This window comes from Stigmatopora argus, chromosome 12, assembly GCF_051989625.1.
Source record: "Stigmatopora argus isolate UIUO_Sarg chromosome 12, RoL_Sarg_1.0, whole genome shotgun sequence".
NCBI lineage: Eukaryota > Metazoa > Chordata > Actinopteri > Syngnathiformes > Syngnathidae > Stigmatopora > Stigmatopora argus.
In genome coordinates, this window is record NC_135398.1 from 14312852 (window position 1) to 14585013 (window position 272162).

Sequence of the window (272162 nt, forward strand, 5' to 3'; positions counted from 1 at the left end):
AAACTGAGTCAGGATTAGATGTATTAGGGTCTGATCAATGTAGTTTGGGTCTGGCTTTTACAACCCCATCTGTGATGAATGTGTCAGCCAGTCAGAATATAAGATTTTTTATACATAATTATCTGGGAATCATGAACTTTTGCAGACTGACCATATCACATATAAAAGTTTGATAAATAGTTCGGTTTCGGGGTCACAGTTTGCAATTGGCTGGCCACCATTTCAGGGTGTCCCCAGCCTGGTGCCCATATGTTAGCTGGGATAGCCTCCAGAATCCCCCGCAACCCTTGTGAGGATAAGCGGTTCAGAAATTGACTGAAAAGAAAGAAAAGTACAACCTTAGAGCCAAGGAGATCATTCTGTTTTTATGGACTGAATTCTTATAAGCCACCAAATGCCACTGCTGTTGTTAATCCTATGCAGCTAGTCTAATGAGAGCATGTTTCACACACATGCTCCTTTGAGAGTAGACTTTTGTATGTCTACACAGCACAGAAATCACTAAGAGTAGCTACGCATGTTTAATGTGTTATATGTGTGTGTGGATGTCACCCCTGACCTTGGTCTCACCCACATCTCATCCCATCTCATTAAATATGTATGTCTTATCACACATCACCTCACATTAGCTCCCTCTGTTTCACACATGGTCAACACATAAACCATTGCATATTTGCATTTGGCTGGCCACAACTTCAGGGTGTCCCACATCTGCTCCTTGTAGTTGGTTGGGATAGAAATAATAAACCTTGTGAGGATAATCGGTATGGAAAATGAATGAATGAATATTTATTTTCCGCACCCTTTATCTTCACAAGCGCCACAGGGATGTTGGAGTCCACTATGGGCTGGTACACGGTCGATTGGTCGCCGGTCTTTTGGTCGCCGTCTTTTGGTCGCCGGTCTTTTGGTCGCCGGTCTTTTGGTCGCCCGTTGTCGCGGTCCGGGCGACCAAAAGACCACGACCAAAAGACCGGCGACCAAAAGACGGCGACCAAAAGACCGGCGACCAATCGACCGCACACACTATGGGCTATAGGTGAGGAACACTGAAATGGTTAGCAGCCAATCGCAAGGTACAAGGAGACCATCAACCATTCATGCGCACACTCATAGTTAGGGACAATTTAGAATGGTCAACAGGACTGCACAGCATTTTTTTCGGGATGTGCGAGGAAACCGGTTTACAGTAATCCCTCAAATATTGCGGTTAATGTAGACCAGATATGGCCATGATAAAAGAAAAACCACGAAGTAGGATCACCCCTTTTAACTAAAACAATACGTTTTCGTGCCTATACAGAAATACAAGTACACAAGTACAATTATCAAAAACTGTATATATTTTTTAAATATTACAGTTATAAGCATATCAAAAGACTGTAATGTATTAATATCTAAATATATTCATTCACCCTGGATTGGTGGCCACCCAATCGCAGGGCACAAGGAGACAAACACCCATTCACGCTCACCCTCATACCTATGGGCAATTTAGAGTGTCCAATTATTCTACCATGCATGTCTTTGGAATGTGGGAAGAAACCAGAGTACCCACTGAAAAGCCACGCAGCCCAGCGGAGAACATGCAAACTCCACACAGGTGGACTGACCTGCATTTGAACCCAGGACCGCAGAGCTGTGAGGCCACCAACTAGAAAAAAAGGGCAACATTTATGGTGGAAACGCACTAGAATTCATTGTAAAATCCAAGACTGTGAATATGGCTTGACTATGTACCAATTCACTGTACTGCTTGATGGAATTCTGGCTTTAAGATACCATTAAAAGTTTTCTGGGTGAAAAGATATATGCAGCGCATGTATGCAATGAAAACCCACACAGGCTGAGGGAGAACATGCAAAGCCCAAAGAAGAAGGCCAAAGCAGGTTGGTTGGTTTCAGAAATTTGAGGTGAACATCCATCGTTGGTCACCCAACCTTCCAATGTTGATGATGGCTACCTCTGAACACTTATAGTGTTATAAATATTCTCAACATAAACCGATATTTTTAAATGCAGCAACTTTACTTGAGCACCACTACAGAAAACATTTTCATAATTATGTATACTTGAGTACAATACCTAACTTTGGTTCATCAGATTAAAACTGACATTTGTTTTGTATCAATTAGCCTTGTCTTCCAACAAAGGATTGGAAAAGGAAACAGAACAGTGAGCTAAAATACAATACGAGGAGAGCGGGGGATGCAGGAACAGCAGAACAAAAGAGATTGCTGCATCCGGCTGTTGGTTAATAGTTATTGTATATTATTTTGTGACTTTAAATCACAGTATAAAAGACATTATTGGAATCTTCGGGTGGTTCTAAAGCTGTGTGTGAGTATTTTTAGGTGAACATGGACCTGTGTGTGTGTGTGTGTGTGTGTGTGCTTGTTCTGGATGACCTGCCCCATTTTAATCTGTAGCAGAGGGAAGATGTGGTGAAAACCATTATCACTGTCGCCCTGTCGCTGATAAGAGCCTCCTAATCTGTTTGCTGGAGGTATTGAACAAATGCATTTGCACCACGGACAGACAGGAGAGCAGAGGGGGGTTGGTGTGCCCCATAGTGTGTGTGTATGTGTGTTTTAGAACGGGCGAGCTGATGAAAAATGAGAGGATGAGAAGGTTGAGAAAACTTCCCTGACAGCATTGGCCTTCCCTTGACAACCAGGAAGGAAGGTGTGTTGGGGAAAGAAAATGAGCGAGATGTGAAGATAACACAAGGAGATGAAGGAAGCACATTGGTGTAATGACAGAGACAAATGAAAAGGAATGAAGGAGAAAGACTCAAGAGAAAAAAAGAGCAATTGGAGAAAGAGTATGGCAAAAAAAAATCAATGTCACCGCAGTGTCCTTTTTATAAAGGCGTTGGTAAAAAACAGAACCAAAAAACAAAAACAAAAAACACTGATTTGGAGGGGGATGATCTGGTTTACTAATGTTGTTTACGGATTATGGAAACCTGTGTGGGCACTTCATCAGACTCACCCCAATGTAAATTCCTTGTACAGCTGTGTGCCATGCCCACAACATCCAATGATTATGGTATGTCAAACAATATGAAAGCGAACAAATCAAGTTAAATGAACACATTTGTGTGAAGATATGTTAATGAATGTAAATATGTTGTTCTTTTTTGAATAGTCAATAATGGGGGTTATTTTCAGTCTGCTTATTCAAGTAATTTATTGAATAGAGGCATTTAGCACCCATAACAAATTTATTTTATAAATGAAGGCATACAATATTTTATAATTTAATTTAGTTAATTGGGTGTCCCGGTGCGGCCCGGTGGAGGGAGTGGTTAGCAAGTGGGCCTCACAGCTCTGTGGTCCTGGGTTCAAATCCAGTTCATGTCCATCTGTGTGGCATTTGCATGTTCTCCCAGGTCCTCCGTGGGTTTTCTCCAGGTACTCTGGTTTCCTTCCACATTCCAAAGACATGCATGGTAGGCTGATTGGACGCTCTAAATTGCCCCTAGGTATGAGTTTGGGCGTGAATGGTTGTTTGTCTCCTTGTGCCCTGTGATTGGCTGGCCACCAATTCAGGGTGTCCCCCACCTCTGGCCCGGAGACAACTGGGATGGGCTCCAGCACCCCCGTGAACCTAATGAGGATAAAGCGGTTCAGAAAATGAGATGAGATGTGGGTGTCTCGGTTGTCAAGCGGTTAGCGCGTCCGCCTAACTTTTCTGAGATTGAGGGTTCAATCCTTGGTTCGGACCTTCCTGTGTGGACTTTGCCCTGCAATTGGCTGGGCACCAATTAAGGGTGTCCCGCTGGTGTCCTTAGCTGGTTGGGATAGGCACCAGCATTACATATTTTGCCAAAAACTTTGAAACACAATACAAAGTAGTAGTGTGGTGAGTAATGAAAGTGCCCCAAATTTCAGGTTCACCTAGTGATGTTACTATACCACTGAGTGTGCTGTTGTTCAGAAGCTGGTGGTCAGGCAAAGCCTAGGTGATTTCATCCCCTGGGCTACCATTTACCCTGTTGTTCATCACCAGATATTGCAGCAATTAAAAATCAACAACAACAATAACAATAAGAAAAAAAAGTGCAGCAAGTGGAGTACTGACACCGTGAAACCGAAATAAAGGCAGGCTCAGTACCTTCATGTTTTCACTTCTCTTTCTCACTATCCTTTTTATTAGCCAGTAATGAATCACTTTCACATCAAAATCATCTCTACTTTCATTTGTCCCACTGTCCCTCCATGTCACCTCCCCTTACACCCCATTCTATTGCTGAGGCCCTGGGGCACACTCTAACGGTGCTGCCTAACCTCTTGTATAAGTTTTCCAATTTCAATTCCTTCTGGATTATGGAATAGTGGCGACAAGGGGACATTTTCTCTGATTATATATTTGATTCAACACTATATTATTGGAGCAATGTGTTCAGAGGGTGGGGATGTTGAATAAGGGACAGAGACCTTGACCTCACCCAGGGGACAATGGACATCCTGATGCTCTTTTCACGCACAGGCAATCACACACTCATACAGAGGAGCGCACACATCACCACATTTTTCTACCCTCTAGCCTGAGGTTAAGGACTAAAGATGGCAGAAATGGAGATTGGGCTTTAGTTAAATGTCAGTGGAGGTAAAAGTACAGCCCAGAGGCATATACGTATGTGTTCATGTGTGTATAATTTTCCCTCTCTCAAAAATGTGTATTCCTTTCAAATGCTAACTATTCAGGTAACTCTTTGATTTTTCTTATTCCCGAAATAAGTAAAAAAAAGAGATTTTTCTCATCTCATACCACCATACAAGAGCACCCATTAAAAATTGTTATCTTGTCATCAATACCCCCATTGGCAGAAAAAATAGACTAGGATCTTATTAAACTGTGTTTAATATTTGAAAACCGAAGTATTTGAGTGAGAAATCCATGTCACTCAACTAATTTCCATTATTCTGTGATTCATGGACACAACCTCTCAAGCATATGCACAAAACAGCATGCAGACATGATGTCCTGAGGGATTGGATTGTTCTCACGTGAGATGAACATCATGAGCATGGACCACCAACCTTCAGTATTACCCCCACCTAAAAGTGTCTGTGCTGTTTGCAGGTGTGTGTTTTAAGTGTCCACTTGTTGCTGTAGGCCATGTTATCATACATCATATGACCAACACTAGGTGCATCATGGTCAGTGTCCCAAAAATGTGACCGAGAAAGATTCTCTAACCAAATGCACTCAAAAAGTCTGGCTAGCATGGACAATAGCTAGACAAAGCATCTATTTTTCACATCGTCAGAAGTAGAAGTAGTTGATTAAAATTCTCCAGTTAAGATGTTAGGGCACAGTGAGCAGACATAAAGACAGTGTCTGAGACCTGAAAGGTGAACTATCATTTTTGTGATTTTGAAGCAGCTCTGTTAGCATTATTCTCGTTCGTGACCGGACGTTTCGTCGAAAGACGACCGGACGCTTGGTCGACCGGATGCTTGGTCGACCGGACGTTTGGTAGAACGGACGTTTGGTAGAATGGACGATTGGTCGCCAGGTTCGCTCGCTGTCAAATTATGACAGAGAGTTTACTGTTGATATTTTGATATTAGATATTTAGATATTAAACTCACTCTCTCTCTTGATTAAAATTTTGAGAGCTCGTTTCAACAGTAACAACCCGGCGACCAAACGTCCGTTCTACCAAACGTCCGTTTAACAAACATCCGGTCGACCAATCGTCCGGTCGACCAAACGTCCGGTCGACTAAACGTCCGGTCGACCAAACATCTGGGGACCAAACGTCTTTCGACGAAACGTCCGAGTACCATTTTTGTTCATTCAAATTTGGCATGCTTGTTAACAGCATTTCTTTTGTGTGTCAAATTATATATAGATGTTCACATCAAATATAACTCTGACTTTTAAATCAGGTTTTATGAAATACACAGACAGCAGAGTGGTCAGTGCACCACAGTATTGGGGTTGAGGGTTTGACTCCAGAATTTGAACCCAGGACCCCAGAACAGTGAGGCCGACGCACTAACCACTGCGTTATCTGCACCTTGCATATAGTATTGCAGCACACTGAATGTCCACCATAAAGCAAAACACTATACCTTCAGGATGTTATACCTCAATTCTCTTTTTGATAAGGCTGCTCTACCATCCAATCCCCACTCCCTGCAGCAACAAAACAAATCTCAAACCTCTGTTTGATGCACAACTTAATATTTCTTTCTGCATTTGGCCCGTGAAAGGACTACAATAATCCTTCCTTAAAAATTTATACGTCACCCTGGGGAGAAAGTAACTCTTTTTGTCTATTGTTGACATACACAGGCAGAGGCAGAGAAGTCAAAATGAGCCCTGTGTTTCACCAGTCTCATTCAATATGTAGATCGAGATGAGTTGAGCGCTGAGGAAGCACAATAGGTGACAAGGGCTGTGGGTTACACAAACTAAGCTCATTCTAAATATACAAATGGTATGGCATTAGACTTTCCTCTCATTAAAGTCTAGACCAAAGTACAAAAGTAGACATGAATGGGACATTAGTGAATATCTCACAAGGACAAATGTCATGTCTCCTATGTTGACTCTGTGGCTAAGCAAGATCATTACTCCAGCAAGTAGTGTTGTGCCAAATGCAAATGTATATAAATAAGTAATGAATTACTTATTACCTGTCACTCATTGCAGAATGAAACTGGCAGTAATGATTTAATGGGAATGTTATTTTACTCTCAAAATTGAAATTATATATATATTCCTTTACTTCTCGAATATAAATCATAAGACATTACTAAAATGTCTTTTCAATTAAAAAGTAGAGAAAACAATCTCTCAGTCTCAGTACTATTTGCATGTTTTTTATCTTTACTAACAGAGCAATGTGTGTTTTTAAAGGCAATAGATTGTGAAGCAATAGACCTCCAATTGACTATATGCCATGTTCCTCTGTTGTACAGACTGAACCAGTTTCTTTATATCTCCAGTATCAATCTCCAAACAAAATGGATGCCTCCCTCACAACAATACTGTAATATCCAAGTAGTTTTTAGTGTTGGCATAGTTAACTTGATAAAAGTAATTCAATCATTTTACTTATTACCTCATTTTAAGAGTCACTGTTAGTTCAAAGTAGTGTTTTGTTTTGGTTAATGATGACAATAATGAATAATGACAATATTTTGTGTTTTGTTTCTTTTTTTCGTGACGATAACATAACGATGACGAATTTTTTTAAAAATGACTGGATGAAAGTAACGTAGGACTATTGCCATTTTTTGACTGATGAGATTAAGTCTGCATAATTTCTGTCATATGTTTACAATTATTGATATATGCTTATATTAATAGTACCGTGTTTTTCAGACTGTAGGACGTACTTGAGTATAAGTCGCACCAGCCAAATAATACACAATGACAAGGGCAAAAATATACTTATGTTGTAATGGAGTATAACTCATGTTTTTGTGATGGCAATTTTTTAAATTTTACCAGAAACCAAGGACAGTAACAAAGTAACAAAAGTAAAATGGAGATTAACAGCATATATAGACATCGGTTATAATAAGAGTTCTTCAGATAACTCTAACATATTAAAACAACATAAGTCTGTCTGTAGTGAGAGAGATAGAAAGAAAAAAAAGCATTTTTAATTTACATTTGAGTATTAGTTGGAGGCCCAAAGTGTGACTTATTGTCCGGAAAACACGGTAGTGAGTCAGCCTGCAGCCATGTTTAGACGTGTCACTCACTGTTTGCTGTTTTAACACTCTCTATCAATGCATTTATTTTACGCATAATCAGGTGATTTGAAGTTCATTCATTCATTCATTTTCTGAACCACTTTATCCTCACTGGGGTCACGGGTGGTGCTAGAGCCTTTCCCAGCTGATTTAGGGCCACCCTGAATTGGTGGCTAGCCGATTGCAGAGCACGAGGAGACATACAACCATTTATGCTCACATTCATACCTAAGGGCAATTTAGAGTGTCCAATCAGCCTATCATACATGTTTTTGGAATGTGGGAGGAAACCAGAGTACCCAAGGATAACATGTAAACTCCACACAGGTGTACCGACGTGGATTTGAACCCAGGACCCCAGAGCTGTGAGGCCCACGCGCTATCCACTCAAGCCGCCTGATTTGAAGTTGTCTTACCTGTTTAGAATTACATGTTATTATCTGCGGATGCATTCTTAAACCTATTTGCTCATGGGCATAAACACGCGGAGGGAAAAAAAAAACCATCTTTGTCCACTAATTCCTTTTCATTCATTCCCAACGTATCCCAACCAACTCTCGGCTCCAGATGGGGGTTCACCCTGAATAGTTGTCACAAGAGACAGAAAACCATTCATCCTCACACTCATATCTAGGACCAATATAGTCTTCAACCTAGCCGACATGCATGTTTTGGGGATGTGGGAGGAAACCGGAGTACCAGGAGAATGCGCATGGAAGCCCGGGAACAGCATGGACACTCCACACATCATACCAGTCAACCTCGGCCAATTCCTTTCCTTATTAATGATTGCAATTCCTCGTATTAAGCGATAATAAACCGTACAAACACAACATGGCACATATTTACTCACATAGGGCGCACTTTAAAGTCTATAATTTTCCCCAAAGTGGACAGGGTGCTATCAGCCTTTTGCATGCACTAAATTCAAGATTCTGTAGATGTCGCTGTATCAGCTAAAACGAGATCGGTTTTACAAAAAATGTACTGAAAAAAATTACGTTCAAAAGTTGTTATACGGCGTGCACAGTTTGAAATGATCAATAAACGTATAAAATACGGGAAAAACGTTGAGAAGTATGACACAGTGAGGACTCACCGGGGATCAAACCCTCCACCCCAGGAGTGTGAGGCCAATGCGCTAACCACTCATCTACGGACCGCTCCAGTAAATCCCATTCATTTTAAATAACCGCCAGCGCAAAGCAGAGCAGCACACCATGGTCCCTGACAACCACAATTTATTATTCACCTGCACTCATTATGAATGGCTTGTAGGTTGATGTTATAGCTACAGGAACTCACTGCTCGTAGATCAGATCACACACACAGAAGATGAGATGCCTTGAGTGTGTATCTCCCAACCACGTCGTCAATTTTCCTACGGTGCATTCTTTATTGCTGTTGTTCAATTAGTAATGAGGATAAATATTGGTTCGTTTCCACTCAGAGGTTAATAGAATTCAGGTCATGAACGAAGAACATCACAAAATCCTACAGACAGAAAAAAAGACTAAATTAATATCCCCTCATTTGCTCTCAGAAACAAGTTGTTTAGCTGTTGTTTTCTCTCTATTAGTATTTCATAGAGCTTATGTTATAAGAATAGTGGTTGTGTTTATGCCCGCTCAGGCAGAAAGCTATTTAGCATAGTGCGGGGTATAAGTGTGGTAAAACAAGCACCACAATAGATCACACTGAGTTACATTTGTCAACATGACACTTTCTCCTATATTGAGTTACACTCCAGGGCTTTTTTTGTTTTTGTTTTTCCCGTCTCTTCTACATACACTTTTTCTCTCCATTGCCACCCCACTCACTAACCTCTACATTGTTTCTCAACCGTTCTTCACAAACCATGACTCGTAGTGTGGAGGACTGGCCTAGCAGAACAATGCACTAGCCTGGTCAAGATATATAGATGACACATTCAAGCTGGTAAAATATGATGGATGACACAATAGACTGACTGTGGTTTCAGAGTTCTGTCATGTCATACCCCAGGTGCCTCATACAAAGGCACTCTGAACAACTTAAAAAAAAAACTTTTATTCACATTCACACGAGATCAAAGTTGTAAATCATAAAATATCTATTTATTATAAAAAAAAACATATATGCCATGACCACAACTCCATTGGCATATAACATCAATCACAGGGCAAGTTAGTATGTAGCACTGTGCAATAGCAATAGTGTGAAAAATTCTGATTTCAAATTGAATGAGCAAGGCGACCCCCAAAGATTGCTGAATTAGTTTTCATTCTGAAATTAAAAACTCACGACACAAAGTAAATACAAACAGAATACTGCATTCAAAGAAAAAAGGATAAACATTAAGAAAACTTAAAGTCATACCTTGGGCCCAGATTTACAGAGTGATTGGTACACAAATTTGTCAGTAAAAAAAAGAAAGTTGCGAAGAAAAAAAAGACACAATAAGTTATAATAAGAGTATAATAAGGGCATTTTTAGCTGCTTAATTTGACTAAATTATCTAAAGAAAACAAGTCAATAAATTCATCAAAAATCAAAGGATTTGAGAAAGAGTAGGTCTATAATAATGTGTCAAAATTAGCGATCCCAAAAACGATGTGTAAAAAAAGTTGCATTTTCAAGCACTCGGGAAGGATGCTGTGCCTACGATTGTCAAAAACAAGTGAAGCCATGGTGAAAAAACATTTAACAATATTTGAAGTCGGGAAAATGAACAATGTGTCCATAAATTGGGTGCGGCTGTGCAGGAACAAAATTACTGCAAATAATTTTGGTTTGTCGACCAATACCTGATAATTTTTCAGCATAAAAATAAATATATTTATATCGCAAAAGCCCACCTGAAAATATATTTATGGAAATGTATTGGGAATTATTTTCTACCAATTATTTATTGCCGACCCCTGCCATGGAACACATTCAGAATTTACACATGCAAGTTATATAAATTGGGCCGCCTCATGGTGTAGAGCACAGGCGTCAAAGTGGCGGCCCGGGGGCCAAATCTGGCCCACCGCATCATTTTGTGCGGCCCGAGAAAGTAAATTAGAGTGCCGACTTTCTGTTTTAGGATCAAATTAAAATGAAGAGTATAGATGTATATTAGATTTCCTGATTTTCTCCTTTTAAATCAATAATTGTAATTTTTTAATCATTTTTTTTCAGTTTTTAGTTCTAAAATCATTTTGTAAAATCTAAAAAAAAATATATAAAAAGGTAAAATAAACATTGTTTTAGATCTATAATAAACTGAATATTCAGGGATTTTAATCCAGTTCTTTGAATCCATTTATTTAAAAAAATCTAAATATTATATCTAAAATGGTCCGGCCCACATGAAACCGAGTTGACCTTAATGCGGCCCGCGAACCAACCCGAGTCTAACACCCTTGGTGTAGAGGTTCACTCGCCTTACTTCGGTGCAGGCAGGGCCAAACTCGATTCCTGCTGGTGGCGGTATGATTGTGAGTGCGTATTGTCGTTTATCCCTCTGTGTGCCCTACGGCTGACTGGTGACCAGTCTAGGGTGTAGTCTGCCTTTCGCCCAAAGACAGCTGGGTTAGGCTCCAGCAACCCCTGCAACCATTTCCACTTCTAGTTATTTAAGAAACAAGTTCTGGAACCAATTAATTTCAGGGTACGTAGACGCACGATTGTAAGAGAATCTTATATTTAGAAGTTAAAACATTTCCTGCTGCCAATAATGATAGAATAATACAAATATGCAAACTATTTTATTTTACTGTTGCGACTACTATAATTAAAAATGTTGTTAATTATATAATGTCGCGACATCCATCAGGTGATTTGTGAGCAACTTTCCTCTCTCCAGTATGGCAGATTTGGAAATCGTTACTCAAGAGCAAATAGAGCAAACACATTAAAATATATCATCCATTTTGTTGACAACCTTTCCTCCTCCTCCAATGGCATCTCCATCTTCTGGCTCCCTGGATTGGCCTGCAGTTTAAATTCACACTTTACTGACATCAACAATTCATTGATCCTGGCCAGTGCACATATCCAAGAAGGGAGCAGTAAAGTCCAGACCCTGAAGTAGTGGATTAAGAGGTGGAGGGAAGATGGGGAAATGACGCTAAGTGCTTGCTGTGTGAGTGTGTGTCTGGTAGGTCGAGCCAATAAAGAGAACATCTTTTATGACAAGTTAAACGAGCCCAGAGAGAAACTGTTCAACTCAATACTTCATCACATACACCAAATTATGCCATGTCAACAACACACACGCACGCCCACACAATACACCCATCCACCCGAAAAAAGAAAAAAACACCAAAACAACCTCCCACACTCAACCCTCTGAAACTTTTCCAAGTAGTCGCAAAATGTACCCCATTAAGAAATTCAGCTACAGAGCACAATTTGTGTTTTAAAATAGTTTCGTTTCCAAAGCAGCAATAAAATTATGACGAGCTTCGTACATGTACATATACTAAATTAATATTCACTATTATACCATATGGTATCAGATTGTATTGTTTTTTCTCCCTGCGTATATTGAAATGAATCAGATCACTTCAAAACCGAACCAAATCTCAATCGAATCATTATGACTTAGAATATTTCATTTTTAATCAAATCTCAATCCTTGTATCAGGATACATAACAAATGGTTCATTTTGATTGAGACATTTTTAAAATTATTCGGTTGTGGCAATGAAAATCTTTTACAATAAATGATAGTTTGAAGAAAAAAACTAGTAGTGCGAATACTAGTTGGTAAAGACTTTGATTACACCCAATTTAGAAATGTAATCTGTCGGAACGTCAAGCAAAAAATGTAAATTGAATGAAAACATTGAAAAATGCAGCTACGTTGGCTTGGAAAAAAAACACCAATAGTGGAAAAAGTAGAAGCTCATAATAAATACTACACATTGTAGTATATACTATTCACACAAATAAAAACAATACACCAATGTATGTTTAGTGAAAACATATACTGATTAAATATGGTCTAGTTCTTGTACATCCCTGGCACTTCAAAGAGAATTATGAAAAATAATTGCTGTTGTATTATCCAGTCTTGTAGTTACCTCAATTTAAATTAGTGGGTCATATCGCACATTTATGTCAGGGGACGGTTCAAAAAATGAATAGGGGCAACAAATGATAATTGAGGTCTAACTGATAAATGAATGCATGGCAGAAAGTGGGTGAATCCTTTCATTTATATCACATTATGAATACACACTAAATTACAACCTATACAACACCGTCTACACACCTGCAACCACATAGCCGCAACCCCAGATGGTTTTAACAACATGCCCCAATTAACACCTTCTTAATCACACTCACTGACCCACCCCACCACACCGTGCAGAACTGTTGGAACCTGGGTACCCTTTGGAATCTGTGAATCAAAGAGCGCAAATCTCTCAACAAGGAAGTAATTGGCGTGACCCGATAACCTCTTGTGCCTCACATCAGTCACACATCGAATCAAAACCAGCTCCTTGGAGACACACCCCTACTGCTAACTAGCACTTCAGTTGCTTAAAGCGTAGACATTCTAATTCTAGACAGCAACACACACACATACATATACAGTACTTCCAAGTACACACAGAGATGTGTCATTAGCAGTTGTCCCACATTTATCGCTCATTAAACCCAAACTATGGAGATGTTCTGTTGATGATGGGGAGGGAAAGTGGTTTCACCAACACATCCACTGAAAACACAGACTTACATATAAGGAAAAGTGCCTCGGTCTGGGACTTACTAGAAGAAGCAGGCAAACCTCACAAAAGACAAAGGTTGGCAAGAAATGATGGTGTAACATAATTTCTTACTGTGGTTTAGAGCAGAGGATAGTTGTACAGGAAATTTTAGTATATTTAAGTTTTGATGCTTTATTCATTACTTAATTTTCAACACCGCTTATCTTTGTCAGGGTTATGTCAGCGGACGTCGGGCAAAAGGTGGACTATACTGGTCCCCACTCAGCCATAGGGCACACAGAAAGACAGACAACCACTCCCACTCAGAATCACACTGCCACCGAGTGTGAATCGATTCCAAGGCGCCCACACCAAAGTCAGGTGAAAGAACCACTACTTTACTGATTGTTAGAAATCGGATGCACGCATCATCATCATCGTCATCATCTTCAACAAAATAAATAAATAAATAAATAAAAAAACGTTAATAGTCTCTTCTGGCATTCATTTATCATGTGTAAATTTTACCCACTAGACTAGACTAATCTAATCAAATCATCATCTATGGTTCTGAGCCTTGTAACAGATGAGAGGGGTAAGTTATTTTTTACTTCTAATTGCGTTCAAAGTGCTCAACACTTGAGCTCCACCATACCTCAATGACTTCTTCCATACCATTATTTCCATAGGTAAATCAATGCATGTACAATCAGAGCAGATGCTTGATTTTCTATAGAAATTGGACTCTTGGTCTTAATCCCAGATCATTATTTTTCAGATTGATAACATTTTGTTTGGGGTAATTATCCTGTTGCAAGACCCATAACCCCTTACTGAGATAAAGCTCTCCTAAACTAAGGAAGAAATTCTGTGCACAATACTTTGCTTGTCTCAAACGGTGACTTACACTTTCTGTCAATGATAGTGAGACCTGGAGAGGTGCGGGGAAAACAAGTAAAATTTAACCATTCATTGTAAATGATGCTCACTCACAAAATATTGAGTGAACCCTCATTATACGAGCACATTACCTTATGAGTTTTTCACAATACGTCTTGAGAAAAATAGGTCTCATTAAAGCGAGCTTATTTTCACTATACGATTAAAATTGCGGACAACCTTTCTCTCACAGTATCCGAGTGCTTCGCCATCCCGCCCGGTGGCACCTGACTTCTCTTAATCGCTTTGTCTTCTCACTTTCTTGGCATCCTGCTAGGTGTCATACGAGAGTCTTGAATAAACATACCGTATTTTCACACCTATAAGGCGCACTTAAAAATCTAAAAAATTCTCTAAAATGGTTGATGCGCCCAATCGGTCGGTGCGTCTTGTCTGTGCACTAAATTCAATTTTCAACCACTGAAGTGACTGGTTTTATTTCTTGGTGGCACGCTACTTATTGCGATCAACCCAGCAGACGTTCACCCTAAAAATAGCCTCCCCGCGCATTTCAAGCATTACGGTAAATCCGTTCAAAACATCCCAGGGGAGTGGCAAGGCATTTGACTTCCGTGTGCTTGCAGTGCTTTTAACCCCAAAAAACATATTAGAGCTATACAGAGGAAATGCATGACGTGAACGACAACACAATGCGGGTGTGAACGCCATGGATCTAACACAATTTAACAGCTTTGCTAGCAGATTGCTAAGAGATTGCTACAGGATTGCTGATGTGTTGGCCAGCACTGTTCAAGCTTTCGCCAAAGCTGGAATCAAATTCCCAGAATACACAACTCTGACTGACATTGGAGCCTAGCATGTTAAACACAGAACTCTTTATATCAGTGTACCTTTTACCTCAATAAAGCATTGTCAAACTTAGTTTTGCTCATGCTGTCTTTAAAAAAACATGCTAATGCCTAGCTTAAAATATGCTAGCATCTAGCCTAAAATATGCTAGCGGCCAGCATAACATACGCTAGCCTAGTGTCATGCTAGCGCCTTATCGGAAGAAGCGTCCAATGTATTGACAAAAAACAGAAAATATACCCGTAAATGAGACTGCGCCCTATCACACGGTGCATTTTATAGGTGTGAAAATACGGTAGTAATCCCCCATTTGTCCACCTGCCCCACATCATTGTTGTCTGCAGTGAAAACATTTTGTATTGAACTGGATCCAAATCATTTCTGCTTACAATTGAACATGAACCATGTCTCCCAGTTTATTTACTCCAAATTTAGTTTTGTTCATGTTATCCTATCGTTTCTTTTAACACTACAGTCTATGTATGGCTGGATTGCATATTTGTCAGGTCACTAGAAGACTTCAGCCCTCATGCTACTAAGTGCTTGTATATAAAACTTCCTGTTTTTACTTTTTCAGATTATTTAGCCTTAAAAATGATGCACACACATACTCACACACAGCTAGCTATACACACGTTTTTGGGAAAACAAACACTAATTCATCATACTTTTGAGACGAGAACATATAAACTGTATGCTAATCATCTAGTGAAAACCTTTGTAGCTTTCCATGGAAAATAAGATTATCCCTCTATTATGTGCTCATTTGTATAATTCATAGAATGCAGGGCATTCTCCATCACCCCCAGATGAATAGATTAGATGGAGGTAAGTGTAATTCACTGAGATCTACTTGCGTTATGTCCCTCAACACCACTTTTTCCCCTCTTCCTTCATTTTAGTGTCTGTATTTATGGATTGTAATGTTGGGATGTTTGCTGCTTGTGCACCATTAATGATGTTGCCTCATGGCTGAGAACAACTGTTTCAGCAAGTACATGCCCTTCTGGGAACAATTACAGGGAGCCAGACCTCATATAAATTGTTCAAGTATTATTAACGGTAATATTTCTTACTCTGATCACCATCCTTGCTAATCTTTGTGTTAAGTGCTAAGAACTAGTAAGGAAACCCTTACTAAGACCATATTTTCGAATAAAAGCCACTTCTTTTCTCTCCCCTTGAACACTTCCACTTTAATAGTTAATTGGTATATATTTGGATTTTTATGGGTGAACTACCATCATGTTTACTTAATATAAGTCAAATATTTCTTTTAATCTTTTTGTTAGGTGGCCCAAACTGTCTTCAGAGTCTTTATTACTAGCGCAAGTGTTCCTTTATCCAACGACACACTCATTTTGCATTAGTATATGCACTCTTAGCTTGAGTTTCAATGTAGTGATACCATTCGAACTTGGCCTTTACTGGCTTGCAACCTTGCTGCAAGTCTCGTATGTTAACGTCTTGCGCTATGTCTGAATACAGCAGGATATATTCTTTTTCAGGTAGAGGATATAATTATTATATGAGGACAGAGTGCTTCCCCACAGTTATCGTTTTTCTTCACCCTAACATGAAATAACATTTGGCGTGTGGTAAACCAAAACTTATTAACTAAACTCGATCTGAAAATGATTCACCTATCATATGGCCTTTACTGTATTTACTCTCATATAAGCCGAATTCACGCAGTCATGCTCACACTCAGACCTAGGGGCAATTTAGAGTGTTCAACCAGTCCACCCTGCATGTTTTTGGAATTTGGAATGTTGGAGGAAACCGGAGTACCCGGAGAAATCCCCATGCAAACCCAGGGAGAGCATGCAAACTCCACACAGGAGGACTGACCTGGGATTGAAGGCAGGACCCAAAGCCGACACACTAACCACCCAGCTGCCAGGCTGCTGTTTAAGGTGTAAAGAAATAAAAATCAACTATGACCATTTTGTCAAAATTGAGTTCTTGAATCTCCATTGTAAATTCAGTCTTTAATCAATATAGATATTGAACTCCACATTGCTCCTGATGGTGTGTCATTAGTAGGAATGAATGCCATGAATGTGGAAAAGCGCTATAGAAGTATAAGTCCATCTATCATCTATTACATTTACCAATATATATATATATGTATATAAAAATGGGATGCTGCACCTGCATATAAGTACAATATACTACATTGCAATATTGGCATTTTATCAAGTAGCTGTTTTACACACAGCAATGTGAACATCTGCACATTTTTGATTACTGTGCATTCTGTTTGTCAAATAAAAGAAGAATGTGCCATGCATAAACCAAAACAAATCTCATCATGTATCATAAGCATGTTTGAACATTCAAACATGGCATACCTCAGCAACAAACTTAAACTGACCTAAACTTTATGAGTCCTATGTGACAAATAGCGCCTCTCTGCTCGTTGCTTTTTATATCATGTCATGCTGGCGATAAATCTGATTGATATAACACACGTGAATGTGTGCTCTTTTTGCAGTTTCCCGCTCACTAGTTTACAGTGCAATAACAACACTTAAGGAGAGTGACATCTTCTGTTGGTTCTCATACTCATGTAAAAATGAACTGGCCTTGACCGTGACCGGACGTTTCGTCGAAAGACGTTTGGTTCCCGGACGTTTGGTGCCCGGACGTTTGGTCGACCGGATATTTGGTAGAACGGACGTTTGGTAGAACAGACGTTTGGTCGCCGGGTTCGCTCGCTGTCAAATTATGAGAGAGAGAGAGACAGAGAGTTTACTGTTGAAAGTGAGCAACCAGGTAATATCTCGCTCTCAAAATTATAATCATGAGAGAGAGAGAAAGCACGTTCTACCAAACGTCCGGTCGACGCCCCGTCCGTTCTACCAAACGTCCGGGGACCAAACATCCGGGGACCAAAGGTCTTTTGACAAAACGTCCGAGTGCCGGCTTTGACACACATCCAAATGTAAATTCCCTGAGTTGTGCGCAGCCCCACAAAACTTGTTATACCGCAGCTACCTACCATCCGTCCATCCTTCTTCTACAACTCAGCCGGGCCGCCCCTAGTTAAGGTTTGATTCTAATAAATGCGTAAATACATGAATGACACACTTTTCACATACTACAAAAAAAGAAAGAATTAAAGGTTGAGACAAATCTGGATTTACCAATGAGGTGTCTCTTATTTCTTTTTTCAGGGAGTTGGCAACCTGACAAGTGAGGCGGGTCTTAAGGTTGTTGACGATATAGGCGGCACTCTGGAGTTGCTTGGCTTTAAAGGAGCTCTTCATCCTGGACATGATGAGTTCCAAGAACCCCTTGTCAAGCAATCTATGGGTAACTTGAGCATAGTCAACCATGCATGCAAGTTCGCTGGCACGGACACAAATGCATGGCGGAAAAGTTGAGAGCCTCTTCATTCTGCCAGGTAATAGTAAAAGAGTCGAGGAGCAAGATGGAGGGGAACCTCTTGGTTGGCTAACCCCGAGAAGGGCTCTCCATCCTGCACTCACAGAGTTCCAAAGCTCACCCTCTTTCTCGACCCCTCATACTGCCGCCTGCAAAGGTTAGAAGTTACCTGACTGCGGTACTCTGGAAGCTTGCTAAATGGGGGCCAGATGAAGTCTCCATGGGGATTAAAAGCCTCTTGACTCAAGCTTCTTCAAAAGAGTGAATTTTCTGTGGCTGTACTATAGCTGTTTTGGGATTTCTCTGATGTGCTCTGACGATAGTGAGGGTTTTTTCAAATGAACAAAAGTACTGATTATTCTCATTTTTTAAATATGTAATAGTTTTCAAAATATTCTGAAATCTTTAGGATTTTTTTAAGTACCGATGTAATGGTTGACAGACTGGTATGAATTAGAGTAGCTGCCGCTGTTACAGGGGGAAGTGTAAGAGTTCTGGCAGCTGTGAGTGAGTGAAATGGTGAAACAAAGTTCTCAAGTTCCGACGCCAACAATGATTGGATTGGATTGGATAACTTTATTCATCCCGTATTCGGGAAATTTTGTTGTCACAGTAGCAAGAGGGTGAGGATGCAGGAATAGGAAAGGCATTTTAGACATAAATAGATAGGTAAAAGTAAGTTAATAAATAAATACATGAATAAATATATAAATAAATAAGCGTGTTGCTTAGCACATATATACATACATACACATAAATATACATGCATGCATACGGTAGGTCAAGGGATGCATAGAGCAACAAAATGTTACATTTAATAGAAAGACAGAAAAGACAGTTGAACTATTAGGAAATGTCAAATAAATCATTTTTCATCAAATATTGAGCATTTCATTTTTCAAGCTATTGTCAGACACGTATTTGGCATGTGTTGCTTTCAAATTGTAAAAAATCTTTTTGTTGTACAGTATATTTTCGCGCCTTTTCATACAGTGTATCTCATTAATGCCCAAAGTTTTAAGTAGTCCATAAGCACATTAGCAAAAAAGAACCCAGAGAAAAATACACATTTCCTAAATGAAACAATATGGCTGGCCGTCATGTTTGTTTTGGGGTAGTATGATATCCATGACTTTTTTGGCATATTGAGACTTAATAAAATATATTTTGAAATCAACCAAAGGGCACAAAACAGATTTGGATTATTGACATTTTTTCCCACCCCTGATCACTAGTGTATATTTTTAACAACAGGCAAAAAACAGTTTTTTTTTCCTTTCTGCATTACACCATTGCTCATGAGATAGCTTGTCAAAAAGGAGGGTGCAATCATGTTTGAGTCTGTGCAGGGTTAAACTCTAGCACCTTCATTCCATGTGGCAATTAGGAGAGTGGGCATTCACGAGCCCGTGTGATTGCTTTGTGGGAGGTAGTTTGCTTCATTTTATGTAAATGTGACCTGTAACAGGGAAAAATGTCCTTTCATTCAACTTTCCACAGCTGTTTTTTTTCCATCACATCTTTTTACTTATCCCCTTTTTGTCTCATCCGCTTCATCACTTTATCCATCTTCCTCTTTAGCTGACAACAAGCGTCATCCACCCACAACTTCCCCTTTCATGTCTGCTTCCCCTTCCATCTCTATTGTCCACATTTCCCTACCACTGTAACAAATCTCTCTCACCTGCTTTCTCTCAGCTCTATTTAGGTGACACCAGCCAGGCCACTAATTAGAATTCTGTCACTAAGTAAATGCATTGGCAGTGCTTGCTGACAGCAGCACGAGCGTGTGTGCGTGTCCATGTGTGTGTGAGTGTGTGACAGTTTGGGCAGCTTGTTGGCGGTGACGATGGCAGCCGTCTGGCATTTTTAACGTAGCAAGGTTTTGCTCTCAACACTGACCTGACAGTCATTTAAATTGCATAGAGAATGACTGGTGTGTGTATGTGCGTACCTTTGCACATGATGAGAATGAGTCCTATATTCAGGAATGACCATTACTAGCTGTGGGATAATTCACTGACTCACAGGTTGACTGATTGTGTGGTTGACTGACGAACTGACTCGTTCCTTGGAACTAGACAGCTAGGCAGGCCATGTTTGCCATGTCAAGATGTCAATCAGTATTAGACAAATCGCTCTGATTTTAAAGTGGTTACCCTGTCGGCCTCACAGCTCTGGGGTCTTGGGTTCAAATCCAGGTCACGTCCACCTGTGCGGAATTCACCCTCACCGAGGCTCAGAAAGCTCTATTGTTGGATAAAAATGACAGCCACCGCCCGCTGCCCGCCATTTTTTCCCTGGGTGCTGAATTGAGTGACAGACCTGTCGTCCGCCGTTTTCTTACGGCAATGGAAAGACAGGGGATTGGCTTCCGCTTGCGAGTTTCAGTGTGGATTTTCACATTTTTATGAATTCTTTTTTTCCAGAAAAAAAGGAGTGAAGCCACGAAAGTTGAAGCCACGAAAGTTGAAGCCGCGAAAGTTGAAGCCGCAAAGTGAAGAAGGATCTCAGTATACAGAAAAATGAATAGTGCAATGCCCTACACCCACACCTACACACATGGCCAAGTGATGAAAACCCAAAAAATATTTTAAGACCAATTAAAGGAGAAAACGTGCGTGCTATGACATCCAGGTATTCATTTTGACACTGTGAGTTCTAATAAGGGTCAGAAATAAACCACGGCCTGTCGCAAGTCACATATAAATAACCATTCACATTCATGTTCATAACTATGGATAAGTTAAAGCAGCACTTCCAGCCTGGGGTTCCTATTTGACATTAATTCATTCATTTTCCTTACCGCTTATCTTTACAAGGGTCGTGTGGGGTGGTGAAGCCTAACCCAGCTAACTATAGGCACCAAAAGACAGACAAGCATCAATGCACAAATTCATACCTACGCGCAATTTAGAGTGTTCATCCAGCCTACCATGTAAGTTTTTGGGATGTGGGAGAAAACCGTAGTACCCAGAGAAAACGCATGCAAGCCCGAGAAGAACTTGCAAACTCACCACAGGAAATTCCATACCTGGGATCAAACCCTCAATCTTACAAATGTGGGGCCGACACGCTAACCACTCCTTACTGGGCCGTTTCCTATTTGACATCACAGTTAAATATGAATGTTGCTCTTATGGCTTGGGTGGCATCATTGCCCTGGTCACACTTGATACATTTTCCTACAGTATCAGAGATGAGGCTAATGAAAAAGTAGTTTTTTCAAAAAGTTAGCCAAAGAATTAGAAGAATTAGTCACTTGGATGAACAATATTCCAAAGTGACACCAAGCAAAAGAGAATTACTAAGACATCTTTCCAAAAATGGCAGGTAGTTTTTAGGCAAAGAGGGAGATGAAAGGTACTTTATCTATATTTTTAGCTGAGACACGCTGACAGGCCGTAGATGAATAGAAAAACTTGCAATGCTCATGTATTACAACCAAAGAATATTTTACTCAATTAGACATGCTTTAGCGCAGGGGTGTCAAACCGGTCCTCAAAGGGCCGCAGTGGGTGCAGGTTTTCATTCCAACTCAACAAGAGGATACCCTTTGCAAGTGTAATCAGTCAATTAAAGTCAGGTGCTACTTATTTTAGAAGATACCTGATTGGTTAAAATGTCGGCACTGGATCGGTTGGAACAAAGACCAGGACCCACTGGGGCCTCGGCGGAATCGGTTTGACACGAGCTTTAGCGAATGCAAAATACCAGATTGATTGCGAGAGTGGCCAGGGCCTAATGTTGCACTAGTTCTGAATAACTGTCAATGTTGCAAACTTTTTAAATATTGCCCACATATGGTAGCATTGGGTGAGTTCACTATAAAAAAATACTGTGCCTCTTGAAGGTTTACTCCAGGTTTACTAAACCTGTTTTTTGTTTTCTTGCATCCCATATGGCTGCTAAAATGCACACACAGCTGTTCAAACTAACAGACTCGTGGCAACAACAACAAAAAGAAAGATTTTTGGATGCCTGTATTTTAAATGTTTGTTTACCATCAGTGCAGCATGCTACAGTAGAAACGTATGCACCCACTGCGGATATTACTCACGCTTTTGTTTTGTACATAGACATCATACTCACTGGGGAGAGGAGGAAAAGGGCTAGGGTGGAGATAAATAACAATGATAAGTCTTGTCTTGTCAAAGGAGAGGAGAGGGGCTGAGTGACATACGATTGGGCCGCCGGTCGTGAAATATGCATGGCTTTTCCAGCAGCCAGAGGAGAGGAGTTAATTTAGGCCTCTCGCCATGCTTGGGGTAATTAAAAGAGATGATCGATAGTTTCCCCTCGTGACTGATAACAACTACGCACACACATACATGCACGCACTCAAACACAAGCTTATTCGAGCAGGAAAACAGACATGAATGAGACCTAAGGTGAAATTAAACTGTAGCAAATGAGTCAAAATATTTTAAAAGTGACTATTTTGTTCTTGGTAAAATCTCTCAATTTAATAAAAAATAAAGAAAGAATATGCAAAATAGTAGTCAGAGTAATGTGGCTATGTCATTATATTATTCATTCATTAATTTTCTGATACGCTTATCCTCACAAGGATTGCGGGGGGTTCTGGAGCCTATTCCAGCTAACTACGGGCACCAGGTGGTGGACACCCTAAATCAGTGGGCAGCCAATCGGAGGGCACAATGAGACGGACCACCATTTACGCTCACACTCATACCTAGGGGCAATTTAGAGTTTTCAAAAAGCCGTGGCAGAATACATTAACACCTTTGCCTCGGTTATAACACAACAAGGTTACATCGATTTTTAAGTGTATGGTAAGCAAAGTTCATTTAAGTTGAATTTAAAGCTTTATGTTCAAGGCATCACAAAAGTGTAGCAAACCGAACGTGTCAAGTCTCTCTCCTCTACTGTCTTTTTCAAAGGTAAGAACCGCATACACTGTACACAATAATATCACATTTTATTGCAGTCATAACCACTAGATAGGTATTTGTTACTTCGTGTGCATAGGTGGTGAATTAGAACGATTAAAAACATTTCCATTGTAATATCCTATTTTTCGTTGTTTTTTTCAGAGGTTGGGAACGGATTCATTTGTATTTAGTGATTTTCTATGGGAAAATTTGATTTGAGATACGAGTAAATTGACATAGGAGCTCGGTCCCGCATTTAGCTCGTATCTCAAGGTATTACTGTATTCACGTGTGTATGTTTGTGCCAATGCAACATAAAAATATAATTTTATTATCTCCAAGCAAAGGGAGCCCACTTGTTATACAACACTCTGGGCTCCTCCACGTGGAAAAGCAGGCACTGGGCTTGGGAACACTTGCTGCCCAGTGTGTTGGAAGAGCATGTGGAGAAATGCCTGCCGTAACAAGAGGGCAAGCTCCAGCCCACTGATTGTCATCCCAACAAAAACTAGACTACTCTTTGGCCTAGCAATGTGCATGATGGATGAGAGTACTGGTACACCGCATGAAACAGATCCGCTCATAAAATAATTGTCCACGGCAAGAAATATAGTGTTAAATTATGCACAGAAATGAATTAATTACTGTATTACTGCTTTTTCTTTATATCTAAAAAGATAGTAATAGTGATATAAAAAGTTTATACCTAAGTTATTTTAAAATGAAAATCAGAAAACAAAGCATTGTTTGCAATGATTTTTTTTCTTTTTATCACAAGGGCTAATAAAAAAAGACAACCATTTGCTCATGTTTGCATTTTTAGAATAGTGCATTTATTCATAATTTTAATTTTTTTTTTTTACCATTTAATCGTTATGGGTCAGAGGTGAGCTAGACCTTATGCAAGCAGAGTTTGTATAAGATCCAGAGTAGTTGCTTCACAGTCATTTGCAACGAGAACATTCAAATATAATTTCTTCATATAATGTATGCCATTTTTTGCAGGTGCAGACAATTTAAAATGTTGGATTAAAGAAAAAAAATGCATCAACAGAAAATACTGCAAATATCAAATATATTGTGGGGAATAACAAAAATATTTTTACTTATTCTTTCACTTCTGGATGAAACAACTGAAATATATTGGTTCTCTCTTTAAGCTTTATTTGTATTTTGCAAACTGATAACAAGGCCTGGAAGAAGCATGCACCGTTCTGATCTCTTCTATAAACAGACACTCAGTCGTCAATATTGTAGAAGAATCCATAATGCAGGACAAGAAGACTAATTAGAGCCAGGTCTAAATTATTTAACTCCCTCTGATTTTATTGATTTGTCAGTTCAGAAGTGTGACTCTGAGCTGTAAAATTGACTCTGCTGAAAGAGACATGCTTGTCTGCAGGTTTATGGCTGTCAGCACATCGAGGGAGACACGCAATAATGTACTAAAGCAGTTTACTCACACACAGCCAGTACGATATAAAAGGATCGTGCACGTGGACAAAAGCACCCATGCTAATAAAGAGGCCAGTGGATAATATAGTGAAACATTCAAGTCTCGAAATTAAGCTTCTTAATTACCAGTAGTGCAATTAAACACACTCATGTGCCCCATACGCCGCAGAACACACACATGCACAAACTTGTAAACTAATTGCACATCTCCCCTAATTAACACAGATCTTCATTTAAAGTGCCTGCAACCCCAGAGATGCAGTTTGCCACCTGTTACTAATATCCCTGCTCAAGCATCAGGGGTACTCATAGATACACAACACACATCAAAACAAATCAAAATATTGAAACTCAGTAATAGGCATTGTGGTTTAGAATAGGCCTTACTGACTGGTCTCAAGTGTTTGTTGAACTGGTTAAATGACTAATTGTTTAATTGCAAAGGGATTATCTCAGATGACTGAGAATCAATCGACCAAGCAAATTAGAAAGTATGATCCAACGGCAAAGCAGGGAATGATCTCCTAGGCTAGGGAAAAATTAACCAATCAGAGGAGATGTTAATTGATTGCAGAGGCCTGGAGGTGAGCTATGATTATGAGCATAATTAACAAAGAAATGTTACCAATGGGGGCCACACAATTGTGCAGTGGTTCTTACGCCTGACTTTGGTACGAGCAGCCTGAGTTCAATTCCCACTCGGTGGCGGTGTGACAGTGAGTGGTTGTTTGTTTCATTGTGCCCTGCGTTTGACTGGCAACCAATCCCCTGCCTGCTGCCCGTGGTTGGCTCGGATAGGCTCCAGCACCCTCCTGCGACCCTTGTGGGGATAAGCGGCACAGAAGATGAATGATAGAATGTCAATGGGAGAACCCTATCAATCCTGAAAAAATGAATCCAAGATTGTATGGAACAATGATGAATTAATGTAGAACATTTGTCATTTTTACGTCATCTTTTAACAATGGTATTATAGTTTTAACCTAATGAATTGTTGGTTTTATTTAAAGCTAATTAATAATTAATAAAGCTAATCTACCAATTACAAAGTATTTAACAGCTTGAACTCCTACTACTTTAAACCTTTTGGTACCTCATCTCATTTTCTGAAGCAATATATCCTCATTAGGGTCGTGGGTGGTGCTGGAGCCTATCCCAGCTGACTCCGGGCCAGAGGCGGGGACACCGTGAATTGGTGGCCAGCCAATCGCTGGGCACAAGGAGACGGACAGTCATGCATACTCACACCCAAACCTAGGGGCAATTTAGAGTGTCCAATCAGCCTACCGTGCATGTTATTGGAATGTGGGAGGAAACCGGAGTACTCGGAGGAAACCCACGCAGGCCCGGGGAGAACATGCAAACTCCGCACAGGTAGACGTGACCTGGATTTGAACCCAGGCCGCCCACCTTTTGGTACCACTTTGTTTAAATATGGGTTAATAAAAGTACCATGACTTGTGTTATGAACATGAAACGATGCTCATGACTTTGGCAGGAAAAGCTTTATTCACATAATCAAATTTCTGATCAAACGAATGAAATTAGTAGGAGCAGCCTCCATCTAGATATAACAGAATATGGTACCTTCAATCGTGCATGAACAGCTACATAATTTACTAAATGACACCAGTTGACATTTGTCACAAATACTCATGTCCACGACAGGCGCTCTGTCATAATTATGAACCCACATTCAAATAGTGTTTCAAACTTCTTTACTTTAAGTTTGAATTTATAAGGATATTGTACATGTTGTATGTTCTACAGAAACTAATTCTTTTAGATGCAATAATATTAGTCATTTAGTTACAGTAGCCACAATGCTTCAATGAAATGGGCTGTTAGGCACAACCAGAATTTATAGTACATACTATACACAACATTGTTAAGTGGAATTTTGGAAAAGGTAACACATTTTAAGTGTTGATCATAGTCTGAAAAACACTGTACTTCAAGGCTCGTCTTTGAAATGTTATCTCCTTTGATCCCTTGATTTGTTAACTTCAGTTAAAAAAAACATTGCTCTTTGACAAAGTGGACATGGAAGTACTATAAATTGTCTACTTTGCACTATTATATTGTAGTATAGTATAGTATACATTCTCTAAAATGCCATGGCTACCACTTTCATGTGCTGCTACACTGATGTCACTTACTTTTTCCTACCTCATTTAAATTTCATTTATTGTATATAATTTTCTGTGTATTCATGTGTGGTATGTCTATTTTTGTGTGCACTTTGTTGTGAACATTTAAAATTCAATGTACTTGTATAATGACAATAAAGGCATCCAATTCAATTCCTTTCAATTCAACTCAATGGGTGCAAGGAATTGCAAAATGAAATACAATCTCCAAAGTTGGCATATTTTGTAAAGGTTCAATAAAAATATATGCAAAGATTTGCAAGTCTTACCAACCTAATAATTGATTGATTGTCTCAACACCATCTAAACATCTCTGAAAAGATTACAAATTATCTTCACATTGACCAGCCTATTTTTATTCAATTCAAGAACTGTCAGTCTCACCAACCCTGTTTACTTTGTTTGTGGAAGTGAGTAAGCTCTCAAACCTGAAAGAGAGAAGAGTGGAATGCTTTCTCTTGCTTTTGCTCTTTTTTCCCGTGTTTACATGTTCTCGACAATATAGGTAATGGCTTGAAGTGAATGTAACTTGGCTGAAATCCAAAATACAATTTCAATGTATTTTTCTGTACAATGTTAAAGTACAAAGTGCACGGACAAATTAAACAGCCAACCTGGTTGCTTTTTCAAATGTGAAGGATTCTAGTCAGTCCATCACCTTCCACTCATTCATCAGGCTGTCTAACGCTCTCTATCGTGCCCTCACCTTCCCTATGTCTCCCTCTCTTGTCATTTATCAAACTTTCCAAACCAAAAGAAAACCACTGGACCCTGAGGAACACCTGCCTACAGTGACAGCCAGCCAAAATGTGAAACAGACCCAAGATAAAAAAGCCCAACAACAAAAGAAATTCATTTCCCACGCCCGTTTTCAATTGGTGAGCAAGAGGTGTGAGTATTTTTCATGGAGCTGAAAACCTTGGCAGCTCCGAAGATGCGATTTGGCTGTGTGTGCATGAGTGTGTGTCAGGGCTGAGTGGACACAGATTAGAAGTGGCATTACAGGCCACTCCCTCATTGAGCAACAGCCACAGTGTGACCACTGTCCCTCTCTATTAATCTCTTCTCCCTCTCTCTCCCTCCCTCTCTTGCTCAGTGCTTTGTCCACCAAGATTTGCTCATTCTTTCCTCCATCTCAAGTTGTTTCATTTCACTTTCTCGGTCAATCCTCTCTTAAGAGCGTCCATTAATACCCTCTTTTTTTCATGTCATTTCTCAACATGCCTTAACAACAAATGCCTGTACCAGGCCTAATGGAGGTAAAGAACATCAACTTTATAGCAGAACAACAACATTAAAACTTTCGCAAAAGTAACTAGTCAAAAGTTACAAACATGCATAACTTCAGTTCTGTATTACAGTATTTTAACACAGGTTTATGATGGCAAATGTATGTTAAAAGTTCCCTTGTGTTCATCCAGTGTGTTTGTGTATATATATATATATATATATATATATATATATATATATATATATATATATATATATATATATATATATATATATATATATATCGCATTTTCACACTTATAGGGCACACTTAAAAGTCTAAATTATTCTCTAAAATGGTTGATGCGCCCAATCAGTCGGTGCGCCTTGTTTCTGCACTAAATTCAAAATACAGTGTGACCCTGACTGACTGGTTTAAGTTCTTGCCGACACACCACTTATTGCGATCAACCCAGAGAACGTTCACCCTAAAACTAGCATCTCCGCATATTCCAAGCATTGCGGTAAATCAATTCAAAACATCCCAGACGAATGGCAAGGCAGTTGACTTCCATGTGCTCGTAGCGCTCACTCTCAATACAATGAAACAACACAGAGCTATGCAGAGGAAATGCCTGACATGAAATGACAATAGAATGCAGGTGTGAATGCTTGGACTGAAGCCATGGATCGAGCACGATATACTCATTAGGGTCGTGGGGGGTGCTGGAGCCTATCCCAGCTGACACCGGGCCAGAGGCGGGGGACACCCTGAATCGGTGGCCACTTGATCGCAGGGCACAAGGAGACGGACAACCATGCACACTCACACACATCCTTAGGGGCAATTTAGAGTGTCCAAGGAAGGAAACCGGAGTACCCGGAGGAAAAACGCAGGCCCGGGGAGAACATGCAAACTCCACACAGATGGACATGACCTGGATTTGAACCCAGGACCCCAGAGCTGTGAGGCCGACGTGCTAACCACTCATGCCACCGGGCGTCCCATATATATATATATATATATATATTATATATAAGGATTGGTAAATTATCGTTCAACACTTGATGTTTTTTAGGGTAACCGGATTACTAATCTTCACCCTAACATATTTAGTAGTACGCAACTTTTATAGGTTGCAGTGACTGAAGTTTACAGTTTTTGTACTAACATTGGCTACGTGCAAGTGTGAGCATATGTTATGTGTGCGTGAGATAGAGTAGAGAAAGACAAAAAAGAGAGACAAAGCGTATCCAGTATCAGTCCCATGAAGAATGAAGTCACCTGCCTCTCCTCTGTCGTTGAAGGTCAAGGAGACCCACTTACATATTCATGCTTGAGCGTGTGTATGTTTACTCTTGTGTGCTTTGAGTGTGTGTCTGTGCGTATTGATGCACATCCATGTGTGAGCGGGTGCGCTGGGATCGATGCCTTTTAATTGTTTTTTTCCTGAGCCGTGGAAGGAAGTGGCAGGAGTTATTGATTGGATGGAGGGATGAGGGAAGAGAGAGTAGATAGGAGGACAAGGAGTACAAAAGAGTGAAGACGGCATGTAGAGTAAGAACGGGAGCGTGAGACAGTGAGCAGACAAGGAGGAAATGTGACAAGACAGGGTGGCGACATGAAACATAGAAACACTGTCTAGTGAGAAGATGAAAGGAGTCTGTGGGGCACCCAAGTGTGTGTGTTTTTGAGAAGGGAAGGTGGCTTGTTGGTTTTCACTGCATGGAGAATTGAGGTGATATGTGCGGATGTTAATGTAGATGTGCTTGTTTAGCATCTTTCCAATGGAATTATCATTAATGAAATGTTTATTCTAGTACCGTAATTACTCGAATATAACGCGCACTCGAAAATAACACGCAGGTATAACTTTGGGCCAAAAAAATCTGGAAAAACGCAGTACTCGAATATAGTGCGCACCTAAAATTTCCCGCTGACGAAAATCAGAAATCTTACCTTTTTTTCTTCGTTTCACGATTGTTTTGTTCAAAACCGGATAGAGAAATCTTCAGGTACGAGCGTGTCGAGTGTCGTGCAGTTGGGAGTTATGCGTTTGAATTTTAGGGCAATAGATGATACACAGAGTGGACAAACATATCATGTAGACATGTTATGTTGCAATACCTTTCAGACTTCCTTGAACATTGACTACATTTCAATTGACAATATCATGTTTTAATTCAAATATCTATTGTCATTCTCAAACAAGAAAAGGAACATACAACTTGAATAAATAAATGATTTGAACATATGCACAATGGAAAAGACTCATGTGTTTAAACTACAACTGTTCATCAAGAGTACAAATTTATTTTTTAGAATCCTTCAAATGAGTCCGCATCAGAATCTTTAAATAGTCTCTGCAGATATTCCTCTCTCTCTTTGTCCGTCCTCTTGTTATGATCGCGCCGCGTCGCTGGGTCATCGCAGCGCGATCGGGGGCATCTGTTACGGTCGCGCCGCGTTGTGCAAATGCAGGAAGCATGAGAGGACGAGGCATTCAGCGTGATACGGAGTCCTTTAATGAATCAACCAAGGCGTGGAAACAAACGTGGCCGCATGCGGCGCGCATACGGACAGAGGCAACAGAATAACGACAGCTAGCGACCGCTAGCAACCGCTAACAACAGTCAATGATAGTCAACGATAGTGAACGATTCGGCGACGTGTGATGACGCGTCGCTACTTAAATACAGGAAACGAAAGCAATGAATGGATTGGCTACAGCCGGTATGCGTCAACTTCCTCTTCCTCCCACAACACATCATCCGATTGGCTTTACGAGATGACGTAAAATCCGTGCGTCGGCTGTACGAGATGACGTAAAATCCGTGCGTCAAAGTGAGTTTGACAATGCTTTTTTCGATCGAAAATTTATAATTTATTTTAGTTATTGATTATAACACTGAACTGAGAGAGGGTGAACTGAGACGAGTAGGAGGCTAGAGGGGGGCAGTGGTGGTCTCGGCTTTCCGATTTTCGATCGAAATTACGAGATGACGTAAAATCCGTGCGTCGTCTTTACGTGATGACGTCAAATCCGTGCGTCAAGTGAGTTTGACAATGCTTTTTTCGATCGAAAATTTGTAATTTATTTTAGTTCTTGATTATAACACGCACCCCCAACTATTGGAATAAATTATTTTGCAAAAACCTGCGTGTTATATTCGAGTAATTACGGTAGTTACAATTGATTTTTTCTGAATAGAAATTTGGCCGAGATCTGAATATTTGATCTAAATATTATTACTATTACTGTTGTTGTTTTCTACCTATCTATTTTATGGAAACTCTCCAATTTCAGTTAACGCAAAGATTACCAGCCAATGTCGGTATTCACTCTCAAATGCACATTGGCAGTTCCTGGGAACTGAACCCTGCATTATGCTTATATTGTACTATTATTTTTGATTACTAATAAATAATATTTACTACTATCAGTATTAATTTAATGCTGTTGCCATAACTACTATTATTAAAATAATATCATTATCAGTTTAATTGATGCATGATAAAATAAGACCACCTTTTTTCCAAATATTTTATCGGTTGGACAAATTGAACTTCCTCTGATTTATTTATTTATATTTATTTTACATACAATTTAATTTGAGAAATACTATTACCAGCAATACATTATTTATATTTATTTTACATATAATTTAATTTGATAAATACTATTACCAGCAAACAGTGGCTCTTTTCGCAGGTCTGATACAATTTTGTATGTGTTTTTGAGTTTGAAATTTGGATTTAGACATTTCTGTTAGGATTCTGTATGTTATCTTTTTAGTCTTTTCCCCAGGTCTATTCTCGGTGTATGACATAGGCTCCTATTCACCCTTCATGTCGAACAGGTTACATGGTTGAAAATGAATGAAGTATTAATAACAGAGTTATTAATAACTAGAATAATTACTACCAAAATACTGGCCTGAAAATACTCCTCCTTAATCCCTCAGAGTAATGTAGTATTTAAAACCAAATACATAGAATACAAATAAAAACTAATTATAGAAGCATATGGTAAATACGTTTGAATTCAGACTATTCCACATTATGTAGTTGTTTTGTATTGTTGTTATGATTTCATTTGGTGTGATGTGCATCATGGATTTTGAAGAAATTCTTTGAAAATACCTTTTTTTTCTTTTAAATTGCAAAGTTAAAATGTATCAGCTTCTATCAGTTTGAACAGAAAAAGATTAGTATGGGGATAGAACACTAGTAGACCCATATTTGAGCCGTAGCACCTGATGAAATTGGAGTCAATGGTGTTGGTCAACCTTGGCATGGTGTTAGTTGAGGCTTGTTTAAGTGAAATGTGTGTCTTGTTCACCACAGTGTCAATGTGCATGCCTTAGTTTTGTTTCTAAGTGTGTTTGGACTAAAAGTAACAAGTTTTATTCCCTCCTAGCGTTCTACCATGCCCTCATTACACACAGGTTAAAGTGTCACTCACCCGTCTAGACAGCACACACGCACAAGGGTGGATTGTGTGTGTATGTGTGTTCCAGGCACAATCAGGGTGTGCGTTATCTGGTGAGGGTGTGCTGAAAAAAACTGTGTGCCATTTTGGTCTGTGCTTTGTACCATGAAAACAAACAAGTATTTCTTTGTATGCAATTGTGTCGCTTTATCACTGTATTAGTATGTTTTTACCCTCTCTGTAATGATCATGTTTGTTTTCATGGTGTATAAATCTTATGTCCTAAATATAATTTCCATTAATTTTTAACATTTTATTTTCATGGAAATGAATGAGTATGAAAAACACTTTAGATTGCTTTGCTATTCCTGGTCGAGAATTAATAAAAAAAAAAACATGGTTCCTTTAGTTCAAAACATAATCAACATTTTCAACCTGAAAACATTTCAGTCAAAGATAAGAGGGTGTGGTGTGTCAACGTGATGGTGGAAAGGGTAAGGATATAGCAGCAACAGCACGCACAAGGCTCTCTTCAGCGCCACAATGTCATCATTCCTTACCCACACAAACATGCATGCACACACACATACACATTCTCTGTAATAGATTCTCATCTTGACACTCAATTCTGTGGCGAGACGATCCCACTTTATCCCTGCCTGCATCAAATATTTAAACACTTGTATTAGCGGCCGTGTCATCCCCTCAAACATCGGTAGCTTCAGGCCCCAATCTCGTCTCTTCCTCTCTGTTCGTCTTGCTTTCTGTCTCTTCGCATCTCTGCTCATGCAGTTTCCACTTTTTTCTGATTTTCTAGCCCTAATATCCCCAGCGTTATCATCCACTTTCTTTCCTTTGCTACTGAATAACTTGATATTTTCCGGATTTTTTCTCCTTGGAAAGCAGTATGATAGACAGGGATATTGGAAGGGTTTTATTTATCTATTTTCTTGCTTGTCGGTGTTCTTTCAGTCTTATTTTTGAGTCACAGGCCAAGAGCCCTTTACAATCTTAAGAGGCGAAGGTCTACAGAATTCAACAAGAAGAGGCGGAGATGGGTTTGGGAAAGCAGGATAAAGAAGGGATGGAAAAGAGAAAGTGAAGAAGGAGAAAGGGGAGGTGAGTTGGATCAGCCGTGGCAGGTTGAGGGTTTGAATGACATCTTTCAAGAGGAGCAGTCTAGCTTGTCAAATCGCCAGCTGCGAAATGAATTGCCATATCTGTTGAGCTCGACACTAAGACATCGTCCCATGGAGTTTCATATTCCTTGATAAGGCCAAATAACGCAATTGTCAGGGAGAGTGTAACAGAGAAAGGTGGAGGTGGCAACACAGAAAATGTATGATGGACAGGTAAAACATTTTCAATTGATAGTTTATTTGTTCAAACTGTGTGTTGGTTGAGGCGGGATTGTCCAGACCTTTGAAAACCTCAGCGCATGAGGAGCTGTACAAGTTATCCCTGTGGAAAAATATATTGTAACTTACATTTTAAATCTCAGTTAAATTTTTCTCCATAAATTCACTCTCAGACTTTTGAAATAAACTTATGTAACTGAAGTTCTGTTTGTGGTTTGTTGGTTCAGTTTCCACCTTATTATTCAGTCATTCATTTTTTCTATGTTGCTTATCATCACATGTTGAATTGATTTAATTGAATTGAATTGAATGCTTTTATTGTCATTATACAAGTATAATGTGATTTAAAACTTTCACCACATGGTGCACAAATAACAACAGACAGACAAATAAATAGTCAATAAATAAGAAATGAATAAATAAGTAGTCCAAGTTAGGTCAGCAGAGTGAAGCGGGCTTGTTCAGGGGTTTTGGGATTTTTGGTTTCTGGATTCTTTGCTACGTGAATTTATAACATAAAATATAGTATGGTATGGGCGGCCCGGTAGAGCGAGTGGTTAGCGCGTCTGCCTCACAGCTCTGGGGTCCTGGGTTCGAATCCAGGTCATGTCCATCTGTGTGGAGTTTGCATGTTATCTCTGGGCCTGTGTGGGTTTCTTCCGGGTACTCTGGTTTCATCCCACATTCCAAAAACATGCATGGTAGGCTGATTGGACACTCTAAATTGCCCCTAGGTATTGGTGTGAGTGCGCATGGTTGTCCGTCTCCTTGTGCCCTACGATCGCCTGGCCAACGATTCAGGGTGTCCCCCGCCTCTGGACCGGAGACAGGTAGGATTGGCTCCAGCACCCCCCGTGACCCTCATGAGGATAAAGCGGTTCAGAAAATTAGATGAGATAGCATGATATATAAATAATAAATAAATAATACAGCTAATCTCATCTCATTTTCTGAACCGCTTTATCCTCATGAGGGTCGCGGGGAGTGCTGGAGCCTATCCCAGCTGACTCCGGGCCAGAAGCGGGGGACACCCAATATCTGTGGTCAGCCGATCCCAGAATAAATAATATATAAAAAATTCAAATATAATAAAAATAGAATATAAATATACGCAGTGAATTATGGGTTTCTGGAGCCTATCCCAGTAAACGTTGGGCAAGAGGCAGGAAAGACCCTGAAATCATTACCAGCCAATTACACCACTTTAATATATTTGTATATGGATTTTAGATATACCTGAACTCAAGCAAGTGTAACAATGAATGGTTCACTTTATTGTAATTTGGAAATACACATTTTCACAGTGTTTGGTGATTGCCCATGGTGTCTGGTATCAAGCTGCAAAAGGAAGCACTCATCTGGAAACACCTTACCTTCTCATTGATCTCAGGCACAAATTCACACGAATAAGCGCCACTTGGCATCTTTTCCCCACTGTCCAAGCTCTTACATATGAGCAGTTGTGTTTCCTTTGGGATTTCTTGCCGCTTAGTGATGCCACTATCATCAATTGTGCTATGCCTGCCAGTAGCCATGATAGATGGCCTAATTTTATATCAGAAAAACCCAAAGTGCTGTTATGAACAAATACATATTCTCTTATGATTTGTAAGAAGTTTTGCTTTTTCCCATTGATGATGTCATTGGTGGTCATTATACTGTTGGTGAATCTGTGGCTCAGAAGCTTTCTAATAAATAAATAATGAGATGCTTTGAAAGATTATTTGTGAATGGATGGAAAAAAACTGGAGCGCTACAATTCCTGTCTGTGCCAGTTGGCTAACATATATACAGTGGGAGGAAAAAGTATGTCAACATTTTGGAATTTATAAAATTTCCTCATAAATAAAATAAACTGTGGTCTTATCCTGATCAAAAACAGGAATAATTACATAGTTTACTTAACTGGCCTTCAAAAGAATGAATACTTTTCCCACTAACAAACCTACTTAGGGTATTTTTGCTCAGATTAATTAAAGAGTATTCATGTTTAACAATTTCAAGCTAGGTTTAGACAGACACCATCTGAATCAAAAAGAGAAAAACTGGTGTTTTGTTACTATTTTATGAAGCAAATACGGAGAGAGCAAAAATGCCAAAGTATGAAGGTTCCAGGACACATTCACAAACACACTAATATGAATTGTGGGAAATGTCTTTAATTATTGTGTAAGCAATGGGATGATTTCTTTTTAAATTCAAGGCACAATAAAATATTTCTAAATTCTATACTCCACTGCTAAATCAGTACTTGTTGAAACGTGTTGTTTTAATCCACAATTGATGAAGGACAGGTTGGAGATCTCACAGTCGTCTTTACAGCAGAATGCCAACAGGAACGTGTTCATCAATCTGACAATTCTTGCATTTTAGGCAAAGCCTTATAAGAAGCTGCAGTGGGAGTCTCTGAGTGTGGCTGCCAGAATGTGGTTGGCTAACGAAATGACATTAAAGAATGGCTGTCAAAATGGACTGAGACAAAAACAGCATGAAAGCTCCAATTGGCAAATGTAAAATGCATGGTCAGTGTGTAGAAGGCATCATCATCATTATTTGTCTTCATGTATGTTTTCTGCTGCTGTTCCAGTGCATGGAAGACAAACAGTGTTGCCAGGTTGACATTGAGTTATGCGGCGGTGTGCGGAGAGTGTGGTTGGACCCAAATGCAGGGAGTGAGGGTTCACTAACGTAACTTGGACTTTTTCACATAAATAACAAAGCCTTAAATACAAAAACCGGGGAAAATGACAAACTAACAACTAAAACAAATTAACTAAACCTTACATGGAAAACATGGGGTCAGAGGCGCATTGGCCCGGAGTCAGCTGGGATAGGCTCCAGCACCCCCTGTGACCCTAATGAGGATAAAGCTGTTCAGAAAATGAATGAATGAATGTAGTATTTAAGATAACAATTAAGATTATTTGGTCTTGGCGCTAATATGTTCCTTAAGATATGAATATGTCAAAACATTCTCAAAAAACATAGATGTTTGAGTTTATGTGCACAATATCTGTTAGATAAATAGGCATACCTACAGTCAATGATTTCGGGTGAGATTGGGCTGGAGACAATTCATTCGATCTGATTTTTGCAGTTTCTACTGTCTGAATCACATTTTTCTCTAAACAATATTGACATCTGGGAAAGCCTTTCATTTTGCCCAGATGTCCTGTTATTGTGTAGTGGTGTTTTAGTCAGATTGGTTAAAATGTCTCCATTTCATTAATTCCTTTCTGAAACGCTTATCCTCAAAAGGGTCGCCGGGGGTGCTGAAGTATGCGGAGAAAACCCACACAGGCCCAGGGAGAACATGCAAGCTCCACATAGGTGGAGCGACCTGGAGTTGAACACAGGACCCCAAAACTGTGAGGCTGACGTGCTAACCATTCATCCGCCGGGCCATCCCTCCTCTTCATTGATTGGAATAAAACCTGCACCCACTGCGGCCCTTGAGGAACAGTTTGGACATTCGTGAGCTAGAGCAACCCCTTCAGCAATGGCATGTTTGAAGTGAGGTGAGGAGGGTTTGGTTTTGTTTGTTTCGGTGCTGTGAAGTCAATTTAATGCCTTAATAAATAGAATTTCTTATATTATTTCTCTGTTTTTGCATATAAATATACATATGCATACAGTCATAAAACTTGTTATACTCTCAGCATTCATAAATAATTTATAGTAGCTAGTGTTTTAGATTGTGGAATACATTCTGCAAATTCAATGTAAAATTTTTCTCTATTCATGAACAATCCAAGTTATGAAAGAAGTTCTGGAACCAATTCATTTCGTAAGTAGAGGAACCACTGTAGTTTCTGCTTTTTATGCATTATCACTGAGTAAAAAACTGATACACCACAACAGACTGAATATCTACCTTTTCGATAGAGAAAATTAAGGGATAAAAACTGTTAGAGTATGTATATATGAGTTGCATGTATGTCATTTTGAAAGATGTATAAGTGGTGGCTTCTGGGCTATTGAGCGGTTGTTAACACCTCTCGGTCACAACGTGTCATCATGGTAGCAAGTGTCAAGCTGCCTCGTAAAGGCTCATAAAACTACGTAGTAAATGTGGGGTCTTACCATAGACTGTAAAAGAGAGGACAAATCTTTAATGATGTCACCCATGGCATTGGCCAGCTGCTTCCTACTGTTCTGGAGGCAAGCACAGCAGCCGCCATGTTTCTCATCTGAAATGACAAAGCCCGTTTTTGGACAATTTGGATTTGGAGTCTACCGTGTTCATTACATTTAGAACTTAAGCTGTGATCAAACTTTAACTGAAAAAAAGTGAAGCATGGTGGCTTAATTGCCACTTCCAATCAGCTTCAAGTTATATGACCACTGTTTTAACAAAATATAATTTAAAAAAATACATTTACAAGAAGATGGGGAATTCCATGGTGGCAGGTGCTGTTAGCCAGAAAGTCATACATCTTGACATTTTCACATATACAAAAAACAAACAAACAAAAACATATATACAACTACCCTAGTAGCTTATTTGCATGAAACTGCTCCCAGAAAATAGGGTCATTTTAGCGGGACCAGAGAAACAGGGTGGAATATTTTATTTAAAAAAAATGCTGCAAATGGGCAATTACTAACATTGTGGAAAAGAATGCATGATGTTAAAAATATTCATTCTTTACTACTTACTAGTTATTTTTGTGTGTAATAAATTTATTACCTCATGGAGTAGGTTGCATTTAATTCTATTTTTGTGTGACGTGTTCATGAGCACTTAGGCATCACAGTTGTGGGATCGAGGGTTCCATCCCAGGTCCTTCCTGTGTGGAGTTTGCATGTTCTCCCTGGGCTTGCATGGGTTTTCTCAGGGTACTCCGGTTTCCTCTCAGATCCCCAAAAACATACATGGTTGGCTAATTGAACACTCTAAATTGCCCCAATGCTGGCATAGGCTCCAGCACCCCTGCGATAAACACTACGGAAAATGGATGAATAAATGAATGTTTTCATGGCAACATTTTACTGACTGAATAACTTTCTGATTGTGGTATATGACTCAGTGACTTTAGAGAGCATGTGTTTGCACCCGAATGTAGGAAAGCAGGCAGACAGGGGGGAGTGAGGGTGCACTTAGGTAACTTTAATAACTTAGAGCTGTTCACAAAAATAAAACCTTGAGACAAAGCTCAGAGAAAAATAATGAAAGTAACAAGTAAAGAACAAATCCAAACTTACAAGGGGAAAACATAGGTAGCACGTCTGGCGCATGATGTGGACAAACATGAACAGCAATGAACAGGTAAAAGCAGGAACCTAGCTGACCGGGAAGTGTAACAGCCTTTTATGATAGATTAAACTCCAGCCCCCCATTACTCTGGATGGGATATGTACCACATAAATTACATTTATCGAGGTACTGAGTCTTTCCTGTGGTCGTGTATTGTGAAAACATTCCGCACAGTGGTCTGCAATAACACTGAAAATTGGAATGTACGTTAAAAGTTTATTGTTGAATTTTCTTTTTCTTTCTTTTTCTTAATATTGGAATTTTTGGCCAACCTCTCCATGTCTGCTTCAACTCACTCTTCATGTTTTATCCTTTAGACTGCCCATTTGCTGGGTGACCAATAGACTGTGACAGGGTGGTCCTGGTCATGGCAACACACAGTTGTTCCGTGCATTGAACCATTTACATTAGTGTGCTGAACAAGGGAACTCGAGCTGGAGCTTTTCCATTAGCCCACCCCACATTGTGCCCAGATCCTGACAAATAGATGACGAGAGAGGGAGAAAAGTAGTGACCCCTGAAATTCCTCTGAATTTATTTGTCAAGTAGTTTTATATTCCTTTTTAACTTTAGCACATTACACAGGGTGAATGATTTGGACATTTAGAGTATAAGCAATTAGGGACTTTCCCTACTTAATCAACCTCGTGATTCATAGAGAGCCTTGGTCAGTATTGAACTAAATTCAATATAACAGCAAAAAATATTCTTTGTATATTATACAGCTATTAAGGACCAGAATACATCTAACATAAGAACAAATAAATAAATTAAATATATCATCCCAGGGATGCTGATGGTGATCTCCATCAATAATCAAAATAAGCCTGAAATTCCCCAAATTTGACAATTTTGTTGGATTATCCGATCAGAGAGATGAAAGTGGGAAAACGAAATCATGCCTTCTGGATGAAATGTTTATGGGGTAGATGACTGATTTACTGACACATGTTCACACAAACATTATAATTTTACCCAGGAAGCCTTGTAAAAACCTGATGCTTTTACTGATAAAGGTTTGTAACCTTCTCAAGAATCCCCTTAAAACAAGCTCTTGTTGATCCTGAGTTCCAGGGCTGCCTTGTGAAAATACATTCTGCCTGCTCGAGGTTTTCATCAGGTGGTAGTGGAACCGTAAATTGTGCATCCATTTATCCGTTCACGGTTAGGGATTCTTGGGTGTGTTTAACAGCTGTGCCATACTAAGCCTGCAAAGATCCAGTACGAAGCAGAAGACCTGCTTAGAAGCGCAAGCGAACAGGAGAGCAAGCACAGGCTGAAAGGTGGGTTTTAAGGTGGACTGTGATATATCAATTGCCTGCACTTTTATGGCCGAACTTTTAAAATGGTCGATAAACTATGAAATATAGGATTTCAAGAATAACTGCTTCCTTCAGAGTGAGACACATTGAACCTCATGAAACAGATATCTATCTTTCTGTCTGTCTGTTTGTTTTTCTTAAGATATAAACAAAGGTGTGACATCTCCTTTGATAGTGTTGTGTCTTTAAGTGGTTTGGTCTTCTTTCTATTTTGTTACAATTTGACAAGGAGATGCTCGTTATCACCGATCAAAGATAGGCAGGTTCTGTCAGGTTGCTCCAGACATAGTGAAAACTGACGAGACACCATCAAAGCCGATAGGAGTTGAATGCATGAGCATGATCATATAGTGGTAGAAGTGGCTCATACTACGTCAACAAAAGCCAATCTGTTGCAATGTCTAATGATTTGTGTGGCGGGATTAAATATTTTACTTGAACGTATCCCAGAAGCAATAGTCAATAATCAGTTAATAATCATTCAAATGTTGTGAGAGAATGCATTAGTAATTTTTCTCATAGATGACTCTAGAAAGAAGGATAAAGCCCTAACATATATGCTGAGACTCCCCCGCAGTTTTATTTTATAGCAATTCAAATTACGGCCTTATTCCAAGATTGCTTCTTGCCAATATTTTTCAGCATTTTTTTTCTGTGAAAGAATAAGCATGAAAACTTCAATGAATTGCCTATCCGAAACTAAAAAACTAGAAATGATTAACAGGTCATGCCTGCCTAATGATAAATGACACACATTACATGAATTCAGACATTGAACTGGATAAGAAAAGACAAAGGGTCTTGGTACAAGACACTTATTACATAGGACAAGGTGTTGCAGAGGACAAGACATAGTGACAAAATCTCACACAAGAGATAAGAGATGACGCAGCAGGGGATCTTACATGAAGGTGTAACAGAAGGGACAGAAGAAGAAACGTATGATGAGGAACCGCTTCACTAAAGTAGACACCATTTATCAAAATAATGATGACGTGTGAGCTGGTTAAAAAGCAGTGTTAAATATTGGCGATGCTGAATATCAAGCAGAGCTGGCTCAGAAAGATGAATGGCTTGTTAAGTAAGAGCATCTTGATAGAGGAGTACATTGGCACGGCAGCTAAATGTTTCTAAGTGGTGAATTGAGGTGAAGTGGATATCTGCTCAGTGTGGAATTGTAATATAGATACATGGGAGATTTTATTTTCTAATTAGTCATTTAATTAACAATGATTTAAAACCAAGTAATCAGTTGTGAATCTAAGTTACTTATTCAAGATAAGTTTGATGACACGGATGTCACTCAGGAAATTGAGATACATGAGTTAAAATTTATTTTAATCCATGTTTAAAAGTTATGAAAGGAAGTGTTTCAATGTATTCATTTTCTTTTCATCTCATTCTCACAAGGGTCCCCTTTATTCCAGTTAACCATGGGCAGTAGGTTGGAGACACCCTGAATTGGTGGCCAGCCAATCATGTTTTCAATCGGCCTACTGTGCATGTTTTTGGGATTCGGTAGAAAAACGGGAGAGAAAAAGGACACATGATGGGTGGAACCCACCGGGGGGATTGAACCCACCATGGGATTGAACCCTCAATCTCAGAACTGTGAGGCATGCTAACAACTAGAATACTGTTCAGCAAACAGTTAATGCATTCCTTGATAACTTGATTCTAGAGTTTACAATGGTAAGAATTAAGATTAATATCCAAACTTGCAACAGTTCATAGGACACTGATTTAGTTTCTGCTTAACATTAACACAGAGGAATTTTAATGATTCAGAGAATTTCAGAAATCAACCTTGGTGTAAATTTTAGACAGAAAAAAAAGAACATACAGAACTGACAAAAAAGGACTAATTTCCCTAATGGGTTGCAAAACACATTTTTAAAATGTAAAAAAAAAAGATGGACATACACTGCACCTATTAAAACAGGGGCTCATAGAAAGATGCCCAGTCTGTAAAAAAAAAGGGAAATCATGAAGCTTGGCTTTGAAAATCTGTCCATTTATCATCGCCCTAAGACTGTTTTTACCCTCTGAGGGTTATTTTGTCAGATGGGACTGAGGCAGCCCTCCTCCCCAACCACTCCAATAAGTGTTTTTCAATTACTGCTGTCAGGTGGTAATCATCTAGTGATGAATAGTCTGATATCCAGCCTTTATATTCATCTTAGATTGTTTTTAGACAAGTGTGTGCGCGTGCACATACGTGTGTGAGTGCTTCTGTGAGAGACCAAGAAAGACAATCAGTGAGCATAAGAACAAATATTAATATGTCTTTTTATGCACGAAGTGTAGAAGGTGAACTTAAATTAATGGCAAAGTTAATTAATTTTGCCTAGTTCAATTATCACAACATCAACAAATATAAATGTTGCCTTTGTACACAATTAAATCAACCACTAGCTTCTCTGAGAAGCACAATATTAGTTTAAAATAAAATATTTATGGATATGCTTATGACTCATCTTGGATAATGATTGCAATTTATTTCTATTTTCAAGGTCTTTTGTTATCAGTAACAAAATCACATGCAAAAGTGGTTAATAATTATCACTAAAGGCGAGATATAAAAACAGTATTATACTGAAAGCATGTAATGGTTTAGCATAAATTTCTATATAAAGAAAAGGTGTGGTCACAATAGCAAAAGGGGCAAAATTGTAACACAAAAAAAAATCAGCAAAATCTAAAAGCAGTCATGTGATTGAAAAGCAAGAATTGGTTATATTGAAATTCATGGATTGTAAAAAGACAAAGAAAGTATAGTCAGTGACTGCTTGCCCTCACTTCAACCATTGCCTTAAAGTGTGGTTTTGTGTTGTAACAATAATTATAACTACTACACCCCCTGACCTAAGTTCAGTGAATAATTTTAATTTTTATATGACTTTTGTCCCTTTAAAAAGAACATGTGTATACTAGTAAAATAGAATCATCACTAATAATATTAGTGCTCCCTTTAGATTGAACTCAACCCCAATTAAATCGAGCCACAATGTCGAAACATTGTAATCTAGATAATTCACAAATAGTTTCCATTTAAATTATATTGAATACACGTACACACACACACACAGACACAGACACACACACATACAGACACACACACACACACACCACGCTACGCACACGCGAAAGCACGCCCACGGCTCAGTTAGCCTAACCCTCCCATACTTGCTAGACATAGAAAAAAAGTTACAGACCGGAGACAATAAAATAAAATACGCACAAGCACAGAAGAGACTATCTATCGTTCTCCCTCCATGCTCTTTCTTCTCTGCTCTCCATTTATCACACCCAGCAGGTACCACAGACCACTGACCAAGCCTGTCCTCTTGTCATTAGCCGCGCTCTCTCGCTACGCGATCCATGTGGCTACCCCTGTCTGCTGTCTCCAGCCTGGCACCCCATAATAATATCTCTTTCAGCTTTCACACAGTGATAAATAGGAGCATGTAGAACAAAGAAAGAGGTTAGAGAAAAAGGTAAAAAGCAAGAGTGTAAAATGGCAAAATTTGAGGCCGAGGGAATGTCAATTTTGAGGATTTTTTCTTCTTGCATTACAGCCTGACTTTAAACAATTAATTTAGCACAAATTGCACTGGAAAGGTTACAGTTGTTTTAATGGATTATATTAATAAAATAAAAATGATAGCCCGGTGGTGTAGAGGTTCACTCGCCTGACTTCAGTGTGCGCAGGCATGGGCTTGAATCCCGCTGGTGCTGGTATGATTGGGAGTGCAGATGGGCATTTGTCTCTCTGTGAGCCCTACAAGTGACTGGCGACCATTCTAGGGTGTAGTCTCGCTTGCGCCTGACGACAGCTGGGTTAGGCTCCAGCAACCCCCGCAATTCTTTTGAGGATGGGCGGTATGGAAGATGAATGAATATATAGTAAATAAAATGAGTTTATTATTGACCCAACTAATCTCTAAAGATAAATTATTCAGGATCTATACAATTTAGAGAAATTAAAATAGCTATACTACTGCATTACTTATGGCATATTCACAACTGCACAGTTTGCTCCGGACTAAACCCAAAAAGTTTGTGGTGCACACTATTTGGGCTGGTGTGAATATAAACAGCAAACTCAGGTGCAGAGGAAACTGCCAGTCCAAGAATGTGGTGCTAACCAGTTCTGAAATCACACATATATTTGCATGTAACAGGCTTCCATAACCACAGGCATTATGGGAAATGTTTTTTGGTTAGCTTCACAGCTCCGTGATTTTTTTCTGTATTTTACTGTGTTACCTTGTCCACACCGTTTTGTGCGTATTGAATATTGTTGGCAAATGCGTGGGTCCTAGGACATTTGTGAGAAATGTGATATAAAAAGGAATATCACTAGACCAAAAATGATCCATTGTATTTTGGTCTTGGCCAAAGAATGCGAATTATGAACTTTCCTGGTGTGATTATGCTCTTAGAACAGTCACAAACTTCGGTTCATTATTTAGTGGTTATCTACTCGGTTCATTATCTAGCCTCTAGTATCCAGATTTTTTTTCCATGTTTCCCTCCTCCAGCACATCGGAATCAAATAATCAGGATTGTTCTCAGGCTTCTGGAGAGCTTGCTGTTGAGGTGTGTTAGAGAAGGTAGCCATGGAAAACAGATTTGACAGATGCCCTTGAGGTTGGTGACCACTGACTTACAACAAACAGTATAAGTGTACAATGTCAGTATTTTTTCAAGAAAGGTATACATAGACGCCACCCGATGGTGCAGTGGTTCTTCCGCTTGCCTTTGATGCAGGCAGCCTGGGTTCGGTTCCCACTCGGTGGCAGGGTGAGTGGTTGTCTGTTTCTGTGTGCCCTACGACTGGCTGGCGACCAGTCTAGGGTGTAGTCTGCCTTTTGCTCAAAGACAGTTGGGTTAGGCTCCAGGAACCCCTGCAACCCTTTTGAGGATGAGCGGTATGGAAGTTGAATGAATGTAAGCAGAGATTCTTAAAAATATTACACAAGAGTAAAATGTAACCATGAGAGACAGGGTTTCAGAAAATGCAGTTTATTGAGGAATTTAAAAACTTTATCTTTATTTTAAATTGTTAGTTAGAAAAATAATTAGTTATATTTTCAGCATCTGGTGTATGTAAATGCAAAATGAGATTTTTGGAGATGGAAGTTTTTGAATAGTACACATGATCATTTAGGTTGCCTTGGGATTAGGAGTATTCAATTGAAGTCAACGTATAAACATTTTTTGATTGAGTGAATGAAAAGGCTGTTGTTAACAGTACTGTCAAATGAATTTATAAAATATATGCTAAAAATATATAATAGGGCTTTAAAATGGGAGAAAGTAAGACTTTCCCGTCATGTCTCGGACGCTAACTATGCTCAGACCACGTCTCACTCAAATGTCAACTGTCTGTCAGTAAACTAGGCTCTTGTCTGTCCATAAGTAGCTTGTTTTGTTTGTCAATAAAATGTGTCTACCGTGCCAGGAGGTTTTGTGAGCCCATATGTGGGGTCGGAAACATGTTCTTCTCTTCCACATTTTCAGCACTATTCATCAGTTCTTTCAGAAAAGTAATCCGTTGCAAACATCAGCACTGTCATTGTGCTATTGTGGCACCAACTTCACCTTCATTTCTTGGGGCCACATTTTATGTGCATGTAACTAAGACCCTGGAAGTAACGATAGAAATCCAGCGTGTCTCTGTTTACCTGACTGCAACGAACTACTGCGGGCCACCACCGCATGACCTGCAGCTTGTCAGCAGGGCCTCCTCCGATGCTGTAATACAGCTTTCTGCCAAGGACACAAAGCCCAAATAACATGAAAAAACACAAACACATGAGAGATTATGTATTTTGGGGATTAAGGGGTGTAACCTGGAGGCAAAGCTTGTATATCAACAAATTGTAATTGGGACGAATAGCCACTGAAAGAGCTTAGCCTGAAGGAGCAGGCCAGCAAGCTTCTAGGTGACGGCACCCAGGCACCTTTTTAGGCCCGCCCAGAAAATCGAGCTTTCGGAGATGGAGTCTGTTGCTCTAACTCTGCAATGAAGTGCTAAATTATGTAAAATATTTAATACAGTGGAGCTTGGGTTTTCGAACATCCCAAAATTCAAACAAATCAGAGTTCGAACGAAAATTTAGTTTTTTTTTTGCTTCTGATGTCAAATTAAAATCAAGAACTTCAACGTCCACGACAAAAGCCCAAAAAAACTATACGTGCACGGCCCAGCCAGTGGACGCATGACGCGCTTTGTTATTGTGCATTACACAGGCTCTGTACGGAGACAGTTATTTTCATGTTTTGTTGGGGTTTTGTAATTTGGGCGTTTTCTCTTGTACTAAATGTGTGAGTGTCCAATCAGCCTATCATGCATGTTTTTAGAATGTGGGAGGAAATCGGAGTACCTGGAGGAAACCCACACAGGCCCGGGGAGAACATGCAAACTCCACACAGATGGATGTGACCTGGATTTAAACCCAGGACCCCAGAGCTGTGAGGCCGACGCGCTAACCACTCGCGCCACCAGGCCGCCCGGATTATTTCTTTTTTTTAATTAATTGTAATTGGAAAAATCATTTCAGATTTCGAACAAATCACTTCTCGAACAACCTTCTGGACTGGATTGTACCACTGTACATCTAAAAACAAATCATCGACAGGACCGCACATTTCTTTTAAAGTTGGTCTCCAGTCTCAAATGTGATCTCTATGGCAGCTGGGTGGTTTATTTGCCAAGTCCTATATTTTCTGACTTAATCACAGTGTATGTAGCAATTGGCACTCAGTAATCTGCATCTTCCCATTTGACCAGTTCCATACGCACTGCATTAGTTTAGCAGGCTGTCCAGTCATGAATTTGAAGTCCGATTAGCTCAATTTTGTTCTTCTTAAATTAGGGTATATGATAATAAATGAAAGGAAACTAGAAAACTGTTTTAAATTGATGCTCTGGAGTTCACAAAAAACATTTCCAGTTGTTACCATTACACTTTCCCATTCTTTCTTCCCGTCCAACCATCTTTACTAGCCCTTGTCTCTACCCAATTTGATTTAAGAGTTGCTCTCATTGCTTTGACATATCGCTATTTCTCTCCGAGTAGATTAGAAGTGTGTGTGTGTGTGTGTGTGTGTGTGTGTGTGTGTGTGTGTGAGTGAGAGAGAGAGATCGGGGCACAATGATTTAAATATAATAGTCCTCTATGTTGCCATCTTTCTCATACAGTACCATTCAGTCACAGAGATTAAATAAATGTGTGTGTGTGTGTGTGTGTGTGTGTGTGTGTGTGTGTGTGTGTGTCTGTATAATAATGTGTATGGATGACGAGGATGATAGCAATACTTTCCTTTCTCCCCATTATCCAGAAATCAAATGGAGAAAGAATTAAATTGTGGCTCCTCTTGTGGTTGCTGGTGTTTGGACTGTGGTACCACGCAAGCAGACCACCAGTCGAGGCTTAAGACATCAATCAGTGGAAGACTGTTTATAGATGCAGACATTTTAATATTAGTTTTAATAATTATAGAGACTGAGGGTTATTAAAGGCTAGTCCAGGGCGCACTGTGCTTACCTCACTGTTGTGCAACGTTAATTATAGCCAAGATTCAAGCATGTGTGGTAAATACTAATATTATTGTGAAAGAAAGATGAGATTTTGAAATGACACTTCATTTTAGGATGATGACACAAAAAGTCCATGATGAGATCAAACAGTTTGGATTTGATATACACTATACAAAGTATTTTTAGCAATAGAAAATGATACGTTTCATTATTTGACATGCAGCGAAAAAATTTGAACATTGATGAAAAGCAAAAAAATATAAACAAAAAGTGTGATGGAACATGCTAGGGTCTTGTTAGACCAGCAAATTTGACACTTTTGTGTTATCTCTAAATAAAGGGAACTTTAGAGGTCTAATTTTCATGGAATTTACGCAATATTACATAATGTAGTCAAAAATATTTTAATCAGCAATCCATCCATTTGCATTATCAGGGTCGTGGGGTGTCAGAGAATATCCCAGCTGACCTCTGGCGAAAGTCAGACTACACCTTAAACTGGGTTAGGGCACACAGAGAGTCAGAAAAGCACGCACACCCCTAGTGAAACCATCACTAAGTGGGAATTGATCCCATTTGCCGAAGTCAGGCGAATGCACCACTACACCAGCAGTAGTCTCAACAGTTCAAAACATTATTGGAAGATGTCTAGGAGCAAATATATTCATATTATCCAAGTGTTATAGAGCACATTTGGTTTATCATTTAGTTAAATTATATGATTTGAATTGAGTGGATGAATCTTTAATGACCACAACACTGAGCTATTGGAAACAAATACAATTTGAAATGCTCCTAACACTGATACAAAACCAAATGCCAAATGCAATGATTTCCAACTCTAAAATGAAGAATCAAACTTTGATTAAAGTTAATCCTTCAACATCAAAGCCTTCCATTAGATGTACAACATCTGAGGTGGACAGACAGAACACAGCCGGTTGGAAAATAAAAGGGAGGTGACACTGAAATCGCCCGCCTGCTCTGCATGCTTCTTGCTGTTATGCATCAATCTGTCAAGCAGCCTTATTATTATTCAGATTACACACAGCGCACACACTATTCAGATCAGAGGCTGAAGTGCACAGGATGTGGAGTGCTGTTGCACAGACATAAATGACCTTTTCAATCGTTGCTGGACATTTTGAGTCGGCAGTGAATCCATCTTTGCGAACTGGTTTGATGGGCCAATTCATTGAGGTCTGTCCGATGCTTTTAGGATCTACTTGTGGGTTGCTGTAATGCATGCACAATGCATTGCTTTACACCATCTGCACAAGCACACTTATTTCATTTTTTTGCAGGTTGCTGCTGCTGGTGGCAGCTTGCTTATTGTACTATTGCATTTCCTATAAACCACAAGGGGACATTTTCTATGTCATTGAACAACAGTCAGCCAGTGAAATCAAAGGTGAGAAAAAATGGAAATATTACTCTTATTAGGGCCAGCGCTGGATGGATGGAGGGATTTTTAAAATTCATTTTCTTTCTACATATCCTCAAATCTTTTGGGAGCAGCTTCCACGTGTGTTTAGCAATTACAAGAGGATTTTTTCTTTCTTCAGTTCTTACAATTAACTGACACACACACACACACACACGCAAACACACACACACACTTAGCCTATACTAATGGTGTGTTCCTTCATGGTGGCTGGTGCTCTTTCATGCATCTCAAGCTGCAGTCCTAGTTAATTATCCACACCATTAATTTATTGTTTGTATATTTGTTGCTTATTAGCTCTCCAGTGAGAGGAAGAACACATAAAAATACTCCATCTATTAATACTCATTCTCACCAGACTATCTTATTTTTATTATTATTACCAGAAACACAGTGGAATACAATCTAAATATTTTACATTTAGGGGCACTTGAACTTCCAAAGGAAATCTCCACATTTCATCTAATACTATGGAACTACTCATCCGGAACCCTGACTATCTATGACTGCTTTCTCACATAGCAATTTAGACTCATGTGTTTCCTCTGCCATCCTTAAAAGTAAACACCTACTTACCAGTGGTGTTTGTTTCGAAAAGTTGTGAAACCTGTAGATTTGACCAACAGCACTGAGACCAAGCACTTTTAACATATTTAACCAAAAATATGAGGCTACCCGATGTGGCAAAAAAAAAACCAACATATTTTGTTGTGTATTACAATTTCTGGTTTGAACATATTTGCTGATAGTAAAATGTACTAATATGAACTAATTTCACATTTCACAAAAAAAAAAAACAGTTTCCTCCTCACAATGCCTACAAGCCCCAAATACTCTGTTCCAAGAAACTACTGGATGACTAATCTTTCATTCATTTATTTTCTTGAACTGCTTATCCTCACAAGGGTCACAGGGGCTGCTGGAGCCTATCCCAGCTGACTTCGGGCAGCGGGTGGGGGACACCCTGAATTGATGGACAGCCAATCGCAGAGCACGAGGAGACGGATAACCACACGCTCACACTCATACCTAGGGGCAATTTAGAGCGTCCAATCAGCCTACCATGCATGTTTTTGGAATGTGGGAGGAAACTGGAGTACCTGGAGAAATGCACACAAGCCCGGCCGGGGAGAACATGCAAATTCCACACAGTGAGGACTGACCTGGGATCTAACCCACGACCCCGGAACTGTGAGGCCAATGTGCTAACCACTCGTCCGCCGGTCTGCCTGACTAATCTTTTCACCCTAAATTTAAAAGAGACACCTTGCAGAGGAAACCTATTCTGCTAGCTATACTATGCTGTGCAATGCTATAATTATCTAGTTCAAACAGTTTTGAGAACAGAGGTGACAATTTGGTGTCTCTTGGTGCTAAAAAAACAGTAAATAACCCACATCAGACACTGAGCCAGCAGTCATGAACACAAAGAGATTGAGTGGCAGACAACTTAATGGAGGGATTGGAGCAGGAATAAAAAGGAAAAGTGAAATCATTAGGATGCAAATGAGAAAGGACAATTATTATGTATGAGAGATTGGAAGAGATACTGTATGAAAGGAGAGTGCAATTGAGTCGTCTAACAGAATTTTTACAGTATAACAACCAATGCATGCTCGATGTCAAGATACAAGTGCTAGGAACAATTAATTGAAGAATGATGATTATTTTTCAAGCCACACAGAATCTAGAATAATAGACACGTATATTCCCACAAAGTGTGCATGCTGCAATGATTTCTGAAGTTCAGCAATACAACATGGGTCAAATGGTTTACTAAATGTAAGAAAGTTTGAAATCAGATGTATGTCATTGCATCATTAAAAAGTTCGGAATTATCCACTCATTTTCTGTTCCACTTATCCTCACAAGGATCACGGGCGTTGGACCTTATACCATCCAAATATGGGAAATAGGTGGGTGCATCTGGAATTGTTTCTAGCCAAGCGCTTTACACAAGGAGACCAACAAACGTTTATGATAGGATCAATTTTGAGTGTTCAACTTGCCTAACAGTATGTTTTGGGATATGGGAGGAATCTGGATTACATGGATAAAACTCTACACAGGAAGATTGTAAATCATTGGGGATTGAACCCTCAATCTCAGAACTGTGGGACCCACATGGTAATCATTCGTCCGTTATTAGTTAAATCAGTGATATTATTTCTTAACTGGAGAAGGATCAAACATTTTTTTGCAAATGTCTCATCTAATCATTGTTAATGCATGTCTAATGACTTTGAAATCAAAGGATGTCAAGGCTGTTATGAAGGGTGAACATATGACTGATGTGCTGTAATTAAAACAACTGTTCCTCCCAAAAAGATGGATAAACAAACAAACATGGCACATGAAGACACTAACGTAAAAGGTTCCAGGGGTGCTCTCCATTTAAAATGAAAAAATAATAAATAAATAAATAATAATAAAAAACCGTTGCACTGGGATCTTTGGTCAAACATAGTTCAGAAAACAGTTTTCATTATTGTCACCTAGCCCCTCTCAAAGCAGGTGGAGGAGAAGAGAAGAGTTAAACAGCAGAAAAAGAGTCTATCATGTGAATGGGATTCAAGCATTTAAATGTGATGGCTATTCTAATTTTAGGAAGTAAACCTTTCCATTGTTCTCTAGCCCAAATAGAAAATTATTTAAAACCTGCTGAGTTCTTTTTGCCCAGGGAGTGACCAAAACAATTGTAATTTTGGTCTGGTTTCCATGGAACCTTAACTACGACCTTACCTCTTATGAGAAAAATGGTTTAAGAACATTTTTATAGCCATTTTTGTCAAAGAAAACATGTCATATACTATAGCAACATGAGCTGTGAAGTGGAAAAGGGGCATTAGTGTTTAACTCTCTCGCAACCATTCAAACAAGGTGAAGGGATTCCTTGAAGTAGCACATGCCTTAGCTCTTGAGTCTGTACATAAAATAGAAATATGTGTAGTGGGCCAAGTAGCTTAGCACAAAGCCACAACCAAATAAAATTCATTCAAGTGTCTACGAGGGATTTCCCGTTTCCTTCACATCATAAAAATCCATCTGTATTTGTGTTTTCATCAGTGTTTGATCAACCTTCACATTGTCCATTCCATATATCAATATCTTATAAGTTTTAAGTTTAAAATCTTGTTAACCCTCACCCTCAAATTTTCTCTTCTGGGATCTAACAAGGCATTATGTGAGATTTACCTTATTTTAAAAAATACTACTGCAAGAACCCAATGTCATCTTCGTATTTTGAAGAGGGATAGACCCTATGTAGAGAAGAATTATCTACGCTTGTAGTGATAGGTTCTTTCCATCGTTCCCTTCTCTGTCCATTTCCTCTCATGACATTTTCTGTCTGTCAAAGAGCTTGAAGTAGTGCCTCTGCTGACATTTTTACAATTCTTCACATCTTCTAAATCACCAATAATCTAGCAGTGGCGGGCCGTCAGGGCCTTCAAGGCCTTCTCTGCTGGCCTAAGAAATATCTGAATCATATATTATATTTTGTCCATCAATACTTATTAAATAATTCCAAATAGTCTGTTAGCTTCCTTTCATTGCTTTTCCCCCTGGTTGCACTGCTTCCAGATGTGTGTTTTCATATTGAAGCATTTAACCAATCACATTTCAGCCCTTATTTGTTGCCAGGTCAGAAATCTGCCTGAAGGCCTTCACAATCAGTTCTGCAGGCTCTGCTGCATTAAAGACTGTTGCTTTAACCAATCAGAATTTGATTTGGTGACACCAAGGCCTTCTCGCAGGTGTAGGGATAATCACCCCCCGGCCCGGTTGTAATGTCTGAAAAGCTCCAGTATTTGTATTTAATCATTAAATGATGCTAGGAAGTGGATTTTACCCTTTGAAGGCGCAACGAGAAAATGCACGGACCGCCACTGTAATCTAGGCTGGTATCATCATAATTAAAAAACAAAAATGTAAATGTCCATGTTATGTCCGCTTGAACAAACCTCTTCATCTACAGATCTTCAATAGTACCATAATTAATTGACATTAAATAACTTCACCTAAAATAAGTCACAATGGACAAATTTAGCAGTGTCCCATGTATATAGTCTTTTCGCCTTCACCCTCCAGTGGTGTATCAGCACTCCATGTTAATGACACTTGACAGATAGTTGAAGGGCACGGGCTGCTCCCTGTCAGCCCTGTTTTGGACTCATAATTATTTCACCAGTGTCACATCACTGTCACCTTTGCCCGCTTCACACCATCTCAAACACACACTCGCAAATGCACGCACACAAACCCTCCGCCCCTAGCTGCCTGCGAAGCCTTGAGGAGAGTGTGTCTGCTCATTGGGCTGTCACCCGACCTCAGCGCTGGCCATTTTCCTGCCAAGAAAAGCATTGCTGCCACAACAAACCAGGATCACAGCCTTGTAACTGTGTGCTGAAAGGTGATTAATGCAAAACAGAATTTTAGCATTTTATCAACAATTTTGAAGGACAACATCAGCTAGTCAAAATTATTAGGAAGTGTTATAAACCATTGTTACTGTTTTTTACTTGTCCCAATGAGGACTGACTTCCAAACTATAAATGTTTAACCTCGTCACCTCTCCGTTTTTTATGGTGGCAATAAAAAAGCAGAACCTATGCTACAAATCATCGTTAAATACTATTTACCTATTACAGTATATATGGTTTTCTGGTAACAACATTATGTACAGTAATTACTACATAAAATAGTATTAATTTATTAATTTTCCAAACCGCTTATCTTCACAAGGGTCACGTGGGGTGCTGGAGCCCAAACATTCATGCTCATACTCATAGCAAATTAGATTACCTACCAAGCATGTACCCAAAGAAAACCTGCACGGGCCGGGGCTGTTCAATCAGCCTACCATACATGTTTCGGGGATAAGGAAGAAAACTGCAATAACTGGAGAAAACCCACACAAACCCAGGAGGATGCAATGTAATCTAATTTTCTTTAGTGCCAAAACCAATTATCTCTCTTTTGGCTGAGGGAAATTTACGTTCAGCCAGTTATGGATTTGTTTCAGATAATGACACAGCACAACACAAATTATAATCATTCGGGGACGCTGACAAATATAAATGTCATCTAAATAGCCAAGATAGCTTATGTTCAAGTTCTGAAAAATTTAGCCAAACAAAAGGGGTTTCTACAACTCACAATTGAGGAAACCAAATGTCGATCAGATTAAAGAATTCTAGTGATCACAAAATAATTCCTTTCCACTGTGCCACAGTGCATATGTTACAATGGGGAGGTGAACACACAGCTGGACTCAAAGGCACGAGGCTGGACAAGGGACAGTTTAAGGATGAAGGTTTATTGACTTGGAGGAGACCTCAGGTCGGTTGGAGGAAGAATCACCGGTTTCCAAAACTCCACACACTGGAATTGACCCTAACATAGGGACGCATATATTAGCACCAGGCTAACCACACAGATGTAGACACTTAGATGATGATTAAGCGACAAGCATGCCAAGGTGATCTGCAGATTGCTATGTGTAACAGCATAAGTAACAGTGAGGGATACATATTTAACTAATTTGGTTGGAAAATGACGATGCACATAAAATATATTTGCCAATCTCTTCACGACCCTTCCACTATATAGCAAAAAGTAAATAAAAAATGTAACCACCAGTTACTGTTTATTCAGCAGGAAAAATAGCTTTCGTTCGACTAAAGATCCCAAGATTCCATGCAGAGTAAGTAAATTAATAAGTAATTTGAGACAAGAACATCATACTTTCTGAATATACATCATACAAACTACATGTGGTGACTTATTTATCTAGTGGTTTCCTGTGAGATTTTCCTAAACTTAAACTTGCCTCTGAACAACAAAGCTTTGGAAACATTCTCAGTACAAACGATTACCTTGGAAGTATTGTAGAGGGTAACTTTGAATTCTTGCCTTTAAGCTTTTCAGAGAGTAAAAACATTAGGAATAGCTTTTGAAACAGATTTGAAACAATATGAAAACAATGCGTGCAAGCAAATGGGACAATAGATGTGAACAACACATCAAATATTATATATGGGATCTCAAATAAAGGGTTGGAAATAAAAATAAAAATCAAGCGTGACTGATCTATAAAAATTTGGGTGACAGAGAAAGAAAAAGAAGATTGAAAGAAGAAAGTGAAACATAGAGCTATAGATTGATAGAGAGTGAGGGAGCGATCAATGATTTAAACAATAATACATCCCTCTGTATTCACTGTCACACTCTCACTCTTTGCTGCCATCGAAATTGTCTCGCTGACAAAGACAAGAAGAGTACGTATGACCATCCAAGACAAGTTGCATCTCTTCAAATCACCATCCTCATACTGTTCTCTAGCTGCTCCATTTTGATTTCTGTTTTATATGTCTGATGTAATTTTCTTCACGTACAAAGAAGTTGTCACCTCTGGTTTTCTTACACACACTATCATGTCATCTCACTTTCAAATATTTTGTCTTTTTAGTGTCCTTTTCCTTGATCTCTCTGCTAAATTTGTTTTGATATCCTATATCTTAAACATTCACAGTTTGGAGGGATTTAAATATTTATTTATAATGCTGTAAAAGATACAATGATGTTATTGATGTAGCAAAAAATGAGGGTACAATTTAGAGCTTAAGTCCACCACCCTGACCACCCATGTAATCAGACTAGTAATATGTGGATACCTGTCAACCACGGCCAATTGCTTCCCTTATTAATGATTGCAATTCCCCTTATTAAGCGATAAAACACAGTACAATTGCAATGCGGTACATATCTACTCACATAGAGTGCACTTAAAAGTCTAACATTTTCCCCAAAGTGGACTTGACTATGCACTAAATTCAAGATTCTGGAGATCTCGCTGTATGACGCTGACAGCTTGACTATCTGGGTACATTGCTTGCTGTCGCACTGTGTGGAAGAGGAATGCGTGTGCGCATATCATGCTTGAAACATGAAAATATTAGTAGTTGACGATGACATTTTTGTCTGCGACCAGTGAAGGAGACAATCCGGATTAGAGCCGAAATTGGTAAAACAAGATCGGTTTTACAAAAAACGGACTTTAAAAAAAAGAATCCCGTACAAAAGTTGTTATACGGCATACACAATTTGAAATGATCAAAAAACGTATAAGTTGACAGGTATGTACGTATCTGTATAACTGCCTTGTACATGATGTTGATCTGACATTCACCTGAAGCTGACAAAGGGCATGCACTCATCTTAATTGCAAGTAAGCCAATCAGAAGCCACGTTCGCTCACTCTTTAACTCCCCGCATCTGTGCATCTCTCCCACCTCAAGCCTTCGGTTGAAATTAAGGTGGGCTGACAAACAAATTAAATCTGTCACATCCAGTTTGCATGAACTCGACAGGGAGTCAATATCTTCAGCCATGTTGGTTAGCCTGAGTTGTAATCACACTTCTCTACCATAGCAACATAGGTAAGGGTAGGAGATTGACAGAGCCACATGGACTTACGTTTCTCGGGTTCTGCAGCCAGTGATTGAATTTTTCCATATAGACTATTTATGTTTTATTTTAACCCTTTAAGCGGATCATGGATCCAAAGTGACCTAGCTGAGTTTTTATTTTCTTCATCTTATATATCATATATATCAGTGGCGGTCCGTGCATTTTCTCGTAGCGCCTTCAACGAATCAATCCAACCCTCAAAAACTATTTTATGGCTATAAAACCTCTACTGCAGCTACAGCTGCGACACATAAAAACAATCAATATATCAATGCACAAAATTGGGGTAAAATCCACTTCCTAGCAGCATTTAATGATTAAATACAAATACTGGAGCTTTTCAGACATTACAACCGGGCCAGGGGGTGATTTTCCGGGGAAAAGACAGCGATGAATGTCAATGGCGTACCGGCAAACATTGACCGAAAATGGGGTAAAATCCAGCCGAAAACAGCATTTATTGATTAACTATAAATACTGGAGCTTTTTAGACATCAGAACCCGGCCCGGAGTATCATTTCCCCGGGCAAAAGACAGCGATGAACGTCGATACATCCATACGCGAAACGGCAAAAATTGTACTAAAATGGGGTAAAATCCACTTCCTAGCAGCATTTAGTGATTAAATACAAACACTGGAGCTTTTCAGATATCGGAACCAGGCCCACATTTGAAATATTATTTAGGAATATAGCCATATTGTACTCACCAAAAATCCTTTTTAACTGTACACAATACCCATCCTCCCTTCTTTCTTCCAGAGGAAACCCACACAGGCCTAGAGAGAACATGCAAACTCCACACAGGTGGAACCTGGACTTGAACCCAGGACCCCAGAGCTGTGAGGCCGACACGCTAACCACTCGCTCCACCAGGCCGCCCCGACTTGATTTTTCCTGAAATAAAATTTCATGATTACGTTCATACACACACACGCACACAAACAAAAGGTCAAGGGTCAACACAGAGCTCTTGACTTTTGCTTTTGTTTATCAGATCAATGCAGCTCTATTCTCTCCTTTGCACTCCCTCTTTCAGATAGGCATTCACCCACTGCTGAGTTGCAATCCCAGTGGAGAAGGAGCTAATATCAGCAACATCAGTAATATGCTCCAGGCTGTGTGTATTTGTACATGTGAGAGGGAAAGAGTGTGGTCAAAGGTCAAGTCACCTACAGGGCTATTTGCTACCATGTATCAATTAAAAAAAATCAGAGGTACTGCACATTTAATTTTTTTTCCTCGTTCAGTGTGTGACCCAAAATAATATAAGGTTTTTTAAAAAGCAATTAGGTTTGATTAGATAACTTTATTCATCCCGTATTCGGGAAATTTCACTGTCACGGTAGCAACAGGGTGAGAATACAGACACAGGAAAAGATGCCATCAAAAGAAGATGCACACATGATATCCACATATATACAGGTTTAGAGATATTAAAATAGCAATCTGACCCGCGATTGGCTGGCAACCAAATTAGGGTGTGCCCCACCCATTGCCCACAGTTGGCTGGGACAAGCTTCAGCACCCTTATCTAAATAGGAGGTACGGACAATGAATGAATGGACAGTATTAATCATGATATATTGGCATTGGAATTATGTGCTGTAGATGTCTGCAAACAAAAGGTCAGAATGACACATGCTTCGTGTGTTAAAGCAGAAGTTTAGCATTTCTGGAAAATACCCTATTGCTGTAAACTTGCTCCATTAATTTTTTCCATATATATATATATATATATATATATATATATATATATATATATATATATATATATATATATATATATATATATATATATGATTATCCTGTCGTCTTGAATGGCTACCAGATTGCTAGATACTATATGCATTTTATTCACTCAATTTACTAAGCTTTCTCCAATCTTTTATCCTTCAGTCTATTTTTTTCCTTCTAGCCCTCCAGTTAAGTCCTGTTTACTCGTTTGACCCCTTTGCTCTACTGTTTAAAAATGCATGAACAATAAATAAGGATGGTCTCTCGCCCCCTCTAAATAACTCATTCCCTCTCCATTCATCCAACTATCCATCAATCTGCTCATTTTTTGTGTTCAGCTCATTTTGGGTCTTCAAGGAGCGGAAATCTTCCAGAATGACCTGTCTTTACAGAGGTGACTAACTGATATCCTTCAAGTCAACATTTTCCACTATAAGGCCAGTAGACAGAAAACTCAATGAGACTGCACCAATATACTAAATGTTCAGACTCGAGATCCTCAATCTATTGTATTAACTCAGTATTTAAGTAACTAAGTGTTGTCATGTACAGCAATTCTGTGTCAGTATTTGGGCCTAAAACAGTTATGTATATTCCAGACAATAAATTATTTTTTTTTCTCATGGTTTAGTCAGTGGTGTAACTTATTCTCCAGTTCGACATGTGTGAAATTATTCACCCAATATTATATCATTCCACCATTTGACACTAAACTATCAGTTGCAGAGAGAAATCACAAATGGTCTTTTTTGCCTCAAGGATGTCTATACATTGATTTATCTTTGTTCTGTTGATGCTCATTATTTATTTATTTGCAAATGTGTACATTGTGACCTTGATTGGCAGCATAAAACTCTTAAATTTGTATCCTTTTATGTAAAACTATTGATAAATTCCAGCAACAAACATGGGTTCTGCAGCAAGACAATATGAAATACACTGGCAAATAAACTTCTGAATGCTTAAAAAAAACTACGTGAGACCTTTTCCAAAATTTCTAATCCAAGTCTGGATTTGAATGAGATGAAACTGCTGTGACATGACCTTAAACCATGATGGTTTGACTTCTATAACCCGCCAATGTTGCTGAATTAAAACAATTATTCAAGGAAGAGTATGCCAAATATATCCATTGAGGAAGACTCCTTATCAAAGAAGAACGCTTGATTGCATGTTCTTCTACTGAGAGTATAAATCAATTATTAGGTGTACAGCAATCCCTCAACCAGACGTGGCCGCGATAAACGAAAAACCGCGAAGAAGGATCACCCCCATTATGACTACCACAATACATGTTTTCCCGGCTATACAGAAATACAATTACACAAGTAAAATTATCAGAAAGTTTATATTTATTAAACATTATAGCTATAAGCCTGTCAAAAGACTGTAATGTATTAATATTTAAATATAATGTATATATTTAAATATATAACTGGCTGCCTCGTGGTGTAGAGGTTCACTCGCCTGACTTCATTGCGAGCAGGCGTGGCCTCAATTCCTGCTGGTGGTGGTATGACTGTGAATGAGGATGGTTTCTTGTTTCTCTGTGTCCCACGGCTGACTGGTGAACAGTCTAGGGCAGGTGTCTCAAACCGATTCCGCCGAGGGCCGCAGTGGGTCCTGGTTTTTGTTCCAACCGATCCAGTGCCGACATTTTAACCAACCAGTTGTCTTCTAAAATAAGTAGCACCTGGCTGCAATCAACTGATTAACTGATTACACTTGCAAAAGGTATCCTCTTGTTGAGTTGGAATGAAAACCTGCACCCACTGCGGCCCTTTGAGGACCGGTTTGAGACCACTGGTCTAGGGTGTCTTCCTTTCGCCCGAAGTCAGTTGGGCTAGGCTCCAGCAACCCCTGCAAACCTTTTGAGGAAGGGTACTCGGCCGTTTGGTCGCCGGACTTTTGGTCGCCGGACGTTTGGTCGCCCGGAAGGTTATTGATAATTACTATTTAGAATTGTTGCTCAAATTCCCTAAATTCAAACTGTGAATTATTATTTAGTCATACTTAATGCCCTATTAATTATTAGGCTAAAGAAAAGCTCCATATTACCCGTACTCTTATTGTGTTTTGTTGGAGAACTTGTTAAGACCCTGACTGACGTCCCTTCCTAAGGGGACAACTCATGTACATACAAACTCTTATACACTCAGACATCCGCTCAGTGAAACTGCTCAGGGCCATTAATGGCTTTTATTGATGCGTAGACCGTGTTGTATTACCTTGTTTTGTCGCCGGACTTTTGGTCGCCGGACGTTTGGTCGCCCGTTGTTTGGGTCCGGCGACCAAACGTCCGGTCATGTTGAGGAAGCGCGGTATGAAAGATGAATGAATGAATGACAAAAATTTAACTATTTTAAATACTGTACTCAGTGAAAATAGTTCCTCTCTGCTTGATATAACCCCCCCCCCCCCCAAAAAAAAAACAGTTAAATGGAACTTTTAGTCCAAATTCTTTGTCTTCTAGTGGCCATGGTCCATTGTCCGTGATATTCACAGGATTACTGTACGGGCCTGACAAAATATGTCAGGTAACAAAATGACTTTAATAAAAACATCATTGTCTGTTATAAACATCTGTCAAGACATAGCTTTTGTTCTTGAGGACGGTCAAACTTGTTGATTAAGGCTGGCTTTTCCATGAAGTCAGCCAGCAGCGTCCCCACTCATGCGATCCATGTGGAGTTGAATAAAAATAACCGGCATCCTCTTCCAAAAAACTTGTCGCTGCGTGTTCCGCGTTCTTTTTTCCCGGCAGAAACCTCATTGGTTAAACTGTTTGTGTTGGATCGGATGAAACAAAAACCTGCACCCACAGCGGCCATCGAGGACCAGTTTGGAGACCTCTGCTTTACAGTATTTATTGGTGGTGGTATAAAAGGTATGTTTAGTTAAATTTGCTGCAATGTTTTATTCAGATATAGATGTAAACGGCATTAATCCAATAGCAATTACTACCAGTTATTAAATATATAAAAGCTGATGGCAGAGAAAAAGAAAAAAAACATAGCAAGGACAAATGTTTTAACTTGTGGAGCACTCATCAATCTTTCCCCAGATCAATTTTCTAAAGGCCAAGCGATTATGAATAAATCTTGAATAGGGTTAATCTGTGGAAATTATTTAGTTATTAATAATAATTTCTCAAATATCTAATGGCTCGTAAAGACAGACTGTATCCCTAATCAAAGATGATAGGAGAGTCTGTCTTTGTACATCAGACATTGTCCTCCCCTTGATAGCTTTAAGTGTTGTATGGATTTATTGCTCATGAATACCCTCCTCTGAAATGTATTCAGCTGACAAAATATGTCCACAATACCTTAACCAAAACAAACAAAAAAATCTTGCTATTTTCATAAAATTTAGAGAGAAAAAAAAACACATTTTTTTGGGTCAACGCTCCACAGCAATTAGGAATGAACTTATTTACTATATTCTCATAATGCTTACTTCTGCTGCTCTTAAAATGTTTCTTATAATGTGGTTTATTTTCATGCATATTGTATGTGTGTCGTGGTGCGACATTCATTGTTACTCCGTATCTTGTATTAAAACAATCATATCAAAAATAATAGTGTATTAAAATATTTTATTATTGCACTGCTTGTGTGGGAAATGTGTTAAGAAGTAGAGACAAGCATAATGAAGTAGAAAGTAGAAAGCCGCCTTCATTCGCAGACACCTTAAACAAGCAATTATCGTTAATTTGTCCTTTAAATAGACATGGGAAGTCATTTGTCTGAAAACACACACCCATATAACCACACACACTATTGCAAAATGGGAGAATATTCATGTCCAAACCTCCCCCTTCACAAACACTTAGAGCTAATTATTGTTATTAACATCATGGTTGAAATCCCTCCACAAGGACATGTCAGCACACTTCAACATCTGCACTCTTTTTTTTACTTTCATTGAAGAAATGAAAAAAAGGGGGATGAGGAGGTGGGAAGAAGTGACACATAAATATATCTTGGGATCACCTTGAAAAAGCATAATGAAAATGTAGTACTCTTATTTCTTTTTGTTTAACACACAGACACTTTCGCCACAGTAGTAATATGCTCTCAAAAAGCATTGGCCCAATCTATGCATGAATATTGATTTAGCCATAAGCAGCACCATTCCCATTATCGGTAAAACTATGCTTATCGTATCATTATTTTAGGCAGCAGCTTTCGTGTACAAGAATATGACATAGGTAAATTGTTAAATATAATTGGAAGGTATAAAACACTGGTTAATGGCTTGATTCATATTCATGATCAATGGCATGCATATGGGAAAGATCAATAAACCATGTATGCTTAACATACAAAAAAAAAGAAAAACGCGCATGATCAGAGAGAGCAATGTTGGACTAAAATGTGAGTTTTACAGCAGTTAGTTCCGACCAACCGATTTGATTTCACAAAGACTGAGGAATGATATACAGTGATTAGATGGAACATTTGCATTAATGACACATGAAGGGGTCAGTGGAAAATTCATTCAGATGCTCTAACTCTATTCTGAGACTATTCCAGGAGGAAGAGCACGTTCCCTCTCTCTGAAGGCTCAAACATTTTGTTGCCATATCTCTTCAGTTCTCCCGTCAGTTCACAACCCGGATATGTTGCTTGGACAGCTTTCGTCTCGTCCTGTCTGACGCACTTATGCTAATGTGTGTGTTCCCTGTCATAGTGCTTAGAGTTTGCAAGTTGTGGTGCTCTGAATCAAATAGCTAGTTTTAGAACATTTTGATGTTCATCATAGCATACAAAAAAGTACATTTAAGTATGCACCCCAAAATGGCCTTACATTGATTGCAGGATAATCTGGGCATTGAAATATGGTGGCACAACACACGATGGATAAGCACTTCAAATTCTCTTCCCAGATAATCTAAACATGCACACACTTTAGGACTTTAAAAACCAAGGCTAACACACTACAAGAATCTATCCAGATCGAGTCAGCCCCAAATCTGGTGCAAGGAGAGTGACGAAAGCAGGACAGACAGAAAAGACAGACAGACATGTTAGCGTGAATTAAGACGTGCAGAAACTTATAACGTGTTTGTGTTTTATTGAACTGTCACACTTTCAATAACAGGAATGAAAAGCAAATCTACATTTCTTCTTGTTATCTTGCGAGCATTAAAATGAAATAATTAATTGCCGTCAAGCATTTTAAATGGCATCAGCCAATTGATTTCTCAAAGCTATGCTTGTGTGGACAACTGGTATTTCGCAGAGTTAACAGGCTGCAAAGAGTTAATTTAGTATTGCAAAACTGTTGTTTTCAAGCAGAATGTGCAGAAATTGCTTTCTTTCGCTGCATCAAATCAATCTACGGCATGTACAAGCAATATCTGTCAGAATCTGCAATCCCTACACCTTGCATCCAAATAGTGGCTCTCAAACCCTGAGGTGCTTCTAAGCAATCCAAATGCAGAAAATAGCAAACATTTTTCAAAGTGATGGGGGTGGCCCCGAGTGGTGACGCATATTGACAGGGTTCAGATCGAATCTTTGAATGCATATGGTAAACGAGAATCCAGGTCGACTATCTGCCCCAAACGAAAAGCATCCCCTTCAATTCACAAGCAAATTGTTAAATACCCCAGTTCTCTTGTAGATATAGGCTATCTTAAAAATACCAAATCAGTTTGACTGCTTTGTGGGGCTTTAACTCATCAGATACATGAACCGCATTGGGTATACACTATACAGACAATTTGGATAGTTGCACTCCCTGGGTGCAGTCCATAGCTTGTTGATGCCCATTATCACAAGCGAGCATTAAAACCTGACCTCTTGAACATTTTAAAAGCAGTAAGCATCTAAATACACTTACTAATCTTTTAATTTGTATTTGTAATACATTGCGTGCTAAATGTATACGGCACAAACTGATGGCAATTATTTTTGGAACCATTATTGAACTAAAATAGATTTTTTTAACAAATAGACATTCATTCATCTTCCATACCGCACATCCTCGAAAGGGTTGCGGGGGTTGCTGGAGCCTAACCCAGCTGTCGTCAGGCGCAAGCGAGACTACACCCTAGACTGGTCGCCAGTCACTTGTAGGGCTCACAGAGAGACAAACGCCCATCTGCACTCCCAATCATACCACCACCAGCGGGAATCGAGCCCATGCCTGCCCACACTGAAGTCAGGCGAGTGAACCTCTACACCATGAGGCAGCTTTAGACTTGAACAGGTGGTAAAAAATAAAGAAGCCAGACAGACACACAATAAGCTGTCTTGTTCTCATTTCAAATGCACCTGTCAGATCACGGGAAAGGCTTTTTGAGTCCCCCTACTGTGTCTAACAGTTCACTTGCTGCTCACTGGTCCTAAATGAATTCATATTTCTTCTGGCCACTTGAATTTGTCACTTGACTTCTTTGTGTGATGTTCACTTCTAAAAGACTGTTGCCTGGCTGTGCAATGAGCTTACCAACTTGCTTCTGCCTCCTAGATGAAAACACGTGGATAATAGAGTCACCAATTGTCAAGCTGCCAACTCAGGCAAAAGGCCAGCTTGTCTCCATGATGAACCTGTCAAAGGTGATCTCATTTTTCCATCAAACACAATGTAAAAGCCTGCTGAATCATGACTAACACATTAAATACAAAGAACAGAAGTTAAAGCCTAAGGCAATATACAACATCCCTCTTGGGTCCATGTAAAACCACAAAAATCTTATAGCGGTAACAAAATTTATTTTGAGGGCTAAATCACCTAGCAAGCTAAACTCAATAAACCTGGAACAGTATACTGGAGATCACCCTTGTGACAGTACTGACAGGTCAAATGCCCCTTTTAGCCTTCAGACAGACTATTGTCTGCTAGAAAACTGAAGTTTACTGTTAAACTCGGCTTTTAGCAGACAGGGGGGACGTCATTCACACTGTGATCACAAGAATACAATTTCAGCGTCTTAGCCATTGACATTGATGATCCCAGGACTCTCACACTCTTTTTTTCTGATCTACTAAAAGGTTTGCAGAACATGTGTAATGAGTAAAAATAAATGTGCCCTTCGTATTTGTTAGATACCAAAATCAGTGGGGATCCTGTGTATATTTTACTTAGAAAAATATTTTGGGATTTATAAATTAGTTCTTGTTATAATGTCAGAGTGCTTAAAGAAGTCAGTGAATATAGGTCACATTATAAATTCAAAGAATGCACTAGTACAGTAAGTGGAAAATCATCTGTCCATCTGCCACTTTATCTGAGGTCGGGTCGCGAGGGCAGAAACTTCTGTAGGGAATATCCATCCGGGGCATCCCAAGGCATTTCCAGACATAATCTCCCCAATGTGTCCTGGGTTGACCCCAGGGAGGGGACCAGAGGACATCCTAATCAGATGCCTGAGGCTAATCTAGGTCTTTTCGATGTGAAAGAGTAGTGGCTCTACTCTGATTCCATCCCAGATGACCAATCTTCTCACCTTGTATCCCAGGGAAACCTAGACACCATGCGGAGTGAACTCATTTTGGCTGTTTATGTCTGGGCTCTTGTTATTTTGGTCACAAGCTTGACTATGATCTTTGGGCGGTGTAGATCACTTTCTACAGTCTTTTCCTGTTTGCTTCTGTGCCACACTGACACAGCGTAGGTCAGCATACTCTCAGCTTCACGTGCTGGTGTTAGTTGACCAGAAAGTCCTTAATCCAGTAGCAGGTGGAAGTTGGGAGCTCCATGTTGGCCAACTTGGGTATACAAATTTCCGTTACTATGGTGTTAAAGGCTGTAGTCGATGAAGAGCATTCTGACAAAGCTCCCTCTTTTCTTTCGGGGTGGATCAGTGCAGCGTGGAGGGCGGTAATTATTGCTTCTTCGGTGGATTTATTCGGCCGATATGCAAACTGATGCGGGTCATGAATGAGGGGAAGACAGGCTTTGATGTTTTTCAGTACAAAGTACTTTGTGATGAGTGGTTTGAGTGCTACTGGACGGCAGTCGCCCAGGTTAGTTGCGGGTGACTTCTTGGGTACTGGGATGATGGTGGCCGATTTTAGGCAGGCTGGGATGGTGGCATGTTCTCGCGACAGATTGAAAATGTCAGTGAAGACGTGTGCTGGGCGGTCAGCACATGTCTTATGTACTTTCCCTGGTATTTCATTCAGTCCTGTGGCTTTCCTGGGGCTGGCTGACAGCACGGAGCACATGTCTCACATCTTGATGAGGACTACATATTCACATTATTTTGAAAAAAAAGAAGCAGGGTTTCAATGCCAAGGCAACCAATCCGGACTCCCTCAACTCAAATTGTTCAATAAAAGTTATGACCAGAATGGATGAAAAGGGGCATCATTGGTTGTGTACAACACACAATGGAAACAAATTTTACTTAAACCTGGCAATGTGGACTAAATCCTAACAGCAGTTCTGTATTCAATACAAGAACCAAAACGCTCGTACTCTGAGAGTACCCTCCACAGGACATGGTCTGACACCTTCTAAAAATTGACTAAATAAATGTAGATTAGTTTGGTGAGTGCCCATCCATCCTCAAGAATTGGGAGCTGAGCTCAGAGACCTTCCTCTCCTGTACCGCCATTCTGGTCAGCCAGTCCAGAGCCTCTGGTACAGAGACTTTTGTTCTTGCAATGTCAGAAAAGTGTGTCAACCAAAACAATCCCTCAACATCCAAAGCCTAGAAACTCCAATGGGATCTCAACCACCCATACAGCACGATGTTTTGAGAATAAAACATACCACACTCAGGATCCATCTCCTCATGTAAAGCCAAAGGAATGTGGCGAGCCGAGGGCAATAAGTATGACCGCACATGTTCAGTGTGGGGCAAATTCCACAGTGGAATACAGTCCAAACTCTCTTATAAACAGTTGTATCAGAACCCAAGTAGTGCTTGGAGGCGAGCTCGACAACATTTAGTCAGAACCTCTCAACCTCAAAAACCGACTTAAGGCCTTCCATACTAGCGGAGATCATTTCACATCCCAAGAGCCAATTTGTATAGCCGTGGATTGGAGAAAGAACCCGGTCTTAGACAGACAGCCAGTTTTCTTTGCACTCAACAAAACTCGGCCTCTCCTACTGGTGGTGTGCCTTGAAAAGCTGCAATTGTCAGAATTCAAAATGCTGTGTCGCTTTCTAAAAATGAACTGAACATCGCAATAGGCTATCTTGTCTGTTTTTGTGAAAAATGCTATTCATTGCTGGATCTTTTTTTATGGCTCTTAAGTGTGATCTATGTGCAAATTTAAAAAAAAGCAATTGACACAATTTAGATAACAGAAAAAGCTGTGTTAAGTGTGTGAAGGTATGTATTATATAGACAAAGGTGCTTACATTAGGATTCCTACTTACGAACATCCGATTTACAAACATTTGAAGATACGAAAACCACTTGACTGGTCTATATTTTTATGTAGTATATTTTCACACATGTAGGGCACCCTTTAAAGTCTAAAAGTTTCTCTAAAATGGATGGGGCGCCCAATCAGTCGATGTGCCTTGTGTATACAGTAAATTAAAAATTGTTTCATGCTAGTACTACGGTAATATTATGCCCATTGAGCCAAAGCGACTTGTGTATTGGCCAACACATTTTACCTCAGTAGTACATTTAGTACCTATATAATTGGTACTTTGTTGGTCCTATGGACAAATCGATTTGCGAACGGACGTTTGGACCCAATTGTTTTCGTAAGTAGGGGACCTAGTGTATTCCCACCTAAAAGAAGCAGGTGATCAAGCCTAGCCCCCTGAAGAGACCTCACCTCACTGCAGATACAAAAATGTAGGTCCCTAATGAAAAGTATAGTATATAAGTGACCCATTGACATGCACTGGAGTCTCAGGGGACACCACATTTGAATACATTTGCGTTTTGCATGCTATTCTTTTACAGGCAAAGAAAAGTCAGTTCACTTCATACACCCACTTGATCCCAGACATAATTAATGTTTTTATTTTATTTTTTAAACCTAGTTCAAAGAAAAACCAAAAGAGTACATACAGTATAGGTCCCCTTCCTGTAATTCGTCATATCAAAGGATCCCTCGGAGAATATGGCACAATAATACTCAGCATAAAATCAATGGCTTGTTTAATTTAAGGAGGTGTGGGGCTTCCACTCTTGTTATCCTATTTGACACACCATTAAACATCTTCAGGAATAAAAAAATATTAACCATGGACACCATTGCAATGAAAATAACGATGAAAAATATTATCCTTGCGGACGTCTGAAATGTACAAAAATCTTAAATCGTCCTGCTCTTTCATGTGTGCAGAGATTTTCTTTTATCTCTTAATCTGAGCATAGAACAGATTTACTATGCAATGGTGACAGGCCCTCGGCTTCCTTTTGTTTTTACAGACATGTCATTTTGTATATGTTGCCCTTGATACATTTTCCCTTAGGAGATGTGAGAAATTAATTTCTTTTGGTCTTTAATTGTAGAACATGTGCTGTGATGCCCGACAAAAACATTGCTCCCCTCTATCCCCCAATGCTGTGATTTTTCAAAGCTATTTTAGGACAATGTGTGATTATCTGTGACATTGTTTGACACGTGCCTCAAGGCTGCTTCTGTCTTCACTATCACTCCTCCCTCTCTACCGTCTGCCTCTCGCTTTTTTCCTGTCTCACTCTAATCAAAAAGCCAAACTAGGCAGAGAGCTCAGAGCAAATAACAAGTCACTCCCTGTGGATGTTTGAAGATGACGGAGGGACCAGAGCGACGAGGGAGAAATGCACTCTGACTGTTCCCTGTCTTCAAGTCAACACAATACTTTACCTCTGTTGCTGTGCCAGTTTTTTGTACGCATTTTTTTGCTCTTTTCTTGAAATACACAAATGCTCCATACCTTATATGTGTGTTTTGTCAGACCATTTTTTCCTTTCAAAAGTATTTGCCAACGCAATACATGAAATTCACCTATTTTGCACTCAAAAGAAGCACTCACAAATTAAGTATTTTCACCGTCAGGACATCACGACCCCATGATGAGAAGAACTCTCTTGCTGCCTTTTAATTATCATAAACACTGACTTTAAGCTTTGATTAAGCAACTGTGAAAGCTTTACTTTAAAGAACAGAAGCAAATTAACTCCACTGGTCACTCGCTTCCTCCAACCAAAACATGTTCCACCCTCAAACTGCCTCATTAAGAACTTTTTGCAGCAGCTCTGAGAAACCAGGCATTATAAATACAGGAGTAGCATTTCAAAATTTCCAACAGTGGTTATTTTCTCGTATTCTAAGAAATGTATTTAAAATTTAAAATATATTTACCGTATTTTCACGACTATAAGGCGCACTTAAAAGTCTTAAATTTTCTCCAAAATAGACAGGGCGTCTTATAATCCACTGCGCTTTATATATGGACCAATACTAAAATTGTTATCACGATAAAATAAAATAAATCAGTCTATAGGGTACACCATCCTCTACAGCTCTCACAACGACGGCAAGCAGCCCCCGACTCTACTATTTCCCCCGTAGAAAAAGTACTGCACAGTGACTGCTGGGATATATAGTTCTTTTGGTAATACACACAGTATGACGGCGAACACACTAATTTGGTGCTCGCCGTCATTCCGGCTGGATTTACAAAAGAACTCCTGCCGCTAGATGTTGGCGTGGACATCGACATCAATACAGCTTTACGAAGGGTGGCAGGCAGCGCCGGGCTAGTTACGCTAGCTGCTAGCTAGCTACTATTTGCGAATGGATTGTGGCCTGGACATCGACATCAACACAGCTTTACGAAGGGTGGCAGGGAGCTCCGGGCTAGTTATGCTAGCTACAAGCTAGCTACTATTTGCGAATGGATTGTGGCCTGGACATCGACATCAACACAGCTTTCCGAAGGGTGGCAGGCAGCGCCGGGCTAGTTACGCTAGCTACTATTTGCGAATGGATTGTGGCCGCATGGACGAACGTATAAAACTCAGCGTTTTTGATGTCCGTATGTTTAAGCTGGTGTATGTTTTGCCATGCCTGGCTGCGTCTTTAAATCCGGTGCGTCCTGTGTGCGTGCCAAATACAGAAATAGCACTTGTTACTGACACTGCACCTTTAAATGCGATGCGCCATATAGTCGTGAAAATACGGTATACATTTTTTTCCAGTATTCCACGTTGGAAAAATGCTGTTTTCACTTTATTAAAACAGATTCTTTCCACTGGGATGCACATGATCAAAGTGATTTTTGTCATCAACTACAATTCATGTTTTTCACATCATTTGACACTTGTAACATACCACTACATGTTTTGCATCCTACCATTCGTATATATAAACAGTCGGGATGGAATTTTATTTGGAGTCAAAAATACAGTGGTACCTCGTCATACGACCGCTCGTCATACAAAATTATCGTCTTACGTGGGAAATTTCGATCGAATAATTCGCCCGTCATGCGATCAAAATTTCGTGATGCGACCAAGCCAGGTCTTTTTTGCATATCTTTCGTGTATAACAATATCTACGAGCACGGAACGATTAATTCAGATGAGTTTCTCATACGACCAGGAAACACAACGCGCGGGCAAAAAGAGGGCTTTCTGGGTAATGAAGTATACTCGTGCACAAAACACCCATAGGCAATGGCAACCTTTCTCAGAATAAAACTTCATTAACCACAATCAATACGTGGGTAAGCTCAACTATTGTATTTCCTGTTATTCTTTCTAAGGAAAGACGCTCCCGCGATCGTTCTTTAAAGACTATTTCTCGTTGGCAAGTGGTCGTGCGTTATCCTATTGTGATGACATTTGTATGCGACATTATCGGAATATTTTGAAGGGGAGACAAAAACAAACAGCTCTTGATGCGTTTTGAAGACTTCGGCGGAGCGGCCAGGTGGTGTCAACCCGTAGAACTACGTAAGGTAAAAAAGATTACAACAAATTTAGAATTTAGTTTTGTTTGAAGTTACATTAAACGTTGAGTGTCTGTATATAGTTATCCAAGTTCATTTAAATTTGTTTGTTCGTTTACCAGTGCATTGTTGCCGTGCATAAAGCCCCCCCGAACAGCCCCCCCCCCCCACGTATGCCGCTGTCTCTACCCTCCGCGAAATGTGTCTAATTTTACTCCTATTAAACACATTATTACTATCAAACCACTTGTTATTTATTACTTTGTCAATATATGGCGAATTATAAGAAGTAAAACATTTTTTTCAATCCAATATCCTGTTTTTGGTGTTTATGTCAGAGAGTTGGAAGGAATTAATTTGTTTCCAATTCATTTCGATGGGAAACTTCCGCTCGAATTACGAGAATCTTGTCATACGAGCTCAGTCCCGGAACGGATTAAGCTCGTATCTCAAGGTACCACTGTACGCCTTTTGTCATTCTGGTGAGAAGTCATTAAGACTAAAAAAAATGGAATAGCCTGTCTACTCATGCTCTCCCTTCACATAAATACATAGTGGAGCACATAATAATATCCAACCAGAGCTCATCTGCCTCATGACAACGTTTTTGTTGTTGTGTCTGGCTTTTCAGTTTTTCACCAAGCTGCTGCTCTAAAAAAAGGCTAATAACCCTTATAACTACTCACCTAAATAGTTGAAAGTCTTATAACTGTTCAGGAATCACATATTAGTATTTGAGTCCATCATCTTATGTCACATATCTGTAAACCAAACCAACTATTGTGATTAAATGGAGTGGCATATGTCATTCACTAGATTGGAATAGATCACATCACAACCAGAGAAATTTTAAATGGAATGAGATTATTCCGGAATGACAAAAATGTCAGCCTGTAAAATCATTTAATTCAACATCCACAGCGATACATGTTGAGCTCAGTCCTGTTTACCAGGATGTTATTTCTAAAACCTTAGTTCTTTCAGGGTTTGCTCACTTTAATCCAGACATGGTCTGACACCTCCTAAAAAATGACTAAACAAATGTAGTTTAGTTTGGTGAGTGACCATGCATCTTCAAGAATTCAGAGCTGAACTCAGAGACCTTTAATCCAGTCAATCCATACCCCGGTGAAGTATGACACTAGTACACAAGTATTACAAATTATTGCACTAATAACTGCCAAGGTATTCATTCATTGATTCATTCATTCATTTTCCGCTTACTCTCACAAGGGTTGCGGGGGGTGCTGGAGCCAATCCCAGCTGACTTCGGGCAAGAAGCGGGGATAACCTTAATTGGTGGCCAGCCTATCGTTGGGTACAAGGAGATGGACAACAATTTACACTCATACCTAGGGGCAATTTTGAGTGTCCAATCAGCCCACCATGCACGTTTTTGGAATGTGGGAGGAAACTGAGGGACCTGGAGAAAACCCACACAGAACAAGTAAACTCCATAAAGGTGGATCGAACTAGATTCGAACCGAGGACCCCAGAACTGTGAGGCCGACGCGCTAACCACTCAACCACCGGGGAACCCTGCCAAGGTATATTTACGTATATAATTACTCTTTTGGATGCTGCATTATTTTATCTATGAAAAGGGAAAATAAAAAAAATATGTTTATATTAAGTCATAAACTCTCTGGCAACCATTTCAAGGTGTAGTGTGCCTATTGCTTGATTTCAGTTGGGATATGATCCAGCACTCCGCTACCGTGACCCAGACAACATATGTTTACGATGGATAGATTCTTAATGTCACAACAACAATATTTATATTCATTCCACTGTTCCAGATTAATCAAGGTTTTGTGTCACCATTTTTACAGAGCAAAGTGGTCATTTATAAGAAGTAGAATTGTCTGGTCTGAGAGTGGCTAGAAAGCCATAGTATTATTATTAGAGAGGTCTGCAAAGGCAGGCAGTGAAACATTGATGAAATTACCCGTCTACCTTACCTCAGTACATTGCTCATATATCATAGCTGAAACAAATACCACATAATTACATAATTAATCAGATCATGTATGTTTCCTTGTCCCGGCTTTCATTGTTTTTTTTGTATTATTTTTTCAGCAATACAAGAGTGAAATGCGTGTAATCACTGGTTTTATAATGTAATCGGATCAGCGCAATGTAATTCTTCATTTTCCAACAGCTCCCCGGAGCAATAGATCTGAGCGCGAGATGAATGTGGATTTAGTCTTGCCTCTCGTCTGCCCACTTTGCTTTGACTAAATGTGGCTCCTTCAGTGTGGTTAACCGCTTGGCCGTGTAGCCGCTGGCAGCTGCGTCTCCCGCCACAAGACAATATCTTTCCTTCTCACTTGTCCCTCCATCTATTTACCAATCCATCCATACCCCCACATCTTTGTCCTTTTCCTCCCTATCCTCTTTCCTTCTTTTCGTCTCCCCCAGCTGCCCTCTCCCATCGGCCCCTCCTCTCTCCCTCCAGTGGCGACACCAACCATCAGGTCCCATCTATCTGTGTGTACGTCAGCAATTAGAGCGTTCTGGCAGCCAAATGCCAGCCATATCCCCAAGCTAACCCCCACCCCCTCCCTACACACACACTTGCACATGCTCAAAGGATGTGCCCGACAAAACAGCAAGGGAGCAAATCACACCATAATTTACAATCTTGCTATGCTAAAATCTCATTATATCACAGACATATGAATATGGTGGCATGGACGCCTCCAAAGCACAAACTATAAATTCCATCTGTCATAAATTATTAAAAAGAAAGACAGACATGACCATCGTCTCGGCAGATTAGCTGTAAATCACATCTCAAACATGGTTTGTACAAGGAATTAAGGTTCATGTTGTAAAAATGTTCTATTAGGGTAACAATCGACTAGATGTTCATGTACTTAAAAAAAAAGGTTTACTGGACAACTCAAGTAACAGAAAAAGGTTTCTATGAGGAGACCACACGGTCTATTTTTACTTAAATATCTGCACTGCGGCACAGTTCCCAATCTGCGACCATATTTACTCATTTTGAAAGAATGTTATGTTTCTCCGCCAGCATATTTTTGCCGTCACCCTTACTTTTCATTTTAACACATTGGGGTGGAATGATGGGACCTCCCCGTATCCTCATAATTTGCACACTTTAACCTCCCTTACACCATCTATCTCTTAATCCATCCTGTCAAAGATGAGCAGTGTGCCACATTTAAAGGGAATGGCAAGATGAATGCTCATTAGCCATGAATGGAATGGCAAGTTATCATATCTACAGCAGTACAAAGTTACCTCTTTGAAATGCACCTGCCTCATCACCATTACTTAATCTCTTTGCCCAGCATTACAAGCCAAAAGTCTAAATCTGAAATGTTTACGAAAAGAGAGTAAATAAACCCTAAGTAAGCAGTCAAATCAGAAGAACTCAATTAAAAATATGATGAAATCACATTAGATTTTAATGAGTCTATAAAAAAACTTTAAAATAATGCTAAGCATGGTATTATTAAATATGAGACATTGCAGGATATTACAGAATGCACCAAAAGTGGGGGCTGAAAACAATTGCACTGAGACAGAGACAACAATCGTTTACATTTGTGAGATTTAAATTGTCATGTTATGTTATATTTCAGGCTTCTCTATCCACTACATGTGATTTACATTTTGACTTATTAGCGTGTTTCAATGTGATTAATACATTGGGGAAAATTGTATTGAACATGACATGGCAGTTTAAATAATAATCCTGTTCTAAATGTACATGTATGTTTGTTATTCTTTTCCTATATAATATAAAATATAATATGATTACTGACTGGAAAATATTTTGAAATCTTATTTAGATTCTACTTGTGTTTCTAAAAGGACATTTGCCACGGTTCATTTCTGTAAAATACAGTGGATTTAAACAAAGTTGGATAAAAAAAAAAACTGTACAAATATTTAAGATCTGGTTTAAGATCTTTATTGTTAAATACTGAAATCCTTAAATATGAGTTTTAATCTGTATACCTATTATGAATATGCAATTCATTCAATAAAAGTGAATGAGTTCTGGCTACTTAATCCAGGTAGAGACAGAAAAGGGAACTGAGACCTTCTCTGTATACACTCAAATAGAATTGGAAATTATATATTGTGCATCTAAAATGGTCTTGAGTTCAGGAAAGTAGAATTCCGATGCCACAGCAGTGAAACAGGTGCTATCAAAGTGCTTCCTTGTCAATACACACAGAATCAGCATTTAAAAACATCAGGGGGTTGGACTAAAGGGTGACATTAGACTTTGAATAGAGGGGGATCTAATACATGGATGGTCCTCTTCCTCAGCCAACCCATTGACTCCAAACTGAGCCTATTAGCAAGACAACACACCACTAATGGCATTTCTACTGCGGCTACTGCCTCTCGTGTGTATGGAGACCACCCGGCACACTCATACGACCCACTTCACTTTTCCCACGCTATTGTTTGCTAAACATTAGTATATTATAGCGTGAAAGTAGATCAAAGTGTATTGTATTTCTTGTATGTGTGTGTGTGTATGTGAGGGGGGCGTAGTTTTATTTAAAAAATAGATTACCAATGCGCCTGTTTCACACTTGATTAAATTTAATTTGTTCAATTTTCATAAAAAAATGTTGAATACCTGAGTAATCATTTTACATGGAGAACCATCCGTAGTTTCACGACAATTATAGTCACGCCACTTTTTATAACATTTTATGTCTGTTCATTTAAGTCAGTGGCCCCCAAACTATTCCAGAAAGGGCCACAGTGTGGGTTTTTGTTCCAACCTGTAAAAGGAAACATTTCCAACAATCTGGTATCCTAGAAGTGCAATCAGAAGATTGCAGTCAGGTTCTTTTTTTCCCAGCAGAAACCTCATTGGTTAAGCTGTTAGTGTTGGATCGGTTGGAACAAAAACCTGCACCCACAGTGGCCCTCGAGGACCGGTTTTCAGACCTCTGATTTAAGTGTTTATTGCAATAACGAGGACATATTTAGTTTCTCGGATTAGAGTTCACTTCCACATTTGACCAGCAGGAGGTGTAGTGTAGAGATTAAAATAGAACTGGAGGGAGTACAAGATTTCCTTCTGTTGTCGCTTCCGTACAATATAAGGACAATTTGGTTCAGTATAATTATTGATTTACTTTTATGTTTTATGTAGTCCCTCTAGGAAAACTACACAAGAATAAAAGAAATGCATTGAGCACATTTTGTTTTACTTCATCATGAAGATGGTCAACAAGTATTTTTGTTCTGGAAATAATAGGGATGACTAACAATGACAAAAAATAAACTTTTTGGAGTATTTGATCACTGCTAATCAAAATCTCCAGTGTAATTTCATTAAACTTGCACTTTTGTGTCATCTCGCCCACCTCATTAGGAATGTGGACTTCATTGGCTTCAAGGATATATTTTTTGATAAACTCTAAAGATGTATGTATTCAATTTCCCAAAAACATTCACTCATTTATTCAGTTTATGAACTGCTTATCCTCATAAGGTTCCGACCTTCCGGTCCGATCTTTGCAGGTTCTTGCCGTGCCTGCGTGGGTTTGCTCCGGGTACTCCGGGTTCCCCCTACATCCCAAAAACATTGAAACTGGGTTGGCTGAGCTCTCTAAATTGTCCCTAGGTACGAGTGTGCGAGTGAATGGTTGTTCATCTCGTTGTGCCCTGTGATTGTCTGGCAACCAATTCCAGGGTGTCTAGTGACAAGGAGCTCCAGCACCCCCGTGAGATAGGCGGTACAGAAAATAAATGAAAATGAACAAATGACACAAGACAGGATACTACATTTCCTTCCAGCAATACGTACAGTTGACCAAACCTGTTCATTAAAGTATACTTATGCTGCTATCACTGTTGCTCAGTGTTTGGCCTGCACGTAATCTATTTTTTTTAAGACGCAAAGATGCTACTATCTACGGTGGCCTGGCGGTTGACTGGTTAGCGTGGCGGCCTCACTGTGGGAGACCTGGGTTCAAATCCAAGTTGGTCCACCTGTGTGGAGTTTGCATGTTCCACAATTTGACCATAGTTAATCATTTTTTGGTGCTTCTAGTCATGTGGTTGATCGTTTTTGATGGTTGTTTGCCGCTCAGGATTTAGAGTGGTGCACGGTGATTTTAAACAACTATAACATAAAAGCATTTATCTGCTCTTCTTGTTATGTATACGAGGTCACGAGTGATCACTTACTTACGGGTTTGAATAAAACAATGAAAGCGTGCGAACCTGCCAAAAGTTAGATTTGTAATTAACGTGCGTGTGGGTTTTCTCCGGGTACTCCGGTTTCCCCCCCACTTTCCAAAGACATGCATGGTAAACTGATTGAACACTCTAAATTGCCCCTAGGTATGAGTGTTAGCGTGAATGGTTGTTAGTCTCCTTGTGCCCTGCGATTAGCCGACCACCAATTCATGGTGTCTCACGCCTCAGGTGGGATAGGCTCCAGCACCCCCTGCAACCTTAATGAGGATAAAGCAGTTCAGAAAATGAGATGAGATGAGAGAAGATGCTACCTTGGAATGAGTTAAGTGGCCAGCCACTTGCCCCTGAGATGACCAAGTGGAAATGAGAGAAAAAGAAGGGGCCAATTGTATACCCCGTGTCTGTGTGTTCTTGTCTTTGCGTCATAGAGCGAACGTAGCACTGCGGGGCAGCACTGCGCCTCCTGAGCGTTCTTGGACCCTGGACACCCCCTCCCTCCTCCTTCCCTCCGTGGCCCCCCACTCACACGCTTTGCTGTGGAAAGCCCACCGCCACAAGCACCCCCACCTCCTTCCCCACCGCCTGTCTCGCGCTCCCTCGGCGGCTCCCACTCGCCTTTCCGCTCCGTGTTTCAGCTGAGGGGCTGCACGCGCACGTCGCGCTACTGATAGCCACTTTACACTCCGCGTGGAAAGTCAGCTTGTCACTTTCTCCCTCTCTCCCTCTCTCTTTCTTTTCGACACACATTGTTTCTTCCTTCGGCAAGCTAACAGTGAGGCGTCAACTACTTTTACCTGGCGTTTTCTCCGCTGCTCAGCCATCGCTCCTGTTGTTAGGGAAAAAGTTTGGGGTTTGTTGTGAGGATAAAAAGAAGCCGGAAATCGAGGACAGTTCCACGGAAGTAGTGGATTCTGCTACTAAGAGGTGAGTGAGAATACTTTCCGGGTTTGAAGCTTACAGAAAGTTTACTTACGCCAACTCGTCCTTTGTGGAGTTTTGTTGTGGTTTTGAGTGGTATCGCCGGTCTTTTTGTGCTTTAAACACTCAAGCCAAGTGACTTCGAGTGTCTCTTTGGACTCGCACTTTTCTGCGTGTGCGTTCTTTCTTGGTCGTTTAGATCGCGTTAGGCGTGCGCGTGCGCGTTTGTTTGTTTGTGTTGCGTGCGCGCGCGCGTCTCGGCACTTGTCAGGGTTCCCAATCAACAAAGTGTCCTTCTGAAAAGATTTGATGAGGATGAGGATTATAATGTGTGTATGTGTGTGTGCGTGTGTGTTAATGCGTGTGTGTGTGTGTGTGTGTGTGTGTGTGTGTGTGTGTGTGTGTGTGTGTGTGTGTGTGTGTGCACGCGTTGTCATCGCCTCCCTGTTTACAAAATTTACATCTTAATGCATATACACTTTAATACACCACTAAACAGCATATTAATTACAATAATTCGCAGCGCGTGCGATAACAGTTTCCTACTAATCGTATTATTTTAAGACAAATGAACACATTGATTAGTTTTCGATTTTTTTTTGTTCACTGGAAAAAAATAAGACTGAAGGAATTTTATCGGGTTTTTTTCTTACAAAAGGAAAACTTTTTCTTAACAAAACTGGAAATGATCATGGTTGTTCAACTTTTATAATCATTTTATAGCATTGGGAGATTATGCATTACACTAATGAGGGCCTTTATCTTTTTTAAAAAAAAATGCAAATGCACAAAAAACTTTCCAAAACTAAACGGGACACAATAATTAGAAAATAGGGTTTGAGCGGAAAAAATAAAGTGTGAGCCTCAAAAATTCAATTTATGAATTAGAAATAATAATGTCTGACAATCACGCGCGCGCACGCAATCGCCGCACACACGCACATACAGGCCTGCAGTAAGGAAACACCTGTTAACTGGGAGCCACTATAATTTACATCCCCCCTCTAAACAAGCAGCGCCCAGCTGGTGGAAGCCCCCCTAGGCCTTCCCGATTTGTGAACGGGCACCGCCAGCTAAAATCGGCATGCCTGAATATCACCTCTCGTTTTCAATGCCGTTAGTTTTCTCCTATCTTTATTAAGAATAAATGTATTTTGACTCATCTTTTAGTAAGATAAAATATTTTTATTTTCACTAGAAATAACACTTTCTGTATTAGTACAAAAATAAGCACGGTTGCTTGCTTCCCTTGAATTTGGAAAAAAAAAGTTAATATATTTTATAACAAAACGGATAGTGATCGGCTCTTTTATCATTTTTTTGTAGATTTTCATTTTGAGCTTGTTTGGAATCACGGGCAAAATGCGCATTAGAATTAACGTCGGGTTTGGAACAAGACATCATTTCAGAAGCGTGAAAATGACCGCCTCGTTATTAAAAGAAAAAAAGGAAATGTCTTCATTGTCAATTAAGCCCGTAAAGAGGAATAGGAGGTGAACTCAAAGCGGTACTTGAACGCAACACACACCTAACCCACTAGAAAAGGAAAGAACAAAAACGGGTTAGTTTGTGGGTTTGGGGGGAAGAAAAAAAGACAAACCCGACTAGGCATCAAGTGATCATTGCTTTGATGCCAGTGATGGATGGCTTGAAATTGATTTATTGATCGTCGGATCAACCAACCCTGACTTCTAACGACCAGGCGAGCCTGTTTAATTTCCAACTAAATGCGCTGGACGACACTTAGCTTTTAAATGCATATTAATAGGTATTATGGATATGTTCCGCATGCCGCGTTAAATTCCCTTAAATCTGTCAAGAACAGGCTGTTGGAAAAAAAGAGAATGTTTTCATAAAGCATCAGGTTTGAGAACATTAATGCGAAGATTTGTTAACAACCCCGTTAATAAGTTATGCAAACTACTTTTCCTTATTAAAATAAGTTGACCTAACGGCATTTTGATTGACTTCATTATGATAGTAATAATGCAAAATAATGTTCAAATGAACAGCGTCTTTGAATGCAAGCGTTAGAAATCAATCAATATTAAAAAAAAGGTTAATTAAAATATTTTTCTATAAGGCCTTGAATACAGTGTCTATGTAAGCTTAGTAAAATGAAGACATTATTACTATCTTTATTGCATCTTAATAATCATTTTAAACGTATGACTATATTTATTGCATAATTGTAATTTTGAATTTTAAAGGTGATTGACATTGATGTTAAAACAATTAAATATGTACTTATTTTCACATTACGCCCCTTCAACTGCAAAGTGTCGGGCCGTGTCCGCGTGCATCAGGTTATTATTTCCCCATTTAGATTTCCAACCTCTGTGATTTATAGACCAACGCCCATTTTTTTTCAATTAAATAGACGGACTGTTTTAAATGTGGCATTGCTTAAATTATTGTTATTATTATTTTGTATATATCCACATATATATCGAAATCCCCTATTTTGTCCATAACATTGGCATTAGACTGCAAAAAAAAATAATTCACAAATACACATAAAGTATCCAAATAGAAATAAAAATAAGAACCAGCCGTCTTTAGTTTAATATTCACATAACACAATGTATCTTTTTAGTGGTATAATGCGATTGATTTACGGTTATAATGCCGGTATGTTTCTCTTTGATTCACACGGGAATTAAAGGGGGAGGATGATCCCGAAAAGCAGCAAATGATGATTTATTTTCGAAACCCGTTCGTAGTCATTTTTTATTGCTCAACATTGATCTCTGGCTCTCCGCGCACTCTACAGCAAGAAGTGAACTTAAATTAATGTCCATTTCACACCTCTATGTCGGGTCGATGGCTATTGAGTGAAAAGTTTATTTCAATTGGCATCCAAGAACACAAAACGGACCTTTGCGTAAAATCCAAATTTAAACGGGTGCGCGCATCACGAAATCACTTCAATAGTTGGAGACGATTTTATCGAAAATAAAAAAAGTGGAGGCTTTGTAATGCATATTATAATATTTTTGTACATGCGATTTTAATCTTGTATTTCTGTTTTAATGAAAATTACATTCTGCTATTTCAATGTGCTCAAAATTGGGGTATATGTTAATTTACTATTCCACATTAACCCATCATGACATGGACAGTAAATTAACCAAAGATCACCCATTCGCGCCTTGTTTGTGAACAATCCCCCCCTCCCCCAAGACCCCCAACCCCCGACCACCCCCCAAGCCCCCTCGCCCCCTGCCCCAGCCCCTGGTCTATTACATATTATCAATATGCACTAATTCCTCATTCTTTATTATACGGATATCCTCGTGTCCCTGAGAGCCTGCAGCGCGCCTCCTCTCTCAGGTGTACATTTTATTATCATGTTGCGTTAATAAACGCAGCGAACGCAAGATAATTTGACAAGCAGAGTGTAATTGAAAGCAAGATGTGCGCCGCTAAATAACAAATGTTTGAGCACACACAGGAAGGAAATGATCCGTGCTTGCTCTGCGCCTCCTAAAACTTTCGAGCCCAATCTTTTTAATTTCCCCCTCAGCATTTGAAGCCTGTCTGCATCTGCAAACTTCTAATTTAAGTAGATTTAGTCAATTCCGATGTTTTTGCAGCACATGTTAAATATAGATAAAAAAAGGTTTATGTAGTAATTGTCATGATCTGCTGGTAAATTAAATTGTTGTCTTTATTGATGACGGGAAAGGAGAGTAGCTCTAGTTCAGTCATTTTCTATTGGAAGGAAATCACTTGATGGAGGTGAAGCACACCGTGTTTAATGGTTTGATTGCATTGGAGACGGCAGGGACTACTAATGCAGTTGTTGGTGAATATCACTGGCAACAGGAGAAAGTCAGCCAATGAGCCTAATGAGGGAGAAGGAGTTGTGTCGGATGTCCAATACTTTCTCTATCGCTGGGTGTCTCTTTCTCTCATTATGCCCCCCCAACAACATCATCTCTCTCTCAGGTTTCTCCGTTCATTTGTCACTTACTCTCCGTGCACACACCCACTTTTGGAGCACATAGCATAATCGATTGTAAGCGGTGGGAATATGTGTAGATTACTTATCATTTTTCTCCCGGACGCCAGCTGTGCATCCAGACAGGAGATGATACAAGGGGGCCTGAGCTCACCATACACACCTCCCCGCGTGCACACGTTTAACCGATACAAGATCCGCATTGCACAAATGGCTGCCTTGTGTTTAGTGAATGTAAAGATTTGGTTCTTCATTACAGAGCACATTCACACTCATATTTCTCTGTCTCCTTGTTGACCTCCATGTAGAAGAGGTCTCAGCGGCAGTAAGTTCTCTTTTGTTGTAAGGCCCTTGATTAACTCTGCAATTGAAAACAATTAGAGGCAAATGTGTGAGTGTTTGCACATCCCAACAGTTTTGCTTTGTTAGACTTAATCGGCTTGGATGCTGATTGTTGATCAAACCAGACAGAGAGCATCCAGTTTGCCAGCCCGCCTTGAGATTAGCGACCGCTGCCGACAGAACGCAACCATAAGAGTTATTGGAAGTTGACGTTGTGCCACACGCACTCACTCAGCCACACTTGTAAAGGGCAGATAGCGAGCACACCTGTCAATCAGCAAAGATGTTGGTGTCATCTGTCAGTTTGTCGGAATTGCTTGCAGTCGGTGACTGGTGTTTCTGCTGTACGGTGACCAGGAGAAAATGATTTATTTGTCACTGAATGCTTTGTGATTTGTATCCTGTGAACTGTGTATGAAAAGAAATCCTTGCCCCAGGCTCAGGGCGTGACACGGTGTCTCCAAATATCCCCAGAGTATAAGTCTTTATATCCCATTTTATTATCGTTTTTTTTGGGGGGGTATATCACATCAGTAGGAAACAGAGTGAATGATTCGTACCCACTTTGTCTTAATCAAGTTCTTAGCAAGCTGACAAACTTTTTAGCATATGCTGCATGACCCCACCTGTTTTTTTCAAATATTTCTGTCATTATCCAATTCCTATTTTTACGACATATTCATAGTCCCTTTTTAAAAATCTTGCAACTATACCAGTTATATTTTTAATCTGTTTTTGCTGCATCTGTTTGAAATGAACTCGGGTAAGTGTTTAGAGAAGGTTGTTACTCGGTATTATGAGCTAAATGAGCTCTAGCAACTCAAACTCAAGATAGATGCCACACAATTCAGTTTGTCAAATGGCAAGAAATAGTAAGAAAAAAAAGTGTATTTGATGCATGTTCACAAGATGTTTGGGATTTGCTTCATGGTGAGACATGAATGACTACATTTTAAGTACATCGACTGTTAATTTGTTGACCAAACTGATGGATACACTTTATTTTACATTATTTATGTAGGGTGGCCCGGTGACGCCAGTGGTTAGCTCGCCGGTCTCACAGCGGTGGGGTCCTGGGTTCAAATCCAGGTCACGTCCACCTGTGTTGAGTATGGATGTTCACCCCGGGCCTGCGTGGGTTTCCTCCGAGTACTCCGGTTTCCTCCCAAATTCTAAAAACATGCATTGTAGGCTGATTGGACACTCTAAAAATTGACCCTATGTATGGGTGTGAGGGTGAATGGTTGTTTGTTTCCTTGTGCCCTGATTGGCTGGCAACCAATTCATGGTGTCCCTTGCCTCTGGCCCGAAGTCAGCTGAGATACCCTAGTGAGGATAAAGCGGTTCAGAAAATGAGAGAGATTATTTATGTAGCACTTTAGATACAACTGCTACTGCAACAAAGTTCTTAAACACAACTCAAACATAAGACAATATAACATAACATGATTTAGGAACACAAATGTGGTATGAAATTACTGAAGAAATTAATCAATGCATGTATGAATGAATAAATTAATTAATAATAAATGGAAACAACTCAAATTCAAATTACATACATGAATTAATACTTATTAAATATATGAAAACAAGTAAGACCAAAAAAACTCAGTTTGAACTCACGCTCTTTTAAAGCCAACGAATAAGGTGTGATGGAGAAATGGTGTGCTTGTCTGATGTGCACATGGAAGGCCATCTTCTGTCTTTTATCTACTGCTTGTACTTTGGAGCCTGTAGGAGCATCATGTGTCCTTAAGCAGATAGGGATGGGGAAGCCCTTCAAAAAAGGCGAGACAAACCTACCTATTGGAAGCAAATAAAGTTCCTAAAACAACTCTTACATGTTGAGCAAGAAAGTACAGGGAGGCCAGAAAAGAATAATATGTTCCCTCTTACATGTTACAGTTAAAAGGTTCCGGCAGCAGCATTTTTGGACGTGGAAGTTGAAATGTTTGAGGGAGGACTGGCTGACGCCAAACTGAAGTGCACTTCAGTAATTCTGCCGATATGTGTGTTTTGCCATTGCAAATTTCTTCAACGTGAGAAAAGTTTTCACCTTTGCCAGCAGAGATGAAAAGCTGGACTTGACCATCATGTAGATTTGATGCCCCAATAAAGGATCACTGTCTAAATAACAAGCTAACATTATTTATTAAGCCATTAAATGAAAAAGAAATGGAACAACATTTTCCAATGGGGTGGAATTGCGAGTCGCCGCTGAGTAAACACACGTACACACTCACGTAAAAAACACACAACTTAAAACCCTTGTTATGTTACACACACTCAGAAATAACTCAAGAAACAACTCTGTGACAATGAAGGGTCGAAGGCACATGAATCAGGAACTCACCATCGACTGGAGCTCCTCTGCCAAGGTCCCAGAAGAAAAAGGTGCCTGTAAAGTTACTTTTGGTAGGACAGTCGTGCTTAAATTATGCCGAGAGCTGCTACCCCATTTGGGGTTGGCTCTGGCGTCCGCCTCGAGGGCGCTGTTTCTGAGTGTGGTGTTGGGAGATAGCTAATGGAAAAGCAACTCTAAAACCACAATTTAAAAAAAAGGTAGATAAGTGTATTTAGAATGTGGGGGATGTTTTATTGCATTTCACATTTCGGAACTTGGACTTTTCTTGTATATTTTTCCCATTGAGGCTTTTTGTAACATGGATATTTTGTATGTAGAAGCATTCATAAGTAGCGGTACAACTGTATGTGTTTCTGCATCGTCCTACAACTGCGTAAAGTTTCATGGAAACTCTGCATACAATAAAGCATAATGCAAGAGTCTACCTGCTTGGTTGCATATGCCATCCCAAACATTTAATATAGTCACTAAATAGTACAGTGATTAAAAAACAACAACAACAGATGGTGATAACTCTTGAGAATGTTACACTTTGAGAACAATCCCATTGTTAATGAAGTTGATGGTATCTTTTAAATGTAAAGTACACTCAGACTTTGTACCCCAATTTTGACACATGGTTTTCTTGAATGGACTTGAGACAGGATCATTCATTAACTCCCCATGTTCAATTACAGGGAGCTGTAAACCCCTTACTTTATTACTAAAAGAGCTTGATAGTTCACGATAAAATTGTTATACGTTGGAATTGTATGGTGGTTAAATGGTGAAATGCTCTAATCCAACTGAAAAAGGAGATGAAGTTTGCAAGTGCCACTCTAACTTTTTTCTGGCATCTGCATTGGGTGTGACCCACACTCAAACTCATACAACAACAACTACACAAACTCAATGAATTCTATTTCTTTGTACCAGTTGCATTAGATCAGCAAAAGGTAGAAAAGGTTGCCATTACAGTTAATGACTCAATGGAAAAAGACTACCTAGTAGATATTATACATATCCATGAATGTACGTATTCCTATTTAGAACTGAGCATGCATTTGGAAAACTGTGACAAGTTTGGGTATCAGCTGCTGTTGGTGATTGTCTATAGTGGATAACATGCGATAACAATTTGGATAAAACTGGATTATGCTTTGGCAATATGATGGACCCCAATACAATAGAAAAGTCAAATCACCCGTTTAGGCTGTAAAAAATGACTGAAAACAACAGATGTAGAATTTTAAAAATTGCTAGACTTCAATAGCAGGATAAATATCCTATTTAAGTATCGGTGAGTGGTTAGCCCATCTTCCTCACAGTTCCGGAATCGAGCGCTCAATCCTAGGTCCGGACCTTCCTGTGTGGAGTTTGGATGTTCTCCTGGGCTTGCGTGGGTTTTCTTCAGGTGTTCCGGTTTCCTCCCACATCCCAAAAAGCATGTTGGCTAGAATGGTTGAACACTCTAAAACAGAGGTGTCCAAACCGGTCCTCTTGGATTGCTGTGGGCGCAGGTCTATGTTACTGCATATCATTGGTGTCTAGGTTAGCTTGGAAAGGTTCCAGAACTCCCCGTGAAAATAAGCAGTACAGAAAATTAATTAATGAATATGTATCAGTGTAACTTTAATTTGTTCTATTGATATGTTTCACCCGGACATAACATCCTACAATTATTTCACTGTTCTTTTTTTCAAAATTTCTTGATGTGCTTAAGCACATCAATGGTGACACAACAATTTTAACATTGGTAAAACTGTCACTTTAGGTACACATTTGACACAAATTTCCTACCCTCCAGCACCTACCCCTTGAGTGTAATATCGCAGCGACAGCTGTATCATTCTTGTACACTGTAATCAAATTATGCGAGCGTGGTAAATGTTCCCCTGTGACATTTCTATTATAAAATGCATATAGCTGGTGTCAAACAATGAGTGGCTGATATCCCCTCAGTGGCAAATGGGCTTGTAAGTGGCACAGACTAATGTTATGAGTGTGTGTTGGCTGTAATTATGCTTATATTTTAAGTTGCAGTATATGTGTCTGTAGTCAGAAATCATTATCACTGTGTCACTGGTGAAGGTTGTGGTGAAATATAAGTGTAGAATTTTAGTTCATAGTTGTCAATAGACATTCAAATGAGTACTATATTTTCAATGGATTTATTTGCATCACCTGATATTTTTGAAAAAAAATCCCAGTCAATGACATTTTACATTCATTTTCTTCTCTTACATTATATTATGTTAGTTCCAAATGTTATCTTTCCCGTGGCCTATAGTAAAGTATTGGTACATATGAAATAGCCATGTTGTGATGTTTAAAAGAAGAAACTCAAAGTGCAGCTGAAAAAGATAAGCAAACATAGGAAAGGCGTACCCATAACCTTTGTGAGGATAAGCGTACAAAAAAATGAATGGATGAAAGCCATAGATTTTTTTTTGTCGACAAATGTGTCAATTCCAGTAAAGGCAGGTGTAGCCGGTCAAAAAGGAATTTGAAAAAGTCAACGTATATGTAATATGAGATGGCATGGCATAAGTCCAGATCAGGGGTGTGCTAGCTTCAGCTATTCTAACCACGACACTATCTTGCTGTTCGTTTGCGGTAGTGTAAAACATCTTAATGTGCCTGGGCTTCTCCTCTCAGTTTACCCTAAGTTTCTGCATGTCACTTCATGCTAGATGGAGGACGAGTGTGCCAAAGATGAGATCAGGTTTTGTAATCGATTGCAAATGTTTTTGTGTACAACTGATTGCAAACCACATAACATATGAAGCCCTGTAAAGTTTTGAAGTTTTCCTCTACTTGAGAGGCATTTTGGATGCTTAGCAAACCAAGCACTTTCAAGTTAGCCTCAGATAAAGATCGCTTGAATGTTATTTTATCGTTTCATTGGCTGCCCCTCTGCAATTGCCAGCTCGACCAATCACACTCTCTGATCTAATCCCCGAGAGGAAGAACTCTAGCCTGTTGCCACGCATGCTGGGGTCGTGAGGTCAAGTACAGCTAATTTATTCACTCAGTCAAATTTCCTCTGGCTCGTGGATGGCAGATGGAGGGGTCTGATATGATATCACCCAGCTGAATCACTCTAGGGAGAAGAGATTTAGGGAAAGGAGGGTGAAAAAGAGCAATCTGAGGAGATGAGAAATACGGGAGAAATGCAAAAGGAAGGTCGGACTGCAAAAACGATAAAAAAAGAATAAATTAAAAGAGGAAAGTTTTTAATATATATACACACATTACTTGTGGGGTTGAAACCTCAAAGATTCTTATCAAATATGTTTTGTGGGTATGGGGGTGGGCGGTAAAATACATGTGTGCCCTTATCTTGAGACAAGTGGTTCTGGTCCAATAAGATCTGAAAGATGGTAGGAATAAGCAGCTTAGACTGTGATCTGAGATGGTGAAGGGAAGAGAAATAGTGCTAGGAGGATGAGAGGAGATGAGGATTCGGAGAAGGGGGTGGATTGATTTGCAGAATTGAGGACAAGGAGGAAACACTTGGGAAGAGCTGAAGGGCAACACAGATTCCGAGTGGAAAGATGTGATGAATTAACTTTTTTACTAAAAAAAACTGGCGAATTCGAGACAAAGTATCATTGGTGATAACATTTAGTTGTTGATGTGTTTCACTTGATCAAACAATGGGAAGGTCTGTTTTAACAAAAATGCTAAAAAATGATGCAAATTCAACATTTCGACTTCATTGTTCCTAGTGATCCACTCTGGTACACAAGGAAAATGGCTTTATACTAACTATTGTTTTTTTTGTTTCTTTGCAGCTTGACCACAGAAAGATGAGGAACCGACTTTGACAACCTTCACTGAACTTCAGCTTTCGTAATATTTCTGACACACTCCCCAATTAAAGAGCTTGAACTCTAGATTTAACAGGACACTATAAGCCAAAGAGCAGAACATCCCAACCAGAGGGAAACTTGTTCTAAAAGAAGTTGCTCAACAAAAGTAGATCTTAGCTCTACTGACAAGAAATGAAATTATAACACATTCTGAACCAGATAAGCAACTACCAGCTCACAACCTATTAGGGACCTTTATCAAGGGGGCTGTGTTCAGTTCCTCCGAGGAGGAAACAGTTTCCCCTCCTCAATTCTTCTCAACCACTCTATTTCATTTAAACATGGATCTCCACAGAGCAGCATTCAAGATGGAGACCTCCTCATACTTGCCAAACCCCCTGGCATCACCAGCACTAATGGTACTGGCCTCCACTGCAGAAGCTTCTCGTGATGCGTCTATTCCTTGCCAGCCACCACGTCCATTTGGTGTCCCAGTTTCTGTTGAAAAAGATGTTCACTTGCCATTTAACAATGGTTCATACACCTTTGCATCCATGTACCACCGCCAAGGTGCCGTCCCACCAGGTTTCCCTAACAGGGATTTTCCTCCATCCCTCCTCCACCTTCATCATCAGTTTGCACCACCAAACCTGGACTGCTCACCAATAAGCATGTTGAATCACAGTGGTGTTGGGGCCTTCAGACCCTTCGCTTCTCATGAGGATCGAGATGGAGCACCGGGCGGTTATCAGTCTGCCTTCACACCGGCTAAACGCCTCAAAGGCTGCCTGGATACCGATGCTTCGCCACATCTCCGGTACTCTGATGCCGAGGGTAAAGAATATGACTTTGGTGGCATACACATCCCACCTGGGAGCTCGCCCAGCAGCGCCTTGAAGGCTGTAGAGGACAGTGGAAAGAAGATCTTTGCTGTGTCCGGCCTTCTTTCAGACCGAGAGACCTCTTCCAGCCCCGAAGACCGTATTGAGCGCTGTAAGTACACAATTATTGCACATTTCCATTTTTTGTAGCATTCATACTGATGAATAACAAAAAATGCTAGAAGAGCAATGTGTTTATGATCGCTAAGACATTACTGTTCACATCCTTAAAAAAATAAAGAATTAGGAAAATCCAATTCAGACACTTCAATTGGAAAAATAAACTTGATAATGATTTTTTTATACTTAAATCACACACCTCAATAAACAATTCCATCCATGTTTTCTTGTCAGTATATCTCTTGGCTGACCCAAATCTAGATTCAGAAGCCCACCATCTACACTTGTCACATTAGCATTCACCAAGGGAGGGGCTGCTATTTGGCCTTCTTGCACTATGCATACTGTATGTGTGTCAGCCATGCTCTTTGCAATCAGTATTCATTATAGTTCCACCCTGGTGGCCAAAAGTTTTACCTATGTTCAGAATACCTTATGATGGTATCTGATAAAGACCTCTGAAATTTAGACTACATATACAAGCTACGACAGGTATCAAAAGATAATTATACGTATGTAGATGCTGTAGTTATGATGTAAATGTATTATTTTGTTTGTTCTGTTATAGTTGTTTGTTTTGAACTTTTCACAGTTTATTTCAGATAGATTTTTATCTTGATGTTTGTCTTCTTTGTACCTGGCTTTTGTAGTTATCAGCTCATGTGTGTTTTGGTGGGATGAATTCTTGAACTAATAAATGGGACACAGAGGCGACGATCTGAGACTGATCCTATAAAAAGAAAGAGGAAAAAAACATTCAATGGAAGTATAGATGGGAACAAGAGGGATGTAAGGAGTGGTACATTCTGACAAAATCCAACCTTAATAGCTTTCTGAGGGAAAACCCAAGGAAAAATGTTAGTGTATGAAACCACCTGACCGATTATGTAAATGTTTAACATTGATTTGTAAAATGCACAGTATCTTGTGGACACTTATAATGGGATATTGTTCAATGTTCACACGTTGATTTGAAGATTTGTAAGGTTTTTGGCAATTTACAATAGAAAAGTGCTTCTTTACTCTCTACTGGAATGGCTGTGTCCCAATCTAATCAGATATAATCTTGGAAATAGCCTCCACCTTTACCATAGGCTTCTAATGCAATTGGATGTGTGGGGCCTCTGCTCACTGAGAAGAATTAGGAGTTCTCCTTCAGTGGTTCTGGTCGAGCATAGGGGCGTAAAGAATAAACAACACTTAGCAAAATCCCATGAGGTATTTGCTATAAAAGTTTTTACAGAAGATTTTGGTGGTGAGATAATGCAGAGAGCACCATGAATATGTGACAGAATACATTTCAAAATAGTGTCCAACTGATATGTATATGTATATATATATATATATATATATATATATATATATATATATATATATATATATATATATATATATATATATATATATATATAAATTTAATTTAAAGCAACAATGTATGATGCTTAGCATTTCCTATTCCTCCTTTTAAGGGTTTTGAGTCAATTCTTGAGTAGAAGACTTATAGCTAAAATCAGGTTAGCTTCCATAAAATTGAAGGTCATTGGTTACAAAAGCAGGCACCTATCAAATAAAATTAGTTGAGTAACTTTGGTACGCTTAAAAAAAAATCAATCAAACTGCATTCCTAGAAAGGTTGACGGGCAAAATAGAACTGAACAAGAGAAAATGTTAGATTTTTATGATTGGATCATTCACACTTCTGTGTATTCATTGTTTTTGTGATTACAATCAAATCAGTTCTCATAACATATAATCCGAGGCGTGTGAGGAATTATCCTTACTTAACCAAATACACTAATTCAACTTGAAAAGTATTACATGTTCATGTTGTGCTCTGTGCCTTTCTGCTGCAAAACACTTCAAGCAACATCCGTCTCCACTATGCAAAGCCTTTCCAAATCCCTCCAATGCACAGGCAGACACGTTGGATGTTAACTAAACTCGCTAACCTATCAACCGCTAAACCGGCTCATAAAGGCCGGATCATGCCTTTTAGGATAAGACGTCACATTATTGTAAATGCTATTACTTCGACTTAATTCCATATTGCCATTCAAGCAGATCCAATCAAAAGGAAGATTGTTGAAAAAAGTGAAAACGACTTTGTATCCGTACAGAATTATAGGGTTGTTGAACTTTAACATGTTTTCTTTTACAGCGTTGATTTTATGTCACTGTATGCAAAATTGTTGCATACAACCAGATTTTAGAGGAATTTCTAAAGTACCACGATATATGTTGCACAAATTATTTATTAGGCTTGATCTGATGACAATATTTTTAATAGGGCACATTTTCTACTCTTCTACACTTTTACCCTGTTTTTGATCTTTTTTTTCTTCAATGTTTACTTTAGTTATTTTACTGCCCACAAAGAAGAGATGTTGTTACCTATCATTTTCCGTTTCATGCTGTTTATACTCACAAGGGTCGTGGGGGGTGCTGGAACCTATCCCAGGCAACTATGGGCAGCAGGTGGGGAACAGCCTGAATAGGTTCCCAGTTATTATTAAAATTGCCCTGCAAAAAGGAAGAAACGTTATGTTGGGGATTGTGATATGATTTTCATTATGGATGTTTTTATATCATTTGCAATACACTGGCAACTCTGAATTCTCATACTTTCCTTTTCCCTGTGTTTTCACCTGTCTTTTATTTTTTCCTTGACGTAGTACACGAGAGGTTAAAAATATCTGCCAAGGAGATTGAAACACTCATCCTTTCTCTTGTCTTCACAAAAATCTGTCGCCTCCACCTTGGCAGCCCTCCCCCCTCTATCTCAGCCTGTCACGGTCCAGTGGCAGGGTTAAGTTAAGTAAGAGTGTTCTCATAATTAGGACTGGGACTTGCTTGCCTACCGCAGTGTGTGAGTGCGTGTATGCATGTGTGAGTGTCTTCCTGACAGTGCTTAGCCAGATGTTAAAAGCCTTGTCCCTCTCTTGTTGGCTCCCTGTCAGTCCCCAACTGTGCGGCACACACAAATGCCCACCAACCTCGGCCCAATTATAATGGTGGTTGTCGCTCTAACATAAAACCATAATAGTCTGGATAGATGTTCCCTCATCATATCCACACTGTAATTTCTTGGTTTAGGAGAAACATGTTCAAATGTTATCACCCTTTCTTTTGAAGGATCCACCCCTTCACTGCCCCTGCCGATGCGAGACATAGCAGCAAGCATTGCAGTGTGTGTTTTGGTGTAAGTCTTGTGGTCACTCTTGCAATGATGGTTCTGCTCAAGGATTAGTCCCTCCCTTTTGAGCCTTTTGTCACCGCAGCCTCTCCATTTGGACATAGATAACATTGTGTGTGTTTTCTTGAAAATGGTCCCTGGTGTTTTACATCATATTTAAAGCCTTACACGTTCAAAACAAACAAATAAAACTAATTCAGAAGTACTAAAAAAGTTATTCAGGTACTTTTTCTAACACCCGCAGTCTACGGTTATAAATATATTCACACACTATGCCTTTATCAAATGAGTTAAAAGATGAATTTCTCTTCATTTTCTCATCTTTCTACTTTACACCTCTGTTGCATATTCCTGATCACTCCTCCCACCATTTCTGTCCTTATATCCTTCTCACTTCCTCTTTACACCCCCTCTCCTCCTCAGTAATCTAATCTGCAGCCAGTTTGTGGATGCAGTCTAGTGTGACAGAGCCCTCTCTCCCTTCTCCCCCCCTCTCACTTTCATGCACATAACCCACTCACACACACATACACACTGTTCCTAAAAAGGCCCACTGGCTTGGCAGAGGGGCCGCACCCCTCCCTGTCCTGGTCACACCCTCTTTAATATTGAATTATTCATCAAATCTGATTGGTTCCTGCTGATGGTAGCCATGATGCGAATGAACAGTTTGTGTGTCTACGTGTGTGTGTGTTCATGTCTGTTCTGTGAGGAGGAGGCTATGAGTTTGAGATTGTTAGTTGTCCTTAGCTGTACTCACACAAATGCACACTTAACACATTTATGTTAGTGTAGTTGCTAAACCCCTTGCATCTGCAGCCTTTCAACCCGAAACTAAATCAAACTGTGATTTTATTTTATTTTTAACCTAATTTGCAAATTACAATTAGCATATGCAAGATAAAATCCCCAAAGTCCCTTCTAAAGGTGACACAAATCAATAATGGATGTTTTATATGCATGCTTAAGTGTGTGCTTGCTCATATGATTTGAACAAGAATCTAAAGTAGGAGTGCCCTCTACGTGAAAGAGTCCAGGATAAAAAGAATGAAAAAGATTACGTTTTTTTTTTTACGTTATAAGCTCATTTCTGTTTTGGTTTTCTTTACAGGATGTCACAAAATTGAGTCCTAAAGGAAACATATGTTCATCTTCATATATATGTTCTTTTTTTTCTACATTTTAAAATTATGAGATAAAGCCATTGCAAATATTCAGTGTGAATTATAATGACAACATTTAGGCATATACTATGACATTCGTTAATGTGTATAATTGGATGCACCAAATTAAGACAGCACAGCCCTGGCACTGGTTTGAGTTATTATGCATTTCAATGTTCACTTTATGAAGCAGCTCAATGCCATTTTTCACACTCTGTTCTTTGTAAATCCCACCATAATGTGCTATATTCGAAAATATCCTTATTTGCAAAATCAACTACACCCTCAACATCGAATCCTATTCCCGTGACATTGTCAGGTTTACCCAGCCAATTCTCTGGTGTCCACTTGTACGCGTGGAAAATTGCATTCATGATTCTGGCCTTATTAAAGGCGTGAACAGCCAATGATCACGGATTTGCTAACACTTGAGAAAAAGATGGGGACAAATTTGAGGAGAAGTGTTTCACTATTTCCTCAAGTGAGGTGTGTTCTGTATTGTTAATGCCTTTCAATGCATGTCACGTTGATCCTGAGGGGCTGCGGCATACCTAAATGCCACATAAGAGGTAAGTTTGGAAACCGCAGCAATACAAACACATTGTCCTGAAAGAAGCGCAGGTTTGAATCCACACTTTTCCCTTGTCTATATACACTTTGTGGATATATCAAAGGAGTAAAACCAGCCCCTCATTCTCTCAACTCTTTTAAATTGCTCCAATCTTCCGTACACCTTCCTCCTCCCCCATTCTCTCCCGTCACTAGCTGTGTGAGGAATCCCTGCCCACTGTTCAGCAGATGAATAATTTAGCGGTGTGTGTATCATCTGTTTACCGTGCTAATCCATCTGTCAGCAGGCACCTATCGATTCGCGCCTGCTTGGTAATTGTGCATCCGTGCCACACAGGCACACATGTAAGCGCGCACGCACACATACAAAGACAGAGTCACAATACTGGATGCCGCACACAAATGTACTGGAGCACCTTTATGATGTGCAACCTAGCTCATATTCAGATCCTGATGTTGTCAGCTAGACTTCATCCGCATTGAGTGAAAGTGACTGCAGAGTCAAGGTCAAGCGTAGCAATTTGATTGCAAATGCTTGTGGGAGTTCCTTAAAGTCATAATGGGGTTAATTTCTGTTGTTATTTGTACCGAATTATAAGAAAGGTAGATGCAAACTTCCGTCTTCACAAAAAAGTGAATTCATTCTTCTATCTGAAATCAAATTTCACAAAAAAGCGAATTCATTCTTATCTGAAATCAAATTTCACAAAAAAGGGAATTAATTCTTCTATCTGAAATCAAATTTCACAAAAAAGGGAATTAATTCTTCTATCTGAAATCAAATTTCACAAAAAAGGGAATTCATTCTTCTATCTGAAATCAAATTTCACAAAAAAGGGAATTAATTCTTCTATCTGAAATCAAATTTCACAAAAAAGTGAATGGATTCTTCTATCTGAAATCAAATTTAACAATGCCAGACTACTGGATGCATCTCTCAGGGAGTTACAGTACATTTCACTACTGAGAAATATTCTTTTTGATAAATAATTGCTCATTTTCCCATATCAGTTTTTTTTTTTTTAAATCTATACCAGTAGTAGTTGACTATGGTAATATACTACATATTAGATAAACACATTTGATTCTAATTATTTTTATATCATTCATCAAAAGTTTGTAGTTAGTTTCTCACTAAACACAACAAATTCTCTTTTTGTTTGCTCCACCTCACAATGACCCAAATTTATAGTATCAAGTCAGGGAAATAAAATCCTATATTTTTTTATTCTTGAGTGCCACAATGCAATAAAATGTAATAGGCAAAATTTCAGAGATAATAAAGAGCTCATTTAAGAAGAGACTGAGTAAGATAATTGAGAATTTAGTGGAATAATGAATAATTAGGTGGACATTAATGTTTTTAATTTTTTAATGACTGGTTTTAAAAGCTCATTGATTGATGTCATTAGTTACTTGATTGATCACTAATGGCTGCTTTAGTATGTTAATGCATGCACATATGATATACACACACCTTAAAACATACGCTTGTGTTTCTGTTACTAACATCTGATACTGTTACGAGCACGTCCATGTTGAATGAGCAAAAAAAGCAAAAACAATGGAAAAAGAAATCCATTATGTCACCTAGTTTTTTTTTAAATTCTTCTAAGAATCATCTAAGTGTCATTGTGTGTTCCAGTTGAACGATTAAGATCTGTGTTCTAGGCCAGGCCTCTGTTGCTTTGATTAATACAGTAAAAACACTAACATGTTCGCCCGGGTGCACAGCAGGGTTCATTTCGATGTAGATCGACTAATATCACACCCCCCTGGTAAAATGCGAGGAATTCTGCCCTCTGGGACAAGTGTCACATCTTTGCGTGTGTGTGTGGGGTGGAGGGAGGGTGTATTTTGTCCTCCATATGTATGTGTGCGTTACTTCATCCTTATATTTGTGTGTATGAGTGTGTGTCAGAGGGTGTTAAAAGAAGGCAGGGGCTTAGCAGAGCAAAAGAGAGCAAATCTGTCAGCTCTCCCTGGGCAGACAACCCTTCTGACCCTCATTCAAAGACATATTGATTCTCCTCTACACCCAACAGAGGAGGTTGTGTGTTTGTGTCCATGTGTGTGTAAGTGCACAAGTGCTTAACACAGCCTGATTTCCCCTGCATATCTGTTGTACTGAGCATTGTCGAATGAGATAAAATATGGTTGATTGTTTAATCAATTTAACAGTTTTTCTGTTATTGCTCAAGTTAAAATGTGGAATCAGTTTAGAAAACATAAACCACAAGGTGACATAGATCACCACTTTTTGGCCATCTTCATTTCAAGGAGTGGAAGGTGGTGCATTTTACATCAAAACCTTCTGTGATGTCCCAGTCAGTCCGACTTTAACAAATAACACTCATAATACCAATATTTATAAGACCACAACTGAAAAAATAATATTCAAAAACACACTGCTGCCTTGGTGTTGCATCCCCTCAATCATAAAAATCAATACACCCGCATCTGCAATTAAAATGTATCACTATGTGTGGGGCCCTCTCCTGTTGTGGAGGTTCACTCGGCTGACTTCGGTGCGGGCGGGCGCGGGCTCGATTCCCGCTGGTGGTGGTATGATTGTCTCCCTGTGTGCCCTACGGTTTACTGGCGACCAATATAGGGTGTAGTCTCCTTTTCGCCCGAAGTCAGCTGGGTTAGGCTCCGGTAACTCCCCAACCGTTTCGAGGATACACAGTATTGAAGATGAAAATGAAATGAAATGAAATCACTATGTGCGGTACTGTCAAGTAAAAGGCAATTTAAAATGGAAAAAGATCCCAAAAGTTTTGAAAAGTCCTCCTGGAATAGGCAAACGTTAACAAGTATCTTCGACTAGAATCAGATGGCTGCACTGTATTTTTACATACATTACATTGCAGAAGAGAAAAAATAAATACATTAAATGTAAAAAATCTACATCATATTAAGAACATCCTTGCACTCACCAAAATGGTTGTCCCCCAATGCAGTTATTTAAACACAAAATCATTTTCTTTTCTCAAGACTTCAATGATTTTGTTAAACAGTTTGTGGGTGTCTCCACTCCAACAAAACTCTGTTTTCTTTGCACATTAAAAAAGTATGTCTATCAAGTCATGTTCCCAGTGTATGTTTGAACGAGCTTTAATACCGGTTAGCTTGCTCTAAGGGTCGGCTTTTCTTGTCTCTTGAGAGTTAACTTCTCTTAAAAGCTCAGTCTTAAAATGGCCGTGCAAGTGCACCAGCTGGTAAATTTACATTTCCCTCTTCTCTGGCCATTGTGTGTTCTAAAAAGCAGTTTTGATTTTTCTGGTAAAGGCTCCTAGATATGACTCAAGTATTACTGTTAATATGCTGAGAGCTGGTGGATTCCATAAGCAACTATCCAACCACATCGTGCATACTTACATGTCACGTTCAGGTGTCCCAACTGAAGCCAGCTAGCAGGTCATAGTTCCTTGGAGCCATTCCTAATGACACCCAACTAGGGATCGGATATCTATCAACTATGTGCCCACTGTCTATTGGGCACAGAAACACAATTTTGATTTTGAAAGCCTCTGAAAGATTTCAAACTATTTTCAACAAAAAATAGCCGAATTCGGATCGGATCGAATAAAAACTGTAGTGTAAAAATAAAATACTGGGTTCTTGCTTGGCATGTTCACTACTCTATTGGGTTCTCATTGGCTGTCTCAAAACAAAAACTCTCCATGTTTCAAGATTCTCTTATATCCCTTTAGCCAACGTTCGTCGTTGTGTGCTTGAACTTATGCTTAAAGGAAGCTGTGGCCGAGTGCCTTCAACGGACTCATAGTTGAGCCTCGACCTGTACCGCACCTTGTGGTGTGTGAATTTGTGTCGCGGGGGCTGGCGATTGGGCTGGTGGTTAGTAAGGAGGACATTGACGAGTTGGTCGAGGGGTACCAAAATTAACTCTCAACGAAGCAGGAGTTAATGCAACGCCCGGCAACACGAGGAATTCCACGAGAAGAAGGCTGAGGAGGAAGCAGCCACTACTCTAACAGCACAAAAGAGAACGAAATGGGGAACATTTTTTCCAACTTTCCAACTTCATGGAGAAAACATCCTGAAAGTGTTCACAAGTCGTGTTCTTGCTCAGTTTGACAACCTTTGTCTTGTGCATTTTAGAAACATTATTGTAAGTCGTCAAAGGCAATTGTTGTCAGATCGATTTTTCTGAATCTACCATGCGCTATACCAAGAAAGAAGCAAATATTCAGAAAACTGCAACAATATCCAAGGACACCAAGCGATTGGTAACTACGAGGAATAATAAAAATGAACCAGTATTATGGGGGATTTATGCCGTAGAAATGGCAGTGAAGTTTACATGACGAGAGGACATCAACAGACTTCTTGAGGGCCACTCATAACACAACCTACCCCCGCCCCCAAACTGATGAGGACCTTGTCGAAATGTTCCCATTGGGGAGTGAGGAAGAAGAGGGAGCGGACAACGACGAGGATGAGTATAAAGAACGTGGCCTTCCTTTAAGACATCTGCAGGAGATCTTCAATATGGTATGCAGTTAGCAACAATGGGTCCAGCAGGTTGATGGCAACATGGTCGGAGCCATTGAATTCGGCAAACGTCTTGACAGTATCATGTCCTTGTACACAAGCATATTTGTACAAGAAAAAAAAAACGGCGGCCGCCATGTTCCTTGTGCGCTGAAAACCTCTCGCGGAAAGAAGATCCTCCAGCTGCCCCTACGGCACATCTTGAAGATTCTATCGATGATCCAATGCTTCTCGAATCTGAAGAAGAGGACTTGGACTACAGCTTCCTATGGTCTGTTTTTTTTTTTAATTATTATTTAAATCAAGGGGAGAGAAACTATTTTTACTGAGTACAGTACTTAACGTATTTACATTATATATATATACATACTCACATACACACCCTTGTCTACTTTGGCAGGTACAGTACTTCTTAACACCACTCCGCACCCAATCCGGTTCAGATTGTTCATTTTGGTCAGGCTCAAATTCATTCATTCATCTTTCATACCGCCTATCCTCAAAATGGCTGCGGGGGTTTCTGAAGCCTAACCCAGCTGTTGTCGGGCGAATGGCAGACTACACCCTAGACTGGTCGCCAGTCAGTCGTAGAGCACAAAGAGAGACAGCGACCATCCGCACTCCCAATCATACCGCCACCAGCGGGAATCGAGCTCGCGTCTGCCCGCACCGAAGTCAGGCGAGTGAACCTCTACAGCACGAGGTGACCTACAATCAATTTGATCTATCTTATTTATGAAAAAGTCTGGGGTGGAACACCACACAATGTCACAAAAGTATTACAAATATTGCCAGTGCAGTTCATTAGGGTTTAATGATGGTGATTATTGAAAATTATGATCTATAGATCTCATGAGTAAAAGTGACTTTTAATTTAACCAACTGGAATTCAACCTGATCTTTCATTGTTTTAAATCACGTCACCGTTTTCCACAAAGCCACCATAAGCCAAAAGAGACACTTAAAAGAAAGAGTTTTATGTGATAAAACCTTGATGTAAATGATGATAAAGTGACTTCAATAAAACCGGATCACAGGAGACATATTTTACAAAGCAATGTGAACATCCATTGCAGCTTTTATGACAAATTTGAAATCCGTGCCAGCACATTGTTCAGAAAGAAAAGAAACCTGACTTTGTGTCAATGTCAGAAATGTTCAGGTCACATCTTTCAACCTGTCACGGCAGTCCGGAGCAAGGTCTCTGCTAATGGCTGATCGCTGTCCAAACGGTAATGACAGTTTGTGAGCGTGTGCGAGCCAGAGGGGAGTGTGGGGTGGACTCATACAAGGTGAGGTTGTTGTCTACACAGCGAGGCAGGGCCATGGAATAATGTGGACAGGCTGCATGCTGACCCTGCTCCTGCTGTCAGAGACACGTTGTGTAAGCTGAAAATCGTTGGCTGTGATAATGAAAAGGCAGGTGGAATTGGAGTCAAATGCAAGAAAAGAAAATGGGAGAGGACAAAAAAAGAACAAGTGAAAGTCAAAATAGATGGAGTGATTGAATGTGTAAATGTTCAAATGTTAAATGAGTCCAATGATGTCCAATGAGTTTTGTTTTGCTAATGGGAATATTGGAGGAAGTCTCCTTTCCTTTCAGTTAAATTTAGTGTATAAAGACCATGTGATTACGTATGACAATGAAATGGGTCTTGATCTTGAAATTCTTCTTTAAATTCATTTGTTAAATTTCTTCACTCAATGGAAACGCATACAGCAAAATCAAATGTTGTCACAAGAAGGAAAATACAAACTCAGTGCAAATCTGATTAATTCAAGGTGACACGGCATAGGCCTAGGCATGCCGCATTTTTATATCGTCTTCCACATCGCTGAACTTTATGCAACTTAACTTCATTTGGATTAAATGTGCAAATAGCATCTCCACTCCTTTCCTTTGTCTCCTCTGTGTCTCTCGCTGATGCTCATGCACACTAATACACTCACACATACATGCCGTGGGCCCCAGATGGCCTGGTGGTGTCAGGGTGAGAGAGGTTTGTTAGGATCAAAGAGCTGCAGTGTGTGGCCCCTCCACCCTTCACTTGCTTTCTTCTTCTCTTCTTTCCCCTCTCTAATCGTCATTTTATTCCTCTCCTACCACCACTTTCATTCTGCACTTCCTCTTCCCCCTTTCTCCCTCTTGCTCTGTCCCTCTTCATTTTTCCACCTAATCTGTCCATCACAAGTGTTGATGAATTATTCATGTCTTTCTGTCCCTGAAGGCTTGTCACCTTTCTTCCACTCTCTAGCCCCTCGCTTTCCTTTCTTACTTTGCCTTATTTCCCCTTTTCTCACCCAGATTTCTTCCTCTCCTTTGCGCTGATCTGACGTTTTTCACACTACTTCCTCTTCCGTCCATCTTCTCTGTGGTCCTGAAAACATTTAGACCAGACACGACTTACACTTAAACGCCAAAGGTTTACCTTTAAAAAAATTAAAATAATATAAGAAGAAATGATGTGTTTTTCTAACATAAAGAGGCCAAACTATTCTGTGTTTAGGTCTGCAAAATTTACAGAATGGACATACTAATTGTCATATTTGTCAATGTCCTTATATACCGTTTTTAACCATCTGTAGTTTCAATGTCTCGAAACTTCAAGTAAAAAAATATTTAAATACAGCCCCCTTCCACACACACACACACACACACACACACACACACACACACACACACACACACACACACACACACACACACACACCCCAACTTTGTATACACGTGTGCTCAAAATGTTAAGTGCCCTTCCGTTAATGAACAGAAAATTCACAGTGATCATAAAAATAACTTAATTAACTGAATGATCAAAACAAAATACACACTGATTTAGAATTCTGGTTCAACAGAGCATTCTGTAAAAACCTCATGGAACAGGCCTCTACAATGAAATGACATCGCTAGAAATAGGTTTTGAATACGACCACAGTGACAACTAAGGTGTGCCCTCCAATTAGCAACACGTGTTTTCAAATTTGTAATCAATCATTGGCCTAGTGAATAGATGACAAGAAGTGACGGTGCTTCTTAATGACACGGGGCCCTATTTTTGTTCACTGTACACAAAGATAGATCCGTCTGACTCCACAAAAAGCAAGGGCCATTTGCTTGTAGTAATATATAGGAAAAGCATATGCTTTGGAAATAGTGTTGTGTAATTTATATCATTTATGTTGTTTTTGCATGTTATTTGCGTTTTTGTTTCAATTACCAAAAGGATAATAACGCTTTTGAGCACTTTATGTACAGTGTATGTTGAAATAGAATTTTGGAGCTGTATTTTGACTGTGACAGCTGTGATTTATTTATAAATTAGCTTTACATACATTCTGAACACAAATGATAGTGTGAGCAGGATAATGATTTTCCCACATTTAGTGTCTATGTAAAAGGTATTTATTTTTTTTGTTTTAAGAGAGATAAGATTTGCAGTGGTGAGATATTAATCATGGGAAATTCAGATGAATGCAAATAGAGGGAGTTTAGTGATTATTGATGAATTACTTTGTATTTCCCCGTGGGTGGTGTGTATCTGTGTGTGTTTGAAGAATACTAGATGTTATCATAGATGGAGAATTGTTGTTATCGCCATGTGAGTTTTTGGACTCACAACTCCAAATTATTTGTAACTGTGTGTCGGACGCTTCTGCATATTTTTATGTAAATGTGTTTGTCTGTGTGCCCCGGCATGCATTCACATATGAGATACGCGGTTATGGTCTCAAAAACAAAAACAAAAGCCCCACTCTCATCTTATGTTACCATGATGATTTTTTTTTAAACTGCCCCCATCACTGTTGTCCTGTGCCACTCACACACACACACATTTGTCACTATTCTGCAGAGGTTACTGCAACATCAGCATCATATAGCGCACTGCCTTAGGAGGCTGATGAATCTGTACTGCTGCTTTCCGGGATTAATTATAGAAGTCAAGACCAAAAGGAAGAGGGAAAATGGTAAAAAGACGAAGGGGTATGGCACATGACAGAGACTGAAAGGTTAAGTATGGGAATCAGGAGCGAGAGTTGGGAGATGGAGATATAATAAAATGTTTTTATAGGAGTCAATCGTTTAAATTTAAGATAATGTAAAGATATGAAGGGATTAGACCTTAATGAAAAGTTGAAAACACTTAAAGATAAAATGTTGCCAAAGATTTTCATAAAATTAATCTTGTGAGAAGTCTTGACCACTATTTGTTTTATTTTCTTTAGATGTGTGTTTACCTCTAGTCTTTATTAAATAAAAAAAATAAAAAAATAAAAGAAAAGAGAATGAGAATGTTTAAAAAAAACTGAAACTGAGTAGAACGAAGAAAGCAACCTTGTAATGAATTCAATTCTTCAATAATGTGGAATCCCAAGTAACACATTAATGGTCTACTAGTAATTGTAACATGTCGACAGATTGAAACACGTTATTTCATATATAGTGTTCCCCTGAGAATTGTTCAACTTCTCCTCAATCCTCATTCATTTTCTTGTTCATGTTCATTTTACATTGATCGATACAAAATATGGTATGCATTTACATTACTTGCAAATTTAATGGATCATTTTACTATTGATGTTTAATCATCTGGAGCTCAACCGTGTATGCTGTGCACTTCTGCTTTTTTTTTAAACAAAATATAATCTTTAAAGAATTACTAACTTTAGTAAAGAATAGTGTATTTATTAAAGCACGTCTTAAATTACTTGTGCAGTATCTAACTGTGTAATGTATCCTGCCTCTTTTATTTTTTTCATTTAAAAAAAAAAAGCATTTTCAATTACACATAAAGGAAAAGTCAAAACTGGTGTGACCAGGCCTTAAAATGTTACTATCTTAGTTTAGCCCACCCCCCTAGCAATGTAATTTTTCCAGCAATAACCCCATCCGCACTCACATTTTCTGTTAAAATTAAAGGTAGATTTATCTGACCCGTTCTTTGAGCACATCCTTTTCTCTCCTCTCATCCTTGACGGTGATAAATCTGTAGCTATGTATGACAGCTTTGTAGCTGCTGGGAGGCCCCTCCTGCCTTGTTTAGATGTGATTCCATTTGACAGCTTTAGGAGTGTGTCTTTATTTAAGAGCTGCTGTAATTACACAGGCTTTAGCATATGTAGACGGCAAGATATGATTCAAGCCAACACGGGCAAGGAAGGCGATAGGGGAGCTCCGTAAGTGAATGAGCAGAGAGATAAAGCACAAAACGACAGAAGCGGCAGAGCGAAAACAAGGAGGTGAAGAGGAGAGGAAAGGAAAGAGACCGAGAGGAAGAGATATGGCTAGTGGGGCAGACTGATGCAGCAATTGAGATATGGGGAGAGGGCAGTCGGGAACAGCGAGAGGAAGAGATATGGTTTGGCAAATAAAAGACAGCGTGGTGCTGCTGCAAACTGTTCTCCTTATGATGTCTCATTAGGGCTTAGGGCTGAAGATAGTGCCTGTTACAGAGATCTATGGCCTCAGCTCAAAAGGGAGAAAGAGAAGGGCAGAATAAGAGAAGCGTTGTAATGACCGCAAAAACCCTGAAATAAAACCGCAGGAAATGAATGAAAGTCAAATATTTATGAAGGAAAAAGTAAACTTTTGTTTTGGCACATTAAACATAACATTAAAAGCATTCAATTGTACTTGAAAGAGTTTCTTCTCGAATGACTAAAGGGAAAAAAAAAGAAACAAAATATACTCTAAATAATTAACAAGGTATGCTCACAATACCTGTCCAAAAATAACTTTTCCATGTAGTATCAACCTACCTACTCTTCTGACCTAATCCCATGGGGTTTTCACCAAGCAACCCCCGGAGCCAATACAAGGATGCATTAAGTAGCAAAATATAAAACAAGCATGCTGTGGATTTAAAAAAAAATGAGGTGAAAAACTGAGTTCGGTTTTGAATTCCACACTAAAAGTATATTTCATTTTTTTTTTTTAAAGAAAAGACCTGTCAGACCTAGTACAACAGATTTATTTGGTTCCAGAATGTTTCTCACTGTTATCATTGGATTTCTGCCACGACCAAATCCCCGCGGTAAGGACATAATAGATATGGAGATGGCATTTTTGCTGTGTTAACACTGGCCCTTACTCATACAGTAATAATGGATGGTGGTGGTATGGAAACATCCAGTTAAATGATTATTTTTTTAAAAATCTAAGAAAAAAGAAAGACAGAAAAGGAATCTGATGCTGTCCTGGGGATGGGAGAAAAGGAAAGAGCAATTACTGTACCACTGAAATAAATGTCAGCCTTTCTTTAGAATGTATAAAAAAGATAGCTGATAATTTATTACTAGGGCCTGCAAGCGCTAATGAGGAGCGTGGTTTTAACAAGCTGAGAGAAATGGTGGGGAAGGGGAAAGAGTAAGCCTTGAAGGCAGATGTTAATCTACCCGTCCATTGTCAGATGCTGAATTTGGCTTCTGGCTGTTTCACCACAGCAGACAGTTGTAAATCTACCACCCAAGCTTTGCGCAACACACTCACAATATACACAAATGCAGGCCATCAAGTACCATTTCATGCAAGTGTAGCCATGTTGCTGACAAATTGCCTTAATCAGAGAGCGGACACAAATCAACAATCAATTAGATGCTTGCGTCCACAGTGGCAGGAGCATAATCAGCAGACATTTTGCTAACAGTTCACCAGAGTTGTAAATCAGAATCTTTTGTTACTGTCGTGAAAAGACAAATCTAATCTGCAAGCTACAGGTGTTTGTTGTGCGAACAATTTCGGTCCGATGCTTATCTTTATCTTGTAGCCACAGTGGGCTCCTTTGTGCTCTGTTACTGATTATTCCCTGGTTGAGGTCTACTTGTAAATCTCCTAATGAGAAACAATACTATGGCTAAAAGGGCATAAGTAAAGCAGAGTTGTGCGTGTGTGTTCTTGTGAGGGGATATGATGATTTAGTTTTTATGATAATAATTCGACAATTCATTTCCATTATTTTTTTAAATGCCATCTGATGGTGTAGTGCAGGGGTGGCCAACTCCGGTCCTCGAGAGCCGCCATCCGGTCTGTTTTCCATGTCTCCCTCCACCAACACACCTGAATCAAATAATCAGGATCGGTATCAAGCTTCTGGGCGGCTTGCTGATGAGTTGGTCATTTGATTCAGGTGTGCTAGAAGAGGGAGATATGGAAAACACACCGGATAGCGGCTCTTGAGGACCGGAGTTGGCCACCCCTGGTGTAGTGGTTCACCTGCCTAACTTCGGTGCGGACAGGCATGGCCTGATTACCACTGGTAGCGGTATGATTGTGAGTGTGAATGGTCGCCTGTCTTTCTGTGTGCCCAACGACTGATTGGCATACAATTTAGGGTTTAGTCTGCCTTTTGCTTGAAGTCTAGTGGTCTAGGCTCTAGCTACCCCTGTATCCTGTACGTGGGATGCATGGAAGATGAATGAATAAATGATGTACTTCAAAACGTCTTGACTGTTTATTATGTATATGCACAAAAAATTTGCACCGGTTGCTTTAGAGAACTTCAGAGGTGAAACTGCAACACATTCAGGCATCCTGACAGCATGAACATATGTATTACACACACCCCTTACTCCAACTGGGATTTCCTTTCCAAATAACACATATCCCCAACAACAAGGTGTTCCTTACCTCCTGCTGCCTCTCCCAGGTAGTAAACATGGATGTCTATCTCACTAAACACAATCATTTACATAATTGCCCCTTATGTCACCCCCACACAAGCCCAAGATATGGATCAGAGTCATGAACAGTTGTTTGCAAAGCTCTGTTGCTGTAGTATGCACCACAGACAAGCCTAGATGCCAACTGTTCAGTTTTCTTCATATTCTACATTGATTGGAATATAAAGTATCTGTATTTTACATTATGCCCAAATCAGAAATATTGCTTGTAAAGTCTCAATATTTGTATTAATTTTGCCACATTTTTTAAGCTTCTCTTGTCTAAGTTTAGTTTAAAAAAACCTGGAGTTACCAGACTGAATGAAAAATGATAATTTTGGTGAGTTTTCCATAAAATATATATCTTAAGCGGCAGGGAGAGGGAGTGGTTAGCATGTCAGGCTCACAGTCCTGTGATCGAGCATGTTTGCATGTTCTTGCCGTGTTTGCGTGGGTTTTCTCTGCATACTCCGGTTTCCTCCAACATCCCAATTACTTGTAGAGAAATAAGGTTTAACACTCTAAATTGTCTGTAGTTATGAGTGTGAGCATGAATCGTTGTCCGTCTCCTTGTGCCCTGCGATTGGCTGGCTACCAATTCAGCGTATCCAATTGGCTGGGATAGACTCCAGCACCCCCATTGTGAGAATAAATGGTAAGGATAATAAATTAATGAATATTTATGTTTGGGGGTGCAAGCATGTTCTTTTTTGTTTTCTTTTTTATGACATTTCATATTCATTTAATTTCACTCTGCAGCCTGGTGGGTCATGATGATGTTGCCACTTAGAGTATGTTCATAACAACTAACGCTAATCTTGCATCATGACAACCATCTTGAGTTGTTTGTGATCAATGTGTTAGCGACCAAAAGACTCAGTTTGTGAGAAGTTAGTTGTTTTTTCCATGTAAATACCAACTTGTGAAGACCTTTGGTGCATTACAGAAAAACATTTGAGTTAAACCATCCATCCAATGCTCCACAGTGATACCTTGACATACAAGTGCCTCGACATACGAGGAATTTGAGATACGAGTAAAATTCCGAGCAAATATTTGCCATAGAGATACGAGACACATTTTGAGATACGAGCATACGAGACAGCCAGGTGGCCGCGAGAGGCTGCTTATGATTTCAGTGCTCTGTCTTTTTCGCCGCATCTCCTTCGTGCAAAGATCTCTACAAGCACTGGGCGGAGTGTTGCATTTTTTCTGTGTTTTTTGGCATTAGTCAGTGCAGAATTAAGGGAAACACAATGGGTTCAAAGCAAGCCGGCCGGTGCAATGAAGGGTAGTGCAAAAAAAAGGCAATCGACAATCGATATTAAGCACAAAGTAATCGAACAACATGAGTAGTGCACGCGTGAATGAGCTGGCTCGTCAACACGTATGGAGAAGCAGGAATACATTAATCTCTTCGTTACAACTAGTATAACGTAAGATTACAACTTTTTTTAAGTGTGGGTGTATAGGAATCTATGTTCATTTAAGTTTATATTACGTTACGAATGTATTCGTCAAGTCTCTCTCTCTCACCCATCCGTGAACATCGCGTTGTATTGGATAATGTCTCGTTTCATTATTAAAGATCATAAACACTAGTTATTTGTTACTCTGTTAGTAGATGGTGAATTACAACCAATAAAAATGTTTTTCCATTCTAATATCCAGTTTTTTTTCAGAGGGTTGGAAATAATTAATTTGTATTTAGTTCATTTCTATAGGAGACGTTGATTTGAGATACGGGTAAATCGACATACGAGCTCAGTTCCGGAACGCATTAAGTTCGTATCTCAAGGTATGACTGTGTACAAGTACAAAAGAACACATTTAAAAGGCTGGATATCCACTGCGACAAAGTGTACGCTATGCTATGCAATTAACCATTCACATTCAGCACACATACTGCTGTCAAAGGCCCCGTCCGATGCTTGAAGGCATTACAGAAGAACCGTTTAAAGCAGGCTTTGGGTGTTTTGACAGCTTTAAAGAGGACAGATAAACAGTGTGTTACAGCATAGCTGCTATGCTAACGATGATGACACTTAACTCTGAGTCAAATTCGTTGGGTAATATGGCCAGAAAATATATATTTGATCCATCATTTTATTTTGTGTAACATCTCTCGATGTAAATGTTCCAAACTAAGACCTGGACACATGCATCTTATAGTCCGGTTTGCTGTATAATACAGTAAATATGGTTATTATGTTAACTTTAGTATAAACTGCAACTAACTGGTTAATCATCTAGAGTGGACTCAATCTTTCATTCTACCTCAACCTGAATAGACTCCATCCTATCTGTGAGTCTGGGACCCTAATGGGGTAAAACATTTGCAGAAAATTTATGGATGGAGTGTTGGTCCATGTCAATGATTTAAACTTTTCTAAATTTAGATTGTTGTTGCACTGCACATTCTGATTTTTCTTTCTTTGGACGCATTGCTAGAGGTTACAATGCCAAAATCCTCCATTTTCATAGACTATACAGCCATAAGAACAGCGGTTTAAATTTTCAGTGCTGGAAGATCTAAATATGTATGTAAAAACACTGTTTTCAGCTACACAGTGTAGAAATGTACCTTATTTTTTTGGTTAATCTGTCACTAAAAAAATTATCATTCAGTAGTTCTGGCGACCCACCTCAGATGTAAGCAAGAAGGGTGATTTTATCAAAGCAATAATTTAGTTTTTCCGGCACTGAATGCATAAAACAATTGCAAGGCCAGTCCACTGTAGTGTGACTAACAGCGGTTTAACTAGGTGTAAAATGTTTGTAGATGCCTGTATTGTTCCTCCTAATTGGACTTATTGATGTTGCAATTAAAGTACAAGACAATGTATGTACACTAAATTAGAGACAATGGCAGCAGCAACAGCCTTTTCTCTTTTGTTCCTTTTGAGTTTTCATTTACATTTAGCTGGAAGATACTCGACTCTAATATCAGAGAATTACCAGTGTTGACAGAGTGGTTTACAATACATAATAATGACAACAACACAGCACAATGAGTTATATCGCAGTGATTTATGCTGTCTTGGTCTCTTTTTGCACGTTGCCTCCTCTCTGTTTAACAGCAGGTAAACAGTCATGCCGTTTGTAGTGGGGATTTGATTCAGTAGCGCAACGCATTTCCAAATGGTAATTTGCAGAAATGAAAACTTAATCAAGCATGCTGCAGAAGTGGCCTTGAATAATTTAACAGGGAGAGAAAGAGAAGAAGTGGGTGTTAGGATGAAGAGGAATAGTGGGTGGGACAAATATTTTTGAACGCTCCAATTTGTATCCATCCAAGTATGTATTCAGAAGAAAGTATAATTTAGCCCTTTCTTAACTTATAACACATAGCTTCTGTCAAAATTATGAATATCCAGTAATTTATGATTCCCTCATTTTACATTCTGTCATCTTTACTCCCCTTTCTCAACCACTTTATCAAATCATCTCTACAGTATGTTCCAGTATGAGATACCCACACACCACAAGAGTATGAACACCTTTTCATAGAGATACATCATCAGAGAATTTTTGATTAGGTTATTAATTAGTTTACCCCAGTTAAACTTTTAATATCCCCTTTCTTTGTCCTTAATTAATTTCAGATGCAAGGCAAAAAAGTTTCATTAAGACTATAGCCGTTAGTCTTCCTGGAAGTAGAACTGTCAGAAAGTAGGCATGACACCATTTTTATGGTCCCATATGCATGCTGCAATTTATAAGACAGTGAATGTAGCAGACTGTCACAACTAAATTTTAAAGTACAAATAAAACATACATTATGAAGAAAATTAAGAGAGAATGTAGTATATACATTTACAGTACACAGAGAAACCAAAGAGTCTCTCTCTCTCTCTCGCTCTCTCTCTCTCGCTCTCTCTCGCTCTCTCTCGCTCTCTGTCTCTCTCTCTGTCTCTCTCTCTGTCTCTCTCTCTGTCTCTCTCTCTCTCTCTCTCTCTCTCTCTCTGTCTCTCTCTGTCTCTCTCTGTCTCTCTCTGTCTCTCTCTGTCTCTCTCTGTCTCTCTCTGTCTCTCTCTGTCTCTCTCTGTCTCTCTCTGTCTCTCTCTGTCTCTCTCTGTCTCTCTCTGTCTCTCTCTGTCTCTCTCTGTCTCTCTCTGTCTCTCTCTGTCTCTCTCTGTCTCTCTCTGTCTCTCTCTGTCTCTCTCTGTCTCTCTCTGTCTCTCTCTGTCTCTCTCTGTCTCTCTCTGTCTCTCTCTCTCGCTCTCTCACTCTCTCACTCTCTCACTCTCTCTCTCTCACTCTCTCACTCTCTCTGTCTCTCTCTCTCACTCTCTGTCTGTCCCTCTTGTAGACTGAACTAAAATGTTTTATTATGTACCCTTTACAAAGAATGGGAGCCAGACAAGAGGGGGAAGTCAATGTTAGCATGGTAAATAGGTCTGCTAACTGAGCCTTTAAGAGAGTGGGCAAGTACATTCAAAGAACACAGAAGAAATTGTGATTTTTTCTTCTTCTTTTTTTTTTAAAGCATATAACTGCGAGCCACCGCGTAGTAAAGAGGTTCACTTGCCTGACTTCGGTACGGGCAGGCGGAGCCTCAATTCCCGCTTTTGGCGGTATGACTGTGAGTGTGGATGGTTGTTTATCTCTCTGTGTGTCCTAAGGCTGACTGGTGACCAGTCTGGGGTGTAGTCTGCCTTTCGCCCAAAATCAGCTGGCTTAGAGCCCAGCAACCCCTGCACCCCTTTCGAGGATGTGCGGTATGGAAGATGAATGAAATAACTGTAAATTTAAACTTTCAAACAACTTTTACCTTCTGTTGAAAAAAGACAAAATTCATGTCTTCTCCAACAAAACAAAAAATATTAACACTATTATATGAAAAAACATTTTTAAAATGTCTTTATAAATTCATATTTTAATATATTTGGCTTCATTATCCTTAATATTCCAGATATTACACTTGTATAATAAACATATACACATATATTTAAACAAATTGAATGATGGAAAAAGTTTAGAATGTAGATTGGTGTATACAGTTTTTATGATTAGTTTAAGTATATCCTCCTAATATGGCACATTGCCATTATGACAAAGGTAACAAAGCTGTAAAAGTAGACACTGTTACACCTCATGAGTGATGGACATTGAGCAGGAGGAGGGCTGAAGATGGCAGGAGGAGGTGCAGGATGATACCTTGCATGACTGCGTCTTTCCTGGAGCCCCCTCCCGCCCAACACGCACATATCCATACAATGACAATAGCTGGTGTGCGGGTGGCTGTCTTGTTGGCAAAGGTTTCTGATTTCACGGCCTCCTGGGTGGTGGCATTCAACTTCCATCAGGCCAACCTCCCACCCACACTAACAAACTACCACATCCATCTGCTTTGTCCACTGCATACCCCAGTTTGTCCATTTTTTTCAGTTTACAATATTAGCTTGTCTGTACCCCTATTTATTAGCTTAACTAACTTGCATTTCGTTTTGAAAGGGGCAAATTAGTTTTTCCATGACTTTTTGTAAAGTGCTGAAATAGTGATGGGCTCAGCCACTTGAATGCACCACTAACTCCACTGCATGGGTTCAATGTCCTACGTCACTTAATAGCCACTGGTTCTAAAAAGAAAAGCTGACCAACTGCTTTTCTTTATGTGAATTGCCACCGCAGACCCCTACTTTTCCCAACACACACATACAGGCAGGCACGCACTCATGCAGACAACTAAAGTGACAAGTTGCTCATCAAGAAAAATGGTGGACGATCAATTTGCATTTTTAGAGAGTGCATTTCCTAAAGTTGGGGCAGATGATGCATGTTCAATCTGGACAAATGATAATTGATAGAGAGGAGGAGACAGAAGATGGGGGGTCCTGTCAGCTTATGCCTAAGAGGAAGGGCTTCAGAGGTCAAGAAACTGGAGGCCTCAAAGACACACACACACTACACAACAATTCTGGTCCACTCCATTCAGGGTTTGGTACGTGAGAGAATTTGTTGCTCAATTGACCAGTTCGGCAATCTTTTACTTGATATACAACAAACATGTACCATAAAATCTAAATCAATCATTTACAGCTCTGCTTCTAAGCTCAGAATGCATTGTCCCCCAGGCACAAAATGTATTTGCATTCCCTTACCTGACAAGTTATGGATTGCAACAAATTAAACAACCCTGACAGTAACAAGTCATTTCTTTGCTTACCGCCAACACTGATCTCTTTATTCCTCTGGGAAGCCAGCAGTGTAAATCTGTATTATATGTGACTGAACATTTGCATTGTAGTTTATGCAAACCCACTATCACCATCCAGATGTAATAAAATAAATAAATACAGCACCAAAAGTGTCAGGCAATATTTGTTGGAAAAATATGATTGCACTTGTTTCAGATAGTAAACAGGCGTGTTTTCCCCACTTTCTAGAATATATTGATAACACTGGACTGCATTTTTGGGGTAATATTTTATTTAGAAATTTCAAACAACAACAACAGAAAGACTACAGATCATATGGCTAACCAAATCATTATCTAATGCATAAAGCAGTCATAGTGCAGTTTTCATAGTACATTTCAATTGTTAGTACTACATATTAGGTTAAATTACAATTTAAAACTTAATACACTGTAATGTGCGAGCAGAAGGTGGGGCACACACGGAACTGATTGCCAGCCACTCAGAAGGCTTTGTATGTATGTATATATATATATATATATATATATATATATATATATATATATATATATATATATATATATATATATATATATATATATATATATATATTAACATTTTACTCACACAATCATACACTTGTCATTCTCAGGATATTAATGGAAATCTTCTTTCGTATAACTGACCTCAAGGGTTAGCTATATAACACAATGAATGCAATAAAATAATGATAATACAAAATATACAAATCTATACATACAGTACATATTGACATTTTTCAAAATAACTTTGATTCATTTAAAAAAGAGGTACTCTACATTGGTATTTAATGTTCAGGAGGTCCAAAGTTTCATTATAATTCTAACTTGTTGAACGGTCCGATTTTCCGTGTGAAGTTTTTAGTACATGACAAAGCGTAACATGCCTGCGGGATGCATAAACAGAAAATATATTGTATTGGCTACTTATTCATAGGCACCAATTTATAATAGGTCAAACGTTACCAAACATTCCCTGCCGTTACAGTTCTTATAGCCACATCAATCCATGCCGTATTGCTTCATTTTGTAAAATACTATATAATAGTAAGCGGGTGAATTGATTAGTTAAAGAGTAAGTTCTCATTGGCACTGCTGTGTCGCCAGTTCATATGTGCGAGAGGATGTATTACATGCCGACACCCAATCAGTCCTTTTCTTTCTCTCGCCATATACTTTGAAAGAAACACTAAATGAAAGCGTGTCTCCTTCAGACCAGACTGCTCTTGTGATTTAAGGTCACCACGCACCCTCAGAACCTGTTGAAATATCACTTTCCTAGATTTAGTTTTAGACAAAAAAAGTAACTGGACACAATTAAAATACTTGCTGCTTACTTTTATATAAGTCGTTAACCTTGCATGATACTTTTAGGGTTTAAATGGGCACAAATCAAACATGCTCCCATGGTAATTTAATTAAGGCTTGCCATCGAAATGCCCGGCCTTGTTCCAAATATTTAAGAAGAGCAATATGTTTCTGCCATCCTCCAAGTTGATTAAAATATATGATATTTCACATTAGTTTAGTTTTTATGGGCAGTGAGGTAATTCATTGTCTGTAAATGGCTTGTCAGAGTGCTTGGTGAGTGATGTAATGCTATGAAGTCTATCGTTTAAATTGCCCATATGCCTATTAGAGAAAATCGACTTCCAGGCCCATTATTTGATTATCTTGCAGGAAGTTTGCACAAGGCCATTGGCATCTGGGAGGATGTTGGGATTGCTCCAAATATGGATAATGTCGAGACCAATTCGATTTATGATCGATAGCTGATTAAACCCTATCGCCTTTCCATCAAATATACTACATGTTTCCAAGTTTGCTGTTGGGTTAGTTGTTGACAATTTATTTTCCATCATAAATCTTTTGAAACGCCATAAATAAAGTGAACTGAAGGGAAAGCAGTTTGATTTATTTTTATCTTAAGCACATTCTGTTCATGTGTTTGTGTTTATTTGTCTTAGATATTTCATTTCGGCTCTAATCCAGACGATCAGTGGTAGCAGATGGAAACTTCATCGTCGATTGCTAATACTGTCATGCTTTATGCATGATATGTGCACGTACGTCAGTCATTTCCGCCTTTTCACTATATAAATATAGTGCATCAGCAAGCAATGTACCCAGACAGTGACGCTGTCAGCGTGATACAGCGACGTCTACGGAATCTTGAATTTAGTGCATACAAAAGGCGTACCGACTGATTGGACACTACGTCCAATTTTGGGAAAATTTTAGACTTTTAAGTGCGCCCTATGTGAGAAAATATGTGCCGCGTTGCATTTCTGTGGTTTATTATCGCTTAATAATTGACTTCATTAATAAGGGGAGCAATTGGCCGAGTTTGGCAGGTATAGGAATATGCATGTTCTCCTCAGGCCACCGTGGGGTTTCTCCTGGTGCTCCGATTGTCTCCCACATCCCAAACAACATGCATGGTAGGCTATTAGATGATTCCAAATTGGCTGGCAAACAATTCAAGGTGCCTCCCGCCTACTGCTTATTGTTGGATGGGATAGGCTACAGCACCCCTGACCTTTGTGAGCATAAGCGGTGCGGAAAATGAATGAATGAATACTGGAATAAAGTTAAGTCTTGTTCTGTCTGCTTTTTTCCAAAATATTTTATTTTCCTTATTCTAAATAGCCCATTTCTTCTCACATGAAAAAAGCCCTTGAACACGTTCTACAGGTCCCATATTAAGGTAGAACCTAATACCTGGTCCTAATTAACACACATTTAAAACCACTTATGATGCAAATTACCATGAACACCAGCACAGGGTTGGAGGGGAGGCTAATTGACAAGACAAGATAATTTAACTAATGCATATTTATCTCATGCAAATTGGCGTGCATGGCTAAAAAAAGCATGCACTTAATTAATTGACATGGAGGAGGTTGGGGCGTATATTGGAGGCAGGCACTCAATCTGGTGAAAGGGGGACAAAAGGAGAGGGGACAAAGTTAGATTTCAAAATAAATAAGTTTACTGCATTTTCTGTATAGGCTATCGTAATCTTTGGACATCTATCATAACAACATGGTTCTTTAAAATGTTATTGATTAAGTTATGGTCAATATGCGTTTAAAGAAAAACATTTTATGAGAGTCAAAAAATGGGGCAGACAACAAAGCACAACTGAGTCTTAATGATAGCTCTATTGTTGAGGTGCTCTTTTTCATCAGCATGGGGTCATTTGGGTTTGAAAGCATTGCTCCCTTATTTTGCTCAGAAGTGGGACATGGTGTATTTCCGAAATTGTCTTTAATTGCCTGCCTCTGCTCAGGACTATGCGTCACTAATGGCACTTTGCAGACTTGTTTTGTTTCCAAAATAACTGTGTCTGTCCGTCTCCAGCCCCGTGTAATTTGGTCTGTATCGCCAACACACGCGCTCATACACACGCGCAATACGTGCACACACATGCATAGTCAAAGAGAGTTGATGCGTTGAACAGTATTGAGTCCTTTTAAAAAACAATGCAAAATATTTGCTCACTTTATTCTCTTCAAATTTTTGTCCACCTGCTTGAAAACCGACATTTTGAACAAATGTTTTTGTGCCCCCAACACATACACACCACTTACACACCATCCACTCTCATCCATTTCATGCCACAGATGGTCCTTACAATAGAGCAGGAGTTCCCTTGTTTTGTATGTGTGTTTGAATGTGGGAGTTTACGCCTGCTTTTCGACTGCTTCCCCCATCCGCCTACTTCTTCCCCTCCTCCTCTTCCTACTCCTGTGTCCAGGCAGCCGTTTAGCTTCTTCGCTTCATTCTCTCTTTGTAGACCCAACTTTTCTCTTTTTGAAATGGCTTTTGTGTCAAACCCTTAACCACTGACTAACTCTGCCTTCTGCTCATCTGCTCCTGTTTTCACCTCACACACACACCCACCCTAACACACGCACAGTGGTGAAATAAAGAAAACTAATTTTAACTCGAGCTACTATATGAAATGCTATGAAAAAAAAATCATTCATGATTTTAAAGTAAGCAGTCTTGCCACCAACTTTCTTCTACCTCTGAAATTATTATTGAGTATTATATTGAAAATAAGAATTAGTGGTACTTCGGTGCGAATTCTAAATGCCACTTCTTTTTCCTCCTGATACTTGTGCACGAGTTCTCATAACACTACCAAACAGGATATCTTATCTTGACCTTCTTTTGAAGTTGTCTGAATTAGAAATCCCAGTTAAAATATTTGTAGAATTCTATATCGATTTAAAATGAAATCCAAAGGTATGTTGTTTTACACATTAGTTTGAGAGAAGAGAATAACAATCATTTAACCCATGAGGATGCTAAACTTTGCTGAAGCGACGTATGAACCGGGTAATGATTTTACCGTGTCTCATTCTGACCATGTATTATATATTGGCATCTCCTCCAATGTATGCTTAGCCTGGTATCTCTTGCTTCTCCCTAGGTGGCTTAGTAATAAACACACTAGCTGTCTGTCTGTCTTTCCGTCTTGGCAGGTTAAGGCCTACTTAACCAGGCGAAACCACTGCTCTTTTCTAAGTCCCTTTGAAAGCCTCCCTTTGTCACTGACTCAGTACCATGTTAATGTCGTGTAGCGTAGAAATTGCAATGGCTATGGCTATTAGCTTTGCCGCTAACGTACAGAGAGGGACATAGAGAGAGAAAGAAGCAAGCGGCTACCCACAAACCCCACTGGTTTCGGAAACACACCGTAATTGCACTGCTGTGAAAAGGGATGGACCCCCACCTCACCCAAACCCTCTGCTCTCATCTCTCCGTTTCCTTTTCCTCACCCCTCCCCAACTCTGTCTTCTCTTTCTCTTCCTTTTTGTGTTTGCAATTTGTCCCTTAAGCCAGCGTAACGTCTCGGCCTAGGCCGCAGAATGTGGAGAGCAAATTGGAGGCAGAGCGTGAACAATGGAACATGCATCACTACTGGGGTATCCATCTCCTGTACTGGGAACTGTGGGGGGTTTTGAGGGTAAGAAAATCATTTAGTGCAGAAAATCTTAAGTTTGTAGATGTTAATGGTGTGTGACAAGTGAGGAGCCTGGGTGCTGCAAAAACTCCAAACAATATAGTTATCTGAAGAAAAAGCACACTTACTGTTGTAATATATAACCCGATCAAATATGTTTTATGTGCTGAATAAAATATGCTACCCTCAAGAATATATCAAACGAACAAAAATTAACGGCAACCCAATGGTAAAATGGAATATGCTGAGCGAATACTAGTAAAAACTAGTTAGAATCAAATAGAAAATGAATGGCCATCATTTGCTCTCAGTCAACAGATTAGGAACAAAAGGAGCCCAGGCATTGGCATTTCGGGTACGATGCTACAGAATAGAATAATTTGATTTTGTTCACCTCTCATTGTTATGTTCCCTTAATCCACTTTAAAGTAGAGACAGCTTTTATCCTCTTCTATCCTATGGTGTTCCTTTGTTTAACTTGTACCCTCAATGATGCTTCATACAATTTGCTTGCATTACACTAAAGTTTTCCTTCGTTTGTCTGAGCCAAGCTATCCTGAGAGAATCTTCGAATGTAACCTAAAACACCAGACAAAAAGTTTTTTTTTAAAACTTGATGTGCTGTGATATGATCTGCTGCTGAAACATTTGATCAGTTATAGCTTGCTTTTTCAACTCAAACAAACTTCTCATTCTTCTCTGTTGAATTTGAGAGTTCTTAGTGATATTTTAAAACATCAGGATTGAAGGTCTTAGTTTTCCCTTAAGCACTCTCATCCACAGGTCAGACCAACTAGCTCCATCTCTCCCTTTTAGAGCAGGCTGTATTAGCTGTGAAAAGCATTGAGAGAAGCAAATAAATAGTCAAGGGAACAAAAATTGAGGAAATTGTATCCATAGTCAAAGAGAAACACCCTTTCTCCACCAGCCCACCCCCTTCCCTGTACCCAACTCCTCAGTCAAAACAGCAAAATGACCAGCTCTTTGGCTTGGTGACTGTGTTCAGCTCACTATAAGGGAGCTTAATGCACCCAACCCTCCGCCCCATTGACCACCATCCTCCCCCCACTGTTGAAAAAGAAGTTTTGCCCCCCTCCCGCCCTTCACACATATACACCACCAACTCAAACACACAAAACACCATTCTTGAAAAGAGCCACCCACATCAACTTCTTTTATGTTCGCTTCTTCTCCAAACCATTGACTGACTAGTTGCTTGGCTAGCTCTCTGGCTGGATGGTGCATTTCAAATCCATGCCGCTTCAATCCTAGTTTCCTCTCACACTCACCGTTCATGCAGTTCTCCAGTTGGGATGTCCCCACCAGACAGGTTTCATAAAAAAAAAGGCATGAATAGAGCGACAGGCTGTCTGTGGATCTTAGTTAGGAGCCGCCTATCCTCGATATTTAAAGAGCCATCTGTGGGAGTTGAATTCAAAGCACAATAAACAAAAGGTTTCAAAGGCACTTTTTATTGTAATTTACAGGTGCTTGTCACTCAAGTTTTCTTTCCACTATTAAGAGCCTCTTTGTTAATATTGGTTCAGCATTTTTGTCATTTTTGTTGTTGTAGTTATGCTAATGACAGCACAACTTGGAGCAAATGTTGCTGTTACTGTGCTTCCTAAAAATTCTGAGAGAATACATACATAACATATTAATCATCCTCAATGTTAATTTAAGGAATTTTATTCATTAAGCTGCTCTAACCAATGTGTAACGTATATTTGGGACTTTTTTCCTCAGCAATTGTTTATCTGTGTTTGTTGGTCCTGAGAGGGGCATAGTGGTGAATTGATATCTTTGCTCAGTACTCACAGTATGATACACCAGATACTAGCACGTGTTCCAGATGAATGCAATTTGATGTCCAGCATTGTGTGGACAAACCAGTAGTAGTCTCTCACTATGTGCTTGCATTTGTGCGCCTGTGTGCACAGCATATGTAGTTACTTAAACTGTCCTCTAATCATTCGAGTGTCTCTGATAGCCCAAATGTTACACACTGTGTCCTTGTGTTTGTGGATGTTGGGACACTATATTTTCTTTAAAAAAATTCTCATTTTTCAGTCCAATCCTGTTAAAATGTGATGCGAATTTTCACAGAAAAACTCTGGTGTTATATTTATTATAGAATTCCTCTTTAACAATACACTGAAACACCCAAGAAAACATTTTTTGTTAAATGAGGGTGTTTCGACTTGTTGTCAGAGATGCGCTTTAGTCCAGAAATTACGGTAATTATGGTGGATGTCATGTGTTGAAGAAAACAAACTAAAAAATGAAAAGCTGAATGTTTGACTTTCCTGTCTATATATTTTCTATTTGGGACACTTTGTTCCGACATAGAAACTTTCTATTATTCAGTACCTCAGAAAATCAATTTGCCTGTGTCAAAAAATTACGTGGGAAGAATGACAGAATAGAAGAAGCTGTGTGTGTGTGTGTGTGTGTTGTGGATGGATGCATGTACATTTGTGTGTTTAGGGAGCAAAGTGAGTTTGGATTATAGGTTCTGGTCTCTGGGAGGGAGGTGTATGGGGTGGCACAGCAGGGACATCTAGTGACATGATGGGACTTCGAATGGTCATAATTGGAGGGGGACCTTGACAGCAACTATATGATAGCGGCACAATATATACAACCAACCTTGTCAGTGTGTGTTTGTGTATGTGGGTGTCTTAAGATGTTTTAATGGGGAAATTTACAGAAAATTGCAGCTATGAGGTTGTTGAACCGCCCGCTTGCAACCTATTGCCTGTTTTTTCCCCTTGTGTTCCTGTCCAGTGTAAAAGGTAGCAGTTAGTTTTCTTTGTTGGTTTAAAAGCATACTGAGATGCACAAACACTGACAAATGTCAGTTTTGCTGTTTCAGATGGTATTATAAATTCCGTTTAACAGCCTATATTATCATTCATCTCATAGAGCTATTCACCATTCTTCACCTTGTGAATGTTTATTTCTGTCACCACAAGAAAGACTATGATTTGTCTTTACAAGATGTTCTTTCAACCATGTGTAGTATCTCTTACTTTAAATTCAAGGGACAATACACAATTTCTTTTTTAAATACACTATTACTACAGCTGACTGGCGCGCCGTCTAGGGTGTAGTAAGCATTTCGCCCAAAGTCTGCTGGGATAGGCTCCAGCAATCCGCGCAAGCCTTGCGATTATATGCGGCAGGGAAGAGGAATGAATATGTACGTATGATGAGTATGAGCGTGAATGGTTGTGCCCCTAGTTAGATGGGATAGGCTCCAGCACCTCCATGCCCTTGTGAGGATAAACGGTTCAGAAAATGAATGAATGAATAAACTATTCTTAAATATTTACCTATCCAATTCTATTGTTGCTGCACTCAATTTGAGTATTAGTGTTTTTGTGTACTGTGTGATTATGAATACTCTTAAGAGCAAGTAAACAGCCATCTTAAGATATTAATTAATTTATTCATCCTTTTTCCGTACCGCTTATCCTCACAAGGGTCACTGCTTAAGATGTAAGAAAAGAAATTCTTCTTGGCTACAGATTCAGGGTTTCCCCTGCCTGTCTCCTGTACTTAGCTGGGATAGGCTCCAGCACCCCTCATAACCCTTGTGAGTATAAGCGATTCGGAAAATGAATGAATGTACGTAAATAGGAAGACAGAACGGAGCCCAAAATGCTGCCTTTGATCCTAGTTCAGATGCAGTCAGGAAGTGACTCAAAGGCAGAATGAAATAGAGCGAGAGAAAGGGCATGACTCCAGGAAAGATGAAGCGGAAAAATCATTCAGAACACAGATGGTTATCCTCATTCCAAAGGTGATATGTCTATTATTTCCCGAATTGAAAGAGTTATGAAATGATCAGATTGTGATTACCAATTTAGCACACTAAGGGCAATACGAATCACTGATTTCCATTTTAATAAAAAGAAAATACGAGTTGTTTTAGTGGCACATTAATTTCATCAAAGAGATGGGATCCTGAAGCCAACTTTGCTTCTCTAGATCTACTGATGGTGCTTGGTCTAGAGAGGGAGAGAAACATGAGCAGAATCCATTTGCAAAGACCGGCATCCCTGTCTCTTCCATTTTGAAGCAATTGGTACTTCATTTTATGACACACTGTTGGGATTACTTTACCCTAATTTTATGTGCATTTTCTTAAGCTTTTAAAGGACAGACTGAATAAACTAATGTGTGTTAATGTGTTCCAAGGCTAGTTGTTTGCATCATAGAAAAAGAAAAAAAACTGGGTAATGGCCAAATGTAGGTAGGTTTGAGACAGCACAACATGTATGCGTGTGAGCATGCACTTATGTCTGTCTACTGCCCTTCTGAAGGGAAACTAATGTCAATTTAGTTCTTACATGCAAAAAGGAAACCAGTGACACACACATTCTGAAAATGCACACTGTGTTCAGTCTGTTTTCCATGCCAGGATGCGGTCACAGGTCATTGAGAAACCAAAGGCCTCGTTTTCATTGGCTGACCCTGACTTTCTACTTCCTGGTTGACCCAAAGCCATCTGGGGAAGTGATTGGTTAAGAGAAAAAGGAAGCCTTTTGCTTCTACTGGCTGCCCCTCTGAGACTTGTCACTCCGATGACTCAGAGAGTCACTGCTAATGATCAAACCAGGGTGGTCACGAACATTTTCACCACATCTGCCTGTCTGTCCGTCAAAATGCATGGAGCCACAAATATAAAACCTCCCAGCCCTTCCAAACCAACAACTCACCCTCCATTGTATCAATCAATTGATCAATCAATTGACCTGCCTATTAACTTGCCTTACTACTGAGTGACCAAACCCTCTATCCATCAATCACTATCTTGTTTTTCATCCATCAGTATGTCTTCACACAGCCCTTACCATCTATCCTGTTTATGAAGGTGAATTTACAACCCAACGAGGAGCTGTTAGCAGGACATGGCCTCTGATGCTCAAGCCACACCAGTGCTTCGCCCTTCACAGAGAAATAGAAACAGCATTGCGGGCATACTCAGCTATGTCTATTACCACAGGTCTCTGAGCAGTATAATCACACTTCTCATTATCTACTAACGAGCATCTCTGCTTTCTTCCTGCTCTCCCATCTGTGTCCCGCCTTACTTAATCATATTCTTGATGAGATTTGTGTGTTTTTTTTCTTTATATCTCTCCCTTACTTTATATTGCTCCATCTAGCATTTGCTTTTTATTGGTCCACAAGGAGCAGTTAAGCAGTGGTAGGCTCCACTTTTTAAACAACATGTGTTCTATTATTTTTTCACATACTGCTGTTATCAGATACATCACTCATGCTTAGATAATTTATGTAGTGTGCCCTCTTGTTGTGTATGTAATTATTTACACATTTATCTTCTGTACTTATTCATGTAAGAAAGAACTTTTACGTCACTTTAGGACAACAAAATAACCCGAGTTTCTTATGGATAAGGACATATGGTCAGTTTTATGAATAAAATTTGTTGTTCATGCCACATTATATGCATGTCTCAACGGGTGTGCATGTTTATAATTTTCCTTCAACAAAATTTTTTTTTCTTTTAAAATCTGTTGTTGTTACTTAATTATCTCCTTGTCTTTGGCATTTCCCCATTCTTTGCTTAATCATATAAGCCGAACTTTGTCCAACCTCTCAGATGTCAAATTTGGACTGAGACATGCACACACACGCACACAGGAGCCAGAAGGGTGAACAGAGAAAGTTTCAGGGTAAAGTGAAGGCTGAGTGGGATTCCGACTTTTATGAAGTCACCATGAGAAATGGCCTCAACTTGTGTGGCTAGTTGTTAAAATGGTCCCAGGCCACTCAACGGGGCTTGGTTACAGAATGACAGCCAGGATTGAAGGACTCACACTTAGCATTAATTATAAGAGCTCTTGGTAGCGCTTTCTTTCACACAAAAATACACCCACCCACACACACACCCATATATATATATATATATATATATATATATATATAATTTCATACATATACACATATATATATATATATATATATATAAATATATATATATATAAATATATATATATATATATATATATATATATATATAAATATATATATATACAGACGCTCCCCTACTTACGAACGAGTTAGGTTCCGAGCGATTGTTCATAAGTTGAATTTGTTTGTAAGTTGATTCAGTGCTATATTTTGTATTATAATTTATGTTTAAGGCCTATATAAGTATATTGAAGGTTGATATAGGTGCATTTGTATGTTTAAGGCTTGTATAAGTAACACACATTGGTTTGTACTGAAAAAAACATTTAATAAAATGGAGAGAATATGTACAGTACTGTATAGAGAGAGAGAGATTTATGTATTAGAAACTGGCCGAAAGAAGCGATCTAACGACGATTGCACAGTTTTCTTCTTTTTTTTACAGTGCGGTAGCACTGTATGGCATCATTCAAATGATTCGCAAACTTTGTACAACGTTCAATATTTGGGTCCTGCTGCTCGATCTTTCTGTTTATAAATGGTACTGATGGTCGAACGATTCAAGTTGTACATATATGTGCAACGCTCACCACTCTCACGCGCATCAAGCTTCGTTATTATTGCCACTCGTTTCAAATGAAATGGCTTGCCTCTTCCTTGCAACTCCCTCAATAGAAGCCTTTAGCTTTTTACCAACCATATTCAATAATGGATGCATGAGATATTTAATGATACAAATGAAAAAGGTTCTTTGCACACTGGAGATACATTCACGCACTTCCGCATTGCAACGAAGAAGAAGATAGATGCTTGGTGAGCTGAGCTCTCACAGCGCCAGGCGTCGGTATTAGCGGCGGAAAGAAGTACTACTCTGAAAAAGGCGTGAAATACAAAATTGGACTTACGAACATTTTTCGACTTAAACGCAATTTGCAGACATGTTCGTATGTACCGTTGTTCGTAAGTTGAATGTTCGTAAGTAGGGGAGCGTCTGTATATATATATATATGTGTGTGTGTGTATATGTATGTATGTATGTATGAAATTTAGATTACACATTCTCGAACACATTTCTGAACATCTCAGAGGGTTGCTGGAGCCTCATCGCATCTCATCTTCTTCCGCTTTATCCAAAGTCGGGTCACGGGGGCAGCAGCTGCAGCAGGGAAGCCCAGACTTCCCTCTCCCTATCCACTTCATCCAGCTCCTCCGGGAGGACCCCAAGGCATTCCGGGGCTAGCCGGGAGACATAGTCTCCCTAGCGTGTCCGAGGTCGGCCCCGTGGCCTCCTCCCAGTGGGACGTCCCCGGAACACCTTCCGAGGGAGGTGTCCAGGGGGCATCCTGATCAGATGCCCGGGCCAACTCATCTGGCTCCTCTCGATCGGGAGGAGCAGCGGCTCTACTCTGAGCCCCTCCCGGGTGACCAAACTCCTCACCTTATCTCTAAGGGAGAGTCTGGACAGCCTGCGGAGGAAACTAATTTAAAACCGCTTGTATCTGGGATCTCATTCTTTCGGTCACGACCCACAGCTCGTGACCATAGATGAGGGTAGATCGACCAGTAAATCGAGATCCTCACATTTTGGCTCAGCTCCTTCACCACGTCGGACCAGTGCAGAGTCTGCATCACTGCAGACGCCCCACCGATCCGCCTGCCGATCTCCTGGTCCATTCTTCTCTCACTCGTGAACAAGACCCCAAGATACGGACTAGACAAAGAATGGCTCAGGAGACCTCTTATGACGAGAAAAAACTATGGACTATGATTTCCCTCACCCGGACGCGTGCCCCACTCCGAGTGTGAAGCGGTCGGGATGAGAATCAGCACCTCCAAATCTGAGACCACGGTCCTCAGTCGGGAAAAGGTGGCATGCCCTCTGCGCAACAGGGATCAGGTCCTTCCCCAGGTGGAGGAGTTTAAGTATCTTGGGGTGCTGGAGCCTATCCCAGCTAACTAATTGGAACCGGGCGGGGGACACTGAATCGGTGGCCGGCTAATCGCTGGGCACAAGGAGACAGATAACCGTTCACGCTCACACTCATACCTAGGGGCAATGTAGAGTGTTCAACCAGCCTACCCTGCATGTTTTCGGGAAGCGGGAGGAAACCGGAGTACCTCGATAAAACTCACACAAGCCCAGGGAGAACATGCAAACTTCATACAGTGAGGACTGACCTGGGATCGAACCTTCGACCCCAGAACTGTGAGGCTGACGCGCTAATCACTTGTCACCCGGGACCCCTATCGAAGGATAGTCTCAATGCAAATGACCTGTGTACTGGTTGTACGTGATACGAGCAAATTCCTCTTACTTTAGGTGCAAGCCATGAATGTTTGTGTGGTATCAGAGCAGGGTTAGTATAACCTGAAAACAAAAGACATAAAGGAACACAAGAATTTGTGAGAGACAGTAACAATGCATTTCATCACCTAGAAAATTGTGTATTCACCCCACTATCACAACACCTTTACATGTGTCTTACGCCAACTGAAGATGATGTGTCTGCCGGCATCTTCATGCATGAGATGTGTAGGGTGTATCCTCACTATGCCTTGGTTTGATGGATGAATGGAGGAGAAAATTAGACCTGATATGATATTCATCTTTGCTGCCTACGTGTTTAATCATGGGGTTTCGAACATGTGTAGCACAAACAGAAATTCTGCCTGGAGAGGATATGATGCTATAAATGAAAAAATAAATAGAAAAAAGTGTTCAGAGATGTGTATTTTTGATGGTTGCAATTGATGAATGAGGATTGTGTCTACAAACATTCCTTAAATCTATAAATGCAGTAGTCTCATAAGGTCATTCAGGGCATACTTTGACACAGTTTTACCTAGACATAACTGCAATTCAATGGAAATTATCTGCATGAAATAGTGCTGTCCATCTACGTAGTAAAAGTAAATTAATTCCAGTTTTGGCTCCCTGTAATTTGTTGAGAAAATGAAGAGACGGACTGAACCTACTACTCTTATCATGCCACTGTGTGCTGACTGCCTCCCGTGCGCAAACTGTGGAGGCTTCAATCAAGAATCTGTGCTCTCCAGCTGCTGCTCTTTTGCAATACATGTGCACACGTGTTTGTCTCCAACAATCTAAACTAATTGTGTGTCATCAACTTTACAGTCTGAAATAGCAAAATGGTGGTCTTTGGATGTGAGATACCCCCTTAGTGCTTTAGCAGTGGAGGATGCCAAAGCTGAAAAAGTACTCCTATTCAATCGTTTTGGGCAATGCAAAACTAGAGGCAGCTGACTTGCAGTATTGTTGACAGGCAAAAACCCAGGTGTGGGAGAAGTTTGGTGAGACCATGGAAATTCTTACAGGAGGCTTTCAGGAATTATTGTTCATTGTCTCATTAAAGGATGCAATGCCCCATCAACAAAAAACAAAACAAAACTGAGTAACCAGATTGAATGAAAGATGTTCATTTTAGTGAGTTTTTGAAAAAAATATTTATCCTTAGCAGCCTGGGAACTGAGTGGTTAGCACGGGATCAAGGGCAGGTTCTTCCTCACTGTGTGGAGTTTACATGTTCTCCCCGGGTTTGCAAGGGTCTTCTCCGGGTGGTCCGGTTTCCTCCCACATCCCAAAAACATGCAGGGTAGGCTGGTTGAGCACTTAATTGTCCTTAGGTATGAGAGTAATCGTGAATTGTTGTCTGTCTCCATGTGCCCTGCGATTGGCTGGCCACCGATTCAGTATGTCTGCCGTCTGTAGCCCATAGATAGTTGGGGTGGGCTCCAGCGTCCCCCCGCGATCCTTGTGAGGAAAAGCAATTTAGAAAACGAAAGAATAAATGAACTTCTACAAATCCATTTAGCTAATTTATCTTTCAGCAACGCTGCCACTAACACGATTATGTCAATTGTTTTTTTTTTAATTTATTAAACAGAAATGATGAGGAAAAAAGCTCTCCTTTTAAAGAGGCCCTCCACTCGTTTTCCAGGATTTTGAATTGTGTTGTGCATATGATAGGTCAAAATAAGAATAAAAAAAAGGGTATTTTCTACATATTTCTCTATTTGATTGCAATCATGTTTGCATCTTAAATTATTCTGAAGACGGTAGGTTTTGAAATTGGTCATAACCTGACGTCAATGCATGCGTTATTATGCAAGTACTTACCCCCTTTTATTTCCTTTCTTATATAATATGATAACTAGAAATCTAAACTACCACTGAAATACTGCACAGCCGTTGGAAAATATGCCCATCATCTACTAACCTTGCTTCTTTTCACCATCAATTCATGCATTTTTGGGGAAATTTACCACAAGATAGACCTGGAATAGTATATTGTAGAATCTAATTTGGAGTAGTTTCTTTATTCACCTGATTGACCTATAAATAGAGGATGATATTCAAACAAATGTAAAATTTTCACCTTCATCTCTTAGTTACCGATCTCAAATATATCTCATTATTATGGGGAGTTTGATCTCAGCTGTGGCTCAGTAAATCTTATCACACTGACTAATCCAATCTAATCAGTCATAATCACACCCTACTGGATGGAGGTCTTAACTGACAGGTGTTTGAACCAATCGTGTTCAGGTATAAATCCCTCCCACAGGAATATCATAGTCCTAATCAAGCCCTTGTAATACACTCGTTCCTGTTAGCTCCCAGGGGCTAATTAGCATTCTAATTACTGATAGCAAATGAGAGCAGTTTTGATTGTTTCGCATGTGAAGAGGCTAGAGAAGCACACTTGGTTCACACACCTACATCCGATCATACGCACACACAGTGATCTTCGTTAAGAAGCTTGTCATACTCTTGTTCCTCTGCGCATTTCAAGTCCCCTCTCATCGATGTTGTCTCATTAGGATCATAATGCAGTACCTACACACACCCGAGCGGAACATAGACATAAAGCTGGGAAGACGACCACACGCATAAGGCGGCAAACATTAAAGATGGTAATAAAAGAACACATATAAAACATTATATACTGCCAAAATGTTGCTGTTGTTCCTTCCAATTAGCCCAGTACTGATTTAATATGCAGGGAAGAACCACCCTTACACACCATCTCCATTCTGAATTGTGCTTAAGAGTATGGAGTCATTTTAAAACATACTCAAGGGGCTCCCAAAAAATTGTGTTTCATCATTAGTATTTTTTTCTGTTTGTTTGTCTTGGATATGTAGAGAGAAGGATAGTGGATGAGAGTGAATAACAGAAAATCATCTTATTATGCTGCTCAGTTAGGCACTTTAACTAGCCTTCTTGAAGCTGCACTCCAGTTCAGAGTCACTGTAACTGTGTGCTATTGTCTGTCAACAGGAGTGGAATGAACAGTGTTTTGTTTTCAGCACTGTCAAAGCCAAATGTGTGTTTTTTTGTTTTTGTTTTGTTTTTGTTTTTTTCTGGTTCCTCTATACTCATGCCAACTAAACATGTCACCATTTAGGATTTACATACACACAACATGTGGTTTAACGGTGGAAACGGGGGTCATGGTTCACAAAATAAATAACACCTGCTGTTAGAGATGCAGCATCCTGACTACTGGTTTGCCCTTCAATCTAAAATATTTTTGTTAGATACTACATATTACCAGTCCGGCCAGTAGATGAGTAGTTAGCACATCGGCCTCACAGTTTGGAGATCGAGAGTTCAATATCAGGTTAGGACTTTCCTGTGCATAGTTTGCATATTTTCCCAAAGCTTGCGTGGGTTTTCCTTGGGTACTCCGACTTACTCCAACATCCCAAAAACATGCAGGGTAGGCAGGTTGAACACTCTTAATTGCCCCTAGGTATGAGAGTGATCGTGAATGGTTCTGTCTCCATGTGCCCTGCGATTGGCTGGCCACCAATTCAGTATGCCTGCCGCCCCGTGCCTGTAATTGGCTGGGATATGCTCCAGCAACCCTTGTGAGGATAACCGGTACGGTAAATGAATGAATGTATATTAGCTTGGAGAAAATATTTAGGCAGAATTACACTCACAATGTATTGTTTCATTTTCAGATGGTATCCTGTATTCAATTGTTGGGTGTGTGTTCGTGCTCTCCCTCACTAAACTCTCTATTTCTGGATGTGTGTATAAGGTGTGATTGATGCTGGACAACTGGTGTTTACTCTTGTAAGGCAATTGCAAACCCAGCGTGGCAGGCACAATGGGAATAGAAGCTGAAGTGGTGGTCTGAGGTGTTGAACATTGACATTGAGACAAATAGATAGAAAACTGTTAGGGAGAAGACACAGGAGGGGGAACAAACAGATGATGAGGCAGAAATGCAATACAATGAGTATTGGATTTGTTTTGAGTGTCAAAAAGATAGATAAGAAGATTCATGAAAGTAAAAATCCACAAAGGAACACATACCTTTAGTGAATTAATAAAGATGTCAAATTGTTCAGGTAACGGACCAGAGGAGAGCTAATGACTTGTGAGCACAGGAGAGGCAGACGTTAGTCTGAGGAGTGGGCAGGATGAGGGAGTGCAGATGGTGGTCATCACTGTCAACAGGCCTGTAAATGAAAGGTGACAGTGTGTTGGGGAGAAGATTGGAAAGCATTAAGGCCTGACATGTCCTGTGACAACCTCAGAGGCACACAGACCTGGGCAAAGAATGAGAGGAAGATAGGCCAATTGAATGTTGAACGGTTGAATGTGTTTATGCATTACTAGAGTTCTCGTGTGTGGGGGCTTTTTTTGAATGTTTGTGAGCCTTGAAGCAAAGGTGATTCTGTGAGAACAGAGGAGAGGAAGCATCCATAAAAGCCTATGTCTGTAGTACTAGAAAGTGTTAATTGCAATTCTGTCATGGTGTGAATATTGATGCCATTATCCTAAAAATAGCATAACATGCCAATGAATTAAAACCCACTAGATTATGCCATCAATTAGAATTCATCCATTGGACATACTTTTACTTTACCACACATTCCTCATCACAAATTCAACTCTATTGCCCAAATATTTCAGCATTGTTTTTATTCATCATTTATTTAAAAATACAAAAACTATGTCAAGAAATCAGTTGCTGCACTTGCTTTTCCATTCTTATATATCCCTTTAACTCATCTATTTTCTTCCTATGCAGCCATTGTCAGTGGAAGAATAAATATATTGGAAACATCGAGATATTCTTTTAAATTAGGCAAGATCTCCTTAAAGCATTCTGTCTTGATGGGATTTGAGATGACATTTTTCTGTTTGACCAAAGTGCAACCATCTTACTGTGTCTGTGTGTGTGCATGTGATTTTATGCGAGAGAACAGGAGTGTATGGGGGATGGTGTAAGTGTGTGTTAATAGAAGGTGGTTAGAGGTGTCACCCTGCAGCCATTTTATTGTGCTCCACAATTACAGCTGTCACAGCTTGAAGATAATGTCTCAGGCTGTTTTTTACACAAGCACACACACACATACACGCGCACGCACACAGTTTTTTAAGAGGGGAATTATGGCAGGCAAGGAACTGGCCCTTGCTCATAAAAAGCATCTCACTTACCTTCTCCCCCCATTTGCCATGTGTACAAGAGACCATGAGAGGGCTTTGTGATATGTGCCTCTGTGCATTAATTATTTGTTTGTTTGTGTACGTGACAATATTTGCTTTGTTGAACGAGCCCCTGGGTGAGAATGACTGGTGGTGGAATTCTTCCTGCGGTGGTGGAGTTGCTCCAGCAACGTTAAAAGTGCTGTAACATCTACAAAGTGAATTATGATAGTCACAGGTTTATGTGGCCGCCAAAAATTGGGTATTTCTCACTGAAACTAACCTCAGACATTAACCCAGTGAGACATCCTTTTTTGTGTTCCAAATGCATATATATATATATATATATATATATATATATATATATATATATATATATATATATATATATATATATATATATATATGGACGGATTTAATCTGTAAATGCATGTTTTTTGTAATTGCCACAATATTCATGTTTTTGAATGGGTGATGATGATGCTATTGTTATTCTAGGGGGCCAGGATAGACTCAAAAATATTTTCCTCTATTGGGTTTATCATATGAACATACCACATAAGAATATTTAGTCTTTATTCTTGTGTCAACCTTTAAGTAAAATCTCATAGTTGTCTTTATCTTTCATATTCGACCTTACTTTTATGTTCATGCCCACTCAATGTTGCACTCAGCCCCACTTTCTTTGCTTTGAATGCTCTATGGATCAGTAACATGACCTCCAATCCTCGGGGGATGAGTATGTGCACATGGATGGAAATGAGAGAAAATAAGAAAGAGCATGAAAACCAATTTCTGAAGAAGAATCCACTGTGCGGTGTTTTAATGTCACGCATTTGAGGCAATGATAGGAGATTACACCACATGGGGCACGGACACACACACATATGTACACAGACTGAAGTGTGCAATCAAATCTCCCCAAATTGCTATTCTAGCGTTACAAGTTCAAGACGCAAACAGAGATGATCACCAATCGCAGACACACAAGTTACATGCATGCGCACATATGCAGATGCAGTTAACACATGAAGACACCCACACAGATTCACACATGGAGGGATAACCCTGGTAGATTTATCAGTGGAGGTCTGCAACACAGTGGCTGCCTTTCTCATTTCATAGGCCACCGGGGCAGAACAGGCATTGGCTTGTTCAAATCCAACCCAGCAAGACCAACACATTCACGCACACCCACACACACAAACACACACGTGCGTGCATATGCCTTTTCTCTTTAGCAGCTCAACAGATGCCAGCCAAAGTCAGTAAAGACTAGAGCAGGGTGAAAGAGATGAGGAGTTAGTGACACAAGCAGTTGGAAGGAAGCAGATAGAGAAACTGGAATGTGCACTTTCAGGCATTAGTGTTGTTCACTACCAATTGAAAGATATCATGTATTTGGACAGCTGAATGAGCAGCTCACTCTGATGATTCTTACAATGGGAACAATCTGTTTAATAAGTGCAGCACAGTAGACCAAAATGTAATTAGAAATCATACGCTACTCATTTTGTGATTGGAACAGGTCATTTAATATTGTCTGCATGTTTTGGCCGCTACACAGGTTTGGTTTGGATTTATAGTTTTATTTTTGACATACCGTACCTTAATGAAATAGTATCTTTCCTCTTAGCTTTCAGTGACTGTGTATTGATAAAATCTGAGTTAATGGAATGGAATGTAACCTGGAGTTGTTCCAATTAAGGACTGTGATGCTTGAATTCAAAAATGAAAAGTACAACATAACATAATGTTTCCCCCTTTGAAAATACTATTGAGGAACAGCGTATACAAGAATAAAACAAATAGAGAAAAGAACCAGGAGAATTTGGGTTTCTGATTTTTGGGGGAATCAAGTGTTTTAGAACATGGTTCAATCAACTGCCAAAAAAACTTGACATCAATGTTGCCGAATTATTGAAAAACCTGTCAGCCTGGACCAGCTCTTCTGTGTGTTTATCTTGTCCTGGTCTTCTCTTCATCTTTTCTCCACTACCCCCCTTTGTCATAAAACCTACAATCCTCAGAAATGTAGCCAGTTGTTGCAGATTCATACACAAACACTTTACACCTTTCAAGGCATCCATTTTTCTTTCAACCTTGGTGGTTCTCTCATGAAAAAACAGACTGAGTAGATGTGAATGAGGAGATACTTTGATCTATGCTTAGCCAAAATAAAGAGGCAGCCAGGGAAAAATATACAATGCTCCGAATGAAGCATGGGCTTCACCCGGGGGAAGCAACCTAACGGAAGAGTCCAGTGTTGGGCTTCAGTACGGTCCGGTGAGACCAGCTTTGCTCATGTTATTGTAACATGGTTAGCACATGGGCTTAACTCACCATTCATTTATTTAAGACGCACACACTAACCAGAGTGATCCCAGGATCCCATATATATATATATATATATATATATATATATATATATATATATATATATATATATATATATATATATATATAATCTCATTTTCTGAATCACTTTATCCTCATTAGGGTCACGGGGGGTGCTGGAGCCAATCCCAGCTGTCTCCGGACCATAGGCGGGGGACACCCTGAATCGGTGGCCAGCCGATCGCAGGGCACAAGGAGACAGCCAACCATGCACACACACACACCCATATCTAGGGGCAATTTAGAGTGTCCAATCAGCCAACCATGCATATTTTTGGAATGTGGGAGGAAACCGGAGTACCCGGAAAAAACCCACACAGGCTCAGAGAGAACATGCAAACTCCACACAGATGGACATGACCTGGATTTGAACCCAGGACCCCAGAGCTGTGAGGCGTAGGGTGTAGTCTGCCTTTCGCCCAAAGACAGCTTGGTTAGGCTCCAGCAACCCCCGCAACCCTTTCAAGGATGGGCGATATGGAAGATGAATGAATAATTGATGAATTTCAATGGGGGCTTCCCAATTTTTTTGAAAGAGACATGTTAAAATTATACATTAATGTGCCCTTCTCTTACATTCTAGCTGTTATCAGACCTTCTAAGCACTTTTCCTATATTCTAACAGATCGAAAAATAATTCTAAGCACGTGTTTCTATAGCAAAACAAGACTACAATGATAGTGAAACAAAATCACCACTATATTGAGGTATAAATAACATTGCCATTTTGCAAATATCGCAATAAAATGTGTCTGTTCTTGCATACATTTATGTACATTACTAACTGCAGCACATGAATTGCTTTCAGAAACGCTATCCAGTTTATCTTTAATTTCATAAGTAAAAATTGACAGTTTGATGTACGACTTAAATGTTCATGGTGACTTCTTCAATAAGAGAAGTGAAGAAAATGACATGGTAAGTCATTCCATATTTCAAAATTTTGAATTTTGCCCAGCAGAAGTGCGGTTAGTATGTCTGCCTCCCAGATCTGAGGTACTGAGTTCCAGGTCAGACCTTCCGGTGTGGAGTTTGCATGCTCTCTAGGTAGTCCAGTTTTCTTCCACAGCCCCAAAGCATGCATGGTAGGCTGGTCGAACACTCTTAATTGCCCGTGGGTATGAGTGTAAGACTGAATGGTTGTCTGTCTCCTAGAGGCATGTTATTGGCTGTTTCCAACCAATTCGGGGTGTCCCCCTCCCTCACCCCCTGTGACCCTTGTGAGAATAAGCAGTACAGAAAATGAATAATAAATTAAATTTTCCCATGAATTCCTTCAGAAACAAATACCCATACACTCACATACTGTGCAAGAGCACCAACAGGAATTGAACATTCTCTGTTTTTATCTTTGTGATATTTGGCAACCGAGTTCCACAAACAGACAGCATGCACAGTCCTGGCGGGCAGCTTTCTATAACACAGAGTGCATGTGTGTGTGAGTGTGTGTTTACCCAGCAAGCAGCAGCTGTGTCAGTAATAGCACTCTAAGCTGCAGGCTAATGACAGAACTCAGAGAAAGGGACTCTAACATAGATGTTTAACCCCGTTTAGCCCCGATCTGGAGACCACTAGGCAAACACGCACACATGCAGCTACCATACACTCACACGCACGTGTACACACAAATACCCGAGATTCCGAGACCCCCCCATACACACACATTCTTTTTGGAAACTGTAAGCTGAACAGAAAAAAGACCCATATCAAGACCAGAAACACCATTATTCATCCTTCATGTACTATATCAATCCTTCTTCTCTACCTCTGTTACCACAGTAAACTAACCACACACAGCCTCAACAACCAGACCCCAAATCATCAACTTGTACTGCACACAGAAACACACGAACTTGCTGAAAGCGCTGTCCTATAAAGCACAATTGAAGGCAGGTGTTCACATTGGAGAGCTCTAAATAGGGGGTTGTTGGCTTTTAGGGTTAATGTGTGTGCATGTGTGTGCGTGTGAGCGGCATGCTCAACCTTCAGTCAGCAGTCTATTGTTCGGTCCCCTGAAGTGACTGTGAGGTCTAATTAGCAAGTTAACAAGTTAAGAGGTGGAGTCTGTCAAACGCTTGGCTCTTTCACCCTGGGGGTCAGCCCAACATGGCCACATGCTTAGTATGTGGTGTAAGAGCATGCTGAGTTTGAGGACCTTATTGAAATATTGGTCAATAAGTAAAAAGTCATTGTTTAATATATTGTCATCATGATATGGCTGAAGCAAAACATTCAACAGAGAGACATACCAAGACTACACAGAGGGTATGATTTTCTAAGATCTAAAATAGTGGTTGCTAAAAAGGGTTTTTGTGTGGTAAAACACATGTTTTGGTTTTGTTGGTAGGCATAATGTGCGGGATCAACTGCTACTACTGGTCTTTCACTTAGATACTTAATGTATAGTGCTTAAGAGTGTGCTCATTAACTTTAAAGGACAAGGGTGCAAAAGCAGTGATGTCATGGCAAAGGGCAGTTAAAATAGTCACAGTGCACTGAAATAGAAAAAATAAGAGAAAAAAATGAACTGAAAATAATAACAGGTGTGGCAAAGATTTTTCTGTTACCTTTCATTTGACTGTGCTTCAGTGGCTCTGCTTTTTGTGATGCAGATGCACTAATTAAAGAAACCAAGTGAGTCTCATCTCATCTCATTTTCTGAACCACTTTATCCTCACTAAGGTCACAGGGGATGCTGGAGCCTATCCCAGCTGTCTCCAGGCCAGAGGCGGGGGAAACCCTGAATTGGTGGCCAGCTAACCGCAGGGCACAAGGAGACAAACAACCATTCACACTCACACTCATACCTAGGGAAAATTTAGAGTGTCCAATCAGTCTACCATACATGTCTTTGGAATGTGGGAGGAAACCAAAGTACCTGGAGAAAACCCACACAGGGGCAAACATGCAAACTCCACACAGAAAGGTCTGAACTTGGATTTGAACCCAGGTCCCCCCCACTCTGAGGCCGACCCACCAACCATTCAACCGGCGGGCAGCCACCAATTGAGTCAAGCATGCTAATATTAATAATTGGATGCCGAAATTATGCAAAAAAATAACAATAATTAAAACACAGGGTGGCTACTTTGAAGAAACTAGAATATGAAACATGTTTTCAGTTATTTGACCCTTTTTGTATGTAAATCCTCATGTTCATTCATAGTTTTGATATTTGAGAATCAGCAAAATGGGGCGGCCCGGTGGAGGGAGTGGTTAGCACGTCGGCCTCACAGCTCTGGGGTCCTGGGTTCAAGTCCAGGTCACGTCAGCCTGTTTGGAGTTTGCATGTTCTCTGCGAGGGTTTCCTCCCACATTCCAAACCATGCATGGTCGGCTGATTGGACACTCTAAATTGCCCCTAGGTATGGGTGTGTGTGCATGGTTGTCCGTCTCCTTGTGCCCTGTGATCGGCTCGTCACCGATACAGGGTTTCCCCTGCCTCTGGCCCGGAAGTCAGTTGGGATCGGCTCCAGCACCCCCCATGACCTTTATGACGATAAAGAGGTTCAGAAAATGAGATGAGAGGAGAATCAACAATGTAAATAAAAATTAAAATAAATAAAAACACACTAACAAGAAGGTGCGTCCATTGAACAATTTCCATATAATAAAAATATGAATGCGGTGAGACTGTGCCCTATTCTGGGCTTCTTTATGAGGTTTGTTGAGACTCATTTGTGACCAGCCTCTCTTTAAAATGGGGTGTGAGTAGTAGTGGTCCAACTAACATCATCCACTTCATTCCATTACCAAGCTGTATTAATAACCTTGATGCAATAAAGTGGTTTTGCCATAATAGAAAAGCTTGAAAATGAAAGGATGGCCAGAACTAAGAGAAACAGTGTGCCACTTCAATGGTAGTGCCGGATCATCAACATTATGAGGCTATAATATTGGCGGACAAATTAATGTGCATCTAGAAACTATTGTAAACTATTAAGTTCATATAAAAATAAAAACAACATAGTAAATTGATTATCGCTGTTCCTTAGATTCAGATAACAGCATGTCTACAGCAGGAAAAGTGCACGCTGTTTGCAATGCAACTACCATTTACAAAATTACCAGTACCGTTAGCCTATCCCAGTAGACTTCGGGCCAGAAGCGGGGGACAATCTGAATCGGTGGCCAGCCGATCGCAGGGCACAAGGAGACGGACAATCGTTCACACTCACATCCATGCTTAAAATCACATCCAGATTGTTTGTGACTGTGTTGTATTTGTTTTTTGTTTTTTTTATTTAATTTTTGGATGAGGAAAAGTCCTCTCGCTAACACACTTCAAAAACCCCGTAATAAATACCTAGGGGCAATTTAGAGTGTTACAATAAGCCTACAAAGCATGTTTTTGGAATGTAGGAGGAAACCAGAGTACCCTGAGAAAACCCACGCAGTATCAGTGAGAACATGCAAACTCCACACAGGTGGACCGACCTGGATTTGAACCCAGTACCCCAGAGCTGTGAAGCCGACTCACTGACTACTCATCTGCCGGGCCGCCACATATCTCATCTCATATCCTGAACCGCTTTATCCTCATGAGGGTCGCGGGGGGTGCTGGAGCCAATCCCAGCCGACACACGAGGGACACCCTGAAACGATGGCCAGCTGATCGGAGGGCACAAGGAAACGGACAACTATGGACACACACCCATACCTAGGGGCAATTTAGAGTGTCCAATCAGCCTACCATGCATGATTTTGGAATGTGGGAGGAAACCAGAGTACCCAGAGGAAACCCACGCATGCCCGGGGAGAACATGCAATCTCCACGCAGGTGGACGTGACCTGGATTTGAACCCAGGACCCCAGAACTGTGAGGCCGACGCGTTAACCACTCGCACCACCCGGCCGCCTGTTTTAAAGTGTGCACATTGTAAAACAACAATCTTTGTCTTGTACTATTACTGTTATTTGTACGAGATTCATCTATAACACATTGGGTTTATTTCTTTTATCCTTGTCAAGCTTACACTTATCTTTGTAACTATCGTCTTCTTCTTTTGTTTCTCCGTTAACCCAAGAAAACACTTCCTTCGACCTGTTACTCTAGCCGTCTTCATATTAATCTATCAATGAACTGAAGTTCTTTACCTCCCACAAAGGCAGAACCATATTTCTCCTCTTAAACATCAGGCGCAACTCGCATTGTCTTCCAAGCCATGGAACTTGTCGACAATAGAGGCGGACGGCTCAATGTATGTGTGCACAAAGTAGGGGTCCCCCCACCCACTTTTAAGTGCACAAAGACCCCAATTTGTCACCTCATGTACAGCTGTTGACCGGGTGGGTTCATTTTGTATGTGTGTGTATGTTTGTAACCATGGTGGTGAGTGTTGGTGTGAAATTGGGGGAGGAAAATCAAGAAGACAAGGAAGGAGAAAGTGAGGCGGGACACCCTTTTCTGACCCAACTGCTGAGAAGGGCAGCAAGTTGGGTCGGTATTTAGTGGGAGGAGAGAAAGTAAATGGTTTTCTGACTCTTTTCTGTGGGAATGTTTGTGCAACTGGACAAAGCAGCAGCCACTGTGTAGCTGTGTGGGAGAGTGAGAGTGAAGGGGGGTCAGGGGTGAGGTTGAAAGCAGCTCTATATATAAGAAAAAAAAATCTTCATCCTCTCCATTTTAGCCACTACTTAGACTAAAAGGTCCTACTCTCCCTATTAAATTAGTCTCATGGACTGTTGATGCATGATGTCAAATCATTCAGTAACTCACATATAATTCAATGATAAATAGTCAGATTTGACAAAAAAAGCAAGGGATTGATTCCTGCTTGGTGGTGTATGGTTGGGTGTCCGAATGGTTGTTTGTCTCCAGCAACCACCACAGCCCTTGTGAAGATAGGCATTATGGAAGGTGAATTAATGAATAAATGTTCCAATATATGAAAACGAGATCCAAGTTATGAAATCCCCAAAATGTGAATAAATTTCCTGCATCTGTTATTTTATTTTGAAATTGTCGCAGTAGCGTTGCATTCCGTTCGACAATCCCCCTACACTCTGCTAGTTTACCATTGGTTGTCTAACTCTCTTTTTTGACCGATCGAAGAGAAACAGAACATATATATATATATATATATATATATATATATATATATATATATATATATATATATATATATATATATATATATATATATATATATATATATATATATATATATTGTGTTGTGACTTCTGACAACTTCTCCAATTTGCTTGGCTGTGTGAAGAGGCAGGGAGCACTATGATATCTTCCCACCTACAAATACACACTTCAATGGGGAGCCATAATCCTTCTCCTGCACACACACCAACATCATCAATATCCTGCCATTTATAAATGATCTGGCCCCAGGATAGAGTTTCAAACCTGCTGGGCTCTTCTGCCATGTAACACACACACATGCAGACACTCCAAAGTCTTCATTGGTCATTGATTTCCTTCTCAGATTCAAAACTGCTCCAGCCATTGTTTGAGCAGCACCAGAGACCTTCAGTTTTGGTCATCTTTTGTTGGTTTACATGCACATGCATAGCAATTATAGAAATAATTGAACTAAATTGGTCTTTACTACTGTTAAAAGCTAGTGGTAATATTTATACTAAAACACTGTGTTAAACAGGATTAAGTTAAATGGGAAAACTTTTGGTGGTTATTCTGAAATATTTTGAGTGGAAAACAATTCTAAAGCATTAAATATCAATCTTTTTATGGTTATTTATTAATATTTAGTGTCGAAAACTGTTCTGAAACATTCAATGTAACTCTTTTCTCGTTTAAGTTGAGTACAACCGAACTGTACTTGTTGTTAGAAGATTTAAATCTTTCTTTAGCGTACTACTAGATCTAGAGCTAGTTTACCACCAATGGTAGTGATTCCACATGTTGAGAACCAGTGTTTTTTTACTTATGTTTTCTACAAAATAAAAATATTATAAATCAATAGATGTTATTGCTCTTTTGTATTTCATAATTGTTAGTGCTAGATTTTCTTAGGGCCTTATATTTACTTTGAATAATTCTTCAATTCCTCTCAAATAGGATAATGAAAATGTCAATGGTTTTTACAATCATTTGTTCAAGACAGAATCACTGCAAAAGTGCACAATATCGTCTTGATTGCAGTTCACCTACAAACACGCATTCACTGTCATCCCTCATAAACGCCATTGAGCTGTGTTTTGCTGTAAATTCCTTAAAACCTTATCCCGTCTAAATTTGCAGGCCTTTCCTCATTGATTTCCCCGGGTGAAAATAAGAGGATAGGAAAGCATGTTAGACGTCTCCGGAATCAGAGCCAATCCATTAGCAGCGATCAATACGCTGGCAAAGGAGAGCTAGCCAGAGAGACATAGACCACGAGAGAGGGAGACCTGAGTGTTGACAAAACCAAATAAATATAGACGCGCAAAGAGACGAGAAATCAGATTAGTGCTGAGAGAATCTAAGCACAACACTTTTAACCCCTAACCTAACAATCTGTGTTTACACCACAGTAAGAAGAGAGGGGGAGGAAGGGAGCGGAGGCTTTTGTGGTTGTGTGGAGCGAGCGTCTGTTCTTGACTTGCGTTTAACAAGGCTTCTCTATGTTACTGGCTGGCATACAAAAACTGCACAATATACACACGCAATATATAATGGTTGAGATCCATGCATTTCATATAATTACTATGTTGTAGAAAAATACGACTTTAGATTTACTGTCATCTTGTGGGACTGTCAAATAAGTCCCCTTTTCCAGAGATTATTACATGCATACACATAGCAGGATGTGGAAATTATGAGCCATCTGCTGCTTAATTTCTTATATTGTTGTTTTTCTCTTTTCCATATGCTGTTTGGGTTTTCCACATAGGTAAATCCAATTTTTCTATATTTATTGAACTTTCAGCTAAAAAATGATTTAGGCTTAAAATCTAACAATTAATGAATTACCCTCCTACGATAACTGAGTGGTCTTCTCACTCGCTGTGGTCTTTCTCAATGTTAATTCAGTTCCACCCATATCCCAAAAACTTACAATGGAGTTTAAACAAGGACCTCAACATTGCCATATGTTTGAACGTGAGTTCAGTTATTTGTTTTGTTTATACATGTCCTGTTATTGATTCACCCTTTCATTTCTTAGCCTGAACACAATTTTACTGCACATTTTTAGTTCATGTGCCAAAAATAATTTTCAGTTCAATTGAACTGAGTGATTAAAGTGCACATAGTATATAAATCCTACAAACCTAAATATGTTGGCATTGACACACTAAACTGTATCAGTCTTCTATTTTAGTTCAAAATAGTACGTATTAATAAAAGTATATCTACAGTAAATTTCGGGAATCATTTTCTCTATCAGTGCTGGGCGTGACCAAAGGCACACAAACAATCATATACAAGACCACATATATACACACTGCATGGAAAACCATTCCACTCTTATTGGCACAACAGCTGTGAATTAAGCGTTAGCTATGAATATCTCAGACCACATGGGTAAAATAATCGGGATTCAAATTAATTGTAACTCAGCAACAACAAGGATGATTAACAATTTTATTTTTATTTTTTTTTATTTCAAAGGCAGAACTTGAACATACAACCTCTGAAAGTATTGTGAAAATAATATTACATTATGGCTAATGGTTGTATCCCGCACTGTTTAAAAACAAAAATTTGCAGGCAATTGAATTTATTTTCTATGTTCTTGTTTTCAAAATAAGGTTGTATTGAAAAGACTATCTTTGATTTCTTTATGTACCCTGTTCTAAAGTCAAAACATGGATGAGTTTTCTGTTGACATTTATGACTTCAATAGAAAACCCAGAACAGAGCATATCATTTTGGGCTTTTATAAAAGCTATTTTTGCTAATGGTGTATTGAGTGAAAGATAATGACCGTTTTGGCTGCGCGCTTTGCTTTATCGTGGGTCCCCTGTCCTAATGGTTGATGATTACTTTTCACTGACTCTGTGTCAAATTGAGGAGGACATGTTTCAGTGCATGACTTTTTGTATTTGTATTGGCAAATTGGCCAATGAAGAGATGACTGCAGAGACTTGTGACCCTCAGCATACATAATAAACATTTGACTCTTCATTTAAATTAGATGCCTATGCAAATGACAAAATCAAGGTAAGGGTAAAAAATTACTGTTTGTATATATGTTTATCCAGATAAAACTTCAAAAGGTACAACCTATCTTTTCATTTTCGACTTAAAAGAACCAAAACCATCATCATCCTACTCACACATAACACAAGTTTGTGCTATTGATTTACATTTTTTTTCAGGTTATTTATGGGTGCTACCATAACATAAATTCCTGACTCTACCGCTTACTTTCCTCAATGTATGTAGATATGTAAAAGTTGAGGTTTACACTAAACTGAGTCATATAATAAAAATGTATCTTTTAAAAACAGACAGTCACAAAAACCCAATCTAGATACAATTGGATCACCAAACAAGAGAAAATGTGCAGTCATTTCAGTGTTGTGGTTCTTTAAACACCTATGTATATCATTCCAACCCCTTTTTTTCAGACATTAGAGAAAAGAAAAGACCTATTAATTTTGCCTAGTTACTGGAATTGAGAATAATTATCAGTATTTAGGCTGAAAATATGTGACAAAGGTCTTGAGTATATATGAGTCTCTTCAAAACATTCTGCTAACAACTACGTGCCAACGTGACCCCCTCTTGAGATCTTCCTATGCACCAAACCCTCTGCCACTGTCACCTCCACCTTCTAGTCTCTCCCCCAAACCCCATTCTTGCATCAGCAACCTGCCTCCCCAGTATACTTTGAGCTGTGCCCCATGATGATGAAATCAAATTAGGTGGACTGGATGGGCCTAAATCACAGCACACGTTGCTAGCCATGACATAAAGAATGGCTGCGACGAGGTTACCCAGAGTTCAGAGCAGATAATGAAAGAGACAGGGAGGTAATAGTATGACAGAGTGGTGGGGTTCACCCTACTCGGGGTGCATGGGATGGGGGTTAATATGAGGGGAGGGGTGGAGGTTCATTTCGAGGGTACCTGACTATATGACCACTCTGTTGAGCAACCCTCATTCACGTCATATGCCATCTTCGCCGATGTCTCTCCACTTCTACCTCTTTCTGCTGTCCTCTACTTCATCTTCCACCACCAATCTCTTCTCTGTAGCAATTCCTCGATCTCAATAGTGACAAAGGTTTCACACTCAATTAAGTTAAGTATCACCTAAAAGGGAGTCTGGTTCATGGTATCAAGAAATTTTCACTAAGTACTCCACGGATGGTTAGCTACTTTATAGCAGAAGCATATCTTGCCTCGGACTAATTGTCCTGGGAAAACGTTTGCTTCTTTTAATTCACAAGTTATATATTTATAAGTTGTATTTGCAATTATTTGATCTCACCATTAAACACCCAACAATGCATCCATTTGATAGAGCACTTATCTTATTTAGGTTTGTGTTTAACTTTTCACCAGTCACATGGGACATTTAGAGACAGACAAACACCACTATGTGGGAACTGAACCAAAGTCTGGCAAATTACCTTCTATATCAGGGGTCTCAAACTTGCGGCCCGCGGGCCAACTGCGGCCCTCGGGACGATAATTTGCGGCCCCCGTCTTAATATGAAAGATCGATTTTGATTTTATTTTTTTATTTTTATTTTTTTATTTATTTATTTTTTTTTTTTATTTATTTATTTATTTTTTTTTTTTTTCCCCTTTCCCCATGATGGCGCAGTTTAAGTGGCAGCCAGTGGCAGTAGCTCTGTCCACTCATGTTTTTCTTGTTTTACAGCATGTTTTACATGAAAAATTAGAGGGAACATTGACATGCACCTGCTTGTGGCAGGTGTGATACTGGTGTGCCGATAGCGAGCAATGATGATGTCGTGACCGGATGATTCGCCTAAAGACGTTTCGCCGACGGACGTTTGACAGACGGACAGGTCGTACTAGTATTTGTTAGTTTAATGATTAAATACAAATACTAGTATTTGTATTTAATCATTAAACGCTGTCTTCAGCTGGATTTGACCGAATTTGAGAGCATTTTGAGCAGTTTGGCGAATGGACGTCTATAGACATTTTTTTGCCTCCATCGCGATATCATCCAGTATTTGTATTTAATCATTAAATGCTGTTTTAGGATGGATTTGACCCGATTGCTGTCATTTTACGGCTCGGTTCTGCTACATCTGCCTGCCCAAGAGTGCTTATTCCCGGACTGCCATTGATGGTAGACGAACATTGATTTTTACTATAATTTGGACAACACCGGCGGCGGGCCGGATTAAAAATCCTAACGGGCCGTATATGGCCCGCGGGCCGAGGTTGAAAAACTTGTACACACACGATCCGGCAGGGCGAGCGTTCGAATCCCGTTACGGCGAAACCTCCGTTCGGCCGAATGAACGTTCGGTGGAACGTCCATTCGGCGACCTGCCCGTCTGTCAAACGTCCGTCGGCGAAACGTCTTTAGGCGAATCATCCGAGTACCGATGATGTCGCTCACACTGGTACTCAGTGTGCTCAGGGAGGTTGTCTTTCTGCTCAGACCAACAAAAAATTAGAGGGAACTTTGGTTCGGAGCTGAATGAACCAATCACGGTGAGGTATACGGCTATGGAGGGCGGGACATCGGCCGGGCTGTCCAGTGCCTTGCTCACTCACTCATTCATTCCTCCAATCAGCTGGGCGGAGGAGAAGCCGTGAGGCCGATCACTCCGCTCGGCGCGCACACTCCTCCGCTGCTCTCAGCATAGAACTGAATGAGGCGCTATGATCTGTGATCCAGCCTGTGTCAGTGTCTGTAGCCATCTCCGCGATTGAAACGGAGAGCGAAAGTGCACATGCGCCACAAACCCGCGCGACTGAATGTGAAAGATCAACCCGAGACTCATTCCAAGTGGAAAAACATATTACAGAGCCCCAGAGATGTCTCTTTCAAAGCCTGCCGTGAAGAGAAAGGTCGGTGATGAGTACAGACAGTTTCAAGAAAAGTGGGGAGTGCAATATTTCTTTGTTGAACACAGGGGCACCCCGACGTGTCTCATTTACACTGAAAAAGTTGCGGTGCACAAGGAATACAATTTGACACGTAATTGTACTACGAGACATGCTGAGGAGTACGAAAAATACCAGGGAGATGAGCGAGCCAACCAGGTTGCCAGTCTTAAAACACGTCTTCTGAGGCAACAGGATCTCTTCAAGAAGGCTACCAAAGACAGTAATGCAGCAGTCAAAGCTAGCTACGCCGTTTGTGAGTTGATTGATCCTGTGCTAAGTGATCCCAAATGGCTCATGGACTTGGCTTTTCTTGTTGATATCACACATGGGCTTAATGTACTGAACAAGAAGCTACAAGGCCAGGGGCAACTTGTCAGTGCTGCCTATGACAACGTGAGAGCATTCTGCACTAAACTTGTGTTATGGAAAGCCCAGCTCTCTCAGACAAACCTTTGCCATTTCCCAGCATGCAAGGCTCTCGTGGATGCAGGCACACCATTCAGTGGTGAGAAGTATGTTGAGGCCATTTCGAAGCTACAGGAGGAATTTGATCACAGATTTGCAGACTTCAAGACACACAAAGCCACATTTCAAATTTTTGCGGACCCCTTCTCCTTTGACGTGCAAGATGCCCCTCCTGAGCTTCAAATGGAGCTCATTGACCTGCAGTGCAACTCTGCACTCAAAGCCAAGTTCAGGGAGGTGAGTGGAGAAGCAGACAAGCTTGGGCAATTTTTGAGAGAGTTGACCCCCAGCTTCCCTGAACTTTCCCGAAGGTTCAAGCGGACCATGTGCCTTTTTGGGAGCACATACTTGTGTGAGAAGCTCTTCTCCACCTTGAACTTCAATAAGTCCAAGTACAGGTCCAGACTTACTGATGAGCATCTTCAAGCTCTACTGAGGGTCTCCACTGCTTCCTCCCTCAAGCCAAATGTGACTATGTGAGAAGAAGCGCTGCCAGGTCTCTAGCAGCAAGGAGTAGGCAAGAGAAGCCGTGTTCAGAATATTTCATGTTCAATGTTCCATTCAAGTTCAGAAAGTTAAAGGTTAAAGAGCTGTTAATACAGACATTTGAAACGGAATAAAAATAATTCATTTTCTCTACTTAGCCAGCCAGTGTATATCTACTGTATGCTCATTAGTATTATTTGGTTTTGTATTACTGATTGATTTATTTTTTATTCATCTTTAAGTTAATTTATTTAATTCATTATTTTTTGTTAAAAAATAAAGATATTTGATAACGTTGGAATGTTTTATCAGTGCTTTTCTTGTGGAAATCCTGATGCGGCCCAGTCTCACCCAGACTCGGCCTCTAGCGGCCCCCAGGTAAATTGAGTTCGAGACCCCTGTTCTATATCATCACTGCCACAATTTTAATCATCCAGATTGAATGGGTTAAATCTAAGTAAAAGGTCTTTACTTAGACTTAGAATAGAATAGAACTGAAAATCACAGGATAGAATGCTTTATTATCATTTTACATGGTACAAACATTGCAAACAGCTAAACTGTTGCCTCTAATTAAAACGAAGGCAAGAGATATTTTAAAGCTGTCACTCTAGGTGTGGGGTCGGGCATGAAATGTAAAGGACCCAAATGCAGGGAAGCAATCGAGGACGTGGAATGGAGTGCTCTAACAAAAACTTTAATAACTAAGGCAGGATCTTCAGAAAATAACAAGGACTTAGAATTAAATGGCAAAACCAAACCTGACATGGAAGGACATGGGTAAACGAGGAACTTGGCATAGGTACATCGAGTAACCATAGTCAAATCAGGGTCAAGCAGACGATCCGACAAAGACTGACAAACACACAGGTCTTAAATAGACAGACAGTGGTTGATTACAAAATACACACACCTGATCATGTGAGGGATGGTAAACCATGAGGGATACATTAGACAAAACGCATACAATAGTCACACGGACAGCACACACAAGGGGATGCACATACATGCATCCCAAAACCCCAACTACACATAACAAAACCCTTAGAAAAGTCTTAAATATTTGCTTTTATTGAAGAAAAACATATTTTTATTTGTTTACTGTATATGTAATTTATCAATATTAACTAGAAATACAAAGGTGATTTAAAGTCAGATGCAGACTGACTAAATGCCGATTTGGAACAAAAAAAATATCTCAATACTTAAAAGAAAAATACTCTACTCAAACTAATATATACTCTGATGACACTTCCACTATAATAGGAGCTATTCATCTAAATGTTGTATAATGGATTATTTTTGGAAGTTTATGATGTTAAATATTAGAGACAAAGCAAAACACTTCAAACTTTCTTTTGGGAATTAGCAGATGGTACAATGCAGGTGTGTGCGTGTGTCAATAATTCCATGTAGTCCCTGTTTATTCGGACCTAACAAGACACCTGTCGTCTATCTCAGTTATTTTTTCCTCTCATTACCGAATGCCAATAGCTACATGGAGTCCACACACGGACACACAAGCACAAACCCACAGCATACCTTTGACCCAGGCCATCAGTTAGTTTTCTCTAACATAGCAGCAAACATTGACCTTTGACTTCTTATCTTGCTTCCTGTTCCTTTCTAAATGGGGCAGGTGGGGCCAACAAGATAACGGTGTCACAGTAAAAATCAAGCCCTACTACCATTGCACATTTCTACTTAGTTTATCAGATGTCATGAGTTTCTGAGCCAATACTGCATATTAACTGACCATATATGCATATTTAAAACAAAATCCTTCTTTGTGTCCTGGCAGTTGACGTTGATTAAAAACAAACCATTTTCATTTAAGTAACAACTGTGAACACAGCTGTTTTCCCTCAACACTTCCCATACATACATGCTTACTGTTTTACCGCAGCTCTTCGAGTGACCTTGTGGCCACCATGTCCTCTATCCACCAAAGTGGGCTTTAATTTTTTAGGCTGGGGCGCCCGAACGGAAATAAAAAGCCCATTATGAGATGCCTGCAGCAGGGGCTTGTTGACTAGGTTTTATTACAGGAGTGGAAGAAGGCGCTTGATGCCTTCATTTAGGGTCCCAAGCACCAAGAGCTGACAGCGATGTGACAGTACTGGTCCCTGTGGCAATGCTAAACAAGACTGTGACAGAATGAGACAGACTTTCTGTGTGTGTGTCCATCTCGCCTTCTTTGTGTGCGTGTTTGTATGTAGAGCTGCATCCTTGCTGTCCAGGCTGGCACAGTCAAGCACCCTTGTATAAATGCCCTCGTAAATCTGACAGCTAGACATATGTATGGGAGCCTCATTAAAATTTTATTACTAATCACTATGGATGGCTTTCCTGGCTACAAGCTGGCTGATGCCTCAGATACATACGCCCAAGCGGATACTGTATGCGAACATAAAAACTGTACACAACACAGTAAAGGCAAGTATTGGGGGACATAACCAATGGACTTTGAGGAATTTAGCATTGAAGAAAATATTAATACCTTGTTAAATTGGATTTGCTCTTGTTTAATGTTCATTAATTGCAACTTTGGTCATTGTCGTTTTTAAAATGATACTGTATCCCTCCAGCTCAGAGGATTTTATTCAGGTGCTAAATTGATTTCGATGGATTCAGGTTATTGTAAAACAGGACTTACCTGCATACAGTTTAATACTACAGTAGTAACTTGACATACCTGTTTCCCAACATACGAGAAATTTTATATTTGAGTAAAATTCCGAGCAAATTTTTGATTTGAGATACGAGCATACAAGATGGTTCCCGATGCTGCCGTCTGGGTGGCCGAGTATGCGAGAGGCTGCTTATGAGAACAGCATTGCTATGTCTTTCTTGGCTCATCTTCCTCGCGTAAAGATATCTACGAGCACCGGGGCGTACAGGTTGTATTTTTACTGGAGATAGCGTGACCGAGACGATAATCTGCGAAAAAGCCAGCGGAATCTACATGGACTTGAAAGCAAAGCAAGCATCTTAAAATGACAACAGCGGAACCCTTCAAGGCGAGTTGTGGGTGGTTCAATAATTTTAATTACGAAATGGGATAGACTTGGTTCTGAGGCATGGAGAATCAGCAAGTTCCAACTAGAAAGCCGTGGTGGAATACTTTAATATCTTTGCCTCGGTTATCACGCAAGAAGGTTTAAATGTAGTGTAACGTAAGATTAAAAAATATTTTTAAGTGTGTGTGTATAGTAATATAAGTTCATTTAAGTTAAATTTAAAGTTTGTTATGTTACGAGCACGTTGCCGTCAAGTTTCTCTCCTGTCCTTTCTCTCTACTGAATATTGTCACATTTTAAGATTGAAGCTCATTACGTCTAGGGTGGGAACGGATTAATTTGTATTTAGTTATTTTCTATGGGAAAAATTGATTTGAGAGAAAAGTAAATTAACATACGAGCTCGGTTCCAGAATGCATTAAGCTCGTATGTGAAAGTATTACTGTATTATGGTAGAAAATTAAATAGGAAATAAAATTTGTCTTTGCACTTATTAAGACTCTCGCTACGTAGCAGCATGTGTGCATTATCAGTCTTGGCAGAGTTCATCATAAGGTTGACAGACCCATAAAGATCCATGTTGCGTATCTTAACATCCCACGATCTTGTGGGGTAATGTTATCACCTGAGTTGTCATTTAAAGTAGCAGGCAAGCTGAATGAAATTTTGGAGTTGAATGGCTACATGTGGCATGCTGATAAGCATAATTCTTTTGACCTCTGGAAATAATGCAAAAGACACCGGAAACAACTCTTCATCTCAAAAAACACAACCGTTGGACAGGTTAGGCTTACTTTTCTGGTTCTTGTATTTCCATTTGTTTTTTTTCTTTATTGAACATTCATGCTCATGGTGCAAAGTGGTTAGCACTTCCACCGCACGGTTTTTAAATCGAAGGGACAATAACCATTGGGTTCTGACCTCCCTGTGTGGAGTTTGCATTTTCTCCCCATGCCTGTGTGGTTTTTCCACCGGGTACACCGATTCCCTCCCACATCCCCCAAAACATGGTATACGGAGCCCCAAGGGGGACATGAAAGAAAAAAAAGTAAATTATATAAAATAAAACATAGAAACAATGGTGATAGTATGCTACGACAGGGGTATTTTCTTCCTCACAATACTATTACGTAGTGTGCACAAAGGAAGCTTAATGAACATATATAATATGAATTTGATTCTGGCTGTTATTACAATGCTACAGTATCAGTGTGAAGAAAAGAGGAAGTACCTAGCAATAATTGTTAGGTTGTTTTCATGCTTCTGTCTCTTATATAATAAACATATCTCTGGGCCTAATTGTTCTATTAGACATTCAATGGCAATAATCATTGCATTTGTGTAACAATTATCGGTCCCAATGTGTGAAGTTTGCATGGTCACCCCGGGCTTGCGTGGATTTCCTTCCACATCCAAAAAACATGCATGTAGGCTGGTTGAACACTCTAAATTGCCCCTAGGTATGAACGTGGATGGTTGTCCATCCCCTTGTGCCCTCAATTGGCCACCAATTTAGAGTGTACCCCGCCTGGTGCCAGTAGTTAGCTGGGATAGGCTCCAGCACCCTCTGCAACCCTTGAGAGGATAATCGGTTCAAAAAATGAAAGAATTACAATTATTTTAACAGCTCTTACTCTGGGCATTTACAAAGGTTATCTTTTATCTTTCACAATAGGTTTTAAATTTGTTTCTGAATTGAATTTGTTTGGTCTTCCAGTTGAGTAAAAAAAAAATATGAGCTACAAAAGTAGTGATAATAATGAATTTTTGAAAACATTTTAGAGTTGATAAAGGGGAGAGTTCTTCGAGCAAGGCTGTGCTAGGGGGAGTAAGATGGATGGGTGCTGGTGCTTACAATTTTTGTTTTTAACCTTACACCTAAATTGATTTACTTTAATATCCCATTACTTTGTCTCAGCATGGTGACAGTCCTTGTAAATACGAGAGAAAGCTCCTTATTTAACTGCTGAAACTTTATGAGTTCGTGACAGGGCAGGTGCTTCAAATGTGTATTTGTGGCAGTAAATAAACACATCGTTTAGGAGGTCATAGAGGCAAAGGTGAACTAGTGGTTGCAATCGATACCCCTAAGGCATGTGAGTGTGTGTGCATGTGTATTGGTGTATGTGTATTGTATATGTGTGCAGGTGTAAGCACCCTTTCCACCCTGTGTCCCTCATGGTAACTTTGTTATACCACTTGTTAGCCAGCAAAGGGTGACCCCAAACACTCATGTACACAGACCTTACTATTGGGAAGAGCAACTAAAGAGAATTGTTTTTTTTACAGTTCACCCACTGGACTCGATCACATTTTTTTTGTTTTGTGGGCGTGTGTGCTAATTTGTGATTTTGTGGGTGCATGTCTGCATGTGTGACCACATAGGTGCACTGTGGGTGACCCTGTTACAACTCAAAGTGTCTGCCCTAATTTCATCATTGGAGGGCATTGGTAGGTCAGGCAACATCTTCAAATCCAGGAGAACCCGCAGGCTGTCAGACGTAAAATCCAGCAAGACATTTTTATGATTATCACAAATTATGACCTGCATTTCACTCGATTTCAGATCTGAAAGCACATTGATATGTATACTATTTTTTATTTTTTTTGTTCATAAATCAAACATTGCATTGAAAATAAGTAATGACTCTTGATTTATTGAAGTTTCTGTGTTATTTAGTATTGTAGCTCTGTTGTCAGCATATATATGTATATATATATATATATATATATATATATATATATATATATATATATATATATAATTTTTTTTTTCTTATGACAAATTGTTGCCACTTAAATGAACCTGCAGTTGAAGAACTATACAGGATTTAATTTGAGCAAAAATGTATTTTAATAAATAACACAAAAATTTAGTGCTACATATAAGTTTAATTTGTGTAACTTAAAGATGGTGTATCTACCATGTAATGTTTTAAGTTGAGTTTCCTTGATCTCATACTTAGCAAGGCCATTTCAGTTCATATGTGATCAGGAGTCTGGACTAGCTATGATAGTTTAAGAATGCACATGTAAAAAAAAAAAAATTTGAATGCTAAAAACTAAAGATACATATGATAGTCTCAAAAGAACAGAATTACCATATTTTCACGCCTATAGGGCAAATTTAAAAGTCCAAAATGTTCTCTAAAATTGATGCAGTCCGTTGCGCCTTGTGTATGTTCTAAATTCAAAATTTTGTATGACCCTAACCACTTGACTGACTGGGTGCATTTTGTGTTCCCGTGGTCAAAATAGTGGACCCTAAAAATAACCCACCCGTGTTCTCCAAGCATTACGGTAAATCAAATCAAAACATCACAGATGAGTGGCAAGGCAGTTGACGTCTGTGTGCTCACCCCTCAGGAGTCAAAGAAATAAAACCATGTAGTAGCTATATAGAGGAAAAAGCCTGACATGAATGATGGCAGGATGCGGGTGTGAAAGCTTGGGAAATTGACTTAAGCCATGGATTGAACATGAAAGACAAGCCGGGAGAAGAAACGCTGAAAACAGGTTGGGATCGATGGATGTCAGATGGCAAACATAGTTATACAAAAATGACAGGCAGTGTTAGGCAGGTTACGCGACAATTCGTCAATGGATTGTGGATGTCTGGGGTAAAGTGTTGGCAAATACTGTAGTTCGAGCTCTTGCCAAAGCCAAAAATTTTATTACTGAACCCCTGAGCAACAACTCTGACTCTGACAGTGAGATGGAACCCAACGTGTTGGATGGCAAACTCGCCCATTTGGATGAACTCTGTACGTCGAATACAGAAAATGAGGACTTTGACGGATTTGTTCTTTTGCAGGAGATGGCACTACTTCTGTTTGGCGTTGGCCTTAGAGTGAAAAAACAGTGTGCTTTATTTGCTATATTTTACTGTGTAGAAATAGATGGTCAGGCCCTGTTAACATTCTTAGTGTTTATATTTATATATGAAGACATTGGGATTGTATTCATTCATCCTCTGTGCCCCTTATCCTCAGTAGTAGTAGGCACGGTACACCCTGAATTGGTTGCCAGCCAATCTAGAGGCACAACAAGACAAATAACCGTTCCTGAACAAAACATACCGACCAACAATTTTGAGCTTTCAACCAGCTTACCATGCATGTTTGTGGAATGCAGGAGTAAACCGGAGTATATCAAAGCAGGCACAGATACAACATTAGACTTCTCGCAGCGAGGCCTGGGATCAGTCACTTTATGAGTTATACGCAACATTCATTTGAAAAGATTGAGAAAGGGCTCTCAAAAAAGTATCATGATACAAAAATAGATATTATAATATTGTTGACATTGGCCTAGTTACCAACTGTGGGAGAGGTCAGATGTGCAGTTAATTAGGTGGTACCCAAAGGATGGTATTCTTGGTGGTCTGATCCCCGGTTGAAAATGTTGGCTCTTGGAACAGAGAATATCACATCTCCAATTCTATTGATGGGATGTAAAAGGTCATGCGGCAGCGAAACACAGGTATTCTCATAGTAGTCAGAAGCATTTGTCATTGGATAAGTGTTAGAGTCAGGAAAATACCTTTTTCTTCTGCTCTGCTTGATTGTTTAAACTGCAGTAAATGTGTTCGCGAAGGCAGTCAGACCAACACTGATGTATTAAAATATTTTGAACATCATATCTCAGATTATACAGGAAAAAGCAACAGGCACTAACTGCTTGTTGGAGTAAATTTTCTACAATATGTATCAGCCAGACGTGGCCACCGATCCAAACTCTGTTCCCCTTCCTTGTTCTCTACAAGCCTGTCAGATTGTTTAAGTTGATAAACCTCTATTCTCCTTTGATATGATCGGTGTCTTCAGGAGCACTGAAGCCACTTTTCTAGCAACCACTAACTGTTCCTGGCAATGTTCGACTATCAGGGGATAGAAAATAGCAAAAACGTGATTTTCATTTGCGACTCAATGTATCCATCCACTGTAGCTGTCAGCATCTATCGACTAGGCCATCATGTTTTGGACTGAACGAGGCCACAGATGCTGCAATGCTATTAGGTGGCCATTGTTTGTTTTGAATGGCAATAGAAATAAAATTGGTCACGTCGTGATCTTATTGTGGGTAACCCTAGCTGCTCCTGCGGCTCCAAGAGGCAAAAACCAATCCTAATTCACTTACCCCACCCAAACATAGTCTTTTCTAATGCTTTTTGAGGGACGAAAATGTGCTGATACCTAATAAGTGCATTGAGTTTGGAAAAGAAAGGGATTGAAAGGAAATCAAGTGGGTAGGCGGGAAGGTCTTCTTCAATCTACTTGTTTCCTTCCCTGTGGGTATGAAAATGTTCCATAATAGACTTTTTAAAATAATATTTTTGTCATCTATTTAAATTTTGCTGCTACTATTTATTAACTTAACTAACTTGGCATCAGCTACAACATATTTGATGCAATGCTGATTAGTTTGAAATTTATGGCATCCATGCAATGGCCAGATCTTTAGAGAGCACTGGAATTAAAGAAAACCAAGGAGACTGATAAGAAACAAGGAGAGGTACTTGTCTGCAGATTGTTCCTTTCAGGGCAGTTTTACCACTTTTGACAGTGCTGTTTATCCTTGGCTATATCCAGTAATTGTTGCCAGAAATGCACTCAATCAAAATAGGAAGCTTGCAAATGATGAAACCTTTTCTAAACATAAATTATCTATTTTTCGGACTATTATTTGCACCTGAGGATAAGACGCGCCAGCCAAATAATGCACAATAAAGGGGGGAAAATATGTACTGTATTTTCAGGACTATAAAGTGCAATTAGAATCCTTTTTTTCTTCTCAGAATCCTTGCGTCTTATAATTCGATGTGCCTTATATATAAAAATATATTGGTTAATCATTGTTTGCAATTCTTTTTGGCACAGATCCATCCAGTTGATTCATAACACAACTCCTAATCACTACTACTATTATTACTAATACAACATCTATTGGATGTATGGTACAATTACCTACTACTACTACTACCACTACCACCATCTACCATCAGTACACTACACCGCTATTACTGCTGCGTCTTAACCAAGAAATAACATACGTTAAAGTAACAGTAGGAAAATGACAAAGAACATGCTAAATAAGCATTTGTTAACATTTTTTCCTTATAACTACAACCTATAGAAAATACATAACAGGCTTTTGGCAGTCAAAAAGAAAAAAACATACATATCGCACTTCAGTATTAGTCAAAGGCACAACTATGAAAAAAAGGTTGGCTTATAGTCCATAAAATACGGTACATACTCTCACACATTCAATACACACCGTTAGCCATTTTATAATACGTTTTAGGCCTCGTCCTGCCAACCTAACTCACCATATCAGGGTTGTCTATTCACTTTTTCGCCAAAGCTCAGGAGGGAAACATGATCTATCAACCAACACTACCCTTCACACAACTGCACGTACACACACACATATGCCGCCTTGCCCTTGCTTCTGCCCTTACAAACCAGTAGTAATGATGTCTTTTGACCTCTCACACAAAAGCTGACCTGGCAGATTAGTTCATAAATGGCCCTGGGACTCTGGGTTTCAAAACCAAACTCCAAATGTTTCCTGCATTGATTAAGAAGAATATTGTTTTTTTTTTCCAGTTTATAAAATATGCCCCTAATTCCATGACAAATGCTTTTTATAGAATCATTATTTGCTTAAATTTCAGATTTGAATCATTTGATGTTGGCTACAATATTGTATTTAATTTTATAGGAAGTGAAAGAATGAGGAATACTTAAGTCTACATATATTCTGTATTTGAAGATCATTGTCCCTCATACTTTGATTGATCCTCACTTTTATGTTTATTCTTACATTTGTTTGCAATGCAAGGCACCAATGATGATAAGTGGATGTAAGTTAATGTTTCGTCGTCGGACAGCCAGCTGCTCAGTCGACTATTTACATGACAACTGATTACCCTAATTTTAAACACATGCATGGCAGCTTGGTTGATAAATAGTCCCAGCCCACTCCACATTGCATTACCCTATTGTCAACCACTACGCACTAGTCAGCCTGCTAGAGCTATAATACTGTTTTGATTATTCAATAAATAACACATAATTTGACATTGATTGGTGCTGTGAGGAAGCTTTGTGGGTGGGAGAAGGATGAAGGGATGATGAAGAGCAAGGATTGGTCAAGAGGGTGGAGAGGGTATCGACCAGTGTTGGTCACGGCTTAGATGACCACTGGTCACTAGGGTCAGTGATTTACTCGAATGCACAACAGAAAATACAACCACTTGCCTGTGGAGCCCATACCACATTCTCTTACGTGATGTGATTAGAGTAAGGGTCATTAGTTCAGCCTCATTTGCTGTTATCTAAACAAAGATGTCCACCACTAATGAAAGCGATTTGATGATTTAGTGACGCAACTATGAAATCAATGAACGATAACTGTCTTAAAATCTTCCAAATACGATTTGGATGTATTTACCTACCCTGCTTTTTAAAAATGCCTTTATTCACATGTTTACTATTCAGCGACATAGTACTGTAGTTTGAACTCTAATATTATAGCAACACATCAAACCAGCTAGAGGTAATCTCCGACCTAAAACAGTCTAATGGTATTCAGATACAGTTGTTCGCCTGAGGCCTTTTGGGTTAACCACCATGATGAACATTGATTACTAATTTTGCTTTGTGGTATACGACCTTGGTTCATTGCTTGAAAAATTTGCCAATCTCAGCTCCAAATTATGCCCTTTGCTTTTGTGAGCCTATCACAGTGACATGGTTAGTCTGGACAATATTGAAACCTGCCCTGAAATGGATTATTTCTTGCCCCTAAGTAGGATGGATTTTATGGTGCTTGCCTGATCACTATCTGAAACCCACTAATCGTTACCATGTGTGTCTGTATGTGTAAACCCTCCTGCCTTGATGCTGCCATTGAAGTGTCCCAGGCGTTGTACTTATTTGAGTTCCCTGATGTTAGCTATTGGAATATTGATCTTGGAGAATGTTTAGCTTTCACTCTTCTCAGGTTTCATTTATATGCTCACACAGCTGACGCCTGCTTCACACAGCAGGACAAGCTGCAGATGTGGCAGTACATGAGGGACCGTGATCAAATCAAAGTCTCAATCAATGCAGGAGGGGGAAAAAATCTGAGTAAAAGATTTGGGTTTCAGTGGGATTTTAAACAGTGCTGTGTGCATTCCGTATCTGAAAGCTTTAGGCTTGGTCAAGTGAGTGGCAATCAATTGTAAAAAGACCAGTACTAAAATTTAAGGAATACTACATGAACATGTTATATCATTATTATAGAATTGGTTTTCCGAGTTAGAACAAAAGTTATCCTCCCAACATAAAACCCAGAAAAATGAAGGACTATATTGTGCATTTTATTTTTCTCAAAACGCACTGTAGTACTTAAATTGCTTGCCCCATTGGTTTGACTTTAAGCATTACATTTTAGTGCCTGCTCAAATGGAAATCTGAACGAGAACAAATCTAGTTACTAAATATCCTCTCCTGGTTGCTTATTGGTTTAACAGATTTGTCATGCTAATGTTGGAAAGTGAATTCAAAGAAATTGAAAAAGGTAATACACTTTATTTACCTTGCCTAGCAGTTCTCCCTAATTTTGGCCACTACAATAACTTACAAGCACTTTTCTGCTGTGGCAATTGATTTAAATTTTCCCACACATTCAAAAAGACCTACTGTTTCATTGTTTGTTTCATGCTGACATGCTCTGTTTTGAAGTGAAACAATGGGTTAATACTATGCAATATTAAAGTAGATTTGTGGGTAACGCCCCAGTGATTACTAATCATTGTACTTACGACGATTACGTATGCTTTTTCTGATAGCGTGGCTTTTTTTAGGATACATGTGTTTTGCTTTATTTTACAGCTACCTCATTAGTTGAGATCATTACACAGCCCACACACACGCTCACCCACATGCATGCACACACATTTCACAGAAGGATCCAGTCATCACCACTTAATTGGCAGTTCTCAACTTAAAAATAATATGAATAACAGCCTTTGGTTGAGTGTTGCATACAGAACAATGTCCGTTTCTTATTAAGGCCTTTTGGCCCATTTTCCATTATTTCCCCTATAAAACCACAGTCGACTGCAGCACATGTCTTTTCTATCCAGCCACTACACAGTCACTACTCACTACACATTCTTTTGTGCCAGAAAACATGGATCAGCGGAATGCATGTAAGAGTTAATGCTGGGTCTTGGGGGGTGATGGGGGTCTATGTGGTATATATATATATATATATATATATATATATATATATATATATATATATATATATATATATATATATATATATATATATATATATATATATATATATATATATATATATATAAAAAGGTGATTTAATGAAGTGAAACTTTGATGTGACCGAAAAAAGAAATGCAGCCTGATCTTGGTGCAGAAAATGAGCTAATCAACTTTGGTGAAGAGATCCTGATTTTAAATGCCTAAATATAAAATGTGAATTCCTTAGAAATCCTGCCAAGAAAACACTCCCCCTTTTTCGCTTTTCTGGTGGGATTAATATCAGTAGAGTCTACCAAGTTTTTGCAACTTGTAAAAGCATTGTCAAACCCTACCATGCAAGGTTACTGTATGTATGGAGGTCCAGTCCCATTAATGTGTTACAATACAGCCTACAAAATTGCACGACACAGCTTGACAAAATTTGACATTCAAGTAAAGTATTATCAGAGACAGAAAGAAAAAAGAGAGAATGGAACTGAGACCACGTAATAATGAAGGTTAAACAATGGCAATACGCCTTACTTTCGGTGAGAAGGTGGAGAGATATAACCTTCCCATTTATAATTCATATCCTCAATTACCACTAATAAAGTGGCATGAATGGGGCCAGCACAGAGAAGGGTGCCGGCACAATTACATGTAGAATAGCCTGGCATTTACATTTTCTATTTGAACATTTTTCAGCCTCAATTTCTCTTGGAGTTAATAAGAGCGATGATCCCTCCTTGACTTTTTCATGAAATTATTGTATGGTTGTAATATCCCAATCTATTAGCTCGCCTTCTACGTAATGTATTCTACCATTTAATAGTCTGACCCAGCTGGATATAGGGATGAAAAGAGAAGAAGGAAGAGATAAGACTTGACATTGATGAGAGGAGCAGGTCTTGTAGTTTTGACCGTGTGGGGTGGGACAAAGGTCTGATATATGTAGAACCATATTTCAATTGAAATTTCTCATGAGTTTGTGACCATCTTCTGAAAAGCTTCTTTCATAGTGGAGCACAAGAAGCCAACTTAAAGTTTGTTTTATGGCCGTTAAAACTTGAAAATCAAAACCATAAAACGGTTTTGGACAACCCTGTAAATAGTAAATAGTATGAATATATGTGCAATAACAGTGCTATATTATGACTCTGAATACTGTCATTCCAGGACTATAAAGTACTTCTTTTACCCAACATTTAAACATTGCGGCTTATACAGTGATCCAGTTAACTTTGAGATTTTCAGGCTTACAAGCTTTACACAAATACAGTGACCCATGATTCACAAACAGTCAAAAGGTTTTCAAACTACTCAATTCATATACTACCCAACAACAAAACTCGTAAAATCCTTGTTGCAGTGTCTGAGTATTTCACTCATCCATTTCGTATCCCACAGCTATTTTCTACTGAGCAGCCGCAGCCTCATGGGTAGAAAGAGCACTCTCAGCTACTCGCTGTTCTCTAAAGGCTACTATGCATGCGTGTGTTCAGAAATTCATAATCTGCCCCTCTACTGAGACTGTTCCATATAATTCCAGCAATGCTCCGAGTCTGAGGGTAGCATGGCTAATAATGAAATGGTGGCTAATACATTTTACACGTGAATAACTGCACAGATAATACACCAACTGTAGGTTTGACCTCAAATTAATTCAACTTTTACAAGTTGAAGGCCTGTCAAATCAGCATTCAGGTACTTGTTCTTTGTTGTTCTTATAAATACCCTAATTTGTAAACCAATCGTCTTCAAACTTGCTACATTTCAAAGTTGAATCTCATGATCCTCAGAGACTCATCTCATCTCATTTTCTGAACTGCTTTATCCTCATTAGGGTTGCAGGGGGTGCTGGAGCCTATCCCAGCTGACTCCGGGGCAGAGGCGGGGGACACCCTGAATCTTTGGGTAGCCGATCGCAGGGCACAAGGAAATGGACAATCATGCACACTCACACCCATACCTAGGGGCAATTTAGAGTGTATAATCAGCCTACCATGCATGTTTTTGAAATGTGGGAGGAAACCAGAGTGCCCAGAGGAAACCCATGCAGGCCCGGGGAGAACATGCAAACTCCACACAGGTGACACCACCTGGATTTGAACCCAGGACCTATCCTCAGAGCCTGGTTTATTTATTTATTTGTTGTATCTGGGTTGATTATTTTTTTGTAGCTGTATGGTTGCTGTAGGTTAGGATTCAGCCAGTAGTCAACCCACGTCAACTCATCATGTCAACCAATAATCTCCACTTGACAATGCCCCACTTGACAATCACTGACTGAAGATGGTCACGTGACATTACTTGGCCAATCGGTGCTGCAAGGAATTTATATATTTTGAATTTGAAAAAAAAATCACATTTTATTTTCCACTATAGTAGGGTTCGGTGAATGCGCATATAAAACTGGTCTGGTACGGTAGCTCAAACAAGGTTAAGAACCTCTGCTCTAGCCTGTACAGTGGTACCTCGACATACGATCGTAATCCATTCCGAGACTGAGATCGTATGACGAGCTTCTCGTAACTCGAGCGGACGTTTCCCATTGAAATGAATGGAAAACAAATTAATTTGTTCCAACCCTCTGAAAAAACACCAAAAACAGGATATTGGATTAGAAAAAAATGTTTTATTTCTTCTAATTTCCCATCTATTAACAAAGTAACACATAACTAGTGGTTTAATAGTAATAAAATGTGTTTAATCTAACTAAAATTGGGCGGATTTTGCCGAGGGGAGAGAGAGACGCACAGAAAGGGCAGGGGGGGCTTCGTTTTTTTTTCCACGACAACGCACTCGTAAACGGAACAAACAAATTTAAATTAACTTGGATTAATATATACAGACACACTCAAACATACGTTTAATGTAACTTTACAAAAAAACTGAATTCTAATTTTGTTTTAATCTTTTTTTTTACCTTCGTTCTCTTCGGGTTAGTTGTTTGCCACGCCTCCACCCTCATGTTCACTATCGATGGGCTGTTTGCTGTTGTACTACGTATTCCCTTCAAAATATTCCGAAAATGATGCACACAAATGTCCTCACAATAGGATAACCCACGACCACTTGCCAACGAGAAATAGTCTTGTAGTACATATTAGCAATCGCTCCGCTGCTCGTGGGGACATCGGGGGCACCGGCTCGCAACTCCCTCGTTGTAATGGCTCTGGTCGCAACCGCTTTGAACGGCGCCTATGGGAGAGAGTTGCGACCGGAAATATTGCGGGGAGGGAATTGCGGGCCGGTGCCGCTGGATGTTCTTATGAGCAGCGAACGAGAAGTAATATAATACTCCTCGTATTAGATAATAATAACGGGAAATGCAACAGCTGAGCTTACCCACGTATTGATTGTGGGTAATGAAGTTTTATTCTGAGAAAGAGTGCCATTGCCTATCGGCGTTGTGTGCACGAGTATACTTCATTACCCAGAAAGCCCTCTTTTTGCCCGCACATGCGCGTTGTGCGTTTCCTGGACGAATCTCTTCTGAATGATTCATTCGGTGCTCGTAGATATTGTTATACACGAAAGGGATGCAAATCTCGGGCAAATTAATCGATCGAAATTTCCGTCGTAAAGCTAGAATATTGTATGACGAGCGGTCGTATGACGAGGTATGACTGTATTTGTATGAACTTGCAGGCCCATACACAATGTTCCCTCTAAGATCCACGCGTGCGCAATTGCGCACTACTCCCGTGTTGTCCACGCACAGCAAAAGTATGGAGCGCACAAAATAAAATCCAACCTGAATTGTAAAAAAAATAAACACATTACATTTTTTTCTGTGCCATTTTGCAACGCAACTCAGAGCGTGGCAGTCTTTTCCTGTCGGCTTCTCTGCAGCTTGAGTGCCACACTGACACAGCGTAGGTCAGCATAATCTCAATGGCAGACCGGTCGGTAGAAGATCACAAGCAGGTTGGTGTTTAGTTGCTTAAGTACTCTCAGGAAATGTAGCCTCTGTTGTGCCTTCTTTACGAGTGCTGCGGTGTTTGCCGCCGAAGTGAGATCAGCAGAGATGTGGAAACCCACTAGGAATTTGAAAGTCTCCACTCGCACTGCACATTCGCCATTGCTATACAGGAACAGCCTTGTTCCGTCGGAAGACCAAGATGACTTCCCTGGTTTTGGAGGGGGTTACCAGAGCCTAACCCAGCTGTCTTCGGGCGAAAGGCAGACACCCTATTCTAGTCGCCAGTCAGTCATAGGGCACAGAGTGGGAATCAATCCCGCGCCTGCCTGCACTGAAGTCAGGCAAGTGAACATGAAAACTAAAGGACCCTGAGCTGCCCACTTGGGTGGTTGAACGAAAAGAAACAATATACATACTAACCTGCCTTTTAATGAAAACACAACAGAAAACAAAGGAAATTTATAACATTGGGAAATTGTCATTTCTGTCATTAAAAAGCATCAGGTTCTCATCAAGATAGACTTGTTTTTATTCAAATTGAATAATTTGATATTTTGCATTTACAGAGACAGGCATATTAACTTCCTTATGCTATTGACCCTAATAATGTAATTTTTATTCATACAGTCTCTCAGAAATACAATGTGCGATTTTTCTTAAGCTTTTCCTTTCAAAATAACACATTTGTACTCCCTATTGAAACCATGAATATGGAGATGAAAATTGTGAATCAGGGGGCGGCTTATACGCGAGAAATTGTAAAATTTAACAATTTTAAGGCAATTTTAAGGGTCTGGATTATACACAAGGGTGGTTTATATGCAAATAAATACGGTAAATGCATCAGGTGGAGGTTCGTGTCCAGCATTATGTGGTCGATCATGCAGGTGTTAGCGACAAATTGTAGCATAACTCACTAACTGACCACAACCTTACTGACTAATAAGCCCGTTTTCACTTGCCTCCCTTAAACCACCTCCTGTCCTCTTTTCATTTATCCTCCCACATAAAATGGCAAAAACTATTTAGAAAACCTGACTTCCTGCTTTTGTGAAAAATAACAGTGTTTTTGAGCTTGTAAAATGCCACAAGGAGACAGTTTAGCAGACTCCCCACAGTCTAGGAACTTTATTGTGATGGTGAAAACAAGAATCCAAAGCAAATGAAAAGGTTAGGTGCTTTCCTAAGCATGCACAAACAGAAAACAACAATTGCGGTTGATTCAAAGCACAAGCTTGCATGACAATAGCAATATACAACATATATACATTTATGCATTTACTTCTTTGTCCTAGGGCATTAATAATATTATTAATAATTATGATGATAAATATAAATAATATTTAAGCTGTAATCATTCACCCATTTTCAGCTCTTTTCTTTCTTGGCTATTGGGCAACCATATGCAACATTTAGAGCCTTCAATTAACCTAGCCAGCACGGAGAGAAAATGTAAACTCCGCATGGCAAGGCTTGGAGGCCATATTCTAATCTCCAACTGCAGCAAAACCACTCACACACCATGCTCCCTAAACTAAAAAAAAACATTTAGGAACAATATCGCTATCCATTCTCACTGGGTATGGTTTTGATGTTTGAACAGACAAACCGAATATTATCTGCTATATTTGCTTGTATAGTCTAAAGTTGAAAAGACAAAACACACAAGCACACGTGGGTAGCTGGCAGCCAGCTGTTCCTTTCCACTGAACATCATATGGGGTAACGACCACAAATCCCCAGTCGTTTTTTTCCTTCAATGGAACTAAGGCAGCGAACATGATATGACTTCTGTTGAATTCCATTTACACTCCACCGGGATTTGCCAATCAGACTCCCATGTCACCACAATCATTTTCACTCTCCCAGTGATCGACCGATATGGTTTTTTCAGGACCAATACCGATTATTAGTAGTAGTTAGAGGAAGCCAATAACCGATAGCCGGAGAAATTATACAATTCCTAAAAGTGTAACAAAAAAAAAAAAAAATGAATGATGCAAGCCCTGAAATTCAAAGAACTTTATTAAAAACAGGCAATGCTTAAAAAAGCCATATATATATATATATATATATATATATATATATATATATATATATATATATATATATATATATATATATATATATATATATATATATATATATATATATATATATATATATATATATATATATATATATATACAGTTTTAAAATGATTTCTTCATTTTGGCCAGTTGGATTAAAAAGGGCCGATACCGATATACGTCAAATGTCCAAAATGTTGTCCGACCGGTCGATCACTCCTCTCCTGCACTCTATGTTAAACCTGAATATTTATATAACCATGGTCATCATCAAAGAACTTCATTATACATGACACAATAACTTATATTACAAAAAAAAAAAGTTCACAACTTACAACCCTATCAGGACTTTGATGTGGAAAGTGCAAAGCCCCTATAACCAGACCAAAACACTAATGTATTTTCTTCCACATAGCAACAGTTGCATCGTTGACTAGACTGGTTCACTGTTGCTTTCATATACTGGCAAGTTAGCCCCTGTCTGCCTGGCATGGTCCCATGTTAAAGACCAACTTCAATGAGAGGAGGCCCAGCAGGGAGCTTGGCCAGCCGGTTCCTTTAAGCCTTTCCCTTCCTTCAAACACTGACTCGGGCACAGAGTATTACTCTTGTCTCCTTCCCATGCTTCCTTGCGTGGTATTTTTACAGTTAGCAAATACATAAGCTGGTACAGTTTTGCAATCCATAACAGTTAAATGTAATTTATTATCTTGCAGAAAAGTAAAATAATTTTTGAAGTTAGTAGTAAAACAGTTTTTTTTCTTCTAAATTAATGAACTATATCATTTACCGTACATTTTCATGGTGTGTTCAAGACACTATTTTAACATTCCCACTGGTCGTGCTTAGTCTGAAGAAGTAAAAGCAGTATGAATGTACTTGCACAAGAATTAAAAGGCTGCTTTCCACCTGATCGTGTTTCCATGCATGAACTTTATGTCCATGAAATTGTCACTTGCACTGGGTGTGTACATGAGGGCACACCCTCATTACGCTTGTAAACCTGTATTGAGGACCAGTCTACCATTTTCCAACATGCAGTATGAACTGTACTGGCATGAAAATACACTACTGTTGCGTTTGGTACTTAAGCGTTTAGACACAGTCTATGAAAATAGAATTGTTCTTGTATTCATTCATTTATTTATTTTCTGAACCACCTATCCTCACAAGTATTGTGGGGGTGCTGGAGCCTATCCCAGCTAACTACAGGCACCATCTTCAAGGCACAAAGAGACATCCATGCTCATACTCCTAAGGGCAATTTAGAGTGTTCAACCAGCCTACCCTACATGTGTTTGGGATGTGGGAGGAAAACAGAGTACCCGGAGAAAACCCATTCAAGCCTGGGGATAACATGCAAACTCCATACAGACCAACCTGGGTGGATGTTCTTTTTTCGTATGGAAAAATAATAATAATAATAATGTAAATTAAAAGCAAAGATTAAACTGATTATTTTGCTCCTGTGGCATGAAAATAATAACTTTTAATCTTGAATAGTTTATAATAACAATATATTTTAACATATCCACTCAATTATTATGGTAATTTACGATTTATTTTAAAACCTAAACTGCTACGCTCAACCTTTTCATTGTTGCCGGAAAAAAAATGGCCATGTGAAAACACTATAGTAACAAAGGTCAGTTTAATATTCTTTATTTAAATTTTAAAGTGTATATGCAGATATTCGAATTTACCAAAAACAATTGCACATGATAAAAGACCCACGTACAAATATATAGTCATTAAATACTTAATGGGGTATTACAGTATTACTAATACTAATTGTTGGTTATAATGACAAGCATTTTGATGAATTCATAGCAGGAGATTATTGGTTGTAATGACGTTGTGGGTGGGTAGAGTGGCAAGAGAAAAAAAGCCCACATGGAAAAACGTTTTCATTTACACCGCCAACTCAGCTTGGCATTGATGGAGAGGTCAAAGGTGAACACAAAATTGTGTGGTATTGGCACTCACATTTCTCTCCTTTCTTAAAAGGCCCTCATTTGCACTTAAATGCATTTCTCTATTTTTAGTTAATGGTAAGATTGAGTCATAGCAGAGTTTGCAACAAAAACACACGTAGAGATGGACACAGTCGTCCAAATAGGAGAGCAATTCATGCTTCCATTTTCCCACTGTATGATGTTTAAAAGAAAAAAAAGCTTGTCTCAAAATTTTCTTGCACAACAGTACACATTGTGTTTTGACAAATTCTAATGCACAATATATTAAACACTACTGAAACAACTAGCATGTTTCATGGATGAATTTCTATTCATCTCTCTAGAAGAAAACAAATTAGATTTTAAACCTGAACTTTATTTGCTTTTGTTTCAGGCCAAAGGTTGGTCATTGCGCAATAACATGTACTACCATCGCTCATAGGCTAATTGAAAAACAATAACTTTCTGTCTTAATATGGTTTTGTAGGCAGTTTTCAGATTCATTGTAAATATCACCACTTACAAGCTCTGTTTCTCAGTAGTTAAATGTGTATAAAAAAGACAGAATATTTCCCAAAAAACAACATAATCAGCTCACATTACCTCCTACGTCTAAAGGACTGCAAACTAGACAAGGAATCATGTATCCTTATGATTTCAGAGAAAACACAAAATTGTGTTATTTGATTAATTTGCTTTTAGTGTGTAGGAATGTGTGTATGTGTTTGTGCATGTGTGTTGACATGGCCATAAATCCTCAAAGATATTTAAGTGTTTTTGCTGCATTGACCGAGACTGTAAATGTGTCATAGTTTATTTGACATCCCCAAGACGAGGACTGGCATTCATCACGTACTCTGGTTTATGAAAGTCATAAATGTTGTCTTTATTGTGCTTTATTGTTGCCTGACAGATTGGGTGAAACACGAAGGTCTTTGCTATTCATATGGGTGGTTTCCGTCTGAATATTTGGCTCTGAATGTTGTAAAATTCCTATCTCTTGGGATTTTTGTCATCTTGTACTAAAGTATGACATCACTCTACCCTTTGATCCGTGCAGTCAAGAGAGCGCTGATTGGATGATTGACTTGGAGAGGACATCCACATTGACTCCAAACTCAATTCTGCTGATGTCAGGAGCTATTACAGCCGATGACATGCACATGCACACCCAGATGGACACTGTGTGTGCATGTACATTTGTTGAGCTTTGTTCACTGTGTGCCTGTGTCCATTTGTGTTGAAGTGTGCAGTCATGTCCAGGGTTGTATAGGTCAAACGTCTAAAGCCAGAACATCTTCAGGCTAAAAATAGCAGGGAAATGTCAAATTAACTCTGGATGCAATCCTTCAGATCAATTGTTGGACAAGTAGGCACTTTCCATCTAGAGCACCAACATGTTTCATGACGGGCTCCATTGCAAGCTTCCTTTGACATTGTAGCAATTCTAAAACGAAATGGTTTGTAGCCTTTCAGCTATTGAATTTGATAATTCATCACTACATATATGACGTTACAGCCATGAAAAGATAAAAAATCATCTTGGTTAATAAATCATGTAATATTTGAAAGCTGATCTTTTGTTCTGAATGTTAGCGCGCCGGCCTCACAGTTCTGGGGTCCTGGGATTGAATCCAGGTCATGTCCACCTGTTTGGAGTTAGCATGTTCTAGCCCGGGCATGCGTGGGTTTCCTCTGGGTACTCTGGTTTCCTCCCACATTCCAAAATCATGCATGGTAGGCTGAATGGACACTCTAAATTGCCCCTAGGTATGGGTGTGAGTGTGCATGGTTGTCCGTCTCCTTGTGCCCTGTGATCGGTTGGCCATCGTTTCCGGGTGTCCCTTGTGTGTCGCCTCGGGCCCGAAGCCAGCTCTAAATTGCCCCTAGGCATGGGTGTGAGCGTGCATGGTTGTTCGTCTCCTTGCGCCCTGTGATCGGTTGGCCACCGATTCAGGGTGTCCCCCACCTAGGCCTGGAGACAGCTGGGATTGGCTCCAGCACCCCCGCGACCCTAATGAGGATAAAGGGGTTCAGAAAATGAGATGAGATGAGATATTGGTAGCTTATATAGCTTTTTTCGGAGTATCAGAAAGTATCGGATTTGGTCACAATATAAGATCATATCCAGTATTCACAATCATCTTACTTTTTAGATGCTGTGAATAAAACCACTAGCAATACATGTCCACTGTAAAATCTGAAATTTAAAAAAAAATCCAGACTCTAGTCCACTTTTTGCCCAAACATTCCTGAAAAAGGTTCCCACTACCTATAACAGGGGTCGGGAACCTTTTTGACGAAGAGAGCCATAAACAATTCATATTTTCTAATGTTATTTCTTGAGAGCCATACTCCGAATATAAAAGTCAAAATACATATAAATGGGTGTCTTTTATTTTAGTAATTTCACCACTTTTAAAGTGGAAAAAAAGAATACTTTTGACAACATTCTTATGCAGTTGCTAATCCATGAGAGTATGCATTCTAGCAGTCTAATGCAAAAAAAGAAGACTAAAGCAGCACTGGACGTAGGATCTCAATTCTGTCACCAGCGGGTTCCATATTTTAGCTCACAGGTTAGCGAAGAGCCAGATGCACCCATCGAAAGAGCCACATGTGGCTCCCGAGCCATAGGTTCCCTACCCCTGACCTATAACAACGACCATAAAAAAATGGATAAATGTGAATTTTAAACAATGTGGTGCGTTACGAAGTAGACATATTTTAAACGCATTCAGTCCTAAATCATGAGGTAAACAATATCCATCTGCTAGTAAAGTACACAATGTCAGCATTTATTTTAATCTCATTCCTGACAAAAATTTGTGTTGTCAAAAGATAAAAAGAAATGGCCATGTTATAAAGGTGAGATTTTATTTATTTGTTTATTTATTTAATTATTTATGTATTTTATTTATTCATTCATTCATTTCTTCATTCATTCATTCACCCATTCATCTATCCATTCATTCATTCTTTTATTTTATTTTATTTCTTATTTTTTGTATAGCTTCCTTTCATGAGGGGGAAATGTATAATGTATTAAAAGCTCCAATGGATGACTGGCATACAACCCCTCTGTGAATAGAAATCTCTGCTCTCATCATTGTTCCGCTTAGCTGTTCCCCAAAGTCTTATGGTGAGGCATTAAAGTCATAACGATACATCTAAAATGACAGTGGTTGACTGTACCTACATTACTCATGAAATCACTACCAATCATAAATTCAAAGAGCCTCTGTGCCTCCCCTCCATCCTCCTAGTTAAGTGTGGAATAATGTCATCTTAATGATTATTTTTGTGGTGGGCCATAATAGCATAATTCAGAGTGAGCGTTGTGATTTTTTTTATGCCCCTGACATATTGTTTTGCTGGGAGTGACATAAAAGTACGGTGACATGTGGCATTTTAGAAAAGGTCAGGCGCTCCGTCTCAGACGCCCGTCCATCTTCATAACATTGCCACTTGTCATATGGAAGCTGGCAGCGCCAATCTTGTCCGTCCTCTGTCACTTCCTCCCCCTCGTATTCTCTTAAATTTTACTGATTCAACCTCTGATTTTATGTGCTTTTTTTACTGCAAATATATTTTTAATTTAATCTCCATTTCATATTTTTAGCACTGTTTTTTTATTCAACTCGTCAGAAATGACTCCTCCTTTTCCAAAGATGCAGACACACAGTGCCTTGGGGGTGCTGCAGGGGTTCAGGGAGCACATGTCAACACCAGCTGTGAAGATTGTGGCGACAGAGAAAAGGACTAATACTAATGTGATAAATGCGTCAACGCTCACTCCAGACACATGGTGTATGTGTTTGTCATCTGGGTGGAAGTGTGTGTGTGTACATATGCGTGTGGATGTGAATGCATGGCTGTGGGTAACTGACAGTGCCTTTGATTGCTATATATTTGCCTTGGGTCAGCCAATTGTGCCTAATTGAGATTTTTCCTCTCAAAAGCATTTTACGGGTCTAAAAACGATGTTCAGAAAACATACTTAGTAACTTAAGAAGCTTAAAAGCAATAACCAATCCGTAAATAGAATTGTAATATTTTAAATATGTATGTTTAATTACTTTTAACTGGTTTTTGGGTTGCACTTCCTCATAAATCGAGCACGTTTGAATAGTAAGAACCCAATGCATTGTGGAAAATTGTGCTCCCCATTTTAATAGCTTAAAACACAAAGACAACAGCAAGATTTGTCAGAACCATAAAAATGTAAGGGTTGTCTTTAATTTGCTATTTTAAATTAAATGTATCCATTATATACTAAGTTTTAATATTTGGCCAGAGCATAGTGACCTTACTGGACAGCTGTTGGAAAATCAGACAATATTAACGATAGCTATTACTGTCTATATGACGTCGATCTTCACTAAAAGCTCTGAACACAGTACCACCTTAGATGTGAAATTCTTAGGAATTTCTCCCTCCAAATTTAAGACAATTATGAAATAATTTGTTAACTACTCTTTTCTGTTGGTAAACATTATTACATTGCATTAATGTTCCTGAAATCACTGTTGTCTGCAGCCATTGATATTAGAATTGTATGTGTTGACTTCTTACATAATCTGAGCCAAAAATGTGCAGGTACAAGTACAGGTACAGGTATGTGTGTGTGCTTGTTTGTATGCATGTTGACACGTGTCACGCTGTGTGAATGAGAAGTGATTTGTCGGCAGTAAAACTCAACGCTAAGGCTTTCACAGCTTTAATGGTGATGGCCTTCTAGGGAAGATGAACAAATGAATAGAAAATGATTACATGGCTTGTACTTGTGTCACATATACTAAAATGATATTATAATAGAATAACATTTAATAGAATCTGTTTTTCATTACTTGACAATTGATTGATAATATATTACATTTGTCATATAATTATTCACTCGTCAAATTATTGGCTCACAATGTATATTTTTTTCACGATGCTTACTTCCAGTAAGATCAGAGTATTATGACACCATGGATCAAGATACATTTCTGTAATCTACAGTCACACATTTTCATGTAACCCGACAATGAATTTCTATTCTGGTGCCCAATCTCTGTTTCCTTCCTTCACTGTTGAACTCTTTTGTAACATATTTCCTGTAACTTGACATTTCTTCAGGACCAGCACCTGTCGAGCCGTTGCAGAAGCGGAAAAAGGCGTGTGGTTTCTGTCTGTGGTTTCATAAGGACTAACAGTTAGGCAGAGTTCTCACCCAGTACCTCTTATAAATACATAAATTTCACTTCCATGCCTCTTCATTTAGATGCATGTGAAATGCCACTGATACAGCAATCATGATCCTGTTCAGTCAGAACGCTTGATCTTCAAGAGTCTGATACTTCTCTTAATATGCAAACAACCTTGCTGTTATATGGCTTAACATTTTAAGTCTAAATTTTGGTATTGTTTAGATCAGAGGTCTCCAAACCGGTCCTCAAGGGCCGCTGTGGGTGCAGGTTTTTGTACAAACCCATCCAACACAAACAGTTTAACCAATGAGGTTTCTGCTGAAAAAAAAGCACCCACTGCGGCCCTTTCTGGAATAGTTTGAGGACCAATGGTTTAGATCATGAAACAAAACATGAAGAAACATTCAATGCAGTTTTCCCCAGCTCCCTCGCGCTATTTAAAAAGTTGCCTTTGTTCCATCGGGAATTATTATCGTTCATCACATTTTTGTGGAAAATCCAAGTACATTTTCACTGAAAACACTCAAATTAAATACCTCTGCTTATGTTCAAGAAATTGGTATGACTCAATCTTCATCATCAAAAGCCTAATTGTCATCATACACAGCAGTGTAGGACGAAATTGGTGGTGCTACTCCACAAAGTGCGCCTTCCCAGCAAAAGACCAAAAAGAAGTCATATTCATCATTCATTCATCTTCCGTTCCACCCATCCTTGAAAGGGTTGCCTAACCCAACTATCTTCGGGCGAAAGTCAGACTACAACCTAGAATGGTCGCCAGTCAGTCGTAGGGAAACACAGAGAGACAGACGACCATCACACTGCCACGAGTGGGAATCAAACCCAGACTGCCCACGCCATAGTAAGGGGGAAGAACCACTCCACTATTGGGTGGCCTGTCTCAATACGACCTTTCTCAAAAACATATTCCGCTTTTAAACATTTTGGGCCAAGGTGATTGTAGAGGTAAGTAGACTCTATGTAGTGTATTTAGTGGACTCTATCAGACTGTATGTTAATTTCTAAAGCATTAGGACTGCAGCACATCATGGGATATCTGTGTTTGACAGATATTAAAATAAATAAATACAATTATGCTACAGTAGCAATTAGTAGGCCTACAAATATTATCCAAAGCACACAGTGGCAACTCATAGAGAGAGATTACAGAAATACACAGGAACACTCATTTTTAAATGAGGGTGGCCCGGCAGATGAGTGGTTAGCACGTCAGCCTCACAGCTCTGGGGTCCTGGGTTCAAATCCAGGTCGATCCACCTGTGTGGAGTTTGCATGTTCTCCCCGGGCCTGCCTGGGTTCCTTCCTGGTGCACTGGTTTCCTCCCAGAATCCAAAAACATGCATGGTAGGCTATTTGGACACTCTAAATTGCCCCTAGATATGGGTGAGTTTGCATGATTGCCTGGAGTCAGCTGGGATAGGCTCCAGCACCCCCCATGACCAATGTATGCAGTATATATTCAGTATATTTCCTTTTTTTAAACTTAAGCAATTCACAATTCTTGTAACGTTATTTTTTGCACTCACACATTGTGCTTAGGAGGCTTAGGCAAACTGTTAGGTGATCCTTAATGACATAAGCGTCTCTTTAACCAGAAATTTATATTCCTATCATTGACTGTTTATCATCACTCTTTTCATCTGAGATTAAAAAGGCTCAAGTGATTTTACCTTTGCACACAGCAGGTAATATTAGCCAATTTATTTAACAGGACCATACAAGGAAGCTGCATTTGGTCTTCCTCTAAAATGCATTTTAACTCGACTACAAAGCGGAGTTTGAGCTCCAGGAAGAGAATGTTTTTCATCTATATTATACTTAAATATCCTAGAACTCGAAAGTATTCAAATCTACAAAGAGACCTTTCTATCCTCTAATCTTGTTTGTCAGAATTAAATGATCTGCCCGGGTGAGGTGTGTTATCCACTAATGAATTTATAGCTTGATAAGAAAAGGGCCTGTGCAACTACAATATACCACAGTCATAAAACATTGGAACAACTATATATGGCAATTAACCTTTCCCAGCTTGTGCATCAGTAGCTGTTTGCAATAAGACCAGTGTATGTGTATAACTGGATGAATACTTGTTCCAAGATTTGCTTGGTCCACTGTGTATGTGACTGTTTGCATGTGTGCTTTTTGGCATATCGAGATGATGATGCAACAATCAATTAATCTTTAATCTTGTTCTGACAGATTACTGTGTTATTCAATAAACCCTATACTGGTTGGAGACCATAAATACCTACTTAGTCAATAAAAAAAGCAAGGCACCATTGGAAAATGGGTACATAGGTGAAATGCAATGGATGTTAACATGTATGCTCCTATTTCAACATCACAAATAAACCCTAAATCATGACAGACCAGATAGCCAACCACGCGGTTTTCAATCTTATTCAATGCGTATCTAGAGCCCCTCGAGCCCAGATGAGAACACAGTGAGACATACTACAACCAGGATTGGTCACCAGGCACATTGTGAAATGGTCAGTGTTTCAAATGAAAGAAAATTGGCACGGCACAAGTCAGGCCAATCTAAAGTATCTGTGAGTTAATGACACAATAAAACTGAATAAATCAGGAAGTGTTTAATCAAATATAGGCAAGCTCTATCATGGCAAAATTGACTATTATATATATATATATATATATATATATATATATATATATATATATATATATATATACACACACACATATATACATATATATACATATGTATATATATATATATATATATATATATATATATATGTATATATATATATATGTACTAAGTGTGTTCACAAACGGCTTAAAATATATATATATATATATATATATATATATATATATATTTTTTTTCTTTTTTTTTTTTTTTTAAAGCCGTTTGTGAACACACTTAGTACAGTCTCTAATGGGTAATAGAGGGTGCTAATGCCTTATTTGAGGAATAAAGATAGATGGATATGGAAGAGGGGAAGGACAGAAGGAAAAGAGTTATAAGGTGGTACCCAGGGGGTAAATTTCTCACAAGCAGTTTTCATATTACACACACACACACATTATAGTTCCATACACTGAAGGTGATATCTGGCGACGTCAAGCCAGTAGGACGCTAGTTGAAAGTGAATATGTTTATGGGGGTGTAGACTGTCATACATCAAGAAGCCGTTTGTTTAGCCAGCACTGTGACAGGGTACAGTAATGTGCGCTGCTTGGGAGCAGTTCCTACCTTGATAAATGAGAGCGAGCATGACAATGGGTGGTGCAATGTGCATGGGCCAGAGAGTGGGGGGAACGACATCAAGTCCTGTTTTTAGCTCTTGGATTAATAGCAATTTCAGTGTTTGATGGAAGCATTTTTTTATTTATTTGAAGACTCTCTTTTCAAATCTGCAAACAACACCTCCTTTGGTACATCTTGTAGGCCCTACAAAACAAGATTATTTATTATGGAAGGTATGCATTGGGCCACCTGATGGTGTAGTGGCTCCCTCGCGTGACTTAGATATGGGCAAGTGTGGGATCGAATCCCGCTCGCTGGTGATGTGGTTGTGAGTGGGAATGGTTGTCTGTCTCTGTGTGACTCGTGACTGACTAGCGACCAGTCTAGGGTGTAGTCCACCTTTTCTCCGAAGTCAGTTGGTATAGGTTCCAGCATCCCTGACCAGGATAAGCGGTTTGAGAATGAATGAATGATGTATGCATTTTAAGTTTGGAATTCCACCACGTTAATTGGTTAACAGAGCATAAACTGAATTTATTTTTGTTAACATCTATTTTGGATCACATTCAATTGTGGAAGTGTAGCCAAGGCACCATTAAAAAAATAGTTCACTATAAATAATACATTTCTCCATGGTGTTTATCTCAAAATCGTTACGGTTATTTGTAAACTCTGCACTCCTCACCCTCTCTGTATGTTTCTTTCTTATTAAAACCGTGATTTGAGCCAATTCAAAATATCTCTCCCTCCTTTCCCTTTCCCTATTCATGTCTTACCTCCATTTTCTTTCCTCATCCAATCCTTGTCCCAGTCTCTGCCCTGCACTGGCACAGCAGTGGATATGACTGTACCATGATGCTTAAGAACAAAAAAGAATTGTCTATGTGACTGTGTCTCTATATTATGTGGCAAACAAAAGGTTCATTATTTGATCACAATGAAGTCAACTATTATTCTCTGGTAGAGCAGTGAACTGGACAGTCTGAAATACAGAGGGATGCTAAAAATGAGTGACGATGAATGGTAAATAGCCAAGCCATACTATATACTGTGTGGGTATAGAATGCATCGCATATCCTTCAGTGTGATCGCCTATTTATTGGATAGTGGAGCAAATTTAAAAAAGGGTTATAAGAGATGGCATAAATAAATTTGGGGACACTGTATGTCCATTTATTTATTTATTTCAGATTTTTTTTCAACTTTGTTGAAAGGTGGGTGAGATAAGATTGCTTGCTTGATGTTATAACACTAAATGCATTCCTGTAATCATTAAATTAATTTCAAAGTACAAAATAACGCGGCCCGGTGGATTGAGTGGTTAGCACGTCGGCCTCACAGCTATGGGACCCAGGGTTCAAATCCAGGTCGGTCCACCTGTGTGGAGTTTGCATGTTCTCCCCAGGCCTGTGTGGGCTTTCTCAAAGACATCCATGGTAGGCTAATTGGACACTTTAAATTTCCCCTAGGTGAGTGTGAGAGTGAATGGTTGTGCGTCTCCTCCTGCGGTGGCCACCGATTCAGGGTGTCCCAAAGTCGGCTGGGATAGGCTCCAGCATCCTCCGCGACCCTAGTGAGGATAAAGCAATTCAGAAAATGAAGATGTAAAAAATAATAGAAAAGAGGCAATATTGGTTTATTGGTTTGTCTCTATGTGCAGTTAAAGTCCTGAATTTGTTGCATTTGCATGCCTGTGATTAAATTTGCATATCCTAAGTCAGTGAGTGAATCTACGTGTGCACTTCTCCCAAAAACCTGTTGAGAGCTTCTCACTGATCACATACATGTGATAAAAGTTCTTCATCACCGCTGTCATTGTAATTGGCCCGAAGAGAAAGGGTGGAAAGAAGGATGAGAGAAGCACTCTCAAGGGTTTGTGTTTTTCAGGGAGACAGAAAAGATGAAGAGTGGCAGAAAAAAGAGAAAAGAGGGTCACATGGAATCCTGGAATGGGATTGATGAGTTATCACGAGGTTTTGTAAGGGAAGAATACGCAGCAAGCTGCCAATCATCAAGGCTGAAAATTGCACTGAGATTTGAGTCCCCAGACTGTTTCTGTGCATGTGCATCCAGAGAGTATTCCAAGCTGCTGTCATCTATTTGCTATTACTTCGTCCAACCATCTCGGGCTCCATTGGTTCATCTCGTTGTTTTTGAGGCCTAAACTAAAAAACAGAGCACATTTCATTCGGCTCACTGTCACTAAATCCTACACTCAGATGTTCGAAAGAGTGTGCTTGTCATGGGCACCTGCTATTTGGGAAGGACAAGACACACTAAAAGACAGAGGCGAGAATACTAGAAAAGATGGGAGAGAAACATTGAGTAAACAGAAGGAGGTAATGTAGGAGCTAAAGCCATTTCAGTCCGTTTAATTCTGTATTGATTTGAGCTGTTAGATCTGTCCTTTCAGGGTCTTTCTTGTGTCTTGTAGATAATATTCAGCAGCCACAGGCTTGCCAGCCAGAAACACATGAGAAAGATTGTACCAAGCTATTTGTTTAATTTCTTGCCCCGTCTAAGAAATCCATAAAAGGCATAATTTCAGCAAAAATGATTCTGTGAGACTCTGTTAAAAAACCAACAACATTATTTTCAAAAAAAAATATTACATTCAAACAATGTTAGTAACATTGGATTTTTGGAAACAATATATATGTATGTACTGTTTCCAAAAATACAATTTTACTAACATTGTTTGAATGTAAGAAAAATGTTTGAAAATAATGTTGTTGGCATCTAAAGTTTTTGCAATATCTGCCTGTTAATTCATTCATTCATTTTCTGAACTGCTTTATCCTCACTCGCAGGTCACGGGGGGTGCTGGAACCTATCCCAGCTGACTTCGGTCCAGAGGCGGGGGACACCCTCGGTGGCCAGCTAATTGCAGGGCACGAGGAGATGGACAACCATTCACTCTCACATTCATATCTAGGGGCAATTTAGAGTGTCCAATCAGCCTAACATGCATGTTTTTGGAATGTGGGCGGGCGTAAACTGGAGTACCCGGGGAGAACATGCAAAGTCCGCACAGGTGGACCGACCTGGATTTGAACCCAGGACCACAGAGCCGCGAGGCTGACGTGCTAACCATTCAAGCTGCCGGGCCACCTTGGCTATTAATACATTTAAAAACTATTTAAGAATTGAATTATACTCTGTCCAAAAAAGGAAAACCCCATACATCATCATCATTTTTAGAAGATTCAATTGTTGCAATGGGGAATTTAAAGGTTTTAACAAAAAAATCAATCAGGAAACTGCAGCTAATTCAGAATCCTTCTGCTGCCAGTCTTTACAAATATAAGGAACTGAAAAAATATTACACTGGTCATAAAGGCATTACACTAGCTTCCTGTGAGTCAAAAGACAGACAATATGTTTTACTGCTGGTCTACAAAACACTTAATGGTCTTGGACTGAACTACATGCTTAATTAGTTTGACTCCTATGGCGCATCCAGATCCCATAGGTCGTATAGAACCGGTTTTCTGTACGTTACAAGAACCAGTTATGATACTTACTCTTCTTTGAAACAAATTACATTTTTTCAATCAATTTGCACTTTTAAATTAGAGTTTAAAATGCTATTTTTTAACTACAGCATATTAAGAATTGCCTATTCATCAAATACCCCCTCTCTAATTTTTGTTTTCCACCGATTAATATTTTTTAAATTCTATTTCCTAATATAAAAAAAAACAATAATCTTACTTGAATGTAGTACTGTATCCCAGCAGAGAACTGATGTACTGAAGTGTTGTGAAACATTGCCCTCTATTGGGCGTCATGTTATTCTCAGGGAATGGGGCAGGAAGGAGAACTGAATGAACAGAGATTGCATGATGATAAAGATCACAATGACAAGCAATTGCTACTGTGATGCAATCACAACATGTCTGATTGCCCCATGAGTACACAAACCAGACCCCCTATTCACACACACTTACAAACACAATTTCAGACATTCATAGAATAGCCCCAGGTGTGAGTTGTCCAATAAGCCACTCCAGCAGATAGACATCGTATATCTGCTTAAGTGTGTCTCTACTGTATGTATTTCTCATACATATATTTTCTATTTTTGCTCCATTGTCTATTTTATTGTTATACTTAACTTAAAAACACATTTTTATCGAGCTGCTTTGAATATCTTATACTCAATGAAGAAAGGGTGATATTTTGTTTTGCTGTGGCTGCACAGCTATTCAAGACGATGTTATATTATCCATAAAATCCAATTTTAAAATGTTAATGCTCATAAACACGATGCTTAAGTAGAAGTCAGAAGTCAAGGTGACTCACAACACTCTTGTCTTGGGCGCTTGGATTAAAAAAAAAGAACAAACACACACAAGTGCAGCAATTCAAAGCGTTACATGTTTCAAATTTCAAACCTTTTTGTGTAATTTCAAAAAATGATATTGACGCTGCATCACTGGGTACACCTACACAATATGAGGCCGAATTCAATTGTTGAGTCTTTATAATAGACAATCCGGTTATGTGTTGTAGTTGTGGTATACCGTGGTTTAGGCTAGAAAAGGTTGCGCTCAACGTTGCGCCAAATATTAATATCTTCATACATGTAAACAGTACAATTTGACCTTGAGCTGACTTTTTGATTAGGCTCTTAAACTGGATCTCTTGGAATTTATGCAGGTGTACCTAATATTTTGACGGTTGTGTATAAATCGCACCACTCAACTTTTGAAGTAATTATTCATGGAATTTGTCAAGATTGATTGAAAAATGCATACATTAAGCCTAAACTCAGCACACTAGAACTGACTTTCATGTATCACTCCCTTAACCATGCTGATGAACACTACTACTGCAATGCAGGAGCTTTGATTGGTGTGTGCTTTATTTTGAATCCAACAGGACGTTTGAGAGATGGGTAATATTGCGGATGTTGCACAGACAGACAGCTAGATAGATGGAAGGCCAGACTGCTACCCTCCTATGAAGGATTATCCCCTATCCTCTGTTTGTGACAAGAGCTGATAAGGGCCTGAGTGGAGAGGCAGCAAGAGGCTGAGAGGGCTCATGCACTCGCACACATATTCACATATAATCCATGACAAGAGAGATATCAATCCATCATTTAGAGCCAGGGATTCAGCAAGAGGAAATAGGTTCTTCTCAGTTGCTGACAATCCTTCACAAAAGACACACACACACACACATACCTACTACAGTTGTGCAAAAGGCTCATCCGATTTCAGACTTGGCCTGTTTGAATGACTAGTGGTTATCTGATTTACATTTAGCTATTGTGCGCCACAGTTTTATATCTGTGCACGATTAAGGCTGTTATTTCCCTACCAATAGGTCCAAAAACATGGGTCCTAAAGTCCTACTTTTCCATATCACCATCTAGAAAAAAAGATCCCCCTCAACATTGTTGAAAGGAAGTATAAGGTCACGCCCTAAGCATGTAAAGCATCTCATTTTCCTGCCATGATTGCTATGTCTAATTTTTGGTGCCAATGATAGATTGTCATGGTGAGATTTGAAGCAGGGGGGGTGCTCCTTTTGTTGAATTGAGAAGGGTATTTCTAGCAAGGAATGGCAATTCCGTAAAAATTTGCAAGTGAATGTCAGGAGATGCTGCCTAAAGGAAATGAAAAGGCTGAATTGAATTTGTCGAAATATGACAGCAACAGAGCAATCCATGCCGTACTAACAATTTATGCAATTTATGCATGTCTGGTGAACATGTGCGAGATGACATCAATTGTATCTCTTTAATTGCAATAATAATCTCCTTACCAATATATTTTATGTGAACAAAATGTTTTAGTGAAATATGAAGTTGCACTTGGTTTGTTTGACCAAATTTGAGTATGCACAGAATTATTCCTCCTGTATTAATTAGTTAAAACTATAAATAACACACACACACACACACACAGAAAAACGCACTGCGGATTACTGTGAACAAGAGACTCTTACCGCATTCACACAAGATAGAGGCAATGAATGAATAGGGATAGTTGGTCTGTGAATCGTTAAGAGTCAGGTTAGGTGGCAGGGCCATTTGGCGATGGCTCGGTACTAGAGTTGATAGATGAGACAAACTGCAGCCTCTTTTCTCGTGTAACTTTAAAATAATTAAGCCTTTTACACCACCATGCAGAATTTTATGGCCACCTTACAGGCTGTCGGTATTCATTCCTTTCAATCAGCAAGATGGTAGAACATAAGGAGGACAGATATGTCATATATTTGTGTAATGTGACACGTAAGAGCATTCAAACATACAGCAAACTGTAAATTATTTTTACCAATTTATTTTCAAAGGTATGCTCATTAATGATCTTAATACCTACCTAAATATAAATATCTATCTTTTAAGTGAAGAAAAGTACTTGAGTTATTTTTGTATCAAAAAGAAAGAAGCCATTTTATGCAAAAAGACTTAGAAGCTATTGAGGATTTATGTTAACTCATAGGTCGTCTTAAATCATTGCATCTCATCTCTGTTATTATACAGCAGGTGACAATGATGCTCAGGTATATGCAGACAGTAATCCGGCACGGAGAGGACAGTGTGACATTGATTTAAGATTTTAATCTGCTACTCCTCTTTGCCAGGCACGTATTGGAATAACAAATATACACTCTGCATTTAAAAAAAATAAAAATAAATCCCGCCAGCCCATGATAAGAGCAACAGAACCAAAACAAATGATATGATGTGATCAATAATATTATAATACACTATCATGTAATCAAAAATAGGCAATTTGTTGCATGGTTTCATTCAAACAAAATATAATCTGCAGTAAAGATCAATAATGTTCATACTACAACAATTTGCCAATTGTGTGGGTACTGCACAATGAGTTTACAGTAAATATTGTAAATAACCACTCATTTACCAGCACGTGTAAAGCGTGTACATGGCTTGATCCATCTATCTATCCATCCATCTGTCACTCCTCCCTCTGTGTTAAGTTTCAATTAACACCAAGTGGGCATCTACAGCCCTCATTATAGCTAATTAGTTAAAACATCAGCCAATCTACCGTTAATTGGCTTTGGTAATTAATTCAGCTGCTAGACCATATGAAAACAGCATGAAGAGAGAGCGATAATGGGTGTATAGAGAATAATGAAATCACAGGAGATGTGATATAAAAGTAAAAAAAGAATAAAGGAAAAATAATATAGAAGAATTTAAAGAGAAAAAAGTATACAATGTAGCTAGAGATGGGCAATCTTGTACCGTTGTTTTTTTCAACCGATGCAGCACAGTGTGCTTAACCGATGAGGTTTCTGCAGAAACAAGTAGCGCCTGCCGGCAAAGTTATTGTACTAGTAAGATATTGGATTGAAGAAAAGGTGTCGTACTGTACAGTTGAAATAAAAACCTGCACTCACTGCAGGCCTTTGTAGTCTAATTGCCTACGCCGAGAGTTTGGCTCTTCATACCAGTTAAAATGTGTGGATTCAAATACAATTTCAGGTATCATTCATGCAAAAGCTCATTTAACTAACTTAATCAAAGATACTTTTCTGAAGCTTGTTTTGTCTTTCCAAACAGTCTAAGAAGGGGGAAGGATGGATTTATATGCATTTTTTTTTTATTTCATTATTAAGTGAACAAAAGGAATACCAATAATGTGTGTAAAGAAAAAAAAAAAGAGTGCGAGAGAAAGGCGGCCCAGTGAGCGAGTGGTTAGCGCGTCTGCCTCACAGTTCTGGGTTCGAGGGTTTGATCCCAGGTGGGTCCTCACTGTGTGAAATCTTCTCCCTGCACTTGAGTGGGTTTTCTCTGGGTACTCTATTCTATCTGCCACTCTGTATATATATCTTGGTGGCCCAGTGATAAGTGGTTAGCGCGCTGGCCTCACAGCTCTGGGGTCCTGGGTTCAAATCCAGGTCGGTCTACCTGTGTGGAGTTTGCCCCGAAGACAGCTGGGATAGCCTCCAGCACCCCCTAATGAGGATAAAGCAGTTTCGAAAATGAATGAATGAATATTTATATATCCTTGTCAAAGTCATGGGGGTGCTGGAGCCTATAACAGCAGAATTCGGGCGGAAGGCAGACTAAATCCTAGACTGGTGTCAGTCATAGGGTACACATAGCGACAAACAACCATTCGCACTTACAATCATACCGCCACCAAGTCAAACGCACACTTCCCACACCGAAGGACTATACTATATATAATTTAAAAGAAATGAAGATGAAAGGTTGGGAAAGGAGATGATAATATATGTTCATGACACAAGCTGTGTGTGTTTGATACAATGATGAAGGCAGAGTCCAGGGTTCTGTTCCTTACTTGTTGATACTCCCACTGCCACTGAAACACAGCATGTTCCTTGGAAAGCCCTTTGTCATGGAGATAGGCACTGACCGGCCACATGCCGACACCTCTTCGTTAGGTAGCTCTCCACTTACTACTGGCTGAGGAAGGCAAAATGAAACATAGGCTCTCAGAAAGAGTCCGTACGACTCTTTGTGTCTCTTTCTAACAGGCTGAATATATTTTCTATTATACTGATGCTACAAAAATAACAATCCCCAAATGAAGAAAAGCAGACTTCCATATCTTAGATTGTGCAATCACACTTCTTTGAAATATAAAGAATTGCATATTTCCATTTTTATGACCCAAATACCTTCCGGGATACCTTCGATTGTGTTACTCACCCTTAAGTTCATTGTAAATTTGACTGATGGAAAAGTATTAATGTTATTAGTTGCAGTACTGTATATGAATATTGTTTCTCAAGTATACAGTAAAGGTATTATCATTGACTTAGCCTATCTCACACCTTACGGATTTGAATATACTTTCTTTACGTATAAAATGTTTTTAAATATCCAAGTCTTCTATCATAAAAGAAGAGTGTGGCTGATTGTCCCTTTAATCTATGGGTGAGTGCGTGGTTTATGCTCCATTAATTTACTTCTGAGTCCTTTACCATTTCCTCACTATATTATGAACACACATATACACACATGCATACACACACCCACGCTGGCTTAGTGATTGATTGAATAAACAGCTGTCAGTGGTTGAAGATAACCTCTCCAGGATCCCACTGCTGTCTCTCAGACAGACACGCGCAGTAAGGTCCCAGGAGTAAAACCCCACATTACACATGCTGATGCACACAAAGACACACACGCGCACTACGATAATCAGATCATCATTTATCTGCAAAGCCCAGGAAAATCAGTCAGCTCTTTATTTACGATGAATGTATTTATCCTCTATCTTAGGACTCGTTCTGTATTTTGCTTTAAAATCAATGACACCACTTCATTCAGTGATCTTTAAAAACCCAATGAATGCATTAAAATTCAATCCGATCATTCTTTAATTTGCGATTGACATAATGAGAATTTGTTTTACAGTGTTCGTTATTGCAGTTTTCATCAGCAAGTAAGGTCACCAAAACGTAATAATACCCTCAAAATGATCTAATGCAAGTTTAGTCAACTGCAAACTGGATTATAAAATAATGAAATGTATCCAATCAACACTGAGAATAATTATTTTTGCAATGCAAATGATCTTGTAAAATCACTCAAACCCAATAAAGTGATATTTTTTTCCAACATTCATTGCATGCTACACATACGTAGTAAAACTTGCTTGTAGTAATGAGAGCGCCTTTGGCTCTTCAGACTTGCAGGGAAGGAAATAAGCTTTGAACACACATGCACACACACCTGTCCCCTCTTGATCCTTCTATCCAGCCATCTCCTGATCCTGCCTCCCCACCATGGCGACATTTCATTTGCTTTTCTAAAAGTGACAACCCTTGGGAGAAAGGCAAGGGCAGGATAGTGAAAGAGTCCAGTGATGAGTTTTGAGCTGGGCGTGGAGGAGCGCTATTTAAAAGTGCCATGCATCACTGTCAGTGTGGGTGAACATGCAAGCACATTCACACAAGCGCTCATGCAAGCCTATGAGGCGAGACGCTGGACGCGTGCACGCACACATGGCGCAGTGGAACGCAACCTGGGTGGCAAACTGAAGTTGACCCCTGTTCCATTTCATCAAATGTCCTCTGGATGAGCCACACAGACGCATCTATTTAGCACATGAGCAGATACAGAGGCAACAATCAGCCTTGTGTCTTGCCTGCTTAAATCAGACCTCACTTGGGGGAAAAAACATATCATCTGTTGGAGACACCTTGCTAGCCCCATTTGTGTTAATCCTGTCCCTGATTTTGGGCTCATATTTACCATTATGGAGATGATGAATTTGCAGAGCCCCCCTCACTACACCTTTTATTGTCAGCGAGGAAAAAGGGGAGCCTCAAAATAGAGGCTGACACATTGGCGGTTTTTATTTGATTGTGAATGTGGGGTGATGTCATTCTAGTGAGAGCAGAAAGCTTGGTGGGGGAGATATTGAGACATGATGAGGCCTGGACCCCTTAGGCTAAGTAGCTATAGATAAGATGTGAAGGAAATTGTGTGGTAAAAAGAGAGAGAAAATGAAAAGAAAGGCAAGAAAGTAAAAGGATGTGATTGAGGGGAAAAAGAAGTGGCCTTCTTTCCCTTTTCTGCGAATCAAATCAAATTCCCCTTATCGCACATTATTTGAAGAGGTTATCGGGCTCGGTAATGCAGTTACGTGCTAGACTGCAACTGAGAGATTTCCTTGTTTACCAATGTTGGCGGGCGTTAGAACTAACTGGCCTGGCAGGTGGTGGGAGGAGGAGTTAAAGGGAGAAGAGGAGTGGAGGCGAGAAAAGAGGGCTAAACAGGAATAAACACTTGATGCATGTCAGAAAACTCATTTATTGGAACAACATGCAGGGCCAAATTGTGTGTGTGTGTTTGTCTGTGTGTTTGTTCATGCACACATAAGGAGAAGACAGTGGTTCAAGGGCAGAAAAAATAGTCTCTACATCTTTGTGTTTCTATTTGGAAAAAGTGCTTGTGCGTTTTACGTTTTGTTAGTGTGTGCATACCTCTAAATATGGTGTATGTACCAACACATTAATCGGGCCCCCAATTTTCTTCACTCTTATCTTTCTACTTAAATCCAATTTACATGACCTGCCCTCATTTGCTTATTGCTTTTGTTATTTACAACATATTTTATACGATGATACAAGATATACGTACAAGTGCATCACTTTTTCGGTTCAACTTCTTGTAAGAAAGACTATAAATTGAATAAAATTTTCTGGCTGAACATGCACAATTGTAGCAAGTGGAATTTAACAAGAGCAGAGCCCAGTGTACATTAATCCTGCATTTCCTGAGACACCGGTATTATAGGTGAGATTTTAACAAAAAAAAGAAGGGATGACACGCAATGCAGGTCATTAAATGGGATTTGGAGCCATGGTGTGAGTACATGGTGTGCTTCTTAGTCCACTGAGCCATGAGGGCACCCCAAATGTTTTTTATTTTTTTATTTTTTTATCCTCACTTCTATTGAGAGTGAGTATTGAGCCGACAATCCCTCTCCTCTCTGGAGGTGGCCTTTTAACTCAGCCCATTGTTAGATGTGACTGGGAGACTGCACTATCTTGCATCTATTGATTCCCACTTCAACTGGACCAAAGCAACACAGTTTACAGATGTAAACGAGTGAGGCTTCATGAGTGGAAGACAGAAAAAGGAAGCCAAGACATTCTAAAAATAGTGAATACGTATTTCCAAACATATTTGATTTTAGGAATATGCAGGGTTAAAGAGGACAGTAAACTGCAAGTGGAAGGTACATGTAAGAAAAAAGAAAGAGAATGGAAGAGTAAAACAACTGGTTTAGAAAATGAATACAAAGTTAATTATGAAGGACAAATATGTTTTCCGTTGCCTTCCATTCTTCCATACAATGCCTTTCATCCCTCCTTACCATCTGGATGCTTTAATTGCTCATTAGGCTCAGTGTGTTGTGTCATTAAAAACAGAACCTAAAGGAAGGTCTATTGCATTCAATCAGACTTGATGTATGAGGTCTGATTGACAATTTTCCTAACTCACATTATATAATAGTAATTGTGGATGTGCATGTGTTTATAGGTGCTATCAGTCATTTGGAATGAGTAATCGATACAGGTGTTTCGTAAAATTTTAAATTTAAATCATACCCATGTTGTGATGGTTTATGTAGTATTAAGTTTAAAGATTTGTGTACAAGATGTTACCCCGATTTGCAGTGATGTTGAAATAACACTTGTCGACAAAGTGAATAAATCCAAGAAGTTCTCGACCCATGTGACAGAGACGAAATTGAAGGCATATGAACAAGTGACAAAAAATGATTAGAGGTTGGATAAAGACAGTCGGAACAAAAAGATAGCAGTGGAATAATGTGAGCTGGAGTGAGCAAGAGATATACAGAGGTTTGAGACAGGGTGGTGGAGAGACAATTGAAAGAAGAGAACAATGAGCCAATCCATCTTTGTACATTAGGGTGGTGGTGGTGGGGTCTGGCATACTCTCAATCACAGCTGTCAGAAACATGTGCACTTCTTTGCCCCTCCCCTCCATCCATGCATTCATCCATCCCTTCTTTCCTTCACCAGTCGGCATTTGGCAGCCTGAAGAATCTCAACACTAAAAAGTCCTGTCAGGCCTATTTCCGTGTTATCGCCCGGGTCTCCTACGCCTTCCATCCTCATCACTTTTCATCCTGCTCCATTCCTCATCTTCATTTCTTGCTTTCTCTCCATCCACTTAGTGTGGTTTGGCCTCTTACCCCACAAGATTAAACGCACCAAGTTTTTGAACTTTTAGGTGCAGAGTTAACACGTGCAAAGAAAGTGTGTGTGCAAGTGTGTGTGTTGTACATAGGTGGGGGTGTTCTGTTCAAACATTAATCATGTTTAAGCTACTGACAAGACCGCCGCGCAACATAAACAACGCCCCCCAATCCTACACATACCCTCTACCCATCTTCGTCTACTCCCTTGGAGTTATCTGGCCATTGCATCCTACAATCATTCACATCCCTCAGGGAATATTTGACAGATAGTGAAAAGTAAAATGAGAACAGGAAGAGCGAAACAGCACAAGGCATCCACAAAAAACAAGAAACATGAGGGGAGAGGCTCACCATCAAAGTTTATAAACACATTTTAATATTTATGTATTTTGAATAATTTTTAAAAATCAATGAGACAACTTAAGTCACTGACCTAATGGTTTGGACTAGAGTTTGTTGTTGCTATTTTAAATCGGAATTTGGTAATTTTGCATACAGGTGGAAGCCTTCACTTTGTCTGATTATGGGATTGAGCACTGATGACACGTGTGCACCCTTTGAGGGGACTAGATTCGATTGTCGTTAATGTTGACATTTTAATCAAGCAGCTCATCCACTTCCTACCAGGAGGGTAAACAGATCTGCTCAGTGATTGGCTAGTAAGGGCTAGTGGGAAGCTCACAACAATTCTGTAATGGAGACCGGTGCAATGAAATGGGCACTTGAAAAGCTAGGGAAAATATTATAGATGATAGGAATTATCTGCGATCGGCTGGCCACCGATTCAGGGTGTCCCCCGCCTCTGGCCCGGAGACAGCTGGGATAGGCTCCAGCACCTTCCACGACCCTAATGAGGATAAAGCGGTTCAGAAAATGAGATGAGATGAGATGATAGGAATTATGCATTGAATGAATTAATTGTTCCAATGTTGACCAGAGACCGTTGTATGATAACAGATTTGTGGAACAAACTGGTTTAGGTCCATGTGACATGAGCTGAGCTTGTTATATGTTGGACTGCATCTCAATTGGTGCATTAGATGTTTTATATTGTAACCTTCAATTTCTCTTCAAAAAACAGAGTCAAAGATTGTCCCTTCTGCCAGATGTGTTTGTGAAAATAATCCTACGCTCCTCCAGTTCACCTATATTGTTTCAGACTGGTCTGCCAAATTTTAAAACACGTTTAGTGGAAAGGACTGAAAGAGAATTGTGTCACGATTTATTCCAAATAATACAATGGATAGATAAATTATTATTTAAACTAAGAGGCAAGATGTTTAGACGTAGAGAACATAGTACATTGACACAGCCATTGTGACGTCAGTTGTACCCATGCCCCTTTGTGCTGGAAGTACCTTATGAACTGCCAGCCAGGTTGTTTCAGTGGGAGTAGGCTGTGGGTTTATCAAATTAGGGAGTTGGGGGAAAATTAAATAAGTGATGAAGTTCCTGATGCCAACCTCAGACTGCTACTAGATTCTAGCCTCACAAACAGGTCGTGGAGAATCATTATTTATCAGAACCCACACAATTGTGACAAGGTCTCGTGTCAAACGACATATATACAGACTTCCAATGTGACGTCTCGGACGACTCACGATCGCTTGGCAGGAAGTTTGTCGTGTCAGAATTTCTGCTTTTCGTGATCCATGGTGTGACACATCCTACTTGTTCCTCCAATAGTGAAACTTTGTGACCAGCGTGTCCTTTCCCTTCCACACTGTCTTTTTGTCTTTCGTTTTTCACTGGCAATGTGTGACACTTACGTTGCCTGCGGAACGGGACACACAGTTCTGTTCCTGCATCCGGAGCAGCCTAAATAAAAATTGAAGCTGTTTTTTCCATCTTGTTTATAGCAAATGTGTTGATCCAAGGAGCGCAGACAACCGTCACTAAATGATGCAAAATACTTCTGTGGCCATTACTGATTGACAGCTCTCTTGTCCCACCTCCTGATGATTTCAGATCCCGGACCATGCTCTTCGCGGCAGTGCACATTGATAACTATTGGGAGACAATATTACAGTATACTTAGCTTTTGGTATGGTAAATTGCTTAGTGGCCCTGTAGATTTGATTACAAACCTAAAGGTGAAGGATTTTCTGAATTGCATACCTGTCAATCTTGGCCAATTGCTCCACATATTAATGATTGCAATTCCCCTTATTAAGCCATAATAAACCATACAAACACAACACGGCAACAATTTATTCACATAGGGCGCACTTAAAAGTCTAAAATTTTCCCCAAAGTGAACGGGGTACCCAATCAGTTGGTGCACCTTTTTTCTGCACTAAATTCAAGATTCTGTAGATGTCGCTGTATGACGCTGACAGCTTGACTGTCTGGGTAGATTGATTTCTGACGTGTGCGGTCGATTGGTCGCTGGTCTTTTGGTCGCCGGTCTTTTGGTCGCCGTCCTTTGGTCGCCGGTCTTTTGGTCGCCCGGACCGCGACAACGGGCGACCAAAAGACCGGCGACAAAACAAGGTAAAACAACACGGTCTACGCATCAATAAAAGCCAACAATGGCCATGAGCAGTTTCACTGAGCCGACGTGGGAGTGTATAAGAGTTCGTATGTACATGCGTTGTCCCTTTTAAATTTGGAGCTTTTCTTTAGCCTAATAATTACTAGGGCATTAAGTATGACTAAATAGTAATTTGCAGTTTGAATTTAGGGAATTTGAGCAACGATTTAAATGGTAATTATCAATAACCTTCCGGGCGACCAAAAGACCGGCGACCAAAAGACCGGCGACCAAAAGATCGGCGACCAAAAGACCGGCGACCAATCGACCGTGTACCGATTTCTGACATGCACAGTGACAGAGACGATCCGGATTAGAGCCAAAATGGGTAAGGCGAGATCGATTATACAAAAAACTTAATTTTTACTTTAAAAATTTCCAGTACCAGTTGTTTTACGGCGTACACACGAAATGGTCAAAAAACGTATGAAATATGGGAAAACGTATAAGTTGACCGGTATGGCATTGTTTATATGGTTTGGACCCAAAATGCATTATTACTCCTTGTTTTAACTCAAGTTCTTTGTGTCTACAGGTAAAAAGAAAATGTCATTGTATGACAGCCAAGCTCCAATCTGCCCAATCTGCCAAGTTCTGCTCAGGCCCGGCGAGCTACAAGAACACATGGAAACAGAGATAGAAAGGCTAGCGAACATGTGCCTTAGGTAGGAATTACGCTTTATATGTTACAATGGTACCATCATGTGCCCAACATGCTCTCAAAGTAAAAGTTACGTCAGCACTTCTCTTAAAATTCATTGAAACATAGAGTGCTTGAAAGAACACCAGGTAAGATTGGTGGCCAAAAGTGATACTGCAACCAGGATCAAAATGTGTAGTAAAATATGGAGCAAGAGAATGTCTACTTTGTTTTTATACTCCAAATTTCAGTTTACCATATTAACACCAGGACGAAAGATGCAGAATATGTGCTCCCCGTATATTTTTGTCGCCTTTAATTTAGAGGAACTACCATTCTTCTTTTAATGACATATCAGAACACTGGTGATATTTTTTCATTTGGTAATGCATCATCATCATCATCATTCACAAAGACAATTTTAGTCCCCCATCCATTTTAATTTCAATTACCGACTAACATTTGTACACGCATACGCGTTTGCCCTATTTCATTACTAAACTACGTGCTAAACAAGTATAGCTTGAGCATGCCAACTGTGTTCGTATTTGAAATTTCTATTCACTCAAATTTACGTATTTGCTTTTTTGACATTCAGAGAAATATATTTTTAACTTAAAGGTTTTCTGATTTACTATGATCCTACACCACTTCCCGGCTTCAACATTCTCAGCTTCTGTACACTGTGTTTTTTTTAATCTTAAGTATAAAAAAAATTCATAAAAATGTCAAAATCCATTGTTAAATTTTCAAGCGGGAAGACAGGAGATGAAAAATGGCAAAAGTCAGGCCACCACTTCTTCAGCGGAGAAGAAGAAGCTAAATTTCACCGGAGAAGAATGACGCGCTGATAATACAAACAGTGTCGTGCCTTTTCTTCAGATTACGTTACATACATTTCGCATCACGCACAGGACTACACCTAGCCTTTTCCAGCATTGTCTGGATTTTGAATCAGCGTCAAAAATGCCTCTGAAACGTCCTGTCATTTCATGCATCATTAAATGAATCTACCGTGCGTTACATGAAGAAGGAAATAAGAAGCAAATATTCGGTAACCACGAGGAATAAAATCATCGTTAAGATGGAGAAGATGATTCCTCTGGATACCAACATGATTAGGACCAAAGCCAAAACATTTTACTATATAGCTCATCTTCTAACGAAGACCATGAAGATGAACCTCAGCCTCGTTCCAGTGCCGCAAGTGAGCCTCCTCGGTAACCAACAGGCAGCGAAACGCTACGTCCAGGAAGAGTTGCCTCACATAATTGAAGAGAATGGTTGGTTATCATCCGAGACTGAGCCTGGCCATTTTATGAATAGGATCCGTCCACGGACATTTTTCTTCAAAAATGAACTGAACATGCAGATCATCATCATGTGTGGAAGGGGGCATGCTGCTGGCTGGCTTCATGGTAGAGCCAGCGTTAATCGACAAGTTTGACCGTCCTAATGCTTTAAAAATCAAGAACAAAGCCTTGCTTGTCTATTGGATGAGCAACCAGAAAGCCTGGATCATGAAAGCCTTCACAAACTGTTTCTTCCCTAACGTGAAGCTGTACCTTGCTAAAAGAGGGCTGCCATTCAAGTTCTGGACTGTGCAGGAGGAATTGAATTGAATTAATTTTAATGTATTGCCCTTCTTGTCTTTATACAAGTATAGTGGACTTGGGCTAAAACTCCCGTTAACCTGTTTTTTATATTATTTATATCAAGCGGAGAGGAACAATTTTTGCTGTGAGTACTTTATTTGAAGTATTTACAATTTTTTTTATATATAGATTATATTTAGATATTGGTAAGACTTTGGTGTTTTCATATGCTTATAACTGTAGTATTTGATAAATACACTTCATAATAATTGTGCTTGTGTACTTGTATTTTTGTGTCGGTGCGAAAACATGTAGTATGGTAGTAAAAATAGGGGTGCTCCAACTTCGTGGTTTTTCGATTATCGGGACCATGATTGGTCTACATTATCTGTGATATTCGAGGGATTACTGTATACATGTTTAATAGTGAATTTAACACAAATACAAGTGTCTTTGCCTTACAGAAGACATAAAACATACTACATGAGCAAATTTACTGACTTTATGATGGTATCCATTTACTAAACAAAACAAAAAAACAGGTAGATCTGATGAGGATACAACTCCTCATGCTCACTTCTTTTTTTCCTTGTTCCAATGGATTGTCCTTTACGTATTTGTGTTCTGACATACTTTCTATCCATTGTATAAACACTACAATGCAAAAAGCCATCTTTATTACAAACCTTTCTGGCTGATATTACACTCTCATCAAAACAATTTGAGATTTTCTCATTCAACTGAATGGTGAAAATTCTCAAAATTAATGACCGCAGGTGTATACCACTGCTGCTGTAACACTTAACCAATCTTACCAACAAGGGGGTAAGAAAATAATCAGTTATTCAAAATAAATTAATTCAGTGATTTAAAAAAGCAACTTTCATTTAGAAAAATGGTTTACCTTGAAACTCGAACACACAAAGAAACATGGTGTGGTGATATGCATGTTTACTGTCAGGCTGTCATGGAATTGGAAACCACAACTTGAAAATTACTTGCCACCCACTATGGAGGCTGACAGACTTTTTCGGCTGCAGTGAACCAAGCAGCTCTATGTCTCAGAAGGCAAGCTCTAACCATGTCTCTGCTCAATATGCCACCGACAAACCACTGACTGGCACCTCATCTCATTTTCTGAACCGCTTCATCCTCATTAGGGTTGCAGAGGGTGCTGGAGCCTATCCCAGCTGACTCCGGGTCAGAGGCAGGGGGCACCCTGAATCGGTGGTCAGCCGATCGCAGGGCACAAGGAGACGGACAACCATTCATACCCAGGGGCAATTTAGAGTGTTCAATCAGCCTACGATGCATGCTTTTGGAATGTGGGAGGAAACCGGAGTACCCGGAGGAAACCCACGCAGGCCCGGGGAGAACATGCAAACTCCACACAGGTGGACCGACCTGGACTCGCTAACCACACGTGCCACCGGGCTGCCCCAGATTAAAAGTGACATGCAATTTGGTCCAATTTGTTGTAAATATTCCTTTAATGAGAACTTGCACCTGTGGAATGAAATTATTGTGGTTATAGAAAAAATGTGTTGATTTTTAAGACCGTGTGAAAATTGTACACAGTAAAAAAAATATCCTGCTCTGCTTGCCCAATTTCTTTTGTGTGTGCAAAACTGCGGATCCCACATTTCGTAGATTACTTGTCATTATCTGCAACAGAGGTATTTTGCTTTTTCAAGCTCTGCAGCATTTCATCTAGAGACATGCATATCACACACAGTTGAGCAAATGGAAATCATTCATGCCCTACACACCTCAGGTGACTCATGAGGGCAAAGTAATCTACATATCCTGCCTTCGTCCCTTCCCTTGCACTCATCACTTTCCTCCCCTTCTTTCATCAATTCGCTTTCACGAAAGCCTATGTAGTAGATGCCTCAGAAAGGTGAAAAAGCAATCAAGAGTGTGAGTTTAACTTCAATTTTCTGCATCCATTTACTTTCTACGTCATATAATTTGGTTAGAAATGAAATATTACCAATGCAGATGAGCTTGTATGGCGTTGTCTCAACTATGATTGCACGTATATAAGCGTAATGTACAAATAAAGATTTACGTAGTATATGTATACGGGAGGATGTTGGGGTGTGGGGTGTATCTGTTGATGTATATATCAACGTTTTATTAGATGTGTGAGAAATCATTGTTTTCTTATTGTTCTTATATTGTGTATTATTTACTCAAATTTATCAAACACACCATAGCAGAAAAATTGCAATATTTTTTCCAACAGTCCTGTCTCATAGCCTAAACCTGAAGTATGCCATAGTTTTCTGACCTCTCTGACTTCTATAAGGTGTCACAAAAGAGAAAAAACTAAGATGAACCATTAAAATAAAGGTACGTATTCCACCCCTTACCTTGTCCGGTTACTATTAGGGTGGAAAAATCTCATCCTTGTCCTTCCTATGGAGTGACAAGCCAATAGCAATGACACAAGTATTGATATACTGCAAATGATGTACAACATTATTCACGTCCCAAAAATTATAACTCAGCGTTTCTCATAGTGTAAAAATGAAATTAAGTCATCTGATCTTAAAACTTCCGTTCACATTTACACCCATAACACCATGCACTGTCCATAGATTATGATCCCCTCCTACATATAATAAATATAGGGCTAAATGTCTAATACAACCATATGAAGGCAGGATGAATGCTCAAGATGCACCGCATGTGCGTTGCACATCCCCGCTCCTACGGCTCAATCAGCTGCTGAAATGACACAGTACATGACAAAACCTTGTTTGTCTGTCGGCGTGTCAGTGGTTAGCGCGTCGGCCTCACAGCTCTGAGGTCCTGGGTTCGAATCCAGGTCAGTCCACCTGTGTGGAGTTTGCATGTTCTCCAAGAGCCTGTGTGGGTTTTCTCCGGGTACTCCGGTTTCCTCCCACATTCCAAAAACATGCATGAAAGGCTGATTAGACACTCTAAATTTCCCCTAGTTATGAGTGTGAATGGTTGTCCATCTCCTTGTGGCCTGCGATCGGCTGGGCACCGATTCAGGGTATCCCCCGCCTCTGACCCGAAGTCAGCTGGGATTGGCTCCAGCACCTCTGGGACCCTTGTGCGGATAAGCGGTTCAGATAATGTATTTTATATTATAAAATTTAATCCATTTTAAAACACTACCATGTCCTCATCTGTCTAGTTTTATATATACACTACATCTCATTACCCATGTACAATACAGTATCTTTTTTTACACATCTTTCATTCTTCGCTCCTTCGTCCTGCTGTCAGTCAGTGTGTTTGTTTTACTTTGGTATGCTGCTCATTTCCTCACTCTTCTCCTTACTTTAACATGGCAAGCAGTCAGAATTGCTCAGCCCAATAACCTTCCGCCATAAAAAATTCATAGAACTCAGCAAATTCATGTGTGCCACTGCCTGCTGTGTGTCTTTGTGTCTCCTTTTCTGTCATCTTTCATCTTTCCCCTTGCTTGGTCTTTTTTTCTTTTTACATTGCCTGGTTCTCCTCTTTATTCTTTTTACTTACATTTCACCGAGATCTCCTTTCTCCCCAACCTTTTTCTGATACTTTTATGTCTCCCTTTCTACCACATCTGTCATTGTGGCAATTTTCTTCCTTCCAAGCAGGTATTCAGCCACTCTCCCCTCTTCATCACTTCTCTCCCCCCTCCATCTGTTGTCGCTGTTTGACACCACCAACAAGCAGGTATAGGTGGCTGTTATAGTTGATGTGTCTGCCAAGGTTGCTGGTAATGAATAAAATAGGGAAAGAGGGAGAGAGATGTGGCAGAAACTGAGAAAAAAATTGTAGAAAGAGTTGGTTGATTTCCCAGCATTACATGGAAGCTTGAGCATGTCACCCATGTTTATTCTCTTTGTAGGTGAAGTTTTTTTCACACACATAGATACACCCCCACACATGCACAGATGAAGCATACAAAATGTATAATGCAAGCTTTAATTGATTATTATTGAGAGTTAAAATGTCTGCATAAATACTATGATACATTCCAAGGAAGAATGCAACAAAGGCTTTTTTTCGCTAGGGATTTTTTATATATTATGTAACCAGTGGCGGTCCGTGCATTTTCTCGTAGCGCCTTCAACGAATCAATCCAACCCTCAAAAACTATTTTATGGCTATAAAATCTCTACTGCAGCTACAGCTGCGACACATAAAAATAATCAATAAATCAATGCACAAAAATGGGGTAAAATCCACTTCCTAGCAGCATTTAATGATTAAATACAAATACTGGAGTTTTTCAGACATTACAACCGGGCCAGGGGGGTGATTTTCCCGGGAAAAGACAGTGATGAACGCCAATGGCGTACCGGCAAACGTTGCCCAAAAATGTGGTAAAACCCAGCCGAAAACAGCATTTATTGATTAAATACAAATACTGGAGCTTTTTAGACATTAGAACCGGGCCCAGAGTATCATTTCCCCAGGAAAAAGACAGCGATGAACGTTGATACGTCCAAATACGTTCATATGCGAAACTGCAAAAATTGCACTAAAATGGGGTAAAATCCACTTCCAGAACCGGGCCCACAATTGAAATATTATTTAGGAATATAGCCATATTTTACTCACCAAAAATCCTTTTTAACTGTACACAATATCCATCCTCCTTTCTTTCTTGCTTCCTTTCAATCGCCATCAAAGCTAATGCTGAAAGTCGAGCCTGTCCTGTTGTATTTCTGGCATAGTCCGTCTTGAAAATGGCTTTAAATCAACACAACAATATATTTGCTTGTGCAGCTCGCTCCAGATACAGTTTTGTAGCTCTGGCTAGCCCACTCTATCACTAGCCAATCATAGTTGGTGAAAGCGATGACATATCCCTACGCCTGCGACAAGGCATTGTGGTGTTGCCAACTTGAAATCTGACTGGTTAATGCAACAGTCTTATCGACGCTTGTTTAATGCAGCAGAGCCTGCAGAACTGATTGTGAAGGCCTTGAGGCAGATTTCTGACCCTAGGAACAAATAATGACTGAAATGTGATTGGTTAAATGCTTCAATATGAAAACACACATCTGGAAGCAGTGCAACTAGGAGGAAACGCAATGAAAGGAAGCTAACAGACAATTTGGAATTATTTAATAAGTATTGATGGACAAAATATAATATATGATTCAGATATTTCTTAGACCAGCAGAGAAGGCCTTGAAGGCCCTGATGGCCCGCCACTGTATGTAACTAAGTATGGGAAATGTCAGAAGTACCTACATTCTGTCTTATATTTAAAAGTAGAGAAAACATATGAATGTTAGAGGAACTGTGGTACTGCTTGAAGTGGTTTGGAGTGGCAGAAGTATTCATTCATCTTCCATTCGCAATGAATGGGAATAAAGACTGTGCCTGCAGGCACCAAAGGTAACCACTACACCATCAGGTGGGCACACAAAGAGGTTTGTTAGAATAATATAACACATGTACGAGAGCATCAGAACAGAAGTGAGGCGTGCAGATTGTAAATTAAAAAGGTGGGGATTGGTTCCAGCACCCCCCGTGACCCTAATGAGGATAAAGCGGTTCAGAAAATGAGAGATGAGATGGCTGGCAAATTCAGGCTGTACCCGTTTTTGGCTGGGATAGGCTCCAGAACCCCTGCATCCCTTGTGAGGATAAACGGCTTGGGAATTTAATGACTGGAATACACAGAACTGAACAAATATATATGTTGTCTTCTTTTTTCTTTCTTAAACAGCAGTAAGATCCCATCACCCAAGGATGGAGCAGTCACTCCAGGAACTCCCAAGGTGAGATGAGTACCAGAGTATGTATTATATATATATATATATATATATATATATATATATATATATATATATATATATATATATATATATATATATATATATATATATATATATATATATATATATATAGAGAGAGAGAGAGAGAGAGAGAGAGAGAGAGAGAGAGAGAGAGAGAGAGAGAGAGAGAGAGAGAGAGTATATACAAAAACAAACTGATATGACATGGTATAACTTTCTTTAATTCTCTCCCCCTGTGCAGTCAATGCTGTTATCAGTGCACATCAAGCGTGAGGGAGAATCTCCCGTGGTCTCACCGTTGTCTGAAGACGCCCACCACTCGGACAGATACCAGGTCACAAACGAAAGAAAACACAAACATGCAAAATGTTCTCGAGTTCATGTGACTATACAATAAGTGTACCATATACAATTCTCCAATGAAAAATCCATTAGAGTTTAGGTTTATTAGGGAATTTCACCTTGGCATGTGTTTTAAATGTATTTATTTATTTGTGCATACTCAGTACATCATATTTTGTAACCGTTGTTATGAAACTGCACGCCATTGAAGGTGCATCCCGACAAGGCCTCAAAAGATAGTAATCAAGCATATTAACATTTACTAAAGAAAGGGAGAATGAGAGAAAACAGCAATAACAAAGTTTAACTAAATCAGCACAAACCAAGCCGTTTGAAGACCAAAAAGGATAAATGGTCTGAAAAACTCAAAACTAAAGAATTTCAAAACCTACCAAAACATTAGGACACAAAGTACAAAATGATAGCAATAAGAAATGCACAACCATAGGAAAATTAGGAGACACACAACGGTTAGAAAGGCTATAACCAAACAGCAATTTACTGTGCCAGGTATTTTTAAATACTAGGTGATACTAGAGTGCAACAGGTTTGTTGAGCCCGTCCATACAGCTAAACCAGGTGCCAGAAAAAAGAGAGAGAAAAAAAGAGTTGAGTGCAAGCAGACAGACATGACAGGCATGAATAATAATATGTAAGTAGGAATAGAAGAAGATGTAAAATTGTGTGTGTGGGTTTTTTTTTTAACGTTTGTTTTCACCCTGACTAGTTTTAGCTTCACGTTTATCAAACGTCTGGTTTGTTTTACAGGCCGAGATACATCTTTAGGTTAAGTGGGTTTCCCCTTGACACCATATAATAAGAACTATTAAGTCACGTAGGCGTGACGTCCTTACGTTCTAGATGACACAGCTCATAAAGACCTTATAGCTATAAAGTAGATTTTCTCATTAAGTGAAACTGCAGAAATCCCCTTATATTATACATATGATTAAGTCGGTCGGTGAAAACCCTGAAAATGAATCATAATGGCACTTTGCAACTTTTTTTCTCTATTGCTGTCAGTCTGCCTCAACACCCCTGCCCTCAAAAATAAGTGTTTGATAGTTATATATTAGTAGCTGGAGTAAGCCTCTTCCTGGAGTCACAGTGGGAGGGGGTCTTAAAGGAGAAGAATGGGAATGTTGTCAGGTGTTGTTGATGGATGATGATCTGAGGACGGATCTTCTCCTTCCTGTTTTAGTGTCATGGAAAGGGCATCCAGACCATGATTGAGGATGCTTTTGTCAGCACATATACTAGTTTGGACTTTCAGTTCTATAATATATTACAGTCATACCTTGAGATACGAGCGCAATGCGTTCCGGGACCGAGGTCGCTGTCTTTTGGTCGCGGTCTTTTGGTCGCGGTCTTTTGGTCGCGGTCTTTTGGTCCCCCGGACCACGACAACGGGTGACCAAAAGACCGGCGACCAGAAGACTGACGACCAAAAGACCGGCGACAAAACAAGGTAAAACAACACGGTCTACGCATCAATAAAAGCCAACAATGGCCATGAGCAGTTTCACTGAGCCGACGTGTGAGTGTATAAGAGTTTGTATGTACATGAGTTGTCTCCTTAGGAAGGTACGTCAGTCAGGGTCTTAACAGGTTCTCCAACAAAAAACAATAAAAGTCCGGGAAATTTGGAGCTTTTCTTTAGCCTAATAATTACTAGGGCATTAAGTATGACTAAATAGTAATTCGCAGTTTGTATTTAGGGAATTTGAGCAACGATTTAAATGGTAATTATCACTTACCTTCTGGGCGACCAAAAGACCGGCGACCAAAAGATCGGCGACCAAAAGACCGGCGACCAATTGACCGTGTACCGAGCTCATATGTCGATTTACTCGTATCTCAAATCAACATTTCCCATAGAAATTAACTAAATACACCCTCTGAAAAAACACACACCAAAAAACGGGATATATTACAATGGAAAAACATATTTTTATTGGTTGAAATTCACCATCTACTAACAGAGTAACAAATAACTAGTGGTTATGATGTTTAATACTAAAATGAGACATTATTCAGTACAACGCACAGAGAGAGAGATTTGCTCGTAACATAACATAAAATTTAAATTTAACTTAAATGAACTTAGATTCCTAATCACACACTTAAAACAAGTTTTAATCTTACGTTACACTAAATTTAAAACTTCTTGTGCAATAACAAGGCAAAAAGGGTGATGTACCGTGGCTTTCGAGGTGAACTTCCCGCTTCTCCATACGCATTTGTGAGCCAGCTCAGTCACGCGAACACTACTCATGTTTTTCGATTATTTCATTCTTAATATCGATTGTCATCATACGCCCTTTCTTCGCACTACCCTTCATTGCACCGGCTTTCTTTGGACCCCTTGTTTTTCCCTTAATTCAGCACTGACTAACGCAAAATAACATGCAGAAAATGCAACGCTTCGCCCATTGTTCATAGATATCTTTGCACGAGGGAGATGCGGTGAGAAAGACTGTTCAGTAGTGCGCTGAAATCATAAGCAGCCTCTCGCGTCTCGGCCACCTGGCTGTCTCGTATGCTCGTATCTCAAAATGTGTCTCGTATCTCAAGGCAAATATTTGCTCGGAATTTTAGTCGTATCTCAAATTCCTCGTATGTTGGAGCACTCGTATGTCAAGGTACACTGTAATATATTGAGTTGACCTGACCTCCTGTACATATTTGGCTTTGATCAGTTTTAGAGCGGACCATCGTACTCATTTTACTGAGCCTGTATTTGAAACTAAACTTGAACATGGCATAGTTACATACATCTGTATTACTGTATCTTGCACTTTTCACATTTCACTTAGATGAACTTTGTAGCACAAGTAATTTCAGGTTAATAGTAAAACTTTAACAGGACTGTAATGCAGTACTACACTATCATAGATCTCCCCCAAACCTAGGCTTTAATCAAAAAGTGAGGTGTAGGTTTTTTTTCCCCTCTATGAATAGAAGATTCTCTCACTTATAATAACTAACAAGGGGAGAGCATCTCACATCAGTTTTGTGTCTGATAAATGCATGCGTCCATTGGGGCGTTTGTTTGAATTTATTAACTCTCTGGAAGATTTGCACGAAGTAACGATAACTGAACTGAAGAGTTTTACAGTACAGGGTTATGTGTGTTTAGAGTTGCATGGCTTAATCTTTATTATGCTACTGGTGGGATCAAGATGGAAACCCTTAGGGGCCCAGGAAACAAAGCTTGAGAAACTAATTTTGCCCTCCTCTAAATGCCAAAGTGCCAACATGTCCATTACGGCCTACGCCACCTTCGTATGACTATTATATATGGTGTGTCCACAAAATATTGACATAATTTTAAAAGCAATTTTCTTCAAAACTAAGGTATTGGCTCTTTATGTTGCATCTATAATGTTGTGCATTTGTTTTGTGAATACTACATAACATTGTAAGTATAAATGTGGGTACATAACAGCATTTAAATCAATTATGTCAACTATCAATGTCTGTTGAACTCCCTGTTCAGTATTGCCTTGTTTCTCGCCTATTGTCAAAATGATTATTTCTAACACATCTTTGGCAAGCCTAATAAGGGTTTGGAAAATTGATAGATGGACTGTAAGCTTTGTAAAATTATTTTCCAAGCATTCAGAAAATGTATCAACAGCGAGGAAAAACTACTTTCAAAATCCATGCAAAGCCGTATAACCTAACATCAATTATATGGCTATATTAACGTATTTATTTGATCTAGTAGTTGATCAAAGTAGGAAAATAGTTGAGGATGGCAGTCACCGGACAACACAAAAATCTTTTCTTTGGCTCCATCTAGCGGTTAAAGATTATATCAGCCGTTTATCCTCTTACACTTCCGTCTGCGAAAGTCACGTGATCACAACAACCTAACATGGCGTTCGTGTCTGCCGCTCTGTCGACAGAGCGGGCGCCAGTTTCAATCTCTTCCATCCGTTTTAAAATATAGAAGTCGCAAAATGTTATTCCTAGTGTGCTGACTCTGGAAGTACGCTCGTGCTGAATACTGCACTTAGTTTTTGCCGCTGCTCAAAAAGCCCTGTGTGAAGCCTTGTTGGAATGGAGGATGTGGAAAACAAGCTAGAAGTAGGTTTTGGACTTGCATAACCATTTAGTATCCATTGCAATCTCCCTTACCAGAGCCACAATTGTACATGGAAATGCATCCAAATGTTTCCTGATTATCTAATGTATATATTTTTGCATTCTCTTCTCTTTTTGTAGACATTTTTACGAGTTCGCGCAAACAGACAAACGCGGCTGAATGGTATGTAAACAATAAGCTTTCATCCTTTACTATATTGACGTTTTATCGTACTTTTTCATTGTTTTTCTGCATTCTTAATTGGATAACAGTTGATTTTTATCTATATTACCTGGTGTACAGGCTGGATTTAGATTGCAGAGTCTTAATTTATTTAATTCCCATGCCCAAATTATTCATACAACATGCATTCAAGCGACACTGCAAGTTTGGACCGGGCACGTGAAACAACTCACCTGCAAAATGCTCAAACTGTATGTTGTAAAAGTTTCATCTCATATCATTTTCTGAATCTGGTCGCGGGGGGTGCTGGATCCTATCCCAGCTGATCCAATCAGCCTACCATGCATGTCTTTGGAATGTGGGAGGAAACCGGAGTGCCCGGAGAAAACCCACGCAGGCCAGGGAGAACATGTAAACTCCACACTAGTGGACCGACCTGGATTTGAATCCAGGTCCCCAACTGTGAGGCCAAAGCGCTATCCACTCACTCGCTGGGCCACCCTTGTTGTAAAAGTGAACAGTGTTATGCATTATTTATCTTGTTTGCATTTTCTTTCAATTTACTTACATAACCACAGTTTAATTTTAAAATCCTTGTATTCCTTTCTGCTTAACACATGATACTAAATTTTTCTGCAAAGTTAATTTTGTATCTCATACCAAAACCCATAAGGAATATAAAACAACTTCTTATTTGGATTGAAATATGCCCCGGACATTAACAGCCATTTTTGCCTGCTGAGAATGGGATATATAAAATGGAGATGTTGAATTGTGTGTCCTCATTCATTAAATTAAAGCCTTGCTGAGTGAGGAACACACCCTGAGACCCTCAGTTTCTTTGTTGCCTCTGCTCATCTTAAAAACCTCCAGAACAAAAAAAGGAATGTGTGGATACGAGGTCAAAACACATCGCTAACAATAGTGATGAATACAATTTTACTCTCAGTGCTGTTTGTGGAGATTTTTATGACTTTACAATGATGTTGCTCATTAAAACTTACTTAATACTTCCATTATGTATATAAAAAAAATCTGCATTTTATAACTGCCTGGTGTTAAAGTTACATTCAGTGTAAATCCAGCCTCTGCTTTTGATTGTCACTTTTTACCTCATTTACAAAAAAAGTCAGGCAAGTATCTCAATATTGCAGTACACAAACATTGTTTTAATCTTTTCTTTTATTTGTTGTAGTCTATGACATCACAAAACACATTTGGAAAAACACTTGTCTTTATAAATGAGTAAAATTAAATCACCTGTTTTCATATTTCTATGTAGAGAAATAACTATCCTGGGGTGGAAAAAAAATACCTCGTAACAGAAAAGACATACGTGCTAGAAAAATCTTAAATGACTATCAAAATCAAAAGTCGCAACATGACTAGAGTTCTAAATAATTCATTCTTGCAAAATGTAAATTCTGGTTGGACTGGTCAATTTAAATTGATTATAGTTATCGAGATCCAGATATATCATATTTTGCAAGGCTTCTTACATATTTCGGCCATGCTAGTCAATGAATCTCCACAACAATTGTGTAATTGTCATTGTGCTGCATTCGACCTGCGTAGTCTGGAATATGGAAATAAAAAAAATCACTTTGAGGGCCATTTAATGGCACTCTTTTTTATTTGTTGACACATTGCACAATATTTATGACTGCCCTTGTCACTTCATTTAAATTTTGAATTGACATGAAATTGACCTGCCGCAAATGTATCAATATCTAATTATCTATTACTATATATTAATTTAGCATAAAGTGCTTGATCATCAATGAATTAATTTTTCATCTCATCTCATTTTCTGAACCGCTTTATCATCACTAGGGTCACGGGGGGTGACTGTAGTGCATGCATGACTCAGAGAGCTAGGAGAAGGTGACATTTTGAGGCCAATTTGTGGTACTATTATGGCATATTGTACCAAGACAACGTGACCAGACGATTCGCCAAAAGACGTTTGGCAGATGGACAGTTCGCTGAACGGACGTTTCGCCGAGACGGGATCCGCGCGCTCGTTCCGCCCCCGGATCGTGTGTACATTTTTTTCAACCTCGGCCCACGGGCAATATACGGCCCGTTACAGATAGCATTCATTTAGGAATAACAAGGGCATTTACTGCCCCCCGCTGGACATATTTCTAAATACAAGTACGTAGTACAATATGCTGCCGATTTTTCATATTTTTTATTTTATCCTTGCGTTTAAAGTAGTAGCCATTTGGAGATCACGCAGAACAGTACATGACAGAAGAAATAGAGAAAATAAAGTAGTAGTAACAGTAAGTGCTACTGTAATGAAATTGTAAATCCAGAAATCCTACTCCAGAAAACTTACACCAGCATAGAAAACGTTGAGATTAATCTTTGAATTAAGCTTCTCAGCAAATCATTTTGAATATATATTTCCTAAAATAATGGGAAATTATTTAAAATTAAACTGGAAGTAAAAGTGTGTTCCATGGCCTTTTTGGGTATTGTTCTCTAAGCCCTCTAGTCTGTGCAAGGCACTTAGACTTTCACATAAGTCTTCTAGTGTTGTTTTTTCTCAGTGTCAGACATCAATCCCCAGCTTTGATCAATTACATTCCGTGTCCAAATGGCTACTACTTTAAACGCAAGGATAAAATAAAAAATATAAAAAATTGGCAGCACATTGTAGTACGTACTTGTATTTAGAAATATGTCCAGCGGGGGGCAGTACATGCCCTTGTCATTCCTAAATGAATGTTACCTGTAACGGGCCGTATATGGCCCGCAGGCCGAGGTTGAAAAACATGTACACACACGATCCGGGGGCGGGGCGAGCGCGCAAAACGTCCGTTCGGCGGACTGTCCGTCGGCCAAACGGCTTTCGGCGAATCGTCCAAGTACCCCTAGACAACGCAAATTGAGTGCCATCTGACAACTAAATGAATTGCAGGACCAGGTGTATTAATATCAGTAATACTAATAGAAAAAATAACATTTTGAAATAAAGATTTATATTGTTTTGTTCAGCGTCAAAGGTGTAGGTGCCAATGTGCATCCCACCTTTAGATAGCAGAGAATAGTGCATTTTGGCCAGCTAAATGGCAAACAGCCTTGCAGGGGCAGTGACAAACAACAGCACCTTTCATATAGTATATGTACTGCTTAATGTGGCACATTTTAGAACTTGGAAGTGGTAACCTCCAGACAGCTTTCCTGAGTGGTCAGTGCTCCTTAGAATATTTGTAACCTAACAATATTAACATGATATCACACCGTGACCGATTTCAAAACTTTTTGTTTGTAGAACGACCTAACTTGCAAAGTTGAAATCAAATTAAAAACAAATTACACAGATAACACAGTTCAATCTGGCCTCACTTCCATTTTGACTTAGTCATGAAACAATTCAAAATATTGAACATTTATTTGTGTCTCTTTAAATATAGCTGCTAAGATTCTTCAATAAGTTATGACAATGTTGACAACTAATTCAATAAGGATTGTTATTTCTTTTCATACTTTCTGTTTTTTACTCTCAACATTGCCTCCTCTCCCACAGTCTCCTTGTCATGCCTGTCTTTTTGTTTGCATATAACGGTGATTTGTATCATACACGTAATCCCTGTTAAAGCAGATGTACGGTAGTTGACGAGGTGGGTTATAGTAGCCCTGGGGAGGCCGGCTGCAACTTGTGTGCTACAGGAACGGTGTTCTAGCAGCAAACCGCCGGTAGCCAACCCTTTACAGTGGCTTTACAGTGGCATGCTGGAAAGCCGAATAATAATTGGAGGCTTATTTTTTTTGAAGTACCGTATTTATTCGAGTATAACGCAAAATTTTGTACCAAAAAAGTGAAGCAATGTTCAGGTGCGCGTTATACACAGTCTTCGCTTTTATGACCAAATCCCGGTGAAAAAATGCCCTCCGCAGCCGTTATAACGGGAGGCGTAAAACATTTCTTTGTCCGCTAGATGGCGATAATCTACCTTTTACAACAGCCCACCCTCTCCAGATAGCCTTTAGCATGTTTATAGGGTAAAAGGGGTAAAATAAAAATAAAAAAATAAAATAAATAAAAGTTGCTCCAGGGAAACATTAGGAGGGCACCTGCTCTCAGGGGTGCGCCCAGGGAGCGCTATCCTCGCTCAAGAAGAATGGAATCAATTGTTTGTTAAATCTGATGATGATAAATCACACTTTAATTTTTTTTAAACATTATGATGATGAATTAGACTTTAAGGATTTAAAATTGTAAATTCAATTTGAGAATTGTGTTCATACTGGTAGTAGTTTGCTTTACCATGATTCCGTAACATGTTGTGAATAAATGTTTTGTCATGGCGACTTGTGTTCAGCATTTGCCAGTTACTAGTACCGGTGCAATTCTTGGTATGAGCTGAGAAAAAATGGAAAAAAAATGTATACCAATTTTTAGTCACAAATTATGGGTCTGCGTTATACACGGGTGAACGTTATTCTCGAATAAATACGGTATGTTTTTGGTTCGACTGTCTTGACCCAAGAGTACTGCACGAAAAGTTTGATTTAATTCAATAGCTCTTCTAATGCTAGAAAATAGCTTTTAAACAAGTGTGGGTTAACTTCCAAAGGTCTATTGTCCTAACAGGTTGTTCCTTTATAAAGTAAGCATTTTTAAAGCGCCTGAAAATTCCACAATTTCAGAGTCACCCTCCATATTACTTGCCCTCTGCTTTCACATGCAACTAGGAATTTTTCTTAACTTGCCCCACAGCTAGGCGATAAGGCAGAGATCCTTGCCAGCTGTAATTAGCCGCCTTTTTTCATTCTCTATTTAACAACGCTCCCCTCAATTAGCATCACCGCACCATCCCCCTCTTCTCCTCCGCTACACTAACGGCATATTGCCTTTCACAGACTCACCCCCCTCGTCGACTGTGATCATCCTTGCCATGGTCTCTCTTTCCCTCACCCTGCTCTCTAAAAATTAATGCCCCTGTATGCCATTTACAGTTAAGAAAAAAACGGCTTTGATCGCAATGATGGCTGTTCTTCTCGGTTAAATTCCGAATTAACTGTGTGTGTTATGGATAGTGAAGGGTAGACACAGATGTCATGTGCGGTTGTTTTCATTACCAAATGGGGAATTTTAGATGTAGTTGAGCTAAAAAAAAGGGGGGTATACACTTGTTAAAATTGTTCACTGCCTGTCTCTATTGTGACTTAAAGAGGTTGACTTTATATGTCAAACTAAAGTGAGTATTATTCTCTCTCTTTTTCTGACTTCCAGCTCGTATCGGGAAGATGAAGAGGAGAAAACCTGAAGATGGGGGGCAGGTATGTCCGCTGTGCAGTACCCCATTGGCTGGGAGCGAGGATGAAATGAGTAGACATGTGGAGCAATGCCTCATCCAGGTAGTAAATTCGAGGGAACCCGAGCCCTGCCTAACTGCCAGTTGGACAGCCTGTCACTCACTATCTTAACTTCCTCCTGAAATTATCCAAGCTTCTCTCTACTTTAGTCTGAGCATAGCTCACATAACCACTTGTAGTTTATATTGTCATCAGTGTCTTTTTCTCAGATGGTAAACATGCATATGCATCATATCGAGATAATTTCTCATGTTTTAAGATCATTCAAATAAGCTTTTTGAAAATAGATGGAACTTCTTTCAGTTGCTTTTCTCCCCGATGATCCTTATGCATCTTGACCTCTGGCATGCTGCTCTGGTAAAACAAACAACCCTATCTTGTAGACTAGTGGTGGTGACCACTATATACTTCACTTCTCAATAATTTCTTGTAGTAGATGTAGACATTCTAACACCTTGTTTCCTAACTGCACTTTTCAACACTGTATTGTGCTATGCTTCATGTATCCAATATCTCATGTGCTGACCTTTAGAATGGAATAGAACTTTATTCATCCCCACGAGGGAAATTCACTTGCCACTGCATCACAAACAAATTCCAATATCCAACTATATGCCAAACATTCGCTTTTAACTCACGGGAATTCAACTTACAATTTAGCCATTTAAGTAATGGTTGGATTCCCGTACAATTGACATTGTAACTTGTGTTCAGTTCATAAAAGATAGACAAATCTGAAAATGTTTTCAAAGTCGTGTTCCTCCTAATCAGTAAAATCTTAAATTATCACACAAACATGAGTTGTTATGTGAAAATATTTTTATTTTTGGCCTCATTAACATATTCCTTTGTGTTGTCAGCGTGAGGGTGTGCTAGGTGATGATGATTCTGTGGACATGGATGGTGACAGTGGACGTGGCTTTGAGGAGTATGAGTGGGCAGGACAGAAGCGGATCAGAGCTACTGCACTTCTTGAAGGAGGCTTCAGAGGTATGGCTGGTGTTTTCTCTTTTCTCGAAACAACCATCATTTTAAAGAATAGTTTCTTCCCTGGCTATATTAGTGAAATTTAAATTCAGGGAATCAATAATGTATTTCTGTCAAATTGAAAATAATTTGGAAAGGGGGAAGTGAGTTTGAAGGTTACAAAAATGCTTTTAATTGTTGTTTGTTGACCCAGATATAATGCATTTGCGTGTCTTAACAAAAGGGGCATAGACAGAGTTTGCAGAGCCTGGTGAGAGAGAGAAAATCAGAATAGATAAATAAGATGAGTTGTAACAAACAAACAAATGTAATTAAAATAAAATAACGTACCTTGTTTTGACTTAAAACTTGTTGAATTTAAACAATTAATTGCTGGTCCTTTATATAAGTAAATTACATTAACTTAAATGGAAAAAGTGTCAAGGTGTAAAAAATGGCTAACTCAGAGGATGAAGAAAGGGGTAAAGCTGTTTGAGCCTGTCAACTTTTTGTGCAGGGTGGCTCAGTGCAAGCAGTTAATCACATAACTGACTTTATTTACCTTATTAAACTAATTAAAACTAGTAGAAAATAACTCTGAGGAAAAGTCAGGAGTTGGCGCAAGAAGTAGTGGAGATAAAGACGTTGAGGTTCTTTTTAAGCATAACCAGGTTGGATAGCGTTAGTAATGAAAGAATAAGACAAGACATGGAGACGAGTTCAGAGAGACTAGATTAGATGATTAGCACTATTACGAAACCCCCCGGCGACAACTCTGACCCTGACAATGAGATGGAACCCAGCACTCCTGGCGAACTCTTTGTCGGATTCAGAAGATTTGTAGATGTTTGAATGCTTTGAATTATATTACCCCGAATAGACATTACATCAATAAAACACAATCCAACTCAGTAGTATCACCAATTTCGTTATACGCAGCTGTGTATGATGAAAATAAAGGCTTTTGATTTGATTTGATTTGATTTGATTTGATTTGATTTGATTTGATTTGATTTGATTTGATTTGATTTGATTTGATTTGATTTGATTTGATTTGATTTGATTTGATTTGATTTGATTTGATTTGATTTGATTTGATTTGATTTGATTTGATTTGATTTGATTTGATTTGATTTGATTTGATTTGATTTGATTTGATTTGATTTGATTTGATTTGATTTGATTTGATTTGATTTGATTTGATTTGATTTGATTTGATTTGATTTGATTTGATTTGATTTGATTTGATTTGATTTGATTTGATTTGATTTGATTTTTGCTAGCGCGACCATTGCAGCATGTCCATCGAGTGCGTTTTCTCTGGGCAAAAAATAAAAATTGCACCTGCAACGGAGACAGCGCCCTTTCAGTCGTCCATTCATAAAATAGCAGTGAAAATATGGTATATTATAAAAAATGAAAATAATGTAGGTAGTCTGTACACCTATGCAGCAGCGAGTTAAAAATATGGTTGAGAACGGGAGTCATTAACATCCCAATCACCTTGAATCGGTGGTCAGCCAATCACAGGGCACAAGGAGACGGACAACCATGCACACTCACACCCATACCTAGGGGCAAATTAGAGTGTCCAATCAGCCTACCATGCATGTTTTTGGAAAGTGGGAGGAAACCCATGCAGGCCCGGGGAGAACATGCAAACTCCACACAGGTGGACGTGACCTGGATTTGAACCCAGGACCTCAGAGCTGTGAGGCCGACGCCCTAATCACTCGTTTCACCGGCCCGCCCCAATTTGGAGTAAAAAACTACAAAAGTAGTTTATCAGTGTTTACCCTTGTCACCTCCTCATCCTCGTCTCTTCTTGCCTCACCCTTTTCTCCATTATTTGTCCAGGTTGATTCTTCACATGCAGCTTGCCGGTCTCATACCATACAGGCAAACAAGACAATTCAATAAAAAAACTCTGAACTAAACTTTAAAAGAGTAGCACAAGGGTTAGCAGGTGGCCCCCCTGTCAGTCAATTTATCCCTCCCAGTTGTCGATCTCTCTTGAGCATTGGTAAACGAGCAGACACTGGACCCTTCTGCTAGACTTTAATAGGGCACCTTGTGATGTGCACAGATATCTGATGTGGCCTGGGGAGACTAACTTGAAAAGGGTGGACTCAAGCGTGTTCACACAAGAACACACACATAAATTTGCAGCACAAAACCCAGAAGGTGGATTTTCTCATGAAAGTTTGTGTTTCCAAGAGACAGCACATAATACATAACCTTTTCATAGAAAATGGCCCGCTATATGGATCGAGATGCTGCTTGGAGTATCTTTAGCAGGCAGGATGAGGAGAGGCTCTGTTGTTTTGTTAAGCTATAACATCCTATCACCACATGTGGAATAGAAACAGAGAACATATTGTCTTCCCTCCAATTTCATGGATAATGTAAACCAGATATTGCTGCGATAAATGAAAAACCGCGAAGTAGGATCACCCCTACATGCCTTACATGTTTTCTATCCATTCAATATCAAGAAATTTATATATTAAACGTTACACAGTTGTATCCATATGTAAAAACAGTAATATATTATTATTTAAATATAATCAATATGTAATAAATGTGTAAATACTTTTAGTACTGTACTCACAATAACAATAGCTTTTCTACACCTGATTTTAATTTTTTTTAAAGATCAAGGTGATGAAAAGGAAAATTTACTGCATCGGTTATTGAGGGCTTAATTCTAAGTCACGTAAAGCCTCTTTGCCAAATTCAAGAGGTGTCCAAGGTGAAGCAGGATCCTCTGCGGGTTTTTTTTGGCACACAAAGAACACTGTGATGAGGAGTTGTGACTGCTGTTCTTTTTTTTCCAAATATGGTTTTGTACAAACACATGACACGGTCAAGATGATTGCCAAATTCGATGGGTATGACAATGTTGTCACCAATCTCCTGCAAATCAAACGATCAAACATGTATCATCATCCATTGTTCACCTAGATCTCACTAACAGCCAATCACAGTCAAAGATTGGACCATATTTGAGTTTCATATCATCGTCTGCATATTAATGTGATACAGAGCTGCCAACTACTCCGGAATTTCAGTTGGCTCCGGACAAGTAACGCAAACTCCGGGACTCCTGCCAACCTCCCTGAACTTCGAAATACAAAAAAATTGTCACCTACATGTTTTGTCAAATTCACACTATCACTACGGCCTCTGCCATCTTACTTATGCATTTGATTCAACTGAACAGTAAACCGGATGAATTCGGTAACGAGTGCATTGTGATTCATCCAAGCATGAAAATAACAGTTTGATGTAAATTGTCCTACGTTATTTTTTTTATTTTTTATATTTTCGATTTTGGGCGGATCACATTCACTCCTATTGAAAACATAAACCAAGAAGATCACATTAAATTAAAGCTGGGCGATATGACAAAAATGTTGCACACAAATGTCCTCACAATAGGATAACGCACGACCACTTGCCAATGAGAAGTAGTATATACGCTTTTTGCACTGACTTATGGGGGAGAAAAACTACTGAAAAAATGCAGCGCTTCGCCCAGTGCTCGCAGAGACATTACAAAGAGGGAGTTCCGACCAGAGAGACTGTTCCCATGATGTTCAGCATCTCGCGTCCGCTGTCTGCTCATATATCAAAATTTGTCTCGTATCTCAAGATAAATATTTGCCCGAAATTTTACTCGTATCTCGAATTGCTTGTATGTCGGGCCACTCGTATGTCGAGGTACCACTGTACCTGCAAGTAGAGGGAATATTGTGTAGCTGTGCACTAGTTAAACACCTTCTTCCATGGACAGCCCAGTGGACATTTTCCAACAAATCTGGCCTCGTGGTCTCATCCATTTGATCCCTTCCCCCTTCAGGTGTTTCAAAGGAGAAACAGTCATATCCAGCTGGCCAACTTCACAATTCTTTTACTTTAAGTTCTGATTTAAAAAGAGTGCCTGGTTCACAAAGTCTCCTGTCGTTTAATCCGAATAGTGTTTGATGAGGTTCAGGTCAGGGCCCTCAAATTCTTCCATTCAGAGGCTTTTTTTTCCAGGTGGCTTTTACTCAGTTTTTAAAGCTGCCAGACAACAAATATAATTGAAGTATTGCACAAATAGAGGGAGTGAGACGGACAAATCTTTATATTTGATATCAGCCCGCCCTGAAAGACAGATGAAAGAGATTTTTTCCGATTAAGAGGGGTAAAATGGTTTCAAAACGTGGACAAATCTCTTCTTTGTAAATTGACTTCAAAGATGGCAGTTTCATATCCTTGGGCCTGGACTCACTCATCTCTTGTGCCTCCTTCCGACCTGAAAAGGGCACAAAGATTGTGTGATGACCTTTGACTCTGCATCCCAGACTGTCTAAAGCAGGGAGTTCTGATAATTGCTATGGAAACATGGTGTTGCTGGTTGGATGTATTGGTCATCATTCAGTCTATTGATTTATTTAATTTACATCTTTTCTGCAGGTTTTTACATGCAGTGACTGTTTGATATTTACAAATTTCTTGTTTCTGATTAATTCTAAAACTGAATAATTTAGCAAAGACATCCCATGTAACGTACATATATATCCCCATCTTTGGCTCAATACTTTGTTAATGCACCTTGTCCTATGTTAACCTTCAATTGTATTTCAGTATGGTGCTACATTTTTTTAACCCAATCCTCTGGGCTGGTCCTCTCATTTTACGTCAGGTTTGATGGCGAGAGTCAGTGAATAGAAATTTTCAGACCATCATTTCAGAACAAAATCAGATTTAAGTCTGGAATCTGGTTGAGAGATCAGGGGCATTACATGGTTGACATAAAATTCCTCCCTTGTTTTCTTTCTTGTCTTTATGTACTCAGAGGTTGTTAACTTGTTCTGGTGTTGAAAGGTAAATATTCATCCAATTCTGAAATTCTGTTCAGTCTGCACTGGGTTTTCATCCAGAATGTCTCAATAGATCGCGCTATTCGGTTTTTTTACCCTAAAAACATGATGCTACCACCATGCTTTATTACATTTATGGTATTGATCTGGTGATTAATGATGCATAGTTTACTCTAGACCTTGATGGCTAACATTAACACCAAATTTCCCTAAAGAATACATGAAAAAAATGTTAATGATTATGGGGCCAATTTTATTTTTAAATTATTTGCATTTTTATTTGGGGGTTTTCTTTGATTGAAAATATTTTGGGGATTGAACACAACTGTACTGCCCATAATATGGCCCAAACACTAAAAAGTTAAATTTTAAATTAAAATAATGTTCCAATGGAATTTTTGTGCATTCAAATACTTTTGTTTTGATTGAAATTCTTTGAGGGTTTTTTAAGTACCATCCTTTTGTATTGGATTATGAAGACACAGATGTCCTACAAATATGGCCTAAAGACAAAACATTACTTCAATCAAAAAAGTTGCTACAAAACTTTTACATCTATTCATGAAATATTTCAAATCAAACAAAGTATTTTTAATTTGTAGCATTTTTTATTGAATAATACAGACACAGCTACCTTCATAAATGTTGGTCATGCAAGTGGGAGACCAAATCTAAGAAAAATCTGCAGCAACTGAGAAGGAGAAGAAATGACAATTTCAGAAACATGAAGTCAAATGTTTTCCCAATTAACTAAGGATGCGTCCTGGTAGATTTAAGTGTGTCACAGATCAGGGTGACAGTGTATAATGTAAGTGAAATCTGTTATAGTGGGGCTGACCTCAGTCTGTTGGATTAGATTGCCCTGCCAAGATTGCTTAGAGGGATGTACTGTAGAAGCATAGCAAAGACGCACACAAAGCAAAACTATTGGTCAGATACCCCTCAGTGAACATGACCTGACTGAAACTGCATGTTTGGCCTGGCAAGATTTGTGTTAATATTAAATAGGTGTACATGCAGTAAAATGCTACTATATTTGTATCCTGAATTCAGGAGGTAATGTACAGGATTGACAACATCTCGGTTAAAGATATTCCATTATGATCAGTCGCCTTTTGGTCTTGTACATGTCCATGTCTAAAATGTTCCAAAGAGGAAATTTTGCAGTGGTACAACTTGGTTTACCTGCCTCACGTCTCTGCAAACCAGTGACCAAGTAACTCATTTTACATGATCATACACCACTAATAATAGATAAGTCGTTTAAACATGGCCACAAAACACATACGTAATTGATTCGAGGCCTGAGGTAGTTTATGATCGAGGTCGTAGATGGAGGAAAAGCTTGAGGTCAATTTGTCATGTTTATACGATAAAATTTAGTGGAAATGTATTCTGATAATGGCAAACAGATCATTAAATAGTCCAATGTCAAAGGTTTTCAAGTCATTATTACAATCTAATTGAGGAAAACTGTCAAACCAAACACACGCAAAGAAAATTAGGCATATGTTGCATGCAAAGACCCTAGCTTGTGAGGCATAGTTATTTTTAAGCTTTGCATGTATAGTTAGGTGAATTTCTTAATTGTATATATATATATATATTTTTGTTGGGAACTGTAGTCCATGAATGGCATTACTCTACTTTCTTGCCGAAGCTTTTCACGGCTGCTGTAATTTCTCCTTCCTTCCTCCTAAAAAATTACAAAATATGTGGCTTTCTTGTGCAATAATCAAAAAGGTATCAGTGATTGGGAGTAGAGAACTTGCCTGAAATGTGGCTACCTGAGCAATATGGATGCTTGCCTTTGTATTCCAAATTGCTGCAGGACTCTGAACGTGTGGAATTACTTTATTGCAAGTTGCTCGCAAATCCACAGTTTATTTTTTTTAAATACATGTTCAATATGTATAAATAAGAACAATCTAAATGTGACTTTGTTCTGAGGCTGAAGGGTGTAATTCAATTTCAAGAGGACGCATTACTCAAATCACAAGTTAAAGGATTCAGGACTTAGAAGTCATGGAATAAATTGAAGCTGGGTTCCATTTTATATGATATTGTCACACAGTGAATTCTTGCCATCCATGAGTGAATCTTTGTTAAGTGGTCCGTGAAGTTGCATCAAAGGCTGAACTCATTAAAACTGAATTAGACAAGCCCTAGTAGTTTGTTGGAAAAAGATCTGGTTTAACATTGAGACTTATGCACTAGGAATCTACTGTCAACGCTGTCAGGCCTGTCCATGGTCTCACACAACCATCTCCTTGTCACGCAGGTCACACTGTTCCAGCTCTGAGTGAGGTAGAAATTTGGACAGGTTTAAATAAGATGCCAGTCTAACCTGTCACAGATTACATTTTAAGTCTGCAGACACATGGACTCACAGCTTTAAGTGGGGATTGGTCGTAGTGGTAGTGTCATTTATACTCTTAGATTGAAGTACACACAACCCTACCTTGGTAAAAGAGATAGGCATACTTTGATGGAGTCCTGGAGACCAGCTTTAAGTGACAAAGGCACAGATGTTCCCAAGCACTCCGGGGACTTTTTAAGTTATGGACACACGTACGCACACACACTCAATGGTCTCAATGCACCTTTGAAGGTTTGTCATTTATGACTTTATGGATGCTCTTTCCCCCGACGCATACACAATGCATCATCCTTTTTGTTACCAGGCTTGATGATGTTTCTTTTATACGATCAAGAACTGGCTAGCAGTTTTCTGATAGTTTCCACTAGTCGGTTTAACATTGCTTCATCAATATATATTTATTTTTATTATGTATTATTAATTTTATTGAAATTCTTACATTGTAAATCCTACTGACTCCCAAGTTTCTGTCACTATAGCTAATGAGCATTAACAAACAACTTTAAGGAACTTGCTATTCTTATAGTTCATGGAACTTAGCAAAAACAAATCAAATCACCCCCCATTTGTTTTTGTTTTTCTCTCTCTCCAAAAGCCACTGGATTTGCTACATGTAGTATCAAGGAGTGTGGGGCAGACAGCGACGCCGATCTCGATGTAGATGGAGACGACACGTTGGAGTATGGTAAAGCCCAATATACTGAAGCTGACATCATCCCGTGCTCTGGAGCTGGAGAGGACCAAGGAGAAGCCAGAGAACGAGAGGCACTACGGGGAGCAGTGCTTAAGTATGAATCCACACCTAAACCAAAAGAAAGTTGATCAAAGTATGTTGTGCTCTAGACCCTGATGTTTTATCTCCTAATTTTGGATGAACAAAAACTTAATTTCCAAAATTGGCATGTCGTTAATTAAGGGCAGGGCATGTTTGTAACTAAGGATTTGCAGTACAAGGGTCATGATGACGATTAACTCGCATTTGGATGATACTGCACAACTATTATAAATACATGGGTCTAGCACTCGATTTATGATATTCTACGATCTATTAAGAGGAAAAAAAGATTTTTAATGGTAAAGATTAACAATATGTATTCTTTGCATTACGAACTGGGAATATTTCATTAGATTATTTTTTGAAAAACATCTGTTTTAACAGCAATAATAGAAGATATTTTGCAACATTCTGGTAAACAGGAGTGTCTTATCAGAGAAACTTTTGGTGGCAACTGATCATTTCCATTAAAAACAGTGTCATCTTTTAAAACTTGCAATTTTTAGCAAGAGCATATCGATAACACCAGCCCATGTTTTTTTTTTGTAATTTAAATTTCTATTGCAAGGTCCGTTTTTTTTTACTTGTCTTATATAATTCTTGGTCACTGCTTTCAAATTCTGTGTCCATTAACTTTTATACTACTAACATATATTTTATGTTAGTGGTATACTGTATTTTTTGGTCACACCAGCCAAAGAATACACAATGAAGAGGAAAAAAACAATATATAGATCACAGCGGAATATAAGTCGCATTTTTGGTAGGGCAATTATTTTTTTCAGAAACCAAGAACAAACATACCGTATTTTCACAACTATAAAATGCACCGCCCTAAAGGGCGTAGTCTCAGTTGCGAGTGTACTTTCTGTTTTTTGGCAATACATACGGTGCTTCGTTTTAAAGGGCGCGCTACTATGGTTGTGCTTGCGTGACACACAGCATAACACAGGGGTGGCCAAGTCCGGTCCTCGCGAGCCCCTATCCGATCTGTTTTCCATCCCACCAACACATCTGAATCAAATAATCTGGATCGGTATCAAGCTTCTGGACAGCTTGCTGATGAGTTGATCATTTGATTTGAGAGATATGGAAAACAGACTGGATAGGGGCTCTCAAGGATTGGACTTGGCCACCCCTGGCATAGCACATAGCATGGATGCTAGCATATGTTTTAAAAAGGGCAACAGGAGCAAAACTATTTTTTGCCCTGAGAAAACGCGCTTCGGCTCCATGGATGTGCTGCAATTATCGTGCTAGCAAAACTGAGTTTGATTTTGTTTTATTGACGTAATTTTATATTCATGAAAATATAAGTCAAAGTCTTCAAACATCTACAAATCTGTCAAAGTCCTCATCTTCTGTATCCGACAGAGTTGGCCAACAATGCTCGATTCCATAACATTGTTAGGGCCAGCGTGTTTGTCATGGGGTTTTAATAGTGATTCCAGCTTTGTCGAAAGCTAAAACTACAGTGCTCGCCGGCACTTTCGCCCAGGCATCGACAATCCATTCCAAATCGTCACGTAACTCATGCAACGCTGCTTGCCTTTGTATGGATCCTCTATTCATCAAATTCATAACTCCCAAGCCGTGTTGGCAAGAAATAAAACCAGTCACTCAAGCGGTCAGGGTCGTACAAAAAATTGAATTTAGTGCACAAGCATGGCGCACCGAACGATTGGGCGCATCGAACATTTATGAGAAAAATTTAGACTTTTGAAATTATCAAGAGTAAAATGATGGACAAAAGTCTAAATGTGCATCTGTTAGTGTGATTTATTGTCTGGAAAATATCTTATGTTATACTATGCAGGGAGTGCAGAATTATTCAGAAAATGAGTACTTTGATCACATCATCCTCTTTATGCACGTTGTCTTACTCTATCCTAGCTGTACAGGCTCAAAAGTCCACTACCAAATTAGCATAGCAGGTGATGTGCATCTCTGTAATGAGAAGGTGTGTGGTCAAATGACATCAACACCCTATATCATGTGTGCATAATTATTAGGCGACTTCCTTTCATTTGGCAAAATGAGTTAAGAAGAGGGACTTGAAAGGCTTCGAAGTCAAAAATAGTGTGATATCTTGCAGAGGGATGGCGTACTTTTAAAATTGCTAGGCTTCTGAAGTGTGATCATCAAACAATTAAGTGTTTCATTCAAAATAGTCAACAGGGTCGCAAAACGTATGGTAAAACCAAGGCGCAAAATGGTTAAACCTCAACCATGAGAGACAATGTGGGGGAAAAACAGAAAATCACATTGTTTGATTTTTAAAGAATTTAATTGGGTCATGATATATAACCATATTGCAATTTTGTCACCCCCGTTTAACAAATTTCCCTTCAGAGAAACTTTCCATTAGCTGCACTTAAGATCCTTTACCATACATTAAAAGTCAAGATGATGGTGTTTACGTTATTGGTTTCTTTTATCCTCTAGCAATTCAACAAATGCAATACCAGTTGCGAGTTATTGGATAGATTCTATAAGTAAGGTGAATGCATAAATCATTATTAAAGACGGATTTTCTTTAAAAATCAAACTAAAAAAATACACTTTCTTTGTTGCAGCGGAGGAGTGCCGTCGAACAGAATAACACCCGAGTTTTCCAAATGGGCGAGTGATGGTAAGAAGACAAATAAGAAATTGCCTTGTTGAAGAACTGCTTTTTGGACATTACTAGATTGATTGTTCAAAACATCATCACTGTCAATGTCTTTTTATTCATCGCCAGAGATGCCGTCAACAAGTAATGGTGAGAGCTGCAAGATGGACCCAAGCACTCCATCATCATGCACGGCTTCTTCCTGCTGTGTCCCACGCACCTGTAAAAACAGTGAAATTGAAAAGTAAGCTTTTGGTCTTACTGGTGAAGTTTTGCTAAGTGGGACATGGCCTGCACACGGTCCATGGTGATGTGACATCTTATTTAGGATTGTACAGACAGCCAACATTGAAATCTTTCAATTCCAATTATAGTGTATGAAATTTCAACAGTACTTTAGTTGTCCTCAGTCATTCTTTTTCATAATAATAGAAAGTTCAAACCTTTTTTCATGGCGTTGCGCAAAACTAAATTAAACCAACATGCACACTTATTTCCCCTCATCTATATTCTTCCACAACCAAGTAGTGTCACACCCACGTATATGCATGCAAAAAAAGTTTGCCCACCCCTGGTATAGACAAACTTGCCTCTTTTATACTATTATTGTCCCAAATTAAACACATTATAAATAAGCTGCCATTGACGGCGGTAGACGTCCGATTCATGTTGACTGAGGTGCAGATGCTATTTCTATTATTAGAGCTCCATCAAGTGGATATATAACACAGCAGTCAACATGAATCGGACGTCTACCGCCGTCAATGGCAGCCGGATGTCCGGCTGCCATTGACGGCGGTAGACGTCCGATGAACCTTCATTCTCTCTATAACTTGCAATACAGCCACAACAGCGGAATGACAAATTACTAGTCCGTAACTTACACTTATTTAGGTCTTTTGCCGATTAAACGTAGCTTATGGAGAAGCACCATCAATTTCGTCACACGCAGTTTCTGCGTGTGATGACAAGTAGGCTTTTGTGTTGTGATAATGACGACAGGGCCTATGTCCGATTATTATTATTATTATTATTATTATTACAGCAAGGTGTTGAAATAACAAAATTATCAATAAGAGCACTCGTTTAACTCATCGGACGTTTACTGTCGTCAATGGCAGCTGATGTGTTAAATGACTGCTCTTATTGATATTTTTTATACACCTTGCTGTATTGTAAGTTATAGAGAGAATGAAGGTTCATCGGACGTCTACCGCCGTCAATGGCAGCCGATGTGTCAGGCGGCGAATCCGTCGACCAAACGTCCGTTCGGCCAAACGTCCGTTCGGCCAAACGTCCGTTCGGCCAAACGTCCGTTCGGCCAAACGTCCGTTCGACCAAACGTCCGTTCGACCAAGTGTCTGTCGACCAAACGTCCGGTCACGATTACGCATGCTTACATTGCAATGTCGCGGTTCAAACGAGTTCTTCATATTGGATGTAGCTGGAGGATAGGCGATGAACAGATAAATTATTGATCGGAACCAGCTGTGTCTTTGTGGCAATCTAGTGTGCTTGTTGTCAGTGGTCTTTTTTTGACAACTGTCAACTCAGAAGTCTTCGTCATAATTGTGGAGCCTTCGGCATTGGAATAGAAGGCGTCTAAATCTCAGTATCCGTTTTAAATAGTTTAAATGGGTGTTGAATTATTGCATTGGAATGAGTAGTCAAGCAGATGGCTCCAACCATACCCTGCCTCACTAGTTTCTATAAATTGCATGTCTCTTTGGTGCTCCTGTGCCCCTTCATCTGTAAATGAAAATGAGATTTGTCTCCTTTGGTTACATTGATACAGGTGTGTTCGTGTGTGGGCCTGTGTGTATGTGTGTGGCTTTTTGCAGGGCAGCTTTCATGATCTCCCCCGATTCCATTTCTCCTTTTTTTCTGATCTCAGATGGGTAATGATCTTGTTTCCTCCTGTGGGGCATCCTAGTTGCCTGTTCATTTCCTGGCAAGATAAATGAGCTCTCATATGTGTAGACACGTGCACAGCTAGAAGTACAGAGTACTTTATATGCCCTTTGGCCTTAAAGGTAAATGGCCTCTCCCAGTGCTCGCAGAGCTTTTTTCTGCCAAATTTGGGGCTTTGGCTGGAGCAGTGGATTTTCATACCATACCAACGCCATCCTGAGCGGACCAGTTGAGAGTTGTTAGCGCGTCGGCATCACACTTCTGGGGTTGAGGGTTCGAACCCAAGTCGGTCCTTACAATATGGAGTTTGCATGTTCTCCCCGGGCTTGCGTTGGTTTTTCCGGGTAATCCGGGTTCCTTCCATATCCTAAAAACATGCGCGGAAGGCTAGTTGGACGCTCTAAATTGCCCCTAGGTATGAATGGGTGTGCCCATGAATGGTTGTTCGTCTACTTGTGTCCCGCAGCCCTTTTGAGGATAAGTGTCTCGGAAAATGGATGATTGAATGAAAGCCAACTCCTCAATACCTCCATCTCCAAATATTTGGACTTGGTTGGGTTTCCCGCTTGGCATTTATAGCTGCATTGTGAATATTGAATACTGATCATTCTCGGCCAATAATATTTAACAATTAGGGATAGTCATTAAGGAATCAGATAACATTTTTAAAAGATCAGACAAAAACACTGATTATTTTACTTGTTAACTGTAATTGGCATCTGCAGTAATCCCTCGACTATCACGGTTAATGTAGATCAGACATGGCTGCGGTAATCGAAAAATCGCGAAGTAGGGTCACTTCTATTATAACTCCCTTTTTTTCCTCTTCTCTTTAGTGCAGAGTCTTAGTAGCAAGAGTGGCTTCTGATTGCAAGTGTCAGCATGGATTTTCACATTTTTCTGAACTTTAAATTTTTCTTTTTTTATAATAGCAGAAAAAAAATGCTAAAGTGATTTTGCGAAATGTGAAGTCACGATAATCGAGGGAAGACTGTACTGCATTGAGTTTCCTTGGCCTACCACTGCCTCTAATATACTTAATGCTTTCCTGACTTCCATCAAGTTTGCCTGGTTTGACGGGAAAAGGGTTGTTTTAACTATAGACAAACCAAGTGGATGCTGTTCTTTTCTTTCTTCTGGCTCTAGATGTTTTAATGATTTGATGACATTTGCGAGATGTTCCATTTAAGAGCGGAATCACTATTAGATCAGACAGCACCTGCAACAAAAGAAGGTTTGACAGATGAATTTGTCGCATTTCTGTTTATATACGGTGCCTTGCAGAGGTTTTTGGACCCCTTGAACTTTTACACCTTTCGCCAGGCTTCAAACATAAAGATATTATATATATATTTTTAGGAAGAACCAACAACTACTGGAACACAATCCTGAAGTAGAATGAAAATTATTGGATATTTTAAACTAAATAAAAATTGGGATGTGCAATACTATTCTGCTCCCTTGATTAATACTACGTAGCGCCACCTTTTGCTGCAATTACAGCTGCAAGTCACTTGGAGTATGTCTCTATCATAAGAGACTGTAATTCTTGCCCATTCTTCCTTGCAAAACAGCTCGAGCTCATTGAGGTTGGATGGAGTGTTTGCGAACAGCAGTCTAAAGCTCTGCCCACATTCTCGATTGGATCCAGGTCTGGACTTTGACGTAGCCATTCTAACACCTGGATACGTTTATTTGTGAGCCATTCCATTGTAGATTTGGGTTTATGTTTTGAATCATTGTCCTGCTGGAAGAAAAATCTCTGTGCCAGTCTCAGGTCTATTGCAGATTCCAACAGGTTTTCTTCCAGAATGGTCCTGTATTTGGCTCCATTCATCTTCCCATCAGTATTTACCATCCCTCTCCCTGCTGATGTTGTTGTTGTTGTTGTTGTTGTTAGGCCCAGGCGCCTGAGGATTACCCTCAGCAGCGCTAGAGCTGTCACTGGAACGCGGATTAGTTCATCCAGGGGGTAGCCGGAGGTGTGGGGCAGTGCGAATATCTCCGACTGGATGAACAACGTAGGGCGCCACGTTCCTGGGTGGCAGCTCTGGGTGGTTTGTTGGATTCGCAGGCTGCGACGAGCGGCCTCTCGGGAGACACCTCGTGAAGGTTCCAACTGTTGTCTCCCTGCTGATGTTGTTGTTGTTGTTAGGTCACCTCAGGCGCCTGAGGATTACCCTCAGCAGCGCTAGAGCTGTCACTGGAACGCGGATTAGTTCATCCAGGGGGTAGCCGGAGGTGTGGGGCAGTGCGAATATCTCCGGCTGGATGATAAACGTAGGGCGCTACGTTCCTGGGTGGTTTTGTTGGATTCGCAGGCCGCGACGGGTGGCCTCTCGGGAGACACTTCGTGAAGGTTCCAACTGTTGTCTCCCTCTCCCTGCTGAAGAAAAGCAGGCCCAAACCATGAGGCTGCCACTAGCATGTTTGACAGTGATGAGCTGTGTTTTACACAGAAAAAGTTTGATTTTTGTTTTTTTTCTTCCGCATGTTTAGTGTGTCTACCAGGTGGCTTTTGGCGGATTTAAATGAGACTTTTGTGGATATCTTTGAGCAATGGCTTTCTTCTTGCCACTCTTCCATTAAGGCCAGATTTGTGCAGTCTACAATTTATTGTTGTCCTATGGACAGGCTCTCCCACCTCAGCTGTAGATCTCTGCTGTTCACCCATAGAGATCAGTCTTCTCCTGGTCCGAGACTATCGCAGAGCATTTATACGGAGACATGATTACACACAGGTCGATTCTATTTATCATCAGTCCACATTGGATCATCCTCACTGAACTTGTGGAGTGAGTTTTTGTTAAAAAAAATCCAATATATTTTGTTCCACTTGTTGATTGGTTCCCATTTGTTGATTTTTGACAAAAAGTATAGGTATATATATATTTTATGTCTGAAGCCTGAAATGTGAAAGGCTGAGAAGTTCAAGGGGGCCCAATAGGCTCTGTATTTACAAACTGCCCCATGCTCACCTTGGATTACATCTTGAAGGAGTTTGGATGGGACTACAGTACTCAGACCAGAATTAACTTTCCATATTCCCCATAAAATGTTTTCCCTCCTTCAATAATCTTCTCTCTGTCCCTAAAATGAGCCACTCAAGGCTTTTTAAAAAATAAATATGTCTTGTCTAGGTGTGGTCTACTTCTGATCTAGGAGGGAAAGCGGTTTGCTTTCCTATTTTGCCATTATACAACTTAAATAAATTTCCAGTTATAAATGAGATCCGCTGGTTTAAATGTCTTAATACAAGCCTCTACTGTATCTTTGAATCTCCAAAAAAATAATAAAACATGAAATGCCATTTAAACTTTCGCTCCTGTCTTACCCTTTCTCAGAGTTACGGAGGATGAGTCAACAGCTACCACGATGGAGGCTCTGAAGGCCCGAATAAGAGAGCTGGAAAGGCAGATTCTGAGAGGCGACCGATACAAGTGTCTTATCTGTATGGTAAGTAAAGAAATATTGATAAATTGCCTTGTGAACAATGCCATAATGCTTTGTTTGAGATTGCATCATGCATTTCTCGATGCATGCGTGTAAGATAAACGAGAACGATCTGAACTGCTCAGATCTCTAGCCCCATTTTTGACCTCAGCTGCCAATTTAAGATTTTAAAAAATTGTTCTCAATGATTGAAGGTGTCGTAAATATTAAGCAACAGTACATAGTTTGTCACTTGTGTTTTATACTGAATGTGCATATATATATTGTCTTGATTGCTTTCTCAATTTTTGGCTGTGGTGGTGTGATCTTGTTTTGTGTGGTGTAGTTGGAAACCTGCATGGCCTTGCTTTGTGAATAAGACAAGCATTCTGTGTCCTTGAAAAAAAATTGCCCTAATTTAATCGAACATAATATATAATAAATAATGCTGGTGCTAAATACAAATGTTCAAAAATCTTAGGAACTATGTTTGCAAGTAATATAATGTATATTTAATAAATTTCAATAACAGTTATCAATATTTGTGTGTGTCATCAAGTAGCACACATCACACAAGATAATATTGCATAATACAACCATGCGGTAAATATTTTTTTTCTTTATACTATGTTCAGCATCAACATTCCCTCTAAGCTGCGCAATTGCGCACTACTTTCCTGTTCTCTGCGAGCAGCAAACATGCAGCACACAAATTAAAATCCAACCTGAGTTGTAAAAAATATATATATACATTACAAAATTTTCTTTTGCTACGCAACTCGGGGAGTGGCAACCTGTCACTGACAAACGACAACAATCGGTAAACGATGACTAACACTGTGTCCAGCCAACGATATGAAGCGTTTCACGTCGTGTGTTTACTTCCGTGTGTTTACTTCCGTGACATGAGTAAATATTGCAGGTTAGCATATAGCTAATGGTTCGGTGGAGCTGCTGCCAAGACTTTATTATGGCGAAACAAGCCGATGTAAAAAAAAAAATACGGTTCTTTTAAGATTGAATGACAGTCGGAGTATGTGCAAAGAGAAGAACAGGCGGTGAAATTTAGTGAGAAATGTCTCCTCTGCAAAACATACAGCAAAGCTAAAGTTGTAAGCGAGCTTTCCGATGGAAAAATATTGCATATAAATGGAAGCTTGACTATCTCAAGTGACACATTCAGCAGAAAAGTCATTTGAACGAGAATGAGAAGTAAGAAGGACAGATGTGAAAAATATGGTAAAATTTAAGTCGGATTTGTGCATATTCTAGTGCATTGGTTCTTAACCTGGGTTCGATCGAACCCTAGGGGTTCAGTGAGTCGGTCTCAGCGGTTTGATGAAGCCTTTGTCGCAGAGGTCAAGACACATCGACTGATCATGTCTATACACGATAACATGCCCCGCTTGACAATCACTCATTTTGGATGATCACGTGACATTGCTTGGCCAATCAGTGCTGCGAGGAATTTATATATCTTGAATTTGAAAAAAAAAAAATTTTACACTAGAGTAGGGTTCGGCGAATGCGCATATGAAACTGGTGGGGTAGCTCCAACCTAGGACCACTTTTCTGGTGACATGTATTAAGATGTTTTATTCATGAATATTAATCATTAAGTTTTAGTATGATTAAATCATTTATTGGTAGTAGACATGCACCTGCTTATGGCAGGTGTGATACTGGGTTGTGCTTATATCTGTATTTGTAACTGTTTAGTCATCCTTCATCTGTGTTGGCAGTGCAGCGACCACATCCTTTGCTAGTGTGTATCTACACAGGATATTATCGATGCTCGCACGTCCTAAAGGTCACTGGGTGCCCCAGGTGATTTGGAGGTTAAGGCATTCTGATTGATCACTCACTTCTCTATGAATTTATGGCTCGGCTGTGCTTCTCATTTGTCACTGTCTATGATCGTGCACACAAAACCAGTGAATATAAAAGTGATTTACACCATGGTTCAGATAGATTTTTATGATTTAAAAAAATGAGATCAAGTTGCCTCAAAAACTTTTCTCACCAATTATGCTGTTGCATAAGTGTACATGCACTCTGAAAAGGGCAAGGTGCTGTGTTCTTAGTCCTTTATGGCAAAGAGGAATTGACATACACCTTTGAAAATGCATCCGAATAACGTCAAATAAAATGTAGCTGTTTTGAAAGGGATTTTTTAGATTTTTGAAGTGGCATTTAATATACCAGGCAGAAAAAATGAGTTGGAATCAAAGGGTCTTTTAAATGGTTGTAAATGGTTGGATTTCATTGTTGTGTTTTTGAGGTTTTAAAAATGATTGAATTTTGCTTACATTCTTTGATCATGCTTGTAAGCCTTAGGCACACTATTGATTCAGGATACATGGAGTGGAGGTGGACCTTTAAAGCCGGATTAACATGTCTTTTAGTGTCAGAATTCTACCTGATAGACAGGTATTCAAATATTTATTTGCAGCGGTATCACACGAATAAATCGTTAAAAAAATCAGACATTGTGATCGCTGGATTTTGCTTTTTAGATGACCTCTTTCACAGTTGACATGCATCTACGATGGAAATTTCAGATCCCTCCATGATTTTTAAGTTGGAGAACTTGCAATATAGCAGGATGTTTAAATACTTTCTGAACTGACTGTAATTGACTGATTTAAGTTATTCTTCTAGTGTGTTCTAATTGGTTGAATTTGGGCATGAAAAAGTTGCAACCGAACGGTTGTTTCATATGCAATCTATGGACGAAGTTAAAACACGCATCTGTGCCAAGAACATGCGCACACAAGCATGTGGCAATAAATCGCAGCCATGAAAATTACTGACCACATTCTTATTTACCATGCGATTATTGGATTCCCTTCAAAGTGTCGTGTCTTGTAGTTTACGTCAGGCATACGAAAGCATTTATTTAGCCGTCATAAGTATCCCCTTTTCACTCCAGCACAGATGGAGACCCTTGTCAATTATTGTAATACAGAGTTTAGTGATTGATGCACTGCTCTGTAAACAGATTTAACATATTTTATCTACTCTCCATAATCTATGAAACCTTCAGTAGGGATAGAGCATGTGGGCCTTTTTGCATATTTTATGTGCTGTCTCCTGACTGGCTTGTGCTGACTGGTACACTGCTGTCATTTGGCTGGAACTTAATTGTTGTATATCAATAGTGCACTGTGTGTGTATGCAAGTGCAGTCACGACAAGCCGCCTCTATGCTGCCACCTTTCGCACCCTTTCCTCCCCCAACACCTCCATCCCTCCCTTCCGCAGAGGAAGCCTGCTATCCAGTCAGGTGTGGAAATCAAGAAACTAGGGCCATGGGCAGGACCTCGGCCTTTGGCCTGTGAGGTCAGAGAGAGGCAGCCTAAGTCCCTCCCCCTTGGTTTGTACTACCTGTACAGGGGCCTTGTGATTGGTGGCTACGGCAGCAGCATAAAGAGGCTTCTTCCACAGCCTCTACGGAGGGTAAGGCACTCCCGCCCTCCTTTGACCACCACCTCCCTCATTTTTCCGTCCTTTTTGAGAGGAAAATAAACGAGCACCAATCAGATTGGATTCATTCATGGCTGTCTCCCTCATCTTTTCCACCCTGAGCCTGCTTTCCCCTTGTCACTCTCGTTGCCTGCCTGATATCGTCTGTGTGTGTGTGCATAAAAGAGCTGAAGGTCGTTGCGGAAACACCTCCCTTCCATGCTGCCTTGCTCAGTGGTTCTGTGGCTGCCGGTTCTGTTGTGTCATGGTCAGTGGTGTGACGCGCTTAATTGAACAGGGTTCGTCTTTGTCGTAAAGTGGTTTCGTTTTGTCCATCAAGATGCTTAGCATCTTTTTGCCCCATAATCGTGCAGTAAACTCTTCTTGTTTATGTCTCTGCAGGACTCTTACACGATGCCACTCACATCTATACAGTGCTGGCATGTCCACTGTGAAGAATGCTGGCTCAGGACTTTGGTACGTACAACATACACCCACACAAGTTGTCCACAATGTGTCAATACGATACCCTTAAAACTAAGGTCGCTGTCCCCTGGCAATAAATTCGGAGAGAGGGCAGTTGAGATGTGTCATTACCAACAAAGGGTGCTGAATTGAAGTATATTTGTGGCAAGTCTCTTTATCTGTTCAACATCAAAGTAACGATTTAACAAGCAGCTGTAGCAGGTCGTTTATGCGAGGGAATTCTGTCGGTACCACTCTTACGATTCTGATGAGAGCCTAATGATTGCTAAAATGGTCAGATATGCATGTTAAAAAAAACAAACGCATTAAAATGTTGTGGTACAAACGAGACATTGTTCAGGCCTAAACAAAACTAACATACTGGATCAAATCTTAATCTCAGGTATTTTGAAAGCATGTTTTTTTTGAGATCACAAATATAATTAGCACTCACTAAGTTAATTTGACTGCATTGTAACTATGTTACAACTAATATACTGAAATGTAAGTCTTTTTCCTAATGTCAACAGGGTAACAAGAAACTGTGCCCTCAGTGCAACACGATCACCTCACCTGGGGACCTGCGACGTGTCTACTTGTAAAGAGCATACTTACATGCATCAATCACCACCATGGATTTAATTTCTCTTGTCATTTTACTTTCCCGCCCCTCAACTCTGTGGACCAGGTTGTTGGCGCCAAACCTTTTAAAAGAGAAATTTGTGGGAGGTGAGCTGGCTTTGATGAACACGATGGACACGAGCAGCGCTCAGTCTATTGCCGCTCTACCTTCTCACAGTAACATGTGCGGGGGACACTGGACATTCACTCGCTTCTGTGACTGCTTGTATATTACATATTGGATGTCTCATACTGATGGACTTTTATTCAGCTGATATCCTTGAAAGTGACTCACCTACCATTAGCCCTGCTGTGAACTTAAAACTCAATTGGAGCTCAACCTCTTCGCAACTTCCGAACCACCCGACCTCCTGAACTCCAACCATGGGCCAGGCTCATTTTTTTGACATCCTACTAGACCTCACTCATTACTTGACAGAAAGCCTTTTTGTTGTTGTTTTCCCTTATTTTAAGCAGCAAGAAAACAAAATAAAAGAACTCCAGCCTTTGCTCTCAAAACCCTACCCTATTATTGGTTATTATATGATACTCCATCAATCCAATCATCAAAAATGCAGTCTAACCAAGCACATATAATTTATTTTGGGTATGTTTACAAACTTAGAATATGAGCTATAAGGAGTACACAGACACCGTACACAAGCGCAGACACAACAGGGGTGTACAATATAAAGTTATGCATTTAGTCAGAGAAGGTTGGTGAAAAAATGGCTGGAGTTAAAGAAGCCTTATGTATTTAAGAAACTATGGTTTGAAGATGTTCATTGTACAGAAAAAAAAATAAAACTCAAGCCTAGGAGGTCCGATTTAGGTATATTTCTGCAGAATACCTAATTGAGTGTAGTGCTTGAATAAGATTAAAAGGGAGGGGGTGGGGATGGATGAGCAGTGACTATCTTTTGTTTGGTTTAATAGATGGGAAAGAATCCTAAATCCTGATACTTTATACCAAACAAGCAGTTCTGTAGAATTGAGCTGCTCCTTTTTGCTCCAAATACTCTGCCTCTTTTTTCATGGAATTAGCTTCAAAATCTGAAATTTTTCAGGGTTAGGTTTAGAATTTACCAGTCATTTTCCATCATTTTCATACTGCTTAGCCGCAATGGTCAAAAAGACTAGTAAAGGGTCCCAGACTTTTCTAGCTCATTTATGGAAGTCTATGGAAAAGAGGAATGGCCCATGCTGTACTAGCAACAAATTGCAATTTAACCCCGCCTCTCTATCCAGCAGCAGCAGCCAAGGTGGTGGCGTGCTTTGTGTTTGTAAAACTATGTATTCTGTGGTGTCTGTATTGTTGTTAAAAATGCTGAAAAAAAATAAAACGTTCTTAAATACCATGAGTGGTCCTGTTCGCAAGCCCTGGGTCGTCAAATAACAAAGTGAGAGATGAAGGACTGTCGTATGCATAAGATACATTTTTGAATTGTGCATATTTTAATAGTGTTTAAAGAATTGTTCTTACATAACTGTTCTATACACTGCAACCGTTATTAGCCAAGTGCTGCATTTCAAGAGCTTATTTCCTGTGTTGAGTTTATTGCTACTGTTTTTTTTATTGTTTTGGAGGGGGTGCAGTTTATGGTACATCTGTCAAGAGTGAATTGGATCCGATAACGCTATTCCTGGCTTTCACGTTTATTCAAGTCCGCCCCAAAGATGACGATTGCACAAAAAGAATTATGTCACAATTATTTTGTGTCTTGGATATGGTACCTGTCTTTCCCGTTTGTAAACTAAGTTTGACATTAATTAAATGATTGTAAATCTCACTTAACCAATTTTGTTCGTGTATTTTTTCCCTCCATGATGAATGTGAGGTCTGAGTTTGGCCGTCTTTATGTAGCACTTTTGGCAAGGTTTTATATAATGCATGAATCATTAACAAATGATCAACATGTAACTAATCTAAAAATACAATACAAAACAAGTCAGTCAAGACAGAAACTGCTGAAACAAAAATGCTGAAGAGAACAGTGTTGAATCTATTGTACAAAAGTCTGTGTGGGTAATACACTGGTTTGAAGTGATATCTATCTGTGAGCTATGCTTTACATTTGGATCTTTTTTCGTAACCTGAAATTTTCGAAAGTAGAGTAGTACTTTATATGTAAATTCTCTAATTAGTTCCACGGTCCTCACACAACTACCAACTAGGTCAGGGGTCGGGAACGTTTTTGACGAAGAAAGACTTAAACAATTCATAGTTTCTAATGTTATTCCTTGAGAGCCTTTCTCCGGATTTAAAAGTCAAAATACATGTGAATGGGTGCCTTTGTTTTTAGTAATTTCACCACTTTTAATGTGGAAAAAGCTATGAATACTTTTGATATTCTAATGCAGTTACTAATCAATGAGAGTATGCATTCCAGAAGAGTCTAATGCAAAAAAAAATCTGTCTAATCTCTGTCACCAGTGGTTTCCAGATTCTAGCTCACAGGTTAGCGGAGAGCCAGATGCACGCATCAAAAGATCCACATGTGGCTTCCAAGCCATAGATTCCCTACCCCTGAACTATGCCCTTTAAAATAGATGAAAGTGTCCCAATTTCATATGGAAGATGTGAGAAACATACAAAAATGAGAGAAAATGATAAGAAAATGTGTAAAATAAAATCTTAAAACTTTAGTTTTCAAATAGCACAACGCTATTTTAATAGGAATCGCAAAGCAGTGTTAATTCTACTAGGAGTAACTAAATTGCTCCACATGGGGGCAATGTTTGCCAGGAAACGTTATTGGCCCTGTAACCAACAAGAGTAGTAGTTTCACCATATATTATTCATGTTAATTTCGTGAAGCAGTGTTTAAAATGAATGACATTCACATTATTTATCGAACAAATCCAAAGTTTAATAAAACTTAAAACATACTCTTTAAATGCATAGATATGATAAAACAAGTGCTATAAAATTGATAAAGCAAGACAGTCCACTAATTAACCTAAAGAAAACCATTTCGGATGAATACCTCGTGAAGCTCGTTGTGAGAAAGCCAACTTTGTAGAACGTAGAATATAAAAATTCATTCCTGAACCACTTACCCTCTCAACAGTTGCAGGGGTGATGAAGCCTATCCCAGCTAACTATGGGCATCAGGAAGGCGACACCCTGAAGGGAAAAGTTTATGGACACCCATCACACTCATACCAAGGGGCAATTTTAGAGTGTTCAACCAGCCCACACTGCATGCTTGTACGATGTGGGAGGAAATCAAAGTACCGGTAGAAAACGCACGCAAGCCTTCTCCCACTGGGCAACCCGATTATAAAACATATTTTAAGTTACCCCTCACCCCTTTTTGGGGGCTAAATACATAATGCCACGTGTACATATATAGTTATCATGTCTTCAGTGAGAATCTACGATGTAGTCCTGAAAATCAAAAACAACCACAAATGAGGTGTCCTCAAACTTTTGGCTTGTATTGTATGCATTATTTATTTTCAAAAGTTCTGAGACTAGTTCTTATTATGTGAATGGAAGTGAACTGTACACAGGCGGCCCGGTGGGGCGAGTGGTTAGCGCGTCAGCCTCACAGTTCTGGGGTCCTGGGTTCAAATCCAGGTAACGTCCTCCTGTCTGGAGTTTGCATTTTCTCCCCGGGCCTGCATGGGTTTCCTCTGGGTACTCCGGTTTCCTCCCACATTCCAAAAACATGCATGGTAGGCAAATTGAACACTCTAAATTGCCCCTAACTATGGGTGTGAGTGTGCATGATTGTCCATCTCCTTTTGCCCTGTGGTCGGCTGGCCACCGATTCAGGGTGTCCCCTGCCTCTGACCCGGAGACACCTGGGATTGGAGGATGAAGCAATTCAGAAAATGAGATGAGATAAATGTAGTTAAAATTTTATGCATGTCTGTCCGTCTCCTTATGCGATTGGCTGGCCATCGATTCAGGGTGATAGGCTCCAGCACCCCCCGTGACCCTAATCACGTTAAAGCGGTTCAGAAAATGAGATGAGATGAGAACTGTACACAATTAGCAAGAACCTAACAACCTTCATCTAGAACTCGATGGGGATGTGGAAGAAAACCATATAGGACATATCAAATTTGAATGTGTGGCATATACCAAGGAGATGTGCTCTCACAAGTGCTGTATGGGCCTAAACCTCCGTCTTCAGATCATCAGATTGGCCACTAGGACCAATTCTGAAGTGGAACAACAATAGAATGAGAGAAATTAAGTCACTAATCCACCCAACCACGATTTACAGCATTGACAAAGTAGTGTCATTCAGATTGGATAAATGTGGCCAGTGTTCTTTCGATCTGTCGTAGCTTATTTATTTATATATTTATTCCTGTATTTAATTATTAACTTACTTATTACCTATCTATTTATGTCTAAAATGCCTTTCCTATTTCTGCATCCTCACCCTCTTGCTACTGTGACAACGAAATTTCCCGAATACGGGATGAATAAAGTTATCCAATATCCAATCCAATATCCAATAGTAAGCCTCGCATTGTTGAAAACAGGATAACTCGCCCTTATCTCGCAATATCATCAATATTCTGTTTTGATGTTTTTGTGCATATGTAATTGCTTACATTGGTTAGCGGTGAAAAGGAACTAAAAATGAATACAATGGTACCTCTAATTAGTTCCAGAAGTGTTTGTTTTTACTTAAATGTTTTGTAAGTAGAGACAGTTTACATGTAAAAGGACCGTAATCATTTCACATTTTCTTCCTAAATTTTAGAGTGGAGCATGTAAGCCCCGAATCTGTTATTTTTTTATTCTAAATACTATATAGTTTGGTAGATAAGTGGGTAAATTGGTAACTTGTGGATTCATTGGATGACAAAGACTCTTGTGAGAGTAGAAAATAAGAGAAACAATATACGCTAGGAGTTTAAGTCAAGTCTGCTATTTCTTTCTCCATCAGCATCAGCACAGTTCCTTTAATCTTTGTAGGCCCCCAGGCGAGACACTTGCCTTCAATACATGTATGCATGTATGTTTTTGGGGGAAAGAGGAGGGGCTACAGGTCTCCAGTGTCTTAAAAGAGGAAGATGACAACATGAGATAAAGGGGTGTAAAGCTTTTGTGACTCTGTTGGGGGTTATCACCTCCACAAAAGTCTAGCAGGTAGCTATCATCAACAGTGGATGTGACCGAATAATGTCAACTAGGTACACTCTAAATCAGTTGCCAGCCAATCGCAGGGCAGAATGAGATTAACAACCATTCATGCACACCCTAAAACAGGGGTGGGCAAACCGGTCCTCGGGGGCCGCTGTGTGAGCAGGTTTTTGTTCCAACTGATCCAACACAGACAGGTTAACCAATCAGGTTTGTGCTGAAACAAGAAGCACCTGATTGCAATCCAATGATTGTCCTTCTAAAATACCATATTGGTGGAAAGGTTTTCTATTATAGATTAGAACGGAAACCTGCATTCACTGCGGCCCATTGTTGAATAGATTGCCAACCCCCCCTGCCCTAAATCCTAGACACAATTAGGACTTTTAGATCATCCTACTACTATACCTATTTTTTTGCGATGTAAGAAGAAACCAGAATACACAGAGAAAACGTGAAGGGAGAACAGAAATCTTCACAAAGAAGGCCAGAGCCTGGGATTTAGCCCTTGATGTCAGAACTATGAGGAGGATCTGCCGGTACTCGGTCGTTTGGTCGCCGGTCTTTTGGTCGCCCGGAAGGTTATTGATAATTACCATTTAAATCGTTGCTCAAATTCCCTAAATACAAACTGCAAACTATTATTTAGTCAATGCCCTATTAATTATTAGGCTAAAGAAAAGCTCCAAATTTCCCGGACTTTTATTGTGTTTTGTTGGAGAACTTGTTAAGACCCTGACTGACGTCCCTTCCTAAGGGGACAATGTGCATACAAACTCTTATACACTCACACGTCCGCTCATTGAAACTGCTCAGGGCCATTGTTGGCTTTTATTGATGCGTAGACATGCGTGTTGTTTTACCTTGTTTTGTCGTCGGTCTTTTGGTCGCTGGTCTTTTTTTGGTCGCCCGGACCCAAACAACGGGCGACCAACAGACGGCGACCAAAAGACCGGCGACCAAAAGACGGCGACCAAAAGACCGGCGACCAAACGACCGCACACGGGATCTGCCAACGACATCTAGCATGCACCTAAGACAAAAAAATGAACATTCATGCATTTATTTTCTCACAGGGGTGTGCTGTAGCCTATCCCAGCTATAACTAAGGACACCAGGCAGGGGACACCCTGAATTGATGCCCAGCCAATCACAGGGCACAAGAAGACAGACAACCATTGACACTCACACTCATACCTAGGAGAAATTTAGAGTGTTCAACTAGCCTACACTGCATGTTTATATGATGTGCAAGGAAACCAGAGTACCCGGAGAAAATGCAGACAAGCCCAGGGAGAACATGCAAAAAAAACCAGGAAGGTCCAGACCTGGAATCAAAGCCTTAATCCCAGAACTATGGGGCTGATGCGATAACCACTCGCCCACTGGGCCACCTGACAAAAAGATACGATAAAAAAATTTATTCATTCATTTTGAACACTGCATTTCCTTGTCAGAGTCACGATGCTGGAGCCTATCCCAGCTGATTCCGAAAGAAAGGCAGACTGCACCCTAAACTGGTCGCCAGTCCGTTGTAGGGTGCACACAAAGACAGACAACCAGTCGCACAAACTTTGTGTAGATCTTTCTGAAACAAACAAAGCAATGTCAGAATAAAGCAAATGAGAAAATAAGGATTCAAAAATTGAAGGAATATTTTATTTAAGATATTTCATAGAAACTGCTGCAATTGATTTGAGTGTAACATTACTACAACTACCATGCTCGTTTGCTGACGCAACTAATCCTTCTTAAGCTTTTCTGCGACAGTGTAGTAATCTCTTTGGAAGGTGTTTACTTATCTCAAAATCAACAAACAGTGACAGGCAACATCTTGCTACATACAGCCTATATTCATCAGTGCGTTAAACACAAAATTAAGGTATTCCCCCAATATTACAAATAGCTTCACGGATTGAGACAACACAAAATATTGGGGAATAACCGCTTGTGAATATTGGTATTCATTTGAATACTTAAGTGTGAACGTAAACTTTTTCAACTGGCTTTTGTGAGAACCTCCCCCTTTGTGTTTTGTGGATTACCTTTCAGTAATCATTTGTTAATTATGTTTGACAGGCGACAATCCCCTAAATGAAGTAGAAGTTTGTCAAATGGGAAGAGTCAAATGGTGCTGTTTTTGTTAATATTTATACAAACATTTTAACAATGCTTTATTAATGGAAAGCTATTGTACACAAGCGATTCAGTTTTAATGTTTGCATACAAGGCGGACACACCCACCAAAACATGCATTAGACGCTTTCTAAAGCTTCTGTGAAACTTACATTTACTTACTTTGTGTTTATTGTCTTTACAAGTCATTCAATGTTTCTATTAGTATTTTGTAACCAAAAGCAATAAGAACCCGATTGACATGAAAAAAAAGTTTATTTAGTGTTCTTCTCTAGCTTTCTGGTAATATGTGAATATATGAATAAATATGTGATATTTGAGTCCATTTTGGTGGCGGGCCATGCATTTCACACCTGGGCCTTCAGTGGTTCTCATCTGAATCCAACCCTCAAAAACTGTTTTATGGCTATAAAACCTTTCCTGCAGCTGCAACACACATGCACACAAAACCAGAACTAATAACCTCATAATATTGCATTATTATTTAGGAATATAGCCACATATTAGTAAAATGATTTTACTCATCAAAAATCATTTAATTTGTACACAAAATGCAGCCTCCTTTCTTTCCTCAAGGAGATTTCAACTACTCTATCGTACAGATTCTCATTATTATTCATCGAAATGAAAGTTCCTGCTTGCCCAAAAATATGACAAAGTCTATCATTCTTGGCTCCAGCACCCCCGCGACCCTAATGAGGATAAAGCGGTTCAGATAATGAGATGAGTTATATTTTCAAATAACCACCACGGCGTAAGGCCACACACGGCTCACATTTAAAAATCCACCCTCACAAGCATTCCCGGCTGCTCAGAAAGCTCTATTTAAGGATAAAAAAGAGGGTCAATCCCTGCTGATGGCCATTTTTTTTCCTCAGTTGAGTGACTTTAACCTTCTTCTTCTGTCTTCTGCCATTTTCCTACTGGAAAAAAAGTGAAAATCCACACTAAAATGTGTCGGCGAAAGCCACTCCCCTGTCTTCCGCTGACACATTTTAGTGTGGATTTTCACTTTTTTTTCAGAAAAATTCCACGATCTAGTAAAGCCGTCAAAGTTGAAGCCGCGAAGTGAAGAAGGATCACGGTACTAGTAGAATGTAGACCATCATCACAAAGCATACTTAAGAAAACTCACTTTTTGGAGACCTTTGTACAAATTCAGTAAATTATCAAAGAATAAATGTAGTTACGGTGGCCTGTTGGCGCGAGTGTTCAAATCCAGGTCATGTCCATCTATGTGGAGTTTTCATGTTGTCCCTGGGCTTGTGTGGGTTTCCCCTGGGTACTCTGGTTTCCTCCCACATTCCAAAAACATGCATGGTAGGCTGATTGGACACTCTAAATTTCCCCTAGATATGAGTGTGAGTGTGCATGGTTGTCCGTCTCCTTTTGCCCTGCGATCGGCTGGCCACCAATTCAGGGTGTCCCCTGCCTCTGACCCGGAGACAGCTGGGATTGGAGGATGAAGCGATTCAGAAAATGAGATGAGATAAATGTAGTTAAAAAAATTATTAACAGTTCCAGAATACAATTCATGAAACAAAATTAACATATTATCATAAATGAAGAACAAAAAGTGAAAAGTTAGCATGTCTCCCTCCCAGTTCTGAGATAGTTTTGAGGGTTGAACCCCATGCACCGGCCTACCTGTGTTGAGCATCCCTGCACCCTGAACAAATAAATGAACATCATAAATAGAGGTAAAAGTAATTATCTAGAGAGAAGTAAAAAGAATTTAAGTTAAAAAAGCATTGGATAAAAAGAATAGGTCTTACAATTTCTGATATTTTTTTTAAAGCAAGGGTAGCAAGGGTTTTTCAGCTCAATTAACTTTTATTATTATACTGTAATATAATGCATTCATTCATTTTCTGAAGTGCTTATCCTCCCAAAGGTGGTGGGGGGTGCTGGAGCCTATCCCAGACAACTATCGGCACCAGGCGGGGGACACCATAAATCGGTTGCCAGCCAATCGCAGGGCACAAGGAGATGGACAACCATTCACGCTCACACATACCTAGGGACCATTTTGAGTATCCAACCAGCCTACCACGCATCTTTTGTTTTAGGGTGGGAGGCCGGGGAATCTGGAGAAAGCATATACACAAGCTAGATGAGAAAACTCTACACAGGAAGGCACGGACTTCGGATTGAATCTAAGATCTCAGAACCGTGAGGCCGAGAAGCTAACCACTCAGCCGCCAATCTAATGTATTACATGACCATATTAGCCCCCCTAAAAAATCCCACAAAAATAATCAAATTCTGAAAAGAAAAATAAAGAAAAACAACATCCCCTAATCAAAGAGCAAACATGTCTTTTACGTATGCAAGGTATGGAGCGTGGTAGTACACAAATGCAGGGAGGCAGGCAGAGACGGGGAGTGAGGGTGCCATAACATAACTTTAATAACTGACAAGGTTCTCAAAAATAACAAGGACTTAAAAGCCAAAGAAAAAAACTAAACTTGCCTGACGAGGAAGACACGGGGAAACGCGGAGCACTTGACATGTAAAAAGCAACGTGAACACAAGTTGCCACAGGCCGATCCGACACGGACTGACATATACACAGGGTTTAAAAAGACATCCAGGGGTTGACGAAACAATCAAAAACGCCTGGGTCACACGAGAGGCAGTAAGTAAGTGATACACCAGGGCTGTGAAAACGACTGGTGAACTCAATGGGCAATCACACGGACAGGTCACACAAGGGAAAATATGTAACAGTGTCCCCTAGTAGGAAAAAAAATCCTACTGTGAAATTAAAATGATCATGTGGACTATTGGTGTCAAATTGAAATTTTTACAGAGGTTGGTTCCGGCCTTCCTGTGTGGGATTTTTACATTCTCCCCGTTTTTCCTACATTCCTAAAACAAGCATGGTAGGGTGAATTGAATTGAATTGAATGCTTTTATTGTCATACAGTGGTACCTCGACATACGAGTGGCCCGACATACGAGCAATTTCGGGCAAATATTTATCTTGAGATACGAGACAAATTTTGATCTACGAGCAGACAGCGGACGCGAGAGGCTGCTCATAAGAAAGAACATCATGGGCCCTGTCTCTCTCCCCACAACTCCCTCGTGTAATGTCTCTGCGAGCACTTGGCGGAGCGTTGCATTTTTTCAGTGGTTTTTTTTCACGTTAGTCAGTGCGAATGGCGTATATACTACTTCTCCTTGGCAAGTGGTCGTGCGTTATCCTATTGTGAGGACATTTGTGTGCATCATTTGGGGAATATTTTGAAGGGAATACAAACTGAAACAACCATCGATATTGACTGAAAGTCAGTGTGGAGGCGGGGCAAAAAGAGCCAAGAGAAGAAAGGTATCAAAATGTCAAACAAAATTAGAATTAAGTTTAGTGTTAGGTTCGATTAAACTTATTTTTGAGTGTGTCTGCATCGTAATCCAAGTTCATTTAAATTTGTTTATGTTATGTTACAATAGCGTTGCCGTGCCAAAAGCATTCATCACGAAGTGCACAAATTACATCAACAAACAAACAGACAAATAAATAATTAATAAATACGTGCCATATTTTCTCGCATATTAGCCGCCTTTGTGTGTAAGCCGTACCCTTAAAATTGCCTTAGAATTGTTGAATTTTACAGTTTTTCCAGTCAAAGACGCCCCCTGATTCAAAATTTTAATAGGGAGTACAAATGTGTTACTTTGAAGGGAAAATCTGATGAAAAAAATGAATACAAGCGACAAATACGATGTATATGTGAGAAAATACGGTAATTAATAAAAAAATAAGTAGGCCAAGCAGCGCGGAGTGTTTAAAGTGGGTTGAATTCTCTAAATTTCTCCATAGGTATGAATGTGAGTCCGAATGGTTGTCAATCCCCTTGTGTCGTGGGATTGGCTGGCCACTATTTCAGTGTGCCCCCCACCTGCTGCTTATATAGTTGGTTTGGACAGGCTCCAGCACGTACCGTGACTCTTTGAAAATTAATGAATGAAATCCGTGTTTTCCAGTAATCTTCTGAGCCGGATTTTTTAATTATGTTTTTTCATGGATTCAAGTTGGGTGATATTTGAAGAGGCGATCCTAGCTAATTTTGTGCCTTGGGCAGATAACTGTCTGGCAACCAAGCAGCTCGGCCAACCTGTGCTCAGCCAGAAAACCTGAGTGCATGAGTGAGTGTGTGATGATTTTACAGCTCCTTTGTCTAACACCTGGAATTCACTTGAAAATAAATTATAATGGATATTTAAATTGACATTTGTTCTTTGCTTTTCCCAAATGGGACACAAGACACATTCAAAAACAAAGGTTATGAAAATGGCATTGCAATGTAGACCCAGTCAAACAAATTTTCTCCCGTATTTCTTGAAGTTGTTTGCTTTGCAAATATCCGAGTTAACTGCTTTAGTAGTTGTTCACACATAATGATGCAAATATCATAAATTATTGTGTATTTAGTATAACTACTAATTGTAATATAATGGCAGTTTTTACATTTGAAGGGTAAAAATATTGCTCAATTATTTGTCATCATTTCCCATGGGCCATTGGTGCACAGCGGCACTTGTGTATTCAACTATTATCGGTCAGACACAAAATTAGTAATTAAGCATACATCTTTTTCATTTGGCTGCTTGTCCCTAAAATAAAAAGTAATTTGGGTTGTTTATTTTACAATTTAACCAATTGATGCCAGGAATTACATTTATTCATTCATTCATTTTCTGAACTGCTTATCCTCACAAGAGACACGGGGGGTCCTGGAGCCTATCCCAGCCAACTAAGGGCACCCGGCACGAGACACCCTGAATAGGAGGACAGCCAATCGCAGGGGACAAGGAGATGGACAACCATTCACGCTCACACTCATACCTAGGGGAATTAGAGTATTCAACCAGTCTACCTTGCATGTTTTGGGATGTGGGAGGACACCGGATTACCCAGAAAAAAACCCACACAAGCCCAAGGAGAATATGCAAAACCCCCGGCCGCGGCAGGTTTTAGGCCAGGGCCGTAACCGCCACGGGCGTCCCGATTGAATTTCAGGCGACGCTCAGACAGGCGTGGCCCCGGGAGGGGCCCGGGGCCACAAGGTGCGTTCGAAGTGTCGCATGTTTTTGGAATGGGGGAGGAAATCGGTGTACCCGGGGAGAACATGCAAACTCCACACAGGTGGAGGTGACTTGGATTTGAACCCAGGAGCCCAGAGCTGTGAGGCCGACGCGCTAACTACACCGGGCCGCCCTCCCTTTTGACATATTCCTCAAAATCAGTGGTGCTCAAACTTTTTTGCTCAAAGATCTGCTTTTCAAGGAGCCAACTTTACACGATCTACCCTTTTTTCCGGGCCAATGACAAAGCTCAGGAGTTACTATGTCTGCTGGCTGATGCCAGTAAAAACCCAAAGTAGTGTAGGCAGGTAGTAATCATGCTTGGACACGCCATGGCGCTGTTTCCCAGCTCAAGTCATATCAAATTTGATTTATTTTGATGCTTTGGCTTGATTGAATTGAACTGCTGAATTGCTTCTCATATTATATCTAACTGTACATTTTGCTTGATTGATTTGAAGTGCTGAACTTCTTCTGAATCATACCTGTACATAATTGTGTGCAAATTTGCTGTGCTATGCGTGTAACAGAAATTTTCCTTTCTCATCTAACCCATTTTTCAAGAGAATTTTTATAGCGCAACAACTGTCCTTTGCTTCTAAACAAGCTTGTTTGATTTATTTTCAGTACGGCAGAAAATTCAACACACTCCAACTTTGAGCAAAGAAATACATCACCATGCAGTTAAGGAAAGACAACACTCTCCCATCCATTTTCACATGTTCAACTTTCTTGGCCTCATCTGTCCAGCTCTGAGCTGGATTGCTATGCCTGCATGGAGGATGAGGCATTTTGATGTTGTCCCAGACAATGGACAATTTGGGTGATTTCCTGCGTGCCAGTGTCAAATGATTTTGTCCTGAGGCTGAGCTGATCCTGAGCCTTTTGTCTGTCTGGCTCGATCTGTGGAAGTCAGACTTCCCTCTTTCTCTCAGTCTCTTTTCATGTGGCCTCTGTGAATGACCCAGTCCACGGCTATTGTGGTGTGATTTAGTGGTTGCTTCACTGGATCCAATGACTGAGGGATTGGCGTGCAGTGTTAACTGTGTATTTGATACTAGTAGCCATACCTTTCACAGGGATCATCTCTCCTCGTTGGAAAGACGCATGCATTGTGGCAAAGAATAGCTTTTGTTTTCCTGCATAAAAGAGGTTTTAGGAGCATATTATTAGTGTTTTGCTGAATAAAATCATTTTAAACTTTAAAATGAATCAAATGAATTTGGTGCATTTTTTTCACTTCATCTATAACAATATTATATAGTCTTTTCCAGGGTCTATTCTCACCCTCTTGCTACTGTGACAGTGAAGTTTCCCAAATATGGGATGAATAAAGTTATCTAATGTAATTAATTCAATATCAGGCAGGCACAATAATGTTATAAAGGTTGAATGTGTCAAGGAGTTTTTATGTGTATGATATGCCAAGTTAAACACTGGATTGACATTAATTGAGGAAATGATCTTAATCAGGAAATGGCAGCCTCAATGTTGGGTCATTTTTTTTGCGCAAGCGTGTTTATAAACTGAGGATAAATGTCAATAGTCCAGAAATTCCAAGGAACAAACCTCAGGGTTCTGGACATGAGCCCTATTTTACTTATAACTGCTAGTGTTCCTCATGCTATTTTAAAAATCCTGTGTTTTTAGTTAAAGTAAATACCGAAGACAGGTTCCTTAGACAGGGGTGGAAGTGTGGGAAATCTTTAGTTAAGTTTTCATTTGACTTCTATACTGCAAGCTACTTTGGGGACAGGAAATGATACTGATAAACTATGTTAGGTGTTGTGTTAAAAAAAAAATCAGTAATTAGTGGTGCAAGGCGATACTCTTCTGTAAACAGTAATTATAATTTTCCAACCTCATTACTTGCATTACATTCCTAGCAGCAACTTCACTCTTCACCACACACCCACAGACACGTCAAATAGAAGTACGTAGTTGAAGGTGAGGTGACGTGAATTAAAAAGTGATTGGTCGGAATTTGGCATGAAGGTTTATTTAATCGGTCACGTGTTTAATTGAGAAACTTTTGTTCCATAAATAGTTTCCTGTCTGCGTCAGTTCACCCATTAATGTGTCAGTACTAAGATATACAAACAAAGCTTTTACACATCTTGTGTAATGTGAAAGCGAGTTTTTTGCACTTGCAAGAATGAATTATGCATTTTACTGGTAATTTATGGTGATTCTAATGAGATTCCAGTGTCAACTTTAGACGTAGATACTGATTTTCAAAAAAATTAAAAAAAACAAATGAGAGACAAGACATTGAAGAATGACAGGAAATTGCTTTGAGTTCAAGAGGAAGAGGTTTCAGTCTAAGGCTTACATCGTAGACTCAGACAGTGGCAATCAGCGCGTACATATGAGTACTATCTTAGTTCTGACTAAAAATAATTTGTGTCCAATCCAACGAATAGTTTTCATTTTGTGTGAGACCCACTTTGTTCCTGGCATGACACATAGCAGGTGTTGTTTTTTTAGGTTAATAATGCATGTATTAAATTTTGCATGTGTATCACAAGGTTCAAAATTGCAGTGATGAGATCTAAGACAACATTTACAGAGCTAGTTTTGCCTTTTTCTAAAGTTTGATTTATTCATGCATTTGCTGAACCATTTATTAGATTAGATTAGATAACTTTTTTCATCCCGAATTCGGGAAATTTCACTGTCACAGTAGCAAGAGGGTGAGAATACAGACACAGGAAAATACATTTTAGACATAAATAAATAGGTAATAAATAAGTTAATAAATAAATAAATCATCATTTATAAAATTATCATCACAAAGGTTGCATGGGGTGCTGGAGACGGTTTAAAGAGGCAATTTAGTACATAGAATACAATTAATAGAGAACATGGGGGGCAAACAGCCTAGGACAAATAAAGGCAAGCCAGACAGAAGTCATCCTATTTGGTTACTAACTATAATAGAGAAAGCATGAAATAGTTAATTAGTTAAACTTGATTACTCCAACGGGTGGCGAGCTCTATGAGTTTAGCAGACCTAAAAGATTTACTTGTAGGGCAGAAAGCCTAGTAGGTCTAGATGGGTAGTACATTAAAAGCAGTGGTGGTCTGTGCATTTTCTGGTGACGCCTTCAGCAAAAACTATTTTATGGCTATAAAACCTCTACTGCAGCTGCCTGACCCTTCTTAATGATGTCCAGCTTTTTTTTCTTGAAAAGTCCGTCTTGAAAATGGCTTTGACAGTAAATCTGCAAACAAATCAATTTCTTCTCCTCCAGCCATTGCGGGTTGACAAAACCGCTATTAAATCAACACAACAATATATTTGCTTGTGCAGCTCGCTACAGATACAGCTTGCTAGCTCTGGCTAGTCCACTCTATCACTAGCCAATCATAGTTGGTGAAAGCGATGACGTATCCCTACGCCTGTGACAAAGCAATGACGTATCCCTACGCCTGCGAGAAGCCCTTGGTGTCACCAAATTGTATTCTGATTGGTTAAAGCAACAGTCTTATCGACGCTTGTTTAATGCAGCAAAGCCTGCAGAACTGATTGTGAAGGCCTTGAGGCAGATTTCTGACCCTGGCAACAAATAATGGCTGAAATGTGATTGGTTAAATGCTTCAATATGAAAACACACATCTGCAAGCAGTGCAACCAGGGGGAAAAGCAATGAAAGGAAGCTAACAGACAATTTGGAATTATTTAATAAGTATTCATGGACAAAAAATAATTAACATCAGTCTGTGATTCAGATATTTAGGCCAGCAGAGAAGGCCTTGAAGGCCCTGACGGCACACCACTGATTAAAAGTGATGAGTGGACCAGCAATAATGGTGCCTCTGGCAAGGCGTTTGATTGGGTTGATAACTGCTGGGTTGTTTTGGTAAATAAGGGGGAAATGAGTTGAATTGGGGGGGTGACCCATGACTACAAAGAAGACCACACGAAGTCTGCAGGTGGTGGTAAAGGAGTTAGTGAATAGGGTAAGGGGAGGGCTCAGGCGTTGAGATAGGTGTTTACCACTTCGATGATAGTGGCTTTTGAAAAGAAGCCTGTTAGGAAGTAGGTGCCAGTGAGATCTAGGCTGCCCAGTGTGAGGGCAGAGGGTATCAGTTGGTGCATGTCTTATATAGTTTTCAATGTTTTGTTTTTCTACTGCATTGTATTGTAGCGTAACAAGAAGCACCTGACTGCAATCCAGAAAAAAATGTCCTCTTCATGGGTTTGAATGAAAACCCGCACCCACTGCGGCCCTTTGTGGAATAGTTTGCCCACCCCTGGCCTAGATTGTTGACCAGTCGTTTGAAGTCAGCAGTGTTTATTCTATTTGATGTTGTCTATTAAGTCATGCTTTCTTGGGCATTACTTTCTTGTGCAATTTTGCTGTAATTTTGCTTGGAAACTATTCATAAAAGCAAAATAATTTTTGAAAGGACCATAACGAATGGAATCACCAAATGAACAGATAAATCTTTTCAGTTCAGTTGACATCAGCATTCTGACTAGGTCTGCCACATCACTCACTTAAGAATCTTCAGCAAACAAAACAGCTGGCCTAAAGTGTGTTTGTGTGTGCGCATGTTTATGTGTTTGTGCGTGTGCGCATGGGTGTTTCTTAGCCGGTAACTGGTCAAATAGTCCCAGGGGCTATTTAGCCGGTAACCTATTATTTAACATTGAGTGAATAGGGGATTTTCTATACCATTTAACCAATCTTATTGAAATTTGATGTGTTATTGCCAATTGATATATTTTAATATTTGGTGAATAGAGATTTAATCACTATTATTTAGGCAGTGGCTCCATAGCCGTAGTTTCTTATCATTTACCCCAAACAGAATTCTTACCGGCTAAATAGCCATATGGGCCCATATAGGCTATTTGACCGGCTAAATAGCCCCTGGGACTATTTGACCGGTTACCAGCTAAGGAGCCACTGCCTTTAATTTTAGATTAACTCTATTGTCCCTCGTTGAGTGAATGTTTGACAAAGTCAGTGTTAACCTCAGCTCAGGATGATTTTGTTGATCTAATGCTGAAACCCAAGACTCCAAAGTGGAAAAGTATTTTGTGTGTGAGTGAGTGAGTAATACTGGAGAGGAAGAATAAGAATGAAATGAAGGGGCGGGGGGTAGGAAGTGAATTCTATTTGGAACTTCCGATTGAGACTGCTCTGGTGCCAGTGCTGCAATGGCATCTAAATAGAAAATCTCTTAGAGCAAATTAGCGTCCAATCTGGACACTTTGAAGTTTGTCGGTGGCGAGACTCAAAATTTCCTTTCCGCATTACGGAGTCAGTTTGCGTTTGTTTTCTCAAGGGAGTGAAAAATACGTGCCTTGAGCCATGCATGTACATTTCTTGTCTGTGTTTGTGTCCATCCGTAATTCTAAAAGGCATAGTAGACTGGATCAAGCCCCCTCCCAAAAAAATCCCCAAATTGTATGTTGCTTTGATTTCCCTCTCTTTCTTATTCATCACACAAAGAGCATTACAACTTTGTTTTGTTTTAGTTATATCAATCATCGTAACTGGTTGGACTGTCTTTCGAGCTCTGAATTGTCCACATTCTTTATGACGCAGCCTACACGCCAAGACTTCGCATTGTCCCGTGGCAACACCAGATTGTGATCTAGACTTGATATGCATTGGACTGAATTATGTTTAGAATAAACATATTGTCATCTTTGGGTAATCGACATATATGAGAGAAAGAATACTTATAAGTTACATGAGGATGGACAGCTTTGACCACATTTCACCATTATCAGTTTGGGGCTCAAGGGAAAGTGTAAACATGTCTAAAGAGCAGTTGGTTTGGCCACACTATTGGCTAATAAAATATTTTCAACAACACGAAGTCGTCCACAATGCAGATGTTGGAGAGTCTAAAATGCACATTCTGTTTATTCAGTGTCACTGATAATGCGCATTGTAGAGCCCTTCTGTGTTGATATGGTATTCCTGCGTGTGGTAGCTATTGATTAGAAGGAAAGCCCTGATAAACGAACACCCATGAACTTCTTTATTCACAAACTTTTTATGTGCTATTTTCACAATGATTGAAGTGGCAAGTGTGAACTTTTGGATTTCTGTTTTTTCCTGCTATTGGCTAATAGTCCTTTGAAGTAGAACATTTCTTTATGGAGGAAGGTGCAAAAGACATTTAAGTATAAGACATTTAGCCTTTGCCATAGCAGTCCTGCTGCAGACCCCCTTCACTCTGCTTCCTCCATTTGGATTTTTCTCAACCAGTTAGTTCTTATTTATTAAGGGGATCAAATGGGGTATAGATGGTTGTTTAGCATGGGTAAATTTGCTCCAACAAGTCTTTCTCTTTAATGGATTTGAAATTAAGCAGGAACATATCTCAAGAACATATTTAAATTTTCTACATATTTTTAATTTGTAATGAACAGATGTTAGCAATGTTTTTTTCTTGTTATTATTATTATTTTTCTGTAAAATATGTCTTGGTGACGGTATGTGAATGCGATTGTGTGTATTGTCAAAGAAGATTTTCCATCATTTCTACCCATATCAGGATTGCAATTCCATATTTTGATCCATTTGACATTATACATCTGATTTTTCCTACACAGAAAGTTAGTCGCTGAATTTGTGACCCTTTCAATTTAGGGGTTCTCAGGCCACACAGACAGGCGGGATTTCAGGGGGCTTTCCCTTTACTTCCCACATGCACGGTTGAGGTGAACAGTGGAGACAGGGCTACATGGGAACTTGTTATTAGTCTTGAATCAAAGATCAGATCTTTAAACTGATCAGATGAAGACAAAACTATTAAGTTCCTTTTCAGGCAGCACACTGGTTCTTTGATGTGTACTATACAGTATGGACTTGTGTATAAATGGGGTAGTCAAGAATTTGTTTTCTCCAATATGTGTTACGATTCTATTTTTGTGTCTAATGGCAATTGCCAAAAAGAAAAAAAAGTTAAATATTAATTAATATTTTTAGCAAAATAAAGAACCATCATTGAAATATAAATTCAGAGCAGCTCCAAACTACAAATGGTAATACAGTATCATTGGTATGTGTGAAGTCAAAGACTAGATTATGAAGGAAATAGTAATTATAATTGATGGAGAAGCTTTTAGCACAATCTGAACCCCTTATCCTCACAAGGGTCACCGGGGGTGCTGGAGCCTATCCCAGCTAACTACAGACAATAGGCGGAGGACAACCTGACTCGGTGGGCAGCCAATCGCAGGGCGCAAGGAGACGGACAACCATACACGCTCACACTCATACCTGGGGGCAATTTAGAGGGATCAATTGGCTTAGCATGCTTGTTTGGGGGATGTGAGAGGAAACCGGAGTACCTGGAGGAAACCCACGCAGGCCTGGGGAGAAGATGCAAACTCCACACATGTGGACGTGACCTGGATTTGAAACCAAGACCCCGCCACCGGGCCGGCCGATGTACATACTGGTCATGCAAACTCCACACGTGTTTTAACTGGGATTCAAATACAAAGTAGAGACACTAACCACTGTATATTTATGTCTCATCTCATTTTCTGAACCTCTTTATCCTCACTAGGGTTGTGGGGCATATTTATGTGTTCAATTTAAATAAGATAATTAGTGAATGCAGGAGATACTCACAACCCACTGATAATTTCAGCCCCTCCCCCTCAAATAAGATGTAAACATAATTTTTTTGTGTGGAGGCCGAGTGGTTAGCATGTCGGCCTCACAGTTCTGCATCACAGTACACATTAAAGAACTGTTAATTTCTCAAATTCCATTTAATATTAATAGCAACATCCAACCTACAAACTGCTAGATATTCCTTTATAAAATTCAATATTCAGCATTTTTATATGGTAGCCATTCATACACCCATGCACTTCAATTTGCACATTGTGGTGGGTCCCACCATTTTATGGCTAAGCCACCCCCTCGTCTAGACTGTGTGTTGCGCGGGAAAGACCCCCAGCCTTCGGTGACCTCCCGTTCTTCTCTTGCTCCTGTATTCATCTGTCCATTTTGCCAGGGTGTTCTCCTTGGGCAACAGCGGGGGTTGCCAGGCAGTTGGCGCCAAAGGGGTGTCGCTCCCTCTAGGTGGGGATCCTCACATGTCCTGGGCCTTGGGAGCTCCGCTGTGGTCCTGGTCGGGTGGCTAGTCGGTTGTGGCATGTCTCTTAGTTCTCTTCCTGAAGGTGAGGGGTTAGGGGGACCACCCTGTGTTCTAGGGACCTTTCGGTGTACCATCCACCTGAGCTACAGGTGCGGGAAAGTGCAGCACTGGGTCTCCATGGCAAGCCCTGCACAACAGTTTCCTTTTTGGCATTACTGAACCACATTGGAGTGGCTTCAAGCATTACTAAGTGCAACTATTCACATTCAGGAAAAAAAGATTGTTGTTGCCAGGATAAGCGATCGGGTAGCAAAGATTACTTTGTCGACTTATCAATACTCCTGGATGATTTACCTCATCTTGGGTTTCCCACCTCACATTTTTGGTATTGTAACGCAAATAACAGATTGTACATGTGTGTGAAATGATGCATGCTTTCATCAGTGAATTATCGCTAACTCAACATGACCTGGTGGATACCTGAGTTCATCGTGGCTCTGTCACTGCGGCTTCCAGTTGAAAGAGCATCCACCCACATGGAAAGGAACAAGCATGTACACTTTCAGTTCACACATGCAAATACACATTTTGAAAATGCAAACATTTCAACACATGAATTCATAAAGATACAAAAAGATATCATGCACACAGAATGTATACTTGACAGACATGCTTACACACGCACAAAAATAGGCTACACTTTGCTATACACACAAAGACCCTGCCCTTACTGACATAAATTCTCTACAATACTTACCTGACTATAGGGCACTTCTTGACATACTTTGATCCGCGCATGAGAGATTGCCAATTGTACTTGCGTAAGCATCCAGAGTCTGACCCTGTTTCTTGTCATTTGTAATGTAAATAAAACAGTGCTTATTTAGAATTATGTGGATTGATGAATTCTGTTAAACCTGGGGAAAAACTAACTTTTTGCTTGTCCCTTAAATAAACAAAATACTTTCTTCTAGACTAACTACTACAGTATTTCTGATTGAGTGTGTTCCAACTCCTGCAGTGTTATTTGGTGTAATCCCATGTCTATAGGGGTTTTTGATATTGTCCCCTGTGGTGCCACCTTAAGTGCTGGTGGTGCAGCCCAAAGGTTGGGGCTGGTCAGTGATTGTAGTCCCCAACTGTGTTTGGAATGAGGGGCCTGCCTCCCTCCAATTACATTTAAACCAACCCCATGAAACGAAAGGCTTTACGGCTCTTATCCAATATGAACCCCGGGCAATAGAGGGCAGGGAGAATAAGACAGCAGCAGGTAGTAATGGTCCTTAAATGGCAACAGGCATTCCACAGTGTGAGGCCTCTCCCACTGCAGGATATGGTTGGAGTGACAGGTGAGCGATGGATGGTGTAACTGCCGTGTGGGTTCACGCAATAACTCATGAACACCTTCACCCAAGGCATGTCTTTGCAGGTACCGTACAGCCACTAACACAAATTGCTGGAACACTTTTGATATATTCAAAAATAGATGTGAAACTTTAATTATGTATTAATGTAATGTTTTAAGGTCATTGTTAGTTGAAACAGAGTTAAAAATACAAAATATTCCTTGACACATGCTACACTTTTTCAGATCACACTCATTCATTCATCTTTAACACTGCTTATCCTGGTCAGGGTCGCAAGGTGTTGTAGTCTATCCCAGGTGGCTTTGGGCAAAAGACTGATCGCCAGCCATTTGTAGGGCACACACAGAGACAGACAACCTTTTGGACTCACAATCACATCGCCACTGAGCGGGAATCGATTGCACGCTGTCCGCACCAACCACTTAGCCATCAGGTGGATAGATTACAGTGACAGGAAGAAAAAAACACCCAAAAAGTTGTTTTTGTTCAGCAAATGAAATTGGACTAAAATTACAAAAAAATATGATTTGGTCTAGGGCGGGTCGGCAGCTTAATGGTTAGCGCGTCACTCTCACAGTGGGGGACCTGGGTTCAAGTCCAGGTTGGTCCACCAGTGTAGAGTTTGCATGTTCTCCCCGGGCCTGCGTGGGTTTTCTCCGCGTACTCCGGTTTCCTCCCACATTCCAAAGACATGCATGGGAGGCTGATTGAACACTCTAAATTGCCCCTAGGTATGATTATGAGCGTGAATGGTTGTTTGTCTCCTTGTGCAATGCGATTGGCTGGCCACCAATTCAGGGTGTCCCCTGCCTCTGGCCCAGAGTCAGCTGGGATAGGCTCCAGCACCCCCCGCAACCCAAGGATAAAGCGGTTTAGAAAATGAGATGAGATGGTCTTATTCCCTTTTATTCTAAAACTTCTCAGGAAATGTAATAATCACACCAATAAAAAAATTGGCCACATAGAAATTTTTAAAAATGAAACTTACAGCCAAAAGAAAAAACAAATTTTAAAAGTCTCTACAAAATCCCACCAAAAATAAATTAATATTAAATAGTTCCTTAAAAAGGTAGTATTTGTCCTCTTCTCAGCTATTTCTCCCCTATAGTTTCACCAACTTAAGACCTAAATGTTAAGCAGAGCTATTCACGCAATCACAAAATGTATTTTTAGAGTGATTTTTTATTAATTAATAAGAAAAAATGTGATGCAAAGCTATTTGTTCCTGTGTGGAAAAAAATAACTACTACTCTATACACCTAATATAATTAGTTGCACTATTTTAAGCAGTAATCACTGAAAAAAAAATGTGTTTCATATAACTGGACATGAGCACCATCCTATCACCACAATTGTTTTAATTAGGTAACATTGGGTTTTTTAAATATTAACGATTTTTTTAAGCCAAAGCATTTCAGTCAGATTCAAGGCTTCAAGTCTTGACTTTGCATGATTTACGGTTGTTATTATGTTCTTTCTTTGAAACGCAGTCTTACATTTATATGAGATGTAAAGAGGCACACCTTCAAAAAAGTAAAAATGGTAGCTGTCTGTCCATACAATATTTTCCTCAACGTCTTACGATTCATTCAGAATTTTTGTTCTGCTAAAGTAACATGAACCTGTATGTTCTTTTTGGTCATCATTCTCTTAAAAATACCATGGGTAATTTTAGTATGCTGTTGGATTCCTAACAATTGAATTTTAGTTTGCCCCCATGATTCTCTTTATCATCACAGCATTCAAGTTAAACATTAGCCAATCTCTGCCGGTCTTGATGGAATGGCCTCTCTGACACCAAAACATGGTCTTGAATGTTACAATATATACATTTTAAAGTATAATTAGCTCAAACATAAGACAGGAAATTTAACTGTAGGCTAGCCATAAATAAAAGTAGGTATTTTATGGTAATAAGGAGACCAGGAAAGGGTGGGACGCTATTGTTGCCCCTGCTGTGAGGCTTATTAGCGTCACCTATTAATGAACAGTATAAAACACACTGTGACATTTCTTGAAAACACGGTTTGTAAGTCATTTTTAGGATTCCACAAATGTGCTTTTGAAAACCATGATAAGCCTTTCCTATTTGGAATGGTTCCCTAATTAAATTGCTGTTTTGTCATTTAGCAATATCCATATTTCTAGGCCAATGAAATCTCATTTAGCTTCACCATTAAGAATGTGAGAGACACAAGAATGAGATGGAGCCCAGAGGAAAAGGTGTTGGCCAGGTGGTATTCCCCTGCTATTAGCCCACCTGCGCAACCCCATGGGGTAAACTACGTAATGGGACATCAGCCCAGCTCTTGCATCGTCTTGGCAGGTTTAATTAAAATTGCATTGTTAAGCCTTTACCATGTATATATATTTATAGCACATTCCTGTCCTAAATACCTAAGAGTAACTTGAGCTGGACCTCTGGAGACTTTAGATGTTTGTTATTTTATGGTGGGCAGGACTTTAGTCAAAGGGGATATACCATTATGTTGCCCCTGCTGTGAGGCCCATGGCACAACTTCATAAGGCATCGCAGTGGAAGTACGGCAAAGTAATAATGTCTTGCAAAGGATTAAAAGCTGCAAATTCACTTAAATATAGCCACAACTGTATACATCCTTATCGTCTTTAGAAGAAAAAAACATTTTGCCTGAAATGTCTCCAAGAGACTATAGCGCAATTTTTTCAAAGTAGAGCTTCATCCCAAGAATGAATGCATACTTGAACAAGTTAATTGTGTTGAAAAATAAGCATTTTTCTTTTTCATCTAATTGAATACTGGCTTGATTACTTTGAAATGTGACAAAAATTTGTATCTCATCCTTCCTGATTGTTGAGCCCTCTCATGTCAGCGGTCAAATCTCATCAGTGTTCTTTTCCAGCTATAAGACATTTACATCCATTAAAGTCCCACTATCAGAAGTTTTTACACACTAATTAAATCATACAAACATGTCAAAGAGTATACAAAGTGCATTATCAAGATTCACACAAATACATAACTATTGAAATTCATTCATCTTACACACCACGTATTCTCTGAAGGGTTGCGGGTGGTGCTGGAGCCTAACTTAGCTGACTTCAGGCGAAAGGCTTACTACAGCCGTAGGGCACACAGAAAGATAAACGACCGTTCACACTCACAATCATATTGCTACCAGCGGGAATCGAGCCCACGCCTGCCCGCACTGAAGTCAGGTGAGCGAATCGCTACGCCAACAGGTAGCAACTATTGCAATTGTACAACAAAAATAAGTCATCCAACAATTTGAAACTGGGCGGTGCCGTGTGCGGTCGATTGGTCGCCGGTCTTTTGGTCGCCGTCTTTTGGTCGCCGGTCTTTTGGTCGCGGTCTTTTGGTCGCGGTCTTTTGGTCGCGGTCTTTTGGTCGCGGTCTTTTGGTCCCCCGGACCACGACAACGGGCGACCAAAAGACCGGCGACCAGAAGACTGACGACCAAAAGACCGACGACCAAAAGACCGGCGACAAAAAAAGGTAAAACAACACGGTCTACGCATCAATAAAAGCCAACAATGGCCATGAGCAGTTTCACTGAGCCGACGTGTGAGTGTATAAGAGTTTGTATGTACATGAGTTGTCTCCTTAGGAAGGTACGTCAGTCAGGGTCTTAACAGGTTCTCCAACAAAAAACAATAAAAGTCCGGGAAATTTTTAGCTTTTCTTTAGCCTAATAATTAATAGGGCATTAAGTATGACTAAATAGTAATTCGCAGTTTGTATTTAGGGAATTTGAGCAACGATTTTAATGGTAATTATCAATAACCTTCCGGGCGACCAAAAGACCGGCGACCAAAAGATCGGCGACCAAAAGACCGGCGACCAATTGACCGTGTACCAGGCGATGCAGTGAAGGATTGGTTCTGGGGTCAGTCCTTACTGTCAACAGTGAAATGGGATTGAAACTGTGTTTAGAGCTTTTTGGGGTTAATTTTCCAAAGAGCGGGATAAGGTTAGTAGCTCAGTGAAGGGCAATTATTCAAATTCAGTGAAGTACCCCCTGAGGTGAGAGTGGGAATTTAATGATAATGTCACTTTTAGTATTTGTTCAGTATAAAAACAGAAAGGCAAAACTATGATCTGCTCAGGTTAAACACCATTGTGTTTTAGGATTAACATGCATAACACATTGTTCTTGGTTTAAAATGTGAAAATATTTTTTCTAGCTGTATAGTCAAATAGAAAAAGGCCTGGACATCATTGAATGCTTCTGTTTTAAACATCATGATTATAAAAGTACTGCAAATGGATAGATAAAAATGTAACTTGTTGTTGCACAAGTCTGCTAATGCAGTGACTCAACCCCAATCAGTCCACACCTAGAATGTGTCAATGGCAAATTGTTTTAACATTAATCATCTTGTGAAAATCCTGCCACTCTGCTCAAACCAGGTTTACCTTGTTCTAGTAGTAAGAGAGCATTAGATACCGCATGTATTTAATATATTTTGATGATTTAGTAATAACCAGTGAGGTTTTTCTCAGGTGTATTAGAATTACACTTTTATCCATAGAAAAATGGGCCTGGGTGTTCTTAAAGGTTTAATTAACCCTTTAAGAAAATATTGCATACCAGTTGAAATATTATTTTTTATGTTTACACCAGCAAACTATACTAATAAAGTCTATAAAATAACACAAACAAACAAATTAAAAACAAATTGACCCTTACCCCTTTAAAATGTACAAAGTCTTTAGAGATTTATTTATGTTATTAAGCATTCGTGGTTTGTTTTGAGCCTGTGATCATATGCCCATGAAACCTTGCAGAGGGTAATTACTTTATGCCACTGTTGGCTTTTAAGAAATGACTATGGATACACTTCCTTTAGCAATTACCAAAATATCTCTGATGTCTTATCACTCACAGTGCCCTTCTGTGTGAGTGTGTGTTTATCTACCGATGTTCAACTTATCATTAAAAGTTAAACTGTGATTTTGCCACTCATGAGCAACAGGCAGTTTGTTGTTTATAAGATATGGGCTAACTAAACTAAACATTTACTGGTACAACACGTGTTTAGTCTTGTATTTATTTAGTATTTTTTTTCTAGCATACAAGACTCCAACGGCTTTACTACTATTGTTTTTGTGGCCTGTAATAATGCTGTTGAACTGATAACGCAAAATCATTTTACTGGTTTTTACATTAAACTTTTTTTTAGATTATTTACTTGTATGATCACTGTTGGGTTTTTCTTTCATTATCTACCAACACACTTGAGCATGTTTGTATGTACAGACGCTCCCCTACTTAGGAACATTCGAGTTACGAACAACGGTACATACGAACATGTCTGCAAATTGCGTTTATGTCGAAAAATGTTCGTAAGTTCGATTTTGTATTGCGCGCCTTTTTCCAAGTAGTGCTTCTTTCCGCCGCTAATACCGACGCCTGGCACTGTGATAGCTCAGCTCACCTAGCATCCACCTTCCTCTGCCCAGTTCGTTGCAATGCGGAAGTGCGTGAACGTATCTCCAGTGCGCAAAGAACCTTTTTCATTTGTATCATTAAATATCTCGTGCATCCATTATTGAATATGGTTGGTGAAAAGCGAAAGGCTTCTATTGAGGGAGGTGCAAGGAAGAGGCAAGCCATTTCATTTGAAATGAGTGGCAATAATAACGAAGCTTGATGCGCGTCAGAAAGTGGTGAGCGTTGCAAGTGAAATCAACTTGAATCGTTCGACCGGCAGTACCATTTATAAACATAAAGATCGGGCAGCAGGACTCAAATATTGAACGTTGCACAAAGTTTACAAATCAATTGAATGATGCCATACAGTGCTACCGCATCATTTATGATGAAAAAAAGAAAACTGCAATCGTCATTAGATAGCTTCTTTTGGCCAGTTTCTAGTAAATCTCTCTCTCTCTAATGTATGTATACAGTACTGTATGTATTCTCTCAATTTTATTAAATGTTTTTTTCAGTACAAACCAGTGTGTGTTACTTATACAAGCCTTAAACATACAAATGCACGTATATAAACCTTCAATATACTTATATAGGCCTTAAACATACATTATAATACAAAATATAGCACTGAGCAACTTACGAACAAATTCAATTTATGAACAATCGCTCGGAACCTAACTCGTTCGTAAGTATGGTAATGGTCATCGATTTCCGGAGGAATCCTCAACAGACCACTCAGGTGAACATCCAGGGTACAGACATTGAAATCGTGGAGAATTTTAAGTACCTGGGTGTTCACCTCAACAACAAACTAGACTGGTCCACAAACATAGATGCCCTGTACAAAAGGGGCCAGAGCCGCCTCTACCTACTGAGGAGTCTACGGTCCTTTGGAGTGTGCAGGACACTGCTGAGGACTTTCTACGACACTGTGGTGGCATCTACAGTATTTTATGCAGTGCTCTGTTGGGGATGCGGGAGCACGGAGAGGGACAGGAACAGGCTAAATAAGCTGGTCAGGAGGGCCAGCTCTGTTCTGGGCTGTCCTCTGGACTCTGTGGAGGAAGTGGGAGAGCGGAGAATGCTGACCAGGATGATGTCCATCATGGACAGCACCTCCCACCCCCTGTATGAGTCTGTGGAGTCCCTCCGAAGCTCCTTTAGCAATAGACTGCGACACCCTCATTGCAGGAAGGAGCGCTTCCGCAGATCCTTCCTCCCATCAGCTGTCAGGCTCTTTAACAAAAAAATGGAGTGTTAAGACCTACCGTATGCATGCATGTACATTTATGTGTATGTATGTATATATGTGCTAAGCAACACGCTTATTTATTTATATATTTATTCATGTATTTATTTATTAACTTTCTTATTACCTATCTATTTATGTCTAAAATGCATTTCCTATTCCTGCATCCTCACCCTCTTGCTACTGTGACAACGAAATTTCCCGAATATGGGATAAATAAAGTTATCCAATCCAATCCAATCCAAGTAGGGGAGCGTCTGTATACATAGGAGATTTTCATGTAATCTGGTCAGTTAGAGTACGAACAGAGCCTTTGTATTTCCTTTTTTAAATAGGATAATTTGAATAACTGTTTTTGTAATTTAAATAGTATTTGTTGTTTGGAAGGGCAAAATATTCTAGAGTAACAGTTTTCATACTTTTAACTCCAAAATGTCAGATTTGGTCTCAAATTAAGTTATGCGATTTGCAAATATTTACTGAACATGTGAATGTTTTTTTTTAATACAGTATGTGGAATTCTTCCCCTATTGTGTAACTCAGGTATTGTCGGCAATTTTTAGGCAAGACACCTTTATTTATATGCCACTTTTGATACAAAAGGCATGTAAAATTCAGATAACTTGTGGTGTAGTGGTTCACTCGCCTGACTTTGGTGCGGTCAGGCGTGGGCTCAATTCCTGCTGGTGGTGGTATGATTGGGGTGCAGATGGTTGTTTGTCTCTCTGTGTGCTCTACAAATGACTGGCGACCAGTCTAGGGTGTAGTCTGTCTCTTGCCTGAAGACAGCTGGGTCAGGCTCAAGCAACCCCCACAATTGAATTGAATTGAATCCTTTCAAGGGTGAATGGTATATGAGATGAGATGTATGATTCATTCATTTTCCAAACCATTTATCCTCAAAAGGGCTACGGGGGGTGAGTATGACCAAAATATCCCTTTTAGGCACTTTTTTTGAGACCTTTGCGGAGCACCTCCAGCTATGGGTGAGCTCCTAATTCATGTGCCTTTGACCATCATTCATCACAGTGTTGTTTCTTAAGGTTTTCTTAGTGTGCATAACTAATTTTAAGTGTGTGTGTGTGTGTGTACGTATGTTTACTCGGCTGCCACTCGCGATTCCATTCCTATGAACAATGACGTTGCATTTCTTATTCATTTACGCTGGTCCCACCTGCTTGTTTAGAACCGAAAGACAGTTGTTGCGCTGTAAAAATGGGTTAGATGAGAAATTAAAATTAATGTTACACGCATAGCACAGCAAACATTTGTATACAATTATGCACAGGTATAATACAGAAGAAGTTCGGCACTTCAGATCAATCAAGCAAAATGTACAAATATTATATGAGAAGCAATTCAGCAGTTCAATCCAATCAAGCCAAAGCGTCAATAGGATACCAAAACAAAGTAGCATATGTAGAAATAGAATTCTCTTTGAATTGATTCACTCTGAAAAATGAAAGAATCCATGAATATTCTGGAGAGAGCAAGCATTAAAATGAAGTTTACTTACCAAAAACCAAGATAGCAGCACCAACACAATCAGCCCAACACCATTAGAAACAATAACCAACAACACGAATTACGCAAATCAACCAAGCAGCAGCAACACTTTAAATACACATTTACAATCAATTGATTGTGTTAACGATGACCATCAACTCGCACCCATAACTCTGCATCCATACCCTGTTTACAAAGCAATGGAGGCCCAAAGACCGCCATACCTCGAAATCCAAACAAATCAGAGCCAATCAAGGCTATACATGAAGCCGGCACGAACATATCTACCATAAGGCGTAGTCAAAACGGAAAGAAAACCGTTCCACCGATCCAATCAGCCATGCGGTGCATTTAGGGACATCATGTAAAACAACGATCCATACATCAACTCTGCTTTCAGCTTTAACAAATACAAAGCTTAAGTTTACACACTTACAGAAGGTGAAGAAATTGAATCACTCGTATATTAGGATCCGACAGCCGTTTCTGGCCACCATAAAAAATTTCAGCTCTCTACGATGCACGGTTTGGACAAACATAGCGTGAGAATCTTATCATATCCATCCATCCATAAATCACGCTTTATAAGGATTATAGATAAACAATTTTCTTGATTTTTCCTCTTTTCTTGCATACATATTTCATACAATATTGTTATACTTTTTGTTTTTATTTTTGAAGTGTTTAGGAGGTAGTATTTGAGATCGTGGAATGATTTATGCCAACTCATATTATGCTTCTTCTTACAAAAAAATCCAAGTTAAGAAACCACTTCTAAAACGAATTCATTTCATAAGTTGAAGTACCACTGTAGTGTATTTCTGAATGACTCCTCAAACGTTGAAACATTTCTTGCCTTCTAAAGCAACATGAAAAGTTGCCAGCATTTTTTACATTTGACACAGCGTTTGCATTTATTCTTACAGTATTTCTTTGTCTCACAAATCTAAAGTAACAAATTAAACTGTACAAATTTAACTAAACTTTTAATTAAACCTTTTCATTCAACATCAGTGTGTAACCTCAAAAATTTCCTTTGAGGAAATGGTCGAACAATTCACATAAAAACATTTCTGATACTTGCAAAAAGCCTTCCCTGAATAATTATAGCCGTTGTTCGACATCACTTTAAAACCTATAAATGAGTATCGGGTTGTCAATACATAAGTGAAACAAGGTCAGTGACCAAATACGTTTACAAAATAGTGTCTCATTTGCTGCCCACAGTGCAACACATTCACATTATTGAGTCAATCAATTTTGCCATTCATGTTCAACCATCACCTCTTATTGAAGTGTGACATGCTAAAGTGTGACATGCTAAAGTGTTTAATTTATTAACGATCGCATGTTGGGGATGTATACCGATATTCAATTATTGATGCCTTGATGCCCATACCACTAGTTTGGATTGGATGTGTATCGGTAATCGATTATTGATGTTTTGATGCACATAGCTTGAACCACAGGAGATTTTCTTCATATCAGTAAAGCTGCATTGAGGATGCAACAATGAATCACTATTCTGATTGTTTCTCCCTGTGTTTCAAGGTATGCTGGTTGTTGTGGAGGCCGGTTGAGTTTGTGGTTTGCAATATACACTGTTTAGCGTGTGAGAAAGAAGATAATGTTTAGTAATGTTTATTTACTTTGGAATTGCGAGCGTGAATGTGCGAGTCCCGGGTCATGCACATGTATGTAACATTCAGTATGCTACCTTCGGCCGCCATTACCCTATAGAGTGTATATGATGGTCATAGCAAGGAATTTATGTTATTGATATTTCATTGTTTACCCTGTTGAATAGTTGAGAAGGACTTCTCGAAGTTGTAAAAAGAAAAGATAATAATTATGACCGTATATTGAACTGGGTTCTAACGTGTTGCTAGGGTGTAATTGTATATTATGGGTCTTTGTGTTGACAAAGATATCAATAAAGCTGCATTGAGGAAGCAACAACGAATCACTATTGTGATTAATTCTCCCTGTGTTTCAAGCTAAAATGCAGGGTGCAAAAGAAGCTTACCAATTTAGAAAGCACTGACAGCGTACTTGTTGACCAGTTAAGCATGTTTGTGATGCTTTGGACATACCATTTATGGCTATAAATGACAGCATTTTCTCATGCCTGCCAATAAACAACCCCTTCTAGCATATCCAGTAATTTTATTCTGCTATTTAAAAAAGTGAACTAAAAACCACACAGGCTAAAGTAAACATTGTTAACACCTTTTTGTGAAGATTTGTTGCACTGTGCAAGTCAAATTGTGGTCATATAGTAATTCTGACTGTTTTCTGACACCACCAAACAAGTAGAACTGGACATTTTAAAAGTGCTTTTTATTACCAGTCGCCTAAGGCACACCTGTGCAATAATTGTGTCTAACTATGTGAGGCAAATGATGGTCACCACAGATACCAACTGGATTTCTTTATTATCTGGATGCCTTCAAAGATGTTCTCATTTCAAATTTTCAGTCAACATAGATCATTTTGTTAAATATATTTCACACATGTACTAAAATGCAGTATGAATATTCCCTTCTTCATACTTTTCTACAATCTGTCTGCTGGAGCCAATCCCAACTGACTTCAAACAATAGGCGGAAGACCCCCTGAATTGGTGGCCAGCCAATCGCAGGGCAGGAGGAGACAAACAACCATTCATGCTCACACTCATGCCTAGGGGCAATTTAGAGTGTTCAAGTATATTGGATTGTTTTCTTCCAAATTAACATGATTTTCAACAGTGGTGCCAGCATAGTTATTTGCATTAATCTAATCTAACTTTAATTCATTCATTTTCAACACCACTTATCCTTCTCAGGGTCACGAGGACTTGGAGCGAAAGGTGGACTACACCCTAGACTGGTTGCCAATCAGTCGTAAGGCACACATAGAGACAGACAACCAATCCCACTCACAATCACATTGCCACTGAGTGGGCATCAAACCTATTCTTCCTTTGTGTAATAAAAAAAAATTAAAATCCTACATAAAGAAGAAAAAAAGATAAATGTTTTTAGACCTATTCTTTTATCTTTGTGCAATTATTATATGTGATGCAAAATATTTGTCACACTCAATTGATCTAGTTGCGTTTGATTCTACATGTTCTTTTATGTTTTTTTCACAGTTTGTGTTTACAAATCATCTAAACTGGCCTGAAACCCTTACGAGGATGTGAGGTACGGAAGATGAATGAATGTTTCTTCATATAGTGAAAAGCCAACTGTTGTTTTGCATTCTGTGTGTTTTAACAGTTTAACATTTTTAAACCAACAGTGATGAGTATTAATAAGGTTGAGTGGCTGACTGATGATTTATGTTCTTTGTTGTTGTTTTTTAACCTTTTATCACCTGGTGTCTACATGTGTGGGCATCACAGTTTTGGTTGTCAAAGCCTACAATATTAAATTTTGGACTACAATGGCGTCCACTTTTGATGTGAACATCATTTTTCTCAGTAACTTCATCATGTAAAAGGATGATTCTTTGTTTTTACACTCATCAGGTCCCAATTAGCCTAAATAGCAAAGAGAAAATAAAAATGCATGCCTTGCATGAGTTTGTGCCTTAGTAGGTTAAGTTAGATTTTTGGGCAATTTTTATTCTTCAAAGCACTCTTATCATATGAATAAAGGTCTAAAGTGACATAAGGCAGTCCTGAAAAAAGAGCCACAAAGGCTTCCAGAGGCAAGGTGAACCCTGATTGATGTCCTTGACTTTTGACCTTTTGACACCTTGTATGCCCTAGGGATGAAGGCAATCATTTAGATGACTCCTGGTCCAGTAACATGTTTTTACATACTCTTTCCCTGTTTAAAGAATCATGTAAATATTGTGTAGTTATTCCTATCTCTTGGAACTAAACTTAGGTTTCTGCTTCCGGTTTAAGATGGAAGTCCTAGGGCCAATAATTTTAATATATGTACTTAATTCTTTTTTTTTAAATGTTTCAAATCGCTGATTATTACATTATAAAACTGTATGATGCCAGTGAAAATTCTTGTATTCTTGTATGCAATCTGGTTAAGTTGTAAAGCTGTGCCTTGGGTGTCTCGAGAGTGTATATTGGATATAAAAGACATTAGTGACAATAAAGTTATTTAACCAACACAATGTCAATGTAAATCCTTCTCTCTCATTGTCACCTAAATGCACAGCCTTGTACAATGGGTTTCCTTTTTAAAAAGTACTTTTCAGTTCGATGTTATCCTTTATCTTCCTCACACCTGTCAACAAATGAGAACTAAACTCAAACATATGGATGATGCATTTTCTATTTTTTTCATTGTTGTTTCCTCTTTCCACCAAAGTACTTCAGAGTAACCTCTTACATCCTTAACTGGCACTTTTTTTTCTTTCACAATTATGTTCTCGTCCCTTACCACGTTCCTTTGTTTCCACAGTTTTCCGGGCTCTCATTTTTTTCCTTTTGTCGGACGATGTTAAAATGTGGTATTCCCGTGGGCGAGCCAGAGGATCAAAGAAAATGTTTCACATGTCAAATCAATCTAATGTAAATGGATGCTAAATCACTGCTATGCAGGATCCTCACACTTCCACATTGACTCCCACAGGCCTCTTTCATGTACCACACAGGCAATTTTGGTGTTTTACGGCTTCATGCACAAAAGGTTTTAAGCCTCAGGACACATGGGTGGAAGATACAAGACCTGATCGTCACCAGATCCTGCTGCACCTCAAGCACCGTGACACTTCTTACTCAACCACTACATTGCTTTCCAATCCTTTCCTACCCCAATGCAGAAAGCATGTTGATCACTAAATGAACAGAGTAGCTTATGTGATTTAATTAAACCTAAGAAAATATCTAAGACAAACTAAGAAAAAAATGTTATTTAAAGTTGGCCTTTTCTTTTCATTAAGGAATTTTAAATTAATGTTTTTCTGTTCACAGTCCTACAAATTACAAAAAAAGGAAATTTACAGTCAAAATACACATGTATGATGCATAATTATTCATTGTCATTTGCTGCTTCTACCTTAAAAATGAGATTTGTTTCAATTCATTCATTTTCTAAACTGCTTATCCTCTCAAGGTTGTCGGGGGGTGCTTAAGCCCATCCCAGTCTAGAGGTGCTCGCAAGCCGATTGCAGGGCACGAGAAGACGGACAGCAATTAACACTCACACACACTCATACGTAGGAGCAATTTAGATTGTCCAATCAGCCTACCATGCATATTTTTGGGGAATGTGGGAGGAAACCGGAATACCCGGAGAAAACCCCCGCAGGCCCGGGGAGAACATGCAAATTCCACACAGGAGGTCCGACCTGGGTTCGAACCCAGTACCCCAGAACTGTGAGGGTGATGCGCTAACCACTATCCGCCGGGCCTCCACTGATTTGTTTTAATGTGATAGGCTCCAAGACCCCCGCGACCCTAATGAGGATAAGTAGTTCAGAAAATGAACGAATATCTTTGACCAGATACAAAATTAAGGTTTCATTTGTACTATTGACTAAAGTTTTCTTCACCTTGTTTGTCAGTTTTAAATTTGCTTTGATGATGAATAATTATCGACAGTTTAGTGCATGTGCTTTCTTTACTTGCAGGTGTGAATCAGATAAGAAAATGTGACTCACTAATACAGTAATTATGAAGTTTCAGTTTTTCTTTCGTCACCATTTTCATCATGTGACATCCTGTTTGCACACCTAATTTTCAGCCGTTGTTGTAATTGTTCCTAAAATTGCTCATTTGTTTGAATTAGATCTTGCATTCACGCCTAACTGGTTTAAATAAACGTAGTTGCAATACTCATTTTACACATGTAGCACCTGATTTTTCTATTCTTAACTTCAGAGGCGCTTTCGTTTGACATCCTGTAGTACTAGTACTGTATGTCGTAAATGACTGTTGGTCTGTTGTTATTTTTTCTTCCTTTCTTCATGTGGTCACAGGGAGTGATGCTATCTCCAAACCGCAGGCGCCATTTGTGGATCAAATACAGAAACTGCTAATCTGCTTTGTGGCAAAATGTGTGGTCTGTTAATGAAAGATGGGCGCCTCTTTCTGCTGATGTCTGGGTATGTGAGCGAAGGAACAATAAATGCAGTTTGTGGACTGATTGTAGCAGTAAACAGACAGTAGTTTCAGCACCAGTTATATATCACTAGTGATGATCCATTTATGAGTAAACATGCATTCTTAAAAAAGGCTCGATGTCAGTGGTGATGAAATGATTTAGAAACCTAAATCTAATATATTAAATATCAAGTCCAAACAACACTGTACATAGGATGAAGACAGATTATGACATATTACATTCAATTTTGCCCCGTGTCATATTGTCTAACAAAAAAATAAGACTGAACTACTGTATAGTGTACTGTGTACTACTTAAATTCTTTATTATTCAGATATTTTGTCCTCACCCCACTTCTCAATTCAGATATTTTTGTGTATCTGTTCATATTGCAAAAACATGGGCCTCACAGCGTGAAGGGAATTCATCTGTTATAGCACACCAATATTTGATGTCCTACTGTGTTACAGTGTTCAGTGAGGACTCATCTGTCACACTGTTATGATAATTTTGAGAAATTTACTTAGTTTTGCTTTTTCTTGATCTCCACATTACTTTCTGTCTTATTTTTGTCCTAGTACATACTTAAAAAGGAAATTGATTAGAGTTGGCAACAATAGCGCCAACCTATGTATGAGTTGTTGGAAAACTATTACCTCAAATTACTATTGTAGGTATGATTTAACATTTTAATTCAAATTTAAAAACTTTATAGCTTAACATGCCTTTTCCTGTATCTGCATTCTCACCATCTTGCTACTGTGACAATGAAATTTCCCAAATACGGGATGAATAAAGTTATCCAATCCAATTCAATCCAATTTACAATAGTCAAAGGGGTGACATTAATATACTATATGTCTTCCACTCATTTCAGTACAAAACCAAACATAAATGAGACATATCTGACATATCGATAATCAGTTGAGGCCAGAATGTAGGACGAGGAGTGATACGGTCCTCTTGCTAACGGAAATGCAAGAGGCCAGATTCTGATAACATTCCACCCGTCTGAAAAACATTCTTGGTGTGAGGTGATAACCAGCTTCACAGAAACCATGACAGTGTTCATTGGCTGATCCCACAATTTACAAACAGTTTAGCCTTTAGTGGTTAATTTTGTTCAAAGTTTTTAATCACGAGATTTTTTTTTGTTTTTCTTTCAGTTCGGTTTCTATGTTGATATGCATAGTACAATTCTCCTTAAATGAAAGTTCAATTTTAGAAGCACCTGACGTCCTGGTGATCCAGTCTGAAGTGGGTCTCATATAAAATGTGTCTTTTGCCCTTATTTAGTCATAACTGAATAAGGGCAAAAGACACATTTTAATGAGACTCACTTCAAGTCATTTTACGTTTATCAGCAAATTGTTAATAAGTGGTGTGGGGGAAATTGGTACAACAAAGGCAATGCCTATCTAAGAATTTTTTTCGTCGTAAAATGAGCACATAGAAGGAAGCAGTAAATTGTCTATTCTATTGTTTTCATTCAAACATTTTACCACAGATTGCATGGACCTATTGACAAATGACATGTAACCAATGAATTGGGTTGTTTTTTTGGGCTTAATGGTGTTAGATGCCTAGCATGCAGGCTAAGTGAAGCAGTTAACTATGACATGGGAACAAAAAACCAACAAGGCTTTAGCGGGCATTGTTGGCCTCAGCCTGCGTTGCCAAAAGTGCACGAGCAAAAATTCTGGTTACAATTTCAAATGAAAAATTAGGAAATTTTCAATTGCCATGCTCGCTCGTAGAGCTGAGGGTTATAAAATTCTCAGATATTTACCATTCAGTTGATCCAATTTGAATGTAGCCCAGGATGCTTCTATGCTGGGCTCTTTGTACTTGTACAGTAAAATCTCATGTCCTTTGCAACTTATTTCCTCCTCTGACCCACTTTCCATTTCATATTCTTTATTAAACACAGATTTCTTGTCTACATTCTCTTTTTCCATTGAGTCACACCCTCTGCCAACTCCTGTCCTTTCGTTACGAAATCGTTTGATTCACGTTACATAAATTATCTATTTTTCACAATTTTAATTGTTAAAAATCTGTATGAGTCTGGATAGTTTAGTTTTTAATACTCTTTGACATGATTCCATTATTTATTGAGTCTGGAAAAATGTATTATAATGGGACATATTTTCAAAATCTTGACCGAATTCAATTGAGTCTTCCACAATTTGAGCACCATCTACACCACAAGTGTCAAACCAATTCCACAAAAGGCCAAGTGGGTGCAGGTTTTCTTTCCAACTGAAACAGCAGACAGTTAGACCAATGAGGTTTCTGCTAAAATAAGATGCAATCAACTAATTACAGTTGAAAGAGATCAGATTGGTGCCAAGGTGTCTTCATTGGTTGGGGGGAAAACCTGCACTCACTTGGCCTTTGTGGAACACCTGTGATCTACACTGCCATGGTGGGGTAGAGCATGAGTGCAATTTTGTAAATATGAAACATTTTGTCTTGTTTGTTTTTTGTTAAATAAATATAGTTAAAGATTAATTACCGCTTGTGCTGTAGTATACTAGTGGCCGTCCGTGAATTTCCTAGCGACGCCTTCAGCTGACGGAATGAATCCAACCCTCAAAAACTATTTTATGGCTATAAAACCTCTACTGCAGCTGCAGCTGCGACACATAAAAAATCATCAATAATAACCTCATACAATTGAAATATTATTTAGGAATATAGCCATGTTTTACTCACCAAAAATCCTTTTACCTGTACACAATATCCATCCTCCTTTCTTTCCTCCTTCTTTGCTATCGCCATCGAAGCTAATGCTGAAAGTCGAGCCTGTCCTGTCGTCGTATTTCTGGCATACATTTTTATTCGATTTAGTGCTGAAAATGTTCGTTCCCGGTTGTGAGAGGCTTGCTTGCTTTGGAGTTATCCGACCTTTCTTAATGATGTCCAGCTTTTTTTTCTTGAAAAGTCTTGAAAATGGCTTTGACAGTAAATCTGCAAACAAATACATTTCTTCTCCTCCTTCAGCCATTGCAGGTTGACAAAACCACTATTAAATCAACACAACAATATATTTGCTTGTGCAGCTCGCTCCAGATAGTTTCGTAGCTCTGGCTAGTCCACTCTATCACTAGCCAATCATAGTTGATGAAAGCGATGACGTATCCCTACGCCTGCGAGAAGGCAATGACGTATCCCTACGCCTGCGAGAAGGCCTTGGTGTCACCAAATTGAATTCTGATTGGTTAAAGCAACAGTCTTATCGACGCTTCTTTAATGCAGAAGAGCCTGCAGAACTGATTGTGAAGTCCTTGAGGCAGATTTCTGACCCTGGCAACAAATAATGGCTGAAATGTGATTGGTTAAATGCTTCAATATGAAAACACACATCTGGAAGCAGTGCAACCAGGGGGAAAGCAATGAAAGGAAGCTAACAGACAATTTTGAATTATTTAATAATTATTCATGGACAAAATATAATTAACATCAGTCTGTGATTCAGATATTTCTTAGGCCAGCAGAGAAGGCTTTGAAGGCCCTGACGGCACACCACTGCAGTATACAAGTCGGACTGCAGCCTTTCAAAAGTGGGATTAGAAGTTGAAAACGATTTAACAAAATCAAAAAAGAGCAGCACAGGCAAGCTTAGAATCTATTTTGAATATGGTGTGGTTACTATTATTAAATGAGCAATAGATCGATAACTGTAGAAAATGTTCATCCATGTGAAGGCAAAACAGTCAACGAGTACAAGTATGTACACAAGTTTCGATCGGGATGCCATCCATATTGGTGCCGTGCGTTATCTCTTTTCTCAGGTTTGTTTTTGTTGCTCTACTTGTTGAAACATACCATTAAAGGTCGGAGGCAGACTTGGTCAACAAGAGTTATCTGAAGTGGATCTCATTAGGCCTCTAAAAGGGACAGAGGGTTGGGGGCAGGTGGGTTTTTACATAGCAAAGGTAGTGAGCTCATATCATGACAAATTGGGGGTGAGAAAACATGTCAACTCCATTTAAAAGGCAAAAAGATGAATGTATGCTGGCTAAGTTGTGTGCCGAATGCCTACAGACCACTTCGCATTTCACCGAGGTTTACACAGCGCACAGGAATTAACCCGTTAGTGCTATAACCTCACAAAAAATGCACCTTAACCAAGAAAGAAGAAGAAAAGAGGTTCACAATGACAGCTTTTTTTGGACGAAATGAAAAAGTGCTTGATAAATGTGTTCAGTTGCCACCTGATGAGCAAAGAAATTAGCTTTTCAATGCCTGGTAAGGAGATCAGTATACATGTGTTTGGCTTGATAACATTGGAGATAGCGTAAGTACTACAGCCTGTCCTTATAAGAATTTTTCTAACCACCTGATAAATGGTATTTTAGTGGAATTAGAAGAACTCTTCTCCACTCTACTTAAAAAAGTTTAATTACATTTTGTGACAAAAGTTAAAGTCATCCAGTTGGGAAATGTGTTTATGATAAATAAAACAATACAATTCCAATAGAATTTGATACAAATGAAATGATCTTGAACTTTTTGAGTGATCTGATTTTGTGCTCAATGGCAATAAATCCAAATTTCAATGGTTTTGATATATAGCGGAGTTCCAAAAGATAATTTAAATCATTGAACCTATGTTCCAAATTTTAAGTCATTGTAGCCAGACCAACCCTGAAGTAGCAGATAAGTTAAAAACAAGTACCCAGAGGCTTTACTACTTCTATCATAGTAGTTTACCGGCTAACCAATTTAGCATTCATTCTATTGTAGTGCGTATAAAATAAGACAAACCCATTTTAAAAATCAAAAAGAAGGAAGAGGAAAAAATCCTTTAGAGAAGTGAAAATTAAAAAAGAAAAGAAAAACAACAACTAGGACTTGTCAGTCACATTTAACAGCACAAGCAATGATTCCCGAAAAAGTCTAACAGCATCAGATGGATCTCATTGTTCAATTGCATAGGAAACGGAATAGCAAAATGATTTCCAATCCTTATTTACTATGAAACAAATTGAAGACAATTATAATGAGGTGGCAGCAATATGGTCCAACGGTAACATTACCAAGACCTGGGTTAAAAGACAAAAAGTAAGGTCTGGTCTCGGAGCCAAGAAGTTGACAACAATACAAAGCTGGATCTTTATTCTCTGTGACAACAGGTGGCAGAATGCCTTTATATGAATTATGAAGTCTCAAATTAATGAGGCGGCAAGGTGACCGAGCGGTTAGCGTTTCAGCCTCACAGTTCTGAGATGTGGAGTGTGCATTTTCTTTCCGGGTACTCAGTTTTTTTGCCAGATTCCAAAAACATGAAAAATAAGGAAAAATAATGGAGCATATAAGGTTTCCCAAAAAAAAAAAAATATATATATATATGTGTGTATATATATATATATATATATATATATATATATATATATATGTGTGTGTGTATATATATATATATATATATATATATATATATATATATATGTGTATATATATATATACAGTAGTTTTAAAAGTTGCTACATGAAACTGG

General features: G+C 39.4%; 1 protein-coding gene across 3 annotated transcripts; it reads left to right on the forward strand.

The window, feature by feature from the left end:
- The first annotated feature begins 78524 nt into the window (after positions 1 to 78524).
- rnf220a (ring finger protein 220a) lies at positions 78525 to 232419 on the forward strand. Of its 3 annotated transcripts, XM_077615314.1 has the most exons (15): positions 78525 to 78820; positions 89262 to 90272; positions 191709 to 191838; positions 199116 to 199167; positions 199427 to 199519; positions 203758 to 203800; positions 209049 to 209173; positions 209992 to 210121; positions 217941 to 218133; positions 220697 to 220752; positions 220861 to 220975; positions 225987 to 226098; positions 229338 to 229532; positions 229941 to 230015; positions 230534 to 232419. In XM_077615314.1, exons 2-15 carry the CDS (start codon positions 89621 to 89623, stop codon positions 230603 to 230605), a joined length of 2043 nt encoding a protein of 680 aa, XP_077471440.1. In that variant the 5' UTR covers positions 78525 to 78820; positions 89262 to 89620; the 3' UTR covers positions 230606 to 232419. The 3 variants fall into 3 exon arrangements, with proteins under 3 accessions (XP_077471440.1, XP_077471438.1, XP_077471439.1); XM_077615312.1 differs by lacking the exons at positions 78525 to 78820; positions 89262 to 90272; positions 191709 to 191838; ... (1 more) ...; positions 199427 to 199519; positions 229338 to 229532 and adding an exon at positions 203384 to 203619; XM_077615313.1 differs by lacking the exons at positions 78525 to 78820; positions 89262 to 90272; positions 191709 to 191838; ... (1 more) ...; positions 199427 to 199519; positions 229338 to 229532 and adding an exon at positions 203384 to 203619 and having other exon boundaries at positions 209049 to 209095.
- The last annotated feature ends 39743 nt before the right edge of the window (positions 232420 to 272162 follow it).

Excerpts from the sequence above, each read along its gene's own strand:
- rnf220a (XM_077615314.1), top strand. The coding sequence starts at position 89,621 with ATGGATCTCCACAGAGCAGCATTCAAGATGGAGACCTCCTCATACTTG. Across the intron at positions 226,099-229,337 it reads ACAAGTGTCTTATCTGTATG|AGGAAGCCTGCTATCCAGTC; the intron begins GTAAGTAAAGAA and ends TCCCTTCCGCAG. Across the intron at positions 230,016-230,533 it reads AATGCTGGCTCAGGACTTTG|GGTAACAAGAAACTGTGCCC; the intron begins GTACGTACAACA and ends TAATGTCAACAG.